Source organism: Pogoniulus pusillus, chromosome 26 (genome assembly GCF_015220805.1).
Source record: "Pogoniulus pusillus isolate bPogPus1 chromosome 26, bPogPus1.pri, whole genome shotgun sequence".
Classification (NCBI taxonomy): Eukaryota; Metazoa; Chordata; class Aves; order Piciformes; family Lybiidae; genus Pogoniulus; species Pogoniulus pusillus.
Window position 1 is genome coordinate 12,743,879 of NC_087289.1, and position 272,605 is coordinate 13,016,483.

A 272,605-nucleotide genomic window follows, 5' to 3' on the forward strand; every position below is an offset into this window, starting at 1 on the left:
CAACCCTGATGATACTGTGATACTTCTCAGCAAGCTTTCAGGTGTTATAGAATCATAGAATCATAGAATCAACCAGGTTGGAAGAGACCTCCAAGATCATCCAGTCCAACCTATCACCCAGCCCTATCCAATCAACCAGATCATGGCACTAAGTGCCTCATCCAGTCTTTTCTTGAGGACCCCCAGGGACAGTGATTCCACCACCTCCCTGGGCAGCCCATTCCAATGGGAAATCACTCTCTCTGTGAAGAACTTCTTCCTAACATCCAGCCTAGACCTACCCTGGCACAACTTGAGACTGTGTCCCCTTGTTCTATTGCTGGTTGCCTGGCAGAAGAGGCCACCCCCCACCTGGCTACAATGCCCCTTCAGGTAGTTGTAGACAGTAATAAGATCACCCCTGAGCCTCCTCTTCTCCAGGCTAAACAGGCCCAGCTCCCTCAGCCTCCCCGTGTGAAAGATTTCTGTTCTCCTGGACTAGTTTGCCATGCTGCACAGCACACAACATTTTGCTTCTCCTGCTCCAAAGCTCTAGTTGCCTTGTTTCTGTACTAACCTCATCCTCTCTCCTCTGAATCTGTCCAAGCTCGTTGTCCTGCGTCGCTGAACTGCACCCTCTTGGTTCTGTAAGGTGTTTGAGGAGGAGTTTGTCACACCATGGTCTGTCCACATTGCTGGGGTGAGCTGCACTGGTGAGATCTAGTTAGCAAACCTCATGGGCATGTAAATACTGGGAAGGAGCTGGCCTGCTTCTGTGAGTTGCAAGAATATTTCCTGAGCATGAGGACTTCCACCTGACAGCTCTTGGCACTGGTCTACAGTCCTCTTCCTTTCACTGATGCAGAAAACACTTTGAGCTAAATGCTGTTATACATTCAAAATTCTGTCATCCAGTCCATGCAATATTCTGACCAACTGTTTTGACTGCTGGGCTGTAGGAGAGATAAGGAGAGTCTTGAGGGGGAGGCTGGTAGCTTTTCAGGCTGATCATTTCTCTTGCCCTGATCCAACACAGACCTTACACAGAGCTGCTGTGACCTTTCTGCTGCTAAGTCATTGCTGCAGAGTTCTACAGGGCTGAGCAGTCATTATTCCTCCCTGTGTAACTGAACCAAACCGAGCCTGCAGCCAATATACAGCAGAGAATTTATTGACTGTCTCTGGAATTAGGCAATTCTGTTAATTGTCTTCATTTTCCAGGACTCTGTCATTCTTTTCCTGAACCATTAGTGGCACAGCTATTTGTGTGCCAGCAGGAGCTGCCTGGAAAAAAAAAAAAAAAGAAAGAAAAGAAAAGGCAGCTCAAATTGAACAGCAAATGAATCAAAGACAAGGACAGATACCTCTCTGAGATAATTGCATTCAGACATCCTGGGGAGCCCTGACAAATCCCTTTTCAGCATCCACAGCCCTATCCCTTCAGTGTGGGTTCGCTTTGAGGAATGTCTGTTAGGCAACAACATCACCATCAACAATTTGAAAGTCTTTCCTCTGTCATCATTTACCTCCCCACTGCTCTTATTCAGACCAAATTCCCAAGGAAGGAGATTTTTAATTTTTTTAAGTCAAAGTGTTTGGGGTAGCTTTGCCTTTCCCACCCCCAAAGCACACTAATGGGTCAAGAACTGGCAGGAGGGCCAGGCCCAGAGAGTGGTGGTGAATGGTGCCACATCCAGCTGGCAGCTGGCACTAGTGGTGTGCCCCAAGGATCAGTGCTGGGCACAGTCCTGTTAAATACCTTTGTTGATGATCTGGCATCAGTAAGTTTGTAAATGACACCAAGCTAGGAGCAGGTGTGGAGCTGTTGGAGGGTAGGAGAGCCCTGCAGAGGGACCTGGACAGGCTGCATGGGTGGGCAGAGGCCAATGGGATGAGATTGAACAACGTCAAATGCAGGGTTCTACATTTTGGCCACAACAACCCCAAGCAGCACTACAGGCTGGGAACAGAGTGGCTGGAGAGCAGCCAGGCAGAGAGTGGGGGTGCTGGTAGATAACAGCTGAACATGAGCCAGCAGTGTGCCCAGGTGGCCAAGAGAGCCAATGGCATCCTGGCCTGGCTCAGGAACAGTGTGGCCAGTAGGACAAGGGAGGTTATTCTGCCCCTGTACTCAGCACTGGTCAGGCCACACCTTGAGTACTGTGTCCAGTTCTGGGCTCCTCAATTCAAGAGAGATGTTGAGATACTGGAATGTGTCCAGAGGAGGGCGACAAAGCTGGTGAGGGGCCTGGAGCACAGCCCTGTGAGGAGGGGCTGAGGGAGCTGGGGGTGTGCAGCCTGGAGAAGAGGAGGCTCAGGGGTGACCTCATTGCTATCTACAACTACCTGAAGGGAGGCTGTAGCCAGGTGGAGTTGGTCTCTTCTGCCAGGCAAGCAGCAACAGAACAAGGGGACACAGTCTCAAGTTGTGCCAGGGGAGGTCTAGGCTGGATGTTAGGAGGAAGATGTTGTCAGAGAGAGTGACTGGCACTGGAATGGGCTGCCCAGGGAGGTGGTGGAGTCACTGTCCCTGGAGGTGTTGAAGCAAAGCCTGGCTGAGGCACTTAGTGCCATGGTCTGGTTGATGGGGTAGGGCTGGGTGCTAGGTTGGACTGGATGATCTTGGAAGTCTCTTCCTACCTGGTTGCTTTTGTGATTCTCTGAAAACTAGGACAGTGGTGAGACATAAAGAGGGAAATTGCACAGCTTGTTTTTAATTCAGGGTAGTTTTTTTTTCTTTCCTTCACAGACTGGATGTTAATCTCTGTAGTATTTTCTACAGTAGACACATGGTCTGAACTTGGACATGTAAACACAGAGGGAGCCAGCAGTTGTGAGTAGTTGGCTACAGAGAGTCCCTAGACAAGAAATTCAACCCATATTTTGAATACAACAAACCTATGCTACTCAGAGTATACATTATGTCTTATTTACACCTCATTTATCCCTACTTACTTGAAGTCTGTGGTATCACAAACACATTCATTCAGAAGAATTCTATTTCTGCTTCAATATCTTGTTGGTCCCAAAAGAAAAATAGTAACTCCCATAAACAGGATGTGTTGTGTCCTTTAAGTGAGGTGATTCTAGCACAGCTGTGATCCTTCAAAAACGTGGTGCTAGAGTATAGTACACATTCTGAAGATGCCCCTGGTCTCTGGGGGTGAACAATCCTCTGGCAGCTTGGGAATACCATCCAGGGTTTTTAGATTTGGCAAGCTGGAGAATACACTGAATGGGAGACAAAAGAAAAAGGGAGGATGAGAAAAATAATCTTGTGAAGTGTTGAGAACAAAAGAGACACTGGTGGGGAGGAAGCAAACAGTGGATTTAAACATATCCAGAATAGATTAGTGTAGCTGGAAATCTTGATTTGTCATTTGTTGCAGGATTTATCTGATAAAGAGGCAATTAAAATGCTCAGTTTCACTCTGTTGCACAAGTTTTATAGCCCAGACTCAGTCAAGCACTGCAATAGTCTGCATCTTTAATAGAGCAGAATTAAACCAGCTGCCTAATGCAAAGGACAGGGTGTAGTGATAGCCTAGACTGAATATCCCAGGTCGGTGTAAAGCAATGATTCAGACTGCAAGAAGTGCAACTCAGAATCATAAATGATAGAATCATGGAACCAAACAGGTTGGAAGAGATCTCCAACCTCATCCAGTCCAACATAGCACCCAGTCCTAGCCAATCAACTAGACCATGGCACTAAATGCCCCATCCAGCTTTTACCCTTCTGTGATAAAGAAATGAGGCTCTCTACAAAGCTGTTTGCATTTGTGCTCCTCCCAAAGAAAAGAAGACCTTGTTCTGTGGTTGTGATGGCAAATGGAACTGAATGGTTCCACCTCCTAATACACCATCCCTTTGACATAGCACAGCAGCCTTGGCCAAAAAGATGTTGTTTCATTCCTAAGAAGGGTTTGGTGGAGCTCCAGCCCCCCACAAGCACTGCACAGGATGTTAACCCACATCCTGTCATGTTTGCTCCTGTGTCTTTTGAAGTGAGCATGGACTCCAGTGCTCAACCTCAGCACATAACTCAGAGCTTTATCCATGCTTGAAGATGATTTATTTTCTCTTCCAGCACTGGCAGTGAAAGCAATACCAAGAGTTAATTGCCTTAAGAGCTGGTAGGTTTCAAAACAGTAACATAATTAGTAATTGTTCAGAAGTGCTTTTCAGCTTTTGTTCTCCTGGAACTTCTGATATGCAAATACAATGTGAAATCCAGTATTCAGAATTTACATTTTAACTTTCCCTTTGATATGTTCCTGTCTACCTTTAGAAAGCTTAAGCTTCCCTATCACATTGTCAAAGGGATGTCTGCTAGACCAAAGAGAAAAACATACTGGCAACTCAGAGAGGGTTTTATGAAACTCTTGCTTTGTAACTTCTTCTTTTTCTTCTTCCCCTCCCAGGGAGAGATAACTTCTTAGACATGTGCTGTAAGGTTTGTCTCTAAAATAACAACTCTGCCTTTTGTAGGTGGCTGACATAGAATCAGCCAGGTTGGAAGAGACCTCCAAGATCATTCAGTCCAATCTGGAATGGGCTGCCCAGGGAGGTGGTGGAGTCACTGTCCCTGGAGGTGTTCAAGGGAAGCCTGGATGAGGCACTTAGTGCCATTGTCTGGTTGACTGGCTAGGGCTGGGTATTAGGTTGGACTGGATGATCTTGGAGGTCTCTTCCAACCTGGGTAATTCTATGATTCTATGATTCTATGAATCATAGAAATGTTTTGGTTGGAAGAGACCTTTAAGAGCATCAAGTCCAAACATCAACCCAGCACTGCCAAGTCATTACTAAACCATGTCCCTCAGCACATCTGCATGGCTTTTAAATCTCTCCAGGGATGGAGACTCTACCACTTCCCTGGGCAGCCTGTTCCAGGGCTTGACAACCCTTTTGGGGAAGCATTTTTTTCCTAACACTCAACCAAAACCTCCCCTGGCTCCTCTTGTCTTATTGCTATTTATAATAGTTGAGACTGGGGGAATATAAAAAGATTGCTTAGGAGAACTTGTTTTATTCCAGATCTCACTCCTTCTGAACTCTCCCACAAACATTTCTTTGTGCTGATCAACTTTGTTGCCTATGAGGTGGCAAAACTTACAGTTGTCTGTATCTTTCTTGAAACTCACAGGGATTCCTCTTGAGTATAAGAGATTCAAGTGGAGTATGTCTGAAGTCTGATATCCCACTTAGTGTCAGAATGTTATTTTCAGCAAGAGATAAGTGCTGAATCTGAGGTATCTTTGGCAGCTGTTTGAAGGATGTAAAGTGGTTTTTATTGACATTTAGTTCTCTGCATCTGTAAAGCACAAAGTGTATGACATCACTGATAGCTTCCGTAACAGTATATACATGTAAAGCAACACAGGAATGGCTCTTCACAGGTGGAAGGCATGGCTTCCAGTGAGAGATGCAAGACTTTGGTTCCTCAAGGCCTGCTTTCACACCACTTTTGCATTTGTGCTATTTTTACCTACCCATGGACTGCAAAATCAGATCACAGAATCACAGAATGTCAGAGGCTGGAAGGGACCTCCAAAGCTCATTCAGACCAACTCCCCTGCCAGAGCAGCATCACCTAGACCAGCTCACACAGGAACGCATCCAGGCAGTGTTCGAATATCTCCAGAGAGGGAGACTCCACAGACCCCTGGGCAGCCTGTTCCAGGGTTCTGTCACCCTCACAGGGAAAAAAATCCTCCTCATGTTTACAGGAAACTTCCTATGCCTCAGCTTCCACCCATTGTCTCTTGTCCTGTCATCAGGCATTACCCAGCAGAGCCTGGCTCCAGCCTCCTGGCACTCAACCCTGAACAACTTTATGAACATTGATGAGGTCACCTCTCAGTCTCCTCTTCTCCCAGCAGCACAGCCCCAGCTCCCTCAGTCTCTCCTTGTAAGAGAAATGTTCCATTCCCCTAATCATCTTTGTGGCTCAGCACTGGACTCTCTCAAGCAGTTCTGTGTCCCCCCACTTTATGCTCTCAGCTTTCTCTGTAATGTACAATGGATACATGATTGTTCCTGCTCTCAGTGTGACAACATTCCATACACCTAGAGATGTGACAACACATCAGCAATCATAGAGTTGGTTTGGGAGGAAGAGACCTTTAAGATCATCAAGTCCAGCTGTTAACTGAGCAGTGCCAGGTCACCAATACCACCAATACATGGACTGTAATAATGCAGTTGTCATGGTTACACTTGGTCTCTTTGCTTGGGCTATGCTGAGCACCACTTCATAGCACAGGATCACAGCATGTTAGGGGTTGGAAAGGACTCAAAGAGATCAGCAAGTCCAACCCCCCTGCCAGAGCAGGACCATACAATCTAGCTTAGGTCACAAAAGAACACATCCAGTCTCCAGAGAAGAAGACTCCACAACCTCTCTGGGAAGTCTGTTCCACTGCTCTGTGCCTCTTAATGTCAAGAAGTTCCCCTTTGTGTTGAGCTGGAACCTCCTGTGCTGCAGCTTCCATTCATTGCTCCTTGTCCTATCCCAGGCAGCAAGTGAGCACAGCCTGTCCCCCCACTCCTGCCTCCCAGCCCTCTGATATTTATAAACATTAGATCCCCTCTCAGTCTTCTCCAGACTAAGCAGCCCCAGGTCCCTCAGCCTCTCTTCATCAGGCAGTGCTCCAGTCCCCTAATCATCCTTGCAGCCCCATATATATATACATACATACACACACACACACACACACACACACATTCCTTCAGTGTTCATCAACTTTCCCTGTTAGCAAAAATATCACTGAGCTTCATGAGACTCATGAATTGTCATCCAGGAATAAAGGGCACATCACCTGACCTCCTTACTAAGTATTTTCAACTTCAGAACTACATGAATCCAAAATAGCAATGTACTGGTGGATTCCCAACGTAACACCCACACACACACCCCTAACCTCCCCCCACCCCCCCCTAGATATCACAATTTGCAGTTTTCAAAAGTCTGGTCCAATTATTACCCAGTAAATAACATTTGTGATTTCTATGCTATGACATAGAAGCAGGAACCAGACAAATTGTCTACCTTGGCAACCTTATGGCACTTAGATCTGTCAAAGAATTGTCCACCAGCCAAAGTTTTTCCACCCGAATTAATCTTCGGAGAATCCTTTTGAAGTTTTCCACTTGGTAAAGATCACCCAGGTCCTGAAAGGAAAGGTTCAGCTCCTGGGAAAGGAAAAAAAACAAGAGAAATCACTTCCTTTTCTTTGTCTGCTTGTTTCTTTTCTTGCTTTCTAATAGCTATTTCAGTAAAGCTTCTTGCTGTCAGAATCAGTTAAAAGGTGAATCCATTTTATTATGCTGCTCTTAGATATTGTGGTGCCAGTTGCCAAATTCACCTTAGAGTCAGAGTGATGCACTGCATAATTCCTCCAAAGTAAAGAGAAATAAAGCATCCTGCCCCTCTGCTCTGGTGAGGCAGCACCTAGAGTACTGTGTCCAGTTCTGGGCCCCCCCAGTTCAAGAGGGACATGGAACTGCTTGAGAGAGTCCAGCACAGATGTGTTCCTGTGAGATCTGGTATAGGAGGTCCTGCTCTGGCAGGGGAGTTGGACTGGATGAGCTTCTGAGGTCCCTTCCAGCTCCTGACATTCTGTGATTCTGTGATCTCTTGGGCATGGTCCTGCTCTGGCAGGGGGTTTGGACTGGATGAGCTTCTGAGGTCACTTCCAGCCTCTGACATTCTGTGATTCTGTGATCTCTTGGGCATGGTCCTGCTCTGGCAGGGGAGTTGGACTGGATGAGCTTTGGAGGTCCCTTCCAGCCCCTGACATCCTGTGATTCTGTGATCTCTTGGGCATGTGAATCTTACTTCCCAGCCCTTCCTTCCTCTTTGAGGAGGTTTGCCAGTGTGTGTGCTCTGGGCACATCATGATTTGATTTATTTACTACTACAGTACAAAGAATTAATGAGAAAGTTTTACAGCACAGTTTTCCCAGTTCTCTTGCAGTTTCTTTTGCCACTTCTCTGTGTCAGTTACTTGTTTTCTCTCTTTCACAGCATGCTCTTCTCCTCTGAAAAACAGCTCTTCTTTTGAAGGCCCTGCTCAGGGGAAAGAAAAAAAACACCCAGATTTACAATAGTGGATGTGATGTGGCAGTGGCAGTTAGTTACTTGCTGAAAGATTAGATATATAGCTGGGAAGATATCTGCAATGAAGAAATATATATAACAGTAGAGGTGTGTAGGTTTCCAGGCTTCTAAGAAGTAAATTAATGTGAAGACTTTTTTTTTTTTCCCTGCCATTTCTGGGCTCATAATTCAAGAAGCAATCTAAGGCTGTGATGATTTGGTATGTGGTTAGTAAGTGACATTTCTTCTACAGCTCAGAACAAAAGCTTTTTGCAAACGTTTAAGCATAAGCATTTGAGTTCTAAAGTAGTGTTTCTGTTTTTTTTCACATGCTATATGTCTATTTATATACATGTTTATGTAATAGTTGTGCACTTCTTTAATTGTCCTGGGAGAGTGTGTCCTTGATGTACTGTGAGCTGTCCAAGGTCTGTGGCAGGGAAGCTGGAGTTAGATGATCCTTGAGGTCGCTTCCAGCCCTGACAATCCTGTCATTCTTTGGTGTCTTGTTGATCTTTACCTTCTCTCACTCGGGGACAACGTAGCTGACTTCCTCGAACATCATGTTCTTCTATGTCACACCAGCTGAGATACTTGAAGGAATCAGAAGGAAGCTTAAAATAAGCAAAATCAAGATATAAAAGACTCAGTTAAGGCTTTTCAGTTTCTGGCTTTGTATTTTCTCATCTTTATGGCCTTATTACAGTGGAAATAATATTCACACATGTTTACAGTGCCTTCTGTCTTAAAACCATCTGGTGAATAGCAGTATGATGTATGGAAGCAAGCATACAATGTGTATGCATATTCACACAAGCACATTTCTGGAAGAGCTTGCACACATTATCCACTGAATGCAACCAAGGCACTAAATCTAAACAGAGAAACCCTGCCCCCATAGTTCAGAACGTGAAGGTTTTGCCCACTTTGCTTTCCCACTAAAGTATGGTCTATAATTTCCAGGGCATCAGTCTCCCAGGAGGGAGCAAGGAACGAAGTCTCTTAACTCTGTGTGCAGTGTGTGGAGTAGGTGTGATTCGTGTCACGTCCAGCAAGCACAGCATCATGATTGCCTGCAGCAAGGGAACATCTCAGTGTGGTGCAGCTTGGCATTTGCTTGAACTTCCAGCATTTCTGTCAGTGGGAATCATGATGGAGGGGTTGAGGTGGGTAGAGAGATGGAGCATGTACCTCTGAGTCATCTCCTCCAGCTACAGCCACATCCAGAAACTGGTAGATGCTGTGGGAATTCACAGTTTAGGTGCAGTTTACCACAGTGCATTCTGGTTTACTTCTATGAATTGGCTGAAGTACTGCAGAGAGATCTTCCCACAGAACATCTTTATTGTACCTTTCATAGCTCTCCTGGTTATGACATTTTACAGTAAATTTACACAGCCTGTTCAGGACTTACTCTATACTTGCCCACTGCATCCAGTTCTGAGCACAGTGCTCAAAAGGCTGAGCCAAATCCCCTTGCTTCTGCTGACACTGAATCATAGAATCTTATTTATAATCTGACCTAGCTTTAGAAGATAAAAGGAGGCAAAACATCACCAGCTTCAAAGCTGAGGAAGAGATTTCTTCTTCAGTTACTCCTTGTGACTCTCTCTTCTTTAAACTTGTAATCAGACTGGTAAGCCAAACACTTACTGGGGAAGGCAGTGCAGAGTCACAGTTCAGCCTGATGATTCCTTTGTTGTGTGATAAAACTGTTGGAGTTGAATCTGTCTCACTTTGGATTGAGCAGCAGGAGGAGTAGAACCTACAGGACTTTTGCTTGCTTGGAGTCAGACCTGAGGAACTAGAGAGGAGATGTTGAGTCATTGATTCTGCTCAGAGAAATGCAAACTGGTAATAATGGCAACTACAGAGTAGCAAGGGGTAGGATTTACCACCAGGCAACAGCCACATGATCCTGAGGTCAAACCATAGGTAATGTCCTCCATCCTTAAGGGCACCTCTCACCTAACTACCATTGACTTAGATGTATGAGGGTTCCACAGATATAGACAAACATTAGAGAGAGGAATTTAGCAGCAACTTGATTGAAAAAAAATCAGCCTTGAAGAAAAGGAAGAAGTGGAGTTGCTCAACCATATGACATGACCCTTTTCTACCCCTGCTGGGATGGATGCAGGTGGCATGAAAAGATACCCCACTTGCCTGCTTATTTGGATCTCTTGAGTATGTTTTAGGAGAATATCAAGGCTCTAGAGAGGAGTTGAACTTCACTCATGAGTCTTGAATCATAGAATCAGCCAGGTTTAAGAGACCTCCAAGATCATCCAATCCATCCTAACACCCAGCCCCAGCCAATCAACTAGACCATGGCACTAAGAGCCTCATCCAGGCTTTGCTTGAACACCTTCAGGGACAGCCACTCCACCACCTCCCTGGGCAGCCCATTCCAATGCCAATCACTCTCTCTGCCAACAACTTCCTCCTAACATCCAGCCTAGACCTCCCCCAGCACAACTTGAGACTGTGTCCCATACTTGTGCAATTTGCTAGTTCCCTGCCCAAGGACACTTTCAAAAGCACATTTCACACAGCCCAAGCAATGCAGGTTCCCCAGTGGTGCTCAGAGAGATGGAATCATTTGCAGAATGGCAGATGCAATTTAGAAATTTGCCATGGAATGCTTTGGAAAAAAAAAATAATGTTAATTTAGTAAGTGTGTGCATACAGGACTATTATTTGACTTCTACTGTATGAGCTCAGTGAGAGCTTGCCAGAAGGTATCAGCTGTCAGTAAGCACCATTAAAACAATTATAGGCAGGAACAGAAATGGGGAATAAAAAGGCAGCTTTAAAATGCTTCAGTGAGGACGATAATGAAAGTTTCACATTGAGTGTAACAGACAAGCTAAACAGAACTTCACTTCAAACTTGTGATTACAGATTATTGGCAAATCATCATGAAGAGACAGAGAGTGTTGACCTTACTGAGATTGTTTTGCCTTTTGAAAGCATCAGCAAAGCCTAGCATTGCATCTTTCCCAAAAGTGCACACAGGCTGCACAGAACAGTACTGAAACATGGAACTGCTCCTCCCTTCGTGCTTTGTGGTTGGGTTTTTCTTAATGGGATCAAATCAGCCACAATAAAGCATAGGTGATTTAAAAAGAAGCTGAGCGAGCTCAGTGCTTCTGGAAATAACAGCTCTTTACTTGGGCCTTTTTAGATGTCATCTCGAGGCAAACAGCTCATCTTCAGGTGTATGTGTGGCTAGGCAGCAGCAGGCGCTCACACAACCACCCTGAGAAAGGAGCACTCACAGCTGGTTGGAAAAGGGAAGGAGGGAAGCAAGTGAGGAAGGGTGAGAAGGGGAGAGAGAGAGAGAGAGAGAGGAAGAGAGGAAGAGAGGGAGAAAGTAAGAAAGGGAGAAAGAGAGGAAGAGAGGAAGAAAGAATGAGAGGAAGAGAGGAAGAAAGAGAGGAAGAGAGGAAGAAAGAGAGGAAGAGAGGAAGAAAGAGAGGAAGAAAGAACAAGAGAAAGAGAGAAAGAAATGAGAGGAAGAGAGGAAGAGAGGAAGAGAGAGAAAGAAAGAAAGAAAGAAAGAAAGAAAGAAAGAAAGAAAGAAAGAAAGAAAGAAAGAAAGAAAGAAAGAAAGAAAGAAAGAAAGAAAGAAAGAAAGAAAGAAAGAAAGAAAGAAAGAGAGGAAAGAGAGGAAGAGAGAAAGTAAGAGAGGAAGAAAGGAAGAAAGGAAGAGAGGAAGGAAGAGAGGAAGGAAGAGAGGAAGGAAGGAAGGAAGGAAGGAAGGAAGGAAGGAAGGAAGGAAGGAAGGAAGGAAGGAAGGAAGGAAGGAAGGAAGGAAGGAAGGAAGGAAGGCAGGCATTAACTGCTGGGACCTCTTGCTTAGCTCTCTCTTGGTATTTGTTTTGCTTCTGCTTCCTTACATGTTAAATGAGGTCATACCTGAGAAATAGGTAGAAATTCTCTTGTATTTAAGAAAAAGGATCTCTTATTGTTCTCAGGTTTGGGAGTGATTTATTAGGATGTATTCAAATGACTATTTATAACTGCAAGACTTTCCAAAAGCTACCTTCCTCTCAGCTATATATTACCTCCTCTGCTGAGACATGAACACAGAGTCCCAGTCCTTTGAAACGTGGGATAAACCATTTTGGCTGAACCACTGAAGGTGATATCTATTCTGATCTTTTGGCAGAAACCCACTCACAAAATTCTGCATCTGTGATGGAAAATAAAACATCAAATTGCAGGATCAATACGTGATAGATAAGACTTCTCCAGTCAGGTGAGTAGTGAGATTTTTATTGGCAAGAGTGACAGAAGGAAGCATTTTTCATCTCAAAACTGCCTGAGTTTAATAAGCACCAGCTGGGCCCTGCCATGTCACAAAAGATTTTTCTGAGGGAGCAAGGGCAATGCTGCTTTTCTCTCCCTTGCTTTGTTTTCTTTACTAGTTTGCTGCAAAACTGATGCAAAAGAAATGGCAATGAATGAGGCAGGATGCAATCCCAAACAATTACAGATCACACAATACACGAAAGCAACAAAATTTTCTGCCTTGATTGCGAGGCCCTTCGGCTGGATATGAATCTCCAATGACACCTCTGGGAGCAGCTCACTAGATTATGTCGAGCATTATGGGGGAAAAAAATGAGATTCATGATGTCTGTCCAGGCTGAGTCATTTCCTCTCACTTTGCCTGCAGTGAGAAATTGGTGGTTATCATAAATCATAGAGCTAAATTCTTATGAGAAAGGAATTAATTTCACTAATGGAAACCCTCTGAGGCAATAGTATTCTTCCCTCCACCCTCTGGATTCTTGGGGTAGAGGGGGATCTCTGAAGTCTTTTAAGCAGAGATCCCTGACTGTATTTTAAGAACCCTATAAAAGAGGATTGGAAAGGAAAATTAAAACAGTAAGGGGTGAAAAAACATCTTGTGTGTGACTGGCTTCTAGTTTCTGTGGTTGTTCATATCATGGCTAGAGCCCTGCTGCTGCTAGCAAATCCCTATACAAAATTACAGCATGCCCCTGTCAATATTAAACATCTTACAAGCTCCAGCTGCTTCAAGTATGATTTTTGCCCACCTAGGTGGAGTTGCCAGCCTCTAAAGCCAGGCTTAGAAAATCTTCTTGGGGCATTTTACAGTCAATGGAGACAAGTGGGCAGATCCAGACACTTGCTGCCACAGCCCAGCCTCAGTGCCTCTTATTTTTAACTGAAGTGACCCCCTAGACCACACAGTCTACAGGAGAAGCCCACAAGCTTTCACAGATACTCAGACTGCATTGGGTTGGAAGGGACTCTCAAAGGTCACCTTGTCTAACTCCCCTGCCATCAGCAGGGATTCCTCCAACTAGATCAGGCTGCCCAGGGCCACATCAAGTCTGATCCTCAATGTCTCCAGGGACATTCATTTCTCCAGGGACATGAATGTGTCCAGAGAAAGGTGATGAAGCTGTTGAGGAGCCTGGAGCACAGCCCTGTGAGGAGAGGCTGAGGGAGCTGAGGATGTGCAGCCTGGAAAAGAGGAGGCTCAGGGCAGACCTCATTGCTGTCTACAACTACCTGAAGGGAGGCTGTAGCCAGGTGGGGTTGGGCTCTTCTGCCAGGCAACCAGAAACAGAATGAGGGGACACAGTCTCAAGTTGTGCCAGGGGAGGTCTAGGCTGGATGTTAGGAGGAAGTTTTCGCCAGAGAGAGTGATTGGCATTGGAATGGGCTGCCCAGGGAGGTGATGGAGTCACCGTCCCTGGAGATGCTGAAGCAAAGCCTGGATGAGGCACTTAGTGCCATGGTCTGGTTGATTGGCTAGGGCTGGGTGCTAGGTTGGACTGGATGAGCTTGGAGATTTCCAACTTGATTGATTCTATGATTCTGTAATTATTTGATTCTATGATTCTGTAATTATTTGATTCTATGTTGCAAGGTCAGTTTCCATCTTCAGGACATCTGATGAGGAGTATCTTATGCTAAGTGCTTAAAGGGTGCTTCAAAACAGCAGGACTTCTGATTAATAAAGCTTAGGGACATCATTCTGTTCCATGCAGCAGCAGTGAAACGCATAAACCAGCCATTTCACCCAAGTAATTAAACAAATGATACAGAGCAAGTTACTGCTAGCACCTTGACATCTAGAGTGCTGCACACGAGCATGGGCTGTGGGGATAAGCAAAAGTATTCATGACTACCTTAATGTATTTTATGCATTTTCCTCAGTGGAAGTCCCAGTGGGGAATAAAGTGACTGAAATATTTTGCAAGCTAGGAGGAACGAGTACAGAACAGCTCCTGCATTTGTCAAAACATGATTTATGAGATATCAGGCCATATCTTGGAAAATCACACACTCCCCTAGAGCTCACTGAGAAAAGCCACACTCTATCAAGATGTCAGTGTCAGTCCTGTGTCCCTGAAGCAGGTCTGCTCCTCCTCCCACTGACATCTTGGCAGCCTTCTCATAGGCAATGAAATGCTCTGCGCTGCCTAACTGCGGTGCAAGTGCATTTGAGTCCAGCTGACTTGGAGGGCAGAATATATTAAAACCCCATGAAATACTCTGAAGAGCTACAGTTGAGCCACTTCTGAAACTGCACCAGTGAGAAAGATTCTGAGGGGAAAACATTCCTCTTGTGTATTACTGTAGCCATTAGGCCATTAAGAAAAGAATGGCAGGCAACAGATTCCTTTCTTCTGATGTAACCAACACACATCTTAGATTCTACAGCACAGGTTCAGCTTTGCCTGGCAGAAAATGTCAAATGGAAAGTTCAGCAGAAGAGGAATCAAGAAGGTTATAAGCAAACTCTTGCTACTGAAAGGGTTTTACCCCAGTGTTTTGGGGTCTGGTCTAGCTTCCAGTGGCCTTATCCTCAGCTACTTTTCATGAATCAGCAGCCTTGAGCAGGCTTAGCTTTCAGTGGACCATGGCTGCTTTCCCCATAGATCTGAAATGCCCTTGAGAAAGCATGTGGGGACAAACCTTTGGGCTATTTTTACAACTTCTTCACATATGCAGAGCCAGAGCTCCTACGGTGCTCACTACAACTTCACATCCCACCAAATCACAGAACATACATGATGGGAAGGCTCATTCTCCTGAGTGCTCAACCTCAGAGCTTCACATCCCACCACATCACAGAACATACATGATGGGAAGGCTCATTCTCCTGAGTGCTCAAGCTCAGAGCTTCACATCCCACCAAATCACAGAACATACATGATGGGAAGGCTCATTCTCCTGAGTGCTCAAGCTCAGAGCTTCACATCCCACCACATCACAGAACATACATGATGGGAAGGCTCATTCTCCTGAGTGCTCAACCTCAGAGCTTCACATCCCACCAAATCACAGAACATATGTGATGGGAAGGCTCATGCTCCTGTGTGGTACACCAAAAAGTGCTCCAAGATCTTTCAGTCCTGCTACTATGGGAATGAAAAACGTGAACCGTTCTGAAGCAAACAAATCTAATCAATTTTATGATCAGCTTTAAATAAAACTCCCAAACTGAACCAAAGGGCTATAAATATACTAAGAAAAGGGCTATAAATCCTCCCAAAGCAAAGAGCTCTGTCTAGGTCAGAGCTGTCAATGTTTGCACAGGCTCTAAGAGATCTGGTTATGGATCTGTCCAAACCACTTGCACAAATAGCTGTTTGCCTGCCTGATACAAACCCCCAGTTATTTACGTTGCCTCAGTCAATTGCACATGCCAAAGCTGATCAGCATAAACCAAGTGCAGGATTAACTTACAAAGGCAATTTGTATAGGTATTTAAAAGAGAGTGAACTTGGAATTCAGCCTGTGCCCTGCTCCAAATGCACACAATTTACTGCTGTGCAGCAGCTGCTGCTTGTATGCAAGCATTTATTGTGAGAACACCCTGAACTTAGAACAGTAGAAGACTAGGACACGGTGTTGCCATGCTCTATTACTTTTCAATTACTTTTTTTATAGGAGTTTTATGAGACATTATGCAACATTTTGAAGTGGTTCTTTTGAGCATAATTTAGTGGCAAACACACCTGTAAGTTCTGGTTGCAGTGCCTCCTCACCGTTAGCTCTATCATCAATTATCTTGTTTTACGCCCCATAAACTTGCCCCCCAAAAAGACATGATTAACATAATTAGGTCTTAGCTCCATAATTAGCCATTCCTAGCACATTAACTAACACTCCCTGCAGCTCTTCCTGGAGCTGACTTGCAGCAGTACAAATTCCACCTCTCTATCAATGTGCCTGTCCTACGTTTCGGCGCCTAATGACACGTTTCTTGTCGAGACACCTCCTGTCTTTCAGCAACCAGCCAATGACACCCAGAATGAAGACAAACCCACCCTTTTCCTTCCTCTTTTCACTGCACAACAATCTGCATCAGCAATACAGGTTGGTACATTTTAAAAAGACACTCAATCCTGTAACACTATCGTTCTTGTCAGAGCATGTCAAGCCAGCTGTGCAATGACTACAGTGACTTCTCTTCTTTCACCCTCCTACCTTTCAGACATGTCTTGCTGTGGCATAAAATCCTCACATCTCGCATAGGGCTATTTGTCTACAGTCAAAGCTTATCTTCCCATCTTTGCCCCTGCATAGAGAGGTAGCTCTACACCCTCTGAGGAGAGGTAACCTGCACGGATCCTGGCTGGGGCTGTGTGGATCCACTGTCTCCAAGGAAACGCTGTCACCTCGCAACGCAGTCACGTTAGGAGCTATTGTTACCAATCTCTTAAGCACATCAAACAAATTCCTGTGCTGATCTAGCTGGTATCAATGGACCTTCCTTCCAGAAGGTGGCTAAAGATAGGTTGGTGATACCTGTAGCAAGACACATGATCATCCAGACGAATCTCTGGTGTGCTCACTCCAGCAACTACACTTTGCTGAATCCCTTTTATGCTTTTGCCCACTTGAAGTTTATCTTTACTTTGCTTAAAAGATCCTTCCTTCATTAATAGCTGTTAAACCCTTGATTAATTTTATCCAAAACTTTGGATGGATAGAAAATAGATACTTAAAGAGTTTCTTACATGGTGTTTGGACTTGATAAACTCCAACCTGATTAATTCTGTGATTCTGTGGTTAATTCTGTTCATGAAAGTTCTTCATGAGCATCTCTTAGAATCATAGAATCACAGTGGTTGGAAGGCAGCTCAGGAAATCATTAGTCCAACCTCCCTGCCAAAGCAGAATCACCTAGTGAAGGTCACACAGGAACACACACAAACTGGTCTTGAAACTCTAGAGAGAGAGAGTGCACAACCTCTCTAGGCAGCCTGGTCCCATGCTCGTTTCCAGTTTGTGTCCCTTGTTCTGTGATTTGGTGGGATGTGAAACTCTGAGATCAACCACACAGGAGCATGGGCACCACCAAAATGAGTCTGGCCTCATTGACACCCTCCCATCAGATAGTTGTAAATATCAAGAAGATGTTGTTCACTCTGTTGAATGTCCTTGCCTCTTTAGAACACAGAATCAAAGAAACATGCAGGCTGGCAAAGCTCCTCAGGATCACCAAGTCCAACCTAGAACCCTGCTCTACAAGATTCACCTTAAACCATACCCCTAAGCACCACATCCAAACCACCCTTAAACACATCCAGGATGGGTGACTCCACCACCTTCCTGGGCAGCTCATTCCAGTCCCTGACCACTCTCTCCATGGAAAACTTTTTCCTAATGTCCAATCTCAATATCCCTAGCCTCAGCTTGAGGCCATGCACAGTCATTTAATAAACAATTTCTCAGGCTTCCTTCTTTAAGTTTGCATCTGAAAGTGCAAATCATAGAATCATAGAATCATCCAGGTTGGAAAAGACCTCCAAGATCATTCAGTCCAACCTAGCATCCAGCCCTAGCCAATCAAACAGACCATGGCACTAAATGCCTCAGCCAGGCTTTTCTTCAATACCTTCAGGGATAGTGACTCCACCACCTCCCTGGGCAGCCCATTTCAATGCCAACCACTCTATCTGTCAATAACCTCCTCCTAACATCCAGCCTAGACCTCCCCAGGCACAGTTTGAGACTGTGTCCCCTTGTTTTGTTGCTGGTTGCCCGGGAGGAGACCAACAGACAGGTCAATTTTGTGTCTACTTTTATATTATCTTTTTCTAGGTTCTGAGAAGTAGTCTAAAGGAGCTCCCTCCCTGGAGGTGTTCAAGGCCAGGCTGGATGAAGCCTTGAGCGACCTGTTCTAGTGGGAGGTGTCCCTGCCTGTGGCAGGGGGTTGGAACTGGATGATCCTTGAGGTCCCTTCCAATCTGAACCATTCTGTTATTCTATGATTGCTAATTTCAAAATGTGTTTGTTAGAATGCCCTTTTGGTTCACCCCAAGTGCAGACACTGGCAGTGTGCCACAGGTGGAATTGCAGCAGCCCAACACTGTTACAGGCATTGGCGAGTGCCTGCTGAAGTTTACAGATGGCTTTTAAACTCAACCAGTAGTTACGGGAACCAAGCTTCAGTGCTGTGCTGTGCAAGGTTATAATAGAGCACTCGATCATGCCCTATTGATCTGCATCTCCCACATCACAGCCATAGCTCCTTCTCCACCTGAGCTCCTCAGCTCCATGCTGGGAGAAGGGATAAACAGATTAAGATCGATGTGCAAAAAAGTGCACAGTAAACCCCTCTGCCCAGGGACCTTCAACAGGAAATATTATGTAGTCACAAAGCTCTTTGCTTCAGACTTCCTACCTTTCAGTTTCTTCATAGGAAAATTATTCCCTGCTCTCCTTTTCCTTCAGAATTCTCTTTTCTTTGTGCTTGTTAGAAAGGCTCATCATTGTCAATTCTTTCTGTAGAGAGAGACCTGTGCTTCCCTCAACAGTGACTGAAGTCTCCAAAATATACTCTTCAGGATTCTGCTGGCAAACTTCCCTGTGCCAGTGAAGCATATCAGCATGATGCTTATCAGAAGATTTCAGCTCCTATGCAAAGGTACTTTGTGTGGTTCCAAATGTTGCGCTGTCGGATTGTTATCTGCAATTCAACAACCACTCCACGCAGCTTGCACTGAAAACCTAGGAGGTGTGAACTGAGTTTGTTAAAGGGTGGGCAGAGGACATTGCCAAGCAATCCCAAGCACAGCTCCAGGCTGGGTGCTGAATGGCTGAGAGCAGCTCTGAGGAAAAGGATCTGGGGGTCTGGGGTGATGAAAAGGTCAACATGAGTCTGCAGTGTGAGTGCAGCCCAGACAAGAACCCTGTGCTGGGCTGCAGCAAGAGCAGTGTGGGCAGCAGGGGAAGGGAGGGGATTCTGCCCCTTGGCTCTGCTCTCCTCAGACCCCACCTGGAGTCCTGTGTGCAGTTCTGGAGCCCCCAACACAAGAAGGACATGGAACTGTTGGAGACAGTCCAGAGGAGGCCACCAAGATCCTCAGAGGGCTGCAGCAACTCTGCTATGAGGACAGGCTGAGAGAGTTGGGGCTCTGCAGCCTGGAGAAGAGAAGGCTTTGAGGAGACTTTGCAGTAGCCTTCCAGTATCTGAAGGGGGCTACAGGAAGGCTGGGGAGGGACTACTGACAAGGTCTTGTAATGACAGGCCAAGGAGGAATGGGTTTAAACTGGCAGAGGGGAGATTTTTAACTGGATGCTAGGAAGAAGTTTTTTGCAGTGAGGGTGGTGAGAGACTGGCACAGGTTGCCCAGGGAGCTTGTGGAGCACAGAATCACAGAATCGTTCTGTGATTCCACCATCTCCCTAGAGGTGTTCAAGTTCAGGTTGGATGAGACCTTTAGTGACCTGTTCTAGTGAGAGCTGTCCCTGACTATGGCAGGGGGTTGGAACTGGATGATCCTTGAGGTCACTTCCAACCTAAACCATTCTATTATTCTATGATCTTTTCTCTGTCTGCTCAGGAAAAAAAAGACATTATTTATTTCTAAATTAAACAAGACTACAAACTGGGGCCCCTTACTTACCATTTTTCCTCTCTGTATCAAATGAAAGGCATCAGTCCACATCACAGCCAAATGAGCTTCAGATCTTCCACAGCAAATGCATTCCTCATAAAGCACATGAAAAATTAGCTGTCTGCTCTTCCAGTGAAATGACATATTTAAGATGGTGTCAGCCTTTCCTTTATAAACACTATTTTTCAGACCTTTACAACCTGCCCATAAAGATGTGCTCCTGCCAAGAAACTCAGCAGCACATCCCAGCCCAGCAAATAAGAAATAAATCTTCCCCTCTTTATCCCATTTTGATCAGCAATTTCTCTCTTTGAAATGGTTGAGCAGGGCAAAAAGACGGTGGGCACTGATCTCAACCATGTGTCTCTCCCATCTGTATTGGACTGATTGAATGCTTCCCCACATGGAATCATAGAATCATAGAGTCAAGCAGGTTGGAAGAGACCTCCAGGGTCATCCAGTCCAACCTAGCACCCAGCCCTAGCCAATCAACCAGACCATGGCACTAAGTGCCTCATCCAGGCTTTAAGAACTTCTTCTTAACATCCAGCCTAAACCTGCCCTGCTACAGCCTGAGATTGTTCTGTCACTGGGTGCCTGGGAGAAGAGACCTCCACACCTAGGTACAAGAAATATGCACAATGCAAATAATTTAAATTAAAATTATAAAATCATAGAATCAACCAGGTTGGAAGAGACCTCCAAGATCATCCAGTCCAACCTAGCACCCAGCCCTAGCCAGTCAACCAGACCATGGCACTAAGTGCCTCATCCAGGCATTGCTTCAACACCTCCAGGCACAGCGACTCCATCACCTCCCTGGGCAGCCCATTCCAATGCCAATCACTCTCTCTGACAACAACTTCCTCCTAACATCCAGCCTAGACCTCCCCCAGCACAACTGCAGACTGTGTCCCCTTGTTCTGTTGCTGGTTGCCTGGGAGAAGAGACCAACCCCACCTGGCTACAGCCTCCCTTCAGGTAGTTGTAGACAGCAATGAGGTCAGCCCTGAGCCTCCTCTTCTCCAGGCTGCACACCCTCAGCTCCCTCAGCCTCTCCTCACAGGGCTGTGCTCCAGGCCCCTCACCAGTTTTGCAGCCCTTCTCCAAACACCTTCCAGCACCTCAACATCTCTCTTGAATTGAGGAGCCCAGAACTGGACACAGTACTCAAGGTGTGGCCTGACCAGTGCTGAGTACAGGGGCAGAATAACCTCCCTTGTCCTGCTGGCCACACTGTTCCTGAGCCAGGAACAGTGTCGGCCCAAAAGCCCCCTGACTGGGACTCTGAGTAACCTGATCTAGTTCAAGATGTCCTTGCTCACTGCAAGGGAGTTGGACAAGATGACCTTTGACCAACCAGATCCATTCTGTGATTCTGTGACTGTTCTGGGCACCACAGAAAGCCAGTGCAATAGAGTTTGCTCCAGAGAGTTTGCAGTCTAATTGAAGAGAGCAGACAAAAGAGTAGGAGAAAAGAAATAAGATTATTCCTCCCCTTTTATGTAGAAATAACTGAAATGATCAAATCATGAAATCCTGACCCTGTGGTGGCCAACAGCAGAACTTCTGTTAACGTGGATGGGGTCAGCATTCATACAGGATTCCCAGAGACCAATTCCACCAAGATCAGACTAGATGAACAATCTGGCATTAAAGTCTCTGCATTTAAAGGCTGAAGCTTACTGATCTGACATGACATTAATCATTGTTAAAGAACACTTATGTGGCACTTCTCTATCAGAACTTTTTTTTTCTGATTCAGGGACATACAGCATCTTGTAAAAATCCATTTCATAGAACCAATATCTGATATCTGAAGTTAAAACAGAATAGAATCAACCAGGTTGGAAGAGACCTCCAAGGTCATCCAGTCCAATCTAGTACCCAGCCCTAGCCAATCAACCAGACCATGGCACTAAGTGCCTCAGCCAGGCTTTGCTTCAACGCCCCCAGGGACAGCAACTCCACCACCTCCCTGGGCAGCCCATTCCAATGCCAATCACTCTCTCTGCCAACATCTTCCTCCTAACATCCAGCCTAGACCTCCCCCAGCACAACTTGAGACTGTGTCCCGTTGTTCTGTTGCTGGTTTCCTGGCAGAAGAGACCAACCCCACCTGGCTACAACTTCCTTTCAGGTAGTTGTAGACAGCAATGAGGTCTGCCCTGAGCCTCCTCTTTTCCAGGCTGCACATCCTCAGCTCCCTCAGCCTCTCCACATAGGGCTGTAAGGTTTTGTTCTTTATGTACAACTCCTGTTTAGTGTTAGCCTGATTCTTATTGGTGACATCAAACCATAAGACTGGTGCCACCAGTAAAATCAGATCTAAGAACTTAACATCATTATGGCAAGAGCAGTTGCTATAATATCAAAGTTAATATAGATCAAATATATACACATATAAAAGTTAATGTCTATATTGATCTTACCTGGTTTGACTACATCCAGGAATCCATGGCATTTGTGTTGGATGAATCAGTTAGAGTGAGAGAATTTCTTTGCCTGCCTCATTAGCACAATCTGCAAGGATTCTCAGAGGAAAGGAAGAGCAATTATTAAATGAATATATTCTCATCTGAGCTCCAGCAGGTAAGCAGGCACACTTGCATAAACCAAAGGGTTATTTTGCCCTGTCACCTAGGCAACAAATTCCCTTTTTTCCTGCCCACTCAGGACTCCAGTAAACTATTTGACTCCCACTGGTAGGACTTGGAGAGCATTCACAGGGGAAAGCCAAGTACAGCAGAATAATGCCTCGGATAGAAGAAGAGCAGAGTTAGTGAAACATTTCATCAGGGTTACCAGACAAAAAGGAATCAACAACTAGCTGCATAAATAATTGAAGTGAAAAGTATATGTCTGGTTTTCTAAGGTGTTATAAAGCCATGAGTTCCAAGAGGGTTGAAGAGGCTGTAACCAAGCAACAAGTACCGAAACTTGGGTCTCTCTTCTAGCAAAACAATGGGCTTGCAAGTCATGATGACAATATCTGGCACTGAAGATTGAGTCTTTCCATTGATTTTATGGTCTTTGGATCGAGGCATACAAAGCTCTGTTTATGGAATGAGGAATGGCATTTTTATTTGGCCTAGGAAAGATACATTTCAGTATCGAATCTGACTTCTCTAACAAAATGTAGGTCAACAGCTCCTGGATGAAGTAGATTTTTTTCTGACATCTAAGAACAATCACATAGAAGTAATGTTTCAATAATTCTTTTCTCAAAAGTTTCTTCTCAAAAGAGTAGTAGATATAACTTCTCTTTTCTTGCACTTGGCAGCTTGGCACTTATTCATTCTAGTGGATGAAAAGCTCAATATGAACCAGCAGTGTGCACTTGCAGTCCAGAGAGCCAACCAGAGCCTGGGCTGCAGCAAGAGAAGTGTGGGCAGCAGGGCAAAGGAAGTGATCCTCCCCCTCTACTCTGCACTGCTGAGACCCCACCTGGAGTACTGCAGCCAGTTCTGGACCTACTATTACAAGAGGGATATGGAGGAAGGTGTCCAGAGAAGGGCCACGAGGATGATCAGAAGGCTGGATCACCTCTGCTATGAGGAGAGACTGAGGGAGTTGGGGCTGTTCAGTCTGGAGAGGAGAAGGCTCCCAGGTGACCTTGTTGTAGCCTTTCAGTATTTAAAGTGGGCTACAAGAAAGCTGGAGAGGGACTTTTTAGGCTATCAGGTAGAGATAGGACTGGGGGGGTGGAACAAAGCTAGAAATGGGGAGATTCAGCCTGGATGTTAGGAAGTTCTTCAGCGGGAAGGTGGTGAGAGCCTGGCAGGGGTTGCCCAGGGAGGTGGTGGAAGCCTCATCCCTGGAGGTGTTTAAGGGCAGGCTGGATGATGCTCTGGCCAGCCTGATCTAGCGTGAGGTGTCCCTGCCCACGGCAGAGGGGTTGGAACTGGATGATGATTGTAGTCCCTTCCAACTCTGACTGATTGTATGATTCTGTGACTCTATGTATGAAGGAGGAAACAAAATTGTATGCCAAGTGAAGTTTGTGGCATGCAGCACTCCTGCTGATGGATGTGCAAGAATGATTTCTCCCTTTGTATCTCTCTCTGTCATGAGATGTATTTCCTTAAAACATGGATTTTGGCTTTTGAACAAAATCATTGCACTGCTAATCCACAAAAGCACATTAAGCTTCTGCTCAACCTTTCGGCCCTTTAGAAGTAAGGCCACTAAATTGAGCTGGAGCAGAGCTGAACTTGTATGTGCAGAAAGAATTAAAAACCCCAAATGGTATCTGCCAGATTTCTCACAAGAGATTGAGCTGAACATTTCTTCACAGAGGTCATGGTTTAGAGCTCATTGAAATGGATAGGCAAGCCACCATCCATTTTAATAAGCTTTCTGCCAGTCTGCACTTCTCCAAATGCCATTTCTGTCTGATTCTCAAAGTTTGAAACTTCTTATCCACAGCTGCCAAAGCAAACAAACTCAGACATTTGATGAATGCCTTTAGCCTGGAGAAGAGGAGGCTCAGGGGTGATCTTATTACTGTCTACAACTACCTGAAGGGGCATTGTAGCCAGGTGGGGGGTGGCCTTTTCTGCCAGGCAACCAGCAAGAGAACAAGGAGACACAGTCTCAAGTTGCGCCAGGGTAGGTCTAGGCTGGATGTTAGGAGGAAGTTGTTGGCAGAGAGAGTGATTGGCATTGGAATGGGCTGCCCAGGGAGGTGGTGGAGGCACCATCCCTGGAGGTCTTCAAGAGGAGACTGGATGAGGCACTTAGTGCCATGGTCTAGTTGACTGGATAGGGCTGGGTGCTAGGTTGGACTGGATGATCTTGGAGCTCTATTCCAACCTGGTTGATTCTATGATTCTATGGTTCTATGAAGCCACCCTGAGATGAAAACTCCGATATGAGGGCAGCCTCATTTGCCTCCCTGCACATCTTTAATATGAGCCTCATGTTTCATCTTTTCACATGTCAACCCTTAAGAATTCCTGATGGAATACCACATTCATTAAGTGCTTCCTATTTTACTGAAGGTAAGTGTCAGCAGGTAATTTTAACCACGTGAAAATCATTCCAAGTTCGCTTTGATAAACAATTTCCTGCCGCAGCCTTGCGAAGCTTCCCCTTACACTCTGTGATCTGATGCAGCATCTCTGCTTCTGCTCCTTTTAAATCTCATCACAGCAGATGCCAGCATATTTCCACAAATTGTATTTATTTATGTAACTGCTGCCAACTCTTCAAGAGTTATGTTTCCTGGGTCCTTTCTTTTTTTTTGGAGTGTGGTTTTTTTTGTTTGTTTTTTTTTTGGGGGGGGGGGGCACTTTTGTTTGGTTGTGAGGGTTCTTTGATTGCTTTTTGTTGTTGTTTTGTGGGGTTTTTTTAGGGTTTTTTTTTGGGTTTTACTTGTTTTGGGTTGGTTTTCACTGGCTTTTTTATTTTTGGTGGAGAAGTGATCACCTTAATTAGACACCTTGATGAGGTGACCTCATTGTGGCCTTCCAGCATCTGAAAGGGACCTACAAAAAAGCTGGGGAGGGAATTTTTAGGCTATCAGGCAGTGACAGGATTGGGGGAAATGGGGCAAATCTGGAGGGGGGGAGATTCAGATTGGAGGTGAGGAGGAAGTTCTTATGCATGAGAGTGGTGAGAGGCTGGAAGGGGTTGCCCAAGGAGGTGATTGAGGCCCCATGCCTGGAGGTGTTTAAGGCCAGGCTGGCTGAGGCTGTGGGCAGCCTGCTCTAGGGTAGGGTGTCCCTGCCCATGGCAGGGGGGTTGGAACTGGCTGATCCTTGTGGTGCCTTCCAACCTTGACTGATTCTATGATTCTGTGATTCTATATTGAGATAAAAACAAATCAATCATTTCACTTCATCCATCAAACCCCTGCCTTCCTGAAACTAAGGCCTTGCAAATACGGGAATACTCAGGAGCTCTTGGAGCACTCCTTTATTAAACTTCCTTTATGAAGCTGTCATTTGTCAGATATTAAAGATAAATAGGCACAATCTCTTTAAGTATGGAATGGGAAAACTACAAACTACTCGTAATACATCTGACTCATTCAGTCTGCCAGGCTGTGAGAGTTAGGGCTCTGCAGCCTGGAGAAGAGAAGGCTTCGAGGAGACCTTGGAGTGGCCTTCTAGTATCTGAAGGGGGCTACAGGAGGGCTGGGGAGAGACTATTGACAAGGTCTTGTAATGACAGGCCAAGGAGGAATGGGTTTAAACTGGCAGAGGAAAGATTCAAACTAGATGTTAGGAAGAAATTCCTTGCAGTGAGGGTAGTGAAACACTGAAACAGGTTGCCCAGGGAGGTTGTGGAGCATAGAAGCACAGAATGTAATCACAGATCACATTCTGTGCTTCTGTGCTCCACAACCTCCCTGGAGGTGCTCAGGGCCAGGTTGGATGAGGCCTTGAGTGACCTGTTCTAGTGGAAGGTGTTCCTGCCTACGGTGGGGGGTTGGAACTGGATGATCTTTGAGGTCCCTTCCAACCCAAACCATTCTATGATTCTAGGATATTTTGTCTGTCTGACATCTACAACCCAGGGCAACTGGTTTCAGTGTCTCACCACCCTCACTGTAATGATTTTTTTTCTTATCTCCAGTCTAAATCTACTCTCCTCAAGCTTCAATCCATTCCCTCTCACCCATCACTACAAGCCCTTGTAAAATGTCCCTTCCCAGCTCTTCTGCAGACTACTTCAGGTACTGGAAGGCTGCTCTAAGGTCTCCCCAGAGCCTTCTCTTCTCCAGGCTGAACAGCCTCAGCTCTCTCAGCCTGTCCCCATAAGGAAAGTGCTCCAACCCTCTGATCATCTTTGTGATCATCCTCTAGACCTATTCCAGCAATGTGATGTCCTTGTGGTGGGGCACCAGAACTGAATGCAGTTCTCCAGCATGGATCTCATGAGTGCAGAGTATGAAACTATATGGAACTCACATGCAAAGACAGGCAGGGGAACAGAAGCTAAGTATTCTTACAGAGATGAAAACTGCCTCGAATTTCAATACAAATGTGCTTTAAAACACATACCTCCTCTCTTTCAAAGGCCTTTCCACTCTTACATTTGTTTCAATGATCCAACATGCTTTAGTCAAGTACATCTCTGCTTGACATTATCCCATCGCTAGGCCAAGATGGTAAAAACTACCCAGCTCTACATATGCTAAGAAAGAAGTGAAAGAACAGGAAATCTTCCAAAAGCAATATAGTTGAAGGATGGGCATATTTTCTTGTTTAAAATTCAGATACACCTGCCCCACTGTGAGCTAAGAGGGAACTGAGAACAATGAATGTGTATTTACAGGCAGAAGTTGACATCTCTGGGTTGGTTTTTTTTCCATCCCTATTCTGTCACTGCCAAAGAAAAAAATGCAGTTCAAATGAATGTCTTGTTCTTCACTGTCTACAGTGATAATAAATATATTCTCTGGCTGACAAAGCAGGGCCTCCTGTGACTGTGGGGAAGAGAGAGGCATTATGAGAAGAATCATCTATTTTTATGGGAGGTGCTGTGTTCACACAGCTTTCATTGGAAAATCCAAATCATTTGCTCCTGCTTGCTTTTCAGGTTGAAAAAGTGGCAGCCTGGTGCTGCAAGGAAGGAGAATCAGCCTCCTTTGCTCTCTAGTGCTTTTTTGTTAGCAGGAAAGAGACAGACACACTGTAGCTGTCCACAGTTCTTGCATTTAAAGTTAGAAACTGGCACGTTCTGCCAAAAGAAATTAAACGGAATGAAAATGTGTTCCTGGTCAAAGTCAGAGACAGCATTTGCTGTATCAAGCTGTAGCTGTCCTGAGGGCTACATGAGCACAGAATCACAGGAACATCCAGGTTGGAAGAGCCCCTCAGGATCACCATGTCCAATCTATAACCCTACTCTACACGATTTACCTTAAATCATATCCCTAAGCACCACATCCAAACCACTCTTAAACACATCCAGGCTGGGTGACTCCACCACCTCCCTGGGCAGCTCATTCCAGTCTCTGACCACTCTCTCTGTGAAAAACCTTTTCCTAATGTCCAATCTCAACCTCCCCAGCCTCAGCTTGAGGCCATTGCCTCCAGTTCCCTGTGAGAAGAGCCCAGCAGCAGCTTCTCCACAATGTCCCTTCAGGTAGTTGTAGACAGCAATGAGGTCTCCCCTCAGCCTTCTCTTCCTCAAACTACTCATCCCCAGCTACCTGAGTCTCTCCTCATCAGATTTATTCTCTAGGCTCTTCCACAGCTTTCTTGCCTCCTCTGGACCTGCTCCATCACCTCCACATCTCTCCTGTATTGTGCCAGCCAAAACTGAACACAATACTCATGGTGTGGCCTCACCAAAGCTGAGTCCAAGGGGACAATCACCTCCCTACTCCTGCTGGACACAGCATTTTTAATACAAGCCAGGGGATGCCATTGGCATTCTTGGTCAGTATACTGGCTCATAGTCAGCTGCCTGTCTGTTACAGCCCCCAGATCCTTTTCTGTGGGGCAGCTCTCCAGCCACACTGTCCCAAGCCTGTAGCAGTGCTGGAGGTATTTAAGCATTCTTGGGAGTGACCTGCCAGTGCTTTGCCTCTCAGCTAAGGATTTGTACCTGCTGCTGAGCAGCTGCAAGTGCTACCCTCAGCAAATGGGGATTTCTTACTAACAGGCTTTTTGCATTCACAAGGCACAGATATAAATATCAGTTTTAATCAGCTCCACTGAGTTCAGCAGAGGAAGGATTATCCACTCATATATATTCAAAAGACATACAAGACCTTAAAGTATCTCCAGCTGGATGAGACACCTTCCCCTTACTCTACACAACACTGTCTTTCTATCAAGTTCTGGTACTGTAGAACACCAAATCTGTTAGCTCTGGACTTCCCAGAGCATGTGTTTGTAATCACTGATAAGGGGAGAGCACCATCAATATGCATTAGTCTGTCCTGCCAGCTGGTTAGTTTCAATCAGGCTGCAGTAAAGGCAATCCACTGGCTAGAAACAGAACAATTTCACTCAATGCCTCTCTCTTCTTTACCTCTTTTCATCCAAAATCTCCTCTGTAGACAAATCAGTATTTTTTCAAAGGTTCATTTTATCCTCTCTTGATATTTTTCTTTTACCAGAAATGAGGTGGTAGAAGCAGCAGCTTCTAAGGAGGAAAAAAAAAACACCTTAAAGCCCACCCTGGTGAGATCCACCCTGATCTTAGGACTCCAAAGAGGCCAAGTCCTCCTCTGGCCTAGGGGGGGTTTATGAAGGTCATCAAACTCCCCACTTGCAGACCTGTTAGCTTACTAAGTGAGTCTCAGGTTGCACCAGGGGAGGTTTAGGTTGGATATTAGAAGACACCTCCTCACTGAAAGGCTTCTCAAACACTGCAACAGGCTGCCCAGGGAGGTGGCTGAAGAGATGTGATGCTGAAGGGCATGGTTTAGCACCAGATTTGAGAAAGTTAGATGATGGTTGGACTCAGTGATCTTAAAGGTCTTTTCCAACCTAAACAATTCTATGATACATAAACTGTACCAATCTTTCAGCTACTCCACTTTGTCTTGCTCTGCCAGCTCCATGCTGTATTGCAGCAGGTGGGAAACAAGAATTTTCTTTTCTTCTTGACTTGCACCAAGAGAAGAAGGGGACCCTGTCTTCAGCAGGAAACATTATATGCTGCTGTTGCTTCTTCAGCCAAACAAAGCTCATTAAAAACCTAAGTGAGCAGGTGTAATTCTCTTGATTAAGGTAGTTTAGTATTTCTGCTGCTACTTGTACTTCAATATCTTCTTTCAGACTTCATAGTTTGTGCAGCTGAATTGTGAAAGATTAGCAGCTGAGCTTCAGTAGTATTCCTCCTCATTTTCCATGCTTCCTTTGCTGTTTTGTAGAGTTCCTGAATGCAAAATGAAGCTGCAAGAGTGTGTTTGCTCTACAGCTAGCAAGGCATGAAGCACTTCTTCCTACAGCTGTAGGGTACAGCCAGAATATTCATAACAGAGTCGCAGGAGATGTGATTCAGTGTGTGACATTTAGCATGCTATTGTGTGATGCCAGATGATTAATGCTCACAGCAAAACACAGGCTGGTTTAAATAAACAAAATCAAATATATGTTTTTTTATGATTATAGAAATCATGTGTTGCATCTGAGGGAACATCAGCTGCTGCTCCCACACATGCTTCCTATTTGTTGGCTTGTTGTTAAAGGCTTTGATGCTTCGCTGGATTTTCCTCACCGCACACATTCATGGACACTTTGGCCCAAAAAAGGAGTCAGTGGTTTGGACAGCAGCTTGGGACAGTAGGGAGCTGCCCACCAGTCTCTATCTTGTTTCATGGTAAGCAAATTGCAGTGTCACATTGTCCCAGTTTTCAGCCTTAGAAAGGCATCACGAGAGTCTAAAAGGGCAGTGCCAAACTAGCAGGTTTCCTCCTTCATAGAATCATAGAATCAACCAGGTTGGAAGAGACCTCCAAGATCATCCAGTCCAACCTAGCACCCAGCCCTAACCAATCAACCAGACCATGGCACTAAGTGCCTCATCCAGGCTTTTCTTGAAGACCCCCAGGAACGGTGCCTCCACCACCTCCCTGGGCAGCCCATTCCCTGCCATGAGAGGGCATTAGCCCAACTGTACTTGCTGGTCACTTTGCTTGAGGGTTGCTTTCTCTTCCCAGTGATGTTACTCTCTAAGGAATGAGTCACTTGGGCTGCAATCAAATGAATGGACCAGAGAGCAGTTCTGGGTCCAGTCTGTGCCCTGGCAGTACTCCAGCTGCACGCTGGAACAAAACCATACGATTCAAAGCACCATCCCTCTACATCTTTCCCTCTATGGGAAGAATATATAGATGTTACTCAGTGATTATGGCACAGGAGCTAAGGGGAAGCCAAAAGATCAGCAGGCTCCCAACAGAGGCAAAGCCTCTGAGATCTCTTTGGATCTCAGATCTTAACTAACAAGCCAGTAAAGGCCACTTTCCTGGACAACATCTTGCCCCATAGAAAGCAAGATTGTAAAGTGCAAGGCTCCAGGTGAGTTCTTTAAGCAAGCTCTTTACTAGAAGGGTGGTAGAACACTGGAACAGGTTGCTCAGGAAGGTAGGAGAGGCCCTATCCCTGAAGACATTCAAGGCCAGGCTTGACAGGGCTCTGAGCAACCTGATGTAGTTGAAGACCTCATTCATGTCTATAAATATGTAAGGGGTGAGCACCAGGAGGATGGAGCCATCCCCCTCTCAGTGATGCCCAGTGACAGAACAAGGGCCAGTGGGTGGAAGTTGAGGCATAGGAGCTTCCATGTGAACTTGAAGAAGATTTTTTTTTTCCCTGTGAGGAAGACAGAGCACTGTTACAGGCTGCCCAGGGAGGTTGTGGAGATACTCAAGGACCATTTAGATGCATTCTAGTGTGATCTGCTCTAGGTGGTCCTGCTCTGTCAGGAAGGCTGGACCAGATGATCTTTCAAGGTCTCTTCCAGCCCCTGACATTGTATCACAGTATCACAGTATCATCAGGGTGGGAAGAGACCTCATAGATCATCAAGTCCAACCCTTTACCACAGAGCTCAAGGCTAGACCATGGCACCAAGTGCCACATCCAACCTTGCCTTGAACAGCTCCAGGGACGGCGACTCCACCACCTCCCCGGGCAGCCCATTCCAGTGTCCAATGACTCTCTCAGTGAAGAACTTTCTCCTCACCTCCAGCCTAAATCTCCCCTGGCACAGCCTGAGGCTGTGTCCTCTCGTTCTGGTGCTGGCCACCTGAGAGAAGAGAGCAACCTCCCCCTGGCCACAACCACCCTTCAGGTAGTTGTAGAATGATTCTATGATTCATTGTATGAAGATGCCATTGCTTACTGGGGGGTTGGACTAGGTGAGTTTTAAAGGTCCCTTCCAATGCAATACATTATACAATTCTGTAAGTTCCAAGACTGAGGGCAGCAGTAAAGATTGATTTTATCCTGCTCTGCCAAGTGTGGTGGAGAAAAGTGAACCTTAGCTGCTGTGTCTGTGCAGGTTTAGGCAGTGCTACAGCAGTAGTACAGCCATACTTAGGATGGCATGGTACACCAAAGCACAACCTGCCACAGGCACCCCTGTGGTTATTAGATTGAGGCCTCTATGTGTCTGTGCTGAATGTGAACACGCCTGCAAAATTAATAACCTGCAGGCTGCAGTGAAAGAAGAGTATTTGTGCAGAAACTCTGACAAACCAGCAGGGCTTGAGAGCACTGAAGAGACAGAAATGTAAAACATGTTTTCCACTTGGAAGCCTTTGTCTAAGGAGTGGTCAGGATGCATTTCCTGGGGAAACAGCAAAGACTTCGATCTGCTTTCTCCATGAATGCTGCTCAGATTATCCAGCTCAGAATGAAAAGTGGCAAATGGGCTGCCAGATGGTTAATGGCCCTTCTGAAATATAGCCTTCTCTGGTGCTTTTAGGAAGCCTCTTGTCACAGAACTGTGATAGTATAATCTCCATGCTCTTGTTGATAGAAGGAAGCATATTTAAGGCGGTGTTATCAAGGCTAAGAGAGTCTAAATTGTCTTCAAGACACTTGTTACTGTACTGTCAATACATCTACTAACAAACTGCTGTATCCAGAAAATACATGCAAAGTCATACAGAGGCAGCACCTAAGGGAATGAGCTCTGCCAGCTGCTCAAATGAAGGTTGTGACTCCTCTTCAGGGCTCTCTCTGTTGACAGTGGCTGGTGAGCTTTGCCACTGCCCCATGCCCTTTTATCTCCCCAGGAACCTCTGCCTTCGTCTGTCTGCTTATCTTTACCATGTGAATCCTCCATGCAATGGGTGTAAGCAGAGGAATATGCTGCCAACAGTTTCAAGAGGCCTGAATTATAGAATCACAGAATCAACCAGGTTGGAAGAGACCTCCAAGATCAGCCAGTCCAACCTAGCACCCAGCCCTAGCCAGTCAGCCAGACCATGGCACTAAGTGCCTCATCCAGGCTTTTTTTGAACACCTCCAGGGACAGTGGCTCCACCACCTCCCTGGGCAGCCCATTCCAATGCCAATCACTCTCTCTGCCACCAACTTCCTCCTAACATCCAGCCTAGACCTCCCCCAGCACACCTTGAGACTGTGTCCCCTTGTTCTATTGCTGGTTGCCTGGGAGAAGAGACCAACTCCCACCTGGCCACAACCTTCCTTCAGGTAGTTGTAGACAGCCCTACAGACAAGAGCCCAACCAAGCTCCCTAAACAGTTGCTGAGAATGGAAGAGGGGCAAACAAGCTTTTTATTCCATTATAGGCAGCCTACACCAAGGAAAAGTCCTCCAGCCTCTAAACCAAAAGGTTCAGAGTGTCTTTATTAGTTTGTACAGCAGTCTTATGGCTCCACACAGATACTTAGGCTAGGATTTGCTTACCTATCATAACAGTAAAATAGGATTTATGATTCTCACAACAGACTTCCATTTAATGTGAGTATACTGCAACTTTGTGAATCTTGCACGCTTACAGTCATGTCCTTTTTTGGTAGAGACATAGTGATCAGAAGTACATTTCATATTTTCAGGTAAGTGGCCTGAAGTGATTTTTGAAAACTTGGAAAAGTTCAGTTCTTCCTCTCACAGGAATGTCAGTTCCCACCTGTGCTCATGCATCTAGACATAGCCTGAAAGGAAGCTGCAGATGATTCAAAAGTGAAAATAACAAAAATCTTTCTTTGCTGGATTAGAAATAGATTTAGAAGAGACTCCAAATGACTCCAATTAAATTTAGCTCTTTCTGGAGTACTGCATCCAGTTCTGGAGCCCCCATTACAAGAAGGATGTGGAGATGCTGGATTGTGTCCAGAGAAGGGCCAGGAGGATGCTCAGAGGGCTGCAGCAGCTCTGCTATGAGGACAGACTGAAAAAGTTGGGGCTGTGCAGTCTGAAGTAAGAGGAGGCTCCCAGGTGACCTTCTTGTGGCCTTCCAGAATCTGAAGTGGGCTACAAAAAAGCTGAGGAGGGACTTTTTAGTCTCTCAGGGAGTGACAGGACTGGGGGGAATGGAGCAAAGCTGGATATGGGGAGATTCAGGGTGGAGGTGAGGAGGAAGTTGTTGAGCATGAGAGTGGTGAGAGGCTGGAATGGGTTGCCCAGGGAGGTGGTTGAGGCCTCGTCCCTGGAGGTGTTTAAGGCCAGGCTGGCTGAGGCTGTGGGCAGCCTGCTCTAGGGTAGGGTGTCCCTGGGCATGGCAGGGAGGCTGGAACTGGCTGCTCCTTGTGGTCCCTTCCAACCCTGACTGAATCTATGATGATGCTCTTTGCTATGGGTGCTTTGGACACTACGTGGTTCACTTGATTTAAATATTTAAGGCTGTGAAACTAGACACTCCCTAAGTTGTGCTCAGAGCTAGCTGCACTTTCTCCCTCAGGATAGCTGTAGCCACCACAATGGCTTATGCCTACCTTGTAATTATCATAATGAGGAGAAAGAACTGATGATGTCCTCAGTGTTTTTAAGTGCTTGATACAAAGGAAGCTCTTAAATTCTTGGTTCCGAGCTCTGTCTCATGGTATGATTCAAAATAGCATTAATCAAGAGATCACCTCCTCAGAACACTTTGTTCCAGAGATGTTTATACACATTAAACTTGGAATGACACTGATCAATGACTTCAAAGTATTCAAGGTTAGCCAGATCAGCCTGCACTGTAGCAGTAAGGCTATTCTGAAATACTGTGAAAGTCTCCCCTGTGCTCAGCACTGGTCAGGCCACACCTTGAGTACTGTGTCCAGTTCTGGGCTCCTCAATTCAAGAGAGATGTTGAGGTAATGGAAAGTGTCCAGAGAAGGGTGACAAAGCTGGTGAGGGGCCTGGAGCACAGCCCTGTGAGGAGAGGCTGAGGGAGCAGGGGGTGTGCAGCCTGCAGAAGAGGAGGCTCAGTGCAGACCTCATTGCTGTCTACAACTACCTGAAGGGAGGCTGTAGCCAGGTGGGGCTTGGTCTCTTCTGCCAGGCAAGCAGCAACAGAACGAGGGGACGCAGTCTCAAGTTGTGCCAGGGGAGGTCTAGGCTGGATGTTAGGAGGAAGTTGTTGGCAGAGAGAGTGATTGGCATTGGAATGGGCTGCCCAGGGAGGTGGTGGAGTTGCCATCCGTGGAGGTGTTGAAGCAAAGCCTGGCTGAGGCACTTGGTGCCATGGTCTGGTTGACTGGCTAGGGCTGGGTGCTAGGTTGGACTGGATGAGCTTGGAGGTCTCTTCCAACCTGGTTGATTCTATGATTATAAGTCACAAATGTCTTCTGTTCAAAAACTATGAAGTGAATGTCTACATTGGAGCATGTTGTCTTCAACTCCCTTTCTGTTTTAGACCAAGGAGAAAATTATGGCAAGGCAAAGTGAATGGGGACATATCTAAACCAGGCAGCAGCAACAGTAGAATTGGCCTCTTTTACCTCTCCATGGGTTTCTCTGAGGGCTTTAATAGCAGCTCAGCCAATGGAGACATATCCTTCTGTGCTAGTTTGAGGCAAATTGGAATATTTTAATGAGAGAAATTAGATTATAGGCTGTAAAATAATAAAACAATGCTGATATCTACTTTACTCACAGGCTAGCTGAAATGTATAAAAACAAAGACACAAACATAGATAAGACAGGGTGTGTGCATGAAAGTTTCTACCTGTTGGAGTTGGTGCCTGTGCTTTTTCTCCGTGGGCCCTTGCTGTGTAACCCAACTCATACTGCTTCTAATCCCCCTTGCCAATTCTTGCAGCTCACCTTGACCATAAGGCATACTCTGGGATAAGGTAGAGGGGGGGCAAGAAGGTGGAAGGGTGGTTGGGAGCCCCTCCTGGGTACTCAGGTTTCTGGAAGGGCTGTTGTGTTTCTGCATTACCTTTAACTTGTATATTTCTGCCTACAGCTGTATAGATTGTAAATACCTGCTTGGATATTGTGCTAAGCTGTGAATATAAAGCTTCCTTCTTTAACTTCCAGGTGGCTGAGTCTAGTCTGGGTGATTTCATAAGAGTGAGGGCTGGGTAACTCCCAAACCATCACACCTTGGTCCAGAGCTGGCAGCAGAGTTTTATGTGGTCCTGCTCCTGGAAAACAACAGACTGCCATTACACACTGATAACTCCAAGCTGCAGCCTGACCAAAGATAAGCATTTTCCCAGGAAAGCAAATGAATTTTAAGATCAGTGGGTGAGAAATGTTATTAATTCCTGTGCCAAACTATGCCAGCTAACCTTTAGAAACATGCCATTTGCAAAGTATATTGACTAGAACAAAAGGTTTTTGTATCAGACTGCTGGTGATTGGTGAGGGCACAATGAATTTCCTGACTCCTTACATTTCTTAGTGTGTTTTGACATGAGTCTTTCCTTCTGTTCAGGCAATGCTATCACAATTAGTGCTTGTAAGCATGCCAGCACTGCAAGTTGTTTGGTTTTAAAACATGCTTCTTAACAGACACATGCCTATGAGAGTGAAAATCTTAAACTATGGCTGGCTCTAACCAATTTTGGTAGCATCAGAATACTCTAGGGGATGCCTGTAGCCCATCTAAACAAATTGCTCCTAAAGAGAAAACAAGATTTTCCCATGGCTAAATCCAATCCTTTAATGAGAGCACAAAAAACATGATTCAGACACAGATTTCATCTGTATGTTTTTAATTCCTTACATAATAGTGCTACTGAAACACAGAATCATTTGTCTGTAGGAATTCTCTCCTCTGCTTGTCCAAAAGGTGAGTCTTTCATAGAGAAGATCACAGGATGTTAGGGGTTGGAAGGGACCCAAAGAGGTCATCGAGTCCAGAGCAGGACCATACCATCTAGCTCAGGGCACACAGGAACACATCCAGACAGGCCTTGAAAGGCTCCAGAGAAGGAGACTCCACAACCTCTTTGGGGAGCCTGTGCCAGTGCTCTGTGACCCTTACAGTTAAGAAGTTCCCCCTTGTGTTGAGGTGGAACCTCCTGTGCTGCAGCTTCCATCCATGTGTGTTTATGAAAGACAGAAGACAGACAGTAAAGCACAGGTTGCACTGGAAAGATAACTCCTATTGTGATTCAGTGTGGCTGAAAAGATCAAAACTCAGGCATTGGGCTGAATTTCCTAGCTACAGGAATAAAAACAATCAGTTTTCCTCAGCCAGATCTAGAATTTTGCTACAACAATCTGCCAAATTAGTTTCAAGAGGACAGTGCCACAAACACATCATTATGAAAACTCTCAGACAGACTACCTGCCTTATGAGGACAGGCTGAGGGACCTGAGGCTGTTTAGGCTGGAGGAGACTGAGAGGGGATTTAATAAATGTTTATAAACATCTGAGCCTCGGGGTCAGGAGAGGGGGGTCAGGCTCTGCTCACTGCTCCCTGGGATAGGACAAGGAGCAATGGATGGAAGCTGCAGCACAGGAGGTTCCAGCTCAACACAAGGGGGAATTTCTTGACTGTAAGGGTCCCAGAGCACTGGCACAGGCTCCCCAGAGAGGTTGTGGAGTCTCCTTCTCTGGAGCCTTTCAAGGCCTGTCTGGATGTGTTCCTGTGTGCCCTGAGCTAGATGGTATGGTCCTGCTCTGGCAGCGGGGTTGGACTTGACGACCTCTTTGGGTCCCTTCTAACTCCTAACATCCTGTGAGCCTGTGATCCCAGTTGAAAGCAACGAGTCCTGTGAGACTTTTGCATACCAAGACTTTTAGGAGCAGCTGCCAACATTCTGAGCTTTGCTGTGCTTGGAGCTGCAGCTATCTGAGAATGATTAGCTGCCTGACTTCCAGGCACAGCCATGAAGGGAGTTTGGAGACTGCAGTGCTGCAGTGGTGAGTGGGACTCACCTATTGTTTGCAAAATACATTCATCTTCACCACCTTTCCCCATCTGCCTGCCTGCCAGGGTGACAGTGAATAAGCCAAACATCCTTCACTAGCCACAGACCCTTGACTCTTGCACTGTGCCACTGCCTATAAACTGAAACTTGAACTAAATTTTATTACATGACTTTTGGCCAGCTTTTTATTCCTTTTGCCTAATGCCCAGAGCAATTGGTCCATGACTCAGGCTTCCACTTAGTGCTGTGAAATGAAAAACACTCAATATGGATGTTGTTGCAAGAGCAGTACTACATGAGAACATCATTTGAGAAGCCCTGGTAGATGGGGTAACAAAATCAAAGTGCAAGGTCCTGCATCTGGGTCAGGCCAATTACAGGCAAAAATACAGGGTGCATGCAGAGCAGGTTAAGAGCAACCCTGATGAAAAAGACTCAGTAGTGTTGATTGATGAGAAGCTCAACACAAGCTGGCAGTGCACTCGTGCAGCCCAGAGGGTAACCCTTTCCTGTGATAGGAGTGTGGCTACCAGGTCAAAAGGGATGATTCTGCCCCTTTGCTCTTCTGGGACCCCACCTTGAATACTGCATCCAGTTCTTTTGTCCCCACCAGATGTAGAACTGTTTAAGTCAGTCCAGAGGAGGGCCACACAGATGATACAAAGGGCTGGATCTGCTACAAGGATAGACTGAGGGAGCTGGGGTTGTTCAGCCAAGAGAAGAGAAGACTCTGGGGGGACCTTACAGCTGCCTTGCAGTACCTGAAGGGATCCCACAAAAATGCTTGAGAGTAACTTTTTGTAAGTGTGTCTAGCAATAGGACAAGGGGTAATGGTTTTAAGATGAGGGAGAGAAGGTTTAGACTGGGATCTTAGGAAGTTCTTCAGTAAGAGGATGGTGAGACTCTGGATTGTCCAGGGAAGCTGTGGATGCCTACTCCTTGGAGGAGTTCAAGGCCAGGCTGGATGAGGCCTTGAGTAACCAAGTGTAATTGAGATGTCCCTGCTCATGGCAGGGAGGTTGGAATAGATGATCTCTAAGGTCTCTTCCAACCTAAGCCATTCTATGATCTGCAGTGTTGAGTTTTACAGTAACAACTATGATTGTGTACTGCAAATGGTTTCTCGTGTGGAACTTGGTTTCATAGCCCTCAACCAATGCCAGCTGGGAGCCAAAGACAAGCTACTGAACCATTTAACAGAGGTCCTCACAGTAAGCAGGCAGAGTCTCCATTTTGCCTGGACCTCTGTAATGACCACATCTTGATCCAAAATCCCTGGGGACTGCAGACAGTTTTACAAGATAAATTGGTCTACAGTTTCTCAGCAACTGCCTCAGTATACACAGAGTAATTCACAAGAGAAGTTAACTCATTCATTACTGGCATTATCTGAGTTCCTGAGGTATTGTTTTCCTCCTCCCTGGCACTGAGTTTTGGAGCTGTTTTTCCATTTTCCACTGTAGGGATAAAAGCAAAGATTGCCCTCTAAAAAGGACAGAAGTAACTCGAGAATTAGTTTGCAAACACCACTTTTGGAGGATGCCCTGGCAGAACATCCTCATAGGAATGACCTTGTCTCTTCCCCAGGAAGACTGTAGAACTCCAGACTGGGGTGTCACTGTACAAAGAGAGAACACTGAGAATCTGCTCATGCACAAATATATGTAAGGCAGGAAGGGAGAGGGGAAATAAAAGAGGTAAGCAGAAGAGAACAGAGTAACAGGGCCAAGATATCAATGTCTTCAATCCCAGCTACTTCTCCTTTGTAGTCAACAACTGACAGCCCAAAGTAACTGTAGTACAGCTCTACTGCAGTTGATGGAGATGGATTGGAAGAACAACCTTTTTCTCCTTTTATCTCATCCCCCACAGAAATGACTTATGAGCAATGAACTTTACCCAGCAACCTGTTCTCAAGAATCAGAGAAAAATCTGCAATGCAAAGCAGGAGATTTGGGGGTTTGTTTCCACACCCTCAATTATTAATCTCAGGTGCCCCGGTCCAGTCATGCTCCCAAACTCAAAAAGCATTGATTTCACCAACTCCTACACAGCCTTGAGACCCATTCTGGCTATCCAGCTTTCCAACACTCCCACAGGAATAGTGACAATGGGAAAGTACTTCTCAGCTTCTTAGGATAGAGTGACATCTTGTGGTTTCTTCCTTTGTCCCTCATCAAAATAATAGAAATTAGCCCAAATACCTCTGACTAATCTGGTGGTGGTGGTCTTACTTGTTTGAGGACTATCATATGCTTCATCCACAAAAAATAGACAACAGTGTATGTGCCACCATCAAAGATTGTGGGAGGACAGCAAAAATTAGCACTTGGAACAGCAACAAAACCATTCACAGAATCACTGATTGTTATTGCTAGATACCTTTAAGAAAAGCCTCTCTGCAGCCTTCCTGTAGGATCCCTTCAGCTATTGGAAGGCAGTTGTAAGGTCCCCTCAGAGTCTTCTCTTCTCTAGGCTGAAGAATTCCAGCTCCCTCAGCCTATCCTAACAGAGGGATCATGAACAAGTGGGATCTTCTTAGCTGAATTTGCCATTGCAATGGGCTCCCCAGGGAGGTGGTGGAGTCACCATCTCTGGTGGTGTTCAAGCAAAGCCTGGATGGGGCACTTAGTGCCATGGTCTAGTTGATTGTATAAGGCCGGGGGCTAGGTCAGACTGAATGATCTTGGAGGTCTCTTCTAACCTGGTTGATCCTATGAAAGGGTCAGTTTCTAGTAGTAACACCACTATAGGGACAAATATTCTTTGAACTGCAGCTCTGAAAAGCATTTCCACTTGGACTCCATCACATGTACACAAGAAATAAAGAAGACAACAGCATCAGGCAACTGCATCTCAGGCTTAAACTCCACCTGCATGCCAGTAGACAGCATCACTTACACCAGAGAGTTGTGGAATTTCCAGTGATCTATTTTTTGATGTTAGCCTCCAACACAAAATACAACTGTAAAACGTTTGGGCTTTTTATGAAGATTTATATACCGACACTCACACAGCAGCCACAACTGGCAAATTCCCCTTACCAAAAAAAAATCAAAGAAATAAAATAAATCCAAACAGAAGTATTGTCTTTATAAAAAAAAAAAAAGGGGAGGGGGGGGGGAGGAAAAAGGCAACATCATGTTTGAAAGGAGCATTATACAAAATCTAGATTAGAATCCATGATGGAGTAAAATTCATGTAGCTCAATAAATTGCTAATATGACAAGCCCTGTGTGGAGAGGCTGAGGGAGCTGGGGGGGTGCAGCCTGTAGGAGGCTCAGGGGTGACCTCATTGCTGTCTACAACTACCTGAAGCGAGGCTGTAGCCAGGTGGGGTTGGTCTCTTCTGCCAGGCAAGCAGCAGCAGAACAAGGGGACACAGTCTGCAGTTGTGCTGGGGGAAGCCTAGGCTGGATGTTAAGGGGAAGTTGCTGCCACAGAGAGAGATTGGCATTGGAATGGGCTGCCCAGGGAGGTAGTTTAGTTGATTAGATAGGGCTGGGTGATAGGTTGGACTGGATGCTCTTGAAGGTCTCTTCCAAGCTGGTTGATTCTATTCTATTCTAACACTTCAGATATCACTACTGAAAACCAGCTCTGCTCTCATTATGGTCTACAACTAACAGCTTTGCATAATTTGGTAATACATTAATTGCTGTTGTTACAAGCCAGGTCATTCCCAAGGTTCATGAAACACGAGGTGGCTAGCTTGCACCTCTGAGAACTAGGAGAGTACCATGTGAAACAACCAGGGCTTGCATTTCTGTTTGTGCTGCCTTTCCTCTACACCCATTTAGGCAGATTTGGAATGTGTGATTCTGCATCACTCCACTTATACCTACGCTCAGTCTAACTGCTAAGGAAGTGCACTTGCTTGATATTCTCTATAAATACCTCTGACTGGCAGCTGTCCTTTCATAATTCCATAGCTTTCCTTCCAAGCTATCTTCAGTCCTCCCCTTGGTAAGAAGCATCTATGCTTCAAAGAAACTAAAGGAAAACAAACACAAAATTGGTCAGGAGGAACTCCAGGAAGGCTGAAAATAATCATGATTGAGGGTTAGCATCTGCTTTCTCACATTTGGTTTGTGTTTTTGCCAAATCAGAGTCAACATCTCAAAAATTAACCTTAAAAAAAAGTAATAAGTTAAAATTCAGGCTCCCCTAAGAGATCCTTAGGTTATGGATGCTCCCTTCCTGCAGGTTTTCAAGGATGAGGCCTTGAGGAACCTGTTCTAGTGGGAGGTGTCCCTGTCTTGGTGGAGGGTTGGAACTAGATGATCTTTGAGGTTCCTTCCTATCTAAACCATTCTATGTTTCTATATGGGTCACTTTTACAGGTATTAGACGATGATTAGAATCATTTAAATGTGGAGAACCAGTCCTTGTGTAACTCCATGTCAAATGAGCTGTGATTTTATTAGACTAGTTCTATATTTTGCCAAAATTAGCCTCTGTTCTTTCTTAGAAGCACTCCATTTTCCCCCCCTCCATTTCCAAGTATAACACTTTCAGCTCTAGAGAACTGAAATAGCTTTTGTTAAATCTGAGTACAAAATCTGTCTCACCAAACCCAAACTGTAATACACTAAGGGTAATAAGCAACAGCAATAGACTAAGGAGCTCCATTTGTCTTCTGTGCAACAGAACTAAGCAGTTGAAGGAGGCAGGGCTAGAAATATGTTCAACTGCCCTTTCTCCGAAGGAGCACAACCAGTCTCCGTGGAGAACATCCATCACTTCACAGTCACAGTTTGACCTGTGTGATTTGCACCAGCAGCAGAACAAAAACATGGACAAGGTGTCAAATTTGGGAACTTCTCCCTGCAAGAATAACTCTGGGAGCAGTATCAGCACAGTTCTGGAGTGAAGTGTTTGTCAGAGAAGCTTGAAGTTCAGCCAACAGCTCACAGAACTCAAAAGACAAAACTCATATTGATCCAGAAGAAACCCACTTATTATCCAGCAGCTTTTATTTATGATCTGTTTCAGAGAGGGGCCCCTCCCCTTTTCTTCCCCTTTCTCTTACCTTTTAAATAACTTCTGTTCCTGTTGTGTTTTGCACAGTGAGGGAGGAAATAATTACATGCCTCTTTGGTGACAACTGGTACTTCTCCTCCTCTTGGAAATGGAAACAGCAACTAATTCCCTTGCTAATATTTACTTGTGGTATGTGTCATTCTCCTCTTACTTTATTCTTGGTTGAAAAAAAAATAGGGAATAAAAAAGATTATGTTGTTTCTTTAGACATTTATTTATGAATAGAACATTTCTTGACATTCAAAGGTGTTTGGTGGTGTTTGGGGGTTTCTTTTCATGTTTGGTTTTTTTTTTCTTTACTTTGACTAAGATCATTCCAGATCCCTGAAGTGAGATATCACAAAGCTTAGGTGTAAATAGAACAACACCTTGAGGGGGTAGAGGAAAAAAAACATGTCCACAGAATGACATTACTATTCAACTATTTTACTTCAGCCACGCACAAAGCTACTCTACACTGGCTAGTCTCAAAATATGCATGCGGTCAGATTTTATTGGCATCAACAGTAAAAGGAAGGTGAGTTGCAGAGTCACATGCAGGAGCATTCAGAACAGCAGTATTTTAGAATCATATGTGGGAGAGCTCATCCAAAGTCTACCACAGTTCCAGAACAAAATCCTCTTGGCTTAATTGGTTGCATTAACTTTGATGAGACAGCATACTGCAGTCTGTTTACTACTTTTACAGGAACAGGAAGAGATCACATTCTCCAGATGTAGCTCTTCAGCTCTATAAATTATCATCAAGGTTTGCTGCTTGCATTATTCAGAGCTGCACACATTCTGCTCCTGTCTCATTGATCAAGACAGTCTTTGGACTGTAAAAAAATTACGAATAATGGATCTGCAGCTTTTTTTTTTTTGCTTTACAATCCACTAGAACAAGGAACAGTTGTTGACATGTACACAAATTTATTTTAAGGACACAGCAATCACAATGACAGAAACAGAACCATTACTTTAATACTGTAAGCTCTCCTCTGGAAACTGACTTGCACACGGTTAGATCTGAAAGCGCTTAAACAGTATCTTGGGGGGAAAAAAACACAGCAAACCTTCAATATATTAACTCCAAACTTTATGTGCTTATCTCCTCTTTTTGGTAGCTGGTGGCAGTTAAAGCTCTTCAAAGTCATGGCCACTTGTATTCACTGCTTCAGGGTGCATTACCCTTCCCATGAATAACACAGTACCTGTGGAGAAAGCGGGAAGGGAGGATGAGAAAGAGAGATGTCAGCACCAAAAGACCTTGAAGCTGTAAGAACATAAGGTGCACAGTTTCCACAGGGTCCCATGTCTCAGAGAAAGGCAATGGATCACCAGCCCTAGAGAAGAGGACCTCTTCGTATGCAGAACTGATATGGTCCAAGAAGGGACACTCAATTTCAGGGCTCCTCTGCTTAATTCAAAGGCTCCACTTGACAATCCACCAGAAACCACCACAAAGCTTCCCTTTTCTTTCAATGGTTTTGCTGAAGGCCCATGAAGTATTGCCCCTCATGGCAAGTTATGACACACTAATGGTTTCTAGCCCAGGGACTTCCAAGGTGGCAGCTAACCATACTGAAGTGTGAACAGCTAACCAGAGTAATTTCTATGGTCACTTTCTGACCCTCACATACCTCACAGCTGCTGGATGACATTGCTCAGAATTACAAGTGAGTCCCAGAAGCTGCACACCAATTAATTTACAATATTGACAGATAGATACTTGGAATTCACAGATTTACTCCACACTGGAGCATGCAACAAACAATAAGGAATTCTCTATATGAACGCTGCTCCCCTATGCCATTGAATCACCATTTACATCTTTCCCACTTCATACATTTCTGCCTAATCTGTTTAAGCACAGTAATCAATCATTACCACTTCAGATATTATTGAGCACAGCTTTGTTTCCAACGTTTTTTAACCTCAGATTTCCAGATCAGTAATGAGCTCTCAGGGTTTAGAGATGTTGGCAACTCCTTTCTACATGCAACATTAAGAACTGACCTAAAGCTACCAAGCCCTACTCTGTTTTGATTAAACTTTTATTCTGGGGGAGACTTCTGTATATTGAATAGGGGAAAAGGCAGATACCCTCCTCCAGATACACATTTACCTACCCCTATCTCTAGAACAGCAAGAATACTCAACTTAGTCTTGGTTAAACACTCCCTTAGAGTTGATATCACACCTTGCACACAAGGGACCCTACCTAGCCAAACTGCAAGCATTGTGGCAACCTAAATGGCTACATAAACAACCAACAAGGTTCTCAAAACCACAAAAACACCCAAAGTATCAAACTGAACCTACTGAAGTTTGCTGTACAAGATCCCACAGCCTATACCACAGTCTGTGGGTACACAGTAACATTTGTCATCCAATCACATCCATAGCATCAAGTTACAAATAAGAAACCAAGGAATTAGTTAATCATTGTCCATTTTGCTGCTAAGTGCTATTCTCATCCCTTGCCTGCCACAGAACACTTCAAGAGGCTCAACAGAATTATTCATAGCTGTAATATCTGTCCATTATGCAAATGATTCAGTACCAGGAACATATCTCTGGTCTTACTTCAGCCAAGCTCTTAGAGAACTCCATGATTATGGGTATTCAGGGCAGTAACACTGTGTTCTCTGAAGAAAAATGATGGATTCTTCTTCCCTGGGGTTTTTAATCACTTAATTGCAAATCTTTTTCAGGATTATGGCAGATATTTTAGCATGTTACTGGGAGAAACGTTTAAGGGGACATAGGAAAGGTGAGTCAGTCAGTATTAGGTATTTTTAACTAATTAAGAAGAGTTCACAACACAAGGGCCAGTTCATTGGGCAAAATGCACTTTTAACAAGTGCACTTTTAGAAGTGCACTTTTTAACCTCAGATTTCCAGACCAGTAATGAGCTCTCAGGGTTTAACTAGAGATGTTGGCAATTCCTTTTTACACGCAACATTAAGAACTGCCCTAAAGCTACCAAGCTCTACTCTGTTAGAACGGAATAGAATCAATCATCTTGGAAGAGAACTCCAAGATCATCCAGGTCAACCTAGCACCCAGCCTTGGCCAATCAACCAGACCATGGCACTAAGTGCCTCATCCAGTCTTATCTTGAACACCTCCACGGATGGTGACTCCACCACCTCCCTGGGCAGCCCATTCCAATGCCAATCACTCTCTCTGTGAAGAACTTCCTCCTAACACCCAGCCTAGACCTCCCCCAGCACAACTTGAGACTGTGTCCCCTTGTTCTGCTGCTGTTTGCCTGGATGAAGAGCCCAACTCCACCTGGTTACAGCCTCCCTTCAGGTAGCTGCAGACAGCAAGTGATTAAACTTTTCTTTTGGGGGAGATCTTTACATATTGGGTAAGGGGAAAAAAGGCAGATATCCTCTTCATGCATTTTTCTTTTGCACACTTGCTGATGTACCATGAAAGATATGGTAGAATCTGCAATATTCTCACCTGTTCTTCTGTTCCTGACCAAAAAGAAAAAGGGATGGTCGACTATGACCTGTGGATACAGCACTGCCATTCTGCTAATGGCAATCATTCCTGGAAGAAAGAGAACATAGGCTACATGTTAAACACTGCTGCACATTCTCTTGCTCTTCATGACACTTGTGAAGCTCTTGAGCAGACACTGAAATCCCACTCTCTGCACTGTCACCAAGAAACAGCATTAAAAATCTAACATAAAGGAGCCCTACAGAATAATTGCAGACCTACTGATGCTTTAAGAATGCTGAACAATGGAGAGTGGCACAATGTCTCAGGCTGAGGGAGCAGCTTCTAAGTTTTAAGACCCAGAACCTTAAGAGGAGTTATGACTCCTGCTCACTTGTAGAAAGAAAATGCATTTACATTAGACAGCCCTGCTGACCTCTTTTAAACAGCTCCAAGCCTGAAGCTGGGAGTAAAAGGTAACCTTTAATAACTATAGAATATGCAAAAACTAAATGGGCTGATCTTGCAGCTTTTAGCTTGAGTCTTTAAATAATGCAAAAGTTGAAAGTAAAATTAACTGGGAATCAGGCAGAATTGGGCTCTTTGTTATTTTTACTTGGGAATGAATGGATTTCTCTAGGACATCAGTATTACTTCCCAGTGATTCACTTCTTTTTACATCTTCCTGCACTGGTAACAAAGCCTTGTGCATGCCACTAATGAAAACACATTTCATTTCCAGCCTTCTCCTCTAAAAAACATGGTCCTTGCTATTCTGGCTCTTCATGCTACACTCTATTTAGCTTTCCTGGCTATACAGCAAGTGGGCTTTAAAAAATTAATTAACACAGAATAAGCAGACATTTGATTTAGTTCAGCTTTTCAGTCAGGTACCTGAGGCAGCAGCAGCTTCTGATCCTTCCTCATTAACTTCTAGAAATGCCTTGTGAAATGCCTTTGCAAGGTAAAGTTCCTTGTTATCTGGAGAGGAAAAGGAAACAGATTTCAAGCGTCTCAACGGTAAGATTGAATAAAATAAACCCCAAACACTATTATCCACCTTCTATACCAAGTAGGGAAGGATAAGAGCTTTGTGCACAGCAGCTGCATCAAAATTCCTCCTGCCAATACCTTTTATAGCACTATTTACCTCGCTTAAATTTGTAGTGTTCTCTTACACTATGGATATTAAAATAGCTTGGCACTGCCTAGAGCACCAAAATACCAGAGAGGATAAAAAGGCAACCCTTGAACACAAGAGTGGAAACCATTTGGAATGAAGGCTTAGGATATTATATGGCAAATATTTATGCAGCAAGAATTTTCTTTCTGCATTAAGTGCAATACAGACTTCCTCCAGCAAAATCAAGTTGTGTTTTTATAATTCCTTGTCACTCCATTTAAAAGAAGCTGAAGAGAAATACTTATTGGAAACATCAGCATGGAACCGTGGGGCTTTTTTCCCAGTCTTGTTTGCTTTCCATCCTTATTTGTCAGTGTTTTAATTTCAGTCCAAGCCTACCCCTGCATAAGTCAGTGGATGTTTCATTACTCGTCTTCAGTGGCTAAATGATCAGAGCTATTGAGGCTCTGTACGGCCTGATCTAGGGTAGGGTGTCCCTGCCCATGGCAGGGGGGTTGGAACTAGATGATCCTTGTGGTTCCTTCCAACCCTGACTGATTCTATGAATACTCAGGACCTTGCTGGAAGCAAGACATGTGACAACAGTTAATCTATCTGATTAAGTTTCATCAGAAAGACACAACAAGGATGAGATCTACATTTATTGCACCTGTATAAAACCCACAGTGATGCCAGCACAACTGGCAGTTAAGAAAGGAATAAAAGCTTTCTCAACAAGGAGATACACAACCATGAATAACTAATCCTAATCTAGCCACTCCAGTGAGACAGCTGTACCATTCTGCATTTCTGATCCATCACCAAACAGTCAGCACTAAAACTTTAGCTGAAGGCTGATGAAATAGGGAAAGCTTGGGACTATTCAGCTAATTGTTACCCATTTATCTTGGCTCTCACATCAATAGCCACCGGCTCTAATACTGATGCAAACCAAACCCACAAGAGACAGCAGTTTAAAACGTGTCTCCACCCAGCAGATCTTATTACTGCTACACACACTCCAAACTGAAGCAAACCTCCCCAGTTCAACTGCTTAATTGGAACCTCAAGAACAAAAGCCCCAAATCTTTCCCTTTGGGACTGTGTGCAAACAAACTAGAATGCTAAATACTGTCTTAGTTCTAGGCTTCAGCTACAAGCCTCAGCAGCCCCTCCTTGGAAGTTAGCACAAAGTGTCCAACCTGCTAGTTTGAAACATTCCATTATCCTGAACGCTAAGCACAGACTCTCACTTCTTTTGTCTCCCCAACTGCTAACAGAAAGGCCACGTAAAGCCACACCGCAGTTGCATTCCAACACTTACATCACCTTCAAGCCCCAAGCATTAACTGTAAAAAATAAATCAGAAGCTAACTAAATACTGTCATGCAAACAGCCATGCCCTGAAGCTTCCCTTCCATTACGGAGACACTAAGGTTTCACAAAGCGATTTGGAGCAAACATTGGATGTTCAAGAGGGATGAGGTATAGACACCCAGGACAAAAAGGGGTGACAGATGCATGCACATCAGCAATCCCTGTTGTGCATCTCACATCAGGTGTGCGCTGCCTTTCTAAACACAGCAGTTAGCAGGATCCTTGGTAAGCTTATCAGCTGGTTCCACAAATCCACTCTTCAGAGCTGCTGCACTTCACTGTCCTCACTTGCATCCATTTCAAAGCTCTGTTGAGCAGCTGACCAGTACAGCACATACTAGAAGGAAACAGCAGCTTTGCATCCTTGGTGGATAAATGCTGTTTGGAGTTCCTTATCTTACACACCAATAAAATGTTATGCTTACTAATAAAGAAGTGCCCACTGAGCCTAATCACTTATTTCCATCACAGGGTGTTATTTTGGGTTTTATTACAGCACTTAAGCCTGCCCCTGTGACCTGCAATATTCACAGCACTAATCTGTAGTTTCACCCTGAAGACTTCATTTTACACAGTTTGGTGGTGCATGTGGTTACTCCAAAGAGTGCTCCTGGTCAGACCACTTAGCATCTCAGAAGATTGGTCTCTATCTGAAAGGGTTTCTAGAGCTTCATTCAGAGATTATAAATATTGCTAGGGTTTGCCATCAGGTATAATAGCAGGTCTACTTGGAAATGTATTCAGGATCTGAGCATTACAGAAAACCCATTACATTTTGTTAAGTTCACAGGAATACAAGAAGTGTCACTGCAGATGAGACCAGTACAGCAAATTTGTCTGTCACAAGAAGATACAAGAAGCCTTACACAGGCTGGGCAGTGAGTGGCTGGAGAGCAACCCTGAGGAGAGGGACTTGGGGGTGCTGGTGGATGAGAAGCTCAACATGAGCCAGCAGTGTGCACCTGCAGCCCAGAAAGCCAACCAGAGCCTGGGCTGCAGCAGGAGAAGTGTGGCCAGCAGGGTGAGAGAGGTGATTCTCCCCCTCTACTGTGCTCTGGTGAGACCCCACCTGAAGTACTGCAGAGGGCTGGAGCAGCTCTGCTGTGAGCACAGACTGAAAGATTTGGGGCTGTGCAGTCTGCAGAAGAGGAGGCTCCCAGGTCCCCTTCTTGTGGCCTTTCAGTATCTGAAAAGGGCCTACAAAAAAGCTGGGGAGGGACTTTTCAGGCTCTCAGAGAATGAGAGGACTGGGGGGCATGGAGCAAAGCTGGACATGAGGAGGAAGTTCTTCAGCATGAGAGTGGCGAGAGCCTGGAAAGGGTTGCCCAGGGGGGTGGTTGAGGCCTGCCCTATCTCTGGAAGTGTTCAAGGCCAGGCTGGATGAGGCTGTGGCCAGTCTGATCTAGTGTAGGATGTCCCTGCCCATGGCAGGGGGGTTGGAACTAGATGACATTTGTGGTCCCTTCCAATCCTGACTGATTCTATGATTCTAAAACTATAAGTTACAAACCAAAACCATCCTCTCACCCAGCATGTGGCTCATACTCTAAACCAAGTTTCTAACCCACAAAATGCCTTATTTTATGTAGCATTGCTAGTTTTGATTGCTCTGAAAGACTTTAGTCTTTTTTAATCCTACCAGTCTCATGACCTTAAGGAATACCCAGTGAAGACCTCTGTGGTTACGTTTCTCATAAGAGAAATACTTTTCTATTTGGTTTCAATATCTTGCCTTTCACTTCATCTGATAACTTTGTCCTTGGGTGGTGAAAAGAGCAATTTCCACATCCCAATTTACTTTGTCTAGACTCCTCTCTTTATATTGTCACTGTCACATGCCTCTCAGTCATCTCTTTCTGAAGTGAACAAATCTGTTTTCACATGGAAGGATAATGTTGCCACTGAGTGCTCAAGCAGCCTTCTTTTTGTCTCCTGTTGTGTGATTGTCAAATCACTGACTGCAATGCTTCAATATCCTACAGATCTTGTCACTATTATCCATCTTTCCTTTGTGGCTTTCACTGTGGGTAGGGTGGGGCTTACCTGAGTGTCTACTAGCACATCATTTTTCTCTAGCAGCTCCTTTAAATCTACATTCTTATAAGAACCAAATGTGATTTGATTGTTAGCATCTCAGAAAAGTCCCACAGAGCTTTGATGGCAAAGCTTAAGTCTTCTGCAGGACCCCAGCCTAGATACCCATTAGTGTGGAGGAGTAATCTGATGCTGACTTCTAACGTACATGACTCTGTTAGCATCACACTTCATTTGTCATTACACTCCATATGCTTGCAGACTCCTACTCGGAGCTGCCAACTGGTTCCTCTGCAAGTCTCACTTTCAAAAGCACACAAGTTTAATGACTTTTCTAGCTTAGGTTGTCCCAGAAATACTATACCTACCTCAGTCAAGACTTTGAAGAGTTGTTTGCTAGACTGATGCCCTAAGTACTTCATATTATAGAATGGTTTGGACTGGAAAGGACCTTAAAGATCACCTAGCTCTGACGGGCCTGCCATGCTCAGGGACACCTCCCACTAGACCAGGTTGTCCAAGGCCCCATCCAACCTCATTGTCTTTGAACAATTCCAGGCCTGAAGCCTCTACAGCTTCTCCAGGCAACCTGTTCCAGTGCCTCACTACCCTCATGGGTAAGAATTTCTTCCTAATGTCTAATCAAATTGAGCTTCTTCCACTTTGATGCCATCACCTCTTGTCCTGTAACTCCATGCCTCTGTAAAAAGTCCCTCTCCAGCTCTCTTGTAGCCTCTTTCAAAGACTGGGAGACTGCTATAAGGTCTCCTCAGAGCCTTCTCTTCATGCTTTACAAGACCAACTCTCTCAGCCTGTCTTCAAAGGACAGATGCTGCAGCCCTCACATCAGCTTCCCAGCCTCCTCTGTCCCCCTTGTAATAGTTCCACACCCCTCTTGTCTTGGGGGCTTCAGAGTTGGACACATACTGTGAAAGCAATTAAGATCACTTCCCTGCTATGCAGATCACCTGGAGATTAAAATCAGTTGTCATTTAAGACCTTATAAACCAGTAAGAAATATTATAATCATTTGAAAGAGAAGGCAAATTTTAGCATTGAAAATAGTTCAAAGGTTAAGTCTTTAAGTAGTGTTAAAATAACCAAAAAGTAAGTTTGTGTGTTGTCTAAATTATCAAATCCCAAATGCCAGAAGTTGTTTTAAGGTAAGTTTGAACACCTGATGGAATCAGTGATGCAATTAAAACTTGCCAAAGTCTTTCACTGGAACTAAGAGCCAGAACACAGGCAACGAGACAGCCAAATAAGAACGTCCTCCTACTCACCTGTGTTAATTGACAAAGAACTTAATTACTGCAAAAGAGCAACATTTAAAATGTGCTTCTGGATGAATACTTTCTCTTGGGTTGTCACAATCAAACACCTGGAAGATAAAGCTGACTCATCTACTTCCATTTTAAAGCTTGAGTGCAAAAAGCAAAAAAACCCACATACCTAAATATTGAAAGCTAAGCCTGCAATGCTGCAATTTGACTTCTATGCACTAAACCCACATGGATGATTTCACTGAACTCAACAATCTGTGCCTGGATCTGATTACAGGATTAGAGCCATTGTTGAAATCACAGAAGGTTCTCCTTGACAAGAATCCAAAAGCAAAAACAAGAGGAGAGGGGGAGGAGAGCATTTTTAGGTGCAACAGACAAAGTTTTGTTCTAATATCAGCGTTTAAAGTTTCATGAAGAGACAAGCTGACACTGGGGCTGACACTGTAAAGCTCTGGCTTCAAAATCTCTGTTACTTGATGATGTATTCAGGAATTTGTAAAAGCAAGGTCTCAACATTTTTCTTCATCATTTGTTTTTAGCTTCCTCCTCCCCCTCATTTTACATTGGAAAAATTAGAAGAATCACAGAAGGAAGGGACCTTGAAAGATCACCCAGTCCAACCACCCCTCCAGAGCAGGATCACCTAGAGTGGGTCACACAGGAATGCATCCAGGTGGGTTTTCAAAGTCTCCAGAGGAGAAGACTCCACAAGAAAAGAGAAGGAGACTGTCAGCAAACAGATCCTTCCCCTTGGAAAAGACTCCACAACCTCTCTGGGCAGCCTGCTCCAGGGGTCTGTCACCCTCACAGTGATAAAGTTTTTCCTTATGTTCACTTGGAACCTTCTCTGCTCCAGCTTGCACCCAATGCCCCTTGTCCTATCACTGAACATCACTGGGAGGGGCCTGACTCCATCTCCTGACACTCACCCTTCACATCCTTATAAACAAGAATAAGCTCAAATTCTGTGTTTTAACTACTCAAAACTTCACCTCCATAGCATCATCAGTGGGGGGGTTCATTAAAGACATCACTTTCAACTGACTTGCATCACCTGGTGGCACACCTCCTTTAAAGTAAAATGCAAGACTGTTACAGTGCAGTTCCTGACTTCTCTCTACACACTGCTCTGCTTTACTTGATAAACAAATCAATCTTCAAAAGGCAGAGGGGTTCATGCAGTCATGCAGAACCTGGTATTTTGATTTTGTACAGTACAACTGTCAGAAAGAGAAAACTTTAACCAACTCATTAGTCCCATGCTTTAAAACACGAGCACGTTCCAATCTGCCTGCTAACCCCCTGACTACAGACTTAGTCCCTCGTATATAAGTGAATTTTACATGGAATTAGATAAAAGCCAGACTCTGCCTTCGTGGTTCCATTTTCCTCTGTGTATTTTCCATTCTCTTTAGTACTTTTCCTTGAGTAAATACTTTTCTATATATAGACCAGAATTTATGGGAAAGCTTCCTTTGGGGTGGCAGAGAAATTGAAGGTGTTTTTCTCCAGAGAAACATTGTTGCTTTAAGGAAAGATTTTTCCTTTATTCAAATTCTTTTCACGTTTGCTAACTACTTTTTTCCCCTCCACAATTTCACTGGAAAAGTGAAAGTGGCAAAACAGCTCCATGAAAGACTCTAAACAGCTCCAGGACGCATTATAAACAATATTTCAAACTTAAAAGTGAAAAGGAGATGGAAATCAAACATTTCTGCTGGGAATTTTCAAGGAAGGTTCACTTTCCTCGTTTTGAATAAGCCATAGGGGTGTGACTGCAGAGACAGACCATTAGGAACAGGCATTTGCCACCAGCCCAGGATCTGCCTGGCTGATGAAGCAGTAACCATGACAGCAGTCTCACACTGACCCATGCTTCTAGGGAGGGAATCACAGAATGGCTTAGGTTGGATGGGATCTTAGAGATCATCTACTGCAACCTCCAACCTGCCTGCCATGGGCAGGGACACTTCTCAGATAGATTTGGTTGCTCAAGGTCTCATCCAACCTGGCCTTGAATGCCCCCAGGGAGGAGGCAACCACAGCCTCCATGGGCAACCTATTCCACAGTTTCACCACCCTCATACTGAACATCTTCCTAAGATCTAATCTAATTCTACTCTCTCTCAGTGTAAAAACATTTCCCCTTGTCCTACCACTAGAGACCCTTATGAAAAGTCCCTCTCTAGCCTTCCTGTAGAATCACAGAATCAGTCAGGGTTGGAAGGGATCACAAAGATCATCTAGTTCCAACTCCCCTGCCATGGGCAGGGACTCCTCACACTGTATCAGGCTGTTCCAGTCCTTGGATCATCTTTGTGGCCCATTTGATACTCCAGCAGAACTGGATGCAGTAGTATTTGAGGTGGGGTCCCATCAGAGCAAAGCAAAGGGGCAGAATCACCTCTCTTGCCCTGCTGGCCACAATCCTCTCAATACAGCCCAGGACATGATTTGCCCTCTGGGCTGCATGAGTGCACTGCTGGCTCACAGTGAGCTTCTCATTAACAACTGGCTTTACCAAAACTCAGATCTAGACAAACCACATTAAATACACTGCTTGTGTGGCTACTTTTATTATGCAAAAATAAAACAACTTCTCAGGCAAAAATGACTCATCTGCCTTTGTGCCACTTCAATACCTTTGAGGAGGTATTGAAAGCATAAATATCTCATTTCCATCTGAATTTCTAAATGGGTTGGGTATTTCAAGGTTTGAAAATATAGTGTTGACAACATATAGAAATAGGCAAGCAGCACAGGTAGCTAAATTGCTTTGCTCTCAGAACTCTTCCTTTCCTGTGCTGCTTCTATACAGTAGGTATCTGGGGAGATGACTAATTGTACAACAGCTTAATGCTCTTAATGCTGTGAACAAATAGCCCCTGGAGATAAAAGCTGACAACCCCCTTGTGTGAATCCTATTTGCCATCAAGGCACCGAAGCCATATATTGCTCTAATGGGGATGTGCCTCTTGCACTGTACTACACTTTCTCTCTAGTTCTATAATACTCAAGAGTGAACTTTCCCAGGTCAAAAATCCCTCACCAGAACCACATACCCTGATGGATTTCCTACTGTTCCTACAGTAAGCACAATTTTACATTACACACACTTGTACAGTATGGAAAAAGACCACAAAGGATCAAACCCCACTGCTGCCAGGCAGGTTGTTTTCCCCATAAAACAACCCTGAAGAGCTTGTTGGTTATCTTTAAGGGATCTTAATATAGAATCATATAGAATGCTCTGTCACCCTCACTGCAAAGAAGTTTCTCCTTGTGTTAAAATGAAACAGTCTCTGTTCCAGTTTCACAGAATCAACCAGGTTGGAAGAGACCTCCAAGAACATCCAGTCCAACCTAGCACCCAGCCCTATCCAGTCATCCAGACCATGGCACTAAGTGCCTCATCCAGGCTTTTTCTGAACATCTCCAGGGATGGCGACTCCACCACCTCCTGGGGCAGCCCTTATATGCCTTGACATACAACACAAGAACCTCTTACCAGACATCCCAGTGAGGTCAGCACTACTGCTGAACAGCTCTGTAATTCCAAGACCCCTCCAGACATCTTTCATGTCAATTTCCTGTTCTACTGTGAACCTGGAGAACAGAACAGATAATTACAAGCAGCCCAGCTGTAAGCAATACTTCTTGTTACTACAAGGTTAACATTTTTGAGTAATGACAATTGAAGCAGAGGCAAATAATATAAAATAGGAGATTCAGCAGTAGTTGTCTAGCACAGCAACACCTTCCACCAAAATGCTTCAAAGCAAATTAGTTTACTCTCACAGTTGGATTTTTTTTCCTAATGCAAAAGCAATCAAAAATATGCTAATGGTATGTACAGTTCCTGACACAAAACCTCAGTGCAAAATTATGCAGTAGCTAATGTAAATGCTTATTTTTTTTACACAAAAGGTTTACTCTCAGAACTGAATTTAATTGTACACATACCAGAGGAGAATATCAAATAAGGCAAAGGACAGCACAAACTTCATAGGCAAAGGAGTAAGAATGCAAGAATCATGGTGGTTGGAAGGGATAAATGGAGATCATCCAAGCCAGCCCCTCTGCTAAAGCAGGGGCACCCACAGCAGCCTGCCCAGAATGACAATGTCCAGATGGGTGTTTGCATTCTTCCTGAGGAAACGACTCCACAACCTCTCTGGGCAGGCTGCTCCAGGCTCCAGCACCCTGACAGCAAAGGATGTTCTCCTCCTGTTCAGATGGAACCTCCTGGGTTCCACTTTGTGCCCATTGCCCCTTTCTCTGTCTCTGGGCATCACTGAAAAGAGCCTGTCCCCATCCTCTTACCACCTATCCTTTAGCTATTGATCAGCGATGAGAAGATCCCCTCTCAGGCTGCTCTTCTGCAGGCTGAAAATCTCCAAGTCTCACAGCCTCTCCTCATCAGAGAGATGCTCCAGGCCCCTCAACATCTCGATGACCTCTGCTGAACACCCAGTAGTTCCCTGTTTGTACCCAGAGCCCAGGACTGGGCACAGTAGTCCAGGTGTGGCCTCATTCGGGCAAAGTAGAAGGTACTCTGTTTTTATGTAGACAATATAAACAAAGACCTGCAGTTCTAAACACGAATAAAAATACACTTCTGACTCACCTTCTAATTACTCTAGTGGCAAAATTTTAATTGGGTTTTGATTGTGAGCAAAGAACAGGGGAATCAAATAGCTCTTTGCACAAAAGCAGCACGGGTGAGCATAAGCTGGCAGGATTTCAAGGCTAGCTGGCTAAGCCACATTCTGGGCTATGTTACTGTGCAGGAGTGACAAAGGGAGATGTATCCTGAGGGTAAGAATTTGGGCAAAAGTTTGGTTTGTTTACAAAAAACTGCTTTTAAAACATTTTTTTAAGTTATGTCTGCTGTAAGTAAGACACAAAGACTTAAATCCCTCTTGTATGGCCAGAAACAGACTGGACACAGCTGAGAAACAAAATTATGTCAAAATAATAGTAAGGATGGCAGCCTCAACCAGAAAATCACACAGGATCACAGAAACATGCAAGCTGGAAAAGGCCCTCAGGATCACCAAGTCCAACCTAGAACCCTACTCTACCTAAACCACAGCCCTAAGCACCACATCCAAACCGCTCTTAAACACATCCAGGCTGGGTGACTCCAACACCTCCCTGGGCAGCTTATTCCAGTCCCTGACCTCTCCATGAAAATCTTTTTCCTACTGTCCAATCTAAACGTCCCCAGCCTCAGCTTGAGGCCATTCCCCCTTGTTCTGTCTCCAGTTCCCTGTGAGAAGAGATCAGCAGCCTCTCCACAATGTCCATTCAGGTAATTGTAGGCAGCAATGAGATCTGCCCTCAAACTCCTCATCCTCAAACTAAAAACACCTCAAGTCTTCAGACATATACAAGAGACCAATTGTAAATGCTTGCTGTGAGTTACAGCTCCCCAATGACCAAACAAATGATCAGTGATTTGCATTATGCTGACTACAAGTGGCTCAAAATAGGTAGCACAAAATACACAATCCACAAGGCGTCGATGCAGCTTCTCCAGCAAACCATTCAGAGACAAGGCTGCAATCACACTGCAGTCAGGGAATCAGCCAGGTTGGAAGAGACCTCCAACATCATCCAGTCCAACCTATCACTCAGCCCTAGCCAATCATCTAACCATGGCACTAAGTGCCTCATCCAGTCTTATCTTGAACACCTCCACGGATGGTGACTCCACCACCTCCCTGGGCAGCCCTTTCCAATGCCAATCACTCTCTCTGTGAAGAACTTCCTCCTAACATCCAGCCTAGACCTCCCCTGGCACAACTTGAGACTGTGTGCCCTTGTTCTATTGCTGGTTGCCTGGCAAAAGAGCCCAACCCCACCTGGCTACAAACTCCCTTCAGGTAGTTGTAGACAGCAATGAGGTCATCCTATGATCATCTTCTCTGCCACTTTTGTCATGCCACGGAAAACACAAAACCATTCAGAAGGGCAGCAAAGACAACAGTGATGGGGCCTTACTTCTTCTAAGAAAATATGTGCAGTTGCCTTTTATTGAGGATTAAACTTCCTCAAGTCCAGGGAAGAACATGTTCTTTTCAGGAGAAAGCAAAGCCCAGAAGTCTGAGCAGAGAACAGCTAATGAAGAGCTGATGTATGATACCTTGGCACGTACAAGCCTTGGCAGCTTGCATAAGAATTATCTGGACATCACAAGTCTACTGGATCTGAGTCAAGTGGATCTTCATCCCTTACAACATTTACACAGAAAGAAAAATCCAATACACAATCTACATTCATAATGAACTTAGAAATGCCATTAGAAGCCAAAGGGAGAAAAAAAAAATCTGTGATGGAAGAGATATTAGGCATTAGTCAGAGAAGAATTTTATGCAAGTTAAAAAAAAGATCTGGAAAGAATTCAGAGCTGATAAATGAGTGGTGGCATTGCAGGTGTTCATGCAGCCTGTCCAGATGAATTCCAGGATATGCCTGGAATAAAAGCACAGAACCAATTCTTGTGATTTTTTGTTCTGGCAGCTCTCAAAAGAATCAGGAGAGACCAGCCAAGATTTATGTTCCTAGCTCTCTTAATTTTTTACCTGGCTTCTAAGCTCCAAAACTCCAGACCAGTTTAATTCTCACACACTTGTGAGGTAGGCCCACAACTAATTTAGAGACTTCAGTAAAAACCCTTACAAAACGAATTGAGACCTGATTCCTAATGCCAGAGCTAACGGCACTGACATGGGACAGAGGCACTGCCTGGGCACCAGAGCTAACTGCACTGACACGGCACAGAGGCACTGCCTGGGCACCAGAGCTAACTGCACTGACACGGGACAGAGGCACTGCCTGGGCACCAGAGCTAACTGCAGTGACACGGCACAGAGGCACTGCCTGGGCACCAGAGCTAACTGCAGTGACACGGGACAGAGGCACTGCCTGGGCACCAGAACTAACTGCAGTGACACGGGACAGAGGCACTGCCTGGGCATCAGAGCTAACTGCACTGACACGGGACAGAGGCACTGCCTGGGCACCAGAGCTAACTGCAGTGACACGGGACAGAGGCACTGCCTGGGCACCAGAGCTAACTGCAGTGACACGGGACAGAGGCACTGCCTGGGCACCAGAGCTAACTGCAGTGACACGGGACAGAGGCACTGCCTGGGCACCAGAGCTAACTGCAGTGACACGGGACAGAGGCACTGCCTGGGCACCAGAGCTAACTGCAGTGACACGGGACAGAGGCACTGCCTGGGCACCAGAACTAACTGCAGTGACACGGCACAGAGGCACCGCCTGGGCACACGGCAGAAATCCAGGCTGACTTACCCCAGAGGTGTTTCTTTCACTATTAAAGCTACGCTTTAGGCTTCTGCAGAAGGCATCCACCTGTGCCTGCCCTAGGAAAAGGCAGAACGAATGCTAAAATGCACTTCAGAAGCATTTCAGGTGCTGTACTTTCCTTTTGTTTTATTGCACCACAGTTAGTATTAAGCCTGTCAAGCTAAATTTAGTTATTAACCAGCAGTGCCAAACTAGTCAGGAGCAGCAGGACAAGGGAGTAGCAAAACCAAAATAAAGAGTCTGGAAGAAAAGCAAAATTTGAGGTCAGAAATAAGAAAAATAACTGAAAAAAAATAGCATTTGTTCCAACTGCAGAGAATTACTACAAGATAGAAATGGAACTCAGGTGGGTTTAAGTCTCTGGACCACTAGAAACATTTATGTGCTAAGTGATGGAGTTGTGACCCAGAAAACAAGCATGACAAAAGAGGCTTTTGCATGCTAATCAAGGAAGAGGCTTGGGAAATGCTTTTGAAGCTAGCAAACCAAACCCATAAAACCTCAGCTGAATATGCATCTGAAAGAAGAAAAGGCAAACAAGTCGATTGGTTATACTGCTAAAGAATGCCTACAGGACCGGTTGTAGCAGTCATATAACTACTGGATAGAGGCTACCCCCAGGACTAAAACCTCTGGAAAGGCAAACAGGGAACAGGTGCATGAGTGAAGGTCTCTGCAATATCTGTACAAGTGAGCTCCTGCTTTTTATGGCAAATAAAGTAGACTGAAAATATCACATCAGCTGTATAAATACCAAACTAGCCCTTTATGATAATAAAACTAATTACTTCCCTTCTCCCCTTTTAGTTTTGTCATAACAAAACCCCACTCTAAAGCAATGTTCAAAAGAGTATCTCCTTTCCCACATGCTCTGAAGGTCAGTGAGAGTTACAGATAAGCTATTAGTGATATTTCAAATATTTTAGCTGACATCAGGACCTGCCTCTTTTGAAACAATAATAGAGCTGGCTTTACACTTTGAAATTTACTTTGGAGCTATGCAATCCCACAAACATTTGGTAGGACTTATCCTCCAGCCATATCTGGATTTCTCTGTGGTCCTTATAGACAGTGATGCAGATATTCAAAATCAAAGCTGACAACCCAGAGCACAGAAGGGACATTCACTTCTCAAGCCAGGCATTTGCTGTAGCTCCAGACTCTGGAAATGCTGAGCTCCACCATACCAGCCCTTGCCACATGGCTATTTGCAGTGCTTGTCACAGAGAATGAACCAGATGGTTTTTTTCTCCACAGTCTTTCATGTGCTTCTGATACTAAAAATACTCTTAAAAGAAACTCCCCACCCAAAAAAAAATCCCCAATTTCAATACTTGAGTATCAGAAGCAATGAAATAATTGTGACTGGGAGCATTAAAGAAAAAAATAAACATGAAGAGAAGTCTGAGAAAAACAAACTGAAGAAAAGACTTTGTCTTTTAACCACAGGACCAAAAGAGGGAAGAGTCTGTTGGAAAGAAGAGCTTCTGTGCTGAAGCACTTCTAGAAGTTTCACCACCACAGACTTCTACAGACAACCCTAGAAAGCACTGAGCAGAAACACTTTAAGGAAGAGTGATTCTGCCTATGGAAGTGAAAGAGACTAAGATGTGAGTTAGCTCTGTATTTATTTTTACAATGCAAAGTCTCTCCACTTCCTACAAGTGCAGTCCAAATAGCTGAACAAAAATACTTCCCTTAATTTCCACTGTCTTTGGATCTCTCCCACACAAAATGAAGAACAGAATGAGATGCTTAGGAAGTAGAATTAGATTGAGATCCTAACAAACAGTTCTCTGGAGGGTTGAGCAGAGAATGATGAGATTTTAATGAAATTTAAAACTTACACAGGCACAAGATTAAAATGATGCATTTATGTCATTGACAGACTCCTTACTCATGTATCTGAACCTTCAGGGTTTGCACAGAGCATTAAGAGCCCACATCAGGCCATATTTCTTCTGGTTTACAGACATTCAAGAGGGGAAAAAAAAAAGATGGCTTCATCTTTTTACAATGTTGTGCAACCCTTCTGAAATGCTGCATTTCCTGGGAACCACAGAACCATGCAGGTTGGCAAAGTCCCTCAGGGTCTCAAGTCCAACCTAGAACCCTACTCTACAAGATTCACCTTAAACCACAGCCCCAAGCACCACATCCAAACCACCCTTAAACACATCCAGGCTGGGTGACTCCACCATCTCCCTGGGCAGCTCATTCCAGTGCCTGACCACTCTCTCCATGAAAAACTTCTTCCTAATGTCCATCTAAACCTCCCCAGTCTCGTCTTGAGGCCATTCCCCCTTGCTCTGTCTCCAATTACCTGTAAGAAGAGCCCAGCAGCCTCTCAACAATGTCCCTTCAGGTAGTTGTAGACAGCAATGAGGTCTGCCCTCAGCCTCCTCTTCCTCAAACCCATCCCCAGCCCCCTCAGTTGTTCCTCATAAGATTTATTCTATTAAGTCCTTAGATGCTCAGGAGCCACAGAATCAAGGAGGATTAGGGTTCAATTCCTAGATTTACAACAGAAGTGAATACAGCCTAGCCAAAATCTATACTATCAATGCTGAATGAGCAAAACCAAGGAAGAACCAGCCTGAAAACCTGGAATAACACATTAAATCCTGCAGAACAAAAAGCAAACAAAACAATGGTTTGAAAGCAGAGGCTGAGGGAGCTGGGGATGTTCAGCCTGGAGAAGAGGAGGCTCAGGGGAGACTTCACTGCTCTCTACAACTACCTAAAAGGAGGCTGTAGCCAGGTGGGGTTGGTCTCTTCTCCCAGGCACCCAGTGACAGAACAAGAGGACACAGTCTCAAACTGTGCCAGGGCAGGTTTAGGCTGGATGTTAGGAAGAAGTTCTTGCCAGAAAGAGTGATTGGCATTGGAATGGGTGCCCAGGGAGGTGGTGGAGTCACCATCCCTGAAGGTGTTTAAGAGGAGGCTGGATTAGTGCCATGGTTTAGTTAGTTAGAAGCATTAGCTGATAGGTTGGACTGGACCTCAGAGGTCTTTTCCAACCTGGTTGGTTCTGTGATTCTGTAATATTCTTGCTTGGAGGACAGGCCCTCAGCATCTGAATCTCTGTTCTAACCTAGCAAGCAGCCTACGATCCCAAGCTTCTAGCTGATACCAACACCAATGTTTCAGTTGGAATATAGCCTCAGTTGTCCCAAGGTGCCAGAACTGATTTAGTAGCCTGAAAACAAACAAACAAGCAACAAACTCCTCACTGACTGCAAAGAAAAAAAAACAAACCAAAACAAATCAGAAAAGCTACACAAGTGCCCTGAGCAGGTGAAGCAAGGCAGATTTGGGTTCCTTCACAGGCAAGCTCCATGGGCTGCAGAAACTGGCTAAGTACATATTTCAGTGGGACAGTTTTATACCTCTTCCATGACTGTCTGAAGAACAATCAGCACTGGTCTGTTCCTTGTGAAAAAGGAACTCAAGAAAGCATGGACTTAAAGAACAAAAAAAGGGGAGGGGTTGTGCTTTAGGGCTGGCTTGGTGGGGAGGGGGTGAATAGGCTGTTTGGTGTTTGGGGTGGTTGGGATTTTTTTGGAGAGGAAACAAGATTCATTTTAAAAAGCATCATTTCACTTTGAAAAAGCATCATGGGTGGGTGCAATCCCAAGCACAAATGCAGGCTGGGTGGGGAACGGTTGAGAGCAGCCCTGAGGGTCTGAGTTGATGAAAAGCTCAACCTGAACCAGCAGTGCAGACAGCAACCCTGTGCTGGGCTGCAGCAAGAGCAGCGTGGCCAGCAGGGCAAGGGAGGGGATTCTGCCCTTTTGCTCTGCTCTCCTCAGACCCCACCTGGAGTACTGTGTGCAGTTCTGGAGCCACCAGCATAAGAAGGACATAGAACTGTCGGAGCCAGTCCAGACGAGGCCACCAAGATGCTGAGAGGGCTGCAGCAACTCTGCTATGAGGACAGGCTGAGAGAGTGGGGGCTGTGCAGCCTGAAGAAAACAAGGCTTTGAGGGGACCTTGGAGTGGCCTTTCAGTATCTGAAAGGGCCTACAGTGGGGCTGGAGAGGGACTACTGAGAAGGGCTTGTAATGACAGGATGAGGAGGAATGGGTTTAAACTGGCAGAGGGGAGATTTAGACTAGATGCTAGAAATAAGTTCTTTGCAATGAGAGTGGTGAAACACTGGCACAGGTTGCCCAGAGAAGTTGTGGAGCACAAAAATCACAGAATCTTTGATCACATTCTGTGATTCTGTGGTCCATAACCTCCCTGAAGGTGCTCAAGGCCAGACTGGATGAGGCCCTGAGCGACCTGTTCTGCTGGGAGATGTCCCTGCCTATGGACAGAGGATTGGAACTGGATGGTCTTTGAGGTCCCTTCCAACCTAAACCATTCTATGATTTCAAAACCATCTAAGGCATTTGGAACATGTTTGAAAGGTATAACAAAAGCCAAAAAGGTCATTAGAGAGCACCAGGTATACTGGAACAATCCTTAAGAGAAGATCTGCAGAGTGTGGCACTGCTACTAGGTACCAGTTCCTCCTATGCTCTTTCAATACTTTATGTTAGAGAGACAGCACTGTAAATTAGATTCATGGTCTGTTTCACATCTATGCAAAAAGTGGATTAAAATGTTGATCACTTTAGTCTGGGTTAAGCTGGAAACAATGATTTGGGAAGGAAAATGAGAAAGTATAATTTAACAATTCTGTACAAATCTGCCCTTTGCTATTAAGAGGAATAATACACAATTTCATTTGCACACAGATAATGCCAACAGAAATTGGAAAGTTGTGATTAACTCTGCTTTGGCTACTCATTCAGGTCCCATTACAAATGTATAAGTTTAAAAAATGTTCACTTTATAATTGGATAGCATCTTTCAAGATATAAAAATTTAATTTTATTCCAGTGCTGCTTTCAATTTCTCAGAGGACAGAGCCTGCAGGCCACATTTCATAACATGTCTTTCTGAGTCAGAGCATAAAATATTTATGAAGTGTTTATTTAGAGCATTGATAAAATCCTGTAGATCACCTCTGAATCCCTAATGAAAATCCAACACCTTGAGAGCAGGCAATTAATCTTTAGAATTTTTTTGTGAGGAAACTGCAGTATTACCATATGGAATTGCAAGTTCATGATAGTTATCTTTTACAATCTGAAAATACTGCAGGTACTCAGCACTTGCTTGTACCTAGTTTGCTTTTGTGTGGCTTTAATTCACAAGTGGCTTTTGAGGTTCTTAGATAAGAGCAACAGGCATGACAACTAAGCTGGAGGATGGAATTAATAAGGACATTTTATGACCACACAAAACCCAGGTCTCAAACTCATGGCTGAGAGCCTGGCTACAGACAATGCTCTGCTTTTGGTTAAGAGCAAACCAACCCCAAAACTATCTTAATAAATTTTATTTGCCTCATGCACATAATTAATGTTTTTGAAGACTTTCATACATTTAACTTCAGATATTTAAGCTTCTTAAAATCTGGAAGCTAGTCTTCACAGATTCCTTATACAATCAATAGGGAGACACTTCTGGTGTGCATCTCCCACTGCAGAAATTCATAGAATCACAGAATTGTCAGAGCTGGAAGGGACCTCAAGGATCATCTTGCTCCAAATCCCTTGCCAGGGGCAGGGACACCTCACAACAGATCAGGTTGCTCAGAGCCACATCCAATCTGGCCTTAAAAACATCCAGGGATGAGGCTTCCACCATCTCCCTGGGCAACCTGTTCCAGTGTATCACCACCCTCACGATAAGGAACTTCTTCCTAACATCCAATCTGAATCTACCCACTTCCAGTTTTGCTCCATTCCCTCCAGCCCTATCACTACCTGACATCCTAAACAGTCCCTCAGCAGCTTTTCTGTATGTCTCCTTTCAGACACTGGGGTCTCCTTGGAGCCTTCTCTTCTCCAGACTAAACAGCCCCCAACTCTCAGTCTGTTTCCATAGGAGTGATGCTCCAGCCCTTGCTTCCTTGAGAGACAGTGCCCAATTTCAGCATCTGATGCACAGGGTGTGAAATGCTGCAGTTATAAAAGGTAAGCTTGAGGCATGGAAGAATCCTCATGTTTTACTTCTCATTAATATCTAGGTAAGGTTTGGCCAAACCTGCAGGAAAAATACCCTAGGAGAAATCATCCTCCCTGATGTCTTAGTGGGACTTAAAGCTCCAAGATCAAAAAACAAACAAAAAAATCACAGGAATAGTGCACAGAGGGTTCAGTTTGTGTAAAACCTGCAATGCAGCTCTCTGCTGCTCTCCCTGCTTCCTCAAAAGAAATGCTACTTAAAAAAGAACTCTTCCTAAATAACCCCAAAACACTGCTGTTTCCTCACTGCTCTGATTCCAAGTGTAACAGCTTTAAAGAGAAGTGGAATTCCATCTCGACTTGGAATTAGGGCATGCTGACAGCACCAGTCCATCTCAACCTAATTTCTCCTGCCTAGCCTTGTTTTATGGTGCTCAGCTGCAGTTAGCTTCTTGCAAGTGGATTTTGCTTTGGAAAGCAGGCTGATAGGCAAGAGTCCCCGTGGTCTATCTTGTTACATGTGAAATATAACAACTTCAAATCTCCAAGTCACCTGAGAATAAAGAACTATTTTAATGATTAAAAGGATTCCCTCTAGTTTGTTTCTCCTGCTGCCATGTACTCACAGCACAGTGGCACAAAAGTAAAGTGGAAATGATTCACATCAAACTTGTGCCATATTGTTATATAAACACTTCAGTGAAATCATTATGGATCACTTGGAGGACATCATGAGCCAACTATACATTATTAGTGACATTCAGTAGTAAACAGCTCTGTTACTATGTTGAGTGCAGGGCAAGCACGAAAAATATTTGATGGTAGATGAAACAGAATTCTAAGAGAGATAACTAAGCTGTGTATGTGAGCAAATATGCCACTGAGCACACACAACTTATGTCTACATGAACTGACTGAAGTTTCATCCCTTCTGGTTGTAACATCTTGTTATTCTATTGCCTCCCTAAGGGAAGAGAAACCAGCATTTATTACAGCCAAGAAAAAAGACAAAAGACATAAATTGACTGGAATTACCTCTCCACACTCAAACCATTTCTATCTAACACAGGCACACACCATTAGGACTTTTAAAATTAGCAGCACATAGAAATCTAACTGGGACCTAAATGAAACATTTTAGCTTTTGTAATTCAGCCTTGAAATATTTCTGTGTCTCCTGTCTAAATGGAACTTGTCCATAATGAGTTTTGCAATACCCTGAACATCATTTAGAGTGAATATATCCCTAATGATTAAATTCTTCTTTCTGAAGCTTACATATGAAAAGGATGCAAATGCAGTGCTCATCTGTTGCTCCAACAGCCACCATCCTGCACTGCATCCACCCTCTGGGCTTTCTTGTCAAAGTAACCTTCACATGGGTGCTACATAACTGCAGATTTGATCAAGATGTTCAAGTTCCACCTGCTCTGCTACTTGGATCAGCTAAACACAGTCTCTCTCCTTCTATTGACACAGGAGCTTGTTCTCACCTTGGTAAATACACTTCCACTTTCTGCTTCTTTACAGAATTAGCCCATTCATTAATTAATGAGGCTTTGACCAGCGGTTCCAGTGTGGCCAGTGGAACTTCCTGTCTGGACAGAACGATCATCATACTAAGCTCATCTCCTTCATATGGTATTTCCAGAACTTGATAGATGCCACCTGCTTCATTGGAGCCATCACTGAACTCTCCTACAAAACAAACCACCACAACAAAAAAGAAAGCTATTAGAAATGTTTTCTTTTCTTCTCACAGGAGGTAGGGGAAAAATAGAAAGCAAATATTGGGAGTGTTTACTGGACAGCAGAAATAAAAATGGAACTTTATGATATGCTGCATACAATTTATTCTGGTTTCTCCATCATAGGATTTGAGGTTTACATCCACTTCTGCAAAGAATCCAAGCTGATGCAGTCACACAGCTTGTAGATAATAACACTTGAACCTACCACCTAACTTCCACTGGTTAGACTGAGAGAAGTTTAAAAGCTGTTAAAGCTGTCAAGTCTTTCAAGCAAATGGGCAGAGGGTTTTGGTTTTATTTGAGAGAGGTAATTTTTCAGTGATGAGACTGAGTAAAGCACTGCCAGTGCTAGACACTGGAGAACCCACTTGGGAGTTCAAGCTCAAGACAAGAAAACCATCATTAGTTTTGCTGTTCAAAGAACCTCTACTTTACCTTTCTAAGGATCACACAATCAACCAGGTTGGAAAAGACCTCTAGGATCATTGAGTCCAACCTATCAGCTAGTTTGGTGTTCAAACAAAACCCTATTTTACCCTTCTAAGGATCACACAATCAACCAGGTTGGAAAAGACCTCTAGGATCATTGAGTCCAACCTATCAGCTAGTTCTGGTGTTCAAAAAACACCCTATTTTACCTTTCTAAGAATCACACAATCAACCAGGTTGGAAAAGACCTCTAGGATCATTGAGTACAACCTATCACCTAACCCTTATAATTAACTAAACCATGGTACTAAGTACCTCACCCAGTCTCCAATACTACAACAGCTATTATTAAGCAGGGTTCATTCTATTGTTGACCTTCAATATAAGAAAAATACTTTAGTGAGAAGGAGATCTGGCTGAAGAATTGTACAGATATAATGGATAAACATTCTGAAATGCATCATGTGGCACCAAAATTTGACCTAAAAAGGGCAACCAAAAAAAAGAGGTCATCATCAATGTTGCTAATTTCAAGTAAAGACCTGATGAGGCACTTAATGCCATGGTCTAGTTGATTGGACAGGTCTGGGTGACAGCTTGGACTGGATGATCTTGGAGGTCTCTTCCAACCTGGTTGATCTTATGATAATACACAAGCATACACGTCACAGGCTCACAGGATGTCAGGCGTTGGAAGGGATCCAAAGAGATCGAGTCCAACCCCCCTGCCAGAGCAGCACCATACAATCTAGCTCAGGAACACATCCAGACAGTATTCAGAGAAGGAGACTCCACAACTTCTTTGGGGAGCCTGTTCCAGTGCTCTGTGACCCTTAAAGAAATTCCCCTTTGTGTTGAGGTGGAACCTTCTGTGCTGTCACAAAAAGGCATTAAAAATCAGAATCACTTCATCAAGCAAACACCACATTCTGAAGTCTAGCTGAAAGAAAAGACAACAATACAAATGAGCACTGCTGCAGCAAACCTGTTAAGGAAAGACTTACAAGCTCTAAATTGCTGAATGTCCAACTCACCATAATAAAACTCTCCCTGCTGGTACATCATTGGGATTTGCACTTCACTTTCATCATCTTTAGTGAAAGAAAAAGTTCTTGTGTTTTCAGGTCTAAACTGTGATTTCCAACTGCCTTTAAAGTAGACTGCGTTGATGAGAGCCAAATGAGTTAGAGCCCCAAAATCTCTTGAAGCCACGAAATCTTTGATCATATCTAAGAAGAAAACCCAACTGTCAGTCTGCACGTCAAATTGAGCATTAAATCAAAACTTAAGACAGCTTGAAAAATGCAAGAAAATAAAAAGCTGTGCTAACATGCAATTTCCAATTCAGATGTTTCATTAAATCTCAAATTAAACTGCCAGTGTTTGGTAAACCTAAATCACACTCTAGGTGCAGAAATCCTTCCATCAAGCACTCGTTAAGACAACTGTTTCTAGATCACAAAATAACCCTTAGTGGAAGCAAGCAGCAAAGGGATCATGGAAGGAATGCTTACATTCATGCTACAGTACAGTTCAGTGCTACAATCAGGTCTACAAACTTTGCCTCCACTCCAAATGGCTGCTTAAGTGTTGAAATCATAGCATTGTAGAATGTCAGGGCTGAAAGGGACCTCGAAAGATCATCTAGTCCAACATCCCTGCCAGAGCAGAACCATCTATACCACTGGACCTTCACCTTGTCCAGTTTTGAAGGAAGCTTCTGTGTGAAGTCAGAAGGAGATTACTGAAGGTAAAGACTAACCATAAAACTCCCAAATAAATTCACAGCATTTGCTCTTCAGAGAAGCAGCTGCTCTGTTCATGGGAGGTATGTCAGCTGAGCCTGGCAGCTGCTTAGCTCCTACTCCTAAATAAGTAATTTACATTAGAATCCAGTCTGCTACCTGCTTTAGTTCATCTTAAGTGGCTTGATTTTAAGCAAAATAATCTCGAGGTTGTTAAATTTGGTGCACTGACCAGATTTGTCACTATTCTTAAAGAATTGCAGCCTACTTCAGACAGCTTTCTTGCTCGCTTCTATTTTTAACTGACATTGCAAAGCAAGGTGTTAAACAAACACATTCCTCAATCTGATTATTACCTCTTAATCCATGGTTTAGTATCAAAATGAATTCTGCTTTTTGGAGCATATGACACTGAATAACTGGTGTGAAATTTGTGTATTGTTAGGTAGTACTCCCTCTGGGTTGCTGTTTGTACTTCACCTTATCTAGAACACTCTTAGAAATGAGATGTGATCGATACTGCTAGCCTCACTCTATGTGGTTGGGGGGAAAAACAAAGGAGAAAAGGAGGAAAAAATGCACTTCCAGTCCAGTCTTTCTATTTGGTACCTCATATTCTCTTGAATTTTTCAGCCATATCTTGTTAAGATACTAATGGAGTGCTAAGAACATTTTTTGGCCAGAGAAAGCTTTGACAGTTAGGTCTGCTGTTCCAATCCCCTCATCACACTTAACACGCTGGGCTTGGAAAGCTGCCCGTTTTGTACCCCTCTTCCTAATGAGAAAATAAGCCTTTTCAGTCAGAGCTGGCAGGTAGGGCAGAATCACATCTAGTGGTCAGAGATCAGGCTGAGGGACTGTTACTATCGCAACCTAATGCTAAGAGACCCACAGCTCGTTTGTCAGCTCTGCACAGCTTCTTCCAGGGCAGTGGTTAGGAGCTCAGTCAACACATGCGGCAGGTTAAGCAGAACCTGTTGTTCTTCCTAACAGGATGTTACCTTTCCTTCAGCCAGACACTGTGCTTCTCTGAAAACACTCTGCAATCTGCTGCACCACTCACAGCCCCTCTATTTCTGTAGTTGGAGATAAAGGGCAGAATTTATTATGAATGTAATAGCTGCCATGTTGGAACAAACCAGGTCATTCCCAAGATGGAATAAAAGCATCATTATATGTTTTTCCACTTTGCTGCCATACGTTTCCATAAAGCCTTAGAGAAGCAGAAAATTGTTTTGGTTGGAAAAGGCCTTGAAGATCACTGAATCCAACCAGTCTAACTCTCCAAGTCTGGTGCTAAACCATCTCCCTCAGCACCACATCTCTGCATCTTCTAAACACCTCCAGGGATGGGGCGACTCAGTCACCGCCATGGGAAGCCTGACGCAGTGTTTGAGAACCCTTTCAGTGAAGAAAATTCTTCTAATATCCAACCAAAATCTCCCTTGGTGCAACTTGAGGCCGTTTCTTTTACCACTTGATATGCTCAGACTACATGGTTATGTGCTAATCTCTTACAAGGGATTCTATTACCTTCATATTTACAACAGCACAACTGATGCTAGAGCAGGAACCCTGTTGAATTACTCTTAAAATATCAATCTCCAGAGTGTGCCAGATGAACTAGAATGAGACTATGCTCTGATCCCTGCAACAGGGGACTAATTTCACTCCCATACCTTGAGACTTTGCATGTATTCAGTTAAAAAAAGGTCACATCTTTGGGACTCCATGAGCAAAGCAAGCACTACACCAAGCAGCTCCGAACATGCATATTTACATGGGCAATTTTGTCCTTACTCCCTTGATGCAAATTTGTATTGTGAAATTCTGTTGACAGTCTTCCTAAAAAGCAGCTACTCTTTCATCAGGCTACCTAGTTTCCTCATGTTAGGAAAGATTACATTACAGAGTCTGATTTCCTGGGTTTAAATGACCTTTTGTCTTCCTTTGCATTCTATTTCCCAATACTTTGTAATTATGAGTTCCTCAGAGAACTACTACTCCACACAACCAAAAGCCACTACCTCATTCATACACAACTCATCTGCAGCTAGCAGAAAAGCACTTTTGAGTACTTACCTATTTATTCTGTTAATTTAATACCCAAAAAATCAGTCTTAAAACACTATTAAAATACCTACCTTGACAATATTCTCCCTCAATTAACATGCAACATGTCCTAACCCCTTGAGGGAATTTCTTGCCCTCTATCCCTTCCCTGAAGGAATCTCTCGAGGCAACATGACAGCAGGAAGAAAATATCTGGACAAACATTACCATACAATTAGCAATAGCAAAAACTAAAGACAGATCATTGGTGAACAGGAAACCTACCATAGTCTCATGAAGAGCTAAAATTCTTTTTATGGGAGGAGACACTTTAGTCTCTGACAGAATAGATAAAAGCCAAGGCAACAATTGCAACAACTCTGTATAACTTTGGAAACACAAACACTTACTGCAGGAAGCACAGAAGCAGCATGTGGACTTACTATTTGTGTGATTCTCCACCCACTTATTGATGTGGGTAGCTACAGCTGCACTTTGGCTGAAATCTATATTCTCTACTTCAGCTTTGAAGTATTTTTTCACCAACTGCAGGAATTTGTCACTGATATGAAAGCCATTCTGCACGTAGAGAGAGTTAGCAATATTCAGGACGTAATGACTTTCTTCAGTGGTTGCCATGTCAGAAAGGTCCTTCAAAAAGGTGAACTCTTCACCTGAGGAAAGGAAAAAACTGCTTCAGTGCTTCAGAAAGGAAAATTATTCCATGTTTTTCCTGCTGGAAATTCACAAAGACATTTTATGCTCCACCCACTCCCCCCTAAGAAGTCCTTTTTTTCCCAAACAAACTTCTTTCTATGCCTACACACACCTTCAGACCTGAAAGAATAACCCACAAGGCTGAACTACATAATTAATAAGTTTTTATCAACTCATGGATTTATTCCTTTGAACACCAAAAGAGCAATTAAAAAGAATTTTTCTTGTAAGTCACACTTGTATGTCTTGGCACCACACTAAGGACTTCCCCACAGGCTTCTCTCTGCAAAAAAAAGAAGGTCTAGAATCTCTGAGGATCCTGCATGGGGGTAATTAGCTTCATAAATGAAGAATCCTGAGTAGTATTAGAGCTTTCTGCTTTAAGGAAGGCTGAAATTTCTAACCAACCAACCATAACATTTAGAAATTGAATGCAATGATGCCTCCCAAGCAGAAATCGTGGAATCACTGAAACATTTAGCCTGGAAAAGATCTTTAAGATCATCAAGGCCAACCACTATTTAACTCAGACTAAACCACATCCTTCAGCACCACATCTCTGCATCTTTGTAACACTTCCAGGGATGGGGATTCAATCACTTCCTTTGGGACCCTGCCTGGTTCCAGTGTTTGAGAACTCTTTCAGTGAAGAAGTTTGCTAGAATCATAGAATCAAGCAGGTTGGAAGAGACCTCCAAGGTCATCCAGTCCAACCTAGCACCCAGCCCTAGTCAATCAACCAGACCATGGCACCAAGTGCCTCATCCAGTCTTTTCTTCAACACCTCTAGGGATGGTGACTTCACCACCTCCCTGGTCAGCCCATCTGGAGCACATGTCTGCTGCCAGCCACACCAGGAGGGTGACTTCCAGCATGTAGGTCTGAAACACCAGGAAGTAAAATCTTCCAGAGCCTAGAGCTCTTTACAGCCAATGCTCAACTCTTGGTGGGGTTTGGGAGTGGAGAACAGTGTTTTGCTTGTCCTCTGGGGCTTTCCTGGGCCATGCCATCCCCCAGCATATGATGGGATCCCATTTATCTTGTCTCTCCTGTCACAGCCTCAGTCCACACTTGTAATCAGACCACTTAACCTGGACAAAGTGAAATGGAGCATCCTGCCAATGCTCTGCTGGGCCCCATGGCCACTTACCACACTTCTAATACCCAATCTAAACCTGCCCTGATGCAAGTTCAGGCCATTTCCTCTTGTCCTGTCACTTTTTAGTTAGGAGGAGAGACCAACCCCCACATGGCCACAACCTCTTTTCAGGGAGTTGTAGAGGAGGCTTCCCTTCAGGCTCCTTTTCTCCAGGCTAAACAACCCCAGTGATGCTCTGTGCTAAAGAAATGGATCCCATTTCTCTAAAAGGCTGAAGGGAACATGTAGTGCATCATGCTGAAACAGCTGAGATGCTTATAATTAGCATCATTATAATAATCCTGAATTAGCCTGTGTATCTGTGTGCAACATTGTGCAATGCAGACAGAACATTAGTGGCATAGAACTGGGATAAAGAACCAAGTTGTTTGTGTCAGAGACATTGCCAGTCAAATTACTATGATTTCCGTACTTCTTTAGAAGCAATATTGCTAAAACTACTGCTTTCTTTCCCAGGTTTGGTTATAATCCCTAAAAATTCTATTCCTAGAAATCTTCTTATGACTCTGGAGGCCAAAGCAAGCTTATTTTGCAGATGGAAACCAAGATTAACAGTTCACAGTAATTGCTTGAGATTCAGGTGCCCAGGCCAGAGTATGTATTAGCATCCCTCAGCTCATGCAGAATCCACTGACACATGCCTCAGCACGCTCAGGCCATCAAACAGGATGCCAAGAAGCCTCCTGATTAATAACCCATGGACATGACCGAGCACTTCCATCGTTGTTCAGGCATTGCCATCTGTTTCTTTACGACACAAAGCCCCACAGTAAAACATGATTAAAAGGCCTTACCATTTTTTAAGCTGTCAAAACCCAAGGCATGTCGAATTTCTTTCAAAGTGGTTCCATGGGCTCCAAGCTCTACCATTCCCATGGCTATCGAGATGCTCAGAGGAGAGAAAAGAATATTCTCATCTTCCCTTGCAGCTCGCAGCTGATTGTAAACATTGACAGAAAGCTCAGCAATGGTTTCATCAGGAAAATTTGTCTTGAAGGCTTTGCTTTGCAAAACAAGCAAAGACAACAGTCCAAGGAAATACATGTCTTGGGGTTCTCAGACCTGCAAGATGAATTTTAGAGAAAACAGGTTAATCTTGTCCATGTCATAAAAGATTCAACCTGAGAGGCAAAGAAAATAGAAAAGGAATAGTAAATAGTCTCAAATCTGTGTGGAATAAAAACTAGGCAGAGTTCAATGCACAAATCAGTTCTTTGGAGGAGACACAAGAATCCTGCTCAAACTGGCGTAATGATCTGTTCTCAGAAGAATAACCTGATCCTTATGTAACTGGGAGGGTTGGAGACCCTTCAGTCACAGGTTAACAAAAACACAATTTCTACCGAAGTAAAAACTACCACAAAGAGCTTCTCTATGTGTGGTTTTCAATTCTGCTGCTGTTATTGTTGGGCAAGGCTGATCCGGAACTGGTGCTTCTGAACTTCTTCACCAAGAAAACCTACAAATCTGTATTTCTTTCATATGATCTTTCAGTAAGATCAGGGAACATTAGGGATTGGAGGGGACCTCAAAAGGTGTAGTCCAATTCCCCTGCCAGAGCAGGATCACCTAGAGTAGATCACACAGGAACACGTCCAGGAAGGTTTTGAATCTCTCCAAAGGAGATTCCACTACCTCTCTGGGCACCCCAATTCAGAGTTTTGTCACCTCTACAGTGAATTTTTTTTCCCTTATGTTCACATGGAACCTCCTCTGCTCCAGCTTGCACCCAATGCCCCTTGTCCTGCCATTGGACATCACTGAGCAGAGCCTAGCTCTGTCCTTCACATCTTTATAAGCATGAACAAGGTCACCCCTCAGTCTCCTCCAAGCTAATGAGCCTCAGCTCCCTCGGTCTTTCCTCATAAAGGAGATGGTTCACTCTCTCCATCACAGAATGATTTAGGTTGGAAAGGACCTCAAAGATCATCTAGTTCCAACCCTCTGCCACAGTCAGGGCCACTTCCCACTAGAACAGGTCACTCAAGGCCTCATCCAACCTGGCCTCAAACAGTGCCAGGGAGGGAGCAACCAACACCTCTCTGGGCAGCCTATGCCAGTATCTCACTACCCTCACTGTAAAGAACTTCTCTACTAACATCCAGTTTCAATCTCCCCTCTGCCAGTTTAAACCCATTCCTCCTCACCCTGTCCATTACAAGACCTTGAATAGTCCCTCCCCAGCCCTCCGATAGTCCCCTTCAGATTCTGGAAGGCCACTACAAGTCTCCTCGAAGCCTTCTCTTCTCCAAGCTTAAGAGCCTCAACTCTCATAGCCTGTCCTCACAGCAGAGGTGGGCCAGCCCTCTGGTCATCTTCACGGCTGGACTCTTTCAAGCAGTTCCCTATCCTTTTTTAATTGAGAGGCCCAAAACTGGACACAATATTCCAGGTATGACCTCACCAGAGCAGAGCAGAGGGGAAGGAGAACCTCTGTTGACCTACTAACCACATCCCTTCTCATACACCCCAGAATACCACTGGCCTTCTTAGCCACATAAGTCACTCTAAGCCCCAAACTGGTTAAACTATTTGAATCACTGTAACAGAGCTTGCTGCCACCCAGGACAAATGAAATGCAGTCTTGTTGCTCGGTTGTAAAACACATGGCAAGCCACCAAAACTTCTTTGAAAGACAAATAAACCACATCTTGGTTACCAAATGAAACCCCTTTTGTTAGTAAATACCGGTGACAAGCTGGGTAGTTACCCTAGCTAAGAGACAAAGCTGCTCAGAGATCTTTAGAAGATACAGTGTACAGCACTGAGAAAGATCCAACAGGGAAAATGAGAAAGTAAACTAAGTGGAAAAAAGGGTTAGCAGTAATGCTTTTGACTAATACAAGCTTTGCTTCAGTAAGCAACAGCTCTCACTCTGTATCAGCAACTACTGGTATTAAAATTCCAGCTCCTGGAGCAATACATCTCCATCCTTTAAACTTCAGATGCTACCTTAGCATCTGACTGCCAACTGTCTGGGTCAGAAATACCAAGCCAGCAAAGCCTTCATTTCAATTCCTTTACTTTGCTGCTTAGGAAATCTCCCACACATAACAAAGCAGTAGGGTAGACAGCACAAGCCTGAAAGCTTTAGTCCAGAAGCAGTCATTGTGCCAGTGTGCAGGGCTTGTCAGCACGGGACAGATTTGTGTGACTGTGCTCTTCTGTTGCTTGACTGAAGGCAGTTTGCATGCAGCCAGCCTGAATGCCTCTGCCTTATGCTTCCCAGCTCTCCTGTGTCTGCAGCTAGCATGACTTTCTGTATACCTGACACAGAGACCCTTAGTAAGCTTTATACACCATTTATACTATGCATTTAATCATCAAAGGACTCTGTAGCATTACCTAATTAACTCGCACAACACTGAATGATGCATAATTTAAGCATTATTACCCACATTTTCTAGCTGAGAAAATGTAAAAAGCAACAGGGTACACAGACGTGCCTTGGCAGCAGCTGATGCAGTCTCTAGTTAAGATTCTTCCTGTCCCCCAGCCACAGATCAGCCTTTTGCTTATTTTTGCACTGAGAAAACTAAAGAGATGAACCCATCCAGCAACCACACATGCTTCAGGAGTAAAAGGACAGGCTCCTAGTGCGACACAGCAGCTAGAGTCTTGCTTCTCCCCTGCCTCACATCACTTTTCTGATGACTGCTTTGATATAGATTAGAAATATGCCCTCCTTTTTCTCTAAGCCCTCCTCTAGGCTGCCATCACTTCATCTTTGCAAGTTACATAACACAAGACTTCATTCAGCACGCTGCTGTGCTAATCTGAGCCCAGGTATTAGCCTTCCATCCTAAAAAGCTGTACTAGGCAAGGAAGGCTTACAAACCTGCATCACACAGGAGGTCTACAGCAGTGTCAGAAAGAAAAAAATAAGAGATAAGCAAAAGCTGATCTTTCTTTTGTGGAGGGTGAACTCAAAGCATCAGTGTGGCTTTTTAAACTGGCCAGCAAATCTGGGGTATCTCACACCTTAATCTAAGCAAACAAGCTGCATTGCTCAGTGTGGATGCAATTACAGAGATAGCCAAGCTCTCCCCGTTCCTATCAAGAGCTGTTTGAGTTGGCTTTTGAGACCCAACAAGGCTCCAACAGATGCAAGATAATCTTGAGGTTTAAAAAAGGAAACTTCCCCAGCCTTTTAGTTGCAGAGGCAGCTACTCAGCACTTCAGAACTTCTTCATCCTTCTGTGCTATTGCCAGACAGGCTCAAATAACTGCAGGAGGAGGAGGGAAATTTATGCATCTTAATCAAGTGCTTAACATGTAGGTTGGGCTATTTGAATGCTAATAAAACATTTGGTGTCAGATAATGCTAAAAAAAGAAAATCAAATTAGATAAAAAAGGAAGTCATCCTTCTTTCTGACCACTCTGGAAAAGCTCCTTGTGTGAAATAGTCAAGTCACAGTATTTTTAGCTGTTCAGTTGGATAGAAAATAAAGCACATAGCTAGGGACAAATAAAAATTCCACTGAAACACTCTCATAAGACTAAGCACCAAACTTAAACTTAGATTTTAAACACATTCTTGAACAGCACTGATGGCAATGCAAGAGGTTAAACCTTGCAGAATTACAGTTCCCAGTAGGAATGAATTAAAGACAATGGATTTACATTTCCCTCCCTGCTCCTTCCACATCATTTTAGACTACTGAAGTTTTCTAAGAGTTCACAGTGAAGTTCCCCATATATACATCCAAGGAAGAGAGCCAGGCAGGTGGGAATGGACACCCAAGCATGGGCAGAGGATTTGACCAGCTCTGGGGTTGTTTAGCCTGAAGAAGAGGAGGCTCAGGGCAGACATCATTGCTGAAGGGAGGCTGTAGCCAGGTGGGGTTGGTCTCTTCTCCCAGGCAACCAGCAACAGAACAAGGGGACACAGTCTCAAGTTGTGCCAGGGGAGGTCTAGGCTGGATGTTACGAGGAAGTTGTTGGCAGAGAGAGTGATTGGCATTGGAATGGGCTGCCCGGGGAGGTGGTGGAGTCACTGTCCCTGGAGGTGTTGAAGAAAAGCCTGGATGGGGCATTTAGTGCCATGGTCTAGTTGATTGGCTAGGGCTGGGTGCTAGGTTGGACTGGATGACCTTGGAGGTCTCCTCCAACCTGGTTGATTCTATTGCTGGCAGTGCTCTCTCAAGGTATGAGTGTGAGTACAAGGCAAGGAAAGATGCTTCAAAGCAAACTGAAGACCTATGGGTGATGGTCAGTGGGGAGAAGGCTGTAAAACAGACTAGACATTCAATCAGTCCTTGCCAGCCAATGTAAAAATGGTTGAACCTTGTCCACCTAAACCAAGATACATGTGGTAAATCCTTCACCTGAATTCTTCTTGTCCTTCTGCTGCACATCTACACTTTTCTTCTGACAACTGGGAATCCAGCTCTTAATTATCACTCCAGCCACTACAGTTATTGCTTCTCTGATTCTGCCTTCATTTTAGGCAATATTGCTTTGGAGTTTATGCTTCCTCACGCCTCCTCATGCAGCAGGTCTTGATCCAAGGAACAGCTGAGCACTTTTTACAGTGCAGGATGTTCTCAGCATCTGTCTTCAATAAGAGTTGAGGGCACTCTGCTTTGTCTCTGTGGTAGTATGGAGAACACCTTTTAAATTGATTGCTTCCTACTCACAAACACAGTCTTTAAGAGAAGGGAATGAAGCTGAACATTATGTAATGGCTGTCCAGAAAGTTAACTCCCACAGGTATCAAACTTTTTAGCCAGTCTTTTTGGACTCTTCCTCAGAGCCAGCAGCAATACAGTCTGCCACTGCTGTTCCTTACCAATGAAATCTAGCTCAATCACACTGTGTCAGATAAAAAGGAGTGCAAGTTCACACTGAGCAATGGTTTGAAAAATCAAGAACCATCAGCTTTAAATCTTACCACCTGTATTTCACGTTTATTGACTACCTATGTGAGTGAAAAAACACTGCTAAAATTACTTACACTCCATAATCATGCAGATGTTAAGAACAAAGATAAATTTCTCATTTCATAGAACAGTTTGGGGTTGGAAATGACCTTAAAGACCATCTAGTTCAATACCCCCTGCCATGGGCCAGGACACCTCCCACTAGCCCAGGCTGCTCAAGGCCTCATGCAACCTGGTCTTGAACACCTTCAGAGAAGGGACACCCACAACCTCCTTGGGCAACCTATTCCAGTGTATTACCACCCTCACTGTAAAGACTTTCTTCTTAATCTCCAGTCTAAATCTGCCCTCAAGCTTCAATCCATTTCCTCTTGTCCTATGACCACAACCCTTTGTAAAAAGCCCCTTCTCATCCTTCCTGCAGCTCCACTTCAGATACTGGAAGGCTGCTCTAAGGTCCCTCCAGAGCCTTCTCTTCTCCAGGCTTAACCATCCCAGCTCTCACCGACTGTCCCCATAGGAGAGGTTCTTCAGCCCTCTGATCATCTTTTTGGTCCTCCTCTGGATCTGCCCCAGCATTTGAGGATCAGAGTTGGACTCAATATAAATTGTGGCAACCAAAGAATCACTGCAAACAGACAAACACTCCCTGCAACAGCCTCCTCCTGAGCAACAACCCTATATCACAAACTATTGCTCTCTAGAGAGAGCTGTCAGAGGATTTGTTTTGTTCTTGCTCACAATTGCTGCTTTTTTCCTGAGAACAGGAGAACACTAAATGCCACATGGCTTCAAAAACCTCAGCAATACCTGTGCCTCCAAATGAGATGCTAATGCAGAATTGTACCCACACAGTGGTGGGTGCAACTCTGCACTAGTGACTGCTAACCACAACCTCAACACTAAATGGACTTCCCTGCCATACAAACACTTTACTTGAACATCAGCTCCACTCAGTGTGACATTCCTATATGATTCCTCAGGTGTTTCTGATGTGGGAGTCCATTTTGTCTTGGGCTGCACCTCAAATGTTGTGTTCATCTGGGACATTTTGCTGCTGGAACACGTCCAGAGAAAAGTAACAAAGCTGCTGATGGGTCTGGAGAACAAGTCTTATGAGGAGCAGCTGAGGGAAGGGGATTCTTTAGTCTGTAGAAGAGGAGGCTGAGCAGAGACCTCTTCTCTGTACAACTACATGAAAAGAGTTTGTAGTACGTGGGGGTTGGTCTCCTCTCTAGTACCAGGCAACAGGATTAGAGGAAATGACCTGAAATTGGACCAAGGGAGGCTTATCTCAGATTTCCAGTAAAGAAATTTTTCCTAATAAGCAGAACAAGCTGCCCAGGGGAGGTGTTAAGAGAATGTGATTTAATGGCCATGGTGGTGTTAGGTCAATAATTGGACTCTCTGATCTCAGAGGTCGTTTTCAACCAAAATAACTCTATGATTCTATGACTTTTCTGCTTTTGAACACTGTTCTGTACAGGGTTGAAGTTTCCCAGAACCACTTTAGATGAAGGCTTTCCTCTCTGCATTTTCTTTTTCTGGGTTTTTTTTTTTTTTTTTTTTTGGGTCACTTTTATCACATCTTACTTAAAATAATACAAAGAGAGATTGCAGATATATGTTGTTCAGTAGTTAAGTATATTGAGATCACAAACAGCTCAATTCCTGGGAAACTTTTGCAATCCAAAAATTCAGACCCCTTCTGTAAAGGTTTTATCAGTCCTGAAATCCAGCCTAGAACATTTCCATAACAGCTCTCAACCAGCCTAGAATATTTCCACAGCAGCTCAGACTACAGGCAGCACTCCTGTTCATTTACCCTGTGGCCAGCACAGATGTACTCCTGCACACAGGCAGAAGGAACATGAGTTTTAATAATGCCTGGAGAATGACATTCATAGGCTAGAATACAGGACTGATTAACTACAGCTCTTGCCTCTCCCTCAGCATAAGGCTGGGATGACTAAGAGGAAGTAGAACAACATCTCCCCCTCACACCCACAAGCTCTGAACTATCCAGCTTGTTACATATGCTTTCAGAAAAATGCAAAAGGGGCAAGCATCCTCTGGAAGCCAAGATATTTCGAGAGATATATCAACAAACTGAGTTCACAGATACAAAGCACCGTGACTTTTGCAACAGCAAGAATTGGACTCATTGTAGGGAGGTGCCAAAAATTCAATTAAGGGTTCAATTCTAATACCTTGCGCATGCCAGACAGGTTGATTAAAAAGGATTATAATTTCCTTGTCTTTTACACCTTTACAGACTGTGGGTTTTATAAAGAAACTCATTTATAGCTTTAAAAACCTACAAAACAAAGCTGTGATACGTTGCCTTAGCGCCTCAGCGCACAGCGGCTGAACTAAGATTAGCTGCCTCAACAATTACTCTTGGCTACATGCAAGCTACCACCAAAGGTGTGGGAAGCACCACTGAGAAGAACTGCTGATTCCTTCTGATCAGTGTGTACATGAAAAGCTTGAGGAGAGAAGCAAGTGTGGTAACAGGACTGATTACACTCGCTTCTAAAGATGTGCATCTGCAGGAACAGACAGACAGAAGTCTGGCAGAATGATTTGATACAGCAAGAGACAAGATTCCCTAGGGAGCAAGCCTTGATGGTCAGAGATAAAAACCCACTGCCTAGGGAGGAGCTGGGTGATTCACAGAATGTCAGGGGTTGGAAGAGACCCAAAGAGATCATTGAGTCCAAGCCCTCTACCAGAGCAGGACCATACCATCTAGCTCGGGTCACACAGGAACACATTCAGACAGGCTTTGAAAGTCTCCAGACAAGGAGACTCCATAACCTCTCTGGGGAGCCTGTTCCAGCGCTCTGGGACCCTTACAGGAGAGAAGTTCCCCCTTGTGCTGAGGTGGAACCTCCTGTGCTGCAATTTCCATCCATTGCTCCTTGTCCTATCCCAAGGAGCAAGTGAGCAGAGCCTGTCCCCACCCCCTCCTGACCCCCCAGCCCTCAGCTATAAATATTTATTAGCCCCCTTCCCCCCCCCAGTCTTTTCTCCAGACTAAACAGCCCCAGGTCCCTCAGTCTCTCCTCATCAGGCAGTGTTCCAATCCCCTAAACATCCTCACAGCCCTCCACTGGACCCTCTCCAGCAGATCCCTGTCCCTCTTAACTTGGGGAGCCTAAAACTGAACACAGTACTCAAGATGGGGTCTCACTGGGGCAGAGGTGAGACTCCTTCCCCTCAAGTTTAATTGAAACTGTATCATGTTTGTGACAGATTAACTATAAAGGATACAAGTTCGGTGAAATTCAGCCACTGGTGTTTTGCCACTAGTAACCACAACAAGTCCCACAGACACCTTTACTCCAGATGATTCCTTTCTGGCACCAGATTATCAGAGGCACTGCATGACTTGTAATAAGAAGGCAGAAAACCACCACAACTCTCCCTCTGAAAAGAAATGGGGGAACACCAGTTGAGCAGAGGAGATGCAGGGAGCAGTTAGCAAGATCATTAGCGGTTCACCAGGACCAGGCAGTGGTTGTCATGGCTACCCTGAAGGATGTGCAAAGGAGGAAGAGCTCCTGGACTGGTCTAGGCTTGCCTCGGGCACACTGCCCTGCAACAGGGGAAGGTGGCTGCTACCACAAATCCCAAGACTGTTACAAACCCACTTGCTTGTTCTGCAGCAGGAACTAATCTAAGAACTGGAGAGATTTTTGATCCTTTCTGCTTTGTCCAGGAATTCAACGGTTTAGGTCTGTATTTAAAGATTGAGCAGAAAGTAGCATCTTCAGCTAGCATTACTGGAGCAAAAGTAATCTCACAGCTGGAACGTTGTGGTTTTATCTCTAGAAAATCCCATAGAAATAATGTGCCACTTCCTGCCATCAGCTCCTTTGTACAGTGTCCTTGTCCTCCCAGTCGTTCAGCCACTCCCTCTCTCCAGCACAGGGAATGACAGACAATGTACTCTGAAGCACAGCTCTAACCCGAGTTGACTTAACCTGAAAAATAATTTCTTTTATATAACAAGTGAAAGCAGGCAGGTACACAGGGGACAGCAGTGCAAAGGCTAACTGCTGTAATCAAGCATCTAAACGGGAAATCTACATCCTACCAAGTGGTGCAAGGGTCTCCTTACGCAGCCCACCAGGGCATGCTTACCCGAGGAGCTGAGATACAGGAGAAGGTGATAAGAGGTAAATCAAAGCTCCAATTCTCAGTGCAACAGATACACAGTTCATATGAGGTATTATTGCTTACAGCCAGAAGAACAGACCCAAGGAAATGGGAGAATAACTCTATGTCCATAAAATGTTTCAAGTTACAGCTATAGTGGACAGTGCAAGCAGAACAGAAAAGCATCTGTGAAGTACTGTGGTTATTAAAAGCAGTTTGGTTACTGGAAGTGGTGACAACAACATGAAATGACACAGATCTCTTGGTACCAGGCAGGCACACTAGCTATGATGGGCTCTATTTAGCCAGCAAGTCAACTCCTTCACACTAGGGCATTTACATTTCCTGTGTGGCAAAACAAATGTTTATCCTTAACTTATACAACTGTCTGACCTTGTCGAACAGAGATTCTACAGACACATCAAGATTCATTAAGCTTGGTTGAATCAGTTTGCTTCAGAGATGTGCAATGACATCCATATTTCAATCTGCACAAACGTTAGTAAAGTGATAGGATTTCATCACCATCTGTCAGTGCTGGAGTCGCTGCCTTCTGGAGCAGGAAACCTTGAGGTTCATTTCACCAGAAAGCAGCACAGTAACAACATATAAAATACTGCAGTATTTAAACCTCCAGTATACAGCAACTAAGACAAAGGAGAGTCATCCTTTTAAGTGTTTGGACCATCCTAAAAGCTTGCTCTGCCTCACACAGCTAGGCATGTCCCCCAGGATTCTTTACTTCTGCTTTCTGAATGACCCCATCACGCCAACAGCTTCCAGAAAACCTGACACTGAAAAGTTTCATATTGACAATTCCTACCATTAAATCTCAAATGTTTTTAAACTTTCATGGAGCTTGGCATTGAGTCACCAACCTGCTGAGGCAATTATGCAAGCCAAAGTTGTCTTAATTGAGCTTCCACAAGCATAATCCCTCAGCTCCAATTAAAAAATAAAAAGAGATGCTGAGAAGCTATGTCCAAAATACTTAAATTTGAATAGCCTAAAGCAAACATCTAAATTCATGTCTAGGCAATTAAGAAAAGGTGGTCATATTTCAAACCTACTACTATAGGGACCCATATGCAAGTTCTCTGTTTCTTCTGTCTAGAAAAGTTGTGTGAACTTCCTTGCCAGAATGCTTTTATTTGTGACATCTAGAGTGTGTCCCACAAAGTAAAAGCTATAAGGAAGAAAACACAAAATAAACAAGCTCTGTGAAAGAGAAAGTTGGAGATTGTAAAGGCTCAGAATAGGAGGTGTGCACATGGCCCTTCTGAGGAAGGCAACAAAACCTGATTAGAGAGACTTTCAGGTATAGAGACTGAAATCACAGAACCACAAAATAGTTCAGGTTAGAGGGACCTTAAAGATCATCTCATTCCACCAGCCCCTGACATGGGCAGGGACACCTACTAGAAAAGGTTGCCCAAGTCCACATAGAGACTGGCCTTGAACACTTCTGGGCTTGGAACCTCCACAACTACCTGATGCAGTGCCTCCCCATCCTCATGGGGAACAATTGCTTCCTTTTGTCTAATCTAAATCAGGTTTCCTCTTCCACTTTAAAGCTATGACCTTCCACCCTGTCACCCCATGCCTTCATAAAAAATTCCTCTCCAGCTCTCCTGTAGGTCTCCTTCAAAGATTTGAAGGTCTTCATGAAGCCTTCTCTTCTCCAGGCTGAACAATCCCAACTCTCTCAGCCAATTTTCAGAGGAGAAGTACTCCATCCTCGGATCATCTTCATGATCTTCCAAATAGGACCTGTCTCCAACAAATCCAAAGGGAATCTATCTGTCAAGATCCAGAGAAGCAGCTTAATCAGCCATAGATTATTTCTTTTTCCCCCTCACATATTTAATGCTTCAGTAAGGGTTGTCAGTCCTGACCATTACTCTGAATGAGGTCACTTTTAGGAATTTTGGTCTTGTGGTGAAGCTGTCAACCTTTCTACTACAGAAGGAGGGACAATGCCAAGACATAAGAGGTGAAGTTGAGTCTTAGAGGCTCTCAAGAATGAAGTCTGACAAGTTCCAATTCTGGAGCTGTTTTGTTTTTTTTTCTCCTTTATATGAAAAGGTCTACACAGTACTTTACCCACAGGGCAATCATACAGGGAAGCAACCTCAAATGAGACACTAGCCAGAGGAGTTGGAACTAGATGATCTTTAAGAGCCTTTGCAAACCAAATTGTTCTATGATTCTACAATTTTTCCTCCCTCAGGTTTCTTTAGGGCTGTTTGGGAAAGGAAAGGAGAGGAGGGTGTGATCCAATCCTGTGGCAGTCATTTTCCATCAGAAGCACAGAGACAGCTCTGCAACCAGCTTAGATACAAGAACAACTTCTTGCCTGCTCTTGCATGTACTACGAATTCCCTTCCTTAAAAGAAGTCACTTTTCTGTTATTTTAGTGTGAAATGCAGCTGATCAACAAGCTCCCAGAAGGAGGCTTCCAACTATAATTTAATTAAAAGGGCAGTAGCTAAGTTTCACCATATGCAACTGCCAGATGCAATCACTGCACTTTAGGTCTGAAGGCGACATTACTGCATCTACTGGAGCATAGAGTTATATACGATGAAAGCTGTCACTTATGTCACAGACAGTGCTGTAATGCATTATGATACTACAGCTTCAGTAGAATAAAAACCTATTAATAATAGATTTTGTGAAAGCATTTACAGCAAGGGAAGGCTACAGTGCTTGGAGAGCCATGCAGTTTTCCTTGCAACTCTGTATTTATATGCATAAAGTCACTTAAGGTATAGAATCATAAAATCAACCAGGTTGGAAGAGACTTCCAAGATCATCCAGTCCAACCTAGCACCCAGCCCTAGCCAATCAACCACACAATGGCACTAAGTGCCTCAACCAGGCTTTGCTTGAACACCTCCAGGGACAGCAACTCCACCACCTCCCTGGGCAGCCCATTCCAATGCCAATCACTCTCTCTGCCAATAACTTCCTCCTAACATCCAGCCTAGACCTCCCCTGGCACAACTTAAGACTGTGTCCCTTTCTTCTGTTGCTGCTTGCCTGGCAGAAGAGACCAACCCCACCTGGCTACAGCCTCCCTTCAGGTAGTTGTAGACAGCAATGAGATGTGCCCTGAGCCTCCTCTTCTGTAGGCTGCACACCCCCAGCTCCCTCAGCCTCTCCTCACAGGGCTGTGCTCCAGGCCCCTCACCAGCCTTGCTGCCCTTCTCTGGACACCTTCCAGTACCTCAACATCTCTCCTGGATTGAGGAGTCCAGAACTGGACACAGCACTCAAGGGGTGGCCTGAGCAGTGTTGAGAGCAAGAGAAGAATAACCTCCTTGTCCTGCTGGCCACACTGTTCCTGATCCAGACCAGGATGCCACTGGCTCTCTTGGCTATCTGGGCATACTGCTGGCTCATGTTCAGCTACTATCTCCCAGCACCCCCAGGTCCCTCTTTGCCTGGCTGCTCTCAGCCACTCTGTCCCCAGCGTGGGGTTGTTGTAGCCTAAGTGTAGAACCTTGCACGTGGCTGTGTTAAATCTCATCCCATTGGCCTCTGCCCACCCCACTGGCCTCTGCATTTTAAACCTTCAAAAGTTGAAGGACTGAAGGATTAGGCATAAACAAAAATAGAACAGGAGCTCTTTGCTATTCAGCAAATGGGGAATACTGCAGCCAAAATACCTTAAAGTCGTTTCTCTTTGGAGGAGACTTGCATTTCAAAACGCACCAACCAACTCGGGAAGATTTTTAAACATCTTTTAACAAAATACAATGAAGAATTATGGCCTTTAAATAATCTCAAAATAACTAGTCACACTGCACATTAGCTGTGAAACAGTGTTTCCAAGATCAAAGCAGAAGTTAATTCTTCACTACATTGTTCAGCTTCCTTCACAAGGAAGAGGAACTTCTTCATTCAGAAGGAAAAAGATCAGGCTATGGATACAGCTCTGTCAGGAAGAGTGAAAGCTAATCCAGCTGCATCAGGATTTCAGAGAAGTCCATCATTTCAGAAGCTGAATGTGAGTGTAGCAAACCAACTTGCTTTCCTACTAAACAACACTGCCTTCAGACTTGCACTCAGCACTGGGCTCCATTTACATGTAGGTAATGTTGCTATTGCCAGGAGAATGATTACCTACTTATGTTAATGCTACTTAGATTAGAATTAGTTTCTTACAGTAATATGGTGTAGAGATTGCTTTAGGAAAAAAAGCCAAACAATTAACCCTGGCATTAGAAGTTGATATATAATCATAGAATCATTTAGGTAGGAAAAGACCTGTAAGATCATCGAGTCCAGACATTCATCCAACACTAGCAAGTCCACTGCTAAACCATATCCCCAAGCACCATGTCTATGAGTCTCTCAAACCCCTCCAGGGATGATGATTCAACTACTTTTCTGGCCAGCCCTGTTCCAGGGCTTGACAATGCTTGCAGTGAATCAATTTTTAGTGCAGATTTTTTTCTTATACCCTGATTAATTGCAAATGGCAATTCATCATTAAAGTTTGTTATTTCTAAGGCACAGACATTTCTCTAACGTTTTTCAGCTTCATAGTCCATTTCTATGCAGAAGAAGCAGGACTGCAGCAGCCGCAGCCACTGGTGAGATTGCAGCCAGTTCTAATTACTCTCAGAAGCAACTGCATACATCAGACAGTCTGTCATGACAGCCCCAGTCCTGACAGCCAGCAACAGCACGGTACGAAACGCTGGCCCACACCAGCTCTCCAGCAGAGCAGCCTGCCAGCAGAGCTCCCCAGCCACCCCGGCAGCCCTGGCACCTTCCGTGCTGGCAGCTGCTTTGCAGCAAGCCACGGGAGCGTGCTGGCAGAGGTGGCCAGGCCATCACCAGTCAGTTAATAGAGCTGTCCTGGCATGGCAGCTAAAGCTGGACAGGACCTCTGAAAGACTGTTTTTAAAACCAGTTGAAAGAGCTGTTTTGGCAAGTGTATTGAGCACGACCAACAGAGCCCCAGCTGATACAACAGTCCAAATGGAAACAGCCTGTAACGCTGTTCTTGCACAGAAACTTCAGAGACAAAAGGATGAGAGAGAGTTTACTTCCGAATCAGCGAAATGGAGTCAATTAAAAAGCACATTTCATCAGAATCAGGAGCTGAGATAAAATTTTAGCACTACTGTGTAAGCTTCGGCACTGCAAATATTTCTGTAGGATAAGATAACATCTGTTACAAAAGAGATGTTTTTCTAAACATTACTGAATAATCTGGAGTCAAAATTCAGCAAGTAGCAGGATTTTTACACTCTGTTTCACACAGTGGAGAACTCTAAATAAGGCATATGACAAGAAGGTGTTGGGTTTTTTAATGTGAATGCTGATCACTGATCTTCCCAAAGGAGTGAGAAGCATGGAAAGCCCACGTACAGGAGAAAATTAAACTTCTCCTTCCTTCTACCCTAAGGCCAATTCCAACTCTTGCCTCTTAGGCTTTAGCATCATTGCTATCTGCTCTGCCAGTAGTTTTCATATAATTCCAAATATTTTCATTTTCCTCTCTTATCTCCACAATTTCTTCAACTCCAGAACTCCAATTTTATATTGCTACCACTCGAGAGTAGCTCTGGGAAAGCAACCAGGGCATCTGCCCCATTACAGACACCAATACAGGCAACTGATCAACTCACAGACTGTCACACAGTATCACAGTATGACAGTATCACCAAGGTTGGAAGAGACCTCACAGATCATCAAGTCCAACCCTTTACCACAGAGCTCAAGGCTAGACCATGGCATCAAGTGCCACGTCCAACCTTGCCTTGAACAGCTCCAGGGACGGAGACTCCACCACCTCCCCGGGCAGCCCATTCCAGTGTCCAATGACTCTCTCAGTGAAGAACTTTCTCCTCACCTCCAGCCTAAATTTCCCCTGGTGCAGCCTGAGGCTGTGTCCTCTCGTTCTGGTGCTGGCCACCTGAGAGAAGAGAGCAACCTCCTCCTGGCCACAACCACCCTTCAGATAGTAGTAGACAGCAATAAGGTCATGCCCAAGCCTCCTCTTCTCCAGGCTAAACAATCCCAGCTCCCTCAGCCTCTATCTAGACAGAAGGGAGAAAACAGCTAGCATGGCACGGTGGACAAAACTGCAAGCAGAAGTCTCGCTTTGTTCTCTGCCTCATCGTTCAAGTCCTTGCCTTAGTAAGTATCCATGAATTTACCAGTAAGGAAAAAAACAACAACCACCAAAAGAAAACAGTAGTAGCCTCATTGTTCAATTTGGGTGAGCTGGCAGGGTATGAAGAAATGAAGCAAATTCAGCACTCTTTGTGTGTTACTGAAATTGTTCAGAGAGAATATTTGGAACAGCAGCGGTTTCAGGGAATAAATGGGAAAGCTGGAAATGGAAAGAGAAAGGCAGAGGGGGAAGAAAAGACAAAGCAAAGAAATAAAACCCCACAACAACAAAAAGAAAAAAAAACATTCCCTACTGAGCAGGTATCTACAAGAGAAGGTATGTAGCAACCAAAGCAGTACAACTTCTTCAGGCAAACACAAACCAAAGCTCTCTCGACTTGGGGGAAAAGAGAAAAAGAACAAAAAAAGAAGAACTATTCACAACTTTGTTCTAATAGTTTTGTTTATCCTGGCCTTGGAGACTTATAGCTGCTGATACATCCCCTCTTGGCTCACCACGGGCAGAACAGCTCAGAGTCCAGTATTCAAGCTGAGCCTGGAAGGGAGAATCTGGCCTTGAAGTGCACTTCTGTGGATCACTGTTCAAGCCTCATTGGTTTGTGTTTACGAGAAGTGATGCTGTTCCAAGTAGCCTCTCTGTGATGAGCCATTTAAACAACACATGCAGGGAGCTGAATTTGTCTTAATCTTGCTTATTCTCCCACACAGAGAAGTTTGTATCATGTTACATCTGACTCTAAATGCTAAAGCAATTCAGATGAACAAGAGCAATCACGAAGCACTGAAGAACAGCCCATGTCTGTTGCTCACTGGCTCAGATCTGTGCACTCTCCCTGTGGCTGTATGAACACATTCACGGCATATTGTACAGAGGTGTTTGGGTTGTTTAAAGTTGGTTCCTTTGGGGGCTGTGTGGGTTTGTTTTTGTTTTGTTTGTTGTTTTGTTCCTTAAGATTTTAAAGTGAGGTTTGGGAATTCAAAAGCTCCAATACCTTACAGAAAGTTATAATTTCCAACATCCATAATAAAAACAATCGAGTCTTGCAACCTGTCTCCCCATCCCAAAACCACAGTCCCTGTTTCCCAGCAATTCATAGAATCACAGAATCGTTCTGACTGAAAAAGAATTTTAAGATCATCAGGTCCAACTGTTCTCTAACTCTGCCAAGCCTGGTGCTAAACCATGTCCCTCAGCACCACATCTCTGTATCCTTTAAACACCTCCACAGATGGACATTCAATGACCTCCCTGGGCAGCCTCTTCCAGTGTTTGAGAAACCCTTCAGTGAATAAGCTTCTTTTAATACTCAATCTAAACCTCCCCTGAGGCAACTTGAGGTCGTTTTCTCTTATTCTATCACTTCTCCCCAGCAACAAGAGACTGACCCCCCCACCTCACTACACTCTCCTTCCTCCTTTCAGGCAGTTGAAGGTGCTTATTCCAGGATTTCCTATGGCAGCTTAACGTTAATTGCAGCTGTTGCCAGATTATAACACTACTCCCATTTCTGGTACCTTATGCTATGATTCATGTGCGTCTAATAGTTTACATTGATGGGTAATATGCACATTCTTACTAAAAAGTAGGTTAATCTTTTTAATTAGCGTGGCTTGCAAGCTAAATAGGGGAACCTGAAGTCTTCTCCTGTATATATGAGATCCAAATTTTCCATCTTTCCACAGCAATTTGCCCTTGTGGCCACGAGAGCCAACAGTATCCTGGGGCGCATTAAGAAAAGTGTGTCCAACAGGCCTAGGGAGGTTCTCCTCCTCCTCTACTCTGCCACACCTGGAATACTGTGGCCAGTCTGGGGCTTCCCAGTTCAAGAGAAACAAGGACCTACAGGAGAGCTCTATGAGGATTAAGAGACTTGAACATCTCTCCTATGAACAAAGACTGAGAGAACTGGAGCTATTTAATCCTGAGAAAAGAAAGCTGAGAGGGGAATCTTATTAACATCTCTAAGTATCTGAGGGGTGGATGTCACGATGAAGGTGCCAGGCTCTTTTTGGTGGTGCCCAGTAAAAGGACAAGGAACAATGGGCACAAGCTAGAACACAGGAGGTTCCAGCTCAACATGAAGAGAAATTTCTTTACTTTGAAGGTGGCACAGCACAGGAACAGGCTACCCAGAGAGGTTGTGGTACCTCCAGAGAAGACTTTCAAAACCCACCCAGATGCATTCCTGGTTGATCTGCCTTCGGTGATCCTGCTTTGTCAGGAGGGTTAGACTAGATGATCTCTAGAGGTCTCTCCCAACCTCTAACACTCTATGATTCTGTCTAATTGTTAAGTCCAAATTGACTAGGCAGGTAGGCAAGGTGAACAGTTGTACCTCAAAGCAAGGAATTTAGAACCAGTTTGTGCCTCGGTTCCATTACCAAGGCCACAGCAGAAAAGATATTTTCAATCAATATCTCTCAGCAGCAAACTCCTTAGTCAATAATCAACCAGGATGTGTGTGCCTCATGCACTGCCTCACACAGACCTCCTGGAGCTAGTGCAGCTGTATGCAAACCGTTGCCTAAAGCACACAGGGTTCTTTCAGTTACTCATTACAGAACAGCTATTTTAGTGGATGTAAATATACTCCAAGGTGTAAATGGGCAAAAGCTCATCTGCCATCACACAAAACATCTGTTAATCCTTGGAGAACAACACAGAGATCAACTGTACTCCTTGTGGAAACTGGACCACCTCTGTCTCATCATCAGATAAAGTTTATCATAGTGATACATGAGATACTGCTTAAAATTACACTTGGGCCATCTCTTAGAGGGAGCAAAGCAGGCACGGTGGTAGAATTTAAATGGGGAACAATGCTCACAGCATGAAATTATACACCTAAAGTTCTTTCTCAGTGTATTTCTTCTTTGCTCAAAGTCGTCCAAGGCAGAAGATAAAAGCTCAGAGATTTGCTGTTTTAAGCAGTAAAGCACCTGTGTACAGGTGGAAGTACATCAGGTGTCCCATCCTGTTTGCTATTCAACAGCATGGATTTCTGCATGGCTTAAAGAGCAAACAGTAATCAACCAGACATCAGCTCTGTGCTTGTTTTCATAAAGATATAGGAAAGCCAACTGCAGCAAATATCAAACCTCAACAGGAGACATGTCCTTCCTAGATCCCAAAGCTGGGAGTAACAAAGCCAAAGAATAATAATAGACTAGAAGTTCACTACACATTTTTGCCCCCAGTGCTAAGCTAACAATCTGTATTTGCAACAAGCCACTTCTCACTGCATGTGGAGCTGTGCTATTTGTGTGCTTACTGCAGCTGCTAAACACAATACTAATGATGTCAGATGTGACCACGCACTTGCCTAAGTAGGACTTAGGCTTCTAAAGAGACAGAAATTAATGGTCTAACATTTGCTTTCCCATGATTCACAGAGTTTCAGGAATTGTTACAATGTACTAGGAGGGGCAAAGGAAGGCCTAATAAAATACTGGATTAAGAAAACTCTCAGGGCAGCAACACTTGAAAACACACTTATCACAGCTGTAATTACAAGCCTGAGTGGCCACAGCTGATCCCTAACCTCAAACACTCCCATTCCCTGAGTCTGCATGAGGAAAAAAAAATCTTTACTATGGCCTTATTAAAGAAGCATTTCCTTACAGCTGTTGTGAAGGTTCTGCTACTTTAACCTGTTTATATAGGCTCAAGCCAAGACACTGCACCTACCTCTAAGTGCCCAGGTTGTTCAGATTTTCATAGGTCTCACCACTGCCTTTGTGCTGCATTGTTTCAGGAAGGGAACTTCAGTCACATTCACCTGCTGTTTGACATCACCACTCCCTCTGACAACTGCTGACATAACTAATTCCAGGAACTCCAACCAGGTATTTGTCACTCTAATGTACTGATCAAACTGTGTGTGTCTCAGTATATTTGGGTTATGATATTCTTAATGAATTGTCAAAGAGGTCAAGCTGCTTGCTTTGAAATAAAAGCTTAAAGTCTCAAGCAGTGCCTTTCAAAACCAGAAGCATTTTCCCTAAGGAATTTTCTGCTAAGCTTGACTGTGACACCAGTCTAGCTAAGAAGTCCTTAAGGTGCTTATTTTTCAACTGGACTAACTATGATGCCAGTTGAGGTAGCCAAGTATGACAGTAATATGGATTTAAAAGGTCAAATTTTGCCAGTTTGGGGATGTTTTAGTATCTCTTTGATATCAATCACAGAAGGAAAGGAAAAAAGGAAATTAAGATACTACTCTGTGTACACATAATGGATGGGACAAGAAGAATCTCCAACTGTAGTCACAAAACATCTTTACAGCAGCATTTTCCTGGCAAAGACAAGGAAGCTATGGAACAGGTTGCATGGGGAGGTCTCTAGCTTCACTAGATGCCTAGCCACATCAGAAGTCAAGAGATGGTTGAATGTGACTTGAGAAAGCAGATGAATTAGAAGTGAGTCTCTTGAATACAGTGTGCATTTTCTCCATCCTCCATGTGCTGGAAAAGATAAAAGCATCTATGTCTACACACACATCTCCACCCACATACACTCTATGGCCCCATCTTAAGAAACAAAACTCTGCACAAGTGCTGAAAAGGACTTCATCTATCTAATGAATACAGAGTTCACACAGACAATGCATGAGAACGAGAGCATGAAAAAACAACCTGAAAGAAACATGAACCTGCTCCTGAATCTATGCTCTAAGCAAAATGAAACAACTATTAAGGGAAAAGTAAGAAAGGACTCAAAGTCTCTTTGGGTGCAATGATTCTGGAATTGTTTGGCAAAACAGGCAGGAAAGGTTCAAATCTCAGCTCTGTGCCAGGGATAGTAACACAGTAGTCACTGTTCGTGAGGTTTATGGCTAGCTTGTAAACCTCACGAAGATCCAAGTTCTGTTCACTTCATATCTTTGGCTTTATTTAAAAGGCCAGAAAAATTATATTTTTTTCCCTTGGCTTGAACTACTACATAAAAAACTTCGGAGTAGCTCAGAAGATTTTTTTTGTGTTAGCTGTAAGGGGGAAAAAGTTAATTACACAACCCAATTAGGCATTTAATGTCCCCAGGCCAAGTCACTGTTTGTCCACAGGAGGCATGAATAATCATAGTTTATCTCACTTTATAAAAGTAATGTTTACCATTTTTCAGTAACTGAAGCTATCAGCAACCTGCTATTTCTCACACCTTATGAAATAGAGCCAAAAATGGCTAAACCTACCAGAATTTAGCTCAGATGTCAGTTTACTGTCAGCAAGATCTGGTTTTCTTCCTCTCTCTATATATATATAATGTCAAAATTCAGGGCTGAACTTCTCATAATGCAGCACACACAGAGCAGGGCTCAGCTGAAAACAAATGGGAGCAGCCAAGCACATGACATAAAACAAGCCTCTATTTTGGGGCTTATATGTGACATAAATATTCTAGGGTAAAAAACTCATACAAAAGAACAACAACAACAAAAAACAACCTCAGCCAAACAAAAAAAAAATCAATGAAAAGCACTGAAAATCCCCCCTCAACCACCACCAAAAAACAAACACAACCAAAAACTATGCCTACATTTTTTCAGACTCATGACAACTTGAAAATGATCAGCAAGAATGGTCCACTTTGCATTTCACTTACTGAACACGCAAGAAGTATTTAAGGACTTTCCTCTATGGAACAGAAAATATCACAGTACCATGGATTTTTAATCCAAAACTCATTAAAGAATTGAAAGACTTTAATTATCTCACATTTTGCATATATGAAATCTGTGTGCACACATTACAAAAAATCTTTCCTAAGTTCATAAATAGATTTTTTTTGGGTAATGAAAAATCTAAGCCTATTTGAGAAAGAGCACAAAACCTTTCTGCAACTGCGATACGATGCACAAAGCTTTTTAGAAGACTCAAAGTGAAGACAAAAACATCTTTGGTTGCTGCTACAGGAGGAACTTATGAGATAGCACAGACATTTTACTTCCAAACATAAGAAGCCAGCAATAAAAGAAAGAAAAAATGCTGAAACAGCTTTGAACTGCAAAAGGAAAAAAAATATATTGGCACTTGGTGTTTTTACCTTAGCAACCTGATGCTACCAATACTCTGCTACTGAAGCTCCACCAAGCTGTGGGCTCCCACTCAAACATCAACCTCACTGCCTCTCCCTTGCTTTGAAGGCAGAAAATAACTGTACATTGGTACTCACTGCTGAAGACTAGAAAACTCTGATGTTGTTATGAAGGAAAGTGAGGAGATTCCTACAAAAGAACTAAAATTGGTTATTTCACTTGCCATAAAGACACGATGGTTACAGTATATTTTAACATATTAGCAAACTTTACAGATTGTGTGCTAAATTATCTTCAAGTCTTCCAAATAATTCACACATCTTCAGCATTTGATGTGCTTGGCTGGATGCAGAAACGAGCTGTAACTCATCAGGTAATCATCCCCAACATATGGGAATACAGGAGAGCCTGAATACCAGCTTATGCAACGTGTATTAGTGCTTGCAGTCCCTGTTTGCCTTGCCAGCTATAATAACATCATGGCTTTTCAAAGGCATTTTTATGGCACATAACAGCCACTGCTAACATTACTATGCCAGGACTCTTTAAAAGAAACTTCCAAACCTCAAACAGTGGTTCATCCAATTTATGCACACAAGCTTGGTCCAAGAACTCTTAGAATGGCTTTAGGTGCGAAGGCACCTCACATATCATCTACTCCAACCTCCCCATCACGGGCAGGGATGCCTCTGCTAGACTTGGATGCTCATCCAGCCTGGCATTGAATGCTCCCAGGGAGAAGGCATTCACAACCTCCCTGGACAGCCTATTCCAGAGTCTCACTACCCTTGCACTGAAGAACTTCTTCCTAAGATCCAGTCTAAACCTACCCTCTCTCAGCTTCAAACCATTCCCCTCTGTCCTACGGCTAGGCACCCTTATGAAAAGTCCCTCTCCAGCCTTCCTGTAGGAACCCCTTCAGGTATTACAAGGCAGCTATAAGGTCCCTCTGGAGTCTTCTCTTCCCCAGGCTGAACAACCCTCTCCTACAAGAGGTGTTCCAGCCTGAGAATTTAATTATTTTTTGTCAGAATAAAAGTACATAGATTTTTACTCAAAACAAAGGAACAGCTCAAGATTGCCACAGAAACAGTCAATCTCAGGTGAATCCATTTCAGAGGCTGCAGCCCAACACTGCTCAGACCCAGAAATATTCAAAAACAAAATAAAAAATGTACCACCACTAGAAAAAAAGTAATTTCCCAATGCATTTCCATAGCTTGCATAAAGACATCAATTACCATAGCTTGTCTTCTGAATTAATGATTCATAGTGATGGATTATTCATGCAAGTTGGCCAGCTGAACATTACACTTTGACTCTGGGGAGAAAGTATAGCATGTCTTAATTAAGTGTATTTTGTATAAAAGACAGAAAGACAGGAAAAATTGTTTCTCTAGTCAGCCAGGTAAAATGTAAGAAAATAAAATGAGTGGCAATTTAAATAGGAAAAAAAAATCTTCAGCAGTCTCCCTAATCCATATTTGAAGTGAAGTAGCAAGAGGACGTTGTCTCAAGTGAGCTCTACAAAGTAGTTCCAAATTGCTGTTTTGTTGAATGAACTGATTTGAGATCTATTCCATTTAAGCGTGGAAAATGTGGAAATTTCATGTTAATATGCTGTTTCCTGTCACAGGCACATCCTTGCAAGACTCCAGTGATGGCACAATTTCTCCTTTCAAAAGGATATTGAGTATTTTCACAGCCTTGCCTGAAATTCAACTTGCCTCTGCGTTTTGCCTCGAGTGAATGATATGTTATTATCTCAAACAGTTTGTAAATGAATGCTGCATCCTAACAGCCTCCTCCAACGTACATAATATTTATGTGTTGTGTAAGGCCATTGATGATATTTGTTACTCTTGCCAGGACAGTGCAAAAAAACACCTCCACAACTCAAACAATCTCTATGATTTACCATTGTTAGCTTTCAAAGTGTTATTCAATCAGAGTATTGAAAGATTTACAAAATAAGAATGGAAAGTGGGTGATAAATGTTACCATTTATCCTTACAGTAAGTAAAATGAATGATCTAATATAGCTAAAAATCTATACCTAGCTGCTCTAGGACAGCAAAGACTGCCAAGCCTGATGAATTATATGACCACCTTAGTTGCTTATACGGCTTACATACAATACATTAAGTTGTTAGAAGTATTAATCGCATTCAAATAGACCTTTACCTTTTCACAAACTAATACCCTGATGTCTTGCACTCATTACTGGATTGTATTTTTTGAGTAGGAAGAATCTGCTTTCATTGCAGATTGGAAAAGCACAGGTTAAGTAGAGATTAAATGACTTCACTACCAAAGGATCTAAAAAGAAGCCAGTTTATTTCCTTCTTCCTTTAAAAAGATCCTTATCCAGCTGCTTTACCTTCTCTGAGCTCCCAGAACAATCCTGAGAGTCTTTGAGAGTGAAATTTAATTTTGTCCTTGCTCTCTTGGTGCTTCAGCAGCATTTCTGGGGATTCTCCTAAAGCCTCACAATTCATAAGGAATTAAGTAATAACTCAAAGATATGATAGTTACATGGATAAGGATTAGGAAAGGATGGAGAATATCAATCCAATTAGAATCACAGGATCATAGAATTGTTTGGGGTGGAAAAGATGTCCAAGATCATCAAGTCTGACCAATAACCCAATGGTGCCAAGTCCACCACTAAGACATGTCTCTAAGTGCCCTGTCTACAGGTTTTTTGAACACCTCCAGGGACAGCAATTCTGTGACTTCCTTGGGCAGCCTGCTGCAGGGCTTAACCATTCTTTCAGTGAAGATTTCTTTCCTAATGGCAAATACAAACTTCCTCTGGTGCAACTTGAGGCCATTTCCTCTCATTCTGTCACTTGTTACCTGGGAGAAGAGAGCAATCCCCACCTCACTACAATCTCCTTTCAGGGAGTTGTAGAGGGAGAAGGTTTTTCCTCAGACCCTTTTTCCTCCAGGCAAGTCCTGTTCTTCAGACTCTCCAGCTTTGTTGCCATTCCCTGGACACACTCCAGCACCAATGGCCTTCTTCTAGTGATGGGCCCAAAACTCAACTCGACACTCAAGGTGTGGCCTCATCAGTGCAGAACACAGGAGGACAATCATTGCCATGGTCCTGCTGGCCACACTATTGCCAATACAGGGCCAGGATGCTATCTGCCTTCTTGGCCATCTGGGCACACTGCTGGCTCAAATTCAGTCAGCTGTCAATCAGCACTCTCAGGTTCTTTCCTGCTGGGCAGATTGTCCAGCCACTCCTCCCCAAGCTTCTAGCTTCTACCAAGCCTGAAATGTCAAATGGGAATGCATCTTGTCCTAAATCTGCATCTACAGGGCTTTCACTACAGGTAAGGACGATACCCTGTTCAGCCTACCTCCATATAACAGCCCTGAGATCCAGATTTGAGCTTATATTGGTTTCTCTCCTTTCAAATACAATATTTCATAGTGCTCTTGTTGAGAAATATGCTTCAACCTCTTCAAGAATTTATTTGCATTGTGGTTGAGTGCAAGCTTGTCCTCTTCAAGCTAAAGGCTATTTTGCTGTCACTTCATATATAAAGATCCAGTATCAGTTATGCCAAATTCACAACTGTGTTGTGTTTTGATTTTGTGTGTACATTTTCCTCCCTCACATTTGTATGTGAAAAATTACCAATGGCATTTTTTTGCCTCATGCATATCATCCCCTCAAAATAAATCTACTTACAGTCAGTTTGCTTCTTACTCACTTTCATGGGTATTTTCACTATAGACCCTGCTGCTCCATAGCCCCCAAAATTAGACTTTTCTGCTTGCTCATTTTCCTGATATTTGCTTTTCTTGGTATGTCCTCATATGCAATATCTTGCCTTCTCTCTCTAGTATTTCAACTCAGAGCAGATGGGAACTGCTAGCTACATATGATGCCAAGTAACTTCTGTGCGAGGGGAGACTCCAAAAAACTCCAAAATCCACATGGGTTTTTGTGCTACCATGACATTTGCTGTGCCTCAGAGATGCCAAGATGGACTATCAACGGCACTCTCCTTCTGCAAAAGGAGAACAAGCATGGCGACAGCATGCAGTGACTACACAGGAGATAATAAATTGAGGAGCTGCATTCAGGCATGCAAGGCATGTGAGACTTCAGAACCTGTCCCCAGGAAGTATGAGAATATTTACAGCTACAAAGCACAGCAAACATTGTTTCAGACAATGCTTAGTCCTACCAGACATCATCCTTCTCTGCAGTTAGGCATGGACACCAAGAGAGACCAATACAACAGGCAAGCAGATAAAAAGGAAAGGCCCGGTTTAGATGCAAAGCAATGACCTAAGCCACAGTCAAACCATCCCTGCCTAACTTTCACTACTATCAGTTACAGACATAACATAAAATCCCTATCCTGTGACAGGTCAGTTTTACTGCAGGATGAAAATGGGATCATAGCAAACAAAGACCAAAACAATGTTGAATGAGAAGGGTTCAGCTCTGTATCTCCAGTGTCTGCATCTTAAGCACTTAGATGGTTGTTGTTCCAAACACCTCACTTAAGAGATTCTCAAACGTTTCTGTCCTCCTCTTCCCAGGTCCTCAATTTGCAGCTCTCCAGTATTCATTTCTTAGGGAGAACTGTGAGAAGGAATGTATTATGAATTCTGTGACTGGACTAACTGCAGCCAGAGTCACGGGACAAGGTGAAAAAGAAGGGAGCTCATCACACATACAGTTCTGAAGCAAGATCTTGCTTTTCATGCTACCATGAAGGCACATTAAGTATTAAACTATAAGTTTCTTCTGTCATCTTCAACTCAAACATCAGCTTTGTCAAATATTATCTGAATCTTCATTCTAGAAATGTAGCCAGATTTGGTGGGTTTGGGGCTTTTTAAACAGGAACACCTGCTGCCTGTAACTTTACCAGGAACAATGTTACTTTCATAAAGAGGTTTTTACTCACCATATGTAACTGCACATGCTTTTAAAGACAAAACACAATTACTACTGTGTCTTAAAAGTCCATATCCAGTTTAATAAAAGACTAGTTTATTTCTCTTTAGTACTTGTAAGAATCACTACATATCTTTCAACTCCCACTAATTACTTTGGTTTTGGCAGACATAACTGTTTCTTCCTCCTGCGTTTTTGAATAATTCTGAAATTAACAAGTCAATAAACTGACATATTTACAGTAAAAATAACTTGCCTCCCCTCTCTTCTTCCTCCCACTTCTCAGATTTCTCTGTGCAGATGAAAAGGTTATCTCGTTCACCTACAGGCTTTATGGATTCTTACAGCAATTTGGGCAGGAATCTCAGCATCTTTCCTTTACATCAAGAGGACCTCAAGTTGAAGACCTGATATTACAGTAAGCTGTTCATGTTGTCTTAGGCTTTGATTAATAGCTTTAAATAGTTTAGAAACTAGAGCAAATGCTTCTTTTGAAAAAAAAAAAAAGATAGCTGAGAAAGAAAACATGAGTTGCTTCAGTGAACTCAAATTGCTGTGTGAAGTACACAATCATTAAATGCTCCAAGAGCTGCTTTAATTTAAATGTGGAAAGGAAAGCATTCAAAAAGGGCAGATTCTGTGTAGCAATTAAAACAGAGGTCTTAAATCTTTAAACTTATTTTCTTTCTAACTACATCTTACCTAACTGAGATGTATGGGGAAAACTGGGGCAGCAAACCTGACCTCAGACTTAGGAACAGTTGCTGAAAAATGACGTTTTGCTATTCTGTCAAGGAAGGAGGCAACCTCCAGTGGCTAAGTGATCGTGAGGAGTTCAGACAAGCTGTCTTTGGCAAAGTACCCATGCTCCTAACCCTACCTTGACATGACAGACAGTTAAAACCATCATGTTGAAAAGTAGATGTCCCAAGTTCTCCAGCTTACTCCAAACTTCTCCGGGAGAATCAAGGGCTGGAACGGTACTGCTGCTCAAAAAGTAACAGATGCAAAACTCAACTAGTAAGGAAGTGTTTGGGTGGACTATCTTAGTGCAAAGGCAATTAAAGTGTTTGCTTTCCTCTGGTGTTTAAGCAAAGCTCTCAGAATTCAGTCAGAATACCAAAAGTAAAACAAAACCTTAAAAATGTTGTTCAGAGTTAGAAAGGAAGTGACAGTTCACACTTCTCAGATGAGGAAGTCCCCCAAACCCACTGTGAATACAGCAACATGGATGACAGAAATAGATGAAAGCAGAACAGAGGAACTGAAGCTCTTCCAAGGTTTGGAGAGAGCATTCTTAGCCACCAAGCACTTAGCTTTGTATATGTGAGAAATCCTGCTGCATGTCTACAGGTTCAATTTCAATTCTGACAGAATACATCTCTCTAGCAGAAGCTCCATCAAGTCATCAAGGGTTTAGAATTGTCAGACATACACTGCAGATTGGAAACAGCTTACATTATTAAGCAATTATTTGTTCAGATGTAATGATAATGAGTGAAAGACTGCAGGGCTGAAGTACATAAATGAATGGAAAGACATCTTCCAATTAAGAGGCTGGCTATTTGGTTTTAAACTGAGTACAACCCCACGGGTTTAACTTTCTTCTTCCAGACAGCACATTACTTGTTGTTATTGATTCTTCCTGCAAGAATAGTCTCAAGGTCTGGAAAAATATTTCTCAAGAATGATCATAATATTTAAACACTCAACTAAACCAAAAATCCTTTACAACCCAGGAGGTCAAATCTTATTAACCCAAAAGCCAGACACATATTTAACTCATTAGCTTGTATCAGTAAGAAATTTTCTCCTTTCCCATCTCACGGCTCCAGCTGCTTTGCAATGACTCTAAAAGACCAAGAAGGATGCAGATAACTCATGCAGCTTTTATCACATTAGCCACAGTCTGCAGTTTGCATAATCATTAGCTTTGAAGTGTATTCAACAAAGCAGGACATGACCTTACAGTTGATATTTTAATCACACCACATAAAAACAATTCTTTATCATACATACTTTATTAAGGCCACCAAAGAAGATGCTGTTCAGAACTGCTTAAAACACAAACAGGCAGAAAAGAACATCACTGCTGCACAGCCCAAGGAAGCTAGACAATGACCAGACCATCAGGAGGGTTCTTGCTTTTAAATGCAGAGTCACCAGACAACTCCCAACACGTACATACCTACCTCTCACTGTGGCTGGGCTGAAGGATCAACAAGCAGCAGAAGGTGTGTGCATATATATACCAGACCAACAGAAAAAAGAAACTGAACCTTTTGGGTTTAAAAGGATACACTGTAGTGTAGCTTTTCATATTAGCGTATATCATTTATCCACATTTATGTTTAGTATAATAAGCAATTATCTATTCAGAAACAGAATTTGGAGGACAGAAAATGAAAGAGATGACCTGGCATTCTTACAGTGACATCTGGAAACTGAAGATATTTTTTCATACAGGAAACCATCCTACTTGAATTCTATGTTGTTAGAGACCTTCTCCAGCATAATCCTCCTTTCTCATAACTAAGGTATTTACACTATAAAAATATACATTCCTAAGGCAATTGATGCAGTTTAGTCACATCCCTGTCACTGTGTACTGCTTTAAGTACCAAAAGCAAAGATAAGTCTCAAACTTTACAGTTGTTATTGAATTGTGGGATTTTTTTTTGTCTTTCAGTGCTCAGCTTCATTACCTCCAGCACAATTTTCAAAGCAGTTTAAGGAAAAGGTGTTGTTCTGTCAAGTCATTTAAGATTCAGAAAGCATTTCCTTTCTTCCTGCAAAAATACTTGTTACATTATTTCCTACCACCACCAAGATCCAATAACCTTTTGCCATTCGATTCACAAGACTAGCAGTGCTTGAAAGACATGATTTAAACCCAAGAATTGAAATTATATTTCCAATTTAACTACTCTGTTGTTTCAAGTATTTGAGGAAAAATACAAAGTTATCACTGATCACAACTGGCTGTACAAATGTCTTTCCCTACCATCACTACAGTGACCTGTAGCTAGAGCTATTGACTGTTACCAGTGTGCAGAAAACAAAGAAAACCAGATATTTATTTTTAAAGCCACATTTACACTCTATCTTTTAACATTATTTTGAACACACAGCATAATTAGACGAGTCCTGAGTACAAGACAGACATACCCTATACTAATTCTTATTCAGACTGTGCTTTAGAAAGGCAGAATAATGTATAGCCTGTGCAGAACATGGATTGTCAGAAACTATTTTAAAAGGCACTCAGCCATGCCTAAAATATCTCTTCATGGCTGCCAAGCAGCCCAAAAACAAACCTGAAATTTTGAGGAAAACAGAAAAACCCAAACATTAGATGTGTTAGTTGAAAAGGACTGTCAAAGAGTTCAGAGCAGCCAGATCTCAATGTGACAACACTAAATCCTCTCCACTGCTACATTCTGTGATGCAGAAGATTGGGTTTCGAACTGGGCTATGCATAAATGCAACACACTTGCAGAATAACTTTCAAAACAGCTATAACGACACTGCATTCCTAGAACTCTGCTAGACCACCTATCAACAGACATATCTTCCATTTGAGAGCAAGAGAGGGGAGGAAGCAAGAAGAAACCCAAGTCTTAAGAAAGAACACAAAACCACACCACTCCAGCACACTCCTGCAGGGAATAAGTCACTTGGCAGCTCAGAGGTGCACTAATCCTAGGCCATCTTTGGAATCAGCTTCAGCCAGCAGTGCTGTAGTTAAAGTGCTTAGTAGGCCACCAGACACAGACCTTATGATGTGGTTTCACCAAAAGCATGAAAGTAGATGAGGGACAACTTCATGAATACTTTCACACGCATATGAAGAAATCATTCACTGAACATGGCAAATGGAGAAACAGAGTCAAACCAAATTTAAAAACTCAGTCTTGAACTCAGTTTGAGAATGTGAACATATAAGATAGCCTACTGAAGATGAATTTTGGAACCCATGACTGCACAGATTAGCAAACTTAATATTGCCACATGCCTTCAGCTTGTATTAGCTCTTAAGTTGCCTGTGTAATTCTGTAGATGACCCTTACCTTAAAGAAAAAGCCTACAATCATTCTTCTTCCCTCCCTCCCACAGCCATTATCCTTCATCACACATCACCAAGCCACAGTCATTCTGAAAAATAAAAAGGGCTTAGATATGCAAGTATGACTCCAGTCCAAAAATAAAAAAAAAAGACAGAATCTGAAAAACTATCACAAAATTAATGATTACATACTCTAAATTTTAGCACCTGCTGGACTGCAGCTTCATAGTTCCTCTGAAGGGATAAACTACCACAGACATACATCTGGCTGAATCCATGCTATGACATTTTGGTAAACATCTCTTCACCTAAGCACCACAGCATCGTTTACCATCAGATTAAAGTGCTGATCACCCAAAGCAACGAGATAAGAATGGGTGAATCAGAGATAGCAGCTGATTACTAACATGCAACTCACACATACCGGAAAAGTTTCTAAGCAGCCCTTTAACACCAAGACGTGTGGGGAGCATTTGATATCAGAGAGATCTGATCAGCACAAACCAAGGGGGTGTGGGAAGAATTCAATCCGCTAACCAAGTGCAACAATTCAGGTATTTATTCATGGGGTTTTGTCACTCGATTTTCTTGTTGATTATTAACATGCAACTCACACATACCGGGAAAGTTTCTAAGCAGCCCTTTAACACCAAGACGCGTGGGGAGTATTTGATATCAGAGAGATCCGATCAGCACAAACCAAGGGGGTGTGGGAAGAATTCAATCCGCTAACCAAGCGCAACAACTCAGGTATTTATTTATGGGGGTTTGTCACTCGATTTTCTTGCTCGCCCTCATGAAAGGCGTCAGGGAGCAGGAACAGGCAATGGTACGTGCACACGATCCCGCTGCGCCCAGACAGACAACCCACCGCTGCAAGAAGTTACAATGTACGTTTGACAAGTTTAATGATTTCCCTATCGATTCATCTGCTCCCGCTGGAATACCTGCGCCTGGCTAACACAGGTAGCGCTAACCAGGCGGTCGCAAAAGGCAACTTTCAGACTGCTGCGTCAGAAGCGCAGATACGAATCCAAAACTGACTTGGCGCTTTCCACGCACAGGTCATTTAAAAGATAGTTTAACTCACACAGCTTTCCAATAACGCCATGACGTTGACAAACACAACTTTACTGATTGTTTTTAGCAGCCAAAATACTCCGTAACTTATCCGGTCTGCCGAGCACTTAAGAAATGACAGGAACCAGCTTGTCACTGACGGGAATAGCCCCTCAGACACGGGCTTCAGGACAGCTCCGGTAAAGCAGCGATCAGAAAAGCCACACCGACCTGCACGAAATCTCTCTCTCTCCGGCACGGAGAGGTGTTTCGGTACTGCTGCTGCTGGCGCCACACTTAGCCCAGCGCAACTTGCAAACGAACTGCGCTGAGGCGCAGCCGGCGGCGAGCGGAGCTGAGGGACGCGCGAGCGATCTCCTCCCCGGCACACGCCAAGCGGAGGGACAAGGGGTGACCGAAAACACCTGCAGAGGCTCTGCATTTGCTTTCCTCACGCCCTTAAGTTCTGTGACCGGAGGAGAAACACCGCAGCTGCCCACCGCCGCCTCTCCCCTCAGGCGGGCGCAGCCTGCCACCCCTCAGGCGCTAACGGAACGCCGCGGCCCCCACACCGCCGCTCCCTCCACCCGCACACGCGTGTCGGAACGGAGCAGCGAAAAGCTTCTCTCCGTCTAAGACATAAACCGGAGCCACCGCCCAGAACGCACACCTGCAGCCAAGGGACGAGCGCACTCACCGGCCCGCAGCTGCCGCCACGCCCCCGCCCGCTGCCCGCTGCTGCGCCCGCCGCTCCGCGCTCCGCCGCGGGTGTGAGCTCCCCCCGTCGCCAACGCCTGCCTAGTCTCCGAGCCCAGTCGAGCCCAGCCCCGCCCCACAGAGGCTCCGCCGGCGCCGCTCTCCGATTGGGAGTTCCCGCCGCCTTCTCCCCCGCCCGTCTCCGCCCCCCACCCCGGTGTCGCGGTGCATTGTGGGTGTTGTAGTCGAGGCTGGCGGACTACGAAGCCCAGGGCCCCGTGCGGCTGCCGGTTAGTTCCGGACAACGCCTGGTGTGTGGTAACAGCGGCGGACGCTTCCTTCTCGCAGGCGCTTCCGGCGCGGCGGCGAAGCCCCCTCGAGAGCTCCGAGGGCTCCGTAGGTCGGCGGGAGGTGAGGTGCTATGTCGTGCCTCGCCGCTGCCCTTTCTTCCTCGGCGTACGCCCGCAGAGCAGCGAGGGCGGACGGAGGGTGGGGAGAGTCCGCTGGTGTGTTTGCGTAGGGCCTGCCTCGCCCTTCAAGGCTGTGCCGCGTTAGGAGCGTTAAACTCTCCAGCATCGGGGCCTGGCTTAGGGGCGACGGGGAGGGGAAGACAGGACTGGCGGAGGAACGGTGAGGGCCGCCGGTAGCGCCCACCGCAGGTGAGCGCGGCCTCGGGCCTCGCCCTGCGGGAAAGAAGGAGGGTGCCCTATCCATGCCCCTCCCTGCAGGGGAGAGGGTCCGGCCCTGCCGGGCGGAGGACCTGTTTCCTCTCGCCCTGAGGCAGAGGAGCAGCGGGACGAGGGCTTCTCTTTGCCCTTCCCGCAGCCCTCCGTACGCCTGCACCAGTGCGTGGTTTGGGGCCCTCTCCTTGGGCTGGGGAGGGCGGCCGAAGAGGGAGTGCCTGGTTAAAGGCCCCTCGGCCTGAGCCGCCCCGCGCTCTGGCTGTTGGGTCCCGGGAGGGCGGCTGGGGGGCACGCCCGGGCCTGGGAAGCATAGGCCCGGATGTGGAGTATTTTTAGCTCGTCCTAACGTCGGAGCAGAGGGAGCGCTGTCAGGTGGCTGCGATCAGCGGCAGCGGCGCGGTCAGTGCCTCCTCAGGTGGGAGAGAGAAAAGGGCATCTCTGCTCCCTTCCGCAAGCCAAGAGACTCTGGGGCCACCCCCCCACCGCAGCGGGAATCGAAAGTGCCTGGAAGGAAAAACAGATACCCTGTGCTGTGCACCTTTTAGTGACTGAGCAGTCGGGGGAGACGCTGAGTCCTTGACTGTCCCATTAAGCTTGGTTGGTTCCCTCCCTGTAGATCCCTGTAGCTTTCACATACCGGGCTGATGCCTGAAACCTTGGCCCAGGTTTGTGCTGTTATCAGACGAGCTAGTTGCCCTCTGGTATTTGTTTACTTGTTGGAATGTATTTCTGTGTTCGAAAGTGTCTTGCCCCTTGATGTTTCATAGCTTTCCTTTAACGCTCCTAAAGGGAAGAAAAAGAAAGAAACAGGGATACACTGTGATTGTAAATGCTAAGGACAGTGACCTGTTTTGGTTGTCCTGTGTAATAATATTGATGTTGCTAACTAGTGAAACTGGGACACAGTGCAGGAGGCTATAGTGGTGGGCAGACATAACACCTGGGTGTATTAGGACAGGCTAAATTCCATTTTGAAGCTCAACATTGCAAGAAAGCATGAGCTAATTTTAAACCTGTCTTCAGAGTAGGGTTGGGTGTCGGTGTTTTAAGTTGGTAGGATTCTAAAAATAGATATCTTGGGTTTATTGCAAGTTCGTGTGACTTCTGAATTAGTCACAGGAATTACAGTAATAAAATGCATAAGCAGCTAGGCTTTGTCAGAGTGAAGTCAACTGTGACTATTACATGAGCATGGAGAAGTTTGAAAACTGTGTATCTATTCCAGTGAGAGGTATTTAAATATACTTTTGAAACTTCAATGCTGTGTTCTGGTGACTCTCCTTTTGTTAACTCTTCAGTGAAACTTCTGGGTGTGAGAGTTTGTGGCATGTGGAATGTGTAAGAGTTTGTGGCAGTGCAGTAGGTTTAGGGCTCTTTTCAAACTTTCTTGTTATCTGTACTGATCTTTAAAATACAGATGTTATCCTAGCAGATATCCTATCTGTATGCCAGTTCCAGTCAGTTTAACCATATTGCCATGAAGTCCCCTAGGTTTAAGAAGAGTAAAGTAGTTGTGTGTCTGAAGCACAAAGCCTTTAAGCTATGTACCATATAGTGTACCTTATACAGTGGGAAATAATTGCGGTCCCTAACAGGAATACCACACTGACAGGTAAGCTACCATCTGACAAGGAAAAGGGCAATGTTTTCATTTCTTCTAAATGACCATTGATAAGGTAAGCTTAGTTGCCAGGCTGTGCATGGGGTATGCATATACTTTAAAAAAGCATGCTCTGCAAATTTTCTTCTTCTGTAAAATTTGCAACTATAGTTAGTAAGTTACCTAAACACCCTCCTCCCATGCATGTTGGTCTTACAGATAAGAGACAAGCTCTTTTGCTTTTAATTCAATTCAGGACTGAATTCAAGCTGCTGTTTCACTTCCTCCACTCTTCCTGAACTGAAGTCACTTTTTCTTTTGACTCAGAGGTCTCAAATCAGGTTAGAAGTAAAACCTCCTGAATGCTCATTTGAAAAAGTGGAGCAGAACTTCTGGCAGTAAAGATAGCCTTTCCTGGCAGGAATAGAACCGTGATTTCTACTGAAGCCAACTATTGAACTAATCATTCTGGTAGATCACAGCCTCAGGCCTTGTTCCCCTTTACTACTGTTCTGAAAGAGTATTCATGTCTGAGTGCTTAAAGTTTTCCAGAGACAAGGTAGATGGAGCCTGGAAAAGGGAATAGAGGCTTCAGTGTACAAGTAAATCTACTGCTGACAGTGGAGGGTTGAAATTCTGCCAGTTGATGCCTCATATTTCTGTTGGTTTAAAAACTGTTTGAAGGTTGTAATCATGACTCTGCTCTCTTCTCTTGAAACACTGATTCAGATGACAGTGTTAACCAATTTTCATGGATGCTTTCCTTGTTTTCACAGTGGCCAGTGAGCAGATGTGGGCTGTGTAGTCATAATCTGTTGATTACAGTGTTACAGAGCAGCTCTGTAGTTCTACTTGATTTTAGTGCATGAGCAAAAGTCAATTGGTAGATGAAACAGGTTAGAGAAAGCAAATTATCACCGTAGATACTGACAGCAGTAGCTCTACATTTTGGGAAGTATGGTGGGGTTTGCTACTTGCCCTTTTTGCCTTACAGAAAGGTTATCTTAATGTAGTTTTTCTGCTGATGAAGTTCAGTGGAATGGTTTAAAATACATTTGGATGGATATGGGGGAATAGGTCTGTTGAGAAATCCTTTCAAATTTATTTCTGATCTAAAGCATACCATTCCTCTCCATTTTTAGCTGGGATAATGTTGTAGTGCTGGAGCTTAAAGGTTAGAATATAAGATTTATGCTGACAGTGAAAGTATATACTCCATGTTAGTACCTCTCTTGGAACTCAGCTTGATATGTTCAATGGCTTAAGGCTGAGCAGCAGAATTGTTTTAACTGGCATCTTAGCAGACCTTTCAAATGTAGATTCTCTTCAAATTCCATATGTCATTCTGTACAATCTCTCTGATGGTTGATTTCATGATGGAGCATGAAGCATGATTCTAATTGCACAGGCAAAATAGAATCTGTGGTCTTACTGTAACAAAGATCACGCTTGCATGCAGATATAAATATTTGGCGGTATCTTGCTACCTTCTCTTTGTCTTCCCCCTTAGACCAATTAACAGGTTTGCCAGCAGAGTAACACCTTTTTTTTCAGCTTACAGTGAATTGCCAGGACTTCCTGTGCTGCTCTAACAGATCACCTTCTCCTGGAATCCTATTCCATCTTTTCTTTGGGAATATAAAAACCCAAACCCTCAGTTGGCAGATGAAACCAGGGTGAACTCGTCTCAAATAAAAGACTCTTTGAGATTGTAGTGAAATGAGTTTAAGCTTTTGGAAGACAGTGTTGCTATAAAGCTTGGCAGCTATGCAGATGGCTGCTTTTGATCACATACCAGCAGAAATACTGAAAGCTTCTATTGCTGCGTGATGATGTGCATTAAACTTTGGGCTCTTTCAAAGGTTACTGAACTTTCTAGTAATTGATCTAAGTAATAGAGCAAAAAGTTCTGTTTTCATGGGGCTTTGGTCCATAACTAGGTTTGAGAATTTCTTCAATATGTGAGTTTCTGCAATTCTGACAAACTAGCTTTCTGTAATGCAAATCAAAGTGAGGGTTATCCCAACTATTTAACACTAGCAGAGGCCCCAGCACATCAGAATTAACACCTGAAAGATAAGCAGTTGATCCGTGGTTGCAAAGACCAGTAGTATCTACATCTTCTCTCTAGTTCCAACACTTGTACACTTTGTGTTAATATAAATCCAAGGCTTTGTATTTGGTTTGGAGAGTGTCAGTGTCTGGTAAAGAGGTAATGATACCTGGAGTGTAATTGTTTTTATATGAGGGATTTAACTGCTGTGGGTTAGTAACAATAGCTTATGGCTCTTCAACAGAAAATGAGTTCTTCATGGTAGTCTACAGTGTAATAGGTGTTCATCATAGAAATCCATCATTTCAGTTAGTATTTCCTTTTCTTTGTGGACACTAATTCAAAACCAAAGTAATTATATTTAATGGTTCTTTCGTCCTTCTTTCACCCTTCTTCCCATGATCAAAAGTCTTTTGGGTAGGATAAAACAATATTAGATGATCTCATTTAACTGTTAAACACCTACTGTGAGAATACAGTAGTCTGATTTACTGCAAGATTTTATCTAATCTGTGAATGCTGTCCTCAGTGGTGTTAGAGTAGCATCTTGCAGGAGTATACATTTTAGTGACCTTTCAGAAACACCAAATTAAACAGTAAACCAAACAGTTTTCCATCCACTCTGTCATGTACATGCCAGCACATTTAGTGGAGGGAATCTCCACGTATAATAAATGGGACAGCTTGTACTTGCTATTGTGAGTGAAAACTTGTTCAGACAAGTTCTCTCTCCCCCATTGACTAGACCTTGAATGAATTTATATAACTCTGAAACAAGTTCCTTAAAGATATTCAACTTTTTAGGAATTATGATTATTCATTTCTATCTTCCATGTTTTTGACAGCTGTAAAATCTCTATGGGCAGGTGATTAAAAATGTGAGAATCCTAATTTTTGTTGTTCCATCTATGCGGACATCTCATCTCTACAGATTCCTTCTAAAGTCTTTGTAATCCTGTTCTGTGGCTGTAGGAATTTGCTCACCTATGTCACGTTTGAGAGGTTAGGACAGTAAAACAGTGATGAGATCTTTGCACTGAGTAGTCCACATCAGAAGGATTGCATGAAGAGCTGTCCCATGTTACTGTGGTCATGCTGAATTTGTCTCTATATGGGTTTTTAACTGTGGCTGTTTCAGGAGTGTGACCATTTCTTCACTAGTCTCACTCATCTCAGTTGAGACATCCATATTTGTTGTCTGTGCTGACTAATCAATAACAAAATTGACTTGTGTAATTATGGCTAAACTACTATATCCCTGCCATGGGAAAAGAAAAATCTCTCTGTTTAAACAGCCTGGAGACTTTTAGCCAGTGCAGAGCATAATGAGGAATATAGCTTGAAGAAATATCTTGGCCTTTTTTAATCTCTTCAAAGTATTGGGAGATGAGATTGATTACTGTAGTAGCTTCTGTTTCTTGAAAGTTCCACTTTTTTTTTCCCCCCACTTCTCACTAAAATATCAATACATGAACATATAAATGCTTGATGTGTGGTGGTTGTTAGGAGGAAAAAACCTCCTCTGGTGCATTAAGTACTAAACTGTTAATCTCTTTCTGTGTATCTTTATTTCTAACTTTGACTTTAGCTCCTTAGAAGTCAATTATGTTACATAAAATATTTTAAAATAATCTTATGAACAGAAAATATGGGAAGCTGTAACAAGGATTTTTTTCATGGACTGTAGGGTGATGGTTTTTATTTTCCACATAATTTCTGGGTCTGAGCTATGATCACTCCATGTTGGGTAGGCTGAGCTGGACTGGGTGGAGAACTTCCAAAACCTTGGTTCAGTTACTGGAACAATAATTTTCCATTGAGTTAACATAGCTGTTGACACACCCTGAGTGGAAACATGACCTAAGATTTTTGCTTATATAAGGACAAAGATAGAGTATTTGGAATTGAAATGGGCAGAAAGGAGGTACTGATCTCCAGTAGAATCGCAGCTCAATGCATGTGCAGAAATATGGAGTATTTGTAGGTAATGTTAGTAGTCATGGTGCATGTGTGTGAGATTTGGGCTTACAACATGCAGTGCTTTTAAAGCTTTTTCTGAGAGCTGTCAGAAATGTTATATACTGCTGCTTATGAGTGGTGCAAGATTTTTGTAATACATGGCAAAAAAAAAGAGTTCCATGAGAAAATAAAATTCCATGAGGACTTGAAGTGAAATACCTTTTTGTAGTCCCTTATTCTTTAACATACCTGTTCACTTAGTAACTTTCAGTTAGGGTTTTCAAGTTGCATATTTACTCAATTCCAGAAGTAATTCCTAATTTCCGGGTAGTAACCAACTCATGTTCTGTACCTTTTCCTGTTTGGAACCTGTCAGTCACTAGCAATCATAATTGTGTTTTATGTGTTGTGTTTTTCTCACATAACTTAAGGACAAGATACTTTTCAAGTTCTTCAAGTATTCTTGCACAACGAGGAAAAGGAAGAAACATTTTGGTGAATGAGGAGTTTTTTGCTTCTATAGTGTTTTCCTTGAGAAGTGGGTCTTTGAATGAGGATGACAATGGAAGAGATGAAGAATGAAGCAGAGACCACTTCTATGGTTTCCATGCCTCTCTATGCTGTTATGTACCCTGTCTTTAATGAGGTAAGCTACATTTTGTTCAAAATGCAATGAACCCTTTACACAGGGTAGTGCAATCACACAAACAGGTTGCTTATCTCGATGGGGGAAGCTTTGTGCCTGACACCATCTTTTGTGCATTGTTTTAGCCTTCTTTCCATGAATACAGTTTCATGCTCATCAGATTATTAGTTGTCATGGCCATGGTCTTTTTTCTTAACTTTTGCAGAGGTAAAAGGTAAGAAATGTTAGGTCTGTGGTATAAGGAGATGTACAGTTGCACATGTACCTGTGAATAGCTATATACATGTTAATTTTACTGCTCATAGAATTTAATGGAGTATGTTTTTTTTTCTGAGTAGTCAGGTTGCCAAAATGTGCTCAAAAGCTTGTCAGACTTCTGCTGACAAATGCAAAACATGTCCAGCAACATGATTGGTTTTTGTTTCTGTGTTGGGGTGAAGTCTTTTCTTTGGGATTAAATTTATAGTACCTCTTCCTCAGATGAGACTAGCAACTTGAATGCTTCTGTCAGTTCCCTTTTGCATTATTCTGAGGCAAGGCATGGGTGCTTGATTTGTTTTGTTCTGATAACATTAGAATTGCTAATAATTCTAAACTTTCATTGCAGCTAGAAAGAGTAAATCTATCTGCAGCTCAGACACTGAGAGCAGCTTTTATTAAGGTGAGAATTAACTTGATTGTTTAAAGGTGTATCATTCGTGATGGAGCTAAAAAGGCACCTGTCTTGTCTCCTTGTCTTTGAGGACTTGCATCTTTGATTTAATAGTCTAAAAATAAAGGTTAAATGGGCAGCCCATGGACTGAGTTTAAGATGTCTGCAAATGTTGTAAGTGGAAATCTGAATTGAGCAATTTTAAACAAAAAATCTTGTCCATGTGGTACAAAGGCTTAAATGGGCAATCAGTGAAGGTAATAGGATGATAAAGTGACAAGATTATGTAGAGTAGGTGCTCATGAGAAAAAGGCATGCAGCATGCTTTGAGAATAGTTTACAAAGTGAATGGGAATGGAATTACTCTTTTGTGTAGATGAGGATAAGTTCAAGGTTTGCATTTGCATCTAGCAGTAGATGGAATAAAAGATTCTTCTGACTTCAGTATTCCTTAAGAATGAATATGTAGGTGTTCCTTTATATGCTGCTTCACCAAAGTTGTGATATTCTTGACTTCTTTAAACAAAAATAATTGCAGACATGATGTACCTTAAAGTGCTAGCTGTACAGCTGGTACTTCCTTACTCCTGTGCTTTAAGTGCACCTAGGCAGCCCTAAGTCTTTACTAGAGTTCATATGAACTAAATGTTTTGGAGTGGTAGTAAGGAGCTAAGCAGAATGCAGATGTGAAAACTGAGGTACTGCTGGAAATGCTACTGCAAACTAAAAACCTCACATGCCCTCATCCTTCTTTAGCACTGCAGCAATTTTTGATAGCACAGGTAGTGTGAACACTTCCTGTATTAATTGAGCTTAGCTTTACTTTGATATGTCATCAATCAAAAATTGTTTGGGATTTTTTTCCCCCTGAAAAAGCAATTCCAAGATGATGTTTGAGCATTTGGTATAATTGATAAGAGGCATGCTTAGAAAATGTCATCTTGAAGGTGGGGAAGTAGCACTGTGTTTGAGAGAATCGAATTCAATGGATACAACATCTTTTGTCTCAAAGCTTACTGGTTATGTAAATACAACAGATTGTAGAACTTAATGAAAAACTTTCTTACTCAAACTGAGCTGAGTGGAAAAGCTTCTTGGAAGAGCTTGTCATACAAAACCACTGCTGTGATCCAGGAAAACTGGATGTTGTTGTGGAAGAAGGGCTTTCAATATAATCCATTAGTTGAAAGCCATCAGACTTCTCAAGTTTACAGCTAGCTCTTGCAGTATTTGGGGCAAGACACATGAAAATCTGCCTTTGTTAGCAATATTTTGCTCTTACATGTTTAAGACTAAAAATGTTCTTTGCTGCACAGGCTGAAAAAGAAAATCCAGGTCTCACACAGGACATCATTATGAAAATTTTGGAGAAGAAAAGTGTGGATGTGAACTTCACAGAGTCTCTTCTGCGTATGGCAGCTGATGATGTAGAAGGTAGTGTCTTGTCTCTTAGGTTGAATGAGTGTATTTTGTAATTGCACTGCTAACCAAGAACATGCATTTCTCTCTGCCTCTTTTCAGAAGAGGTTTTTTGTTTCTTAATAGATTTTTTTCCAGTGTGGTAGAAGAATATTTGTATTTTTTGATTACCTCTTTTGAAGCAGTTAAATGTTCCTAAAAGACATGTTGGACTAATAGAAAAATGTATGTTTAGGATTTTTTCATGTTTATGTGGGTGCATAATTCACCTTTGGCAATGCTAACACCAGAAAAAATATATGGAGTACAATATTCACCTCCCTTTTCTCTCATTTAAAGTAAAAGCAGCAGTTATACTGTCAGAAAAGGGAGTATTTGTAGGCTTTAAGTTACTTTAATACTACATTTGAGTGTCTTCAGTGCTTCACTTTAAGATGGGCTTTTTTCCAGCTTGCAGTAATAAAGATTGTTGTTGCACTGTGTTTTATGCAGAGAGCATTCACTGCAGTTTTCTGGCCATAGCCTTTTTTCATGCTGTTCAAATGTAACATGGAAGTGATGTAGAACTTTTGAAGTAGTTTCAAGCTGCCTCTAGAGACTTGAGTAAAAAACTAATGGTATGTTTAAACATATTCTTGTTGTTAGAGTATATGATTGAAAGACCAGAACCAGAATTCCAAGATCTTAATGAAAAGGCACGGGCACTTAAACAGATTCTTAGTAAGATTCCTGATGAGATCAATGACAGAGTGAGGTTTCTTCAGACAATCAAGTAAGTGCTACTGTTCTGTCTACTTTCTTGTGGATTGTGGAGTCAAACTTTTATTTCAGTCTGAATGTTCAGATGATTGAGGAGTCTGATCTTCACTCATTTGAGTGGACAGTTTGAGATTTCTCACAGGAGGCCCACATTACTTAGAATCATAGAATCACTCAGGGTTGGAAGGGACCAAAAGGATCAGCTAGTTTCAACCCCCCTGCCATAGGCAGGGACACCCTACCCTATCAGGCTGTCTGGAGCCTCATCCAGCCTGGCCTGAAGCACCGCCAGGGATGAGGCCTCAACCACCTCCCTGGGCAACCTGTTCCAGGGTTTCACCACCCTCATGCTGAAGAACTTCTTCCTAAGATCCATTTTGAGTCTACCTATTTCTAGCTTTGTTCCATTCCCCCCTGTCCTATCACTGCCTGACATCCTAAAAAGTCCCTCCCCAGCTTTTTTGTAGGTCCCCTTAAGATACTTGACCAAACTTAACTACCTGATTCCCACTTTGAAATCCTGTGTCACAGGTCAGGCTCTTAGCATTTAGTGCTGCTGCAATCCTGTCTAGCACTTATTCTATAGAGTTTTTCCCAAAGTATTTGACTATTAGAAGGGAATTAAATTCCAACAGATAAATGGGATAGCTTAAAGCTATTACATCTGTCTCTTCCTTGCCAAACAGGGACATCGCAAGTGCAATAAAGGAACTTCTTGACACAGTAAATAATGTCTTCAAGAAATACCAGTACCAGAACCGGCGGGTATGTGCACTACCTTTTCATACAGCATTTTCAGTAGGCTGAGGGGAAGCGTGTCCTTTTGACCCAGGGATTAATAGGAGAGCTTAACTGGTCAATGACCTAATACTTTAATAAGGGGATTGTTATTGTATGGTAGGTCTCACCAGTTTTATAGGGAGAGGATGATTTCTGTCTTCTGAAATACCCTCTTGTCATGAATGTGATTTTTTTTCCATCAGCTTAACCTCAAGATTCTCACTGTACTCAACAATATGTGAACTAAGACCTGATCCTAGTGTTTGTTTTCTTAGGCACTTGAGCATCAAAAGAAAGAGTTTGTAAAATACTCCAAAAGTTTCAGTGATACTCTGAAAACCTATTTTAAAGATGGAAAGTAAGTATGGCCATGTACTGATACTTTACATAATGAAGGGCTTTGGTGACTAACAGGGGAAAATAGGACAAGCTTTGGGCTCTAAGCTACCTTCTTCAGGACTACCTATTTTTTTTCCTTGCCTGTGTTCTCAGACTGTCATGATTGCTTTAAAATACTCATACTCTTTTTGGAATGCCTTTGAGGAAAGGAAAATCTGTTAAATGAATCACCATATAACAATCATATGCAGTATCAACTTGAACAGGTGAAGCTAAATTTCACAGTCCTGTGTGGTTTTTCTTGGTGTATCTAAGGACCAAAAAAAAATTGAGTGCTTTATTGAAAAATGCAGTCTACCTACTTGAGATGCTGCATGCAAACATGAAATATCTGGGCAGTGTTTTCTTTGACTTAGATTTTCATTGTCCTTTATAGCTTCTTGTAGTGCTTGTAGGACGATTGATCCTTTCATATTTGAACATTTTAGATTTCAGACTGAGGCTTTTTTCAACTCCTGTTGGGTTTTGAAGTCACTATTCTTCTGTATTTCACTGTAGTAACTGTTTTGGATGAGTGCATCCTCAGATTTTGATAGTGCCAAAGTGTTCTATGTGCTACTATTTTAAAGATGAGAACCAGCTTTAATGTCTATTAAAGAGATGAGAGCAGCTGTGAATACTACTGTGCTTCTATCAAGGCAGTCTTTTTTCCTCTATTGAAACTGAGACTCAACTTGGTTAGGATACCAAAACAATAGCTTTGATGTATAGTTAAGTTTTCATGTGAGCTAGGACTTTTGAGAGATTTAGTGGATGCTAAGTTCACCATGAGCCAGCAGCATGCTCTTGTGGCCAAGAAGGCCACTGATATCCTTGGGTGTATCAAGCAGAGTGCAGCAGCAGGTTGAGGGAGGTTCTCCTGCCCCTCTACTCTGATGAAGCTACATCTGGAATATTGTCAAGTTCTGGGCTTCCCAGTTCAACATAGGGAACTGCTGGAGAGAGTCCAATGGAGGGTACAAAGATTCTGAGGAATCCTCTTAAGGAGGAAAGGGTTGAGAGATTTGGGGCTGACTAGCCTGGAGAAGAGCAGCCTGAGAGGATATCTTATCAATGCTTATCAACATGTAAAGGGCAGGAGGATGGGGTCAATTTCCTTTCAGTACTGCCCTGTGTTAATGGCAGGGAGCACAAACCAGAGCATATGAAGTTCTACCTGAACATAAGGAAAAACTTCTTTCCTTTGAGGGTGGCAGAATACAGGACCAGGCAGCCCAGACAGATTGTGAAGTCTCCTTCTCTGGAGAGATTCAGGACTTACTGGATGTGATCCTGGGCAGCTTGGTCTGGGTGACCCTGCTTTTGCAGGAGGGCTGGACTTGATCTCCAGAGGCCCCTTTTAGATCCATACCACGCTGGGATTTTGTAGACTCTCAGTCAATTAGAAAACTCACTGAAAGAACAGGGAAAGGATTGGATATGTGACGTATGTACCCTACCAATGCTGAGGGAGCTAAACAAATCTGGTCTTTGTGAAATGAGTGCTGTGCTGCATATTGTGAGCATAAGCTAGGAGTGTTGGATATTATCAGCAGTGCAAGGAATCCAAATAAGGCTTGTATTCATGTCCTTGTGGAATGGCAGGTCATTTGAATCTGTGAACTCCATGTTGATTTAACCCTGCTGCCACAAGAAGGTAACAGCAATAAATAAAATAGTAGAATCACAGAATGGTTTGGGTTGGAAGGGACCTCAAAGATCATCTAATTTCAGCCCCCCTGCCATTGGCAGGAACGCCTAATACTAGACCAGGTTGCTTAACATTCCATCCAATCTGGCCTTGAAGACCTTTGTGATTGGAGCCTCCACAAGTTTCTGAGCAGCATGTTCCAGTGCCTCACCACCCTTATGGGGAAGAATTTTATCCTACTGTCTAATATAAGTCAGGCTGCTTCCAGTTTGAAGCCATCACCCCTCATCCTGTCACTACATGCCTTTGCAAAATGTCCCTCTCCAGCTGTCCTCTCTCTTCAAAGACTAGAAGGCTCAGATGTCATTACTGAGCTGGAAAACTCAGTGACCCCACAAGTCTTTAACAAATGAAGATAACTGAAGTAGTCTGTTCCTTTCATGCGCTTGTGTGCTTAGTATTTCTTGAGGAAAGGATGCCAAACTCCAGAATTACTAAGGGGATGAAGTGTTCAGCTCTGAAAGGAAGAGGCATATAATAATCATCTGCTTCACTATTTTTTTTCCTAGCTAGCTAAACCCCTAGAATTAAATGATTGAGATGTCAGTGGTGATTGAGAGCCAAAATCTTTGTTCCTGCCAATAAACAATCTTTCTAGGATTAGTTATGCAAATCTGTTTGCCAGCAGTAAGCTTCAGGTAGATCATGATATGGGCAGACATCAATATTCACAGACTCAAACGTTGCATTCAGTTGGCAGGGACCTTCTAAGGTCATCTTGTCAATCCCCCTGCAGTCAGCAGGGACATCTCTAACTAGGTCAGACTGCCCAGGGCCACATCAAGTCTGATCTTGACTGTCTCCATGGAGGGGACTTCAACCACATCTCTGTGCAACCTGTTCCAGTATTTCACTGCTCTCATTGCAAAAAAATTCCTCCTGATGTGCAACCTAAATGTCCCCTGCTCCAGTTTAGAACCTTTACCCTTTATCTTGTTGCTACAGGCCCTTCTAAACAGTCCCTCCCCAGCCTTCCTGTAGGGCCCCTCCAGATACAGCAGTATTTCAATAAGGTCTCCCTGGAGCCTTCCCTTCTCACAGCAGAGCAGCTCCAACTCTTTCAGCCTGTCTTCATAGGAGAGCTGGCCCTACTCAGGACCCACTCCACCAGGTCCATGTTTCTCTTGTGTTGGGAGACCCATAGCTGGACAAGGCACTCCAGATGAGATCTGGTCAGAGCAGAGAGGCCAATCACACCTCTCAGCCTGCTGGCCACACTTCTTTTGCTGCAGCCCAGGCTGCCATTGGCCTGCTGGGCTGCAAGGGCACACGACTGGTACCCCCAACTCCTTTTCTGCAGAGCAGCTCTCAATTTCAACCCTCTACCCCAGCCTGTATCGATACCAAGCGCTGATAAACTTCCCATTAGCAGAGCCTAGATGCCAGTGTATTTAGCTATCCAATGTATTTAGCTATCCAAATGTAACAGTGGATTTATTAAAGGGCACTCTCCTACAAATGTCTGAAGCAATCTTTGTTTCTCTTTCCCCAGGGCAATAAACGTGTTCATAAGTGCCAACCGACTAATTCATCAAACCAACTTGATACTCCAGACCTTCAAAACTGTGGCCTGAAAACTGTATATGTGGAGAGTTGTACTTTTCAATGGTGGATAGGGTACCTTTATATGTAAATTTTAAAGTTTTGACTGTATAAATTATCAGCCCCTGCTGAGGGGCCCTTAATGCAGGATTTTGAATGGGATTATTGCCATCTTACACCATATTTTTGTAAAACATTGTAGCTTAATCCATAATCTCACCAGGAAGATTTTTTGCATCACTTTTTTGCTATTATCATTCTTTTCAGAATTATAAGCCAAAAGAATTTACGCCTTAATGTGTCATTATGTAACATTCCTTATAAGAATTGTAAATATTTGGTGTTCTGTTTCTGACATTTTAACTTGAAAGTGGGCAGAAGAAGAAGAAGAAAAACCCAACCAACCAACTGCAAGATTATGTATTTAACAATATTGGTGGCAAATATTCAATAAATAGTTTACATCTGTTAGACTGTCTTTTTGTATCTCCGCAAAGATGCGTAACTCTTCTTGCTTACAACTGCAAAGTGTTCACTGAAATAGGGAAAATAACTAAATGGCAATCACTTGGGTGCTTAGAGCTACTGGCAGTTCAAAATGACCTAGGATTCAGGAGTTTTCCTTAGGAGTTGAGATTTTTTTTGGCTGTGATCTAATCCTAGACCAGAATAATTGTATGAAAAGATGCTCAACAAAATGGTAAACGAATCCCAGAAGTGAGATGTGCTTTTGGTAGAAATGAAATCTCACTTCTTTCTTAATCTTCTGTTGGTGGTGAGTTAACAGGTTTTACTCCTAGGCTACTCCAAGGTTTTGAGCAGAGGATTGCTTTAAATATATGCAGCTGACTATGCAGCCAAGAGTGGATTTAAAATGTTAAGGTAAAAGGGTTTTATCTTGGTATCGGTTTTGGGAAGGAGGAGCAGTGAAGATAGAATTTCTCCAGGTAGCACTAGTGATGTCTATACTATGCATGCCATAAGGCAACTCTTCTTTTTTTCCTTCAGGGACTGAAATGTAAGGCCTCAACTGAAAAAAGTCATCTCTCTGTAGATGGTTTAAAAACTGCTGGTGGACAGCTTCAAGCTGTTGCTGTGATTTGATGGTTCTATTTCAGGAGCTCTAATGAATACCGTGCATGCCCCTTTCAAGTGCACCTTGTTTATTTTGAAATACTTTGTTTTTAATAGAACAAACCTTTCTGAGTTTTCTAATTTAGTGATGTGGCCATATCTAGTAAGTTTAGGAAAGAATGTGAAGCAGTTTCTAAAGCTGCACAAGATGTTGCAGGAAGATGGCTTCAAACTGAAAGAGCACAATCGCTATGGAACTGTTCCTTGTTTCAGTATAAATGAGGAAGAAAAGGCACATCCAGACTCTTCTTGCACACTGGCTTGGTGCTGTATTGTTCACCTGAGGCAAGTGCCTTATCCAGAGTACAAGAGCTGCATCCTAGAATTTGGTTACCTGCTTAAATAATCAAAAAGGAGAAAATGGTGTCTGCAGTCCTCCAAAACAGCACTGATGTTCTGCTATCTATCTGTGCATGGAAATGCTTCCTTGGTGAAAGCACTGAACTAGTGAAATATAACAGATGTGAAGGAGAGCATGATGTAAAAAATCAGTTCTTGGCAATGTATGTTGTGAATTTCTTGGTTACATGAAGCTATAAAGTGGGATGTGGTCCTTTAGGCTGGTTGTTCAGGCTGTTTTCTGCTGTGACAGTGATGTTTTGTGTTTACCAGCAAATTGAGCTTAGGAACATTTACAATTGGTAGTTAAAACTTTGTTGTTCATTTAAAGCTTGGCATGCTGAGCTGTCTCTCCTTGGAAAGTGGCAGAAGAGAATGTTAGCAGCTACTAAGGAGGCAGTCTGGCTAAATTAGAGTCATACTTAATTCACATTTTTGAGTTCTGCAAGGAAAAAGGTGAAGCAGTTCTTGTGGATGATATCACTTCCGTTCTCTCACTAAAGGGCTTAGTCTTCATTAAGGTAGAAAAAAGAGGAAGGCACCCAAAGTTTCTGGCATTTGATTTGTCTTGATGAGAAGAATGCTTAGATCTAGGGAGAGTGTACCAGTGGCTGTAAGAACAGATAAAAGCTTGGCTTAGGCTTTGTGAATTGGACTGAATTCTAATAAAATGCTGACTTTTTTTCTATCCTATTGTGTTGAGAAGAGACAGTAGCTGGTGTTGGCAGTGGTTAGTTGAATGTTAGCATGGTACAGTAAAATAAAGTCTAACTTGGGTCCCCAACAGGATGTTGTGTTACATCCTGCAACTTGACTTCCCAAAGTGAAAATCAAAGGGTATCAAGAAATAAACCGTTCCCGTTCACCAGTTTTTCCTAAACCCTCTGTTGGGTAGAAGGTACCAAGCATTGGGCTAAGCTTCAGGTAGTCTGGCCAATATGTTCTGGTTTCTTTTGTAACCTTACTGTGATGTCTTTTTTGTTACCTTTTCAAAAGTAATGGAAAATAATTCATTGTAATTGATGTCTGGTAATGGGAAAACTTGAAAACCGATGTCTTCAGGTCACGCTCTTCTGTTGTGTGCAGTGAATCCATATCTGGTGGTCTTATGGACCTTATCTTTTCCACTGAGTATGAGCTGGAGCATATGTCTGTCAAACTTTATTGTGGTTTTGCACTTTATTCAAGTTACTGAGTAGCTGAAGATAAGTTTCTCTTAAGGATTTCTAATACAGCAGCTAGTGTTGCGAAATACTATTAGAGAATTTCTGCTGTGAATGTGGGTTATAAACTGCTATGATAATGTTAACATACAGAAAACCAATCTAATAAAATAAAACTTTGTATATTTGTTAATGAAGCAAAGCAATGTCTTAATCACTTGTTGTGATCTTTCTCAGCCTACGAAGAAATGAAGAACAGCTTAGATGGACTTATTTCTGCTTAGAAATTTTTGTGGTTTAATACTAAGGAAAGGTTTTGGTTTCAAAGTCTGTAGGTTGTGGCAGGTGCTCAGCTCGTTGTAAGTTTTACCTTGAGTTGACACAAATTGGTAAGTATAAAACTTCAGTGTTCTGGTGTCAGAACTTCCATTTCTCCAGACTAATATCAGCCTAGAATTAAGCATTATCTCTTCATACAATCAAGGCTCAGCACCGAAATGTTCCTTCTTGATGTTCTTTTGGGCTCTTCCCTGTGAGGAGCAGATATGCCTTGTTTATTCTGCAGATGTGATCAGCTGTCTTCATTTCACAAAGAGACTGTGTATGCTTCTCTGAATTGGGTGGGAAGTGAAAAGGTTATCTAGACAAGCTAGCCACAAAGCCAAGGTTTAGATTGTTCTGTTAGGGAAGGGAGATAAAATGAATGTAACAATGTGTGTAATATTAATTAGGTGTGGTATAGCAGCGATTATCACTCACCTTTGGAGCAGGCACTGACAGTTCTGCTTGAGAACATTGCTTTGCCATGCTCAGCATGGCTCATCTTCCCACAGGACTAACCAGTGCCTTCTAAAAGGTTTTACAGGCAGTTTCTTCTTGGGAGCTGCAGGAACTCTTCCAGCTTTGCATAATGATTCAGTGGATTAGTTCACTTTGTCATTATTCACTCCACTGTTTTGGTTTTCTTGATACTCCTCTGGGCAGATGATTCTTTTGAGAAGAGACTAGTAGGAAATGTGCTTCAGGAACAGAACCATTCTCACAGCAAACTTAAAAACAGCCCTGAAAAGATGCTCCCAGGTCACCAAGTTTGGCTTCTTGTTGCAGAAGTTAAAAAGTACCATATAATGTTGGTCATAAATCTGTCAAGGTCCATTTTTAAAACTAGCTTTTTTCTCCTCATTCCTCTTGTTAGATGTCATTTTAAAACAGTCTGAAAGGAAAAAACCTCTACCTTCAAATATTGAAGTTTAATATGCTGCATAAACTTAATTTATGATGAAGAATTCACTAACCTTGTCCACAATTACTTTTTTTTTTTCCTTTTCCTTTCTTCTTCACTTAGTCTTGGGATGAATTTTATACTCTCTTGGGCTTCATTTCTTAAAGGCACACAGCCCCAAGTGTTTTGGTCCTGCCTGAAAAGAGCAGAGATACTGGGCAATGCTTAACTTGGTCTTTTGAGGCTGAGACAAAACAATTTATCCTCCTGCTTGTTGTGCAAGCTTGAATTTTACCACAAAATTCATTGGCAATGGTGCCTCCAAGGCAGAAGAGGAGGAGGAGGGTTTGGCTCACCTGGACATTTCTATAGAGTAATGTCTCAGCTTCTTTGTCCCTCTTTTCTGCCTCACAGCTTGGTTATTATTTTGTAGACATAGTGCTTGATTTCTGAGACTATTCAGAATGCTTTTGACTAGGTACAGTGCACAGCAATGGTTTGCTGGGGCACAGAATCATAGGATAGTTTTGGTTGGAAGAGACATTTAAGATCCTCAAGTCCAGTTTTAAGCCAAGAGTGCCAGGTCATCACTAAGCCGTGTGCCTCAGCACCACATCTCTTCTCAGCATGTATTGCATGCCACCTTCACAAATCCTTATGCCAGATGCAGGTGTATGGCTTTCTTAGTGCTCCTTGTAAGGATGAGGAGTGCAGCTCAGCAACATTTGAGGTGCAAGAATTATTTGCACCTGCACTGCAGTCATCATAAAAAGCTCAGGCTGTGGTGTAAGGCTACCTGAACACTCTCAGTGTAGGATTATATGATTAAGGGTTTAATCTCTTTCCCTTTCCTGCCATCTTGCAATGCTGCTTATCACAGGTCCAACTGTTAAGTTCAGTGAGACTTCGCTTTGCAGCACCTGCAGTAGAAGTCTGCAATTTAGGAGTTCAGAGCTCCAGAAGATGCATTGCTGGGTAAAGATCAGATTGGGCAGACATTTCCAGTTAAAAGTGTCTTTGGTTAGGACTTTGCTTTAACTTTGGGATTTATTTTGTGCTACTGAAGATTTCACTTCTCTGTGGTAGCCATGGAGGGAAGTTCAGTTGCTGTTACAGGGACTGTGACACTTGTGAGCACCAAAGGGAAAGGAAGCAAAGACTGGGTGTTGTTTAAACCTTTCTTACTCTAGAGAAGAAAGTGTTCTATTTATTAAGAGTATTCAGCAAGGAGATACTTTTTTTTTCTTTTGAATGCTGTACCTCCATTATTTGAGACAAAGGAAGCAAAATAGATTTTTCCACAGCTGATTTCTCATGCACGCTCAGACATGCTGTAGAAGTGTTTGTGGATTTGCATTTGGCATCACAAAGGAGTTGTTGTGTGCCTGGTGGATATAATGATTTTAGAGATCTTGTATTATTTCACTAAGCTCCAAAATGTAAGCCCCTACATCTAAATTAGATGTCTTAGACTTTGTTATTTCATAATTGTAACTACTAAACTTTTCACAGTAGGTAATTGCCTCTTTTCCCCCTCTCCTCAAGCTGCCTTAATCTCCAAGGACAAGTGATAGGTGAAATAGAAAGCCTGAGTGCCTGAAGTTTTAAAGAGAATAAAGTATGAGCTAAAAGTACAATTCACTTAAACTCCCTTTTTGCTGCTGGGTATCTGATCTCTGATAGAGCCACAGTGAAAAATGCTGTGGAGGAACTGGAAAAGAGACTGAGTCATGACCTTTAAGGAAACACAGGACACTTTCATGGTAAGTGAATTTTCTAATTAAAATGTTAATTGGGAGGATTTTGCCTTGCTTATCGAGGAGAAATGTGGTAGCACCATTTTTCACTGCTGTTTGCATAGCCACCTGGTGTTGATAATTTTGTGTGGTTTTCTGGAGCTGCTTAACGAGTGACAAAGAGAACTTTCTTAAGTGGTTTTGACTGGGAGATCAAAAATTGCTGTTGGATGCTATGCAGTGAGGTTCCTCAACATCACCTGTGAAGGTTAAGAAGCAAACCTCGATCCTAGCTGCAAGCTCCCTCTGAATCTAGACAGTGAATCATAGCATCAACCAGGTTGGAAGAGACCTCCAAGATCATCCAGTCCAACCTAGCACCCAGCCCTATCCAATCAACTAGACCATGGCTGCAATACCTATAGCTAAGTAAAACTGCCTTGCATGTGATGCTGTCGTGTGAGGCAAATTGCATCTAGGGAGCTGTGCTGCTAATCTGAGCCTTGTCAAACTGAGATTTAACCCAGGTTTGCCTGAAGTCTTAATGGGAAGAAAAATCCTGTCTGCTTCTATTGAATAAGAATGACAAAGTTAAAAGAGTAGAAGATCTTAGCCTGCATTTAAAAATATTCAATTGTAAAACTTAAAATCTAACATTAAAATCTAAATTTAAATATAAACTTGAAATGAGCTCCAATAGTAAGCAGTAAAACCTTGTGCAAGTGAACATTTTCTCTCAGAAATACTCAAAACTGAGATGATCTTGTCAAAGCAGAACCAAATGTTCACATTACCAAGACAAAAACCAACCCTACGTGTCTTTTGGTGGTGGTTTTCTTCCCTCCCAGCATAAGAGACTTTCCTGTCATGAAATACAAGCAATGACAATTGCTGACGGTGCCAAAGTGAGCGAAGTTCAACCTGTTGACCTCTTTCTATCAGAGGCTTTTTCTCATGAACATGCAATAATGCTTCAGTAATTCTCTGCCAATAGAAGGGAGCAACTTGCATTAGCAGAGTAATGCATAAGAAAAATACAGCTGAGGCACAAAAAACCCTCTGCTGTAATCGTGTCTGCTCGACACAAATTAAGCAGCAAGGCTGATGCGCTGGAATAATTAGAGATCAAAGCTGCCATTTGGCCAGCTCTCATTTACTGAAGTGTCAAGTATGATGTGTAACCTTGTACCAGTGCTTCATCTGCAAGGACATTGAGCCCAGCAGGACATGCTTGGTTTTCTCCTGCTGTTTTTTACTGGTGGAGGGAACCAACCCCCTCCCTACTCTGAGCTGATGTTGAGGGTTTTTTTTCCCCCACTCAATTCTTGAAACAGTCAATGAGCAGTCACCACCTCAGCTTCCACTCCAGCATTGCAATTTGGAACTGTAAGAAGAATCAAATGCAAACCTTTCTGACTTTAATAATTTCAGTACAAAAATCATTCTTTGTTTCCACAGGCCACAAATTTGTCTCTCAGTAGGGCTCCTGGGTTTAGAGAAGCACCAGAGGTATCTGGGTCTAGGCAGGAGGGGAGGTGGGCTGGAGGTCTCTGCTCTGCCCACAGCTATTCTGTGCATGGCAGCAGCCCTAGCTTAGGGGCATCACTTTCACCACAGCCTTCTTATTTGTTTCTAGCCTCTTCTGCTCTTGTAGCCTTTGAGGCTGCTTAAAATGGATGGAGTTCATTTGTACAAGGTACACCTCCACACTGCCATTTATTTTAGTAGCAGCAGTCATTGGGCTTGGTTTCCTGTGTTCAGACTGCAAGCTCCAATTTCAGTTCTCCTCTAAGCTATTAGTCACTGTCCTTTCAGCCTAACTTCAGGAACAAGTGGGAAAAGTTCATCATCAAAAAATGCCTAAAGTAAATGGATTTTACTGGGGGAATGGTCCAGCTGCACTCTGCTGTTGCTTCTGTTCATCTCTAGATTGTCAGTCTCGCTGAATCTAGTACTTGGAACTAAATTTTAGGAGTTGGCAGCTTTGCAGGTTTTGTGACTACTTAAAAGCTAATTCCCAACCTGTACCTTCTGCAATATGTGTGCTTTGAAGGCAAAAGCTGTTTGGAAGAGAACAATGGGGTAAAAATGAACTAAAAACTCTTGGCCTTTAGACTGTTTTCTCCATCTCCATTCATCTTGGTAAGTGTTAGTCTTGGCTGGTTTGGGCTTGTTTTTTCTGGAGGTCAGAGGATGATGGCTACAAGCTAGTTATGCTTCTCATATTTAAAAAGTTGGGTTTTTTCACCTGAATTCATGAGCATGTGGCTACTTGCCACAGCAGAAGCTGGATTCGGCTTTTAGCTGCTGGAAAGCAGCCAGGAAGAAGGGGACCTGGGGGTACTGATAGATAGTAGGCTGAAGATGAGGCAGCAGTGTGCCCACGTGGCCAAGAGAGCCAATGGCATCCTGGCCTGCATCAGGAACAGTGTGGCCAGCAGGACAAGGGAGGTTATTCTGCCCCTGTACTCAGCACTGGTCAAGCCACACCTTGAGTATTGTGTCCAGTTCTGGGCTCCTCAATTCAAGAGAGATGCTGAGGTGCTGGAAGGTGTCCAGAGAAGGGCAACAAGGCTGGTGAGGGGCCTGGAACACAAACCCTATGAGGAGAGGCTGAGGGAGCTGGGGGTGTTTAGCCTGGAGAAGAGGAGGCTCGGGGGTGACCTCATTGCTGTCTATAAATACCTGAAGGGAAGCTGTAGCCAGGTGGGGTTGGTCTCTTCTGCCAGGCAACCAGCAACAGAATAAGGGGACACAGTCTCAAGTTGTGCCTGGGAAAGTCTAGGGTGGATGTTAGGAGGAAGTTGTTGTCAGAGAGAGTGATTGGCATTGGAATGGGCTGCCCAGGGAGGTGGTGGAGGCACTGTCCCTGGAGATCTTCAAGCAAAGCCTGGCTGAGGCACTTAGTGCCATGGTCTAGTTGACTGGCTAGGGCTGGGTGCTAGGTTGGACTGGATGATCTTGGAGGTCTCTTCCAACCTGGTTGATTCTATGATTCTCTGATTCTATATGGTTACTGGTTGTTGGAATGATGTTGCTTCTCTTCTGGCTGCCTTTTACTGTACTGTTGGTGGAATTTAACAGTAAGGTATAAGCATTGCAGGTTACAATGGATGAGCATAGTTTAATGTGTGGGGAATTCACATCATTTGGGTTGGTAAGTTGAGAAGCAGCTACAAGACTGTCTCTGCTGTGCTGAAATCTCTCTCGTTCTCATGAAGCAAAGGAGTTGTAAAAGCTGCTGCATAGCTCAGATTCTTGTAGATGAATTAACAAGAGAAAGCAAAGAGATAGTTCACATCAATTTTGTCCCTGAGCTATTTGAGTTCAAAAAGCCAATTCATCTCCACCTCTCACAGCTGAATCACCTAAAATCCTGTCTTTCAGCCTCTGCAGTAAAAGGCTTTTTCTGCTGATACATCCCAGTGAGAGAACTCAAAGCTGGACAGCAGAATGCATGCTATCGAGAATGGAACTTGAAAACCAGAAGTACTAAGTTTGAAATTCCCTAATTAAGTATTAAAATCAGAATTGACACTTTTCTGATGAGAAGTGGCAGTGGGGCATTATTCCTGAAAGCTGCCTTTGTCAGTGTTAGATTTCCAGGCACAGCAGAGTCAGGAGCCTGTTTCTGCAGGGAAGTGTTGGTGTGTAGGGAAATCTGCACTGGCTCAGCATGACTAACTTCTGCTCTTGCTTCATCACAACCCCACAATTACTTCCTAGCCTCAACAAAATATTGCTATGCCTGTAGTTAATAAAGCTAGATCCTTGCTTTGCCAACACTATATAATTGTATATCCAAAACACATCAACTTTTCCCTTTGTGTGGAACATCACTCCATAGGTAACTCAAAGCTAAAAAGGAAAATCAAATCCAGAGTCATTTGCAGATGTAAAGTGCATCCAGCTTCCCCTTTCTGTGGATTACTGTTGTTGAGGGACCTGTTATCTTACTGGGACAAATCCCTCCTTTGTGCTACGGTATTCAGTACCCAAATCAAAACTGCCATCAGTGCAACCCTTGGAAAACAAATATTAATGGCCTTTCAGTATTTTTTAAGCACCCACTGAATAACTAATCCCCATTCTTCTCAAGGACAAACCCAAACATTATTTCTTTGTAGACACTGCCAGCAAATCTTGTGGCACCGTAAGATTTACTTCCCATTTCATATGAATGAGGTCATATCTTATTATGTTCCATATGATGCAACTGGAAATATCTGCTGTGAATTGCCAGCCAACATCCCTTTGACCCAGTGGGCAGCTTGAGTTCGTACCTGTTGTGGCATGATAAAGAGCTGGGACGGAGCCCAGAAGAGGAGGGATGTGGGACTGAGTGTATCTAGTCTGCACTGGCTTTGCCTCACTTCTGCTGTACGACTGGCACAAGTGCTGTGTCCAGTTCTGGGCCCCTCAATTCAAGAGAGATGTTGAGGTGCTGGAAGGTGTCCAGAGAAGGGCAACAAGGCTGGTGAGGGGCCTGGAACACAAACCCTATGAGGAGAGGCAGAGGGAGTTTGGGTTGTTTAGCCTGGAGAAGAGGAGGCTCAGGGGTGACCTCATTGCTGTCTACAACTACCTGAAGGGAGGCTGTAGCCAGGTGGGGTTGGTCTTTTCTCCCAGACAAGCAGCAACAGAACAAGGGGTCAGAGTCTCTGGTTGTGCTGGGGGAAGTATAGGCTGGATGTTAGGAGGAAGTTGTTGGCAGAGAGAGTGATTGGCATTGGAATGGGCTGCCCAGGGAGGTGGTGGAGTCACCACCCCTGGAGGTGTTCAAGAGAAGACTGAATGAGGCACTCAGTGCCATGGTCTAGTTGACTGGCTAGGGCTGGGTGCTAGGTTGGACTGGATGATCTTGGAGGTCTCTTCCAACCTAGTTGATTCTATGAATTCTATAACAAGTGGTCCCTCCTTAAAAGTGATGGATCAGCTGCCTTGTCTCTGGTTTCAGGGACGTTTTGACACCACCACAAGGACTAGCAGAGAACAAGGGTGACCCTTTAGTTCCAGTAATCCTAACCTTTGTCTGACCTTGATCAAAGCACTTAATTTCTCTGTGCCTCTGTTCCCTCTTCATTATTTAAGGAGCACACACACTGGGGCCCTGATTTTAGCTACATTACTGTAATAATAATAAAATTTCCCAAGCATAAAGGGAAGATTTGCAAGCCAATGAGTCTGTCACATTTCAGAGTGCTGCATAGTCTTTAGAATGAGAAACGTTTTAATGTGAGCAACAGCAGCAAATCACAGCATGGGAACACACAAAAACTAGATGGTATCCTCTAAATATTTTAGAGTTGAGGAAAACTAAGTCAGGATCTCTCAGCTAAAGAGCTCAGATAGTTTTCTGTGTTGCCAGAAGAAAATCAGAGGAACAAATACTGGTGGAGTCACAGTTTGTACAAAACGGTTGCGTGGAAGGTGAAAACTCTTCACTGTCTCATTAAAATGTCTGCTGAATGTTTTCTTCCCAGAGCAGGAAAATGCCAAGATGTCTCAAACTGCTCATTCCTGACTGCAGCACCTGCAGAGGTGCCAGCTGGAAGTGATCTATGCTTCCCTGCAGTTCTATGCTGCTCTCTGGGCCGTGACGTTATCTGGACATCTTGCAGCCACCCATTGCTACTGCCCATGTGCTCTTTCCCTCTCCAGGCTTCAAGCAGTGGCATCTGGAAGTACCTTAACATGTATACTTCTCTAAGACAATGCTGGCTGTGATGCCTGCTTTAATCCAGACATAAGGCTCCTGGGGTTGCTCTATGATGTGCTTGCTCCCTTCTGTCAAAGAGAGGAATGGGAACTAAAAGTGAGTCTTATCCTGCCTCCCTACATGGTTAAATAGGTTTTATTTATCTCTTCAGTAGAATTCCTGAGGTTCATCACTTTCCTAAAGATCAGGACTTGAACAGAATGTTTTCTTGAGCAGCTTTTTTTTTTTAATTAATTATTATGATTTACTTTAAAAGCTCCTACTGTGTTCTTAATCATCCTGAGAAAAGTATTCCTAGGTGGTCTTTGTTTTCAGCTTCCTCCAGAAATGCAGCGTTGGTTATGGCTTTGTGATGCTGCAAGTTGTCAGTTCAGAGCAGGATCTTGTTATGCTTCCTTCTGTGCAGAGGTACAAGTTAGGGTTGAAAGAGCTTGGACTTCCAAACAGTAGGACTCAGAACAGGAAAGGGGAGTTGCCCAAGATTACTGGCCTAACCTGAGTAGAAGCTGGCTTTTTGTTGTCCAAATGATTGAATTCTGTCAGATCTTTACAGACTAAACTCCCTCTGCTAAGGGGGAAATGTCCTACTGTTTGATTTCAGTGGTTGCCCTGCTTTGAGCTAGACTAGAACCAATTCTGGTCAGGGATTTGACTTCTCAGCTCAGTGCTGGCACTTTGTGAAGTTCAGGGCAGGTTTGCACAGCTAGAGGATGCTGCTAGCAATGAGAATGCTGATGGGGAGAGAGCTCCTGCCAAGGTTGGGGGACAAAAGGCCTGGCTTAGACTTGCCCCTGTGCAGATCAAGGGCACTGCCAAGTTCAGGTTAGACATAAGAAAGAAGTTCTTCACAGTAAGAGTGATAAAATACTGGAAGAGGTTGTGCAGGGATGTGGTTGAGGCCTCATCCCTGGAGACATTGAAGATCAGACTCTATGTGGCCCTGACCAGCCTGATCTGGGCTGACTGCAGGAGCGTTGTATAAAATGACCTTTGAGGCTCTCTTTCAACCTGATGCAATCTGAATCTCGTGTCCCACCTCAGGGTGCAGGCAGTCAGAGGTGGCACCCGTGAGGAGGAACGGACCAGACAGGTGACCCTCAACTGACCAAGGATTTCCACTCCAGAAGCAGTATGGAGTTGAGGGATCACCAGTGTCAAGCTGCTGCTTCAGTGATTGGCATCTGAAAAGGACTCTGTTCTGCCTTTGATCCTGATCCATGTGTTCCTCAGTCCACTTCCAGAATCCAGCTCCTGAATCTGGCTCCCATCTGCCATTGGGACTGCCCCAGTGCTTGTACCCAGCATCAGTGACAATGATGACACAATTGCTGTTAGAGGGTTGGGTTCTATATTGGTTTGTACCTATTTGTATCTCTTCCATGTTGTTGTTCTGATTTTCACTGAAACTGGTTTATTCTCCTTTTCCAGACCATATTCCCTTTTGAGAAGGCAGAGGGGTTCATAAAAAGCATTTGTCACTTGTCTAGTGGCCAACTCAGCCCTATCCTCTGACACTAATAAAGACTGCAAGGACAGAATGTCACAGAAAAACCACACAAAAGGAATAAAAGTTGCAGGATCATATTTAACAAATATAACTTTAACAAATCCCTTGATGTGAGGTGGTGGTAGGGAACAGACTGACCTTTGACTTCGAATTGCAGTCTGGTTATTCATTCTACTTCTTCCTAATCTTTAGCTCACATTACAAGCTGATAGCAGGGGGAAAACAGGGGAGAGCAGGGCAAATTGGCTGTGTTAATATAAAATCTCTAACCTTTTTGCTTCAGAGGCTGTTCAGAGGAGATGGCAACAATGCTGCTGTACAAATTCATTAAAGATTTCATTTTGTAATTGAGACAAGTTGTCTCTTTTGGAGAAAAAAAGAGTTCAAAGCAGCATGGAATGGAAAAAGAGGGCAGAGAGGGGAAGGTGGTGGTGTCAGAACAGAGAAAAGAAAATGTTTTGCCTTTAAGCACCCTTGTAGATTTGCCTTAGGGATCCAGCTCTGAAGATGGCTTGGCACATGCTGTCTTAGTGCTCAGTTCTGTGCTTTCAATAAGTCAAGTTGTTTGACTTTGTCTGGCCAAGAACTGGTTGGAGGGTCAGCAGTGTGCCCAGGTGGCCAAGAGAGCCAATGTCACCCTGGCCTGGACCAGGAACAGTGTGGCCAGCAGGACAAGGGAGGTTATTCTGCCCCTGTGCTCAGCACTGGTCAGGCCACACCTTGAGTGCTGTGTCTAGTTTTGGGCTCGTCAGTTCAAAAGATGTTGAGGTGCTGGAATGTGTCCAGAGAAGGGCAATGAAGCTGGTGAGGGGCCTGGAGCACAGCCCTGTGAGGAGAGGCTGAGGGAGCTGGGGGTGTGCAACCTGCAGAAGAAGAGGCTCAGGGCAGACCTCATTGCTCTAAATGTACTACCTGAAGGGAGGCTGTAACCAGGTGGGGTTGGTCTCTTCTGCCAGGCAACCAGCCACAGAATAAGGGGACACAGTCTCAAGTTGTGCCGGGGAGGTCTAGGCTGGATGTTAGGAGGAAGCTGTTGCCAGAAAGAGTGATTGGCATTGGAATGGGCTGCCCAGGGAGGTGGTGGAGTTGCCATCCGTGGAGGTGATGAAGCAAAGCCTGGCTGAGGCACTTGGTGCCATGGTCTGGTTGATTGGCTAGGGCTGGGTGCTAGGTTGGACTGGATGAGTTTGGAGGTCTCTTCCTACCTGTTTGATTCTATGATTCTCTGAATCAAAGCTGAAATCCTGTGTCTATTGAAAATAAAAATGAAAACATGGTGCACATCTTGGGAAATCACTGTATCACCTTCTGTAGTATGTATCTAGTAACTAATTACTACTTCCCCCCCGCCCCTGCTTTTTGCTGCAAAGTGACCCTTCTAAGTAGCCTGACCTCTGGTAGACCTGAAGATGACATTTTGATAGTCCTGTGCTGGAAAAGGCAGATTTTTTTCTTTCATTTCTCACACAGGTTACATGCAGAACACTTAAGGGCTTTACCTTGATTGAAGAACCATTGTGGTCATCAGCACGGGAGCCATGTGAAAGAATCCCATAATTAGGTGAAGCATCCCCAACACTTATAGACTCAGGGAAGTATTTTAGAGTTGTAATGGGCAGAGGTAAGATGACTTGGAAAAGCACATTTATGGTTCTGCTACTCCTGCTCAGATTGCCTTGGATGAAAACAGAACCAGAGAAGGGCTATCAAGAAGATCAGCAGAACTGATTAATCTTTTTATGAAGAGAGATTAAGGGTTTGGCTTGTTCAAAATCTAATCAAGGTCTGAAAAGAGATCATGAATCTCTACTTAGGTATCTGGGATAAAGAGAATTGCTTCAGCTAGAAGCTGACAAGAGTGGATGATCAAGTGATGATAGCATGATGACTACAGTTGTTAGCTACTAGAAGTAGAGTTCCTTCCTTATCTGAGGAAGTTCTGTCTTGTTCTGTACATCTTATAAGGCAAAAGCACATGAAAGGCCTTAAGGTGGCATTTGGGTTCTTGGAAGATGTTGTGTAACTGAGTGAGAGAGCCTGGGGACAGGAAATTAGATAAAGGCTATAAATACCTGAGGCTTATCTGTGCCTAAGGACAGAGGGTTAAAGGCTATTGAGTGGCTGCTTCCTACACAAACATTTGCACTGTACCCATCATATGCTTTTGTTCCTCACTGGCTGGGGCCGGGAATTCACTTCCCCTCCTCCCTTGAATGTTGGAGTTCCATTTTTGGTGTTGGTTGCTTTGCTTTGCTTTTTTGGTGTGTATGTGTGTAGCAGAGAGAGTGTTGGCGGGGGGGGGGGGGGGGGGGGGGGTTGTGTGTGGAGTGGGTTCTCACTTCCTAATGGAATAATTTGGCTGCATCCAGCTAGAGATAAAGCTGATTGTCCTGATGGCATAAATGCCTCAGCACCTGGATAGTGTAAAGTCATTGTTTGTGTGTGTGATGTACTACAGGGATGTAAGATAAGGGCAATTCCCTTTATCATTCTATATAGTCCTTGCAAGCTGTAAATTGCTTGGAAGTGGGTTGTGACCTGGGCTGTGTGATGATATACCTAATGGATGAACTGAAGCTCCAGTCTGGTGTAAACCTAAGTGAGCTTCTTCAACCACGAAATCCTTTGTAATAAGTGCTGCTTTGGACTCACCAAAACTTGATGTAAAAATGGATCTAAGTTTGGACTTAAATAGCAAAATGAAAGTGTGTGTGTATAAAGAAGGAGGAATATTAGTTAAAAGAATCAAGATTACTTAGCTCAACACTTGCAAAAAGTTTTACCCTTGTAAAAAAGAAATGTAGAGATGTAACTTTTAGGCATTGATTTTTAGGGAGGTGGTGGAAGCCTCATCCCTGAAGGTCTTTAAGGCCAGGCTGGATGTGTTTCTGAGCAATCTGATCCAGTGTGAAGTGTCTCTGCCTGTGGCAGGGGGTTGGAACGAGATGATCCTTGAGGTCCCTTCCAGCCCTGACAGTTCTATAATTCTATGATTTATCTTTTTAAGTCTGAAGTCAAACATTCCTAGCACAAAACCCACTCATGTTTCAGCAGGAAGACTTTTTGTATGTCAAGTTGCCCCAGGGAAGTTTAGGTTGGATATTAAAATAAACTTCTTTACTGAAAGGATTCTCAAACACTGGAACAGGCTCCCTAGGGAGGTGATTGAATCCCCACTCCTAGAGGGGTTTAAAAGATGCAGAGGTGTGGTGCTGAGGGCACCAGACTAGGCAGAGTTAGATAATATTGGGACCTGATGATCTTGAAGGTCTTTTTCAACCAAAATAATTCTGTTATTCTATGATGAGAAAAATGGTTTTGGTTTTGTTTCTCCAGGTTTCATCCACCAAGACACAACATGAGTTATTCTGTCTTTCCACCTACTGACCTCCTGGCAAAGCATTTCTTGTGGCTTGCTTAGCACCTTAGAAAATCAGGATTAGATTTAACATTTCATAAAGCAGAGATCCTCATTTCCCTGAGTGAAATAAGTCAGTCTCCCAGTGTGGCATTTGCAGTCTAGACAACCACAGTAATGTCAAATACAGACTAGCAGAAATAGCAGTGAGAAAAGAGGGTTGATACAAGAATCAGTTGGGAGGTTTTTTTTTCTATGCAAGGATTGTGGAGCTGAATTTTACTTTAATATTAAAATGAAAGTATTTACTGGTACAGGTAGGAATATCCCAAGGAGAGATGGGATTGTATTCCTGCCTTTATTCTCCACTGCCCTTCCTTTCTCCCCTGCTCAAGGTGCATATTTCTTGCTACTAAAGGACCACTGAAGAAATTCCTGAATTTTTTCTCCACTGCCCTTCCCTTCCCCCTGCCCAAAGTGGATATTTCTTGCTAATAAAGGACCACTGAACAAATTCCTGCATTTATTCTCCACTGCCCTTCCCTTACCCCCTGCCCAAAGTGGATATTTCTTGCTAATAAAGGACCACTGAAGAAATCAAGGTAAAATGTGTGCTGGAGGGATAATTGCTTAGGAGATTACTAATACAATGCAGAAGCTTCCAGCCAATTTCACCAGATCAGGTTGAGCACAGCAACCAAAAATCGTTACCACCTGACAGCTACTCAATAGATCATCTGAAATAAGTTTAGAACTGGAATTAATTTACACCTTGTGGAGTCTCAGCAGCATGGCTGGCCCATGGAGAAGGCACTGGCACTACTATTTTGGAGAGCAGTGTATGAAAGCCACTCTTGGCCTTACAGTTGTAGGTTACAGCAAGTTGTGGCATGGATGTTTCATCCCTTACAGTGGATAATGATGTCAGGGAAGTTTCCAGAACTATCAATTCCATATAAGGTTAAAAATAAGTGTGTGGAGGTTTTTTTTCCCCACTGGGTCATTACTACATCTTGGCACAGCCTGTCAGTGCTTATGGTGAAATCAGGACTGGTGCTGTAATTCTGAGCACTTGTCTTGGGATGCTTTCATTACTGCTGAGCAGTGCTTACAAAGACTTCTCTGCTCCTCACATGGCCCCACCAGGGACCATAGAGCATGCACAAAAAATCAGGTGGGGGCACAGTTTGGACAGCTGACCCCAAGTGCCTAAAGGGATGTTCCAGACCATGTGATGTTGATGAAAAGCTCAACATGAGCCAACAGTGTGTGCATGTAGCCCAGAGAGCAACCATGTGCTGAGCTGCAGTAAGAGCAGAAGGGCAAGGGAGGGGATTCTGCCCCTTTACTCTGCTGTCCTCAGACCCCACCTTGAGTACTGTGTGCAGTTCTGGAGCCCCCAACACAAGAAGGGCATGGAACCCTTGGAGTCAGTCTAGAGCAAGCCGTGAAGTTGTTCAGAGGGCTGCAGCAGCTCTGCCATGAGGACAGGCTATGAGAGTTGGGGCTCTGCAGCCTGGAGAAAACAAGGCTTCCAGGAGACCTTAGAGTGCCCTTCCAGTATCTGAAGGGGGCCTGCAGGAATGCTGGGGAGGGACTATTGGCAAGGTCTTGTAATGACAGGATCAGGAGTAATGGGTATAAACTGGCAGAGGGGAGATTGAAACTGGATGTTAGGAAGAAGTTCTTTACAGGGAGGGTGGTGAGACACTGGCACAGGTTGCCCAGGGAGGCTGTGGCTGCTCCCTCTGGGGAGGTGTTCAAGGCTAGGTTGGATGAGGCCTTGAGCAACCTCTTCCAGTGGGAGATGTCCCTGCCTATGGCAAGGGGTTGGAACTGGATGATCTTTGAGGTCCCTTCCAACCTAAACCATTCTATGGTTCTATGTCATGCTCAGCACTTAAAGCTGGAGGCTCAGTGTGATGACACTTGTCTTAACAAGTAACCATTATGTATGATGGAGTTCTGCTCTCCTGGCTGAACACCTGCCTCCCCATGGGAAATAGTGAGTAAATTCCTTGTTCTGCTGGCTTAATGTCAGCAGCTTTTGCTTTACCTGTTCCATTTTTCTTTCAGCCTAATAGTCTTCCCAATTTTGCCCTTACAGTCCTCATCCCCATCCCACTGAGTGCAATCAGTAAGTAGCTATATGGGGCTGAACTGCCATCTGGGGTTAAACAACAGCAATGATGCTGTGATATTGGAATGTGTCCACAGGAGGGCGACAAAAGCTGGTGAGGGGCCTGGAGCACAGCCCTGTGAGCAGAGGCTGAGGGAGCTGTGGGTGTGCAGCCTGCAGAAGAGGAGGCTCAGGGCAGAGCTCATTGCTGTCTACAACTACCTGAAGGGAGGCTGTAGCCAGGTGGGGTTGGTCTCTTCTGCCAGGCAACCAGCAACAGAACAAGGGGTCACAGTCTCAAGTTGTGCCAGGGGAGGTCTAGGCTGGATGTTAGGAGGAAGTTGTTGGCAGAGAGAGTGATTGGCATTGGAATGGGCTGCCCAGAGAGGTGGTGGAGTCGCTGTGCCTGGAGGTGTTGAAGCCAAGCCTGGCTGGGGCACTTAGTGCCATGGTCTGGTTGATTGGCCAGGGCTGGGTGCTAGGTTGGACTGGGTGATCTCGGAGGTCTCTTCTAATCTCGATTCTGTGACAAAGTTCTTGAATGCTTATTTTTTAACTTGCTGTGGCTCTTTTATCTAAACATTTTTTACTTCTGTAACCCAAATTCGAGCCAAGAACTCTCCCTACTACAGACTACTGGAGTGCTTGCCCAGGAGCACTGCTACTGCTTTGAGACAGAGCTCATAACTGGCATGAAGTTGTTCTAACATTTGGCAGTGATAATGTTTGGACACTCATTAGCACTTTAAACACAATGACATAATTGTATTTGGATAAAAATTCCCTAATAACTTTAAATTGAATTTCAAATGGGAAGTACCTCACTGAGCAAATGAGAAGGCAGGCTCCTCGTTCTCCTCACCATCATCTTCTGCAGAAAGCATGTGGCTCTTTGTAAACAGGGGCTGGTTTTGGCAAGTCTTTTTTGGCTGAGGGAGGTTGCTGTGACATTCATAGATATTTTAGGGTAATAAGTGGATGGGAAAGATGTAGTCAGGTGAAAGGAGCTTGGGGGAGTGTGGCTGGAGAGCTGCCTGGCAGAAAGGGATCTGGGGGGTTGTAATAGATAGGCAGCTGAATATGAGCCAGCACTGTGCCCAGGTGGCCAAGAAGGCCAATGGAATCCTGTCTTGGATTTAAAATGCTGTGTCTAGCAGGAACAGGGAAGTGATTGTCCCCTTGGACTTGGCTTTGATGAGGCCACACCTTGAGTTTTGTGTTGTTTTGGGCACTGCAATATAGGAGAGATGTGGAGGTGCTGGAGCAGGTCTAGAGGAGGACAACAAATCTGGGGAAGGGCCTGGAGAATAAATCTGATGAGGAGAGATTGAGGGAGCTGGAGATGTTTAGTTTGAGGAAGAGAAGGCTGACAACCTCACTGTTGTCCACAACTACCTGAAGGGACATTGTGGAGAGGCTGCTGCTGATCTCTTCTCACAGGTAATTGGAGACAGAACAAGGGGCAATGGCCTCAAGCTGAGGCTGAGGAGGTTTAGATTGGACATTAGGAATTTTTTTTTCATGGAGAGAGTGGTCAGGGACTGGAATGAGCTGCCCAGGGAGGTGATGGAGTCACCCAGCCTGATGTGTTTAAGGGTCGTTTGGACTTGGTGCTTGGGGATATGGTTTAAGGTGACTGTTGTGGAGTAGGATTATAGGTTTGACTTGGTGATCCTGAGAGGCTTTGCCAACCTTTGCATGTCTCTGTGATTCTGTGAAAGGACAGTGCTGGCATAAAAACATGTGCAAACTGGCCTTGAATAATTTAGGCATGCAGCTACCATTAGGGCAGCTGGCCAGTAGGAACTGTTAAAAAGAAAATCCTAACTATCAAACAAGAAAATGGCATTGCTGCATTTCAGTGAGAGAATGTGAAACTTTGGAAGAGACTTTCTTGATCACAAAATCACAGGTTTTGACCCACTGGTCAAGGAGGTTTATTCTAGTATCTATACCTGCCCTGAATGAAATGCAAGGGTAAGGAGGAAATACATCACTGAGTCACGGGATTACAGAAATTACAGGAGGAAAAAAAGCCTCTCTCATGTCATTTAGTCCTTGCCTTGGCAGCCCAGAACATGAACTCAGTCTCATTGTTGGAGCTTTTTCCAGTACTGGGGATGAATTGCCCTCATCTCTGCTGCATAACCATTCCTCACATTTATAATCACTGTACTGTATTAAACAGGGATTTCTCCTGTCTGTGCTGGCTGCCTTCACTGCCTCCCTGTTTGTCACCCCTTATTTGTCACATCCCCAAGTTGTACACATTTAGGCCTCTTTCACAAGAAAACCCCCTCCTGCCTCATTAAGGAAAATAGCCACAGCAGTGATATTAAAGACCTGCCAGACAGACACTGTTAATAGCACAGGGTCTCCATGCTGCACTTGGTGCAGCTGCCTTGATAAACGTCTCGATTTGACATTTCAAGGTTGACAGAACCTTTTTTTTTCTCCCCTCTTCTTCAAGTTAGGTTGGTCTTTGGCAGGTGTGAGTTATTTTCTTCACTGCTCTGGTTTTCTCATTCAAATGATCAGCTAGTTCTTCAGAAGAGGAAGGAAGCAGGTTTTGTTTTATTGAATGATCAAATATCTTTCCCACCCAAATGTCACGTTACTGCAGTGAGCAGTTATGGCTGCTGGAGGACATGCAGGTTCAATCCTTTACTTAAAGTGGACTGAATGACACGAGAGGGACTTTTTTCTTGTTGCAATTCTCATCATCTTACAATTCAGTGATATATTTCTTGCATATTATAAGAGAGCAAGTCCAGAGGAGGCCACCAAGGTGATCAAAGGGCTGGAGGACCTCTGCTGCAAGGACAGGCTGTAAGAACTGGGACTGTTCAGCCTGGAGAGGAGAAGGCTCTGGGCAGACCTTATAACTAGATTTCAGTTTCTGAAGAGGACTTACAGCAAGGCTGGAGAAGGACTGTTTAGCAGGCTTTGCAGTGACAGAACAAGGAGCAATGGTTTGAAACTGCATCTGGATAGATTTAGGTTGGACAAAAGGAGGAGTTCTTCACAATAACAGTGGTGAAATACTGGAACAGGCTGCCCAGAAATGTGGCTGAGGCCCATCCCTGAGACATTGAAGATCAGACTTAATGTGGCCCTTGGCAGCCTGACCTAGCTGGAGGTGTCTGGGCTGACTGCAGCGATGCTGGACCAAGATAACCTTTGAGGATCCCTTTCAACCCAATGCAATCTGTAAATAACTTTGGGGGCCAGAAACCTGTGCCACAAAACTTTAAAGTGTGTGCTGGTGTGTTCCTGCCAGGAGCCTGCTCCTTGGGGAAGGTTTTGAGTGTCTGGATGCTGCTGAAAAATGACGCTTAAGGATGAAGTCAGTCACTGTCAAACAGCTGAAAATGCAATGCTGTGCTTTTTAAGACAGATTTAGCATTGCAGTTTCCAGAGCAATATCTGACTTTTCCCCTTTTGAGCACTACCATAAAGCAATTTGTTCCACCTCAGCCTGCACCTTTCCCCCAGTTTTTTCCTCTCTGAAGTTTTTAGCTTGTCGTATAGTTTGATGTTATGGAAATTACTTTAACATCACCTTTTAGTCAGGCATTCTCTGAGGAGCATGACTTACAATACAATTTAGTCAGAAACGAGTTTATGTCTCTATAACAAACTGCAAATTACCAAGCTCGTGAAACACAACTTCTTACCAAGGCCATTTACAACCTTGCAGATCCAAGTCCTTCGGCACCAGTCAGGCTCTGAAATCTCCTCAGCTGTCCTTCTGAGTGGACTGCAGAGCAAAAATTGCACTTGGGTTTTAACTACAAAAGAAACTAACTCGGAGATTTCTCAGGTAGTTGGGCGGTTTGATCCCATCACCATGCTGGGGAAGAGTAATTGGTGTGTAATTCCTCTCCCCATGAGGAGAGGCTGAGGGAGCTGGGGGTGTGCAGCCTGCAGAAGAGGAGGCTCAGGGCAGAGCTCATTGCTGTCTACAACTACCTGAAGGGAGGCTGTAGCCAGGTGGGGTTGGTCTCTTCTGCCAGGCAAGCAGCAACAGAACAAGGGGACACAGTCTCAAGTTGTGCTGGGAGAGGTCTAGGCTGGATGTTAGGAAGGAAGTTGTTGCCAGAGAGAGTGATTGGCATTGGAATGGGCTGCCCAGGGAGGTGGTGGAGTTGCCGTCCCTGGAGGTGTTTGAGAAGGATGATACTGTGAAAAGCCTGGATGAGGCACTTAGTGCCATGGTCTGGTTCACTGGACAGGGCTGGGTGCTAGGTTGGACTGGATGAGCTTAGAGGTCTCTTCCAACCTGTTTGACTTTGTGATTCTAATGTAAACATCAGATATCATCTGGATAACATCAGATATCCAGTGAAGGATAACTAGCCTAGTAGCATGGACAAATTGAGGTCATTTCAGAACTGTGAAATAAATGGCTTTAGAAGTAGTGGCTCATAGACATTCCACTTTCTATATGGATCCTAACTGCATAATCTACATAGTATACATAGTAGCACAGTGTTTTACCACAGTAGATTCCTTTCTTGGCCCATTCTGAAACAGAAGATCTCCTGCAACTTTGAGCCTGTAAGGGTCACTGCCACTGAACATTCTTTTCAGTGGTGCCCAGTGACAGGACAAGAGGTAACAGGCACAAAATGAGACATAGGAAGTTCCATCTAAACATGAGAAGGAACTTTTTTACACTGAGGGTGGTGGAGCACTGGAACAGGCTGCCCAGAGAAGTGATGGAGCCTTTGTCTCTGGTGTAACTCCAAACCTGCTTGGATTGCTGTCCTGTACAATCTACTCTAGGTAAACCTGCGCTGGCAGGGGGACTGAACTAGATGAAGCCAGAGAAGGGCCATGAGGATGATCAGAGGGCTGGAGCACCTCTCCTATGAAGACAGGCTGAGAGAGTTAGGGTTGTTTAGTCTGGAGAAGAGGAGGCTCTAAGGAGACCTTATTGTGGCCTTCCAGTATCTGAAGGGGGGCTACAGGTGATCAGGTGAGGGACTTTTTAGGATGTCAGGTAGCGACAGGACTAGGGGGAATGGATCCAAGCCAGAAGAGAGGAGATTTAGATTAGACAAAGACAAATCAATTTGCAAGAAGATTCGGTTTGAAAAATAAGTTTGGTGAAATATCAAGTAATTGAAGATGGAACAAAAGGAACAAAATGTATGTGTGTCTCTATGCCACTATAACAAATGTTTGGTGGAAATTTCAGATACATGAAGATGGAACTAAAACAACAAAATGTTGTGTGTGACTGCTGCTATTATAAATGTTTAGATTTGAAGATCAAAAATACCATCCACTAATTCTCTGATAGTTCATGAACCAAAATCTGTCCCTTGCAGAGAGGGATCCAAGGGAAAGCAATGGTGAAGCCTGTTTGCAGGAGCCTACATATTGATCCTTCGTCTGCATTTGGTTACTGATGTTGTGCAGCTGTATGCTTTCAGGAATGCCACAAAGAATGGACACCCTCTCCCCTCTGTTGTCCCTGCAGAATGGACAGCTTCCTAGGATCTGGAGCAGGTGCTGCCATGCACTTACTAAAAGCCCTTTACAACACACCAAGTCAATCCTGGGTTAGAATTGCCTGCTCATTTATGTGCACCACGGACCAGGATATTTCTGTCTAAGCTGCCAGTCTCTTGCATCAGCCTCTGTGCAATTCCACAAGAGATTTTTACCTAACACACCTTGCTGGCTGCAGAGCTCCTGTATAATATTTCCAGGTCCTGTGAGACCCTTCTGAAATGTAGGTCTGCCAGTGCTGATGTTTCAACTTTTTTTTCTGACAACTCAAATTTCTTTGCCTGCAAAAGCAAGAGGTTTTAGACATAATGGCTTTGCCTCCTCATTTGCCTGATTATAAAACAAATATGTTTCAATGCAGGCACGTTGAATGAGAAAGGCACAAGCTGTGAAGAAGAAAACGAGCATGATTCATTAGCTGAGACATTGTGCTGAGATCAGAAACAGGACTGATGGCAAACTCTGCCCTTTACCTACTTCACGACCTTGGATAAATCACCTGTTGGCTTTTTTTTCCCTTCCCTTTGAGCATGCAGTAGATAAGACTGTCTAGACAAAGGCTGTCTGAAAATAGATGACTAGAAGGACTAAGAAGGATCATGGAGATGATGCCACCGCAATTACAAGCACCTCTGCACTAGATGTTTTGTTCCAGGTGTCCTCACAACCATGGGCATCAGGAGTCACAAACCTCTCTGCAGCTTGATTTGATAAATGTGAAATCTTTTGTAGAAGAACATGAAAGGCACAAAATAGAACATGCCCCGGCAGGATCAGGGTATCACTGTGTGTTCGTGCAGTGCAACAGGGCCCTGGCTATTGATGCAAGACATAATGATGGGGAAAGGTGGCTGACAAGTCCTTAGAAAGCAAAGCAAACCAAAATGTGTTTAGTGTTAGACAAGGAAAACAATAAGCAGGGCAGACCTACTGCAGTGCAAGTTATTAATTTCTGAACTCTGTTCAGAAGCCAAAGCTGGAGATAATTGCTGATTTCTCTATTGTGTTTCTAGGTGTTGAGGATCGGGGGCCTTCAGCATCAGCTGTGCATCCAGAAGATTGTTGGCATGTTCCCAAAGATTGAAATCCCATTTTTCTCTCTGTTTTAATACAGCTCTCAGATGCTCCTTTATCTCACTTAATGATGAACTGATGTTACTGTTACTGGAACAGGAACTAGTAGAAGGGTCAGGGGCAGCAGGAAAACTGTTGTGTCCTGCACAGTTTGGTCCTGAAGGAGGTAAAGGGAAAAGGCAAACTGACCTTTCTGCACTTCCAACTGACCTTTCTGCACTTCCCTAGGTAAAAAAGAACTTGAAAGGGTGTCCTTGAAAGAGATTTCAGAAAGTTCAGAGGGATGAATAAGAATCAAGCTTTTATTTTGGATAGGAAATGATCTCCTATTGACGTAGCCTAATCATGATGTTTTGTGCCACTCCCTAGAGAGAAATATGGGTAGCCTGCTTCTCTTAAATTTTAGTGGAGCTGGCACACTAAGTGAAGCCCTCCAGCTTTTCATTTTTTGAAAGGGGCTGTAGTTTCTGATGAAGGTTTGGTGTTTCAAAGAGATACAAAAGCTCCATGTGTCCTGTGCTTCAGTGTAACAACCACAGTAGAAATAAAACTCCTCATCTGAGATGTGCTAGGGTTATCTCTGTGGAAAACTAGTCTTCATGTGGCTGCCAATTGCAAATGAACTTGGTTATAAAATCTTCTTTATTGCCACCTTTCTGTATCCCTGAGGTTAGTTCTGAAATACACATGAAATGTAATTAGTGCAGTCCCATTTCTGCCAGCACGTTATACACAAGTGGCTTAGGGTGGCAGACCTGGATGTATTCATACTAAAATGATTCAGTTAAATGTAAAACCACTTGGTATGCAGCATGAGTGTTGTTTGTCTTCACAGTACTTTAATGATGCACTGCAGTCTTTGGTATTGAAGCACTACCTGCATCTCAATGAAGAGCCATGGTTGCCAGAGAGGGGAACGCCTCTGATAACATTTTCTAGAGCTCAGCCCAAATAGCATCTTTTCTCTGCTGCTTGAGATGCAAACCTCAGAGCATATTGTGTTCTGATACAGGGTATCAGGACTCTTTTTTTTCATCACTTTGTTTGGTGCAGATGAATGTTTACAGTGAGGCAGCAGTGCTACAATCTGACTTTAAAAAGAGAAAGGAAAAAACACCCCAAAGAAAAGCAGGCAGGGATCTAGTTTGCTGTCAAAGCCATCTATCTGTGCCCACCTGCCTGAAAGCACAATTCACAATCTTCTCCCTCTGGACAGAGTTTTCAGGTTACAGAAATAAATCCTCCTAAATATGTCTTCTAAAGCTTTAAGTGAAGTTTAGAATGTTCTACACTCTGTTTACAAGAAGTTTCTTTGCTGTTTGGTTAGTAGGGACACTAATGCAACCTCTACTTAGGAGCGTGTATGGTTAGCAATTATTCCTTCACAATAGGGTTTTGTCAGCCATCACTAAGTGCTAAAACAGCTTTTAGACTTCTTGGAGCTCATGCTGGTAAATTGTAGGCTGAATTGTCCTTCCCAAAGAGCTTTTGGTGCACTTGAAATCTATCATCTTCAAATGCAGTTTGTATTTGGATCAGGTTCCGAAGGCGAGATCGGTGTTTGAGAGTTTTTCCTGCCTCAAGAAGCTGAATCAAAATGTTACTTGCCAGCATGGAAGTGGAAAATTGTTTGTCTTTTGCTCAGGGTAGGTGCATCATGCCATAACAAAAGCAACAGTGCAGGCTGAGAATCAGAAGAGGTAATGGCAACCTTCTGTGAGACCTCAGAGGAACACAGCTAGAGACCAAGTCAGTGTTTGAGCAGAGAAGGAGATTCAGGACTTGGATCCCGTGTTGGAATAGCTGGGCTGCTGAGGGGAAAGATTTGCACTTCTGGTGGGTCAGCCTAACTCAGAGCAATGGCTGGGGGTGGGGTTACAGAAACAGCTGAGTCTCCAGCATTGTTTTTCATCTCTGATCGTTGCATTTTGGCAGTACAAGTCCTCTTCCATTTTTAACTGACCAAGACTTCTTCCTTTCCTACCCTAATACTGTAAAACATACAGTTGCAAATTACCGTGGAGGTAGCAAAAGGTTCCTGGGCAACAGACCAAGTCCTGGATGTTTTCTGGTTAAGACTTCAAAGGGATTTATAATATTAAGTATAAAAATAATGTTGCTACAAATCAAGTGTTACTTAGCAAGAAGAAGGAAGGTTGTTTTCCAGGTATGTATGTTCTCAGTTCAGCTGTTGAAACAGAAGGCTCTGGGAGCCACAGAACCGGAACCAAAAGGCAGAGATGACTAATTCCCTTAAGACAGCAGCCTCACTGGATGCTTGTCTCTGGAGGACAAAACCATCTAGAAACATTTCTATCTAAAGTGATTTTCACAAGTGAGATATATGCCTGACTTTGGATGCTCAGTTTGTCCTGATGTGTGCAACACCAAAAAGGGATATAATACCCAAAGCACAGACAGTGATTTCTTCACTTCTGACAGTGATGGTGCAGCATCTCAACTTCTTCAGACTTTCTGCTTCTTTGGGCTTCTCACTGTGTGTTTGTCATGCTTAAAGCAAGAGCAATGGAGAGCTTGGTATGTGCCACCAGGAGAAAGGATACTGCTTCCTCCAGAATTCCAAATTATCAGTCTAAACATAAATCAGGGTAAAAACCATGTCTTGGATGAATGGCTCCTGCTCAGAGCATAAGATAATAGGATCAAAGGTTGGAAGAGACCTTCAAGATCATCCAGTCCAATCTAACACCCAGCCCTAGCCAATCAACCAGACCATGGCACTAAGTGCCCCATCCAGCCTTTTCTTCAGCACCTCCAGGGACAGAGACTCCACCATCTTCCTGGGCAGCCCATTCCAATGCCAATCACTCTCTCTGCCAACAACTTCCTCCTAACATCCAGCCTAGACCTCCCCTGGCACAACTTGAGACTGTGTCCCCTCGTTCTGTTGCTGCTTGCCTGGCAGAAGAGACCAACCCCACCTGGCTACAGCCTCCTTTAAGGTAGTTGTAGACAGCAATGAGGTCCGCCCTGAGCCTCCCCTTCTGCAGGCTGCACACTGCCAACTCCCTCAGCCTCTACTCACAGGGCTGTGCTCCAGGCCCCTCACCAGCCTTGCTGCCCTCCTCTGGACACATTCCAGCACCTCAACATCTCTCTTGAATTGAGGAGCCCAGAACTAGACACAGCACTCAATGTATGGCCTGACCAGTGTTGAGCACAGGGGCAGAATAACCTCCCTTGTCCTGCTGGCCACACTGTTCCTGTCCAGGCCAGGGTGACATTGTCTCTCTTGGCCACCTGGGCACACTGCTGGCTCATGTTCAGCTACTCTCTACCAGCACCCCCAGGTCCCTCTCTGCCTGGCTGCTCTCCAGCCACTCTGTCCCCAGTCTGTGGCACTGCTTGGGGTTGTGGCCAAAATGTAGAACCCTGCACTTGGCCATGTTAAACCAGTGCTGAGTATAGGGGAAGAATAACCTCCCTTCTCCTACTGGCCACACTGCTCCTGATCCAGGCCAGGATAGTCTGAGCTTTCTCTCTGGAGCTTTTCCTTGTGACATGAAGCTTAAATTTATAATTTGAAGAATTCCCCATTCGAAGCCGAGGGGAAATGGTGGTTATTGATTGTTTAGAAATCTTTTCTGGCTTGCCACGTACCATTTGTCAGTCTCTCCATTGTTTCCACATCCAGCACTTCACATCACTACCGGGAAGGCTCAGAGGAGCAAGGTGAGATGTTGCTGCATGGTGATTTGAGAATAGAAGCTCAAGCAGCCCAGCTCATTCTGACTGCAATGAGCATCATGGATTTGACAGTAAGTGTTGCATTTTCAGTTCAATTTTCTGAAATCAAGCACTGCTTCCAGAAAGCCTGTAATAAAGTGTACCCATGTGAAGGAGAGCTGAATCCACTCAGAAAAAGCTTGACATGCAAGCCTGGTAGTCCGTTTAGATGAATCAGCCTCTTCCAGAGAGCAAATCTGTCTCCCATCTATAAATGGCTAAGATCTAGATTGCAGATTTATTTCTCACAGATATTTAGAGTAATTAGTGTCTAGATTTAAACCTAATTTCTCGTCCTGTGGCTTGTGGGTTTTACTACTAAAGCTAATTTTGCTTTTTAGTATCTGGAGCCGTGCCTGGATGTGAGGATAAGAGTATTTAGGGCAGGTACCTGTGAAATGTGTGTTTTCTGGGCTCTAAATGTACTACCTGAAGGGAAGTTGTAGCCAGGTGGGGGTTGGTCTTTTCTCCCAGGCAACCAGCAACAGAACAAGGGGACACAGTCTCAAGTTGTGCCAGGGGAGGTCTAGGCTGGATGCTCGGAGGAAGTTGTTGGCAGAGAGAGTGATTGGCTGCCCAGGGAGGTGGTGGAGTTGCCATCCCTGGAGGTGTTGAAGAAAAGGCTGGATGGGTCACTTAGTGCCATGGTCTGGTTGATTGGACAGGGCTGGGTGCTAGGATAGACTGGATGAGCTTGGAGGTCTCTTCCAACCTGGCTGATTTTATGACTATCTCATCTTCACTTACAGTGGTGTATGCAGCTTTGATATTCTCTGCCCTACATATTCTTTACCCCTCTGCTTCTTAGTCTTCTGCTCAGTCATAGATTCATAGAATGGGTTGGGTTGGAAGGGACCTTAAAGATCATCTAGTTCCAACCCCCTACCGTGGGCAGGGACACCTCCCACTAGAACAGGTTGCTCAAGGCTTTGTCCAACCTGGCCTCGAACACCTCTATGGAGAAGGCATCCACAACTTCCCTTGGCAACCTGTTCCAGTGTCTCCCCACACTCACCGTTGAGAATCTGTCTCTAACATCCAGTCTCAATACACCCTCCTCAAGCTTCAATCCATTCCCTCTCTTCCCATCACTTCAAGTGCTTGTGAAAAGTCCCTCCCAGCTTTCTCATAGGCCACTTCAGGTACTAGAAGGCTGATCTAAGGTCTCCTCAGAGCCTTCTCTTCCCCAGGCTGAACAGCTTCAACTCTCTGTGATGATCTGGGAGTTACCTGTCCTCCCCTTCTCTTATGAAATCACCCAGACTAGACTCAACTGGCTGGAAGTTAAGGAAGTTAGCTTCATATTCACAGCTTAGCACAATATACAGGCAGATATTTACAATATGTCACAAATATATACAGAAATAGACAAGTTAAAGGTAATGCAGAAGCACAACAGCACTTCCAGAAATCAGAGTCCCCAAGAGGGGCTCCCAACCACCCTTCCACCTTCTTTCTACCTTTCTACCTTATCCCAGAGTTTGCCTTATGTGCAAGCTGAGGTTGGAGGAACAGCAAGGTGGGTTAGAGGCAGAATTAGTTGGACTGCACAGGCACTGAGTGTAACAGGGACTCACACACACACTCTCACACCGTCTGTCTTATCTGTGGTTTGTGTTCTTGTTTTTATACATCTCAGCAAGCCTATGAGTGAAGTACCCATTCTGCTGTTTCCTTTTCACAGCCTATCATCTATTTTTTCTCATTAAAATATTCCAGTTTGCCTCAAACTAGCACACTCTCACAGCCTGTCCCCACAGGGGAGGTTCTCCAGCTGTCCAATCATCTTTGTGGCCTCCTTTGGACCTGCTCCAGAGGAGCTGATTCTCTTGAACTGAGCAGTATCTGTCTTCCAGTAGGTACTTATTGAGTTTGGCATGGTCAGCAGCATCCATTGATAGACACAGAATTGTGTTATCTAAAAGTTCATTTATCATCCTACTGGGAGAGTCCCAGTGCATGTGGTAGGTCAGCCAAAGCTGGGCAATCAGCTCTGCTTCCACCAGCAGGTACTGAGTTACTCAGTTAGGATATTCTCTACCTGGTTTCAAATGCAAGATTTAGCTAGGCAGGCCATAGGCTGAAAACTGCAACTCCCAGTAAATGTATGAATGAAACTAACTCTCTGGAATTGTTTAAAAGAGGGACAAAGAGCCTCTTCTATCCTCTGAGGTAGAAAAAAAAACAGTCTTTGCAAAAGCTAGGAAGTGAGGTGTAGAATTTAATGCTGAACTCAGTGCTACCTTCAGCAGCCTGAGCCATCGTATCCTGCCCTGCTCCCACACTGGCCATGGGTGAGGTTGGACAGGTAAAGCCTTCACAGATATAACTGCTCTGCTAACTTTGCTACAGAATACTTGTTAGGTCAAGTAAGTCTTGAATTGTACAGCTTTTGTAATCAAATCTCCCAAGAGCAACCATGAAGTTTTACTTTCTTGAAGTTGTAATCATAACTCCCCAGTTTTATAGCTGTTTCACCTGTCTGACCTTCTTATTGAGGTGCAAACAGGTTGCCTGGGTCTGTTGTGCCTTTTAGCTGCCAATTGTGACATAGTTAGGACAGAGCTTACATTTCTTGGTGTTGGTTCTTTCAATTTACCTTTTTTTCCTTATTTCTTTATCACTATGTAGGAGCTTCTCTCTCACACTTCCTGGTTCAATTAATTTGGGTGAGTCTGACCATAAGGCTCTGCTTGTTGGATGCTGGCCACAGAGAAGTGATTTCTAATTCTGTGTCCCCTGGCAAGTAGTGTACCTCCCAGATCCATGTCACCATGTGCTAGTTTGAAGCAGGCTAGAATGTTTTGGTGAGAAGAACTAGATTACAGGCTGTGGAAAGAAAACAATGGTGATGTCTACTTCACTCACAGGCTTGCTGAGATGTATGGGAACAAGAAATAAAAACATAGATAATCACTCTCACTGGGGCTGCTGGCTGAGCTGCATCTCTCTAACCCACTCTCCATTTGGGGGTAATCCACTTTGCTTCCTAACCCTCTGACCTAACCTCTATTCTTCCTTGGGACTGGGGTAAGGTTGAGAGGGGCAGGGGGAAGGTGAAGGGGCAGTTGAGAGCCCCTCCTGGGGACTCAGGTTTCTGGCAGGGGAGTTGTGTTCCTGTATTACATTTTATTTTGTCTATTTCTGTCTATAACTGTATATACTGTAAATATCTGCTTGTATATTGTGCCAGCTGTAAATATAAGCTTCATTCATATTTCCAGAGCCAGCTGAGTCTAGTCTGGGTGATTTCTAAAGTGTGAGGGGGCAGGGAACACCCAAACCACTACACACCAGATCCTTTCCATCAACCAAAGGGTAAATAAAGCCACCAAAGGGCAAATGAAGCCACCAAAGGCAGCCAGACCTCTGCCCACCTTCTGACACCCCGCACAGCATGTCACACTTGGGCAGTGAATCACAAGGACTATCCACCCACTTTGCTTCTCTCCTACAACAGTTTCATCCTGACAGCTAATGAGGAGGATTTCTGCCTAATACCAAGACATATGACACGAACTGCTGCTTCCTGCAGAGGTGCTGTGAAAGGTAGTGGGGACGTGCTTTGATCTTGAGGAGTGACTGGTGTCCACCACTCACCTCTTGTTCCTTTTTGCTGCTTAACAGCAATATGATTGCACGACTCCTAATTATTTTTTGTAGTGGGGTGGCAGTAATGCTGCCTTATTTTTAACTTGTTTTTCTTTTCTCATCTCTTTTCTCCCTTTTTTTTTTTTAGCAGACAAGGAGAAAAACTGCATTTAACCTTCTCTGCTATCATGCTTTTTTCCCCATGATTCCTCAGTGAGGAACTGTTCAGATCTTGTCATTGGTGTTAACTCTCTGCCTGACATCTTTAATAAGCCTAATTAAATAATGCATTGAATACTTTGGGCTTCTTGGCACTGCCAAAATCTTCCTCTTTAACGAATCAACGTTTTTCACAGAACCACAGCGTGGTGGGGGTTGGAAAGGACCTCTGGGGATCATCTAGTCCAACTTTTCCCCTGCTTTTCCTCTTATTCTCCTTATCTTTGGCAAGTTACTTCTCACTGTTTCTGCCTTGGTTTTTTTTTTTTAACCTTTTTATTTTAAAATCTATTTTTATTTTTATCCTCTTTTTTTCTTTATGGGATTGTTCTCTCCACTGCTCTTAATTCTGTGAGTTGCTCATAAAGCACTATATATTTATATCTGCAGGCATATATAAAACCTTCTGAAATTAGTGATCTGTGCTAGGCCAGGATCTGGTTTGCCCTTTCAGCATACCTTGGGGAAAGTACATGATTTTTTTTTAAACAGATGAGATAATATTTTTTGCCTTTTTTTCTTCTCTTTCTTTTCTCAACAATCTGCATCCTCCCAGTACCCTTCAGTACTCAGCAGAGATCTTAGAATGCCCAAGAAAACACCAACATTTGTCCTAAAAAAACCATATTTGGTTAGACTCAGAATTTAGTTTTTGCTCTGCTTGAGATGATTTTAAGGCCAGAAAGTAGCCTTTGTAATTTGGAAATTATGAAGCATGTTGCTTCTCAAATAGAATCAAAGAATCAGCCAGGTTGGAAGAGACCTTCAAGATCATCCAGTCCAACCTAGCACCCAGCCCTATCTAATCAACCAGGCCATGGCACTAAGTGCCTCACCCAGGCTTTGCTTCAACACCTCCAGGGACAGCAACTCCACCACCTCCCTGGGCAGCCCATTCCAATGCCAATCACTCTCTCTGCCAACAACTTCATCCTAACATCCAGCTTATACCTTCCCCAGCAGAACGTGAGACTGTGTCCCCTTGTTCTGTTGCTTGTTGCCAGGGAGAAGAGACCAACCCCACTTGGCTACAGCCTCGCTTCAGGTTTAAGTAATTAAATAAGACCTTCTAAAGGGCAGTCTCCTATGGGTTTCTCTCAGTGGAATTTTCTTGCAAGGACAAAGGGAAACATTTCTGACCATTTTGACCACTTCTTGCTGCAATAGGTTAGTATCATATTAAGTGTTAAGACCAAACATTAGTTTATGCTCTGTCACAGGTTGGGGCTGGACTGGCCAGCAGATGAGTGACACAGGTCCTCTACAAACCCCTCTGCCTTCCCAAAGGGAAGAGAAAGCAAAGAAGGGAGAGAGGCTGATGGGTTGGGAAAGAAACTAAACCAGCTGGGATGCAAAGAACAATTCAATGAAATAGAGACAAAGAGATGCAAGTCAGTATATCGCCACTGATGATGGGGGCAGGCCCTGGGTAAGTCCCAGACTAGACTCAGTGGCAGATGGGAACTGGATTCAGGAACTGGATTCAGGAACTGGATTCAGGAACTAGATTCAGGAACACAGGGATCAGAACCAAAAGCAGAACAGACAGAAAAGTCCTCCTTGGACACTGGACATTGACCCTGGTGATCCCTCAGCTTTATCCCGAAGATGCCGTCCACGGGATGGAATCTCTTGTTGGTTAGTTGAAGGTTACTTGTCCCATATGCTCCTCCCTGCAGGCACCACCTCTGACTTCCTACACCCCAAGGTGGAGCACAAGGTATGGCAGTGCCCTTGGTCTGCACAGGACTGAGTCTTACTCAGAGCCCTTGTGCCCCCGAGCCCTTGGAGTGTGGCTTTCACAGAAGCATGGAATCCTTTTGGTTAGTAAAGACCTAAGATCACTGACAGTTGACCTAATACCACCATGGCCATTAAACTCTGTCCTGAAGTGCAATGTCTACAAGCTTTTAAACATCTCCACAGTGTCTCCACCACCTCCCTTGGCAGCCTGTTCCAATGTCTGAACAGTCTTTCAGTAAAGAATTTTTTCCTAGTATCCAACCTAAACAACCTTCATAACCCTTTTGGAGAAGATTTTTTTTCCTCATGCCCAGCCTAAACCTCCCTTGGTGCAACTTGAGGCCATTTCCTCTTGTCCTACTGCTTGTTAGCTGAGAGAAGAGACTGACCCCAGTCTCCTTTCAGGAAGCTGTAGAGAGTGAGATCTTCCCACAGCCCCAGTTTGCTCAGCTGCTCCTCATCAGTCTTGAGCTCATGATCCTTCACCAGCTTCATTGCTCTTCTCTGGATGAAAAGATGATGCAGAAAGATGCATGAAAGAGCAGCAAAACCTACTTGAGGTCAGAGTCTTGTAAGGCTTCTGATAGAGCCTCTCTCATTTAGCTGATTTGAAGTGATTGAATAAGAAAAGCAGGGTTTCTACCATATGGTACAGAGTCCTTGAGGCAAGGTATGTGTCATGGTTTCAGTGTACATCTAGGGTTTTAGATGAGCAGTGAAAGCAAACTCCATTTCCCCCAACAGCATTATGGCTTCAACATCTTTCTTAGCAAGGCAGCAAAAACAACCTGCTGTTGTTCTGACATTTGCTATTTGGGTAAAGCTGTGAGAGAAGCCAATACCTCAAGAGGCTAAAAGAGAAGGATGAGCTTCCCCACACCTTTACCATTCCACTCGTGTTCCCAGGGAAAAGCCTCATCTCACTGGCATCCAGTGCCACATTGCTCAAACTCAGCATCCCCATGACAACCAGTAAAGGGTTTGATTTTCTGCCCACTGTCAGTCAGCAAGAAGATAACAGGAGATCCTGTATTTGAACTAATTACCCTAAGGGAAAGCAGAAGCTGTGATGGAATTGGAAGTCTTGCTATATACATCTTCATTACAATAATCTCATACACGTGTGCTCTGGACTTACCCTAAAATCTGAAATGCAAATGACAGGCTGCTTGCCACTGATTTTTTTTATCCCACTCCCTTTTCACTTCATTAAAAACATTTCTGCTTCCACACTAAAGCTGCTGGGACAACAGCAAGCTCGCTCCTTCAGAGTCATCAGCAGGGGTGAAGCGAGGCAGCACAAGAGGAAAAAGAGAAGAGAAGGCTCAGGGGGGACCTCATTGGTTTCTACATGCAGCTAAAGGGAGGTTGTAGTGAAGTGGGAGACCTCATTGGTCTCTACAAGCAGCTAAAGGGAGGTTGTAGTGAAGTGGGAGACCTCATTGGTCTCTACAAGCAGCTAAAGGGAGGTTGTAGTGAAGTGGGAGACCTCATTGGTCTCTACAAGCAGCTAAAGGGAGGTTGTAGTGAAGTGGGAGACCTCATTGGTCTCTACAAGCAGCTAAAGGGAGGTTGTAGTGAGGTGGGAGACATTGATCTCTACAAGCAGCTAAAGGGAGGTGTAGTGAGGCCACTTCTCCCTAATATCAAGTAGCAGAACAAGAGAAAATGTCTTTGAATTGCACCAGGGCAGGTTTAGATTGAACATCAGGAAAAAATTCTTTACTGGAAAAGTGCTGACGCATTGGAACAGGCTGCCCAGGGGGGTGGTGGAGTCACTATCCCTGGAGGTGGTCAAAAAACGTGTAGACTTGGCAATTCAGACCATGGTTTAGCTGGCATGGCAGTGTTAGGTTGACAGTTGGACCTGATGGTCTTAGAGGCCTTTTCCAACCAAAACATTTCTATGATCTTTGCATTGTTGCTGAGCAGTGTTCAACCTAAGCTAAGAACTTCTCCCTTTCCCATGCCGGTGAGGAGGTGCATGAGAAGCTGGGAGGGAGCCTGGCCAGGACAGCCAACCTGAGCTAGCCAGGGGGGTATTCTATACCATAGAACATCAAACTCACTGTACAAACCAGGAGGGCTGTCTGGGAGGTGCTCAGGCATCAGCCATTGGCTGGTGAGCAACTGCACTGTGCATCGCTCGGCTTTGCTTGGGGTATATTTATGTTTTTCAATCTCCTTTTCCACTACCAGTATCTTATTGTTGCTCTTACACTCTTGTTTTTATTAAACTGTTCACCTCTCAGCCCAGGCCTTTTACTTCTTTTTTTTTCTTTTTTCCTTCTGGATGCTCCTTCCCAACCCAATTGGAAGAGAGGAGGAATGAGTGAGCAGCTGACTGGTGCTCAGTTGCTGGCTGGGCTTAAACCACAGCAGAGCTCTGTAATAAAACACATCACACACACAGCAGCAGATGCTGCTGCTAAAAAAGGGCTGACTGAAGTCTGCTACAAACTCACTGGCAGTTGGGTGTTTGCTGTGGAGCTGTGGGAAACACAGCTGTCTAAATCCAGTGTACCTGCTCAAAGTAGTTCTGCTGTCTGGAAGTTACCTCACAGGCAGAAGCATAACAGCAAACTCTTTTAAATGTTATATTCTTGCTACCTTGAACTCAATCTTGTAACAAAGATTTTGCTCATGCCCTTACGCCTTTTGCCATTAGCCAGAATGCTGATGCTGAGGTTAATGTGAATTAAACTCTTGGCTCTGTCTAAGAAGTCCTCTCAGAGCAAGGTGACTACAGAAAAATGGCAAGCTCTAATAAGTAGCAATAATAATAGGCACTTACTGGAAAAGAGGCTTCTCTTAATGTTACATTAGGGCTTGCCTAAAAACAAAAGTTGTGTCTTGGAACATTAGGTCTACCAGGTCTTCTATGTCTTATCTTTGTCTTCCAGTTTGACTTTTAAGAGGTAGCATTACAAAACCTAGCTAGCTAGCTGTAGAGAGTGATAAGGTCTCCCTTCAGCCTCCTCTTCTCCAGACTGAACACCTCCAGCTCCCTCAGCCACTCTTCATAGGATATGTGCTCAAAGCTTTCCACAAGCCTCACTGCCCTTCTCTGGACACACTGTAAGGTCTCCCTGGAGCCTTCTCTTCTCCAGTCTGAACAACCCCAATTCTTTCAGCCTGTGTCCACAGGAGAGCTGCTTCAGTCCTCTGATCACCTTTGTGGCTCTCCTCTGGACCCGCTCTAGCAGGTCCATGTCCGTCTTGAGCTGGGGGTCCCAGAGCTGGTCACAGTCCTCCAGGGAAGGGCTCACCAGAGTAGAGTAAATAGAATTATAAAAAGCAGTTCTCTGCTAAATTTGTATATTATTATTATGAAAAATATTGAGACATCATTTGGAAACATCTAATTTGTAAACTCAGGAACTGAAGGAATACAGATGTTGCTTCAGCTGAAGAGGTGACCTACACAGCACTTGCTCACGTGAGGCAAGGAATAAAAAGGGATAAATTGCTTCTGTGTCTTTTCCTCCTTTGACACTTTCAAAACAAATCTCTTTCTGTGCCTTTTAGGATATAAATCCAGCAATTTATGGGCAGAAGCAAGCTCAAAAAGATGTACTGGCAATGCACTGAAAATGGGGGAAAATGCCTTTTGGGTACCACGGGTGCACACTGCCTCTCTCTGCATTTTGCATTGTGTGTTTACAGTGCTTACAGCTTTCAGGCTGTAACTCCCAGCTGCAAGGTGAGAACATACTGCTGCTGTTCACACATGCCTCCAAAGTAATCATGGCTCCTAAGTAGCTAAAACTCCCTTTGAACCTCTGAGTCTGTGTTGTTTGCAATGAGCCAAGAATAAAGCTCCTCATGACGTTGTTTTCCATTGACACCTGGGTCTAAACTCACCCAAATTCAATCCTCTAAATGCTTGTCTTGAGGTTGTTTTTTTTTTCCTTTTTGCTTTTTTCTCCAGCCAAGGCAGGTTTTGTCTCCACCCAGCATAGGCTGACTATATTCTTAGCTTGTTTATATAGGAGAGATGAACTGCTCTCTGAAGAGTCTAGGAAAGTGGCTTAGATACAGCTGACTACCATGGTGGATTCTCACAGAATCACAGAATGTTGGGAGCTGGAAGGGAGCTTGAAAGCTCATCCAGTCCAATCCTCCTGCCACAGCAGGATCACCTATACCAGATCACACAAGAACACATCCAGACAGGTCTCAAATATCTCCACAGGAGACTCATAACCCCCCTGGGCAGCCTGTTCCAGTGCTCTGTCACTCTCACAGTGAAAAAGGTTTTCCTCCTGTTTCCATAGAACTTCCTATGCCTCAACTTTCACCCATTGCCCCTTGTCCTGTCACTGAGCATCACTGAGCAGAGCCTGGCTCCATCCTCTTGGCATTCATCCTTTACATATTTACAAACATGAACAAGATCATCCCTCAGTCTCCTCCTCTCCAAGCTCAAGAACCCCAGGTCCAGCAGTCTCTCCTTGTAAGGAAGATGTTTCACTCCATCATTTTTGTGGCTCTGTGCTGGACTCTCTCAAGCAGTTCCCTGAAGTCCTTCTTGAACTGAGTGGCTCAGAACTGGACACAATATTCCAGATGTGGCCTCACCACAGCCCTTCTAATACACCCCAGTATAGAATCAAAGAATCCTAGAATCAAACAGGTTGGAAGAGACCTCCAAGATCATCCAGTCCAACCTAGCACCCAGCCCTAGCCAATCAACCAGACCATGGCACTAAGTGCCCCATCCAAGCTATGCTTGAACACCTCCAGGGATGGCAACTCCACCACCTCCCTGGGCAGCCCATTCCAATGCCAATCACCCTCTCTGCCAACAACTTCATCCTAACATCTAGCCTGAACCTCTCCTGGCACAACTTGAGACTGTGTCCCCTTGTTCTGTTGCTGCTTGCCTGGGAGAAGAGACCAACCCCACCTGGCTACAGCCTCCCTTCAGGGAGTTGTAGACCACAATGAGTATATCTATTTGGGTCTCTGTAGCCATCATACCAGTAATATCACTGATGTGTCTGCTGATAGGAACATCTACCCCATGAGCCTGGTACTGCTGCAAGGTGGGTGCAGTGCTCAGTCCTAGTAGGGACAGGTTTATCCTCTGATTTGTGAGCAGAAAGTAATTTTTATGGCAAAGCAGTTCAAAATTCAGTTCAACCTATTAGACATAATCATCATATTTAAGGCAATCCTGATAAAGCAGCTTGGTGTTGTAGTAAGGTGTGACTAGATTAATTGGTTTGAGACTGCTTCATTTGTGCATCTTTTATGAGGGTAATTCCAACCTTCTACCTGCTAAGGTGAAGCAATTTTCTGTTTGAGCTGAAGAAGGAGAGGGGGGTGTGTTGGGGGGGGGTTGGTATCAGTATCGTACCCTCCATGCTGCATTTTACTGCCACATAGTCCTGTTACAGATAGCAGAATGCTTATTGCCTCATAGATCAGCTGGGAATGTGCCCTCCTTATCACACCAGGCTGGGTCCTCTATCACTGTGTGGGAGGACCGAGGTGCTGGCTGCTGGCCAAGCTGTAGTCCCTAGACGTGACCAAATTGAATCATTTTGAGATCAAGGACAAATGTATGTTTAGGCTGAGTTTGTGTTCTGTGGACAAGTTTGTTTTTCAACTATAAGCTGCCTTTTCTATTATTAGTCTTTTCCCCCCAGAGATGTGTACAGATGTGCATGTGTGATTTCCAGCTGACTCAAAGGACAGTTGGGTTTGTATCACAGTAACATTTTCCATGTGGCAAACACTGCATGAAAAGTACAATGTACACACCAAATAGCTCCAAAAAGATTTCAGATGTAGTGCTTTATGTAATCTTTACTCCTCATTGATTTCATTTTGCATCAGTATGGTTAAATTACTGTTGAAATAACTCACTGGCTTAGCTGCTGTGTGTTCCCTAGCAGCTCATGGCAGCAGAGGCAGCAGGCAAAGCATTGCAGCCTTTCATTTAGATGCTTTTCTGAAAGCAAAGATTGCATGTTCAATTTTTTGCTAATAGAATTGGCAATTACACAGGCACTGAAAGAAGGCATGAGCCAAAGCTCGTTTCTGGACTTTAAGGAGGCAGTAGCCCTTGAGAATGTATCTTATTATTGGCCTGATGGGGCAGTGAGAAATGCTTCACTCCTGCCCATCTCTCCCATCCTCCCGTCTCAAAGACCAGAGGAATCAGTCTGGGCAGGAAGCTAGCTCACAGTCCACAGGCAGCACAGAGCATTTCTCAGATGGTCCCAGAGGTAAACCTCACAACGCAGAGCTTCACATCCATACACAGCTCTGCATCACCTTTCAATGAGAGAGACTGCCTCCTTCTGAGAGAAGAACCTGAAATTAAACTACTTCCCTTTCAAGGGTAGGGAGGGGTAGGAGTTGCTGGTGATGCAGAGAACAGCTAAGACCTCAAGACCTGTTTCTCACTGCCTTAGAAAAACTTTGCCAATATTTTAATAGTCTGATCTTTATAAAAAGCACCTTTCCCCCCCTTTTCTTCTTTTCTTCTGTGACCACCACTGCACCTGTAGCAGAGAGGCTGCACTATTCAAGAGAGATGTTGAGATACTGGAATGTGTCCAGAGAAGGGCAAGGAAGCTGGTGAGGGGCCTGGAGCACAGCCCTGTGAGGAGAGGCTGAGGGAGCTGGGGGTGTGCAGCCTGCAGAAGAGGAGGCTCAGGGCAGACCTCATTGCTGTCTACAACTACTTGAAGGGAGGTTGTAGCCAGGTGGGGTTGGTCTCTTCTGCCAGGCAACCAGCAACAGAACAACAGTCTCAAGTTTTGCCAGGGGAGGCATAGGCTGGATGTTAGGAGGAAGTTGTTGTCAGAGAGAGTGATTGGCATTGGAATGGGCTGCCCAGGGAGGTGGTGCAGGCACCATCCCTGGAGGTGTTGAAGCAAAGCCTGGATGAGGCACTTAGTGCCATGGTCTAGCTGATTGGACAGGGCTGTGTGCTAGGTTGGACTGGATGATCTTGCAGGTCTCTTCCAACCTGGTTGATTTTATGATTCTATGATCTTCAGAGGTCACTTCCAATCTCCACCACTCAGTGAGTCTGCGAATGCAAGTTCTCTTAACCTTTATAAAGTGGACTTTCACATAGCACAGATAGATTAGAATCACAGAATCATGGAACAGTTTATGTTGGAAGTGACCTTCAAAGATCATCTAGTTCAAGTCTTCTGCAGTAAGCAGGGACATCCCCAGGTTGCTCAGAGCCTTGTCAGGCCTAACTTTGAATGTCTCCAAGGGTGGGGCCTCCACCATTTCCCTGGGTTAGCCTGCTCCTGTGTTCCACCACCTCTTGTATTAGGTTTCATAGAATGGTTCAGGTTGAGAGGGACCTCAAAGACCATCCAGTTCCAACTCCTCACCATAGGCAGGGACACCTCCCACTAGAACAGGTCGCTCAAGGCCTCATCCAACCTGGCCTTGAACATCTCCAGGGAGGGAGTATCTACAACCTCCCTGGGCAACCTGTGCCAGTGTCTCACCACCCTCACTGGAAAGAACTGTAAATATTTGATAAGAATCTGTAAAGGTTTGGTAAGATTTTTTTTTCTCTGAGTTTGGCTCCAGGTTGGGTGATTCATTTAAAGCCAACAGTGTTTAGTCCAGGAAACTATGGTGGCAAAGTTGGTTTGGAATAGCAGTATGGCAAATGCCTACCTTAAACTGCACTTCAATAGAACCATGGAACTGTTGAAGTTGGGAGAGAGCTTTGAGATTGCTCAGACCAGCTGCTCACCTAGAGCTTGCAATCCCACCACTACTCAATCCTCCTAAGCCTCTTCAATCCAAATCAGGTGCAAAAAGCAACTTCTCCAAGAGATCTGTTTGGGAACTGGAGGTGCCATGCTGTATTTTCCCACACATTGAATATGCTGGGTGCTACTAAATTGCTGGTAATTGCAGATAGGCTTGGGGTGGGGGGAGGTTATTTATGATTCTGTCCTGCCAGAGTGACAAAAAGCAGCCTTGAGGTGGTGCTCACTCTACTCACCTTCACATTTTCAATATATTCTTAAGGCTACTGCTTCTGTCTACTATCACAAACCTACATCAGCATTTTCATATCATTACCTTCAGCGAGGAGCATCCCCTTAATTTCTGCCTTGTTTAGTTCTCGACTATAAATAACACAAACTGCTCATGAAGCAGAGTCTTGCAAGAGCCCTACCCTGGAGGCTCCTCAAAACCAGAGAATTTGATTGGTTTGACATTCTTTGCAGACTACCACCTAATACATAATGATCAACATGCCAGTTGGAGATCTGCAATTATGGCCCACGCTAAACAGGAGCCCAGAAGATGAGAAATAACATCCAGTACTCCACTGGAGGAAGTGTACCGAGAGTATTTGTCAAGCCATGTTGGTTCTTGTTCTGCCTCCCTCTCCCCAACTCCCCAGTCAGTGTGATGGGAAAATAAATACAGATATTTATGCCCATTTCTGGGAATGCAGTTGTCTCAGCACATACAGCACCCAGGAGGGCTGTAAGAAGTAAATAAGTGATCTACTGCGTGTATGTGCCAGCCAGCATGCATATCTGTTTGACTGCTTCTAAGGAGCTGAATATTTCAGAGGAGGAAGGCTTACAACACTCTGAATGTCACCGATCTGTCAAAGGCACAATAAGCTTATTGAGCTTTCAGGGGCCTATTCTTCATCCTGCTGCTGGTACCCTGAGTAAACTGGTGCAAAGTTATTGCCGATGCTCCTGAGGAGTTGGATGGAAAAGCTCCCTGGGAAAAGTGCTTGCTGCTGATTCTGCAGCCCCCCTCAGCTTCTCTCCAGAGGTCAGGTAGGTGATAACAAACCCTCCATCTCTGCTGATCTGGTCAGATAGGTGATTCAAACCCTCCATCTCTGCTGATCTAAATGGAGCAAAACCAGTTTACATTAGCTGAGGATCTGGCCCTGTAATTAGGCAACACTTTCTCTGTTCAGACAGCTGCTTGTGTGTAGACAACTCATTGATGTAGTGGCTGGGATGTGCAAATGAGGTAGAGACTTTGTTTTGAGCTCATTAAAGAAGGCACTAGAAATCTCATATGGCCACCATCTGCTGCCTTGTTTGTTGAGTTTGATCATTAGTCAATGAATGGTTCTACTGAAATTCAGTGATTAATCTCCAGGATGTGATTCTCCTTCTCACGATGAAGGATGGCAGAATTTAGCTCGTTAGGATGAAATTGTACAAATGTGCAAATTCCCTTCATAAGAGCTCGGGATTGGTGCAGCAGTTCAGCACAGAAAGGGGAAAATGAGCTCTGAGTTTTTCCTAATGCCTATTTACAAACACAAGCTCCTTGATAAAAGTTGGGAATATCTCTTCTAGTCATGCATGCAATGTGGTGATGCTTTAAAGAAGGGCTAGAAGGCAGGCAATGTCTGCAGGTGATTTTAATGGCTGACACTCATTTCAGCAAGCTATTTTGAGGCTTTTCTTTCTAGGCTGGAGAAGGAATATTTCATTGGCAGGTGTTTTAAAGTATTTTCTGTACACTTGCTCGGCTCAATTTGCCTATAATGAGTAAAATTACTGCTAGGGAGCAGTGGAGTTATTAATGGCCCAGATTTACTAAGTATGTAACAATCTTTAATTTTCTCTTGCTAAAATCAAACCATTTCACTGCAAAGACCTTGGAGTTTTTAATTGCAGGTTCGTACAGTTCTGCGAACAACAAAGCAGTAAGTCTTGTTATGGATTGATTTCACATTTTTTGTGAAATGATTTGATCATAACTGATGCTGACAGGGAATTTAAATAGTCTAAACGCAGTCTGGAAGCAAATGTGGAATCATAATATCAAGTCCACCTCCCCTGCCAAAAGGAGGATCACCCAGTGTAGTCCACACAGGAATGCATCCAGGTGGGTTTTGAAAGTCTCCAGAGAAGGAGACTCCACAACCCCCCTGGGCAGCCTGCTCCAGTGCTCTGTAACCCTCACCTCATGTTGAGATGAAGCCTTCTATGTTCCAGTTTATATCCATTGCTTATGCTGCTGTGCACCACCAAAAGGAAAATGTTTAACCTGGAGAAGAGGAGGCTCAGGGCTGATCTCACTGATGTCTACAACTACCTGAAGGGAGGTTGGGTTGTAGCTGGGCAGGGTTGGTCTCTTCTGCCAGGCAACCAGCAACAGAACATGGAGACAGTCTCAAGTTATGCCAGGGGAGGTCTAGGCTGGGTATTAGGAGGAAGTTGTTGGCAGAGAGAGTGATTGGCATTGGAATGGGCTGCCCAGGGAGGTGGTGGAGTCACCATCCCTGAAGGTATTCAACCAAAGCCTGGATGAGGCACTTAGTGCCATGGTCTAGTTGATTGGACAGAGCTGGGTGCTAGGTTGGATTGGATGAGCTCTTCTAACCTGGTTGATTCTATGATTCTATGATTGGTCCCCTCCATTTGATCCTCACCACTCAGATATTTATAAACACTGAACAGATCTCCTCTCAGTCTTCCTTTCTCTGGACTAAACATGCCCAGGTCTCTCAGTCTTTCTTTATAGGGAAGATGCTCAATTTCCCTAATCATGATTGTGGCTATGATATGTATAGATTTCTAGCCCATGAAACTGCTCTGCCTCAGTCAGGTTGCACAGGACATACATCATGGAAAGCTTTGACTTCGTACTGGCTTCTCCAGCTGCTTCTTTGCCTTGAGAATGTAAAATATATTCTCCATTGCTTTACCTGGGCACTCTTTAAATCTGCCTCATGCCTCTACAAAGCGATTTGAAACTTGTTCATAGGGCTATTGATTCTGGGTTTTCCCTCCATTTATATTCAGTTTCACCAGTTACTTTCAAACCTCCAAAGAAAACTGTTTGCACAGAGGCTGACTTTGGATCACAGCATTCATGAATAGAAAATAAAGGTTAAATTTCAGAAAGAACATTTTGTGTGTGTGTGTGTGCAATAATTCTTTCGCATTTTGCACTGCTCAGGGAAACGAATGCTTCTAGCAACCAACCTGCACTTCCACTTTTCATGTGGTTGAAATTTATCTGCAGATTTGTCCCATATTTTAAAAGTGACTGGAACAGTAAATTCAGACACAGTTTATTTGGCTACAGTTTTGTTGTAGGAGGAGTGTGGAGCAAGCTGTTTCCCTTGGAAGCTTTGTAGTACCTTGGGGAGGCAGCTGATGGCAGGGAGGATGCTCATGCTGGAACTGGATCCATTATGGCTGCTGATAAAGTCACTCAGTGTCTCTTACTAGGTCAGGTAAGTGAGAGTATGGAACAAACAGGCAGAGTAGCAGGAAATCCTCTTTGTTTTTTACTCTCTAATTCAACAGGACAAGTGCAAAGGATCTGAGTTTCACTTGTGACTTTTTGTATTTACTTTTTAGCAAAAGGGAAAATCATAGACTCATAGAATCAGTCAGGGTTGGAAGGGACAACAAGGATCATCTAGTTCCAATCCACTTGCCATGGGCAGGGACACCTCACTCTAGATCAGGTTATCTAGAGCCTCATCCAGGTTGGCCTTAAACACCTCCAGAGATGGCGCTCCCACCACTTCTCTGGGCAACCCATTTCAGGGTCTCACAACCCTCATGCTGAAGAACTTCTTCCTAAAATCCAGGCTGAATCTACCCATTTCTATGTTTGTTCCATCCCCCCCCAGTCCTATCACTATCTGCCAGCCTAAAGACTCCCTCCCCAGCATTCTTGTAGGCCCCCTTAAGATACTGAAAGGCCACAATAAGGTCACCTTGGAGCCTCTCCAAACTAAACAGCCCAAACTCCCTCAGTTTCTCCTCACAGCAGAGGTGCTCCAGCCCTCTGATCATCCTTGTGTCCCTTCTCTGACACCTTCTGGCACATGCATATCCCTCTTGTAATAAGGGCTCCAGAACTGGACACAGTACTCTAGATGGGGTCTCACCTGGAGCAAAGCTTCAAACTCAGGCCTAATTTAATGAGTAAATCCCATGGGAGCCCTTTAACTGACTGAAATGAGTGTTCAGCTCTTCGTTGTGAGGGTCACAAGACACTTTTGGACTTGATGATCTGTGAGGTCTCTTCCAATCCTAATAATACTGTGATACTGTGATACTTGAACAGGTTTCCTGGAGAGAGTGTGGATGCCTCATTCCTGGAAGTGCTCAAAGCCAAGCTGGATGGATCTTTCAGCATCCTGCTCTAGTGGAAGTTGTCCCTGCCCACGATGGGGCAGTTGGAACTAGATGATCTTTGAGATCCCTTCCAAACCAAACCATTCTATGATCCACCAAGGCAGGTAGAGAAAAACTATTTCCTCCTCCCACTTCCCACAAAGAGGGTTTAGCAGCAGACTTTTCTTTATCAGTCCTCCAAAACCCAGGATCTAAAGCAGTAAGCAGTTGTCCCTGGGAAGCTTTCAGACTCCTCCTCTCTGTATTCAGGTAACCAGGTTATTTTTTTTCCAATGAGGACTGCTCTTTGGGTCCCAGTGAGAAGGTACCCAGCCCAGAAAGTCCCAGCCACACCAGTGGTGTCAGCTCCTCAGACACCCATACACAGAGGGATGACTGTGGAGCTTTGCTCTTCAGGACATGGGGAGTCCTTGCAACAAACAACATAAGGGTTTTATTACAACCATCAACGTAAGGGTTTTATTGCAACCAGCAACATAGGTCTTCTAATAGAAAAAATACAGCCTACCTGGTTGTTGTTTTCTTCCTGGAGGGCTTCATTGCTCGCTCTTCTCCAGAGTTCAGCTTTACCAGCTCTTCCTGTAGAAGGCTGGACTACGTTAGGAACAACTTTTCCTTCTTTAGGCAGTACTTGGGTAGAAATCTGAAATACAAATAAGAAGTAGCTGCAGTACAGAAGTTATTCTGACTTTTAAAAAACAACACTTTTAAGAACAGCCATGGCAGAAATAAATACTGCAGCTCTACAGATGTCTCAGGGGAGAGGCATGCTTGCTTTCTTTGTCTCTTTATTCTGTGGGGGAAAAGATGACAACTGATATATTTATATACAGGAGAGTCTGCCTATTTTATCTGAAGAGCACAAGAAATTATTCAAGCTTCAAGCAACTTTTCACTCCCTACTTTTAAGAAGAAAATCAGCAAATTGAAAATCTTGCCTTTCACAGGAAGGATGTTGCAAAAAGGGAAACAAAACAAGTGCAGGGGAAAAAAGGTGGATGAGGATGAAGACACGAAGCAAAACAGCTCCTTTTCTTGAAGAGGAATCTCCCAACTTTGGTGTGGGGGATAAACAGCAATTTTAGTTGTAAGTAACATAAAAGGCAGGTATATGCAGTACTGTGCTTTGACCTACTATGTCAAAACTGAATAAGAGGACAAAAAAAATCTAGGACACTTCAGACCCAATGTTTTGGAGAATGATGAAAGATTTCAGGAGGTGCAGGGGGGACCTTATCACTGTCTACAACTACCTGAAGGGAGGCTGTAGCCAGAAGGGGTTGGTCTCTTTTCCCAGTGACAGAACAAGGGGACACAGTCTCAAGCTGTGCCAGGGGAGGTCTAGGCTGCATGTTAGGAAGAAGTTCTTGCCAGAGAGGGTGATTGGCATTGGAATGGGCTGTCTGGGGAGGTAGTGGAGTCACCATCCCTGGAATTGTTTAAAAAGAGACTGGATGTGGCACTTGGTGCCACGGTTTAGTTGATTAGATAGTGCTGGGTGATAGGTTGGACTTGATGGTCTTGAAGGTCTTTTCCAACCTCACTGATGCTGTGATTCTATTCAATAAGGCATTGAAACAATCTCCAGTTTGAACTGTTTGTCTCTTAGCCTAACATATACCATAGTTTAAATAAATTTGTGTGCTAGCTCAAGTTTTCTGTGCTTTGCTTTCCTCACTCTCCAGTTAGAGATTCATGTGATGGGCAAATAGCAAATGGAATTTCCCAGCACTGCCTAGATGCACTGAGTGAATCATGTCTGTGTGCTAGAAAGTGTCTCCTTCAAGTGGAAAGGGGACTTGAGGACTCAGGCATTGGAATAGGCTGCCCAGGAAGGTGACTGAGTCACTAACCCTGGATATGTTTAAAGGTTGGGGCTATGGTTTCTGAGGAGAGATCGAGGGAGCTGGGTGACTTTAACTTGGAGTAGAGGAGACCAAGGGGTGACCTCATTCATGTTTATAAAGGTGGAAAGAGTGAGTGCCCAGAGGCTGGAGCCAGGCTCTGCTCAGTGATGCCCAATGACAGGACAAGAGGCAATGGGTGGAAGCTGAGGTATAGGAAGTTCCATGGAAACATGAGGAAAAATTATTTCAGTATGAGGGTGACAGAACACTGGAACAGGCTGCCTGGGGGAGTTTTGGAGTCTCCCTCTCTGGAGATGTTTAAGAGCTGCCTGGATGTGCTCCTGTGTGATCTGTTCTGGGTGATCCTGCTCTGGTAGGGGGGTTGGATTGGATGAGCTTTTAAGGTCCTTTCCAGTCCCTCACATTCTGTGATTCTATGAGCAGTGTTACCAGTTGGACTTGGTGAGACCAAGGGTCTTTTCCAACCTGAACATTCCTGTGATTCTGTGATTCTGTTTGCATGGCTTTACTATTACATTTATTATTCCATTTATGGGCTCTATTTTCTCCAAAATGATGTGAGGTTTGTTAGTTAGTATTACAAAAGGTAATATTTAGCCCTGCTGACAGTATGATGTATTAATTTTTATAGCTTTGGTGTGCTTTTAAGCACTTCATCCTTCTTTGTGTAGCACAGGCTACACAAAACACAGGCAGAGCAAAACGCAATTGTACTAAAATACTTCCTTGCATTAAATTTTCTGAACATAAAATCCCCAAACACTCAAGAGTATGAAAACACTTTTTAGATAGCATTCGCAAATTTAATCTTGGCAATGCCATCTGAATCATCAAAATGAATTAAAATTGAAGGTAATCTTGTTACATGGGGGTTTATTTCTATATGGGATAAAGAATTTGTTAGACTGAGGAGCAGATAAAAAGAATGAGTGAAAAAAAAAACACCACATTTTTAATATACTACAAAAGCCAGGATCTCATTTCAAAGTATTCCCCCTAGATTGCACTCTACAAAGCAGTTAGAAACCAGACCTGATCTGGGCCCAACACCACAGTTTTCATTATTCTGGTAGGAAAAGAGCAAATAGCTGAAGAAGAGCCATTTTGTGCATTTTTCTGCATTTTTTTGAGGTGTTGCCATTTATTGCCTCTTACCAACCATGGCAACCAACATGGAAAGATGCCAGCAGCCCTTTCTTCCGCCTTCCAGCCCAGTAGGTGCCTTGGCAAATGGCTTTAAGGAGAGGATGGCAGAGGAGGTTTTTCTCTGAGTTTTAGAAGCACCTAGAGATAAATATCTCAAGTTGTTCCACTTTCTGGTACATTTTTACAAGCTCATGAAAAAAAACAAACCACAACTGGCTATTGGGTGTTCTTGTAAATATTTTACTAGAAAGCAGCTCATGAGGGACTCTGTCTTTTGTTAGAGCCAGAGTCCTCAGTGCTTTTAGTAAAACACTGCTCTGGGATCACAGCAACATGTCCTAGTTTCCAGTTCTGCAGCGATGTGAGGCAGTTCTTAGAGCATGTTCTTCTTTGGAGGCATTTATGGTGATGTATAAACCTCTAGACGAGTTACTAATTTTTACATCATTAAAATTTCATTTAAAAAAAAAGATGATTAGGAACCTTATTATGTAAGCTGAATTTCTGGCTCACTTGCTAAACATCTAGCTTGCGTTTGTACCAGGAGGCAATTTCACATACTCTTTGCAGTTGGATCTTTCCCTAATCTGAAACCCTCCAAAAAGGGTGAAGAAATTTCCTCTTGGATTTAAAGGGCTTATTGATCTGACTACACATTTGCTATCATTACTTCTGTGGCTTATGCTTGCTGAAGCAGAAGCAGCATGGACTTGCTAACACATCTGAATGGCGCATCTCTTCACCCTAATGTTGAAGTATCAGCAACTGCTGACAGAGGGGACCGTGTCCTGGGTAGAAAGGGTACATGATGCCCTCTGGATATTCTGTTCATACTTCAGACAAGAAGTGTTTCATTTTTCTGGGGAAAACTCAAAGAGGAAAGAAACTTTAAAATGCCAAAACAACATGAAGCAGTGAAGTGGTAAACAGCTATTGTGACATAATTTCCCCCGTTGCACATACATCTAAGCACAGAATACTCTGAGGTTGGTTTTCAACTTCCCTTTACAGAGCAAAACAAAAGAACCTTCCCACTGAAGGTTACTTAGAGTTTCAAACCTCTTTCTGCAGACATGTTACAAAAGTTTCATGGAATCACAGAATAGTGAGGGTTAGAAGAAACCTCTGGGGGTCATTCAGTCCAACACCCTCTGCTAGAGAAGGGTCACTTAGAGCAGGTTGCATGGGAGAAAGAATCATAGAATCATTAAGTTTGGAAAAGACATCTAAGATCAAGTCCAAAGAAGAGCACTACTTAAAATGTTCTTGTGGATGCTTCAAGCTGACTACTCAGCTGGCAGGCAATGAAACTTGTATTCTGTATTTGTCTTTAAAGATTTGCTTTGTGCCATATCTGCATACATGGACAACTAAATAAATGTCTTTTAAATAAATATATAATGGAACATCTCTCTTATGAGGAGAGACTGAGGCTCTTTAGCTTGGAGAAGAGGAGACTGAAGGGTGACCTCATTCATTTTTATCAATATGTAAAGGGTGAGTGCCAGGTGGATGGAGCTAAGATCTCAGTGATGCCCAATGACAGGGCAAGGGGCAATGGGTGGAAGTTTCATGTAAATATGAGGAGGTTTTTTTCACTGTGAGGGTGACAGAACACTGGAACAGTCTGCCCAGGGTGGGCTTTGGATTGTCCTTCTCTGGAAATATTCAAAACCTGCCTGGATGCGATTGCATGATCTGGTTTAGGCTGAGGGAGCTGAGGTTGTTTAGCCTAGAGAAGAGGAGGCTCAGGGGTGACCTCATTGCTGTCTACAACTACCTGAAGGGAGGCTGTAGCCAGGTGGGGATTGGCCTCTTCTCCCAGGCAACCAGCAACAGAACAAGGGGACACAGTCTCAAGTTGTGCCAGGGTAGGTATAGACTGGATGTTAGGAGGAAGTTGTTGTCAGAGAGAGTGATTGGCATTGGAATGGGCTGCCCAGGGAGGTGGTGGAGGCACCGTCCCTGGAGGTGTTCAAGAAAAGACTGGATGAGGCACTTAGTGCCATGGTCTGGTTGACTGGCTAGGGTTGGGTGCTAGGTTGGACTGGATGAGCTTGGAGGTCTCTTCCAGCCTGGTTGATTCTATGATTCTATGATTCTGTGATGCTGCTCTGGCAGGGGAGTTGGACCGGACGAGCTTTTGAGGTCCCTTCCAGCCCTTGACATTCTATAATTCTGTGTTTATAAAAACTGCCCACCTCAAAATGCTTTTCAGATAGGAATGAACCTGCCAGTTCTATAGCTGAGCAAAAGACCTAGGGCGACAGCATGTGCAACATCTCAATGTAGGCAACAGCGAGCGGACAGTGGATAACTGCTCCCTGGATCAATACCTACAGATTCCTCCTGTGCGCCTGACCTTGAGGGAGATGCTTACACTCAGTTTGCTGTGTCTAGGGAGGCCAAGAGTGATGTGACTTGTGGGCAGGCAGAGATTTATTTCCACTGGCATTTTCACGTTTTACTGCACAGACATTTTTGCTTTTGCTAGGGGTCTGAGCTGATTCCCAAGGGACTCTTCGTGTTATCATTTCGGATGACATTTAAATATTTCAGCACCAAATGAAACAGAGCACTTGCTTGTTTTTATCAGTACACCCTTGTTTTCACAATACAAAACAGTAATAAAAGCTGTTTGACCTGGGGGTGCTGGTCTACAGCCAGCTGCATATGAGCCAGCAGTGTGCTCAGGTAGCCAAGAAGGTCATCAGCATCCTCGCTGTGTATCAGCAATAGTAGGACCAGCAGACTGATTGAGCCCCTGTACTCAGCACTGCTGAGGCCACACATAGGCATTCAGTTTTGGGCCCCTCACTACAAGAAGGACATTGAGGTGCTGGAGCATGTTCAAAGAAGGGCAGCAAAGCTGGATCTAGAGGACAAGTCTTGTAAAGAGTAGGAGAGAGAACTGGGGTTGTTCAGACTGGAGAAGAGGAAGGTGAAGGGAGACCCTTTCTACAACTCCCTGAGAGGAAGCTGAAGTGAGCTGGGTCCTGGTCTTTTCTCCCTAGTATCAAGCAATCAGACAATAGGAAATGGCCTCAAATTGCACCAGGGGAGACTTCTATTGGATATTAGCAAAAACTCCTTTCCTGCAAGAGTGATCAAGAACTGGAACAGGCTGCCCAGGGAAGTGGTGGAGGCACCATCCCTGAAGGTGTTGAAAAACCATGTAAGCATGGCACTTCAGGACATGATTTAGTGAGCGTAGTGGTGTGGGCTGAAGTTCAGGCTTGATGATCTTAGAGATCTTTTCCAGCCTTAATGATTCTATGACTATTAATTATCTTCATGAGGCTAGCCCTGTTTTCCAGCACTTACTGCACTAGCTGTGTTGATTTCACTCAGGAAGGATTCCATCTAAAGCAGGCAGAGCTTTAGCTCTTTAACTCCAGTGGCAGCTGGTTTTAGGAAAGAGAAGCAACTTTATTTCCCTGAAAAGATCATAAAGAATTGACTGTGTCTTAAAGAGCAAAAAAATAACCATGTTTTTATTCTGCACATCTGTTCAGGAGTCCTAACCATTCTTTTGCCTGTAACTATCTTGTCTGTCTGAAGATCAGATGAAAAAAGCTAGCTTAGAGTAGAACCACAACTGAATCTGGGGTTTCAGAAAACCTGGATTTTTAAGATAGGTTTAGGTCATCGAATTTCAGAGCCCTCAAGGAGATTGATGGCACAAACAAGTCAGGCTTTGTTTTTCTCCCTGAGCAAATACTTTAGGGAAAAGACAGAGAGAGTGGTGCTCTGAAAATCAGAGTCTTCCTAGCCTGTTGGAAAATAAGTAGACCTTCATTACAGTCTCATTACTCCAAGTCTCAGCACAGAAAAACAAAAAATAAAGGTCACTAGCTTTTACCATCTGTGCTGAAACGAGATTAAGGTAATAGAGAACTACAAGATTTATTGCTTAGCAGCTGATTTGAGGCTTCAAATAAGTAGCAAGACATAAAATCCCATCTCGACAACTTCTTACTTTGTCAGGGCATGTTCCATAACCCACTGAGTTTGAGTGGGAAAATCACAACTTCTTTCACTGGGCACTGGAGGAGACTTTACAGGTTAACTGAAAAACATGAGTCTGAAATACTGACTTCTGAATGTGTTTGACCTAAGAAAAGGGATTTTAACTTGTGAATAGATTTAGAAAATAAAAAGACAAACACCCAAGAGCATGAGAGGGAAACAATACTTGGATATTGTACCAGAGGATTTCTGCTCAGGAATGAGGATTGATGTGATGAGAGACTTCCCTCAGTCCACTTGGAAAATGTAAGCTTCATTCAACTGTCAAATGACTGAAGAAGGGAGATTGAAAGCTGTGCAAGAAGCTGCTTTGGCTAACTGGAGAAGTAATTTGCTCCTTAGCGTAGTTGCAATCAAAACTCAGCAACATCAGACAACTCCTCATTTCCCAGACCAGCTCTGGATGTCTCAGTGTCTGCTGATGGCTTTAATTGCTCATTAAAAAGAAATTTCTGATGAAACAGAGCAAAGTTGGAGATGTTTTGAAAGTAAATATACTATTAAAAAGGAGGCTGGAAAACCTCAATTACTTCTGTAGCTTGTCTTTACCAAGCCCCTCCAGACATACCATTCTGCTTCAGGTGTTCTTACTACACAAGCATAATCCCAATCAAGAGTCAGCTTTATCTGTCTCATTAAAATAGGCATTTGCTTGGCTATTGTCTTGGTTCAGAGACACCTTTGCACTGTTCATGTCAAGCTGCCCCTCAGCAAGGGTTGTCTAACTCCTTAATTTGATTCATTAAAGAAGCTGCCTTGTGCATTCATTAGTGTCTTTTCAGCTCTGATGAGGCTTTCTGATAGCTTTGCAGTTTGTTTTGCAGTTTCTCCCTATTCTTTAGGAAACCTCTCAAAACACAATAGCTCACCATCTGGCAGTGGCTTGAAGGACATCAGATGCTCAGAACCATGCACACAGCATTCGATTGATCACAAGTTGTAGGTACAAATATCAGCTACTGAAAGGTCAGTATTTGGTGCTCCTCTGTGAGGTGCTATCAGCTGTCAGTGAGATGGACAGCAAAGGTTAATAGCCGAGCTCACGGGAAGAAATGAGGTGAGAGAACCTGATTGTGTTCGCCACTTTGCAGCTGACTCAGCAAGGTCAAATGTGCAATCTATACATTAAATACTTTGGAACAGAATTAATTGTCATGGAGGCTTTCATTTTTTTTTTTAAATCAGGTGCCTGTTTTCATCTGACCAAGGGACATCATTTCCCAACGAGGATTTCATTAGCAGTGCCTCTCTGCTCTGTGTCCCTCCCTACCTTGCTCTGCTTTCCCCGTACAAGATGTAAAATGCTACGGTTTTAATAGAGACGATTTCAGAGCTTTCCTGCTATTTAACTTTAACTACCCAAAGCTCATCCTCATCATGCAAAAGGAGGATAAGTCTTGCACTTCCACATTATGGTGAGTTGCTCAAAATGAGAGACAAATGAGCCTTAATGGCACGAAAATAGTGTGGGCAGTGCTGTTTTAAAAGGAAACTTGAATGAAATGTAATCGCCATGTGTGAATATCACCATTACCCAGCTGAACAAGCACAGCTGCTAGCAGAGCTGCAGTTTATTTCTAAGTGGACTTGGCTTCTCAGCCATCACTACAGAGAGAGGAAACAGCTGGATGGTTAATAGAAATCTCCCTCGTGTTGGTCCAGTTCATGCCATTGAGTATTTTAATGCATTGTGGACCCAGTTCTGCCTCAAGCACACCGATTACTTGTGATTTTTCCTGCAGTGGCTGTGCTGCAGATGTAGGCATTGGGACCTGGTGTGTTGTGTGAGGCTTTCAACCCTCTCTCATTAAAGCCAGGAGCAGCACTCTGCTGTCTTTAGGATCAGGGTTGCAGCACTTTTGCGTAAGATCCTTTCTGCAGCTAACTTTAACAATTCCTGGTCAAAACTGTTCACATTTTAGTGTGTGTTTAAATTGCTCTCTTGTATCCAAAACTAAGTATTAAGCCCTGCTAATGTATTAATTAGCTTATTTTGGCTTTGGAGGTTAATGTACCTTTTAATTAACCAAAGCCAGAAACTCAGCTTACACCTCTCAAATTCTAATCCTTTAAACCATTGCAGGTTTCATCCTAAGCTTATTGAAATCAATAGACAAACTCCTGTAGCATTCCCAAGAGCTAAGTTCCTGTAATTATAGCTGTAAGGTGAGATTCCACAGTTTGGGCAAAAACTTGTCTTGAAGTTTTTGCTTCTTAGTTTCCCACTCTTCAGAGAGATCATTTCCTGCCTGAGCAGTAATGAGCAGGGCTCACTATTGTGTACCTTTGATTTGATGGTTTTTTAGCAGTCTCTACAGCGTTACCAATCACAGGGGAATAAAATTCAGTCTTTGCCTACTGGATTCAAGGCTTGTGAACTTGCAGCGTAAATGGCTGCAGCAATTCTGATCTCTGCAGCTCACCCATGTTCTGATGAGCTGACGCTCATCATCCTGTTACCGACAGAGGAGCAGATGAAATCCTTAACAAGTTGATTCCTCAGGCCTCTTTCCCAAGGAAAACAGTCCAACATTCCAGCCTACACTGCTCAAAAGAGATGCTATCAGGTGTCATAGTAACAGCTCAGTGAATATCATTTAATTCTTATTCATGAACCAGTCTGACTTTAGAGGGAGGGATATTTGCACATGAGAAGATAGAATCTTGTCCTTAATCTGAGACTGAAGGAATCCCTGAAGATCAGCCTGCCTGTATATATGTAAATAAATGGTTGCAGGGAAAACCTGCTCAGTCATGCAGACATTCAGTGAACATTTTTAATGCTCTGATTTCAACAGAGGATAATTTGATCATTTTTTTTGAGTCCTTAATGGCAGGATAGAACTTACAATAAATTAAAAGCAGGGAGATTTGGAGAACGAGAGAGAAGAAATAACAAGTCTCATCTCCCTGAATTGAGCAGGAGATTAACTGCCCCTGAGAAAATGCAAAGGTCTGCTTGACACTGGATGGGTTTGGGTACAGGCAGCACGTACAGGGAGGAAGGCCTCTCCCTTCAGTCAATTCAGAACCTTCAGCTGATTTTTGACACCAAAATGAAGAAAGAAAGAAAATCCAATAAGGACCTGCAAAAGCAGCAGAGATTTCTCCCTTAAGACTGACTGAGTTTGATTTCAGCACCCAACAAGGTGCTGGCTCTAGCTGCAGATTTCCCAGGAACAGCCTCTAAGATGAGCTGTCCTCCCCTGCTACTTTTTGGGCACCAAAGTTACCTTGCTGGACTTCTCCACAGGAAAGCCTTTTTATTCTCCATCCAGTCCAGTTTTCCAGTTTTGTAGGAATTAAGCTCACTGAGAACTTCTCTCTTCCATTAGGTTTGCTAGACCTAGCCAATGGGTACAAATGAGAGATGGACACAGCATGGTCCTCAGGTCTGAACAAGTCTCTGATTCTTAACTGGAAGAATAATTACCCCAAAGCTAAACTTTTCAGCAGAACTGGAAGCAGAAAATTCAGTGTTTCCTCTGTGAAGTTGAGTTCTTGAAGGCTGCCTCTTTTAATTTTTTTTCCTCTTCCAGCAGCCTGACTTTCACAGTGTACCTCACCAAACGTATAACTGATTTTGATGTGGAATTCACTCCTGGTTTGTAGCCTTGAAAGCTGTATTTGATGAGAAGAGCCTGTTCCCAAAAGACATTCATGATCATGAACAAAAAGCAAGGCGACTGCGTGAGTGAGGGTGCAGCGAAGGCAAGATAAAAAGAAATAAGAAGCCAGCAAAGCTGGAAGAAAAATAAACCTCCCCTTAGAAAAGAAAGTCTCTGTAAAGACTGCCATATCCAGAGTGAAACTGCCTTTGCCACATGCTATTAGTTTTTACAATGCACTCTCTTTCTTCTTAGGGGCAACATTTTCAGCCATTACTGGGGATCTCATCCTTGCACAGCTCTTGGGTTTGAGCTCACGTCCCATGTCTCTAGCTTGCCCTGTGGTTTTCATCAAAGTAACTGAAATCAGTGAGGTTATGGTATAGATTTTTTTTTGAGAGGGGTCTATTTCAAAACATTTCACAGAATCACAGACTCTAGAGGCTGGAAGAGACCTCCAGAGATCATTGAGTCTAACTTCCCTGCCAAAGCAGGATCCCCTCGGGTAATTCACACAGGAATACATCCAGGTGGGTTTTGAAAGTCTCCAGAGAAGAAAACTCCACAACTCCCCTGGGTAGACTGCTCCAATGCTCTGTCACCTTCACAGTAAAGAAGTTTCTCCTCATGTTAAGGCGAAACCTTCTCTGTTCCTGTTTGCAGCTGTTGCTTTTTGTTTTGTTGCTGTGGACCACCAAAAAGAGATTGGCCTCAGCCACTTGACACCCACCCCCTCAGGTATTTATAGAAAAGCCTGGATGAGGCACTTGGTGCCATGGTCAAGCTGACTGGATAGGGCTGGGTGCTAGGTTGGACTGGATGATCTTGGAGGTCTCTTCCAACCTGGTTGATACTATGATTCTGTGATTCTATAGACACTGACCAGATCTCCTCTCCATCTTCTCTTTTCAAGACTAAACAGCCCCAGGGCTCTCAGTCTCTCTTCACAGGGCAGATGCTCAAGTGCCCCAATAATTTCTCTGACTGATGTCTAGCTGAAGTTTTCAGGCATTCAGATGCTCTTGGAGTGTTTTAGAACTGGGAGTGATTGAACTCAGATCTGAATTAAAAACTCAGATATAATTTGGGTCCAGAGAAGTTATGCATCATTCCTCTTCCAAACCAAAGGTTTAGGCAGAAGTTCTTTACAGTGAGGGTGGTGAAACACTGGAACAGGTTTCCCAGGGAGGCTGTGAATTCTCCCTCCCTGAGGGTGTTGAAGGCCAGGTTAGAGGAGGCCTTGAGCGACCAGTTCTTGTGGGAGGTGTCCCTGCCTATGGCAGGGGGTTGGAACTGGATGAGCTTTGAGGTCTCTTCCAACCTAAACCATTCTGTGATTCTGTGAAGGTTTTCTTTACGTGTTTCCTATTCTAACCCTGAAAAGTATGAAGACAGAGACAAAGCTGATATTTGCAGAGATTTTCTTCCTAAGAGATGTGCTGTCCCCAAGGTTTGATACTCATTGATTCAGATTAAGTTGGTACTGACCCTCAACTTGATGTCACACTTCCATCAGACACCCCTTTGGATGCAAACGACATAGAGACCTTGGTTGGTTTAGGTGGTGTCAAAACATCAATTGTGGCAATCAGGGCTATTTTCCCTGGGAATAAAAAATGAAAACAACATTTTCTGTTCCTTTGGATATAAAACTGCCTTTCCCCCCCAATATTCTGACTTTGTTTTACTCTCATCTCCTTTTTGACTCTGAAGGGTATGAAATCTCTGTAGACATCTTAATTTCCCACATTTTCCAGTTTACTACCTGCTCTGGATAGATTTGGGAAAAGTAATTGATGATTCAAGTGCTTGCCTAAACTGACAGAAATGTTTTAAGAGGTACTTCTTCGGAAAACTCAAGCTCTAATTCTTTTTCCACAGGGAGCTTTCCTATTCATTAAGGAGCAAGGTCAGATTATAGGAAGAAAACAAGGAGCTGGTTTCCAGCCTCAAATGCAGCTTCTCCTCAGGAAATATTGTTCTCTGCAGTGCATGGTTGGGTGTTTGCTTTATCCTTTCTGCTGGAATATATTTTCTCACTATTAAATGGACTTTATTTGAACCAATTTACATATCTCATGGAAAATAATATTGCTATTTTGGCTCAGCCTCAAGTTTAAGTCAATCAGCAAAATGTCCTCTTGTGATATAATGTGCATGTGTAATTTTCCTGACCAAATCCTGCACATTTGCTATGTTAGTCAAACTGAATTCAGTAGGACAACTCAGGTTTACATATGCTTTTACAGAACAGAAAGCAGTTTACAAGGTCAAAACTTGTTTGATTTTTTTTTCCAGCACTATGTAAAGTTTAAAGTAAATGAAATTTCCTCCCACAAGGGCATAAATGCATAGCAATGTGATAATGGGTGTTATCAAATACATGGTCATTAATTCAGAGCATTTCAGCACCTAGTGGCATGGATGGAAAAATCTACATAGATAGAGAATCTGAAGTATCTATGTATCTATTATATGTGTGCATAGAATCTACCTAGATACAAAATCATGGAATGGCTTGAGTTGGAAGAGTGTTTCAAGATCATCTAGGTCCAAACTCCCTGCCACAGGAAAGGGCACTTTGCTCAAAGCCTCATCCAGCCTGATCATAAACACTTCCAGGACTTAGGCACTCACAATCTCCCTGGACAGCCTGTTCCAGTGTCTCACAATCCTCAGTGTAAATAATTTCTTCCTAATATCCAATTAAAATCTCCTCTCTTCCATCTTCAAGCCATCCTGCTCCTTCTATCACTACAAGCTCTTGTAAAAAGTCCCTCCCCAGTTTTCCTGTAGCCCCCTTCAGGTACTGGAAAACTGCTCTAAGGTCTCCCTGGAACTTTCTTTTCTTCAGGCTGAACGGTCCCAACACTCTCAGTCTGTCCTTACAGTCAAGGTACTCCAACTTATGGGCTGCCCGGGGAGGTGGTGGAGTCGCCATCCCTGGGGCAGTTCAAGGCAAGGTTGGACGTGGCACTTGGTGCCATGGTCTGGCCTTGAGCTCTGTGGTAAAGGGTTGGACTTGATGATCTGTGAGGTCTCTTCAACCCTGATGATACTGTGATACTGTGATACCCTCTGATCTTGCTGTGGCCACCACAGTTTGTGCTCATGGTACTTGCTTTGCCTTCTTTAGGCTAAACTTGTGGCTTGGTTTCCCTAGGTGAAACATTTCAGGCTACTTTTAAGGCAGTCCCTGATAACTGCAGAGGGGTTGGACAAGTTGAGTTTGAAAGGTCTCTTCCAACAAAAACTAGTCTATGATTCTAAGAGGGAGGCTTTATTAAAACACACTTCTATCCTCAATTCCTTATATGAACTTAGAACTAAGGGAGCAGCTGGTAGAGAATCTGAAGTATCTATGTATCTATTCTATAGACAGGAAGAATTTATATAGATGTAGAATCTGAAGTATCTATGTATCTATTCTATAGACAGGAAGAAATTGTATAGATGAGAATCTGAAGTATCTATGTATCTGTTCTATAGATAGGAAGAAATTGTACAGATGAGAATCTGAAGTATCTATATTTCTATTCTATAGATAGGAAGAAATTGCATAGATGAGAATCTGAAGTACCTCTGTATCTATTCTATAGACAGGAAGAAATTGTATAGATGAGAATCTGAAGTATCTATATTTCTATTCTATAGATAGGAAGAAATTGTATAGATGAGAATCTGAAGTATCTATGTATCTGTTCTATAGACAGGAAGAAATTGTATAGATGAGAATCTGAAGTATCTATGTCTCTGTTCTATAGATAGGAAGAAATTGTACAGATGAGAATCTGAAGTATCTATTTATCTCTTCTATAAATAGGAAGAAATTGTATAGATGAGAATCTGAAGTATCTATATTTCTGTTCTATAGATAGGAAGAAATTGTATAGATGAGAATCTGAAGTATCTATGTCTCTATTCTATAGATAGGAAGAATGTATATAGATGAGAATCTTTAGTATCTACGTATGCGTTCTATAGGTATGAAGAATGTATATAGATGAGAATCTGAAGTATCTATGTATCTGTTCTATAGATAGGAAGAAATTGCATAGATGAGACTCTGAAGTATCTATGTATCTATTCCATAGATAGGAAGAAATTGTATAGATGAGAATCTGAAGTATCTATGTCTCTATTCTATAGATAGGAAGAATGTATATAGATGAGAATCTTTAGTATCTATGTATGTGTTCTATAGGTATGAAGAATGTATATAGATGAGAACCTGGAGTATCTATGTATCTGTTCTATAGATATGTACAATTTATACAGGTGTAGAATCTGAAGTATCTGTATCTCTATTTTATATCTGTATAGCAACTACATAGGCAGACTCTGAAGTACTGAATCTTGCTGTATTTCAAGAACTTTGCTTGAAGCACAGCAAGCTAAGTAATTAAGCCAAAAACTCAATGACTAGAACTTTTTTTTTCCTTCCTTTTAGTTTACTTCTTTTCTAGAACTGTATCTCCTGTCTTCTGTCTGATTTCTTCTCTGATCATTTTTATTACAGCTCTCCTGCATTATTGCCTTGATGACTTTAAGACCTCAATTACACGCACGCTAGATGCTTGATGCCTTCTAAGTGGTGAAGAATTATCCTTGCTCAGAGAAACTCCAATTCTAAGTCAGATAATTAAAATAATCAAGTGGCTTAGTGAAATGAAACAAGCAGTTCTTACACACGAGTATGTTGGGAGGTTTGCAAAGATCAACAGGAGGATCTTAACTGCAGGGTAGCAGTAGATAGGCTTTGACTGAGCACTGCATGGTCAGGGAGGGTGAAGAGGCAGAGGGATGATTATTATGGAGGGTGACAGAAAGATGTATCTGCCAGCACAGCAGGAGCAGGGAGTACTTTCCTTTTTGACTGTCTGTTGCTCACAGAAAACATTTTCTTCTTCATATCAGTTAAACTTAATTTCAAACCTGAGGAGTTTCAAGCAGAGGCCAATTTTAAAAAATTGATCTGCTGTAGCCATGCCCTTTCCTGCCTCCCAGAAATGGAAAGGGATTGGTGCACACCTGCCCCACATCACAGCCATGCAGGTGTGAGGTGCAAATGGGCAACAGTGACTTAGGCAGGATTATTTCTCTCCTCGGGGCTTGAAATTAAATCTCCTGGCTTTTGAACAAAGAAGATTCCTGCCCTCTCACAACACCTGCTTCTAGTCCCAGGAGACAGCAATATATTGGGCTTTAAACTACTGTCACCCTTATTTACAGAAAAGCTTTTTTGGTCAATCTCAGAAATTCCTAAGACATTATTTATGGCATTCTCTTCCTTCAATGCTTGAGCAAGCTCGAATTTCAAATAGGCAGAGTGACAATGAATGTTTGTGAAATGGCCACAAATAATGCTCTTGGTAAAGACACAGCACACACAGGTTGGGTAATACATTACTGAGCTGCAACGTGCCTGTGAAGACTCCCATAGGTGACAACAGCCTTATCTCAAACTCATCCAGATTAAAAGCCTTCTAGATGTTCTATCATATATTTCCACTGCTTTTAATGTCACAATATTTCTCTGCTTTAGACTAGATTGCTTTTAGGCTAAAGCTGTTTTCTTCACGTTCATCTGTTCAGCTAGTGATAGATTGAGGAATTTTCTTTGCATTTGTGTAGTGTGCCCTGGTTAAGGGCTGGGCTGAACTGCAGCCCCCTTCTGTAATCCTAAGGAGGATTACAGAAGTTGCTTCTGATTCCTATTTCTAGAGGAAGAAAAAAAAAGAGGCACGGGACAAAGCAGTTCCTTGTGGAGCCACACAGGACAAGATCATCACAACCCCTGTGTAATACAGTGCTTTCTAACACAGAGATTTGGAGTCTTTCAAATGAGGCTGAAAGGCAAAGACAAGTGTCAGGTAAACTGGCACAGAAGGGAGTATTTCTTAAGCCACCATCATCCCTTGAGTTAACCATGGCCAAGAAGACCAACGGTTTCCTGGGGTACATGAAGAGTGTGACCAGCAGCTTGAGGGAGGTTCTCCTCCCCTTCTACTCTACCACTCCTCAGTTTCCAGTTCTGGGTTCCCAAGTTCAGGAGAAACAGGGAATTGCTGGAGGGAGTCCAGCAGATGGCTACAAAGATGCTGAGGGGCCTGGAGCAGCTCTCTGATGAGGGGAGGCTGAGAGACCAGGGACTCTTTGGCCTGGAGAAGAAGAGACTCGGAAGAGTCTCTCATTGCTCATCAATAGCTAAAGGGTAGGTGGCAAGAGGATGGGGCTGTGGTCATTTTGATGGTGCTCAGTGACAGAGCAAGAGGCAATGGGCAGAAACTGGAATACAGTAAGTTCCACCTAAATGTAAGGAAAATCTTCTTTGCCATGAGAGTGCAGGAGCCCTGAGATCAGGCTGCCCCAAAGAGGTTATGGAGTCTCCTTCTCTGGAGAGATTTCAAACTTGCCTAGACATTGCCAACCTGCATAACCTGTTCTGGGGACCCTGCAAGGGCATTGAACTACATGATCCCAAGGGAGTCCTTGCAACTCTTAACACTTTGTGAATCTGTGTAACCCCAAACAGTGCTCACTCCATTAACTCCCTCCCAAAGCCAGCCCAAGCAACCCAGCTAACACTGCTTCAGTCAGTTCAGCATCCTTGCAGTACAGCTCTGGTTCATGCTTGATGTGAGCCTTGGTGCATTAGCCAAATTGTTTCTCTTGATAAGCTTAGCTGTGTCCTTGTTTTAGCCTTTATTTGTCAAGGCAAGCCTAGTTTAAAACCAAACAGTGGGAAGGGCTGATGCTGTATTCCAGGTACGTGGATGTGTTAATCCTTTAAATGGCTTTTGGGAACAGCAAATGTATTAGAGATGGTTACTCACATGAGACAGGGTTGCTGCAGTAGTTAGTGACAGCTATTAACAGAAGGAAGTTAAATGCTTTAAACTGTGTTTGGTATTACTGCTGCCTAAATCCAGGTTATTTTTGCTTAAGCTTTCATCAGGAGAGCGGAATAGTGAGTGTGGGTCTCATCTCTTCTCCCAGGAGACCAGAAAGTTCATTACTGATCTCCATAGAAGCTGCTATGGAAAACTTGACTGGATTAAATATATATTTATCTCTGAAACACAACATGTGTGGGCACTGATGCAGAGGCCATTAAAGTAAATGGGAAGAGTCCCATTTGCTTTATTTCTTTTCAGATGATGCCTCTAGGACAGTGCAGGTGATAAACTGAATGATGGCTTTGGTGCAGGATTCTCCAGAGCTGAAGTGAGATGCAGTTAAAATCCCCTCTGCCCTCAGCTCCCTAATGTGCCTGAGGTTTATATGCTAGGTTAACCCACTGGTGATCTCCTGTTCCTTTGTATGGTGTTTCTCCAGTGAGAAATAAGGTTTCCACAAAAGAAAACAAAGATGCTGTGGCAGTTATTTGGATAGAGGCAAAGGGTGTGTGGGTGTTGGTGATCCTTTTGAAATGTACTTCTAAGTCAGTGCCTGAAAGTAGCATTTCTAAAGGAAAGTTTGGCTCAGGCTTCCAAGCTTCAGTGAAAAACAAATTCTTATTCTTTGAATGTCACTTAAGGTCAGCTTTATACCAGTACCTTTAGTCATCCTGACTTACAAATTCTGGATAGAAGCACTATACAATTGAAAATCCAGCTCTGTATCTGACACAAGAGCCACTCTGAACTCACAACAGAGTATTTCATAATCATCAGTTACCTAAAGGCTCAATAAGTGTGTAAGAGCGATACAACACCTCAGCAGATAGCACTTCAGGGCATTAAGAAGAGTGTGACCAGCACATCAAGGGAAGCTCTCCTCCCCTTCTGCTCTGGCCCAGGAAGGTCACATCTAGAGTATTGTGTCCAATTCTAGGCTCCCCAGTTCAAGAAAGACAGGGAACTACTGAAAAGTGTTCAGCAGAGGCTAAAACGATGCTGAGGGGATTGAAGCATTTCTCTGATAAGCAAAGGCTGAGAGATGAAGAGCCATTTAGTTTGGAGAAGACTGAGAGAGGATATTATCAATGTGTGTTAGTATCTAAAGGATGGGTGTCAGGAGGATGGGGTCAGACTCTTTTCAGTGGTACTTAGTGATAGGACAAGGGGCAATGGGCACAAACTGGGATAGACTAAGTCCTACCAAAACTTACAGAAAAAACTTCTTTTCTTTGAGGGTGACAGATGACTGAAACTGGCTGTCCAGGGAGGTGGTGGAATCTTTATCTCTGGAGAGATTCAAAACTTGTCTGGACATTGTGATCCTGGAAACCCAGTTGGGGTGACCCTGTTTTAGCAGGGAGTTGGCCTGGGTGATCCACAGAGGTCCCTTCCAACACCTACCCTGCCATTGGGTGATTCTGTGATTTGAGCAGCAAACCTGAGTCAGCCACCAAACTTATTTCTCAGGAGTGAAGAAACTCCCTCTTAGCTGTGACACAGTCTTCATTGTGCCTGCATCTGTGGCATTTGAAGGAATGTTTCTTTAAGCCTTACCATTATGTGAAATGATACTTGTAAGAAAGCCAGGAATAGGAATTTTAACCTGCACTTACACAGGTTTTTGTGTGATTGGATCTGCCATTTGTTCAGATACAGAGGTTTACTTTGGAAGGCTGATACACACCAAGTCCTATAGCAGGTCAGAGATAATACTCCCTAAGGCAAGTTCACAGGATCACAGGATATCAAGGGTTGGAAAGGACCCAAAGAGATCGCCAAGTCCAACCCCCCTGCCAGAGCAGGACCATACCATCTAGCTCAGGGCACACAGGAACACATCCAGACAGGCCTTGAAAGGCTCCAGAGAAGGAGATTCCACGACTCCTCTGGGGAGCTTGTGCCAGTGCTCTGTGACCCTTACAGTAAAGAAGATCCCCTTTGTGTTGAGGCAGAACCTCCTGTGCTGCAACTTACACCCATTGCTCCTTGTCCTATCCCAGGGAGCAGTGAGCAGAGCCTGTACCCCCTGCTCCTGGCCAGCCTTCAGATACTTATAAACATTTATCAAATCCCCTCTCAGTCTTCCTTTCTCCAGACTAAACAGCCCCAGGTCCCTCAGCCTTTCCTAAGCCATACCCTCCAGTCCCCTCATCATCCTCGTAACCCTCTGCTGGACCCTCTCCAGCAGATCCCTGTCCCTCTTAAACTGGGGAGCCCAAAACTGAATACAGTATTCAAGATGAGGTCTCACCAGGGCAGAGCAGAGGGGGAGGAGAACCTCCCTTGATCTGCTGGACACACTCTTCCTAGTACACCCCAGGTTCCCATTGGCCTTCTTGGCCACAAGGGCACATTGCTGTGCCATGGGTAACTTGTTATCCACCAGCACTCCCAGGTCCCTCTCCACAGGACTGGTCTCCAGCAGATTACCTCCCAGCCTGTACTGGTGCAGTTTGTTATTCCTCCCCAGATGCAGAACTCTGCATTTGTCCTTGTTGAACTTCATCTGGTTCCTCTGTGCCCAACTTCCCTACATATGAGCTAAAAACACTGAGCAATAAAGCTTCAGAAAATCAGTACTGTTTTATCTAATGGTCTCAGGCAAGTGTAGCACTTTGAAGATATGTCACGTCCCTGATTTCAATAATTTAATTGGTTTCAATCATTTGGAAGGGAAAAAAGTGCAATAAACTGTGCTATAATGACAAGTGCTTAACAGCAAAGCTCTGCTTTAACTGTTACTGTGATGTCCCTGGCTCGGAGACCAGCTCCATCCCTCCCATACTAAGTGCTGTGTAGCTGGTGGTAGATCTCCACCAGGCTCTTCGCCCTTTGGGGATCTGCTCTGATTCCTGAAATGGGATAGTGGGCATTAAAGGGACAAGCACTTCAAAGTACCTTTGAGATGATGTTATCTACTGATTTCCTGCTGTCTCTGCTGTGTAATAGAAGTATGAATTCCTTGCTACTAGTATAGATTTGAGTAGATCATTGTTTTAAAGTGTTTTTCACATAATAACAACTATAAATCAAAGTAGCAAGTAGCTCTAAAAGAAATTGATTCATTTAAAAGTACATTAAAGATACCTGTCAAAATTATTATCCTTGACCTTCAGAGATGGGCTGATGATGTAAACACTTCTGTTGAATGCACTGTTATGAAAACAAAGCTAAAAAGCATCTGGAATCAAATATTGTCTAAAGCTCAGTCCTACATCTTGGAAATCTGACATTCTGCTGTTGGCTTCAATACAGGCAAAATCAAACCCTGAGACAAGGATTTCCTGGTGCATAGTAAGAGTGTGTCTGGTGCTCTGTAGGCACCCTTCAGTTGCAGCCTTGCTGGCGGTGGGGCCAGGCATGTGGTGTCTGGAGACCCTGGTCCTTCACTGCTGTTGTATTTACTCAGTTCCAGCTTGCTACCCAGAACATCTCACAGGACTTGGCACCTATGAAAAGTTTGTAGCCACACACACAACTACAACCTGACACTCAGAGTTCCTCTGCACAAAAATTCAGCCATGAACACGACTCTACTATTCCTGGGGAAATGAAAGATTCATTACTATCATAAAAGATTGCTGGTGTCAGATTCTGACCCTGTGTCAGAAATTGGCTGTAGCTCTGCTCTCTTAGCCTTTTCCTAAAGAGTATTTTCAACTGTCTTGTTATAGAAAAGTAAGATGGCCAGTGAAAGATCCAAAAAACCCCAACAACCAACCAACACCAACCTTCAAAAGGCAATTTCTACAGGTTTTGCTAACATTTATTTAGAGGTGTGCAAGCTGTATGGAAAAGATGAATTCATGTTTTTAAAAGCAGAAGTGTTTGCATCTCAAAACTCAGAAAGGCAGTAAATCTATTTTAATCAGTTTTTATCATTCTAATACAAGCAAGTGCACTCACTGATATAAGTTAGAGTCTGCAGCACATTTAATGCTGCTTTGAACCACCAACCTGATCTCCTTTTATGATCAGGTTACCTGCTTGATGAATGTGGGGCAGGCTGTGGATGTAGTCTACCAGGACTTCAGCAAAGCCTTTGACACCGACTGCCACAACGAGCTCCTAGCAAAGCTGGCAGCTCATAGCTTGGACAGATCCACTCTGATAAGGGTGCAGGGCTGTGCCAAGGGAGTAGTAGTGAATGGTGCCACATTCACCTGGCAGCTGTCACTAGTGGTGCCTCCAGGGATCAGTGCTGAGCCCAAGCCTGTTCAATGTCTTTACTGATGATCTGGAGCAGGGGATTGAATACATCATCAGTAAGTTTGCAGATGACACCAAGCTAAGAGCAAGTGTGAAGCCGTTGGAGGGTAGGAGAGCTTTGCAGAGGGACCCTGACAGGCTGGATGGGTGGGCAGAGGCCAGTGGGATGAGAATTAACAAGGCTAAGTGAAGGGTTTTACACTTTGGCCACAACAACCCCAAGCAGCACTACAGGCTGGAGACAGAGTGGCTGAGAGCAGCCAGACAGAGAAGGACCTGGGGGTACTGGTAGAGAATAGCTGAACATGAGCCAGCAGTGTGCCCAGGTGGCCAGAAAGGCCAATGGCATCCTGGCCTGGATCTGCAACAGTGTGGCCAGCAGGACAAAGGAGGTTATTCTTCCCCTGGACTCAGCACTCCTCAGGCCACACCTTGAGTGCTGTGTCCAGTTCTGGGCCACTCAATTCAAGAGAGATGTTGAGGTGCTGGAAGGTGTCCAGAGGAGGGTGACGAAGCTGGTGAGGGGCCTGGAGCACAGCCCTGTGAGGAGAGGCTGAGGGAGCTGGGGGTGTGCAGCCTGCAGAAGAGGAGGCTCAGGGCAGAGCTCATTGCTGTCTACAACTACCTGAAGGGAGGCTGTGGCCACGTGGGCTTGGTCAATTCTGCCAGGCAACCAGCAATAGAATGAGGGGACACAGTCTGCAGTTGTGCCAAGAGAAGTCTAGGCTGGATGTTAGGAGGAAGTTCTTGCCAGAGAGAGCAACTAGCATTGGAATGGGCTGCCCAGGGAGGTGGTGGAGTCACCGTCTCTGGAGGTGTTCAAGAAAAGACTTGGATGGGGCACTTAGTGCCATGGTCTAGTTGACTGGATAGGGCTCGGTGCTAGGCTGGACTGGATGAACTTGGAGGTCTCTTCCAACGTGGTTGATTCTTTGATTCCTACCAAATTCACTTACCAAGAGATAACCTGGCTTTTGACTATTCATTGACCAAAGGTCTACAATAGAAGTCTATACATAGAATCATGGAATCATTCTGGTTGGAAAGACCTTTCAGAGAATCACAGAATACTAGGGATTGGAGGGGACCTTGAAAGATCATCCAGTCCAAACCCCCTGCTAGAGGAGGATCACTTAGAGTAGGTTACACAGGAATATGTCCATGAAGCTTTTGATGTCTCCAGAGAAGGAGACCTCTAAGGTCACTGAAACCAACCTACACCTAACTTTACCAAGTCTGGTTCTAAAGCATGTCCTTCAGGCAGGTGATTACCAGCTATTGCAATTTGTTCCCCTCACCAACAGAAATACTTAGATGAGTTGCACTAAACACATCTCTGTGCCTGCTGCCAAGTGTCCTGCAGTCAAGTCTCTGGTGGAAAAGTCTCTTTTCAGGCTGCCTATCGATACAACATGGCACAAGCAGAGCACTGCAGTAGGTGGCCACAACATGAAGCTATTTTCATATCCTCAAAGGTTGTTAAAATGACAATTCCAGAACAGAGTAAGATGAGGATGGAATTTAGGAGAGGGGAAAAAAAATAGGCTGAAGTAAACTGAACTACTGATTGACTGACATAGAGCAGTTTAGCTGTAATGCTAGTGACATCAGTAGAGATGCTTTGGAACTGCAGCTGATTCAGGCTTCAAAAAGAAAAAAAAATGGAATAAAAATATGGAGTCAATAATAAGCTGAACATTTAAAAATATGAGTACTCTTCAAAATGACAGCCAAAGCACACCAGTGACTTAAAATATCACCTGTATTTCTTAACATGCTAGCCACACTGCAAAGTGATCAGTCAAACACTCTGTTTTCAGCTACTGGCATCAATTTATTAGAGAACCCAAAGATCTCACTGGTGAACTATCTTTAAATTGCTTTTTTTCATGTTTTGAGTTTGAAATCCATTTTATTTGGCATTACCCTTTGAAGAAGCTTGTAAGGTTAACAGACAGATTTGCCATGCTTATGCTGAGCTGTGTTTTAATTTCTTTGAGTAGTCCCTGAGCCTGTGATGCTAAGTGCATTTTAGGGAGGGAATGAATTTGGCCATAAATCACTGCAATGTCTGAGTTGCAGAAGGATGGATTAGGTCTTAATGCTGAAGGAGTGGCTTCATTTTAGTTTCCACTCTACACAAGCAGGGTCGATAGCAGCTTCAGTAGCCATCAGGTTGTATTTATAGGAGGGCTCTGAGCAGAGAGCAGGAGATGAAGCACTACCACGTCTCTCTGTCTGTTGTGATGCTCACCCTGAAGGTCAGATCTGGGATTCTTCTAGCTGGAGATGTAGTCAAAGTGCATGGAAGAAGAAAAAACAGGGGGTAAAAAAGAAAGGGAAAACAGAGTTCTTTGCCATCACATTAATTTCACACACACTCTTTAGCCTTCATTACTTTTTGCCTGTATCTGCTTCCCCCTGCTGTGGTTTGCCACAGAATGACAAGACATCCTCCTTCGTGTGAGCCTGACAGGGATGCTGACAGTTTGCACAGACATCTAATTTCCTTACCCTATCACCTTTACAAAGATAGCACTAAAGAGCTGTTTGGAAGGGGAGATCATTATTGATCTCTCTTAGCTTGCTGTTTCATTACAATAGACCTGCAGGCATAAAGGCAACACTGAGAACATTGCAAAGCAGCGTTGGTGGCACTGTACCACGAGTTCCAGGAGATTATGGATGTGTTTTGTGGATGGCTCACAATACCATTGCACAGATGCTTTATGTTGTTCAAATGAAGATGATAATAGGAATGTTTGTTTTGGGGGTGAGGAATTACTGCCTGCTCCAGCCACTTTTGTCTGTCACACCATCAGAAAAAAAAACCCCATCACAAAACAAACCAACAAAAAGATTTACATTCAAACTTGTCAATGTCCTCTTCCTTCAAGAAGGATTCATCATTAAATAATGGTATTGCCATAGCAACCAGGAGGGTTTTTTTTTCAGACAGCTAGAAAATTGGTGAGTTTCCAAGACACAAAAGCTTGTTCAGAGCCCAGAAGTACCTGGACAGAAAACAAAACGCAGATGGCAAATTCTCTGCAGCTTTTGCAGAATCATTTTTTGCCAGTTATTCTCCACTTCCCCTATGTCCTAAATGTTTGTTTTACAACGAATTTGTGATCCGTGACAGATGCAAGACTTTGCCCAGTGGAACTGGAAGGCAGCACCTCCATAACCTGCTCACACGAACGGCTAATCTGTGAAGGACAGGAAAGCTGCTAAGCTGCTCTGAAAACATCAGTGATCTTCTTTAGATTCTCAGCCATCAGAAGTATTTCTCACTATTGTTAGACAGAATGATATTTGCTAAGGCTTAAAGAGTTGTGATGCTGGGAAGTCACCAAACGAAACATCCCTGTCTTGTAAATGACTTCTAACAAGGGTGCACCTGGCCATTGCTGAGACCTGGAAAGTCACTCTTAGCAGGGACTTTTTTTTTACTATAAAGGGGCTTAAACTGAAGGATTAACACAAAGATAACCATCTGCTGCTGAGGATACACACTGCCATGTATCACAGGTTCCTGCCGTGAACACAAATTATTTTCACAGGTATCAACACCTCTGCTCACACAAGCAAAGACATTTTCTCTTCTGATAGGAGTGACACTTCTGTAGACAGACTCCATGTGGTACCTGTCTTTAGGTTTGAATTTTATTTAGAACCATGGAATTGTTTCACTTGGAAGAGACCTTTAGGATCATCAAATCCAACCATTAACTCAGCACTGCCAAGTCATCACTAAACCATGTCCCTCAGCATCATATCTACATGTCTTTTAAACTCCTCCAGAGATGGCAACTCCATCACAGCCCTGGGCAGCCTGTTCCAGGGCTTGACAACCCCATTGGTGCAAAAATTCTTCATAATGTCCAAACTAAACCTCTGCTGGCACAACTTGAGGATGTTTTCTCTTATCTTACTGCTTGTGACTTGGAATCATAGAATCATAGAATCAGTCAGGGCATGGACACCTCACACGAGATCAGGCTGTCTACAGCCTCATCCAGCCTGGCCTTAAACACCTCCAGGGATGGAGCTTCCATCATCTCCCTGGGCAACCTGTTCCAGGGTCTCACCATTCTCATGGTGAAGAACTTCTTCCCAACATCCAAGCTGAATCTCCCCATTTCTAGCTTTGTTCCATTCCCCACAGTCCTATCACTATCTGACTGCCTAAACCATCCCCCCCCCAGCTTTCTTGTAGGTCCCCTTAAGATACTGAAACGTCACACTAAGGTCACCTCAGATCCTTCTCTCCAGACTGAACAGCCCCAACTCCCTCTGTCTCTCCTCACAGGAGAGGTGCTCCAGTCCTCTGATCATCATCGTGGCCCTTCTCTGGACACCTTCCAGCACTTAACTACAGACTCCTTGCAGGAGATAATGGCTGATACTGCTGTGGTTTTTTTTATATAGGAGACATAAGTAAATTTTGTTAAAACTCTTCTTCTGGACAAATAATAATAATAATAATAATAATAATAATAATAATAATAATAAAAACTATCCTAGGTGCAGACTTTGGTCTGGTTTTGGTGAGTTCCACTGCCCTGAAGAGTAAAACAGTTGTCAGCAGAGAGGCTGCTCATGAACAGCTTTAGTAAGAAAGTTTTCTGTCACTCAGGTATCAATGAGATTTTTCTTCTAGAGAATAAAAATTGGTATTTTAATATAAACAGAGCTATCCACATATATCAAGTGATAGTAACTGCCTTAATCATCAATTAGTAGACATACCATTTTGCCTTTATTCTAGCCATTTTTCTGGCAATGATGAGAACTATCATGTTTTGGAGAAGTCATTAAAAGGGATGATTCCAGCTTAGTCTTCACAGTTCTGTTCTAGTGGGAGGTGTCCCTGCCTATGGTAGGGGGTTGGAACTGGATGAGCTTTGAGGTCCCTTCTAACCTAAGCCATTCTATGATTCTGATTAAGGTACAACTGCAGAAGTTGTACAAACAACCTATTACAGTTCAGCTTATTTGAGACTTGGCTCCCTGAAATTCAAGAGGAAGAGGTCGAAATAAGTTTTGAGTTAAGTGATGCATTTTTTGTGTTGCACTTCTTTCCCTTAGCCTTGTTTTTCCTGACACAAAACCTGAGGGATTAGCATACAGAAATGAAGAGGATGTTCACGGTATCAAACTCCCACCTTGCTTCTCATCATTGAATGGGAATTTTTCCATTGATTTTGGTAAGCAGAAGATCCAGTTCCTCCTGATCTCATTGGCACTCAGCCCAGTGAAGACAAGAACCCCTGCTCTGTGCACACTGAGAACCATGTTTGCTTGACTTCTGAATATAGCAGTGTGGGAGTAAAGAATTGGAAGAACCCTTCACTGCACAGCACCAGTGAGCCCTGGACTGTAGCACCCTGACAGTTTGCAGCACTTTTGTATTGTACCTCAGTAATTTTGTCTTGAAGTTAATTTCTGCTCTAGTTTTCTGGTCCCTAGGCTGCTTGTCAACTTGTTTTAATGCAGAACAAGTGATTTACTACATGTAGCAAGGATGCTAAGAGGGAATTAGAGATAACTTGACTTGACTTTTTACGATGGAGTTCGCCAGTATGAAATTTTAATTCATAAGCAGCACATTTTCAGTTGTAAACCACTGTTCTTGAACATATCCATCACCACTTAAATGGGTCGTTTTATGTCTTCCATTTGCCAGGGGAAGTAATAACTACAGTTAAAACAGAATGTAGTTACAATATGCCCTGTGCATAACTTCCCAAATGAAATGACATGTCTTGAGTGGAAGAAATTAAAGCCACCTGCTATTTCAAGCCACCTGACTATCAACAGTTATTTGTGCTAGATCCTTAAGGAAAATGCATATTACACAGTGTCAAATTTGCTCCTTGTTTTCAGTTGTCTTTAGCTTATGTTTTAACAAAGCCCTTTACTAAGATGTGTCACTCCTCTTTGCTGTACAACAAACTACGAAGCAAGGATGATGGGACAGTGGTCTAAGGTGGCAGGTTCTGACTCCTGATCATATTTCCAACTCACACAGGACAAAATTTTCAGAACTCAAAGGTAGCTGAATTTAAAAAGGGGGTGAAAATTGGTATTTCTTCATGGTTTACCAAAAAAACCCAAAGCATGGACTCCTGTATTAGAACATAGCAGAATTCTACTAGGTTATTTTCTTTATTATATAAAATTTAACTGATCTTCAACTACTCTTCTTTCTCACAGAACTCCTGATATGATTTTTCACTGTCTCTAGATAAAATCAAAACACTAAACCAAACAAATAGTTTTATTGGAATACTTTTCAGAAAGAACCCTAATTCCTTATCTCAGCTTTCCTTGTTCTTCATCCAGACACAGTTCAAGTCTCTTGCAACTATTGTAGTAGTGTCTGGGGAACAGTAATAATTTAATCTCTTTATTTGACTACCATAAGGCAGCATTTTGGGGACTTATTACAGTACCATATGACAGCAATCAGCAAATGAATGCTGAGAGTGAGACAGGAAATTCCCCACACCTTTCTACACTACTATTTTTAACAATATGCCTTTAATGAGAAAAAAATTCTGTTCTGGGATGTGAAAACTAAGATACCTCCTAAATGATGAGTCTGAATCAACGGCAGCTCACTTGAAGGAAATGCAAATGGATGCCATAAAAAGAAGATAAATGCTTGTTTTTGATGATGACACAATTGGTATTTTTATTGGAGTGTCTTCAGAAATGAATTATGGAGAGCCTTGGATAATGACAGGCATTTAGAGAACTATGTACATCTCTTTGAAAGCAAGGAACTGCATGAAGAATGTAATAGCAGTAATTGTACCTTAAGTGGCAGTTTTCTACTGAACAAATGCTGAATAAGCCCCAACTTGTAGCACAAAGGCAGTCAACTTTACATCAACTTCAGATGTGCAGCATTATGTGTTTAGAGTTATTTTTTATTATTCAAATAAATAATAAGTGCAGGTAAAGTCAGCTTGATTGGGAAGGCAAATGGAATTGTTAATGTTCTGTGACATTGCATTTCACTGTGGTATTTTCTAATGCCAAGGACATTTATTTAGCAGCTGATGAAAACCAAAGTTCACAGTAATGATTAGCATTAAGTAAATGTTCCTTTTCCCTTCAATAAGTAGCTTCATGCTTTTGGGGGAATGCTGGAAAAGGCCACAGAGTGGAAGAGATCAGGAATAATCACAAAAAAGATGGTAGTAAGATACCCTTTTCTGAAATCCCAATCTCATTACTAATACTTAAGTACTGGTTCTGTTCATTAAGCATTAAAAGGAAGAGAAAACTTGGATTGAGAAATGAAAATCCTCTCTCTCCAGCAGCGTTTTTTTTTTGGCCAGGCAATAATTGTCTTTTCTTCTTAATACAACTATCAGAGAGATGTATTTGAGATCCACACTGATTAATTCGTGCACACTGTGACTTGATATCTAATTCTTGCTTTTGTCAGCTTGCTGGAATTGGAGGAAAATGTCTCATCATCTTCCTCTGCTGGAATGATTTTTACATGAACTTTCTAACAGCAAGACCTTCACTTGTACATCTGCATTTACTTGCAGGACTCATGTTTTAGTCTGTAATTCTAACATGCCAGCAGAGATGATTTATTTCTATCACTTTTTTTGGGGACAAGAAAGGACTCCAGTGAAGCTCTTCTACAGAGAAGCATTTTTCCCCCTTCTTCTTTCCTTTTTTCTTTATTCTTTTCTTCTTCATACAGCAGCTGGTTCATGCTTCCTAGCTTATTGGGATTTTTTAGGCACAGCTTGAATCTTTTTCTTCTTTATTTGTGATATTGTCAGCAATATCCTGATAGCTATTGCATCTTCTCTATTCTCAGTAATGATCCAGTAACTAGATTACAACATTTACACTATAAAGACATCTTTGTTTATAGCCAAATATCTAACATATGCTAATTGCATCTTCAAAAACTCTAGTGGAGCCATGACCAAAGCTTATTTTAACACAGAGGTAGCTAACAGCCAGCCCTTGTATTGCAGCAGTCACACCTTTATGTTGTTATGAGATAGTAAGTACTTTTCTGTGGGCTCTGCTAGGATTTTTCTTGGAGAGAGGGCTCCTTTGTAGGGTACCACTGCCTAAAATGGTTGCATTTGATCACAACACTTTGTAAATGGCTTTCTGCAAAAAGCACAGTAAGAAATCTATCCAGTAAAGCCCTTTGGCACCTCTAACAGTACTCAGGCAGAACTCAGATACCCAAGTCTGAAATCATAATCCAGACCCACAGGAAATAGATCTTTGATATTGATGCTAAAGTTCCCTAAGCATCACAGTTCAATTTCTGCTCAGAAATGTTAGTCTGATTAGCTTGCTGGTCACTATCACCCAACCTAACTGGATCCAAAGCCCATCTATTTTTCCAGTTCACAGACTCACACAACGGTTTGGATTGGAAAGAACCTTAAATAACATCCAGTTCCAACCCCTGCCATGGTTGCTCAAGGTCCCATCCAACCTTGCATAGTCCACTGCCAGGGACTGGGCATCCACAAGCCCCTTTAGGTAACCTGTTCCTGTGTGTCACCACCCACACAGCAAAGAACTTATTCCTTACATCTAATTTAAACCTACCCTCTTTAAACTTAAAACTGTTATCCCTAGTCTTAGCACTGCCTTCCTTTCTAATGAGCCTCTCTCCTGCCTTCTTGTAGGCTCATTTTAGTTACTAGAGGGTTGCTATAAGGTCTCCTTGAAGCCTTCTCTTCTCCCAGCTGAACAATCCCAACTCTCTCAGCCTGTCTTCAGAGGAGAGGTGCTCCAGACCTCAGATACTTTTTGTGTCCACCTCTGGACCCACTTTAACAGGTCTGTGTCCTTATGTTGAGGGTCCCAGAACTGAACACAGTACTCAGTCCATAGCTTTAATCTCCCATTTGTTATCAAAGCAGACACAGGTAGAAAAATGTAATAAAGGTGATCACTTAAAAAGAAGAAAACAATGACAGTTCAAAACAAAGTACAGAAACAGAGCCTGAAAGAGCCTGGGGAAACTCCACTTGCTAATGGAAAGCCAAAGATGCTTCCATTTAAGATGGTAACTATGGAAAAGGAGGGTCTGATGGAAGGCAAAAACCTGTTCAAGAGCGATCTCTTTCACAGGATCAAGGGACAACGTTGTTGCCTCTTTTGGAGGGATACAGAGCAGAATGTTTGAAAGGTGGATATAGTCACACTTGCAGTTCTCAACATGAGAACGAGAACTGAATTCTTGCAGAGAATAAAAGAATTTGCACACTCATTGCTCTATATCTGCTTCCTGAGATGCTTTCCTCTCCCATCCATTGTGCACAGTTCAGATACTTCATCCAGAGACACAAGTACTGCTCTAGGAGCTATGTGCCTAAAGGGAGCTGAGCTGAACTTGATGATCTATGAGGTCTCTTCCAACCTTGGTGACACTGTGATACTGTGATGTCTGCTACTAAACCATTGGAGGAGGGAAACCTTTTCAAAGTTTATATTTTGCAAACTTGTACAGAACTAATGCACTGCTTCAGACTTTCTGAATCCTGAAGGTCTGCTGCATACAACTCAAGAATTAATCACCAAACTTATGAAGCTGCAAAGATCTTTTATATTGGAAAGTCTCCTAGCAACTTAAACACAGGAAAGAGATGAGTTCTTGATTTAATGTAACAAAGACTTAGTTGATGCACAAATCACACAATCACAGAATTGTTTTGGTTGGAAAAGATCTCTAAGATCATGGAGTCCAGCTAATGACCTAACACCACCATGGTAGTTAAACCACATCCCAAAGTGCTATGTCCACACATTTCTTGAACACCTCCAGGGATGGTGACTCCACCACATCCCTGGTTAACCTGTTTCAATGCTTGACCACTCTTTTTTCATAACATCCAATCTAAACCTCTCCTGCCACAATTTCAGGCTGTTTTGTCTCATCCTATCACATGACACTAGAGAGCAGCAAACAACCCCCACATCACTTGTGCTCCATCACCTTTTCTGACCCACCTGGCACCAACTTCAAAATCAGTGACTCCAGTAACATTTGCTTATTGATCGCAGGGATTTACAGAATCATAGAATCATTTTGGTTGGAAAAGACCTTCAAGGTTGTGGAGTCCAACCATTATCTAACTGTACTATCAATGACAGCAATATGGCATAGAATCATAGACTCACAGAATGGTTTAGGTTGGAAGGCACCTCAAAGATCATCTAGTTCCAACCCCTCACCATAGGCAGGGACATCTCCCACTAGAACAGGTCACTCAAGGCCTCATCCAACCTGGTTGAACACATCCAAGGAGGGAGCAGCCACAACCTCCCTGGGCAACCTGTGCCAGTGTCTCACCACCCTCACTGGAAAGAACTTCTCTCTAGCATTCAGTTTAAATCTTCCCTCTGCCAGTTTAAACCCTTTACTCCTCATCCTGTCATTACAAGACCTTGTCAATAGTCCCTCCACAGCCTTCCTGTAGGCCCCTTTCAGATACTGGAAGGCCATTCCAAGGTCTCCTGGAAGCCTTCTCTTCTCCAGGCTGCAGAGCCCAACTCTTGTAGCCTGTCCTCATAGCAGAGCTGTTCCAGCCCTCTGAGCATCTTTGTGGCCTCCTCTGGATTCACTCTAACAGTTCCATGTCCTTCTTGAGTTGGGGGCTCCAGACCTGTACACAGTACTCCAGGTGGGGTCTCATGAGAGGAGAGGAAAGGGGCAGAATCCCCTCCCTTGCCCTTCTGGCAATGCTTCTCCTGATGCAGCCCAGGACATGGTTGTGTGTTCTAAGAACTGACAATCCCACAAGCCCAGAAAAAAGCAGGATCTGAGCATTTGATCTTTCTTTCTTCATTATGCCATTGCAGCAGTTCAGCAATGAAGGCATTTTAACACAAGCAGACCAAACTACCCTTATCAGATTTTTCATATAGTCTACTAAGTACATAGGAGCTGGAGTAAATGAGGAGAAAAAGTTGGCAAGACTGCAGGCTTGCCAACTAGCAAAATCAAAACTGCAAACTTTTGCTAGACAGAATGATTTTAATGATTATATCACAAACTTTCTTCTCTGAAGAAGCATCTCTCTCATCCCCCTCCAGATGTGCTAAATAAGCAACATTTCTTCATATTTGTAAGCAATTCCAGTGAAAGTCCTTGAAAACCTGATATGTTGGCACTCTGGCTGGAAAAGTTGGCTGTGATCTGCATTCTTTTTTGGCTCTTATTCTTTCACATTTTTTTATATATGTGAAATAGTTGAACTGTTTTTACTAGGGCTATGGGAAATAATTGGGTATTGCTGTTAATGCTGATCAGTATTCACATCTAAACTGCTCCTTGATGGGCAGGAAATATGGATGAGGACATAGAAATACTTTTCCCCCTCTGCTCTGCTCTGCTCTCATGAGACCCCACCAGGAGTACTGTGTCCAGTTCTGTGATCCCCAGCATAAGGACATCCAAGTACTGGAGAGAATCCAGGGGAGGCTATGAAGATGATCAGAGCCTGATTCCCATATGGGGTCAGGCTGACAGAGTGGGGGCTGTCCAGCCTGGAGAAAAGAAGGCTCCAGGGAGACCTTAGAGTGGCCTTCCAGTACATGAAAGGGGCCTACGAGAAAGCCAGGAAGGGACATTTTACAAGGGCTTGTAGTGATAGGATGAGAGGGAATGGATTGAAGCTTGAGGAAGGCAGATTTAGCCTAGATATTAGAATGAAAATCTCAACAGTGTGGATGGTAAGACACTGGCACAGGTTGCCTAGGGAAGCTGTGGAGGTGTTCAAGGCTGGGCTGGATGAGGTCAAGAGCAATCTGGTCTAGCAGAAGATGTCCCTGCTGGTGGCAGAAGGGTTGGAACTGGGTGCTCTTTAAGTTCCCTTCTGACCCAAACCATTCTGTGAATCGATGTCTTCAAGGTAACACTTGCAGCTGGACCTAACTCTGTAATCAGTAACTCTCTTGAGTCTTCACAGAATCACAGAATGTCAGGGGCTGGAAGGGACCTCAAAAGCTCATCCAGTCCAACCCCCCTGCCAGAGCAGGCTCACTTACACCAGATCACACAGGAACACATCCAGGTGGGGTTTGAATATCTCCAGAGAAGGAGACTCCAACCCCTGCCTCCGGGCAGCCTGTTCCAGTGTTCTGTCACCTTCACAGTGAAACAAAATCCTCCTCATGTTTAAATGAAACTTCCTATGCCTCAGTCTTCATTGTATCTATCCAGGGACTATAATAACCATACAGTATCTATGCAGATAGTATAGCATCCACATAGGAACAAGTTTTCTTCCCTCAGCATGGGAGAAAGTGCTATTTCTATTTTTAATGCTTGAATATCCCTGAATGCTTTAACAATCTTAAAAACAAAAGCTGTCCAAGCCCCCAGATGATTCCAGACAAAGGAAAATGCTTGTGTGGTCTTTGGCTATGAAACAGCAACTAAACAGTTAAACCCCTCTAATTGCTTAAGCCATTTTAGTACATCTCTAACTTAATTTGCCTTGTAACAGACATTAGCAAAGGCTGCTGTTTTCCTTCTTTGGATTTCTTCTTTTCTTTTCTTAGGGCTTTGCCATAAGAGCTACTTTAATCTTCCTAGATAAATCTTCAGGTTTTGCTGTTGTATTTTTTTCCTTAAGACTTCAGTTGTCTTCAGTACTGATTTCCATTTCATGGCGTTTAAATATTGTAGACAATTTGAAACCCTATTTATAAATGGATATGATTAAGATTAGGCCCTAATAAGTGCTAATCTTTTCCTCCAACCAGGGAGATAAAGCCTGTCTTAAACCTGAATGGCTTAAGACAAGTTCTCTTTGTTTTTTTTATCCTTATGAAATGAACAAATAAAGCACTATCCAGCAGCTGCATTCACTGGAAGCACTGAAGATAATCCCTGCATTTTACTACTGCAAAGTGCTTTTCTTTCTAGCTGTCAGCCTGCTGTACCTTCAGATGTTAGGCTGCAGGTTGTAGAGCTGTCTGAAACTTGGCAACAAAACCTGAAGCTCACCTGGTCTCACAAAAAGAACCCAAACCCCATGAAGCTTGGCTCCATTTTCTATCACTTTTGATTGAATTTTGGGTGAAACAGGGCAAATAAAGACACTACTTTTTTTTTCCTTCAAGGCATTTGCAATCACAAATTAATTACTTCACTCCTCAAGGTGAGCAGTATCTTCCTTTGCCAGGTACACCCTGATGCTCTGGCATGCATTTTGCACAGTTTTGAGTTCACTCTTGCATGGACTTAGCGAGCCCAAGGTTAAGCCCAAGGTTTTTAATCACACAAGGAGCTCTGGCTGAGCAAGGAAATCCCTATTTATGAGGAATGGAAAAAAACTGTTGAGCATGACAACATCACTCTGGAGGTCTAGGAAGTGTGAAGGACAGTTCTGACAGTAAACCAAATATATAATAGGATGATCAGAAGGCTGGATCAGCTCTGCTACAAGGAGGGACTGAGGGAGTTGAGGCTGTTCAGTCTGGAGAGGAGAAAGCTCCCAGGTGACCTTACTGTGGCCTTTCAGTATCTTAAGGGGGCTACAAGAAAGCTGGGAAGGGATGGTTTAGGCTGTCAGGTAGTGATAGGACTGAGGGAGAATGGCACAAAGCTAGAAATGGAGAGATTCAACCTGGATGCTAGGAAGAAGTTCTTCAGCATGAGGGTGGTAAGACCCTGGAGCATGCTGCCCAGGGAAGCATGCTGCCCAGGGAGGTGATGGAAGCTCCATCCCTGGAGGTGTTTAAGGCCAGGCTGGATGAGGCTTTAGACAGCCTGATCTAGTGTGAGGTGTCTGTGCCCATGGCAGGGGGGTTGGAATTAGATGATCCTTGTTGTTCCTTCCAACCCTGACTGATTCTATGATTCAGTGATATGATGTCAGGGTTTTACTGAAAATGTGAAAATCTGGAGCATTTGATGACATGGAGCATGAGCTTCAGCTCACTGATCACCAGGGTCAAGTAATCTCCTTGGATATCTGGCATGTTTCCACCAGTGCCTTCCCTGAATGTGCATCCTGCTTGGGTTTGTCTTGCCAACAGACACAACCAGCCATCTCCTATCCAGCAAAGAGGATTACATTGTTCAAGAGCTGGCCTGCATTTAAACAGCTTTACTACTCCAAACCATCTTAAGTGGGATCTGCTGTGACTAGCAGTACAACATGTTTTGCAGCTTATTGAGCGGTAGTTTTCATCCTGTATATGTATCTGCAGCCAAAAATGCTTGGGGAAGGTGGAAAACAAGGTTCTTGCTGCATGAGAAGAGGGAGCCCATAATTCACAACTGAAAATTAATGTGGTCTCTTCTTGAAGACTAACAGAGCCCTGGCTTTATTGCAAGTATATTAGTAGTGCATGGTCAGGTAAGTAAAACAATGTTATTTCCATTTCTTGCCTGGGCATAAGATAAAGCTGCCCTAGAGCAAATATGAGGTTCATTTCTTGCAAATACTAGTTTATGAGATTTTTAAAGTGGCTTTTGGGAAATGTTCTTGAAAGTGGAATTTGAACTGCAAGAGTGTTTGTGGAAAGTGAGCAAAGGGTGCCTGAGAAAACACAGAATTATATTTTCTGTTCTTCATCTTCAGATTGACGTAACTCAAAGCTCTCCAATTTGGGAAATCTTGGGTCTGGAACCTCACCTTCACAGGAGAAAATGTCTCCCTATTGGTCTCTGCTGTGGGCACAAGAGTGCTACAGCCCACCACAGACACAAGAAGGATGAAGACAGTGACTTTCTGAAGAGCAACCTTCTCTCCTCCTTTGGCAACTTTCTCTCACAGCCCACCTTGCTGGGCTGGCAGGTGGTTGCACTCAGCATCTTGGCCTGACTCACCCTCTGTGAATGGCATGAAGCTGGATGGAAGAAAAAAATTGCCAAATCAACTCCAGTGGCCACAAACTGAGCAACAGTAATCCATCTTGAGGAGGAGGAGGAGACTGAAGCATCTCCCTGATGGGGAGAGGCTGAGAGACCGGGGGCTGTTTATCCTGAAGAAGAGCTGACTGGGAAGGGATCACCTCAATGCTTATCAACAACTGAAGGGCATGGGGCAAGAGGATGTGGCCATATTATTTGCAGTGGTGCCCAGTGACAGCACATGGGGCAATGGCACAAACTGGAATCCAAAAGGTTCTATTTCAACATAAGAAAAGACTTCATTCCTGTGAGGGTGACAGAGCACTGAAGCAAGTCTCCCAGAGAGGCTGTGGAGTCCTTTTCTTTGGAGAGATTCCATAACTTTCTGGACACTGGCATCCTGGACAACTTGCTCTGAGTGATCCTGCTTTAGTAGGGTTTTACCAAGGGGGTTGGACTAGAGGATCACCAGAGGCCACTTCCAACCCCACCATTATGCGATTCTGTAATCTCAAAGGCTGAGCTTTATGGTATGGAAATGTGCTGAGGGAACACAATTCAGGGAGTCAAATTCAGGAATGCTTGGTCTTCATCTGTAAACTGCCCAGTGCTGAACTCAACAGACTCTCTTCCTTTCCCATGCATCTCAGCCCTGCATCTTTTATCTCTGCAATCAGTGAGCTAAGTCCTGTGTATCTTACTTAAAGAAGAAATTTGTTTAATAACATCTGAAGAGTTTCAAAGTTCTTCAGTCCTGAGACAGTAAAAGCTGCTTCCAATTATTCCACCAATGGAAATAAACAGCTTTTTATTCTGTTTGAAACTGATGCTCAAAACAAAGTTAAGGGATCTCAAATCAAAGCAGGAACGTGGGCTGGTAAAAAACCTTAACATTTTATCAGTCTTTGTAAGATTCCTGCCTCCGTGCTCAGGTGTTTTTTCTAAATGTAGCTTTAAACACAGTTTCAAAAACAGTATAAAAATATTTTATTGCAGACTGAATTGATAAAAGCCACAAAGAAAATAAATCTGGTTTTCTCCTGTTGTCAACAGCAGGATGAGAACAAAGGTAGAGGCAACAGGAATAGCCTTAAGAAACACAGAAGGTTTATAACTTATAACACAACTCCACCAGATGGATTTTAGCTGAATTTCAGTTGGTTTTTTTCCATGTGAAGCTTACATTTACTTTCAAGCAAAGGGGCTCTGGGTGAGATCAAGTGTGCAGCCCTTTAGGTGACCTACATTCGTGAAAGATGAACATGAAAATAGAAAATTGTGTTGGATTGTAAAAATCAGATTGGTGTAAATGATAGGAAAAAATAGAACTGGATACCAGAGAAGTCACATAAAATGAGTGAAACTGAAATACTGATAAACATGGGGATGTACAGAATGCCAGCATCAACTTCTGCATTACTTCATCTCCCATGTATATAAATTTAATGGTCCAAACCTCACACAAAACAGGCTCATGATACTCTTTCAGCTACAGTGAGGGTAGTGAAACACTGGCACAGGTTGCCCAGGGAGGTTGTGGATGCTCCCTCTGTGGAGGTGTCAAAGCCAGGTTGGATAAGGCCTTGATTGACGTGTTCTAGTGGGAGGTGTCCTTGCCTATGGAAGGGGGTTTGAACTGGATGATCCTTGAGGTCCCTTCCTACCTAAACCATTATGTGATTCTATGATCTCCATGGCCCTCCTCTGGGCTCTCTCCAGTAGTTCAATGCCCTTCTTATGCTGGGAGCAGCAGAACTCTGGGTGGGGTCTCACAAGAGCAGAGAAGAGGGGGAGAATCACTTCCCTCATCACTTGTTTTGATGCTTACTCTGTTTGTTATTATTACTGCCAGGTAAGAGAACCTAAGCTGGCTCCTGTTTGCACAGTCACTGGAATTATTTTGTTGAAACATAACAATTAGTTGCTGCTTTTTCACCAAAACAATTTTTTTTTTTGTTCAATAGAAAGCAACTCCAAATTTGTTTCAAAGAAAAGAGCATTAGGACATATTTTTAGACAGATCCACATTATGCAAACTACAGTTCCTCCTCAAGATCAAAAAAATCCATATGTGTTTCCACAGGCTCTCAACACAAATTGCCTGTCAGGGTAAAATCTTGCAAACTGTACTGTTACCAGGAAGGAAAATTACTGCCAGACAGATTATACAGTCAAGAAAAACTCTGTAAGTTAGTTTGTGCCTCCCAGCTCGAATACATATGGGATAAATGCAAATTTTTCAAATGAGACACAGCTCAGAGTATATAAATTTCAAACAGATAATGGTTTGCACTTATTAAAGCTTGGCTTATACCACAAACAGATATGCTTCTTTCCTGAAATGCCAGCTTGCCTGTAAATACCATGGGGGGTTTACCCCCTAAAGGAGCATCAGTCATAAGAAATGGTGTAGGCACCAAAACTGGAAGGGCTAGACTCGAAGCAAACAAGCTGAAAAAATATGATTGATTAAAAAATCATTAGCATGCCATGTAGTCCAGGTATCCTTTAAGGGAATGGCATGGGAGTTACTGCTTATTGGCAGATGCATAAATATCTGGTCTGGAACAACGAAATGGTGCACAGATCTATGGCTGCAACTAACTACAGGGTGGGTATAGATAGAGTTCTTCCTGAGAAATTAAATGTCACAAGAAAACCCTACAGCTCTCTGGCTCCTGAGCACCAATGAAAGGTTAGAGTTGGCAGTGGATAACAGGGTAATTTGTGTGAAAAGCTACTCGAAGCCTCCCTGCACACAGCTAGGTTGATTTGGATTTAGCTGCTTAAAGCACGGCAGTAAATCAGCAGGAAGAGTATATTGGTTCCTCCAGAGATTAAGTTTTGAATAAATAATAAGTTAGGAAGAAAACACAGAAGAGCCCAGATACAAAGATAAACAGAGGCATGTTTGGAGGGAACGAAGGTGGAAATGAGATGGGAAGATTTGCAGCAGAAGCAATATGTGTACTGGGGAGAGGACAGGGCTTCCTTTTGTGGCACAGCCGTGTACCCATTGAGTTTACATACCGAGAGGTGGATCCAAGACAGCTCTAACTCAGCTGGTACAGGAGTCCAGTCAGAACACTGAGGCAAATCCCCCACTGCCATGCTTCTCAGGATGTTCCCTTCCACTTACGCTAGGAGTTGTCCTGGTTTGAGTTATTATTGAGGCTAATTCTGTTCAGTGATTTGACTCCTCAGCTCACCCTCTGAACAGCACTTCCTGAGTTTCAGCGCATATTTTCACAGACAGTAGCTGCTTCCAGAAGTGAGAACACTGACAGGGTGAGTTCCTCACAAGGGCTGGGGGGGCAGAAAGGCTCTTGATCATGTGGAGGCCGAGGTTCACTACTAAAGTTGTGCCCTACTTTGGAGTGCAGTATGTCAGAGGTGGCACTTGCAGCGAGGAGCAGACAGGACAGGTGACCCTCAACTGACCAACAAGCGATTCCATCCCACGCACACCATCTCTAGGAGAAAGTGAAGGGATAACCAGAGCCAAGCCTCTTCAATGGCCAGTGTCCCAGGAGGACTCTGTCTGCTCTGCCTTTGATCCCCATCTGTGTGTTCCTGAATCAGTTCCAGAACCCAGCTCCTGAATCTAGTTCCCATCTGCTGCTGGGTCCAGTCTGGGCCTTCCCCAGTGCCTGCCCCCCAGTATCAGCAGTGACTGACGATGCCATCAGGGGTGGGGTTCCACAGTGATCTGTACCTCTTTGTCTCTATTTCATTGGATGATGTTTTTCATCCCAGTCGGTTTAGTTTCTTTCTCAACCCATCAGTCTTTCTCCCTTCTTCCTTTTCTCTTCCCATCGGGAAGGCAGAGGGGTTCGTGGAGGGCTTCTGTCACATTTCTAGTCCCAACCCGTGCCAGGAAGGCGATTCACACAAGCAATATGCACAAGAACACCAGCTCTAAGTTTCTGTTTTCACTGTGGAAGAAGTCTGTCCTTACTGTGGAGGAGGAGGAAAGAAGCGAAGTACACCTGGAACATTTGGAAGCTGAGAGAAGTCCTGTCAATGTGGTGCTGTACCTCAGCACCTGTAGAAGGCCTCTCTCACCCGGTGTCCTGTGTAGAGCAGCAGCACTGGGTCTAGCTGATGCAAAAGGCCTTTGAGGGTCACTTTTAAAGCCGGTGAGTGAAGAGGCTCTGAGCCTGGCCTGCCAGAGTGAGCTGGGAGGGACAAGGGCCTGGCTTTGCTGCTCTGCCGCCGCCGAGCCACCCACAGAACGGCCGCTGGGCTGCCCTGTGCCAACGAGTGACAGCTCCAGAAGGCGGTGCTGGCCTGGCGTCTGAGCTGAGCCCGGCGAGAACACGGTTCAGAGGCCCTGGCAGAGAAGCTGGGACCCAACACACCGCCCAGCCTCGGGGGCACAACAGCAGACGCCGTTTCCCCCCACACCTCGGCCGTATGGAATAGTCTGTCCCACATCCCACCCCCACGGCATCAAATGGACTCTCCTGCTCCCCGCCCGGTGGCGCACCGCACCTCGGCTACCATGGCAACGGCGGCCGTGCCCAGGGGAAGCGGGAGCCGGGAGCGGGGCCCTACCGAGCCGATTCCCCTCCACGGTAAGCCGCAGGGGCGCTGGGTCCGGCGGGACCTGCGGGCAGCGGCAGGAGCGCGGGGGCTCCCCTCAGGAGCTCAGGCTCCCGCCCGAGCAGGCGCGGCCCTGCCGGCACCTGCCGCCCCACACGAGGCCCCCGCCGGGCGCAGGTGAATGCGGCCCTGGGCTCTGCCTGGGACTGGCCTGGCCGCGGCCCCGTACAGTTCGTATCGCCGGTGGAGCACCTGGGTAAAACGACGCTTTGTTCACCAGTATGGTTAGATGGTCATAGTCCGCTTTAATGCCCTGATGCAGAGGCTTACATGCTTTCTTGCAAGAGGCGTGCTCCACCGAGATTGGTTACATAGAGAGGGTACAGGGTTACATGTGCGGCATGGATAGGGTAATATACCATAACAGTCTGAGGGTCAGCCGCCGGGGCTGGCTAACTCTGCCCACCTGCAGCTGGCACTCCACCCCCTGCAGCTGCATGTGGGGGGTGCTACCCAGCGCCTGGTATCTTAGCTCCCAAGACGGACTGAAGGACGCTCCCAGCACGGGTTGCTCATGGTTATCATTTGTGTCCTCTGCTAGCAGAATCTCTCCAACAAGTGTGGGTTTGTGCTCGCTCTGTGCGCTTTCTCGTTGTCCCCTCTGCTGGCTGGCTGGTGTTAGGTTACAGTTCTGGGCGCTTCCCTTCTTCGCTGTCCTTCCAGTCTGTCACAGTATCACAGTATCACCAAGGTTGGAAGAGACCTCACAGATCATCAAGTCCAACCCTTTACCACAGAGCTCAAGGCTAGACCATGGCACCAAGTGCCACGTCCAATCCTGCCTTGAACAGCTCCAGGGATGGCGACTCCACCACCTCGCCAGGCAGCCCATTCCAGTGTCCAATGACTCTCTCAGTGAAGAACTTTCTCCTCACCTCCAGCCTAAATCTCCCCTGGCGCAGCCTGAGGCTGTTAGGAGGAAGTTGTTGGCAGAGAGAGTGATTGGCATTGGAATGGGCTGCCCAGGGAGGTGGTGGAGGCACCGTCCCTGGTGGTGTTGAAGCAAAGCATGAATAAGGCACCCTTGAGAATCTGCTCCTAACAGCTAAAGTTTGTGGGTGTTCTTTTAAAGCAATGCTTTCCTTTTGGTTTTTTAAAATGTCTTATTTGCTTTTGCTAATTAGTGAAACATTAAAGTGTGTTGTTTGGAAGGACCAGAAGTCTCAGAATCTGAGCTGGTGGCATTAACAGCACCTGGCTAGAGAGCAATGCTGGCCAGATTCATTGTTACAATAAGAATTCTTCTTCCAAAGAAATAGTTTGGGTTGAATTACTGGTAAGTGGGTAGGACTCAGTCTAGCATGAAATCCGTGTTCATGGTTATGATAATTGGATATGAGCTATTACATATACAGTAGTATCCCTTTGGATTTAATAGGTTGATTGATGTGAGAAAGCTGTTGGAATTTACTCTGCTCTAGTTAAACTCCTGCAGCTTGAAATAAACTGCACCCAGTTGTCTTTTAAGACATAAACCTGTCTTTAAATTGATTAGGAAGAAATGTGAGCTAAGCTGAGATGCAGGGTATATCAAATCTGTGTCCATTTAGCTATGCAGGCTTTACAAGGAAGTTGACTTAAATTTCATTTAGCAGAAGCACCAGGTTTTGTTTCATTCAGTGGGGCAGTGTGTCTATTAGCAGCTTGGAAGAACCTGCCAGAATGATGAAAGTTGGTTACTAGTGTGTGGAGAAGAGCAGGCAGAAAGGCTGTAGATAATTAATACTGGTTTATTTACACTGATGAGTTGCTTTACTCTTTGTCTCACTGGAAGATTGTCTTATTAGAAAGAGAAGAGGGGTTTAACAAACAACAAGCACACAGAAAAAGGGAACTCATGTCTATATTTAAATTACAAATCTGGTTCCAAGTACAGAGTTTAGGTTTGCCACATTAGTCCTTGCACCTGGTGGCCTTCCCTGGCAGTCTTATGGGAAGCTGTGTGTGCTCACATCTGACATTTATGTCGGCACTGACATCCAGTTGCTTTTTAGGTGCTGTGGCACCAGGTGTTTTCACAGAATGGCTTGGCTTGGAAGGGACCTTAAAGGTCACCTAGTTCTGATCCCCCTGCCATAGGCAGGGACACATCCTACTAGACCAGGTTGCTCAAACAGTTCCTTGAACACTTCCAGGGAGGGGACATACACAACTTCTCTGGGCAACCTGTGCCAGTGTTAACTGTTTGGAATGTGGCACTGACAGGAATTATGCCTTATGTCTGGAAGAATTGGTTGGAGACTTTTTAACTGTATTAATGATTGTTTTCAGGTTTGTGTGTGAACAGGCAAATGGCTTTTGATATATTTCAAGTACTAAGCTTCTCCACGTCATTTCAGTTGGGTCATAGAATCAGTCACGGTTGGAAGGGACCACAAGGATCAGCCAGTTCCAACCCCCCCTGGCATGGGCAGGGACACCCTACCCTAGAGCAGACTGCCCATAGCCTCATCCAGCCTGACCTTAAACAAGGCAAGATTGGATGTGGCACTTGGTGCCATGGTCTAGCCTTGAGCTCTGTGGTAAAGGGCTGGACTTGATGATCTGTGAGGTCTCTTTCAACCTTGGTGATACTGTGATACTGTGATACCTCCAGGGATGGGGCCTCAACCATCTCCCTGGGCAACCCATTCCAGGCTCTCACCACTCTCATGCTCAACAACTTCCTCCTCATGTCCAGTCTGAATCTCCTCATCTCCAGCTTCGCTCCATTCCCCCTAGTCCTGTCACTCCCTAGTATCCTAAAAAATCCCTTCCTAGCTTTTTTGTATGCCCCCTTCAGATACTGGAAGGCCACCAGAAGGTGACCTCAGAGCCTTTGCCTCTCCAGCCTGCACAGCCCCAACTCTTTCAGTCTGTCCTCACAGCAGAGCTGCTGCAGCCCTCTGATCATCCTCATGGCTCTTCTCTGGACATGCTCCAGCATCTCCACATCCCTCTTGTCCCAGAGGTTGCAGAAGTGGATGTCAGGTCTTGCTTGCAGCTGGAATCTGACAGACAACAGTTGAAGGATTCTTTCCAAATGTCCTGTCAGCTCTAAGTCTCTGGACTATAGTTTTATTTTTCCCCTTTTCCACGTGCATCCAGCAGCACAAATAAATGGCCAGCCCTGGAGCTGGGCTTGAAATAGAGTGTTGGCATATTTCTTCCAGCAGCCTGCTTAGTCTGCATGGGGTTTACTGCAGACTAGAGCAGGGAGGGTAGGGATGTTAAGCTTCAGTTTGTGCTCCATGCTTATCTGTATGAACTTGTTTGTTGGAAGAGGGTTTTACAACCTAGAAGTGAAAAAAAATCTTTACCACTGTCTTGAAGTTTTGAGTAGGAAATGCTCTTTGTGTTCCCCTATTTTGTATCAATTTGTGTATGACAGAAAACATTCTTTTTAGCTCAGTTGAGGTGGTTTGACTTCATGGCCATTGATACCATTTTCTGCTTCTCTTTGCTTTCTCTGGGTCAAGACAGCAGTGTTTTATTTAACTGCTTTCATTGAACTTTAGGGAATTGCCCAAACAAAACAGACAAGTAAATCTCATTCCCCTGGCATGAGAAATGTAATTAAAAGGTTTTCTTTCAGTTAAATTTACTTTTTTGAGTTGCTCTTGGATTTTATTGGCACTTAATAGAAACAAGTTCTGTGCTATGTTTTCTCTCCTTCTGTACACTCATCTTTTGGGATTTGTAACAAGATTTTAGTGTCTTAATTTCAATTTAATTCCTATTTCAACAGATTGCTACCTGCAAGTCATTAAAATATCTTCCTTATATTGGGTGTCATGAACATCAATGATTTTGTAATACTTCCAGGCTCAAAAACTGGAACCTCTGTGAAATTGAAAGCCAAGTAAGTGCTTTTTATCTGGTGGTGATGGAGATGGGTTTAATATTTTTCAATGAGTTTTAATGCATGGTTAAGTGGAAGAGCTTCTTTGTGCAAGAGCAAGAAGAATCATGATGTTTCTTTTCTGGTATCTTCTCTTTACTTTTACCCTTAAACCTTCCATTTCTAAGGCTTTAATCTCCTTTGAGTGTAGCTCTGTATCTACCCTACAAACTTTGTAAACAAGTAAGACCAAGGCACTCACTGGGATAGTTTATTCTAATATAATTACACAACAAAGCTTTCTGAATATAGGCACAGCTCTATCTGTGTTTTGTTGACCACTCTAAGCTTATATTGGAGTAGCCATACCCCTGTCAGCATACTCCTCTGTAATCAGCAATTCTTTGGTCCAAGAAGCTTGTACTTGAGAGCTGTTTTATCTTCCTGGAAGGTAAAAGGGTGATGTACATTTAATGCCAAGTTGTTCAACTCTCTTTTTTTTTTCTTGCTACTTTAAACCTCTGTGTCTTCACTGTGGTTTTTGATGACTGTTTCATGACTTTAACTCCTTCAGAACTGTCAGAGAATTGCAGCTGGAGAAAGCACAGTTAGAAACAGAAAATGAAGAGATGGAGAAGAGATTAAGACAATTACAGTCAAACATGAGCAGAGAAAAAGAAGAGAGGAAGTAAGTTAAATTTCTCTTTCATAAAAAGGAATTCAATGAGGTGCTCCCTCTATACCTCCCCCTACCCCAGAGAGGATCTCTTGCAAAGTTTGGAATTCCCAGTGGTGTTCAGTGTCCTCTCCCCAATCTTTTTTCACAATTATAAACTTGCTACCCTATGATTTTCTTCTATTTAAACTCCCATGTGCCACTTTGAAGTTATTTTTTTAGTAAACTAACACATCCTTCCTGGCAGGATTATTCCTTCAGTGGCAGAGATCCCTTTTCTCACTTATTTCCTCTTCTCCCTTTTCCCCCTCTGTCTGGTTGGATTTGTCACCTTAGTTTTAAGGCAGAAGACAGAATATAGTTTCTCTTGCACTATTTCAGCCCTGTTTCTGAAGGTGCTCCTCTTTGATCCTGTTCTGTGTGCCTCTCTGTAACTATTCTGAAAGACATTTGTTGTATGATAGAAAACATGGCTTGGAAAGTAAACTTAATGGAGTGAAGCAAATGCTAGGGCTGAAGTTTAAATCTCAGGCACTCTCTGAGTGTTAGCAAATCTCTGCATCATTTGCTTCCATTTCAGTCTGACATACTTTGTCTCTTGTTACAGTGCCAGGAAAACCTGTCTCCTCTTTTTGCTTACAGAATATATCATTAGTAAATTCTTTCTTGCTCATGGTTTGCAGGGCATCAAGTGCTTATCATTGGAAATCTGGGCAGGCAAGACCAATGACCATTCAAGCCCAAGTTTTGTCACAAAGAAGAGAAAACAACAACAAGGTAGTAAACTGTTAGGATATTTGCCAGTAAAGCTATTTTAAAGCAAAGATGTTTAAAACTAGAGTTATGCTATGGAACATGGGAATTTAAATTCCTGTAAAAATAAAAGGTTCTGAGTAAAATCTCTGATGGTTTAGTTTTCCTTGCCAGGTTGATGGTTCCCTTTGAGCTGGAGGAACATCGAGTTCTATCCGATGCTCTGTTGGGTTTTAATTGTGGTAGATGGCAAATTACCACTGCTTCTACAGATTTAATATTCTAAGAGTCTAATTTGATAGTGATGAAAGTCATCAGGAGTCTGTCTTTCAACTGCCTGATGTGCACTGAGTCCAAATACAAGACATCACATCATATTTTGAGTACAAGTTCTCTATCTTCATAGATAAAAGCTATGAGAAAGGCACACACATAGTACAAAGTGTTTTCTTTAACTCAGTCACTGCACAATAGTGTTGCACTCACAGTGGAACTCCCATATGACTATGTGGTTCAATCATTGAATCAACCAGGTTGGAAGAGACCTCCAAGCTCATCCAGTCCAACCTATTACCCAGCCCTATCCAATCAACTAGACAATGGCACTAAGTGCCTCATCCAGGCTTTGCTTGAACACCTCCAGGAATGGCAGTTTCTTCCCACTCTCTTCTCTCTCCCCTCTTCCCCAACTTCTGCATATCTTACAATTTTTATTTTGGTGCTTCTGGATTTACTTCTGTAAGTACATAGGAAGACCAAGAATCCAATTTGCCACTTCATCCACAGTACTGGAAGAGTCCTACATTGATCCTCAAGGACTGATGCTAGCTGGCCAAGTGTTGGTCAAGTTCTCCTCAAAGAACTTGAGGCAAGGAACTACTGGAGAGAGTCCAGTGGAGGTTACAAAGATGCTGAGGGGACTGGAGCATCTCTCTGGTGAGGAAAAACTGAGAGATCTGGGGCTGTTCAGCATAGAGAAGATCAGCCTGTGAGGGGATCTTCTCAATGCCCATCAATAGCTACATGCCTGGGGTGAAGAGGTTGGGGCTAGACTTTTTCAGTTGTGCCCAGTGATAGGGCAAGAGGCAGTGGGCACAGATTAGAACACAGGAACATCCACATAAGTAAGTACAAGGAGAAGCTTCTTTCTTTTGAGGATGATGGAACTCTTAACTAGGTTTGCCCAAAGGCATTGTGGAGTCTCCCTCAGGAAAGATTCAACTCCTCCCTGAATGTGATCCTGGACAACCTGCTTTGGGTGACCCTGCTTTAGCAGGAGGCTTGGACTAGATGATCTCCAGAGGTCCTTTCAAATCCCCATCATTCTGTGATTCTGTGAAGAGTAGGTTAAACAGATATTTGAAGCATTCCCTTGGACAAGAACTGGACTCAGTCTAATGGGTAGAGACTGAATTTGGAGTGTTTTAAAATGTAGGTTAAGTTTATCAATTGACTTTTGTTCTATTATGTCCTTGCTTAGAACTAAAATGAAGGATGTTGAACTTTCCTGGTAAAACAGTGAAAGATTTGTTTTTATTGTGTACACAATAAATGACCCAAGGCCATTTTGCTTAAGCTCTCACAAAACATTAAGGATAAGACAGACATATGGGAATGGTAAAACTTGGTCAGATTTGTAAGTAGCTGAAGACTGGACCTTGTAGGGGGTGTTATCACTTCCCACTGCAATAACCTAGTCTTTAATATCTCATTCTCTGGTGAAATAAATTCATCATTTCAATAGCTTAGGCTCCAGTCCTTGAGGCTTTATACGTCATGGAAGTGAGCGTTAGGTACATCAGTCATCAAATAATGATCACAAGTGCTGCTGAAATACCACTTGCGATAACAGAGCTTATCTTCTTTACTTGTTCTGTGAATTGGTACAAAATATCTGTAGGGGATCTCCAAATCCAAACTAATTCAACTTAGAGACACTTCCTCATGCTTTCAGCAGACATGGATGTGTCTGGAGAAGCATGCAAGTTAGACTGAGCAGGACATAAAAAGAGAGCTTTCTCTTACCACTTTTGTTTCTGGGAACCATACTGTGTATGCTATGTTGGAATGAGAGCTGGTAGTTAAGGAAGACCATTTGAAAATGGCTCATCTGACACATACGTAAGTTTGGAGAGGAAAACCAGACAATGACAGCTCCAGTCTAAGCCATTGCAGCAGGTATTTGAAGTCTTTTGAAGCAGAAGCAGTTGGGTGTGAAGGTTTTTTTTTTTTTGCCAACTCCATTTCAATAGAATTGCCTACTTGTCAGTGAGCAGAAGAGAGGAGCAGAATGAAAAGGTTTTTTCTAACCTGCCTCTTTCCCCTTCTCTGAGACAAGTAGCTCAGTGCTGTTGCTACTTCAATGACTTCAGATAACAGCTGTGAAGACAAAGGAGAGGACGAGTGGGGCAGAATTTTTCAAAGAGCAAGATTGGAATGACTGCAAGTAGATAAGAATGAGGAGCAAGAGTGAGGACATGAGATGGAATCTGTTTGCAGGGGAAAACTGAGGAGCAAAGATGTTGAAAATTGTTACTTGCTGGGGTGCTAGATCATGGAAGACTAATAAGGAGAAGCAGAAGGAAAACAAACTAACACCTCCCCCTGCACAAACTGTAGATAGATATATGTGCAGTAGACTTCAAGTTGCCATCCCTGGAGGTGTCCAAGAAAAGCCTGGATGAGACAGTGCCATGGTCTAGTTGACTGGATGGGGCTGGGTGATAGGTTGGACTGGATGAGCTTGGAGGTCTCTTCCAACCTGCTTGATTCTATGATTATGAAAGTTTTGCAGGTCTGTACTTGAGGAAAACACTTGCTGGGCAAACAAGGACAGTGTCATTTCATGAGTGAAGAGGGAAACTGCTCGTGGATTGAGTGAGGAAAACACTGGGCAAACAAGGACAGTCTCATTTCATGAGTGAGGGGGGAAACTGCTCATGGATTTAGTGAGGAAAACACTGGGCAAACAAGGACAGTGTCATTTCATGAGTGGGGAGAGATGCTGCTCATGGATTGAGTGAGGAAAACACTGGGCAAACAAGGACAGTGTCATTTCATGAGTGAGGGGGGAAACTGCTCATGGATTTAGTGAGGAAAACACTGGGCAAACAAGGACAGTGTCATTTCCTGAGTGGGGAGAGATGCTGCTCATGGATTGAGTGAGGAAAACACTGGGCAAACAAGGACAGTGTCATTTCATGAGTGGGGAGAGATGCTGCTCATGGATTGAGTGAGGAAAACACTGGGCAAACAAGGACAGTGTCATTTCATGAGTGGGGAGAGACGCTGCTCATGGATTTAGTGAGGAAAACACTGGGCAAACAAGGACAGTGTCATTTCATGAGTGGGGAGGGATACTGCTCATGGATTTAGTGAGGAAAACACTGGGCAAACAAGGACAGTGTCATTTCATGAGTGGGGAGAGATGCTGCTCATGGATTTAGTGAGGAAAACACTGGGCAAACAAGGACAGTGTCATTTCATGAGTGGGGAGAGATGCAGCTTATGGATTTAGTGGCTGTCAGGAGCAATGCATGTAGCTTTCTCTTTAAATGCATGCTGAGCTAGAAACATTTCTTTCCTAGAAACAATGACTTTTAATTCTCTAAAAATTAGTCTTGTATTAATTTTATTTATGTGCCTATGTAAATATTTTTTCCATGTAGGTTTCTTCAGGAAAAGTGACGTTGCAAATACTCAAAGAACGGATTCAAGGTAAAGATGCCTTTCTTGGTTGATTCTGTGATTCTTAACTAAATAAACAAAATCACAAAGTTAAGAGTATCTGATTCTGGAAGTTGCTATAATTAAGCTGTAAGGAAATCAGACAGAAGTACTCAGTAGGTTGGGGGGTTTGTGTTTGTTTTTTATCAGAGCCAGCAAAGGAACGACTTAAGCATGAGGTGACAAATGCTGTAGCTCATAAGAAGGGTCAAGGGAAGAAGATAGCACCTGGACTACGTGAAATTAAGAGTGCACTGCTGGTAAGTAAATGGGTTTAAAAATCACTCTATAAACCAGAATATAATGTGTTAACATAGCAGCTTACCTTAGCTTTCTCCATGTCAGCTTCCTGCACCATGCAGCTGTATTCTGGCAGTCTGTGGCAGTTCACAGAATCACAGAATTAACCAGGTTGGAGAAGACCTTTAGCATCATCAATTCCAACCTACCACCTAACCCTACTAATTAACTAACCCATGGCACTAAGTGCCTCATCCAGCCTCTTTCTAAACAGTTGTTACTTGTTGCCTCTGCCTTTCTGTAAAAAGAACCATTTGATGGCAGTGTGAGAAATGATAAAGTCAGGAAGCTTGTTTGAACTTTCTGGTTTAGCTTTTCTGGTGAATTGAAGCTATTTTCATACCTTATGTTTGCAGTTTGTTCTGCTGGGAAAATAAAGCTTCTCTGAGATGGGCAACTTGAGCTGCCATATTAACTATTAGACGTGCAGCAGCTTAAAAAGAGGGGAAAAAAACCTATTTGAGATTATTTTTATCCTGATTTATTTAAATATCTTGCTGGACTTGAAATTAAAGTAGCAGAGCTTTTTTAAAAACCTGTTTCCCAAAAATATTGCTGATACCCACTTCAATTCTAGGATTTCTTGCTGTGATAACTACCTAGTGCACAGCTCTGTTATCAGAACTGTGTTCAGTGTGATTCTTTAAGCTGTATTTTTATCAATTTGCTCTGCAGGTGAATGTGACTGAAGAAGACAGATCTCTTGCCTAACTATAGAATACTACTAGATGATTATCATAGGGGTTATCATAGAATCAACCAGGTTGGAAGAGACCTCCAGGATCATCCAGTCCAACCTAGCACCCAGCCCTATCCAGTCAACCAGACCGTGGCACTAAATGCCTCATCCAGGCTTTTTCTTCAATACCTCCAGGGACGGTGCCACCACCACCTCCCTGGGCAGCCCATTCCAATGCCAATCACTCTCTCTGCCAACAGCTTCCTCCTCACATCCAGCCTATACTTCCCCCGGCACAACTTGAGACTGTGTCCCCTTGTTCTGTTGCTGGTTGCCTGGCAGAAGAGGCCAACCCCCACCTGGCTACAGTGTCCCTTCAGGTCGTTGTAGACAGCAATAAGGCCTGCCCTGAGCCTCCAGGCTGCACACTGCCAGCTCCCTCAGCTCTCCTCATAGGGTTTGTGTTCCAGGCCCTTCACCAGCTTTGTCACCCTTCTCTGGACACATTCCAGCACCTCAACATCTCTCCTGAATTGAGGAGCCCAGAACTGGACACAGCACTCAAGGTGTGGCCTGACCAGTGCTGAGTCCAGGGGCAGAATAACCTCCTTTGTCCTACTGGCCACACTGTTCCTGATCCAGGCCAGGATGCCATTGGCTCTCTTGGCCACCTGGGCACACTGCTGGCTTACCTGCAGCCTACTATCTATCAGTACCCCCAGGTCCCTTTCCTCCTGGCTGCTTTCCAGCCACTCAGTCCCCAGCCTGTAGCACTGCTTGGGGTTGTTGTGGCCAAAGTGCAGAACCCTGCACTTGGTGGTTTCAGGCAAATAGGATAAAACTGAGCTGTCCATGAATATTTTGTCATTTAAAATACTTAGTAGCATCAGGACACGTTTTTAATTCTGATTGCTTTCTGAGCTAGTCCTTGCTGGCTATGTTAGAGTGGAAATTAGTATTAGCATGAGGTGATTTATATATCTTTTTAAAGACTGCTTAACTTTTAGCAAGTATAAATAGGAAACTTAGCTTCCAAAATACAGTATTTGATATTTTTCAAGTAACTTGCACAAATAGAGGTCCACTGGTGAAAAAGAAAGTAGTATTTTTAATCTAAAAATGCAGTTATGTCTCTTAGAAAAAGATCATTACCTTCCTACCCTGGAACACACCTTGTGATGTATTTGTATTGATTTAGGGAAAATTAAACCAGTTGGAGCTAAAACTCAAACCAAAAGGAGTAGGTATTTATGGGGTGGGGGTCTTTTAAATGGTTTTCCTTAGGAGGGTTAAAAAACCCTGGGGATTTCAAATCTCTCTTAAGAAAATCATGGTACTAAAACCATTCTTGGTTTTTGTTGGCTTGGATTTGTTAGGGTTTTTGGTTTGTTTGTTTGGGATTTAGTTTGTTGTGTTTTGGGGGTTGGTTCTTGAGGGGGTGGGTGGGTTGCTTGGTTGGTTTTCTTTGATTCTTTCAGCTGCAGAGAGCATTTCTGCTCATTTGATTGGTTGTTTTGTTGTTGGCTTTTCCTCGCTTTCTGCACCCCACCCCCCGTTTCGTTAGTGCTCACCTAAACATTAGTACCCTGTTTGTGTGACTAAATCCTCAGCCGTGCAAAGGGTGTGCGTTTTTGTTCTCCTGCGAGCTTTTGATGTGTAACCCCACCTGCACGGTAAATCCCCATCTTTATACCAGGCATAGCTAGTTTTTTCTGGGAGGGGAGCACTCCCCGGGCCAGGGGCCCTGCGGTGAGTGTGCTATGAGTTGGCTGTCTCCGGTGCGAGCACCCAGCCAGGTGCGCTTTGCCTCCGCCGAAACTGTGCCCGGTGCGGGCAGCGCTGCTCGGCCGAGGCGAGCCGCCAGGCGGCGCTGCGCCCTCACGTTAGACGTGCCCGCAGCGGCTGCCGGGCTCTGCTCCTGCCTCGGACCCCTGCCCCGGGCACAGACTAAGCGCGGAATGTCAGTCTGGGCCCCTCAAGTCAAGAGAGATGTTGAGGTGCTGGAAGGTGTCCAGAGAAGGGCAACAAAGCTGGTGAAGGGCCTGGAGCACAAACCCTATGAGGAGAGGCTGAGGGAGCTGGCAGTGTGCAGCCTGCAGAAGGGGAGGCTCAGGGCAGACCTCATTGCTGTCTACAACTATCTGAAGGGAGGCTGTAGCCAGGTGGGGTTGGTCTTTTCTCCCAGGCCACCAGCAACAGAACAAGGGGACACAGGCTCAAGTTGTGCTGGAGTAGGTATAGGCTGGATGTTAGGAGGAAGTTGTTGGCAGAGAGAGTGATTGGCATTGGAATGGGCTGCCCAGGGAGGTGGTGCAGGCAGCATCTCTGGAGGAGTTCAAGAAAAGCCTGGATGAGGCACTTAGTGCCATGGTCTGGTTGACTGGATAGGACTGGGTGCTAGGTTGGACTGGATGAGCTTGGAGGTCTCTTCCAACCTGGTTGATTCTATGATTCTGTGATCACTATTTCCAGGCAGGTTTGGAACCTCTCCAGAGAATGAGACTCCAGAGCCTCTCTGGGCAGCCTGCTGCAGGGCTCCAGCACCCTCACCTGTGTTCAGATTTGTGCCTGTTGCCCCTTTTCGTATCACAGGGCAGCACTAAAATCAGCACAACCCCATCCTCATGACCATCACCCCTTAGCCCCTCCTGTGTAGTACCTACTGGAACATGCAGATTGTGGGATTTTTGCTCACACACTTGTACACTATTGAGTATTGAACTGATTCTGTGCTTGTGTGCTTGTGTCACTTCAATATGCACTCACCTACCGCTTATAATATGCTGTTTGGTGAAATATTTGGGTATGTTTACCATGCCAGTGGCATCCTGGCCTGCATCAGGAATGGTGTGGTCAGCAGGAGCAGGGAGGTCATTCTGCCCCTGTACTCTGCACTGGTTAGACCACACCTTGAGTACTGTGTTCAGTTCTGGGGCCCCCAGTTTAGGAAGGACATTGAGATGCTTGAGCGTGTCCAGAGAAGGGTGACGAGGCTGGGGAGAGGCCTTGAGCACAGCCCTACGAGGAGAGGCTGAGGGAGCTGGGATTGGTTAGCCTGGAGGAGAGGAGGCTCAGGGGAGACCTTATTGCTGTCTACAACTACCTGAGGGGTGATTGTGGCCAGGGAGAGGTTGGTCTCTTCTCTCAGGTGGCCAGCACCAGAACAAGAGGACACAGCCTCAGGCTGTGCCAGGAGAGATTTAGGCTGGAGGTGAGGAGAAAGTTCTTCCCTGAGAGAGTCATTGGACACTGGAATGGGCTGCCCGGGGAGGTGGTGGAGTCGCCGTCCCTGGAGCTGTTCAAGGCAGGATTGGACGTGGCACTTGGTGCCATGGTCTAGCCTTGAGCTCTGTGGTAAAGGGTTGGACTTGATGATCTGTGAGGTCTCTTCCAACCCTGATGATATTGTGATACTGTGATAAATTAATGGTTTCTTAATGGTTCTTTAACAGACAGAAGCCAATAGGCACGTTGGAAACCTGGAAGTCATTGATAACTTCAGCAAGAAAGAGAATCTGAGTGGATCGAAAATTACTCGTGAGCAGAAGAAAGCAAAGGTCACACCAGACAAGTTTTCATCTCTGCTAGTGTCAGTAGGCAGTGATGAGGTAGTGCATGCTTCAAACTAAAAATAATTCTTTTTCTTATTAAAGGACACCTTAGGTAGTGTGGCCTTAGGTTTTACCTCAGCATGTCAGTAAGCAATCAGGCCATCAGACTTGCACAGCCTGCTGTTCATGTCTGCCAACACCGTATCCATGCCTTATAGGGCACGTGGGCTGTCCATGGCTACTGCTTTCTGCCTGCTAAAAACACTTAAATGAAAGGAATTTTTTTGTGTGTGCTTACACAAGCTTCTTGTTGTGTTTTGTTATTTTCATAGAATCAGTTGGGGTTGGAAGGGACCACAAGGATCATCTAGTTCCAACCCCCCTGCCATGGGCACAGACACCTCACACTAGATCAGGCTGTCTAGAGCCTCATCCAGCCTGGCCTTAAACACCTCCAGGGATGGAGCTTCCATCACCTCCCTAGGCAGCATGCTCCAGAGTCTTACCACCTTCATGCTGAAGAACTTCTTCCTAACATCCAGTCTGAATGTATCCATTTCTAGCTTTGTTCAGTCCTATCACTTCCTCTTGGTATAGCATTTAGTTGTGAGACAGGACACATGAATGTGAGCCATTGGAATGGCTGCCCAGGGAGGTGTTCAAGAAAAGCCTGGATGAGGCACTTAGTGCCATGGTCTGGCTGATTGGACAGGGCTGGGTGCTAGGTTGGAGTGGATGATCTTGGAGGTCTCTCCAACCTGGTTGATTCTATGAAACTGAGTGATCTCAATTACCAGGATAGCTAGCCTAAGCCCAGTGCTGCAGTTCCAGCATAGTGGGGGTTGAAAGAGACCTCTCGGGATCATCCTGTCCAAACTCCCTGCTAAAGCAGAACACCCACAGCAGCTCACCCAGCATCACAATGTCCAGGCAAGTTTGCAGTCTTGCTGGAAAAAGATGCCATAACCTCTCTGAGCAGCCAGCTCCAGGGCTCCAGCACCCTCACACCAAAGACTTTTTACCTTCTGTTCAGATTAAACCTCCTGGGCTCCAGTTTGGGTCCATTGTCCCTCATCCTGTCGCTGGGTGTCACTAACAAGAGTCTGGCCACTTAAATGTCATTGCATATAACTGGGGAGAGGATTATTATCAGCAATGCTACATTAATTATGTTGTGGGACTGATTTAGGAGCCATCCTCTGAATCAACTTGCCTGAGCCTTGAAAATCAGGACAAAGGATTATTACTAAATGGTGCATTTAATGAGGAGGAATCTGCAAGGTCTTTTCAGGAAGCTTTGCTTCAGTGGAGAAGAGGTAATCGTGATCACAGAGAACATCCACATGCAGGTGAGGTCCTATCAGGTATGATTATTTTTTTATTCCATGGGTTAGTGACATTTTCAAAGCCTTAGGAGCCATTTTAGTGGAGCAGCAGATTTCTAGTTAGTGAAGGTAGATCTACTGAATGCTTCTTCTTACCTGTTATGTGTTCCTCTATAAATTAGCACCAACCACTGATGTGCAGATTAGTGTTTACCTCAGCTCTTGTCATGAACTCTGCTGCTGGTTGGATTGCTCAGCTTTGTCCTTCTCTGTGCCAGACTTCAGTGTAAGCTGTAATACTCAAGCATAAGGTCATAGCTTTTAACTGAGACAAGGAATGTGCATGGCTTAGGATTTTGTGTGTTGTATCCAAGCACCTTTTCTGCTTTTCTTCCATAGGATCTTAATGTTGCTTTGTCCCATGGAAAAGATGCAATCAGATGAAATATCTGTGGAAAGATATGAAAAAAAACCTCTTGTCTGATTTTTTTTTCTTCTTTCCTATCACATGGGGAGAATTTTATCTGTGGAGTTATGGATTTCCCCCCTCTCCACTATCCGTTATCCCCCAAGCTGTTGTGATGGATTATGCAAAATGAATAATCTGTATTAATTTTGATATCCAGGTGAAGATTTGATGATTGTTAATAACTATGAGAACTGTTTATTAACATTAAAACTTGCCAAGAAAAAACTTATTCACAAGGTTCAAAATGCAGTTTGGAAAGCTGTGCAGGGTGCAGGCAAAACCAGAGCACTCATTTCTTAAAGTGGCACACACAAATATTATACTGGGAGAGGCTTTTAACTGTTTACTCTCAAAGAATAAATCAGACAGTACCCAGAGCAAATGGAGGGGTTGCTGCTGGATTTCCCCAGGCTCTTTTCTCAGGAAGCTGGGAGTCTATAGCATAGTCTCTGACCTGGTCCTCTGGATGATCTGTGTATCTCCAGGACTTCCTTGCAGAGGGGCAAGCAGGATGCAATGCAGTGTGTGGTCTTGGCACAATGTCAGGCTGGCTATGCAGGCTGATTGCGTGCAGGCCTTTAGAGCCTGTTCCTGGGAAGCTCTCCAGGAAAATTCAGGATGCAAATGAGGCAGCAGCAGCCCCTGTGCTACCTGCTTATCCCTTCTATCAGTATCTGGCTTGAGAGTAATGGGGCATTTGATATAGATTAGCCAATCAGAACAGCACTTTGCCAAGCTTCACCATATGAGGTGAAGCCAGAGCTTTCACCCTCCCCTCCCACAGTTGCTTCCCCCAGCACAGAGGGGAGGGGGAGCATGTCTGTGCAAGCCATGGCATGGATAAGCCTATGTTTGGCCTATCAGGCCTACCACCACAGCTGTAATCAGTGAGGTTTTTACTGGCTACTCCCACTGCTGATGGACTTGTGTAATGATAATTCAGTGGCCATTTCAATTCTGGAATTAAGCAGAGACTTAGCTAGGCTTAGCCTGCTGATGTGACATTGATTCAAAAATAATGCAGTTAAATAGCTATTCAGACTTCTAAACTTCCTATTTAAATTGTTTTAAATAACAACTCCATCAGAGTCTGTGGGAATTTGTGAGGTACAGACCAGTCCTACTGTTACAAAGGAACCGATCCAGATCGAATTCAAGAAGGATGGCCTGAGCTACATGGAGAAACTCTTGCTTAAGAAATACAGAAGGTACTGTTGAAATTGCTGGTATTGATGAAAGAAGTAAAAAAATACTGAATAGCATAAAGAAAAAATCTACTGAAGCCCAAGGATCAGTGCTGGGCCCAGTCCTGTTCAATATCTTTATTGATGATCTGGATGAGGGGATTGAGTCCAGCATCAGTAAGTTTGCAAATGACACCAAGCTAGGAGCAGGTGTTGATCTGTTGGAAGGTAGGAGAGCCCTGCAGAGGGACCTGGACAGGCTGGATGGGTGGGCAGAGGCCAACAGGATGAGGTTGAACAAGGCCAAGTGCAGGGTTCTGCACTTTGGCCACAACAACCCCAAGCAGCACTACAGGCTGGGGACTGAGTGGCTGGAAAGCAGCCAGGAGGAAAGGGACCTGGGGGTACTGATAGATAGTAGCTGAAGATGAGGCAGCAGTGTGCCCAGGTGGCCAAGAGAGCCAATGGCATCCTGGCCTGGATCAGGAACAGTGTGGCCAGTAGGACAAGGGAGGTTATTCTTCCCCTGTACTTAGCACTGCTCAGGCCACACCTTGAGTACTGTGTCCAGTTCTGGGCCCCTCAATTCAAGAGAGATGTTGAGGTGCTGGAACATGTCCAGAGAAGGACGACAAAGCTCGTGAAGGGCCTGGAGCACAGCCCTATGAGGAGAGGCTGAGGGAGCTGGGGGTGTGCAGCCTGCAGAAGAGGAGGCTCAGAGGTGACCTCATTGCTGTCTACAACTCCCTGAAGGGAGGCTGTAGCCAGGTGGGGTTGGTGCCTTCTGCCAGGCAAGCAGCAACAGAACAAGGGGACACAATCTCAAGTTGTGCCGGGGTAGGTCTAGGCTGGATGTTAGGAGGAAGTTGTTGGCAGAGAGAGTGATTGGCATTGGAATGGGCTGCCCAGGGAGGTGGAGTCACCATCCCTGGAGGTGTCCAAGAAAAGCCTGGATGAGACAGTGCCATGGTCTAGTTGACTGGATAGAGCTGGGTGCTAGCTTGGACTGGATGATCTTGGAGGTCTCTTCCAACCTGGTTGATTCTATGATTCTTTAAAGTATTAGCTATAGTATCAAGAGTTAAGGTGGCTGTACAGAGAGTGCTTTGGTTGAACAACATAACCATCAGAAACAGATTGCATGACTTAAAACTTCACAATTACTGCAGAGGTAGTATTTGGAGGCGTTAATTTTTCCATCAGTGTAATGTGGAACTGAAAGACTGATGGTGATACTTGGTGGATCTGGGGACATTTCCTACAGGAGTTTTATGGATGCTTTCAGGATACTTTCATAAACATTACAGAGTCATTCTGTTAGTCCAGAGGTGTGAGGTCACCTCAATGAAGTCATAGAATCATAGAAGTGTCAAGGTTGGAAGGGACCTCAAGGATCATCTGGTTCCAGCCTCCCTGCCATGGACAGGGACACTTTCCACTAGATGAGGTTGCTCAGAGCTACATCCAGCCTGGCTTTAAAAACTTCCAGGCATGGGGTTTCTACCACCACCTCTTTGAGCAACCTGTTCCAGTCTTTCACCACCCTTATGGTAAAGAACTTCTTCCTAAAGTTTAATCTAAACCTCCCCTCCTCTAGCTTGGATCCATTCCCCCTCACCCCAGTCCTAACACTTGCCTGGCATCCTATACAGTCCCTCAGCAGCTTTCTTGTAGCCCCTTTCAGATACTGGAAGGCCATAATAAGGTCTCCTCAAAACCTTCTCTTCTCCAAAATGAACAACCCCAACTCTCTCAGTGTGGCTGCTTTTCAGCAGCAGTTAGTGCTGCTACACTAAACAATGTGGTGTCTTGTGGGGTTTTTTGGTAATGATTGTAATATTTTGTACATAAAATATCACTTGAATTAAATTCTTATATATAGAAAAGAGAATTTATGGATCTATAAAAAATGGCACTTTAAGATTGCTTGCTTTGCCTTTTTTTAGAACTCCTGTTGATCAAATTTCTGATAGTTGCATTAAAGATTTAAGGCCTGTGCAAACAGTGAGTGTCCATCAGACTGTGACTGGAGAAGAAGAAGGAGATGATGATGATGATGATAATGTCATGAATGACTTAACAGGTACAATAAATTCCTGTCCGTTGACCCTAACTACTACTGATTTTTCTTTTGCTGTGACTGCTGAACAGTTGCATCCTTAAGCAGTTTCTGCTTAAAGTAAAAATAATAACAGAAGGAATTTATGATGTTACGTAATATAAATGAGAATATAAGTGACTGTTGAACAGGAAAAAATGAAATGCATCAAATCAACTCTACTTTGTAGCTGAAGAGGTGAAGAGAGGCTGGACATCTGTTTTCAGAAGAGGAGTGCCCAACATTGCATCTGAAAGAGCAGAGTCCTCTTTGAAAATTGAGCTCCTCGATGATGTGAGTATATAACAAAGGACTTTGCCAGTCTTCACAGTGAGCTGAAGTGATTTGTTTAAATATTGAGCTGTTAAATATTTAAAGTAGCAACAGTTAACTAATTGCTAATTAAAACCAATAAATTACTGGGGCATTGTTTAGCTTTCCCATACAAATGTGGAAAATTTATCTTTCCAAATTTCCCTTCCATTTTTTTTCCTGGTTATGTCCAGAGACTCTTAAAAATGCACCAAAATAAATTCTGCAGGCTTGTAATCACTTGAATTAATGTTTTTGGGTTTAATTAATTTTGATCTGTTGCCAAAATGCTTTTCTTTGGTTTGTTTTTTTTTCTTTTAATCAGTCTTATGGCGATGACTTGGAAGAATCATCTGACATTTTGGTGAGAAAATGTAGTAGGTTCCTTCTAAGGGACTGGGATGAAATCCAGATGGATGAGGAGGAAGATACTCTGAAGGATAAGCAACAGGTTCTTGCCCTGCATTGAACATGTAAAGAACTTAATGCAATTGCCCATTTGTTTATCATACAGAACAAAGAAGCAAAACAAAGCAGTGTCTTGAGAGTTCTGGTCATGGTGATATTTATTAAGGATTATTTTGTGAGACTGGCAATAAAAATTCTTAAACTCCTTGATTCTGGCTTCTTATTATGATTAGGAAGGAAGAGAATAAAAGAAAATGGATCTCAGGCTACTATTTTTCACCTGCTTCGGGTCAGTGTCAGTGAGAAGTCTGTTCTCGTTCTGCACTGTAGTTTTTACTCTTCTGAGAGTGAGAGTTTGCAGGTGACACTAAGCTAGGAGCAGGTGTCAATCTGTTGGAGGCTAAGAGAGCCCTGCAGAGGGATCTTGACAGGTTGGATGGGTGGGCAGAGGCCAATGGGATGAGATTTAACAAGGCTAAGTGCAGGGTTCTACACTTTGACAATTGTTAGTGTTTTTCACTTAATTCTTTATTTGAGAAGAGGTCCTGAAAATGCAAACATGTTTTGTATATTTCTTGCAATTTAAGTTACTAAATAAATATATTTAATTGAAGAAGTAGGACCAGCAGGACAAGGGAGGTTATTCTTCCCTTGTGCGCAACACTGGTCAGGCCACACCTTGAGTGCTGTGTCCAGTTCTGGGCTCCTCAGTTCAAGAGAGATGTTGAGGTGCTGGAAGGTGTCCAGAGAAGGGCAATGAAGCTGGTGAGGGGCTTGGAGCACAGCCCTGTGAGGAGAGGCTGAGGGAGCTGGGGGTGTGCAGCCTGCAGAAGAGGAGGCTCAGGGGTGACCTCATTGCTGTCTACAACTACCTGAAGGGAGGCTGTAGTCAGGTGGGGTTGGTGCCTTCTGCCAGGCAACCAGGAACAGAAAGAGAGGACACAGTCTCAAGTTGTGCCAGGGGAGGCCTAGGCTGGATGTTAGGAGGAAGTTGTTGGCAGAGAGAGTGATTGGCATTGGAATGGGCTGCCCAGGGAGGTGGTGGAGTCACCGTCCCTGGAGGTGTTCAAGAAAAGCCTGGATGAGGCACTTAGTGCCATGGTCTGGTTGATTGGCTAGGGCTGGGTGCTAGGTTGGCCTGGATGATCTTGGAGATCTCTTCCAACCTGGTTGTTTCTATGATCTGTGTTCATCCCAAATTCAGCTCTACTGTAGGTTGCTATTTACAGACCTTTTAAAAGACGAAATACAGCTAAAATATGATCTTGGGTAGCTTTGATTTCACCAAACCATTTTAACTTCTCAATGTGATCCTGTTAAGGCCTCAGCTGTACTTTGGAACTTGCTGTATCTGTGTTGCTTAAAAAGAAAATGTTTATTCTTCCTTCTTTTCTCCTCTTCCCAGTTAATGCAAGGTCAGTATGCACCTTGGCTCTTACATGCTGACGTGGTGCTTTAATGTAAAGAATGGTTGGTGGCTTTCTGCTGTTGGAACTGATGCTTAATTGTAGCCAGCAGCCGAGTCGTTCTGCGTGGACTCGGCAGGAAGTTCCAGTTTTGCAAAGAGCCAAGCGGTGTCTTTTGGTAACCCTAGCTTCCTAGCTCTGAATCTTACCCTTAACGCCTAACCCTCAGATGGAGTCTCAGGCTCTCCAGGCTCTGTCCTCTCCCCTGGCAGAGCCATTCTGCGGGTCCCTGCAGAGTGTGCCCCCATCGCTGGCGAGCGGAGCGCTCCCCGCGGCGCGGCAGCGGCGGGATGCGGAGGCTCGGCAGGCTCCATCCCGCTCTAGGACTCATGCGCCGAGTCCATAGCGACGGCACCTGTTGCCATCGCAGTGCGGGGGTCTAACAGCGCATGTGCATCAGCCTTAATAACGAGGCGCCTCCGGCTCTGTAGCGCTTGCGCCGGCCCCACGGCAGCACAGATTTCTATCTCCTAAATTCCTTTTTGTGATACGGTAGAGAGGCGTTATTTTTAAATCTTTATTTAACTGTAAGTGAGTGCAACTGCCAATATCTGCATAAAAACGGGAGCCTGGTGTCTGTTTCACTACTCACTAGCCCATGCAGGTTTGAGCATGTTTTACTTCCATGCTGCCTCCCCGGTTAAGAATCTCCAGGCGTTCCGACGCGAGTCAGCAGCACTGAGCGCTGCCGGCGCTGTGCTGCCACGGAGCTGCAGTGCAAACAATTGAACACCTGGTGGCAGCACTGAGCGCTGCCGGCGGTGTGCTGCCACGGAGCTGCAGTGCAAACAATTGAACACCTGGTGGCAGCACTGAGCGCTGCCGGCGGTGTGCTGCCACGGAGCTGCAGCGCAAACAATTGAACACCTGGTGGCAGCACTGAGCGCTGCCGGCGGTATGCTGCCACGGAGCTGCAGTGCGAACAATTGAACACCTGGTGGCAGCACTGAGCGCTGCCGGCGGTGTGCTGCCACAGAACTGGAGAGCGGCCAAACAGAGAGGGATCTGGGGGTGCTGATTGATACCCACCTGAACATGAGCCAGCAGTGTGCCCACGTGGCCAAGAGAGCCAGTGGCATCCTGGCCTGCATCAGGAATGGTGTGGTCAGCAGGAGCAGGGAGGTCATTCTGCCCCTGTACTCTGCACTGGTTAGACCACACCTTGAGGACTGTGTTCAGTTCTGGGCCCCCCAGTTTAAAAGGGACATTGAGATGCTTGAGCGTGTCCAGAGAAGGGCGACGAGGCTGGGGAGAGGCCTTGAGCACAGCCCTACGAGGAGAGGCTGAGGGAGCTGGGATTGGTTAGCCTGGAGAAGAGGAGGCTCAGGGGAGACCTTATTGCTGTCTACAACTACCTGAGGGGAGGCTGTGGCCAGGAGGAGGTTGCTCTCTTCTCTCAGGTGGCCAGCACCAGAACGAGAGGACACAGCCTCAGGCTGCTCCAGGGGAGATTTAGGCTTGAGGTGAGGAGAAAGTTCTTCCCTGAGAGAGTCATTGGACACTGGAATGGGCTGCCCGGGGAGGTGGTGGAGTCGCCGTCCCTGGGGCAGTTCAAGGCAAGGTTGGACGTGGCACTTGGTGCCATGGTCTAGCCTTGAGCTCTGTGGTAAAGGGTTGGACTTGATGATCTCTGAGGTCTCTTCCAACCTTGGTGGTGATACTGTAACTGCAGTGCGAACAATTGAACACCTGGCGGCAGCACTGAGCTCTGCCGGCGTCTCTCGCCGCTATGCGCAGCGAGCAGCTCAGCTCCTTTGGCCTGGCATCCTTCGGTTTCCTCTCATCTCTGCCTGGCCTCTCCAGCTTCAGCAAGTCCTGTGCGCGGGACAGCCGTTGCCTCTCATCCTATCGCCACAGGCCTTTGTAAACAGTCTCTCTCCATCCTTCTAGGCCCCCTCCAGGTACTGGAAGGCTGCTATTAGGTCTCACCGGAGCCTCCTCTGATGGGCCAGCAAGGTGCATGGGTGCCAGCGTGGTGATGTTGCAGTAACTGTTCTGAACGAGGCTGCTTTGTTGCACTGTGACTATCGTTCAGTGTCCTTTATGGCACAGGAAATGTGGGGAATCAGCTGTCCTAGTGCCTGCTTGGAAGATGTGGCTCTTGGTTCTGTGCCATCCCCCCTGACAGCATTTGAGTGGCAGAGCTGAACCGGGTGAGGGTGCTGGGATTTGACAGCTCTCCTAGGATGAGGGGCTGAGATCAGTGGTGCCTCTTAATAGGCTGCAGAGACTTGGTTGTGATTTTCATCCAAACTAGCAAAAATGCTGTGGGATGTTGGCATGGCAAGAAGCAAAGGACACCTCAATCATAGAATCAGTCAGGGTTGGAAGGGACCACAAGGAGCAGCCAATTCCAACCTCTCTGCCATGCCCAGGGACACCCTACCCTAGAGCAGGCTGCCCACAGCCTCATCCAGCCTGGCCTTAAACACCTCTAGGGATGGGGCCTCAACCACCTCCCTGGGCAACCCATTCCAGCCTCACCACTCTCATGCTCAACAACTTCCTCCTCACCTCCACCCTGAATCTCCCCATCTCCAGCTTTGCTCCACTCCCCCTAGTCCTGTCACTCCCTGAGAGCCTAAAAAGTTCCTCCCCAGCTTTTCTGTAGGCCCCCTTCAGACACCAACTCAGTTTGGGATTGCCACTGTTTCAGTCGAAATCCAGCCAAAGCTTCTGCCCCAGCTATAAATGGCAAGGACTCCTTGTGGTTTTGTTGCCCACCCATCCTTGGGAAATCATCTCTTTCCTCCGTCTTGCACAAACTTTGCTGATGCCACTGACAAAGGGAAGTGATGAAACCACTCCTCTCTTCAACCAGGCATGAGAATGTTGATTTGCACAAAGCATTGTCTCTTCGGGTGAATTCATTTGCTGTAGTACCTTTAGATATACTTGACCCTTTGATGCATTTAAACTGAAATAATTGAAACTGAAATTATCTAATTCTGCATTTTAATGATTTTTGCATTTAGTTTGTGTTCTTGCATGGGCTTTTATTGAGGGGGAAGGGGGAAGCTTCTAAGAGGAGGGAGAAGGATGCTCAGTGGAACTTATTAAGTATTGGGTGAGGCACTTTGTACCATGGTCTGGTTGATTGGCTAGGGCTGGGTGCTAGGTTGGACTGGATGAGCTTGGAGGTCTCTCCCAACCTGGTTGATTCTATGAATCTCCAAAGCAAAATCTGGTGTTTTCTCAGTGTCCTCACGGAAATCATCAATCCCCCTGGGCAGCCCATTCCAATGCCAATCACTCTCTGGCAACAACTTCCTCCTAACATCCAGCCTAGACCTCCCCTGGCACAACTTGAGACTGTGTCCCCTTGGTCTGTTGCTGGTTGCCTGGGAGAAGAGACCAACCCCACCTGGCTACAACCTCCCTTCATGTAGTTGTAGACAGCAATGAGCTCTGCCCTGAGCCTCCTCAGGAAGTTGAGCTGAAGTGCAGAAGTGTTGAGTCAGAAGGAAGAGGATGGGATGGATAACAGAGTGTGTCTCAATGCGCAGCTGTGTCCCAGGGTACAAACTCAAGCTTCTGGAGCTTCCTGAGGGGCTTTACAAGGTTGGTATGACTGTGAATCAACAGAGAACATGTTGATTTGACTCAGGGCATCTCTACAAGATAATATGTGGAGATGCTGGAGTGTGTCCAGAGAAGGGCCATGAGGATGCTCAGAGGGCTGCAGCAGCTCTGCTGTGAGCACAGACTGAAAGAGTTTGGGCTGTGCAGCCTGGAGAAGAGGAGGCTCCCAGGTGACCTTCTTGTGGCCTTCCAGGATCTGAAGGGGGCTACAAAAAAGCTTTTTAGGGACATTTTAGGCTCTCAGGGAGTGACAGGACTGGGGGGAAGGGAGCAAAGCTGGAGGTGGGGAAATTCAGGGTGGACGTGAGGAGGAAGTTGTTGGTGATGAGAGTGGTGAGAGCCTGGACTGGGTTGCCCAGGGAGGTGGTTGAGTCCCCATGGCTGGAGGTGTTTAAGGCCAGGCTGGCTGAGGCTGTGTGCAGCCTACTCTAGGGTAGAATGTCCCTGGCCATGGCAGGGGGGTTGGAACTGGCTGTGATCCCTTCCAACCCTGACTGATTCTATGTTTATTCTGGAGGGGAAATGGATACCTGCTCTTTTCTCATACTAAGGAAGTGACCTTCCTAAGGACAGATGTCTCCTTTAAATTCAAGACTTCTAGAGCCAAGCATGATCCATCTTTGTTATTTTTCCCTCCTACCAAACACTTGTGCTAAGGATTCAGTGGTTTTTTTTTTCCCCACAAAGCTTGATTATCTCATGGCTCAGCTTGAGCCCTTTTCATCTGGCTGCCTGTGGGAGGAAACCTGCTGCTGCTTCTGATATCCCGCAGTGGCTGATAACAGGTGGCTGCTCTTGGAAAGCTGTTAGCCACCCCCTTGCTCAGTAAAACTCTCCTTAAATAACCTTACAGCTGCACTCAGCTGTAGCCACTGCTTCTTTGTGGGGTAGCACAGTGGAGTGGAGCCAAAGTGGTTCTGTTCAGCTTTCATAAAGCCCTCAGTGTTTCTGGGAAGTTTCCTAACTGCAGAAATCCCAGCTTGTTGCCATCCCATGACTGAAAGCAATCCCATGTCATAATACTGCCTTCTAAGCTGTTGCAGTTCTCCACAGGCCTGAAAGCAAATCTGGTTGAGAAAGGAACCCTGGAATGGGCTGCCCAGGGAGGTGGTGGAGTCTCTGTCCCTTGAGGTGTTGAAGAAAAGCCTGGATGAGGCACTTAGTGCCATGGTCTGGTTGACTGGATAGGGCTGGGTGCTAGGTTGGGCTGGATGAGCTTGGAGGTCTCTTCCAACCTGGCTGATTCTGTGATTCTATGATTCTATGATTCTATGTTGTGGCCAAGGAGAAGAGGTTTTCAGTGCTGTTACCTGATTTTCTTTTACACTCTTGTTTGTAGAAGAGCAGCCATACAAAGCTGGATCCACCTTTGCAGTGACCTGGAAGCCTGCTCCGCTCCAGAGCTTGCAGTGTGCCCCTTCTGCTGTCAGCACTGAAGCAAGATGAGGAATGAGCCACTTGTGTGTCTGTCACTGGTGTTATTTAATCCCCTAACTGTCCTCAAAACCCACAGCTCCTCTGTTCAGCATGGGCCAAGTGTCCCACGGCTGCAGGATGCGCTGTGGGCAGAGTCGCAGGTGATGGGCAGGAAATAGCTTTTAGAAACCTTCCAATGTTTGCTTCCTAAGGCTTCAAATGCTTGAAAAAGAGAAGGGGGAACATGAGCACCTGAGAGAAGGAGCCCAGTTTTGCCATGGGTGGCACAGTGTTCTGTGTGTCACAGCTGTGTTTGGAGGAAGGGGACTGAACTGCACTTCCTTCTCCGGCACTGGTGCAGGGCAGCTTGCTCTGGTGAGAGCAGCTGGGAACACTAATGAGGGACATGTGCTCACCCTCCTCTTCTTGGTGGTCTGCATTAACTGTGTTCAATGCCTGAGATGTTAGGTTGCACTTTGAGTCCTGGGTTCAGTTTTGAGGCACTCCCTCCATGAAGGACACTGAGGAGCTGAAGCATGTCCGGGGAAGGACAATAAAGCTGGTGGAGGGTGTGGAGAACAGATCTGGTGAGGAAGGGCTGAGGGAACTCAAAGTTTTCCATTGTACTTCCCACTAATCACAGTCAATAGGACACCAAAGGTTATTGATCCAGCCTTGAAATTAATTGGAGAGTGGTGTTATTGATCCAGCCTTGAAATTAAGTGAAGAGTGATTACAAATGAATCATTATTTGAACTTTCTTTACTGCCCAGAGAGAGCAACTTAGTGCTTGATATCCATATTCATATCACAGGATGTTAGGGGTTGGAATGGACCCAAGGAGATCATCAAGTCCAACCCCCCTGTCAGAGCAGGACAATCCTATCTAACACAGATCACAGAGGAACACATCCAGACAGGCCTTGAAAGGCTCCAGAGAAGGAGACTCCACAACCTCTCTGGGGAGCCTGTGCCAGTGCTGTGTGACCCTTACAGTAAAGAAGTTCCCCCTTGTGTTGAGGCAGAACCTCTTGTGCTGCAACTTACACCCATTGCTCCTTGTCCTATTGCAGGGAGCAGTGAGCAGAGCCTGTTCCCCCCTCCTGACCCCCAGCCCTCAGATGTTTATAAACACTATTAAATGCCCTCTCAGTCCTCTCCAGGCTAAACAGCCCCAGGTCCCTCAGCCTCTCCTCATAAGGCAGTGCCCTCCAGGCCCCTAATCATTCTTGTAGCTCCTGCTGGACCATCTCCAGCAGATCCCTCCCCTTCTTAAACTGGGGAGCCCAAAACTAGTGAGAGAGATTGTGAGTTAAATAGGGAAGCTTTCAGGGTAACATTTATGTAAGCTCAGCAGTCATTGGAACAAATGCCTTTGGACATGCTGAGTTCAGAACCAGAAAAGACCTGCAATTTGTTAGGTAGTTTTGGTGGAGCTGGAAAAGCTCCTGCCCCTGTTGTGTGTTACCAGCAGGAGCAGCTGAAATGGCACTGCTGCTAAAACGTCCCCTGCAGACCAGTGGCATGTGCAATGAGTGCCACCACCAAAGGAGATGAGGCCTTAGTCAAGACAAGGGTAGAAACAGTAATCAAGCTGGCATGTCCAATTGACCAGAGATGGACCTTGCTTTGCCCTGGAGAGATGAGAACAATCAGCATGGGTTGCTGGCTTCTGAAGTCCTGCTCTGTCCTAGGGTTTGGGGCTGGTGCAGTAAATTGCATCTGACGTTGCAGAGTAGAAGCAAAATGAAGGTTGTGGCTCCTGGAAGAGCTGAGCAGCTGCAGAGAGCTGTGGCAGGCTCTCAGCTATGAGTGAGAGAGTTGAGGCTGCCAGTCTGCAGAAGAGGAGGCTCCAAGGGGATGTTATTGTGGCCTTCCAGGATCTGAAGGGAGATACAAAAAAGCTGGGGAGGGACTTTTTAGGCTCTCAGGGAGTGACAGGACTAGGGGGAGTGGAGCAAAGCTGGAGGTGGGGAGATTCAGACTGGCTGTGAGGAAGAAGTTGTTGAGCATGAGAGTGGTGAGAGGCTGGAATGGGTTGCCCAGGGAGGTGGTTGAGGCCCCATCCCTGGAGGTGTTTAAGGCCAGGCTGGCTGAGGCTGTGGGCAGCCTGCTCTAGGGTAGGATGTCCCTGGGCATGGCAGGGGGTTTGGAACTGGCTGCTCCTTGTGGTCCCTTCCAACCCTGACTGATTCTATGATTCTATGAGTGGTGGGGGTTGGAAACTCAGCAACCAAGCAGCAGAGATAACACTTGGGACCTGCTTGCTGAGCCCAATGACACCAGCTGAGTGTGCTGCAGGTGAGTCTGCTGGCTCTCCGTGGCAGCAGGCATTGTCCTGCAGAGCAGAGGCCAGCACATGTGGCCTTTCCCAGGCCCTCTGGACTGTGCCACGTTTGCTTACACCTGACTTTATAAAAGAGGAGGTACAGAAGCTTTCTCTGCTCCTTCAGAGGGTTTGAGTTGGTCTCTCTCCTTCATGTAGCCTTAGCTATGGCTGGCCTGAATGTCTCCTTTGCCTTTTTTTTCCTGGTTTTTGGATTGTGCCAGGCACTCAGGTGGCTTTCAAAGTGGCTTCTGTCTCCTGGAACATACAGCTGCCTTGCCAGAGAACTTGCTGGCTCTTTACAGTTGTGTATGAGCTGCCTTGAGCTGAGGATGCTGATGGAGATTGGCCTGTGGGGTGGTGGCTTTGGCCCAGATGTGGTCCTGACTCTGCTCTTCCTCCTCTTTGCTGTTCATGGTGCCTTCTTCGATGGAGCATCTGCCAACCCAACTGTCTCTCTCCAGGAGTTCTTGCTTCTTGAGTCCAGCCTTGCCACAGCAGTTGCCAAGCTGCTGGCCGAAGGTGTGGGCACAGGGCTGGGCTGGGCTCTCACTAAGCTCTACTGGTCCTGGGAGCTGACACAGCTCCACTTCATCCAGAACTTGATAGCAGCAGAGTGCAGCTCTTCCATCCACACATCTCTGCACCAGGCTGCCTTTGTGGAAGGTGCCTGCTCTTTCCTCTTCCACCTTGGCCTCCTCAAGTTGCGACAGAGTCACCCAGTGTGCCGAGCCCCCACGCTGGCAGCCCTTGTCACCTTCCTGACCTACACAGGTGAGCAGCACTTACCTTGGGTTTTTTCTCCCCCTAAGTAACTTAGAAAAATAGCTAATTTGTGGGAGAGGAGCAGTCCCCTTTTCATCTTGCAGGAACAGAAAGGCAAGGCTTGCCAAGGCAATGGCTTTCTGCTTACTCTGGGGAGCATCCATTTGGGGCTGCAGATGGCAGCTTAGGCTATCTAGGCAGCAGGTGAATGCTGGCACATGAGAAGCCATAACTTGCCCCAGGACTGGAACCACTTTCCTTGAGCATCCCCTAATTCAACCCCATGGTCCCCTGCTTCTGCTTCCCACAGAGTTCAGGGCAACAAGAGTGGGATTTCCCCACTCTTGGCTCTTACACTGGCCAAGAGATCATAGAATCATAGAATCAACCAGGTTGGAAGAGACCTCCAAGCTCATCCAGTCCAACCTAGCACCCAGCCCTAGCCAGTCAACCAGACCATGGCACTAAGTGCCTCATCCAGGCTTTGCTTGAACACCTCCAGGGACAGTGACTCCACCACCTCCCTGGGCAGCCCATTCCAATGCCAATCACTCTCTCTGCCAACAACTTCCTCCTAACATCCAGCCTAGACCTTCCCCGGCACAACCTGAGATGCAGCTGCTGGAGCTGGGCAGATGCGGAGGTGCTGCTGGCAGGCAGGAGGGGTGGGAGGTCTCCTGGCCCAGCTCTCTGCTGGTGTTTCAAAGTAGGTAAGTGCTACTGATGGCCATGTTTCTCTTCTCATGCAGCTGGACCGTTCACAGGGGCCTTCTTCAACCCTGCCCTGGCCACAGCTGCCACCTTCCAGTGCTCAGGGAGCAGCTTTTGGGACTACGTCCAGGTTTACTGGCTGGGGCCCCTGGCAGGTGAGATCTGTCTGGGAGGTACTAGGGAGCAGGGGCTGGGATGAGGGGAAATGAGCAGAGCAGAAATGCTGGGAGTAACAGAAACTGATCCCTGACAAAAGGCTGAACTTGAGTCTTGCCAGTAGCAACTGTCCTCTTTTGTCTCACTTGTCACTCACCCATTTCTACAAGCCCATTTCTACAGGGGATGTAGGCAAAATCCTCCCCAAGGCCAGAGTCTGGGGGAGATGAAGCAAAGGTGGTTTAGAGCAAAAGTAGGCTGAGCTCCACAGCTAAGGTTGTCCACAGCTCTAGGCTGCCCGTGGAGAGCTGGATATGTGCTGCCTTAAATGCAGAGAGGGGACAGAAGACTGCTGGTGTGCTTTATGGCCCTTTTGGATCAAAACCAGCCCCACTTATTACATTAAGGACACAATGGTTAAATTCTCCTTGAAGGAATATAGCAGGGGTCTTCCAGCTGCCAGTGGGAACTTCTGTGCCCCTGAGCTACTTTTTGGTCAAGAGAAAGGTTGCAGCAAGGATCTGAAAGTCACTGCTCAGCCGTGAGGAGGATGGAGATGCTATAATCATAGAATGGCAGGGCTGGAAGGGACCCCTGGAGATCTAGCCCAACATTCCCTGCTAATGAAGGTTCTCCTGGATCAGGTTGCACAGGAATGTGCCCAGATGGGTTCTGAAAGCTCCTGGAGGAGTCTCCCCAACCTCTCTGAGCAGCCTTCTCCAGTGCCTTGGCAGCCATAAAGGAAAGAAGCTTTTCCTTAAGATCAAGTGAAACCTACTGCACTCTCGTTTGTGCCCCTTGTCCCTAACGCAGCCCTGGATGCAGCACATGGAAGTGATCTGTGCTCTCCTTTCAGGGATGCTCGCTGCCCTCTTGCTGTACCAAGGAAACATCCCACGACTCTTCCAGAGAAACCTCCTCTACAGCCAGAAAAGCAAGTACAGGATCCCCAAAGCAAGGGTGACAGCACAGGTGGAGGATGACAAGCCACAGCAGAAGAGGAAAGGGGAGAAGAACACCACCAAGCCTCATGCCTGAGCCACGGAGTGGCCAAGGAGGAGGTCCCTGCAGCCCATCTCCTGGGTTTCCTGGTGCCAAGCATTTTGCTGCTCATCCCACCCAGTGTCTGTCCTGCCCATTTGGTCCCTACCCCAGGGTGAGCTTTTGTTTCAATGGATTGCAAAGGCATGGCCAAGCTGGCCTTGCAGAATGTCTGAATCCCTGGGAGCCTTTGGGAATAGTTTTGAAAGACTCCCTGCAGAGCCTGAAATATTTCAAGCCTGCATGGCTGGCTCAGTGGATGAGAAGAGTCTGAGGCTTTTGCACAGTGGCCTTGTATTGTCAGGAAACTTGCAGAAAGTCAGGGCCATTATGTGGGCAGCTTGAGCAGCTCCCAGGTTATTGCATCATGCAACGTTTGAAACAACCTGGCTGAAGCCTTTGCAGCAGCAAAACAAAGAGTGAACCAGAAACTGCCTTGGAAACTTGAGATGAGGAGGAAGCAGGCTTGGATCTTTTGAATGGCTAAGTGGGTGTTGTTCCAAAGTTGCTGTTCTTTGGGTTAAACTGAGGTCCTCGAACTGCACAGGCTGAGCCTGGCAACTCTTGGACAGGGATTAGCAGTGCTCCAGCACAAGGGAGTTTGCTGGCCACAAGAGATCCTGCTCCTCCGTGGATGTGGTGCTTAGCCTGGGTCTTGTGGGCTGTTATGGTGCCAAGAAATGGTGTGCAAAGTGTCTGTGGTGGGAAAAAAAATGAGACTCAGGCCACTGCTGTGCACCCCATGGGGGTGAGCAAGTGCACCCCAGGGCTGCTCTCCCTGTGTAGGTGAAGGTGCAGTTTGAGGAAATAATAAATGTTGCGATGGATATTTGGGTGAGTGATGTAACTCCTGTGAACTCTGCAGGGGGAAATCAGCCCCTCTGGTCCCCCAAAAGGGAGATGCCATGGAGATGTCCAAACTGACCCTGTCTCCTGCTGCTTGCTCTGGATGGGGGAAACATCTATTGGCTGAGCAGGGCTCCCCCAGGCTGTGCTGGGGCCAGGGCACCGCATGGCTGCTACATCCCAGAGGTCTGTCCGTGGGGAAGATCAAGGGCTGGGGGCAATCCCATGTGCAGCATCCCTGGGCATGGCTGCCCAGAGGTATCCCCTGCCACAAACAGCCACTTCCTAGATTTTTCAGGAAGGAGATTGCTGGTCAGGCTGATGTAATAAAGGAGACCTTAGTAGGAGTGACAGAACATTGTTGTTTTTAATGAAGGCTGCTTTTCCAGCACAGGAGCTAAGGTGCAGCGGAGGAGAGCCACAGCTGGACAGACAGAACCACCTGGGACTTGTTCCCAAGCTGTGCACCAGACAGCTCTGATGTGCAGCTTGGCTCTGCTCTGCTCTGGTCTCTGCTGTGGGGCCAAGGACTTGGGCTGTCCTCCTGGTTCTGCTCCTGGCTGCTGCAGTCAGTGCTATGCAGCACAAAGTCCTGGGCTGTCTCCTCCAAGGCTTTGGCCACCGATTGGGGTTTTGCCCTGTTTGCTCAGGACCTACCCTGCAAAGGCTGTGTTGTGTGGAGCCCCTGGGACCCCACGTTGCAGCCCACGCTGCTTGGCAGCACTGGCAGTGCGTAGCGCCCGAGAACTTGTGCCCAGCCCCGGACAGACAGAAACGGCGAAGGGCTCTGTCGGGAGCAGCGTCCCAGCCTTCCTGCCCTGCTGGCGCAGCAGCAGCCCCTGAGCCCAGGAGGCAAGCACCTCACTGTCCCCGGCAAAGCACCTGGCCACCGGCGCCTGGAGGCTCAGTGCCGGGAAGCCTCCAGCCTGCGCCGCGGGGCGCTGCCCTGCCGAGAGGGAGGGCGCTGGCGGCTCTGCTGCTGGCGGCTCTGCTGCTGGTGGCTCTGCTGCTGCGGGTGCCGCTGGGGAAACTGCTTCTTGTAGAGAGCGCTGCTGTACTGCAGCTCCGGAGTCACAAGCCGCCGGCACATGCGCTCCGTCTCCTTGTCCAAGCCCTGCTTGAGGTTATAGCCCAAGATCTTGGCGTTGCCGTGCTGCAGCGGCCGCAAGGAAGAGTCCTTGATGTCCTTCGGGGCCACACTGCCCGTACCCTGCAGGCAGGTCCTTGCCAGCTCTGCCTTCCTCTGCCGAAGCGCCTTCACCTCCTGCTGCATGCGCTCCCTGCCGATGTCTCGGTCGATCCTTTCCCAGAAGGTCCTGTTGAAATGAGTGTAGATTTCCCAGTCCAACCTGTTCCAGTTCTTTATCTTCTCCACGATGCTGTCTGGGAGGGGAGATTTGGTGCTGCTGTCTCTGCTGTTGAGCGGAAAGGAGACGACGCTGTCCAGGTCCCAGCACAGCATCTCCTTCAGCAGCACCATGGACTCGTCAAAGTACTCGGAGATGAGGAGCAAGTCAAAGGACGCCTCAATGGCCTCCAGCATGAGTTGAACTCGCTTGGCAGAGACCTCGCCGTTGGGGTTGAAGCCAAAGTCAAACGTCATGAGGTTCCTGGCGTAATGACTGTCCCTGTTTGTGGGATTGTAGTACAGGTAGGGGTGGCTGAGGAACTCCTCCAGGCTGTGGGCACGGGAGAAAGCCGAGGCGCCCTTGTAGTACACAAAGGAGGACTCCATGAGCTGCACAGGGTTCCTCAGGATGGAGAAGTAGACAGCTGAGCGGGACACCACTTTCTGCACCTGTGGAAGAGAAAAAGGAGGGTTTAAAAGGGGAAAAGGACCTGCTTGATTGCCAGCTTGTGGTCTGCTGGAAAGCAGAAATGCTCTCAGACTGGAGATGGTGGGTGCTGGGGAGAGGTCAAGCATGCAGTTCAACAAAGCTCAACATGAGCCAGCAGTGTGCACTTGCAGCCCAGAAAGCCAAGCAGAGCCTGGGCTGCATCAGCAGAACTGTGGCCAGCAGGGCCAGGGAGGTGATTCTCCTCCTCTCCTCTGCTCTGGTCAGACCCTACCTGGAGTACTGCATCCAGTTCTGGAGCCCCCATTACAAGAGGGATGTGGAGATGCTGGAGTGTGTCCAGAGAAGGGCCACAGGGATGCTCAGAGAGCTGCAGCAGCTCTGCTGTGAGGACAGACTGAAAAGGTTTGGGCCATTCAGTCTGGAGAAGAGGAGGCTCCCAGGTGACCTTCTTGTGGCCTTCCACGATCTGAATGGGGCCTACAAAATATCTGGGGAGGGACTTTTCAGGCTGTCAGGGAGTGACAGGACTGGAGGGGATGGAGCAAAGCTGGAGATGGGTAGGTTCAGGCTGGAGGTGAGGAGGAAGTTGTTGAGCATGAGAGTGGTGAGAGCCTGGACTGGATTGCTCAGGGAGGTGTTTGAGGCCCCATCCCTGGAGGTGTTTAAGGCCAGGCTGGCTGAGGCTGTGGGCCCATGGCAGGAGGGTTGGAACTGGCTGATCCTTGTGGTCCCTTCCAACCCTGACTGATTCCATGATTCTATATAAGGAGCATTTTTGTCAGCTCTGGGGACACAGCTAGCAGAAGAGCTGTGTGGAGAGCAGTGACCACATCTCCCTCCTACATGATGCCACAGCTGGGTAGCCTGTCTCCTTGCCTTTCACCTGATCTGTGTGTCCTCAAGTGGCATCCAGGAAAGTGGATGATGGGCACAGCTGACCTGAAGTGATACATCTGAGGTGTTCACTTCTTGCGGCTGATACCCCCTGGGCCCATCTAGGTAGCAGGACATCTCCAAGGGTCCGCCAGACAAGAATGAGATGATAGCTGCTGACTGCTACAGAGGGGGTCATCTCGGGCCACCACCACAATGATTCACCAGACAAAAATGCCTGGTGGCAAGCCTGTCTCTCTTTGGCCTCATCTCTGTGGAGTTTAGCGGAGTTTAGTGGAGTTTAGTTGAGTTTAGCTGTGTTTAGCTGTGTTTAGTTGAGTTTAGCTGTGTTTAGCTGAGTTTCATTGTGTTTAGCTGTGTTTAGCTGAGTTTAGCTCTGCTTATCTGAGTTTAGCTGTTTAGCTAAGTTTCATTGTGTTTAGCTCTGCTTAGCTGAGTTTAGCTGTTTAGCTGCTTTTAGCTGTGTTTAGCTGTGTTTACCTCTGTTTAGCTGAGTTTAGCTCTGTTTAGCTGAGTTTAGCTGCATTTAGCTGAGTTTAGCTGTGTTTAGCTGAGTTTAGCTGTGTTTGGCTGTGTTTAGCTCCATTTAGCTCTGTTTAGCTGAGTTTAGCTCTGTTTAGCTGTTTTTAGCTGTGTTTAGCTGAGTTTAGCTCTGTTTAGCTCTGTTTAGCTGAGTTTAGCTCTGTTTAGCTGAGTTTAGCTGTGTTTAGCTGTGTTTAGCTCTGTTTAGCTGAGTTTAGCTGCGTTTTGCTGAGTTTAGGTGTGTTTAGCTGTGTTTGGCTGTGTTTAACTGCATTTAGCTCTGTTTAGCTCTGTTTAGCTGAGTTTAGCTGTGTTTAGCTCTGTTTAGCTGAGTTTAGCTGTGTTTAGCTCTGTTTAGCTGAGTTTAGCTGTGTTTACTTGAGTTTAGCTGTGTTTAGCTAAGTTTCATTGTGTTTAGCTCTGCTTAGCTGAGTTTAGCTGTTTAGCTGCTTTTAGCTGTGTTTAGTTGTGTTTACCTCTGTTTAGCTGAGTTTAGCTCTGTTTAGCTGAGTTTAGCTGCATTTAGCTGAGTTTAGCTGTGTTTAGCTGAGTTTAGCTGAGTTTAGCTGTGTTTGGCTGTGTTTAGCTCCATTTAGCTCTGTTTAGCTGAGTTTAGCTCTGTTTAGCTGTTTTTAGCTGTGTTTAGCTGAGTTTAGCTCTGTTTAGCTCTGTTTAGCTGAGTTTAGCTCTGTTTAGCTGAGTTTAGCTCTGTTTAGCTGTGTTTAGCTCTGTTTAGCTGAGTTTAGCTGCGTTTTGCTGAGTTTAGGTGTGTTTAGCTGTGTTTGGCTGTGTTTAACTGCATTTAGCTCTGTTTAGCTCTGTTTAGCTGAGTTTAGCTGTGTTTAGCTCTGTTTAGCTGAGTTTAGCTGTGTTTAGCTCTGTTTAGCTGAGTTTAGCTGTGTTTACTTGAGTTTAGCTGTGTTTAGCTAAGTTTCATTGTGTTTAGCTCTGCTTAGCTGAGTTTAGCTGTTTAGCTGTTTTTAGCTGTGTTTGGCTGTGTTTAGCTGCATTTAGCTGTGTTTAGCTGTGCTTAGCTGAGTTTAGCTGTGTTTAGCTCTGCAGGTGTCCCAGCTTGCTGCCCACAGGTCCCTGCCTGGCTCCCAGGCTGCGGTGGCTTCAGCCTTACCTCCGGCTGCAGGAAGCGCATGTGATGGCAGAGGATGTTGAAGCGCCTCGGCCTCCTGGGGGAGAAGCCCTGCACAAACCTCGCCAAGAAGTGCCTGGGGTAGAAGAGCTGGTTGCCCCCTCCCACGGGGAAGGCAAAGGTGAGGTTGTGGGTCTCGCCGAAGCGGAAGAGGATGTTCATGACAGTGCTGCTGGCGCTCTTGTGGACCTTCAGGAAAACAATGTCAGTCTTGGGCTCGCACGTCTCTTCTTGAGAAGAGACCCCCCTGGCCAGCTGGTCTTCTCCAGCCATCAGCTCCTCAGCCTGGGAGACTTCAGTCCAGCTTGGGAAAAATTCTCTCTCCAGGTGTCTCTTGGAAAAGTCCTCTGCCTGTGGCAGTTGGGCTGAACTGGGCACAGCGTGCTTGGGTGGGCTTCCCCACTGATGGTGTGGGGAGCCCATGGCTTGAGGCTGAGACTGGCTCTGTACCAACACCTGTGTCGTTTCTGGTGGTGATGTTCTCCTTTGCTCCTCTGTGGTCATCCTGTTTGCAAAGATTAGGAACTTGCTGGTGTCAGCACCATCATCATCTCCCCAGACTGTGGGCATTTCCCCAGGGAGACTTAGAGAAGAACCCTCTCTGGTTGCTATTCTCAGGCCAGGAAGCTGGGACTTCAGCCCTGTGGGTGAAAGTGGGTCTTTCACTTTCTTGCTGCTCTCTGCAGGCTGCCATGTCCAGTGCTCCTCCTGGCTGCCTGGGCTTTCCCCTGGCGTCTTCTGACTGAAGTAGAGATGCATCTGGAAAACGTCTTGCAGGCTCTCAGCTGAAGTGGGCTCTGGCATGGCTTTTCTCTGCCAGCCTGGGTAATCGTCCTCCCACAGCAGGTTGGGTGTCTGGAGCTGCTTCTGGCTCTGGTCTGTGCTCTGCCGCAGGGCACGCTCCAGCTCGCACCGACAGCTTCTGTAACAGCGAGGATGTGAGACTCAGCTGTGGAGGATGGAGGGAGTGTGCAAAGAGGATGACTCCTCTGCAGCCCAACAAACCCCCCCTGCAGGCATCCCAAAGCATGATCCCCTCTATTTCTTTGGGGTAAGTGGCATTGCTGGTGGATGTAGAACTTAACCACTGCCCTGGGAGTTCAGGGTGGGTGCAAGAAGAGAAGAATGGGTGAGCAGTGTTAATGCAACTGTCCATATGGAGGCTGGTGGGCTGGTGGGAAGGGGCACAGCAAGAGGAGGCAAGGAAAGAAAAGAGCAGGTGGCAAGGAGAAGCTGGAGGAAAGCTTGCAGATGACCCCAGATTGAGAGGACACTCAAGGGCCGTAAGGGTTTAAAGCCAGCCAGGATAAAGCCCAGAGCAGTCTGGTCTGAACCCAGAGTGAGCTCAGCTCTGGTCTGAGTGTAGGGGTCGAATGTGAGAGGCCCAGAAGGGCCCCATCCCACCTGGATTTTCTCTCCTGCCTGAAGAAGACATGGCAGTCTTTCAGGAGGGTGTGATTTGAGCCCACCACAGTGGTGAGGAAAACGCTGGAGGTTGAGGTGCAGGTTTGCAATCACAGAATCACAGAATCAACCAGGTTGGAAGAGACCTCCAAGCTCATCCAGTCCAACCTAGCACCCAGCCCTAGCCAATCAACCAGACCATGGCACTAAGTGCCTCATCCAGGCTTTGCTTCAACACCTCCAGGGATGTCCCTGCTTAAAGACCTACTTGGGAGGCTGCAGCTTCTCCGCAACTTGAAGTGTGAACAAGAGGAGGATGAGGAGGCTGAAGAAGATCCAGAGCCAACCTGGCTGGCACCTGTACATGGCTTTCACCTTCCTGCAAGGAAGCAGAGATTGTAGACCATCAGACACATGTGTGCCATGTAGAAGGGAAAGACACCTGAAGACTTTCAACTTCTTTTCCCTCTCTCCATTTTTTTTTTAAGGTAAGGTCATGTTTTTTTACAGGTGGAAGAGGTACAGAGGCAGCAATAACCAGAGAAGCTCAGAGGCTGTACTCGAGCAGTGTAGCCTGGTGGAAATTTCCATCTAGGACAAAGCTATCACACCAAAAGGTAAACAGTGATAACTACAATGCCCCGGGTGCTCAGGAGCACCTCACTGGCACAGCCTTTGCTTTCCCTGCTCACCTCTTCTCTCCACTCCTGCCACTGTCGGTGTCTGCCAGCTGTGCAGGCTCCAGCTGTGGCAGCAGATGTGATGCTGGCTTGAAAGCCCCCAGCTGTGCCCCTCTGCGGTGGCACTTGGCTCTGAAGTTTGTGCTGAAGCTGCCCAAAAGGCAGCAAAATCAGGCTAAAATGGGACATGTAGCACAAGAAGCCTTTGCCTCAGAGGCTGGATGATTTGTAGTTGGACAATGAGCTTCCCAAAGCCTCAGCTGCTTTCCATGGGTAACTCCTTTGCAGCTTTCTCTGTTTAACATGCCAGGATATGGTTGAGAGTGTGGGTGTCTTGGAGAAGAGTTAAATACTTGAGATCAAAGCATCAGGAACATGTTCAAGATGCACTTGAAGCTGATGAGCATCAGTGCTGCCCCATAGGGCAGGTGGCAACCTACAGAGTCTGTTGGAAATGCCTCTGGGTGCAGACAGGCTATAGCATGTCAGACACTTCCAACAGAGAAGAAAAGGGTGCAAAGATGGATGCAGCACCCTGAAGATGCCTTTGGCTGCAGGAGTTCAGCAGCACAGCCTCAGCAGCTGAATCTTGACCACTGTGGGCTCTTTACAGCAGTGCCCAGTGACAGGGCAAGGGGCAATGGACACAAAGTAGGACGTGGGAAGTTTCACTTAAATATAGGGAGAAACTGGGGCAGCCCAGAGAGATTGTGGAGTCTCCTTCTCTGGCACCTTCTGCAACCTGCCTGGATGTTGTGATCCTGGGCAACCTTCTCTGGGTGACCCTGCTTTAGCAACAGGATTGCACTAGATCGTCTCCAGAGGTCATAGAATCAACCAGGTTGGAAGAGACCTCCAAGATCATCCAGTCCAAGCTAGCACCCAGCCCTATCCAATCCACTAGACCATGGCACTAAGTGCCTCATCCAGGCTTTTCTTCAACACTTCCAGGGATGACAACTCCACCACCTCCCTGAGCAGCCCATTCCAATGGCAAATCTGATTTGGTCCCTTCCAGTTCCCACCATGCTGAAGTTCTGTGTTTAATCCTCCGACACCTGCTCAGTGGATGCAGCCCAACCCCAGTGTTGGTCACTGATTTAGAAGGCTGATGTCCCTAGCTGTGTCTCACTGCTCCTGGCAGAGAGGGAATGCCTGGGGTGTTGCTTGGAAGCAGGTGCTGATCAATGGCAGTGCTACTGCAGATCTTCACCTCCTTTTCCCCCTCTGCCTGAAGCAGAAAGGACAACCTGCTTCCCTGCGACATGTGCCCCTTCCCTATGGGACACAAGGACACGTCTGTGTGTCAGTGCCCTGCCCTTGAAACGCCTGGGTCGGGAAAGACCCTGATGAGGACTGCAGCACTGCAGCCTGGTGTGCAGCAGCACTGCCCCAGCTGCTGCAGGAACGTGTGGGATGGCTGCCCCAAAAGGCTGCAACTGCTGCAAACCCAAGCCTTGTCCTGCCTCATCCATCCTCTCCAAAACAGAAGCTGCGGAAGAGTGCACCTCACTCTTTGGGTTTGCCACAGAAAAGACTTGTACAGAGATGCATTTCTGCTCCACATCTACTCCAGAGGTGAGTCAAAAGCTGATATTTTGCTGCCTGGTGTGCAGGGAAGCAGTGCTGCCCTTGAAACCTTGCTGGAACAGACAGCCCCACCAACCCAGACCTCCCTGAACTGATGTGGGCCAGAAGTGCTCCTCTGCCCATTCTCACCAATCTCAGCCTCCAGCTTCAATCTCCAAGCACTTCTCAGCACAGAGGAACTTAACAGATCACGACCTCCGGGTGGGCTGGAAAGAGAATTGAACTGCAGGAAATCCTATTTCACTGAAGTAAATGAGGAATCCACTTACGTGATCAAATACCTTCTGAATCTCAGCATGGTGAGCTGGAGCCTTGGCTGGGGAGCTGGTGGCTGTTGTCAGACTGGGAGAGTGGAAAGCAAACACCCAAATCATCTTGGCTGGTGTGCCCGCGGCTGGTGGCCCCTCCCCGGCGGGGGGGTGCCTAGGACGGGGAACCCGCAGCAGACCTTCCCACCCATGCCCTGCTCTCCAGAGCCTCCCCCAGGGAGTGACCAACCTCTGCTGCAGCGAGTAGATCCCTGACGTGGTCATGGCCTCGGGGGCTGCAAGCTGCCACGGACAGTGGTGGGTATGGTGTCTGGGTGCTCGTGGGTGCTGCAGGATGCGGCCGTGTCACTCGTGTCTGTGTCCCTGTGTTACTCCTTGGCTTCACTCGTGCCTTTTGGTGTTCCGTCTTGATTCCTCGTGTCCTCCTGCTCTGCTCTTTGTGGTTGTCTCTTCTTTTCCCTTCTCATGTCCTGCTTTTACTCCTCGGCAAAGCTGAAGGCAGAGGTGGTTTGGCTTAGCACTTGATAATCCTTCTGCTGGTCCAAGTCTTTAGGGCTGTGCTGCTGTGCAGGCTGGGTCACACCTGCATGGCATGGAGTTAGTCCTCTCCAACACACCTTGGCTCCATCCACCCTGGGCTGGAGTTTTGCAATCCTCAGCTCCTTTCTTTGCTTCCCTTCACCATAGTCACTGCTCCAGGCACAGCATCTAACCACCTGCGGCTCCAGGCACAGTGACCTTAACAAGTCAATGTTGCAGTCCAAGTTCCTCTGAGTCAGCAAAGTCCTCAACGCCCTGTGATGTGCTAGGATGACCAGCAGCAGGACAGCCTTGCTAGGAAGCCAGCTGTTTCCTAGTACACATGGGAATTCGGTCACTGGGTCTGCTCCTTGCTGGCTGCTGGACAACGTAAGACAGCTCAGAGGAGAGCTGGGAAGCTGCCACCTGTGATGGAGGTCCACAAGTGATTCTTTGACCAGAGTCTCCTCCCTTTTCAGTAGCTTTTCTTCCACATCCTTCCCCTTCAAGGCTCATCCCAGCATTCTGCACAGTATCATCAAGACACAGACATGGCTTTGTGTGACCAGAGGCCCTAAGCCACAGGTGGCAGGAGCACATGCTTGTATTTGGGCATCAGACACCTTGGGAGGTGATGGAGATGGAGGATGTGTGGCTGTCACTTGTACCATGAGGACTGTGCAACACCCATTCTGCAGCACCAGGCTCCCCATGTTCCTCCTGGCACAGGTGGAGAGACCCTTACAGTTCAGCTGTCCCTTCACTGTGCCCATGGGTCTCAGGAAATGCATACCAGACAGACAAATCACTTCCAGCCCAGACCTGGGCTTTCTCAAAGGACAAAAGGGCCCAGCTTCCTTCCTCCCCCTCCCCCTGGTACGGGCAGGTGCTGCCTCTCCCTGTGGACCTCATCAAAACCACAAGTTTACTGTGGGGCTGGCATGTTCTCCACCCATCCTGCACTCTGGCTTTCTATCCAGGCTGGCAGCTTATCTGGGAGTCTGGGGCTGGCTGACAGCCAGGAGCCAGCTCTCTGTTGGCAGGGATCAAGCCCACTGAGATCCAGGATCATTGCTTCCCTCTTCTCCTTCCTTCAGCACAAACCCCTAACTCCAAGAAGGACACTGAGGTTCTGGAGCATGTCCAGAGAAGGGCAACAAAATTGGTGAAGGGTCTGGAGAACAGTTCTAGTGAGGAGCAGCTGAGGGAACTGGGGATGTCTAGTCTAGAGGAGGCTGAGGGGAGATCTTTTCACTCTCTACATCTCCCTGAAAGGAGGTTAGAGGGAGGTATCTTCTTCCTAGTATCACAGAATCATAGAATCAACCAGGTTGGAAGAGACCTCCAAGATCATCCAGTCCAACCTAGCACCCAGCCCTAGCCAGTCAACCAGACCATGGCACTAAGTGCCTCATCCAGGCTTTGCTTCAACACCCCCAGGGATGGTGACTCCACCACCTCCCTGGGCAGCCCATTCCAATGCCAATCACTCTCTCTGCCAACAACTTCCTCCTAACATCCAGCCTAGACCTCCCCTGGCACAGCTTGAAACTGTGTGCCCTTGTTCTGTTGCTAGGTGCCTGGGGGAAGAGACCAACCCCACCTGGCTACAGCCTCCCTGCAGGTAGTTGTAGACAGCAATGAGATCAGATCTCTTCTTCCTAGTATCAGGTGATAGGAGAAGAGCAAATGCCCTGAAATTGTGCCGGTGAGGTTTAGGTTGGAGATGAGGAAAAAATTCTTTCCTGCAGGAGTGGTCAGGCATTGGAACAGGCTGCCCTGGGATGTGGTGGAGTCACCAGCCCAGAGGATGATCAAAAAACCTTGTAGAAGATGTGGCACTTTGGGCCAGGGTTTAATGGCCATGTGTCCTGGCTTAGGGCAGATCCCTGCCCTGGTAGAGTAAACTCCCTACAACACAGATCTTTTGTTTGGAAAGTCAGGATGAACAGAATTGTATTCTTATAGTTTAAATATAGCAGTGTAAGGAGAACAAACTACTGCAGAAATATAGCAGCCTTAAGGAAGATGGGGAAGGGATCAAGGGGCAGGGAAGCAGCAAAAGCAGCAGCAGCCAAAACTGCGGCGGGGGAAGATAGCAGTGGGCACAGCTGAAGCAGCAAGGGGAAGGTCCAAGCTGTGCTTCCAGGTATAAAGCTCTTAATGCTCCAAAGAAATGATATCAACTTATCCATTGTTGCCATTCTCACCTCTCCACTCAGAGCTTCCACTTCTAAATTTCTCTGTTCTGAATTTTGATGTCTGAGCTATGCAAATCCAGCTCAAATGACTTGGTCTCAGAGGACTTTTTCAGCCTTAATGATTTTATGGTTCATTCTAAGGTCTCCACTCTAAGGCTCAGGGGTGACCTCATTGCTGTCTACAACTACATGAAGGGACATTGTAACCAGGTGGGGGGTGGCCTCTTCTCCCAGGCAACCAGCAATGGAACAGGGGGACACAGTCTCAGGTTGTGCTGGGGAAAGTATGGGCTGGATGTTAGGAGGAAGCTCTTCACAGAGAGAGTGATTGGCATTGGAATGGGCTGCCCAGGGAGGTGGTGGAGTCACCGTCCCTGGAGGTGTTCAAGAGGAGACTGGATGAGGCACTTAGTGCCATGGTCTGGTTGACTGGATAGGGCTGGGTGCTAGGTTGGACTGGATGATCTTGGAGGTCTCTTCCAACCTTCTTGATTCTATGGTTCTGTGATTCCAGTTGCCTAGTACTGCTGCATCCTGCCACTCTGCAAGCAGTGTCCAAGCTAGCAAGACAGGCACAGAAGTATGGCTTGAGCTGGTGCACAAGGCTCTCTCTTCAAATTCATCAGTCTGATCTCTGCAAGAGCACAGGGGGCAGCTGAATCCTGCAGGCTGTTGAGGCTACTAGGGCTGTCCTCACTCATGTTGCTTCCTCACTTTACTCCCCTCATCTTTGCTTCTTTGCAGCTTTTTTTGGATGTGGTGCACACTTTGCTTCAGCAAGGACTTCTGTTCAGTGTTGTCTACCCACACCTGGTCCATTTGACCATCTGGTTTGTACCCTGGCTGGCTGGAGCTTGCTGCATCTCAAAGGGAGATAAAGAAGACAAAAGGTTTGTGTGTGTCTAATTTGAAGCCAGCTGGAATGTTTTGGTGAGAAGGATTAGATTACAGGCTGTGAAAGAGAAACAAGGGTGATGCCTACTTCACTCATAGGCCTGCTGAGATATATAAGAACAAGAACCCAAACACAGATAAGGGAGTTGCTCTTCGCCTGAGCTCTGAGCTGCATTTCTCTCTAACCTCACCTTCCATCTCTCTGATTAATCCACCTACTTCCTAACCCCCTGGCTGACCTTCCCATCTTCCTTGGGGCACAAGGCACGTCTAGGGTAAGGTAGGGGAGTGGGAGAAGGTGGAAGGGTGGTTGGGAGCCCCTCCTGGGGACTCAGGTTGCTGGGAGGGCTGCTGTGTTTCTGTGTTGCCTTTTACCTTGTCTATTTCTGTCTATAACTGTAGATACTGTAAACATCTGCTTGTCTATTGTGCTAAGCTGTAAATGTAAGCTTCATTCAAATTTTCAGAGCCAGCTGAATCTAGTCTGGGTGATTTCCAAAGTGGGAGAGGTGGGCAGGGAACACCCAAACCACCACACTCCCCAGCAGTGAGTCAGCCTCAAGCGCAGCGACTGACTGGGGAAATCAGGATCAGGGCTATCCCAGGCTCCCAGCTCTGCAGGCATTCCTGCAAAACCTCTGTTGGAGAAAAACCTTTGGAAAGGGCCAAGTTTTCTACCCACCATCAGCAAACTGTTTGTGTAGCTTTTATGGTTGCTTTTCAGAGCAGCTTCCAGGCAGATCTACTTGCAGAGAGGTCCATGGCAATTTCTAGATGACTTGGTTTTTCATGCTGGGGAACCCAATGCACCCTGTTATCAGCAACCTGCAGGTTTGCTTTGCAAGTCATTCTGAAATCTATCATGCCCTGGGCCTCCCCTTACGCTGCTGGGCAGTGACAGGTCCATTAGTGCCTGCCCAAACATAGGTAGTGAATTTGACACTCTGGGGAGCCAGCAGGGCATGCCCACTCAGCTAGCTCCCAGTCACCTCAGCAGCTCACCTGGGACATTGAGACCAGGCTACTCAGGTGGCATGGCCATAGAATCAGTCAGGGTTGGAAGGGACCACAAGGAGCATCTAGTTCCAACCCCCCTGCCATGCCCAGGGACACCCTACCCTAGAGCAGGCTGCCCACAGCCTCAGCCAGCCTGGCCTTAAACACCTCCAACCATGGGGCCCAAATCACCTCCCTGGGCAACCCATTCCAGGCTCTCACCACTCTCATGCCCAAAAACTTCCTCCTCACCTACAGCCTGAACCTACCCAACTCCAGCTTTGCTCCATTCCCCCCAGTCCTGTCACTCCCTGAGAGCCTAAAAAGTCCCTCCCAGCTTTTTTGTAGCCCCCTTCAGATACTGAAAGGCCACAAGAAGGTCACCTCTATCGCCCTCTGAAAGGATGCTCAAGAAGAGTGGGAGCTGGTGGGGAAGTTGGGAGTGAAGTGTGGCCAGAGAGGAGGCTGAGGGGAGAACGATGTGGCCAGCAGGACTAGAGAGTTGATTTCCCCCTGTACTCAGTTCTGGTAAGGCCATGCCTCAAAGACTGTTTTCAGTTTTGGGCCCTCACTCCAAGAAGGACACTGAGGTGTTGGAGCATGTCCAGAGAAGGGCAACAACGGTGATGAAAGGTCTGGAGAAGAGGTCTGGTGAGGAGCAGCTGAGGGAGCTGGAGTTGTTTAGTCTGAAGAAGAGGAGGCTGAGGGGAGACCTCATTGCTCTCTACAACCCCATGAGAGGAGGTTGGAGCCAGGTGAGGGCTGATCTTTTCTTCTCAGTAGCAAGTGATAGGACAAGAGGAAATGGCCTCAGGCTGCACCAGGGGAGGTTTAGGTTTGATATTAGAAGAAACATATTTGCTGAGAGGGTTCTCAAACCCTGGACCAGGCTGTCCAGGCAGATGGTTGAATTTCCATCCCTGGAGGCATTTAAAAGATGTGGAGATGTGGTGCTGAGGGACATGGCTTAGCACCAGCCCTGGCAGAGTTAGAGAATGGTTGGACTCAATCTTAAGTGATTCTGTGATTCTTTAACATGAGATCTGTGTGCAGGAGCAGTGCTGCTGGGCTGCAGCTGCTGGGCTGTGTGGAATGCCCACGGGTGAAGGGACCTCGTGCCTGTGGCAGCAGCAGACAGAACTCCTCTTGCCTATGGAGGCTGGAGAACACTGGGATGTGTGCCTGCTTCTGGGCTGCACTGGGACTTTGGCCTTAACCATACACTTATTTGCTCTTTAATCTTGGTCACCTTATCAGACGCCTTTGAACAACCAAATACATCTCCACTCACCTTGGGAACAGGCTTTGACATTTCTTTTGTTTCCTTGTCAGAGACCTCTGAGAGATTAGAATGATCCTTCCCAAACCTGGGCTTTGCCTTGAAGCCTCTGAAGCCTGCAGTGCCAGCAGCCCCCGGGCACAGAAAGACCTGCGTACGTTAGGGTGGCTTCACCACTAGACCAGATCCCTCAAGGCCCTGTAGGACCTAGGACCTTCTGAACAATCATAGAATCATAGAATCAACCAGGTTGGAAGAGACCTCCAAGATCATCCAGTCCAACCTAGCACCCAGCCCTATCCAATCAACCAGACCATGGCACTAAGTGCCTCATCCAGTCTCCTCTTGAAGACCTCCAGGGACGGTGCCTCCACCACCTCCCTGGGCAGCCCATTCCAATGGGAAATCACTCTCTCTGTGAAGAACTTCTTCCTAATATCCAGCCTATACCTACCCTGACACAACTTGAGACTGTGTCCCCTTGTTCTATTGCTGGTTGCTTGGGAGAAGAGGCCACCCCCCACCTGGCTACAATGTCCCTTCAGGTAGTTGTAGACAGCAATAAGATCACCCCAATGCCTAATGACTGTCCACCTCTTCTTCCCCACAGACACCAGGTTATGTGTTACTAGGAGGGCTTCTGCTGGTCTGGCTGTTGGTGTCTGGAAGCAGAAATGAAAGTGATCATCTCAGCCATGAGGTGCTGTGGGCTGACTTCAGAGGCAGTGGAGAGAAGCAGCTCTCCCATGGGGAAATGTCATGCGTTTTCTTTTGCTCCTCTTGCCTCTAGTCTGCCACTGGGTGCCACTGAGAAGAATCTGGCTCCCTCATCTTCATCCTCTCCTTTCAGATGTCTCTACAAATCTAGGAGGTCCCCCTGAGGCTACTCTCCTCCAGGCTGAAGAGCTGCAGCTCTCTCAGCCTCTCCTCACATGAAGGATACTTCAGGTCATTGCGTTCATGACCTTACATTGAACTGGCTCAAATCAGTGCACCTCTTTTGTACTGGGGATCCCAGAGCTGGACCCAGCACTGCACATGTGGCCTCACCAGTACTGAGCAGAGTGGGAAAGGAGGCTGCTTCCAAGTACAGGAATCTGTGTTTGATCTGGGAATGGTTAAAGATGTCATTAGAGCTATTATGAGCCTTGGGCAGCTGTATCTCACCTGGAGGTCTGCATAAGTGTTGGCTCCAGCCCCTGCTCTGCCTTGGCCAGCACCTGGTGCCCACAACAAAACAGTGGGAATGGCTTTCAGATGAATCATAGAATCAGTCAGGGCTGGAAGAGATCACAAGGATCAGCCAGTTCCAACCCCCTGCCATGCCCAGGGACACCCTACCCTAGAGCAGGCTGCCCACAGCCTCAGCCAGCCTGGCCTTAAACACCTCCAGCCATGGGGCCTCAGCCACCTCCCTGGGCAACCCATTCCAGCCTCTCACCACTCTCATGCTCAACAACTTCCTCCTCATCTCCAGCCTGACCCTACCCACCTCCAGCTTTGCTCCATTCCCCCCAGTCCTGTCACTCCCTGAGAGCCTGAAAAGTCCCTACCCAGATATTTTGTAGACCACTTCAGATCCTGGAAGGCCACAAGAAGGTCACCTGGGAGCCTCCTCTTCTCAAGACTGCACAGCTCCAACTCTTTCAGTCTGTCCTCATAGCAGCGCTGCTGCAGCCCTCTGAGCATCCTCCTGGCCCTTCTCTGGACACACTCCAGCATCTCCACATCCCTCTTGTAATGGGGGCTCCAGAACTGGATGCAGTACTCCAGGTGGGGTCTGACCAGAGCAGAGCAGAGGAGGAGAATCACCTCCCTTGCCCTGCTGGCCACACTTCTGCTGCAGCCCAGGCTCTGCTTGGCTTTCTGGGCTGCAAGTGCACACTGCTGGCTCATGTTGAGCTTCTCCTCCACCAGCACCCCCAGGTCCCTCTGCTCAGGGCTGCTCTCCAGCCACTCACTGCCCAGCCTGGATTTGTGCTTGGCATTGCCTCGGCCCAAGTGTAGGTCCTTGTACTTGGCCTTGTTGAACCTCCTGAGCTTGGCTTGTGCCCACCTGTGCAGCCTGTCCAGGTCCCTCTGGATGGCATCCCTGCCCTCCAGCCTGTCTGCTGCACCCCACAGCTTGGTGTCATCAGCAAACTTGCTGAGCCTGCACTCAGTGCCTCTGTCCATGGCACTGACAAAGACGTTGAACAAAAGTGGTCCCAGGACTGACTCCTGAAGGGCTTCACTTGTCACTGGCCTCCACTTGGACATGGAGTCAGTGACAGCCACTCTTTGGGTGTAGCCATCAAGCCAGTTCTTTACCCATCTCGTGGTCCAGCCATCAAACCCACGTGCCACCAGCTTGGAGACCAGGATGTGATGCGGGACAGTGCCAAAGACCTTGCTGAGGTCCAGGCAAATGACATCAGTTGCTTGCCCCTCTTCTATTAACATTGTGACCTGTTGATAGAAGGCCACCAGGTTTGTCAGGCAGGATTTGCCCTTGGTGAAGCCATGCTGAGTGTAGCCAACCACCTCTTCACTATTCCCCTGTCTCAGTAGTGCCTCCCACCCAAGTGGAAACCAAGTGGAGCAGGCACTCACCGAGCAAACGGCTTTTGAAGCAAATCAGCAGGCAAACAGGGTGGGGACCTCATGCTCTGCTGCCACCTCCTACGTATGGAAACCGTGGCAAGGGTGCCTAGGTAAATGTCACTGCCTCACCTGCTGAAAGATGCCAAACAAACTGGAGTAGATCTAGGAGAGGTCTTGTGGCTTCTAGGAAAGCTGCGGCACTGACACAGGGGTAGGAAACAGCTGCCCCCAAGGCAGAGGTGTGCGAGTCACCCTGGGCTCACTTCTCACTCAGGAGTAGTGCCTGGGCTGTGGAGGGAAGCTGAGGGCCATCCTCTGCAGATGGTGGCAAGGTGGGCTGCTCTGCTGAGTCTCAAAGGGGAGTGTGATGGCTTGGGTGTTACCTGCCCCCCCCACACACACTTAAGAAATCACCCAGATTAGACTCAGACAAGCTGGAAATTAGAATGGAGCTTTATATTTACAGCTCAGCACAATATCTTGGAGGTCTCTTCCGACCTGATTGCTTCTATGACTGGGTCCAGGAGGACAGGAGAGTACAACTGTGGAGCTGCCTTTGATGAGGATGGGGTAATGCCTGGAGAAGAGGAGGCTCAGGGGTGACCTTATTGCTGTCTACAACTACCTGAGGGGTGGTTGTGGTCAGGAGGAGGTTGCTCTCTTCTCTCAGGTGGCCAGCACCAGAACAAGAGGACACAGCCTCAGGCTGCGCCAGGGGAGATTTAGGCTGGAGGTGAGGAGAAAGTTCTTCACTGAGAGAGTCATTGGACACTGGAATGGGCTGCCCGGGGAGGTGGTGGAGTCGCCGTCCCTGGGGCAGTTCAAGGCAGGATTGGACGTGGCACTTGGTGCCATGGTCTAGCCTTGAGAATTGTGGTAAAGGGTTGGACTTGATGACCTGTGAGGTCTCTTCCAACCTTGGTGATACTGTGATACTGTGATACTGTGAAATGAGTTGTTCTGTATTGATAGGGCAAGAGGAACAGCCTTATGTTGGACCAGGGGATGTTTAGGTTGGACATGAGGAACAATTTCTTCCCAAAAAGAGTTGCCAAGGCCTTGATCAGGCTGCCCAGGGCAGTGGTGGAGTCCCTATCCCTGGAGGAGTTTCAAAGCCATGGAGATGTGGTGCTGAGGGGCATGGTTTAGCAGTGACCTGGGAGTGCTGGGTTAACAGTTGGACTCCAGGATCTTCAAGGTCTCTTCCAACTAAAGTGATTCTATAATTCTATGCAAGCAGATATTTACAGTATAGACAGAAATAGACAAATTTAAAAGGTAATACAGAAACACAGCAGCCCTCCCAGAAACCTGAGTCCTCAGGAGGGGCTCACAACCCCCCTTCCACCTCCCTTCCACCTCTCTACCTTATCCCAGACTTTGCCTTATGTTCAAGGTGAGTTTGGAGAATTGTTCAGGGGGGTTAGGATGCAGAGGGATTAGTTACACAGACAGCAGGTTAGGGAGAGAGAAGGGAGGCAGCCACAGCCAGAGAGAGCAACTCTGTTATCTATGTTTGTGTCTGTGGTGGTTTGGGTGTTCCCTGCCCCCCCCATGCTTTGGAAATCACCCAGACTAGACTCAGCCAGCTCTGGAAATTGAATGAAGCTTATATTTACAGCTTAGCACAATGTACAAGCAGATGTTTACAGTATTTACAGCTATAGACAGAAACAGACAAGTTAAAAGGTAATACAGGAACACAACAGCCCTCCCAGAAACCTGAGTCCCCAGGAGGGGCTCCCAACCACCCTTCCACCTTCTCCCACCCCTCTACCTTACCCCAGATGTTGCCTTGTGCCCAAGGAAGAATGGAGGGTTGGCCAGGGGGTTAGGAAGCAGATGGATTAATCAGGTTAGGTTAGAGAGAAATGCAGCTCAAAGCCTGGGCAGAGAACAACTAACTTACCTTTGTTTATACTCTTGTTCTTATCCATCTCAGCAAGCCTATGAGTGAAGTAGACATCACCATTGTTTCCCTTTCACAGCCTGTAATCTAGTTCTCCTCACCAAAACGTTCTAGCTAGCTTCAACCTAGCACAGTGGTTTTGTTTTTATCCTTCTCAGCAAGCCTGTGAGTGCAGTAGCCATCAGCATCGCTTCCTTTGCACAGCCTATCACCTAATCCTTCTCACTAAAATAGCCCAGCTAGGCTCAAACTAGCACAGGGAGAATCCCTTGCATAGCTGCCCTGCTGACTGAGGTGTCTTTGCAGGGTCTTACCTCTTGCCTCCAGCCAGGAGATCAGAAGAAGGAAGACATTGGCAGCTTGAAAACATCTCTCTGGAGATCCGGGAGCTGCAGGTGGGATGGAGGAGTGCTGTATGTCACTGGCAAGGCACAGAAAGCATCAGGAGATGACCTTGGACATGGCCAGCACAACCCCATGCTGCCATCAATGTGCATGCACTCACATTTTGGCTCTTCTGCAGCAATTTCCATGCAGCAGATGCTGAGCGGTTCCTCTGTTCATACCCAACCACAGCCGCTGAGAGTCGTTGCACCTCTCTGCACAAGCACCTCAAAGCCCAGGAGCCTCCTGCAAGTGTTAAACCTTTGCTTCCCCGAGGCAAAAGGGGCTGGACAGCCTTTGAATTTGCCCTCCTACAAGAAAACTGCAGTGCCCACATCTGCAACCTTTCTTCTGGGTAAGAAAGGATTCAGAACGCCGAACTTTGTGCTGCTTGTCCCTGCAGGGGTCATCAAAGCAGCGTGGAACTGGCAGGTAGCTGCCCAGAGAACAGGTACAACAAAGGGTTTCCTGAGCAGAGCTGCTTTTTGCAGGCGCAAAGACCCCGAGATTTGCATTTCCTAACCCCAGGTGTGAGGGAGGAGCATGACCAAAGTACCTTCAGGACAAGAAAATTAAATTCCAGGCTTTGGAATCCTGCAGACGAGCTGGAGAAATCTAGAGGAAGCCTCACTTCTCCCTTCTGATTTTCCACCAGCACGTCCTGGTCTGCCTCTCCACTCTAAGGAGGAAGGACTTGTGAAGTCAATCCCCACAGAAGAGGATTCAGATCTGAGCTGTACTGGTCTCATCAGCATCCTGGTCTCCAGAGAAGGAGACTCCACAGCCTCTCTGGGCAGCTTGCTGCAGGGCTCAGGCACCCTCACCACAAAGAATTTTTTCCTTAAGCTCAAGTGAAACCTCCTGGATTCTGGTTTGTAGCCATTGCCCCTTCTCCTATCACTTGCAACCACTGCGAAGAGCCCAGCCTCACCCTCCTGACCCTACTCTTTGTCTACTGATCAGCATTGCTCAGATCCCCTCTCAGGCTCCTCTTCTCCAGGCTAAACACCCCAGCTCTCCTAGCCTTTCCTGTTCACAGAGCTATTCCAGTCCCCTCAACATCTTGGTCATCCTCTGCTGGACTCTCTCCAGTAGTTCACTGTCCCTCTTGAACTGGTGAGCCCTGAGTTGGACTCAGTACTCCAGGTGTGGCCTTGCCAGGGGCATAACCAGAATGAGAGGACACAGCCTCAGGCTGCGCCAGGGGAGATTTAGGCTGGAGGTGAGGAGAAAGTTCTTCACTGAGAGAGTCATTGGCCACTGGAATGGGCTGCCCGGGGAGGTGGTGGAGTCGCCGTCCCTGGAGCTGTTCAAGGCAAGGTTGGACGTGGCACTTGGTGCCATGGTCTAGCCTTGAGCTCTGTGGTAAAGGGTTGGACTTGATGATCTGTGAGGTCTCTTCCAATCCTAATAATACTGTGATACTGTGATAAGAACCTTCTTTATCTTGCTGCCCACTCTCTTCTTAAGCGTTTGCTTAGAGCAGCAGGTGTAGTTCAGGCTTCTGCTGGGGTTCCCAAGGTCTCTGCTTGGTTCTCTCACAGCTCAGCTCCCACTGAAGCTGTAGGTAAACCACCTTTCTGTGATTTCTCACCTTCAAGACAGAGCTGACACAGAAGACAGCCAGGGCTTGAATACTGACAAACTCACTGCTGCCTCTCCCAGACCAGCAAAGTCTCCCTGTGCAGAACTGCCTGAGGTTTATGCTCGATTCCCACATGCAGCTGCAATGATTGCACTCATTTGGATGTCAGTGTCCCATCAGACACTGTGGGTTAGCTCAAAAGCAACGAGGAGAGCTGGGCAGAGGTGAGCCTCATGAAGTTCAGCAAGGGCAAGTGTAGGGTCCTGTACCTGGGGAGGAATAACCCACTGCAGCAGTACAGGTGAGGAGGTTGACCTGCTGGGAAGCAGCTCTGTGAAGAAGGATGTGAGAGTGCTGGTGGACAACAGGACAGCCATGAGCCAGCAACGTGCCCTCATGGCCAGGAAGGCCAACAGTATTGTGGGATGCATTAAGAAGAGTGTGGAGTTTCTCCTCCTTCTCTACTCAGCCCTGGTGAGGCCACATGTGGAGTATCCTGTCCAGCTCTGAGCTCATCAGTTCCAGAGGACAAGGAACTATCAGAGTGAGTCCAACAGAGGGTCTGTGAAGATGCTGAGTTGACTGGAGCCATCTGTCTTAGGAGGAGAGGTTGAGAGACCTGGGCCTGTTTAATGTGGAGAAAAGCAGACTGAGAGGGGATTTTGTCAATGCTGATCAACACCTGAAGGGTGAGGCATAAGGGGATGGGGCTGGGCTCTATTCAGTGGTGTCCAGTGGCAGGACAAGGGGCATCAGGCACGAAATGGAATCCAGGAGGTTTCACTTGAACTTAAGGAGAAGCCTCTTTGATGTGAGTGTGCTGCAGCCCAGAGAGGTTGTGAAGTTTCCTTCTCTGGTGACTGTCAAAACCTGCCTGCACACTGTGCTCCTGGACAACCTGCTCTGGGTGTTCCCAAGCAGAAAGGGTTGCCCAGGGAGGTGGTTGAGGCCCCATCCCTGGAGGTGTTTAAGGCCAGGCTGGATGAGGCTGTGGCCAGCCTGCTCTAGGGCAGGGGGGCTGGAACTAGCTGATCCTTGTGGTCCCTTCCAATCCTGACTCATTCTATGACTCCTGCTCTAGTTGGGCTTTGGACTAGTTGATCTGCAGACATCCCTTCAACCCCTCACCATTCTCTGATGCTGTGAGGCAAGTTGCAGGAGTGCAAACCTTCATCCTCCACAGCTGCACCATGACCTCCTGCCTGCAAGCTCCTGCAGGCACTGGAGCTGAGACGGAGGAGCACAATGCAGCATTGTAATCGCGCTGAGGCAGCAGGTCAGGGTGGAAGGGAGGTTGCAGCACTGCTGCTGGAGAGCTGCACCCCGTGCAGAGGCAGCTCTGACCATTGTGTTTGAGCAAAGGCTGTTCAAACAGCACCAGGTATGTGCTGGGCCAAGGCTGCCCTTGCCATTTCTTATTGGCACTGGTGGGTCAGAGGTTCAGAGAGACAGATTCGGGTCCAGAGTCTATGTGTGAGGAGAGCTGTGACTCATCAGAGATATGAGAGGGTCTGGGGACTGAGAACACTGTGCCGTGGTCACAAGAGCCAGAGTGGCTGCTGCATGTGGACACCTAGGGCAGGAGTAGAAGAAAGAAGTGGATGCAGCAGCCGTGAGGATGTGTTGAGGAAAAGGAGCACAATCACCTCGTCTCCTGCATGCTTGAGCACAGATATTCTGCTTGTGCACCATCTCCATGGCTACTTTCCTCCTGCCCTGACATCTCTGATGTCTTTTCTCTTCTTGCTGCTGGGCCTGGAGAGCTCTCTCTCCCCAGTGGAGCCCACAGACACGTTTATCCCAGAGGGGCCAAGGGCACAACTGCTGCCCAGACATGCTCCTATAGAAGCCAGTTTGCTAAAGAACCTGGGGGTAGCTCTTTGTCTGCTGTGAGTTTGCACATGAGTGGTTTATCAGGTCCCATTAGTGGACTCTCCTGCATCCAGCAGAGCAAGGACATCCCTGGTTGCACCTCTGAAGACTGATAAAGGTGGTTCAGAGAGAGAAATGGGGTACATTGTGGCTACGTGTGGAGGTGCATCCCCCCCCAACACACAGCAGTTGCATAAGTGGTCCAAATATCTGATCTTGCAGGTGTTAAAACATCCCCTCCTCCAGACCTCCTGCTGCAGCCCTGGCTGGGGTAGCTGTATTTGCTCAGCAAGCAGCTGCTGTTTGCACAGAGGGGATTCAGTAGGCTACAGCTTGGTTGAACTTTGTTCCTGGAATCGTGCATTACAATTTGTGCTCCCTCACCTCTGCTGCCTTGGCTTTAGATCCCGTTCTCTGACATGGGCCAAGGGAATGACCTTCCTCTGGGCCATTTATTTCTGTCTTTGATGCTTTATGGTTTCTTTTCTCATGCTTGTCTTAGAATCATAGAATCAACCAGGTTGGAAGAGACCTCCAAGCTCATCCACTCCAACCTAGCACCCAGCCCTGTCCAATCAACTAGACCATGACACTAAGTGCCTCATCCAGACTTTGCTTAAACACCTCCAGGGATGGCAACTCCACCACCTCCCTGGGCAGCCCATTCCAATGCCAATCACTCTCTCTGACAACAACTTCCTCCTAACATCCAGCATAGACCTCCCCTGGCACAACTGCAGACTGTGTCCCCTTGTTCTGTTGCTGGTTGCCTGGCAGAAGAGACCAACCCCACCTGGCTACAGCCTCCCTGCAGGTAGTTGTAGACAGCAATGAGCTCTGCCCTGAGCCTCCTCCTCTCCAGGCTGCACATCCCCAGCTCCCTCAGCCTCTCCTCACAGGGCTGTGCTCCAGGCCCCTCACCAGCTTCATTGCCCTTCTCTGGACACCCTCCAGTATCTCAACATCTCTCTTGAATTGAGGAGCCCAGAACTGAATACAGCCTGAGTGAGGCACTTAGTGCCATGGTCTAGTGGATTGGACAGGGCTGGGTGCTAGGTTGGCCTGGATGAGCTTGGAGGTCTCTTCCAACCTGGGTTGATTCTAGGATTCTATTCAATGATTCTTTAAAGAGCTCTACTGGTCTCTGTGTAGCTGAAGTGGTTTCCACCAGCCTTGGAGACCATCTCTGGAGGCTGGTATGTGGTGCCACGTGTGGTAGCTCCAGGGAGGGGGTGGCATGATGCCCCTCCACAACAGCCCCTGTGCCCCAGGAATGGATATTAGAGTTCAGAGACTGCTCTGCCATTGTCCTTTTGTTGTTGCAGACCTGTCCTCTTTCAGATGTTCCTCAGCCAGTCTGTGACCATTATTTACCTTTGAGCAAATGAACACCAGGAGACCTCTCTCCATCTTTACATTGCTCCTCAACCTTAGCTAATCTCACAGATCACAATCACAGGATCAGAAAGGTTGGAAAACCCCTCTCAGATCATCACATCCAACCTTGATAACTTAAAAATCTTCTCTATTTTCCCTTCCATTATCAAAGTCTTTGAGTAAGAGATGTGTGTCTATAGGTTGAGACAGGAACTGTCCACAGACCTGAACTCTCCATCAAGGTGGCCCAGGCAAGGTAGAATGTCCCTGGACTGTACAGCAGTCCAGCCATGGCACAGCCTCTGCCTTTCCCTCCTCTACCTTTCTGCCCCCACCTCTTTTATTTTTAAGCAGTCACCTGTGACCAGAAGAAGTTTCACCATGGCTGCTGGAGCAACCTGTACTTGTGCTCAACAAATGCCAAGTGGATTGAACCCAGAACTGCTTCAAGTGCCTGTGTCTCTCCTTAAAATCAGGTCAGCTTGACTTGCAATCAGTTAATCCTTTAATCCAGCCTCGATTGCCAAAGGTGGCAATAGCACCAGGCAAGTGGATGCCCTCTCTGAGCCATCCTGTCCTCTGCCACATCCACAGCATACTTTGTGCTACCTCTGGTATAGTGAGGTCACTTGGCCTCTGAAAATGTTTACCCTCCTGGAATAATAGAGAAGCCCAGACTGAACTTTTAGAGGGCTAGACCACAGCAGGATGGTTCCTTTTTTTTTCTCTTCTCCAATTCATTAACTCCTCCTTCACAGATGGACCTTGCAAGTGTTAGTAACACAAGTATTGAGCTAAGGAATATAAAGATGATTGCTCTTCTGGTGTAAAATGCTTCCCTGATGAGCTGCTTAGTGCTGTGCCTTGAAAGTCTGTGCTAGCATCCCTTGTGGTAGGCAAGGAAAGAGCCACAGGCTGATAGTTCCAGCTTCCCTGGAGCCTCCCATCAATTACACAAGTCCAACGTCCTTGACCGAAAGTCAGCCTGCTCTTTTCGTGGGGATTTCCCACCTGAAGGGGAATGTGCAAGAGGAACAAGTATCTTGTTTGTGATAGCATCTCCAAGAAGCCTTTCCTGCTGTTTGCTCATGTTATTTCACCAGGGCATGTTTATAGAAGACAGTGTTGATGTCAGCTCAGGGCTGTGGGACTCTTGAGGCTCAGCCCTGGGTAGGAACATTTGGTTTGATGGAAAAATCTTCACTGCTGCCTACAAAAATAACTGGCCAGGAAAAAGTGGGCTGCACGTGGACTGAAACACAGGCTCACTGCCAGCCAGAGAGTCAAGGACTTGTTTTCTATCCCCTGGTCTAACTAGGAGATGGCTTTGCCTTGTTCTCCTCTGTGTGCCGGGGTACTGTTAAGGTCTGCCTGCTCTTAGAAGGATGGGGAGCCCAGTGTGATGGTGCAGCTGGGCAAGCAGAGGACTTATCCATCACTGCCTCCATGCAAGGTGAGCAGGATGGAGCCTAGGATAGCAGCTAGGGTCAGCCCAGAGTCCAGATCCCACATAGAATCCACATAGAATCCACATAGAATCAAGCAGATTGGAAGAGACCTCCAAGCTCATCCAGTCCAACCTAGCACCCAGCCCTAGCCAGTCAACCAGACCATGGCACTAAGTGCCTCATCCAGGCTTTTCTTGAAGACCCCCAGGGACGGTGCCTCCACCACCTCCCTGGGCAGCCCATTCCAATGGCAAATCACTCTCTCTGTGAAGAACTTCTTCCTAATATCCAGCCTATCCCCTGGGAGGCTGGTGATGACAAGGCACGTCTGAGGCTGGGATCAGATATGGGGACTAAAGCAGGGTTGGATGCAGCCCAGGGATCACTAAGCAAGGCTGCAGTGACCAAGCAGGCCCAAAGTCTGGCTAGGAAGTCTCTCCTTGGGTTAGGGTCTGGATTAACAGGACCATGTCCAGAAAGGAGCAGAGCTACAGTGGAGTTGGGGAGCAGTGCAGGGGCTATGGGCTCAGCATGAATGGGCTCCTGCAGGCTTGTCACTGGGGCTGCCTGGTGAAGCTGAAAATGAAGGATCATGGTGATGTAAGAGCTGGTGGTGCCTTCTGGTGAAGGATGTCTCTTGCAGCCCTGCACAGCTGACCACTGTCCTCTCTGCCCTCAGCAGGTAGTGCTCTTAGCAGAAGAGTGGTTCTCTGGCAGGTGCAGATGATGGGAGAAGGCTGTTGGTGATCAGAGGGGTGCACGTTGAAAGGCAAAACCTCTGGAGGATCGGAGAGCGACAGATCTCAGCTCAGGTCTTGCAAGGACCCAGCTGTGCTGAGAGCTGCAGTCACTCGGAGGCCAGGCTCCCCAGGAGAAGTCTGTTTCCTTCTCCTACTGTCACTCGGAGCTGGCAGCACGGAGCTGTTCCTCCTCGGGCAGTGCCCTGTGCCTGTCCCCCAGCCGACACCGACCCGCAGAGCACAGCCTCGCCTTGCGCCGCTCGCAGCTCAGTGTCTGAAGCAGGAAGGTCTTCTGGGCGCTTCCTGGTGCCTGCAACAGCTTCCAGCAGCTGCTGGGGACACTTCACACTCTTCTCTGCACCTTCCCACCGCTCCTACCAGTGCTGAGGCACCTGCCTGAGAAGAGAGTGTAGGCTGGGGCTCTGGGAGAGGGCTCTGTGTGCTGCAGACCACCGTGCCCCACAGCCCCTAGCCTCAGCCAGGCGTGTGCCCTGAAGCCCCCACACCTCTGCCTGCTCCTTTACCCCTCTGGCTGGAATTGTCAAGAGGATTAAAATGCCACAGAAGTCTAAAAGCTCTCGAGGTGGGGGGTTGAAATCCGCTCAGCTTGGCCTTTTGCTCCCCTCCCTCTGCTCTTCCCAAAGCTCTTAGGAGTCCCAAGAGTTGTATTGTTTTCCACATTGCAAAACAGCAATTACTGGAAAGGCTGAGGTGGTGCTTTGAGGGCCAGCATCCAGCAGTGCCTTCAGGCCTGTGCCAACCCTGTAAAAAGGAGGACAGGAGGAGCTGCTCCCCTCAGATTTTATCTTGATGAGAACATCTTGAACAGTGTCCAGGAAATAAATTCCTTTGCTGCTTGGAGGAGAGAGGAGGAAGTGAAAGGTTAAACCTGCCTGTGAGCCTCTGGGAGAGCAGTGGGCAGGGGAGAGCTTTCCCTGATGATATGGTCATCACTAGCATGGGCAAGGAGGAGATGCTCTCCCAGATGCTGGAGCTGGTATTTAGAGTCACAGGATCAGTCAGGGTTGGAAGGGACCACAAGGATCAGCCAGTTCCAACCCCCTGACATGCCCAGGGACACCCTACCCTAGAGCAGGCTGCACACAGCCTCAGCCAGCCTGGCCTTAAACACCTCCAGCCATGGGGTCTTAACCACCTCCCTGGGCGACCCAGTCCAGCCTCTCACCACTCTCATGCTGAACAACTTCCTCCTCATGTCCACCCTGAATCTCCCCACCTGCAGCTTTGCTCCATTCCCTCTACTCCTGTCACTCCCTGAGAGCCTAAAAAGTCCCTCCCCAGCTTTTTTGTAGCCCCCTTCAGATGCTGAAAGGCCACAATAACATCCCCTTGGAGCCTCCTCTTCTGCAGACTGACAGCCCCAACTCTCTCACTCATAGCTGAGAGCCTGCCACAGCTCTCTGCAGCTGCTCAGCTCTTCCAGGAGCCACAACCTTCATTTTGCTTCTACTCTGCAACGTCAGATGCAATTTACTGCACCAGCCCCAAACCCTAGGACAGAGCAGGACTTCAGAAGCCAGCAACCCATGCTGATTGTTCTCATCTCTCCAGGGCAAAGCAAGGTCCATCTCTGGTCAATTGGACATGCCAGCTTGATTACTGTTTCTACCCTTGTCTTGACTAAGGCCTCATCTCCTTTGGTGGTGGCACTCATTGCACATGCCACTGGTCTGCAGGGGACGTTTTAGCAGCAGTGCCATTTCAGCTGCTCCTGCTGGTAACACACAACAGGGGCAGGAGCTTTTCCAGCTCCACCAAAACTACCTAACATATATCACTCACCTTGTGAAACCCACAGCACCTAAACACATTTGGATTAGACCTCTGACCACACAATGGAGCTGACAGAACTCGTAGGTGACAATACACACTCCAGTGGTTGCAGTCTCTGCGCCAGCTCTCACCAAACCCCTGGGCACCCCCAGACTCCCACTGCTGAGCTCTGCAGACAGAAAGATGAGAGTTGGTGATGGAAAGCACAGGAGCAGGAGTCATTGGGGATTGACTTAGCTATGACCTCTAAAGGGTGAGATGCTTCTATGGCTCGTGACTGCTGCACTGCCAGATCTGTGGTTGAAAACCTCAGGACCAGAAGGAAAATTAATTTAACTAGGGTTCAAAGGGTCTCCAGTACAGTCTAAGCCTTACTTAGTCTTGCTGTTATTCTGAAGCCTTATTTCCATTAATTCCCTGTAATGCTGCTTTAAAATGACAAAGTGGAAGGGAATGCTGCCAGCAGCTTTTCTGGTGCTTTCAAAACCACTGTTAGTCAACAAGGAACTGTATTGGCCCTAATGTGAAGGTGGCTTGAACCAGGGCTTGTGTAACAGGGTGTAGTTGTGGTGACAGTTTAAAAATTAGCCATTGTGAGGCTCTGCATACGGACAGGGGCTTGGCATTAATGATTACCACAAATATAACTAACTGGAAAAGGCTTGGACAGTAAGTGGCAGAGTTCAGCCTGACCCACTGCTGAGCTGACCCTTCTCCCATTCATTTCATGACCAAACCTCTTTTCTGGCCTGAGTGGCTGTCCAACAGTTGAACACAATGCATGGGCACAGTGGTGGGTGGCCATGCCAGCCCAGCCAGGCTGCCTGGGAGCTGCAGGGGACAATAAGAGGTTCGGTCCCTGCTCCTCAGACTGGATTCAGCTGTGGGAGCTGCTCTTGCAGTTGGCTGGTGCTGCCCACCCTGGGCCCTCTGCTGCTGGCACTGCTCTGTCAAGCCAGTTCACAGGTCTTTCTTTCTTAATGCCCTCCACTGCTTGCTGCTCCTGGTTGCTGGTCTCTGCTGCCTGCTCTCCCCCCAGCAGCTCTGTGCCCAGAGTTCCTTCAAAGTCATTTTTGGTCCACTTGAATCACCAGCACCCATCTGGAACACACAGAAGGCTGTTTCCCAGAGCCACCTTCTGTCTACTTCAGTGATGTCTCCCTGCTTCTTTGCAGCCAAAGATACAGGACCCAGCTGGCTGTCCCCCTCTGGTGGTGGTGGTGACTTCATGTGCACCTCATGCCTCTCTGCTCTTGCTCCCATGGGTTTTTTTCCATCAGCTCCACCACCACCACCTTGCCTCTGTCAGCATCCTGGTGACCTGGGATTTGTGACTGCAGAGGAATGTCCCCACTCACATTCTAGCCTCTTGTCCCTGGGTGTGTGCATGGGGCCTTACATGGACACAACTTCCTCCTCTACTGGAAACAAGACACCCTTTCTCCTGTTCTCACTCAGCCACATCCTCTGAGATGGTCCCACATCTCCACGTCTTCTGTGGGAACATGCCCTCATGGAAATCATCTGGTGTGTCCTGCAGAGCTCACTATATCCATTTCCTCTTTGTTGTCTGTTTTTAGTGATCTGGGTGAGGGGATCGAAGCACCCTCAGTAAGTCTGCAGATGGCACTGAGCTGGGAGGGAGTGTTGATCTCCTGGAAGCCTCTGCAAAGGGCTGGATCCATGGGCTAAGGCCAATGGGATGAGGTTCAACAAATCCAAGTGCTGGGTCCTGCACTTGCCTCACAACAACCCCATGAAGGCTCTAATCCTGGGACAGAGTGGCTGGAAACTGCCCAGCAGAGAAAGACCCAGGGTTGCTGGCTGACAGCTGGCTGAAGATGAGTCAGTGTTTGCTCAAGTGGTCAAGAAGGTGACCAGCACCCTGGCCTGGATCAACAGTGTGGCCAGCAGGAGCAGGGCAGTGATTGTCCCCTGGTACTCAGCACTGGGGAGGCTGCACCTTGAGTAGTGGGTTCAGTTTTGGGCCCCTCACTACAAGAAAGCCATTAAGGTGCTGGAGTGTGTCCACAGAAGGGTAAGGAAAGTGATGAAGGGTCTGGCGAGGAGCAGCTGAGGGAACTGGGGTTATTTAGTATGAAGAAGAGGAGGGTGAGGGGAGACCTTCTGGCTTCCTGCAGTTCCCTGAAAGGAGGTTGGAACAAGGAGGCTCCAGATGGTCAGCCTCTTTCTTTTCCCAAACAGCAAGCAACAGCACAAGAGAAAGTGGCCTCAAGTTGTACTAGGGGAGGTTTAGGTTGGATGTTGGAAGAAACTTCTTCCCTGAAACTTGGGTTCTCCAACCCTGGCACAGGCTGTCCATTGAGGTGGTTGAATCCCCATCCCTGGAGGTGCTTCGAAGAGGCAGAGATGTGGTGCTGAGGGGCATGGTCTAGCATCAGCCTTGGCAGTGTTAGAGAACAGTCGACCCAATGGTCTCTTTTTGGCCAAAATGCCTCTGTGACTTTATGATTTTGCAGCCAGGAGTTGTGCAAGCAGCTTCTTCTGTGTGCTCTGGTGTGGGAGAGGAGCTTAGGGTTCAGGGCAGCTGGTACTCCAGCTCTTTCTTTCCTGGCTTGTTCCCACAGATCTTTGGAAGCCACAGGGGAATGGGTGGTGAAGCTTATCAGTTTCCAGCTGCTCTCTTTGCAAGTGTGTCTTCAGCAGGAATGATTAACCCAATACATCTTCCTGCCTTCCCTTCAAAAACAATAACAATTAAAAAACCTCCCAGCTCCCAAGGCTGCACAGTTGCTCATAATCCTCTTAACCTCTGGGTTAATGAAACAAACTAGAACCTTTCGTTAGGGAGAATGGTGCTAATTGGGTGACTTTTCCATGGGTCGCTGGCTGGCAGAGCAGAAATCACTCCTGACTTCAACAAGGGGGCTGGGGAGTTAGTGGTGGCTTGCTTGAGAGAGGAGGTCAAGAAATCCTGTTTCTTCACCCATTGTGGACCAGCTGGCATTTGCTGGAGGGCAAGATGTGCTTGGAGAGGACACGGAGCAGTGGCATTGTCCTGCCAAGCTGCTGGGCAGGAAGGAGTTAACTGCTGCTACCTGGCTGAATGCCAGCAATGCCTTCTGGTGTGGCAGCCACTCCACCCAGCTTGGTGCCATCAGCAAACTTGCTGCCAGTGCCCTCTGTGCCCTCATCCAGGTCATTAATGACTATATGGAACAGAACTGGTCCCAGTATTGACCCATGTAGGACCCCACTGGTTACAGACCTCCAACTGGACTCCATCCCAAGTAGAGTGATTTGCATTGGAATGGGCTGCCCAGGGAGGTGGTGGAGTCACCATCCCTGGAGGTGTTCAAGCAAAGCCTGCATGAGGCACTTAGTGTGTTTGATTGGATAGGGCTGGGTGCTAGGTTGGACTGGATGATCTTGGAGGTCTCTTCCAACCTGACTGATTCTATGATTCTATGAAATTGTGCCAGGGGAGGCTTAGGTTGGAGATGACATTAGTCATCTAGGTTGAGGTGACATTAGTTTCCAGTCTAAAAATGCAAACCTATAATGGCACAAGGTGCTGGCATGAGATGGTGTTGTGGTGAAGACAAGAGGCTGTAGGCTGCAGCTGAATTTAATGCACGGAGCTGGGAGTAGCTGCTCAAACTGACAGAGTGCTCCTTGGTTGCAGTGTGTGGGTTAGAAATTGAGCAATACTTAGAAGCAGCACTTGGAAGCAAATATTGGTTCAAACCACACCAGCTGCCACTCTCCAGGGGCCAGTTCAGCTCCTCCTGGGTAGAAAACAGTGCATTGCAACACAGTCACAACCTGACACCAGGTGCTTCTCATGACCAGTGGGGAAACTGGTTTGTGGCCTTTCCTGAAAACCAAAATAAGCACAATGACTGGGGCTGGAGCACAGCCTCAAAACTGGCCCACAGACACAAACAGGAGTGGAGACCATGCCTCTGGGAAGGCTGCCACAGGACTCCAGGTACCTGAGAGGCCTTGGAAGCCATGGGGAATGCTGAGCTGGCCCTAGCCTGCTGCTGGCAGCAGACACGCTCGCCAAGCCGGTGCTCTGGTGAGGTGGCTTACAGTTCCTGCTAGCTTCCTGCTGACCTGGGCTCCGGGGGTGGCAACCTCTTCCAGCAGAGACCTGCCATTAGGCAGAAAGGCTGGGATTTACCCCAGGTGCTTACACTGACCAGCAGCCCCCTGACTTCTCCCCACTCTGCCCTGCCCACAGTGGATGGAGGAGCAGGGAAGATGATCTGGCAAAAGGAGTTCTCACCAGGCTGGTTTTAACTCCATCTGCTGTGGCATGACCTGTGGGGTCAGGACAGGACAAGAAATGGAGCCCAGGTTTCAGAGCTGACCAAGCTGATGCCCTTCTCATGAGCAAGTCCCAGTCTATTCTGAGCCACAGAGTAGAAAATCCTATGTCTAGAGGGGAATGAGGCAACTCCATAGACAAGCCTGAGATCCTAGAGCCTTCAGTCCATGCTACCTTGATGAGTCTTCATCACAAAGCCTGATGACTCCTGGAGAGATCAGCATCTATGTCAAAGGCCTCCACTGCTGGTAAGAGATCCTCAATGGAAGGAACTGCCCCAAAGAGTTGGGTGAGATGCCTGTGTTGGTGTGGTGCCTTCATCACAGCTTTCTGTCTTCACAGTTAATATACTCCCCATGAGCACACAGTACAGGAGCTTGGCTCCAGGATGAGCTTTGCTATGGGGAGCAGCCAGCATGCTGATAAAGCCAAGCCCTCCTGGACAGTCATGTCAGCTCTAAATTTATCCCAGCCCAAACACAACAAACGTCCTTAGGACACAAACAAAACTCCAGTACAGCCTCATCTTAACCACAAGCCACAGCAGTTTGCAGTAGTAAGGGAGAGGCAGAAATGAGCAGCGTTTTGCAGAGCCTGGGGCCAAGCCTGGTTCTTGGCTTGGGGTTTGAATGTGTTTATGCACCTCCAGCGACCCGTGGCTGGTCAGAGGATGTGTTAATGGGTGTGCTAATTTGTGTTTCTTCATCACTCACGTAGTGTTTAGCAGCATCCTTTCTCAGCCAGCAGAACGGCCAGGATCTGCAGTGTTGTAATCCAACGGACTAGCGACGTGCAGCTGTAATTCAGCTCTTTCATGAAGATGT

At 45.3% G+C, this 272,605-nt stretch overlaps 5 protein-coding genes across 7 annotated transcripts; 3 read left to right on the top strand and 2 right to left on the bottom strand.

Annotated features, from left to right (window-relative positions):
• Positions 1–1,127: 1,127 nt before the first annotated feature.
• On the bottom strand, positions 1,128–22,580 carry LOC135186793 (uncharacterized). Of its 2 annotated transcripts, none has more exons than XM_064164820.1 (8): positions 22,416–22,580; positions 9,737–9,887; positions 8,604–8,697; positions 7,935–8,053; positions 7,034–7,176; positions 5,099–5,296; positions 2,935–3,210; positions 1,128–1,263 (listed from the first exon to the last, which is right to left on the bottom strand). In XM_064164820.1, the coding sequence occupies exons 1-7, from the start codon at positions 22,445–22,447 to the stop codon at positions 3,099–3,101; spliced, it is 849 nt and encodes a 282-aa protein (XP_064020890.1). In that variant the 5' UTR covers positions 22,448–22,580; the 3' UTR covers positions 1,128–1,263; positions 2,935–3,098. The 2 variants fall into 2 exon arrangements, with proteins under 2 accessions (XP_064020890.1, XP_064020891.1); XM_064164821.1 differs by lacking the exon at positions 22,416–22,580 and adding an exon at positions 16,565–16,677.
• Positions 22,581–42,970: 20,390 nt separating this feature from the next.
• Positions 42,971–106,342, bottom strand: SERPINI1 (serpin family I member 1). Its single transcript, XM_064165048.1, has 9 exons — positions 106,238–106,342; positions 74,048–74,315; positions 71,821–72,051; positions 68,615–68,809; positions 66,894–67,098; positions 55,548–55,645; positions 47,114–47,200; positions 46,238–46,327; positions 42,971–43,973 (listed from the first exon to the last, which is right to left on the bottom strand). Exons 2-9 carry the CDS (start codon positions 74,295–74,297, stop codon positions 43,897–43,899), a joined length of 1,233 nt encoding a protein of 410 aa, XP_064021118.1. The 5' UTR covers positions 74,298–74,315; positions 106,238–106,342; the 3' UTR covers positions 42,971–43,896.
• A 215-nt stretch (positions 106,343–106,557) lies between these two features.
• Positions 106,558–120,889, top strand: PDCD10 (programmed cell death 10). Its single transcript, XM_064165049.1, has 8 exons — positions 106,558–106,647; positions 112,963–113,177; positions 113,785–113,838; positions 115,146–115,263; positions 115,894–116,020; positions 116,694–116,772; positions 117,063–117,145; positions 120,369–120,889. The coding sequence occupies exons 2-8, from the start codon at positions 113,082–113,084 to the stop codon at positions 120,448–120,450; spliced, it is 639 nt and encodes a 212-aa protein (XP_064021119.1). The 5' UTR covers positions 106,558–106,647; positions 112,963–113,081; the 3' UTR covers positions 120,451–120,889.
• An 86,819-nt stretch (positions 120,890–207,708) lies between these two features.
• ZBBX (zinc finger B-box domain containing) lies at positions 207,709–227,505 on the top strand. 2 transcript variants are annotated; one of them, XM_064165046.1, is made up of 12 exons: positions 207,710–207,966; positions 211,722–211,835; positions 212,389–212,502; positions 213,174–213,267; positions 216,912–216,960; positions 217,120–217,229; positions 221,401–221,556; positions 222,689–222,848; positions 224,381–224,501; positions 226,424–226,560; positions 226,766–226,869; positions 227,213–227,505. In XM_064165046.1, exons 2-12 carry the CDS (start codon positions 211,768–211,770, stop codon positions 227,354–227,356), a joined length of 1,257 nt encoding a protein of 418 aa, XP_064021116.1. In that variant the 5' UTR covers positions 207,710–207,966; positions 211,722–211,767; the 3' UTR covers positions 227,357–227,505. The 2 variants fall into 2 exon arrangements, with proteins under 2 accessions (XP_064021117.1, XP_064021116.1); XM_064165047.1 differs by lacking the exon at positions 221,401–221,556 and having other exon boundaries at positions 207,709–207,966.
• An 8,617-nt stretch (positions 227,506–236,122) lies between these two features.
• LOC135187110 (aquaporin-12-like) lies at positions 236,123–238,755 on the top strand. Its single transcript, XM_064165529.1, has 3 exons — positions 236,123–236,859; positions 237,600–237,716; positions 238,574–238,755. Exons 1-3 carry the CDS (start codon positions 236,253–236,255, stop codon positions 238,753–238,755), a joined length of 906 nt encoding a protein of 301 aa, XP_064021599.1. The 5' UTR covers positions 236,123–236,252.
• Positions 238,756–272,605: the final 33,850 nt, after the last annotated feature.

Coding starts and splice junctions, on each gene's coding strand:
- LOC135186793 (XM_064164820.1), bottom strand. CDS start 22,447: ATGCCATGGATTCCTGGATGTAGTCAAACCAG. Junction 9,888..22,415: donor CCTGGATGTAGTCAAACCAG/GTAAGATCAATA, acceptor TCTCCTCTCTAG/TTCCTCAGGTCTGACTCCAA. Junction 7,177..7,934: donor AGAACTGGGAAAACTGTGCT/GTAAAACTTTCT, acceptor TTCCTTTCCCAG/GAGCTGAACCTTTCCTTTCA.
- PDCD10 (XM_064165049.1), top strand. CDS start 113,082: ATGAGGATGACAATGGAAGAGATGAAGAATGAAGCAGAGACCACTTCT. Junction 113,839..115,145: donor TGAGAGCAGCTTTTATTAAG/GTGAGAATTAAC, acceptor TTTGCTGCACAG/GCTGAAAAAGAAAATCCAGG. Junction 116,021..116,693: donor AGGTTTCTTCAGACAATCAA/GTAAGTGCTACT, acceptor CTTGCCAAACAG/GGACATCGCAAGTGCAATAA.
- SERPINI1 (XM_064165048.1), bottom strand. CDS start 74,297: ATGTATTTCCTTGGACTGTTGTCTTTGCTTGTTTTGCAAAGCAAAGCC. Junction 68,810..71,820: donor GGTGGAGAATCACACAAATA/GTAAGTCCACAT, acceptor TTTTCTTCTTAG/ATATGATCAAAGATTTCGTG. Junction 47,201..55,547: donor TGACCTCACTGGGATGTCTG/GTAAGAGGTTCT, acceptor TTTCCTCTCCAG/ATAACAAGGAACTTTACCTT.
- LOC135187110 (XM_064165529.1), top strand. CDS start 236,253: ATGGCTGGCCTGAATGTCTCCTTTGCCTTTTTTTTCCTGGTTTTTGGA. Junction 236,860..237,599: donor CACCTTCCTGACCTACACAG/GTGAGCAGCACT, acceptor CTTCTCATGCAG/CTGGACCGTTCACAGGGGCC. Junction 237,717..238,573: donor CTGGCTGGGGCCCCTGGCAG/GTGAGATCTGTC, acceptor CTCTCCTTTCAG/GGATGCTCGCTGCCCTCTTG.
- ZBBX (XM_064165046.1), top strand. CDS start 211,768: ATGAACATCAATGATTTTGTAATACTTCCAGGCTCAAAAACTGGAACC. Junction 213,268..216,911: donor GAAGAGAAAACAACAACAAG/GTAGTAAACTGT, acceptor TTTTCCATGTAG/GTTTCTTCAGGAAAAGTGAC. Junction 216,961..217,119: donor ACTCAAAGAACGGATTCAAG/GTAAAGATGCCT, acceptor GTTTTTTATCAG/AGCCAGCAAAGGAACGACTT.